The 250,952-nt window shown below is 45.1% G+C and overlaps 9 protein-coding genes and 1 pseudogene across 16 annotated transcripts; 5 read left to right on the plus strand and 5 right to left on the minus strand.

Annotated features, from left to right (window-relative positions):
* Positions 1-350: 350 nt before the first annotated feature.
* THOC3 (THO complex subunit 3) lies at positions 351-5,773 on the minus strand. Of its 3 annotated transcripts, none has more exons than XM_066618037.1 (6): positions 5,554-5,773; positions 4,340-4,496; positions 3,553-3,757; positions 2,165-2,326; positions 1,935-2,035; positions 351-1,116 (listed from the first exon to the last, which is right to left on the minus strand). In XM_066618037.1, exons 1-6 carry the CDS (start codon positions 5,734-5,736, stop codon positions 953-955), a joined length of 972 nt encoding a protein of 323 aa, XP_066474134.1. In that variant the 5' UTR covers positions 5,737-5,773; the 3' UTR covers positions 351-952. The 3 variants fall into 3 exon arrangements, with proteins under 3 accessions (XP_066474134.1, XP_066474135.1, XP_066474136.1); XM_066618038.1 differs by lacking the exon at positions 5,554-5,773 and adding an exon at positions 5,202-5,371; XM_066618039.1 differs by lacking the exon at positions 5,554-5,773 and adding an exon at positions 4,656-4,685.
* Positions 5,774-23,843: 18,070 nt separating this feature from the next.
* On the plus strand, positions 23,844-50,553 carry SIMC1 (SUMO interacting motifs containing 1). 2 transcript variants are annotated; one of them, XM_066618035.1, is made up of 10 exons: positions 23,844-24,013; positions 32,153-32,917; positions 41,386-41,627; positions 42,336-42,405; positions 44,275-44,423; positions 44,851-45,039; positions 45,987-46,115; positions 47,546-47,702; positions 48,230-48,314; positions 50,033-50,553. In XM_066618035.1, exons 1-10 carry the CDS (start codon positions 23,882-23,884, stop codon positions 50,251-50,253), a joined length of 2,139 nt encoding a protein of 712 aa, XP_066474132.1. In that variant the 5' UTR covers positions 23,844-23,881; the 3' UTR covers positions 50,254-50,553. The 2 variants fall into 2 exon arrangements, with proteins under 2 accessions (XP_066474132.1, XP_066474133.1); XM_066618036.1 differs by lacking the exons at positions 48,230-48,314; positions 50,033-50,553 and having other exon boundaries at positions 45,987-46,057; positions 47,546-47,646.
* Positions 45,704-64,493, minus strand: KIAA1191 (KIAA1191 ortholog). 2 transcript variants are annotated; one of them, XM_066618040.1, is made up of 9 exons: positions 64,296-64,493; positions 61,942-62,035; positions 61,601-61,683; positions 58,398-58,588; positions 56,853-56,979; positions 54,605-54,729; positions 53,562-53,668; positions 53,134-53,282; positions 45,704-52,225 (listed from the first exon to the last, which is right to left on the minus strand). In XM_066618040.1, exons 3-9 carry the CDS (start codon positions 61,626-61,628, stop codon positions 52,017-52,019), a joined length of 936 nt encoding a protein of 311 aa, XP_066474137.1. In that variant the 5' UTR covers positions 61,629-61,683; positions 61,942-62,035; positions 64,296-64,493; the 3' UTR covers positions 45,704-52,016. The 2 variants fall into 2 exon arrangements, with proteins under 2 accessions (XP_066474137.1, XP_066474138.1); XM_066618041.1 differs by lacking the exon at positions 61,942-62,035.
* A 6,315-nt stretch (positions 64,494-70,808) lies between these two features.
* On the plus strand, positions 70,809-85,791 carry ARL10 (ADP ribosylation factor like GTPase 10). The gene is made up of 4 exons (XM_066616010.1): positions 70,809-71,000; positions 73,980-74,148; positions 84,058-84,233; positions 85,569-85,791. The coding sequence occupies exons 1-4, from the start codon at positions 70,809-70,811 to the stop codon at positions 85,743-85,745; spliced, it is 714 nt and encodes a 237-aa protein (XP_066472107.1). The 3' UTR covers positions 85,746-85,791.
* LOC136642731 (5S ribosomal RNA) lies at positions 85,097-85,215 on the plus strand (annotated as a pseudogene).
* Positions 85,792-87,644: 1,853 nt separating the features above from the next.
* Positions 87,645-95,247, minus strand: NOP16 (NOP16 nucleolar protein). Its single transcript, XM_066616013.1, has 5 exons — positions 95,047-95,247; positions 92,826-92,940; positions 90,325-90,394; positions 89,772-89,878; positions 87,645-88,055 (listed from the first exon to the last, which is right to left on the minus strand). Exons 1-5 carry the CDS (start codon positions 95,151-95,153, stop codon positions 87,912-87,914), a joined length of 543 nt encoding a protein of 180 aa, XP_066472110.1. The 5' UTR covers positions 95,154-95,247; the 3' UTR covers positions 87,645-87,911.
* Positions 95,248-95,384: 137 nt separating this feature from the next.
* HIGD2A (HIG1 hypoxia inducible domain family member 2A) lies at positions 95,385-98,425 on the plus strand. The gene is made up of 2 exons (XM_066616014.1): positions 95,385-95,608; positions 97,953-98,425. The coding sequence occupies exons 1-2, from the start codon at positions 95,464-95,466 to the stop codon at positions 98,117-98,119; spliced, it is 312 nt and encodes a 103-aa protein (XP_066472111.1). The 5' UTR covers positions 95,385-95,463; the 3' UTR covers positions 98,120-98,425.
* Positions 98,426-103,599: 5,174 nt separating this feature from the next.
* CLTB (clathrin light chain B) lies at positions 103,600-121,698 on the minus strand. 2 transcript variants are annotated; one of them, XM_066616011.1, is made up of 6 exons: positions 121,316-121,698; positions 116,569-116,615; positions 111,422-111,539; positions 110,166-110,277; positions 109,386-109,439; positions 103,600-106,765 (listed from the first exon to the last, which is right to left on the minus strand). In XM_066616011.1, the coding sequence occupies exons 1-6, from the start codon at positions 121,497-121,499 to the stop codon at positions 106,594-106,596; spliced, it is 687 nt and encodes a 228-aa protein (XP_066472108.1). In that variant the 5' UTR covers positions 121,500-121,698; the 3' UTR covers positions 103,600-106,593. The 2 variants fall into 2 exon arrangements, with proteins under 2 accessions (XP_066472108.1, XP_066472109.1); XM_066616012.1 differs by lacking the exon at positions 109,386-109,439 and having other exon boundaries at positions 121,316-121,694.
* Positions 121,699-138,048: 16,350 nt separating this feature from the next.
* On the plus strand, positions 138,049-160,650 carry FAF2 (Fas associated factor family member 2). The gene is made up of 11 exons (XM_066615205.1): positions 138,049-138,152; positions 149,989-150,057; positions 150,750-150,884; positions 151,471-151,547; positions 151,991-152,129; positions 152,714-152,799; positions 152,887-152,978; positions 154,536-154,713; positions 156,594-156,765; positions 158,984-159,127; positions 159,911-160,650. Exons 1-11 carry the CDS (start codon positions 138,090-138,092, stop codon positions 160,091-160,093), a joined length of 1,338 nt encoding a protein of 445 aa, XP_066471302.1. The 5' UTR covers positions 138,049-138,089; the 3' UTR covers positions 160,094-160,650.
* Positions 160,651-166,862: 6,212 nt separating this feature from the next.
* Positions 166,863-234,830, minus strand: RNF44 (ring finger protein 44). Of its 3 annotated transcripts, none has more exons than XM_066616116.1 (11): positions 234,706-234,830; positions 184,901-185,085; positions 182,798-183,026; positions 178,850-179,017; positions 178,123-178,296; positions 175,596-175,763; positions 174,966-175,084; positions 174,342-174,429; positions 173,843-173,964; positions 172,695-172,794; positions 166,863-171,571 (listed from the first exon to the last, which is right to left on the minus strand). In XM_066616116.1, exons 2-11 carry the CDS (start codon positions 185,005-185,007, stop codon positions 171,509-171,511), a joined length of 1,338 nt encoding a protein of 445 aa, XP_066472213.1. In that variant the 5' UTR covers positions 185,008-185,085; positions 234,706-234,830; the 3' UTR covers positions 166,863-171,508. The 3 variants fall into 3 exon arrangements, with proteins under 3 accessions (XP_066472213.1, XP_066472214.1, XP_066472215.1); XM_066616117.1 differs by lacking the exon at positions 234,706-234,830 and adding an exon at positions 210,932-211,089; XM_066616118.1 differs by lacking the exons at positions 184,901-185,085; positions 234,706-234,830 and adding an exon at positions 183,335-183,377.
* Between the last annotated feature and the right edge of the window lie 16,122 nt (positions 234,831-250,952).

Here is a 250,952-nt window from a genome sequence, read left to right on the forward strand (position 1 = left end):
CAGGATCTAATTTTATTGGGGCAAGACGTTCATATTCATGCACTTTAAAAACTTCTGGTAAACGATTTCTGCTTACCATCACCCTGTCCACAAATTTCTGCTTGGAAATAAAAGACTGGAGAACACTCAGCAGAGCTGTACAGTTACTGCTGGATCAGATCACACGCCCAGCATCCCAGTTCCCACAGTGGCCAGATACTTATACCAGAAATGAAGATTGTGTGGCTCTCTTTGTAACTTCCAGTTTCTCTGACATTCCTCAGAGGGAAGCTATGTACTCTTAAAGTAACAAAAGTAACTTTTCCTAAAAGTTCAAGACAGTTAACAAAAACAAAACTACACTATGCAGAGGTTTACTCTTTTACTGAGTGGAACAAAGTTATCCAAGTTACCAAAAAAATGCATACAAAAAAATAATCCTTTTTCCCACCATAACCACCTTCATAATAGCAAGGTGTGAAAGACAGACACACCCCCAATTCCTTCCCCAATGGACAAGTCAACACTCTTCAAGGGGAAGGGAAAGGAAGGGTTCCAACGCGACTGCAGGAAAGCAGCACATCCCTTCAGTGTCTTTCTGTGGTCAGGAAGAGCAGGACAAGCACACTTTCACCCAGCTAGGCAGGAGGCTTTCCCTGCTATGCCCCCTTAATAACCAGAGGGCAAGAATTGTTTTCCCAATAGAAAACAGAGCACACAAGACACTGCAATGCAGTGATCACTGTTACCATCTCCCCTCTTGGCAGTAAAAAAATAGCAAATGGTCTAAAAATGGAAGGGGATTTGGGCAGTTTCACACACTTTCAAAAGCAGATTCTCTCAGCAAAAGAAAGTCTATGGTATGGCTTCTACTGTAGAAGTGGCAACAAATCCAACACAGAAGCAAGAAACCGTAGCTTCTGAAAATCCTGTCCCAGTCCAGGTCACAAATGTAGTTTCCAGTAGACTTTGTTTATGAGTCATTAGGGAGACCAAAAAGCTTTACAGTGCCAGCTTCTCTACTGCTGTCATATTTGCCATCTTTATCATCACAGGCAAAGGCCAGCAGGGGCCGCTTTGGATGCCAAGCCACTGTGAAGGTCGGGGATTCGCACTGCACTTCCCATAGCTTCTCCCCTAGAGATAAAGACAAGATGGTTAGAGACTCCTCTAGAGCTGCAGCTCAGACCCCCAGCCTTTGGCTCACCTTTACACAACAAGAATATAGGTTAATGAGTTCCACTGAAATGGAATTTCTTAGCACATGTTCCTCTTAGTTGCAAGTGCAGTTCAAAATGAAAAGCTCTTAAGCAGCATCAGAACAAAGCAAGAATACAGGAGGAATCCTTTCCATGCCTTCACTGGGATGGTTAAATTATAAAACACCAAACGCAGTACAGCAGTGTTTCTCAAACTGTGTGTCGGGACCCACTAGGTGGGTCGTGAGTTAATTTCAGGTGGGGTCCCCACTCATTTTAATATTTTATTTTTAATAGACTTAATGCTACCATGGTATGTGAATGCATTTGGGGAAATGTTCCAGATCTGTACTTTTAACAGGCTATTGTGTATATGCTTTTAACAATGATAGTCAATGGGACTTACTCCTGGGCAAATGTGTGTAGGATTGCAGCCTAGGATTGTTAAAAATTTTCCTGCTTGATGATGTCACTTCTGATCATGACATCACTTCCAGTGGGTCCTGACGGATTCTCATTCTAAAAAGTGGGTCCCAGTGCTAAATGTGTGAGAACCACTGCAGTACAGTGTAGACAATATCCTGAAATCCTTCGCTAGATGTTCTGTTCTGGACTTCCTCAGTCACAGACAGATATCTTTGCCAAGGGCATTCAGGACCAACCCAAAGTCTGGTGCCTTAAGGAGAGGACAGTCAACAATAAAACAAGCCAACACAAACTACTTTCATGACAGACAGAGGGAACAGCAGGTCCTACCTGTTTCTACCTCGGCAATATCAATGAAATGGTCTTCAGATGCTGAAGCCAGCATTTTTCCATCATGGCTGAAGCTCAATGTCCTCACAGGCCAATCCAGCCTGCAATATGGAAGCAGAGAGTGGGGGAGAAAGCGATTCACAACAGCACTGAAACAAGCATCCTGTGTCCAGCTGTGGCAGCCCCAAGTGCTGGGAACAGTCCCAAGCATAGGAGTCAAGGTGACTTACCTAGAGAAGCACCGCACACACACCAGCTCATCCACATCCCAGAGGCTAACCAACGCATCTGCACTGCCAGTAGCAAAATACTTGCCCATTGGATCAAATTTGATGCAAATACAATTTGATGGATGGGCATTGATTGACTGGATGGGTTTCAGTTCTGGGTAGCTGACGAAAATAGAGAGATTGAGTTGGGGTGAGATTGGAAAAAACAAATGCTTTTGCTGCCTATGCCAGGAATGGCAGGGTAGAATCTATTTGTATAGATTCTAGAAGGTCCTACAAGCTGAACAGCCTATTTAAATGAACCTTATGGAAATTCAAGTCCCCCAATAATAATCACTTGGATGGTAAAGCTCATTCTTCTTTCAGCTATAGGGCTACAGAAATTGCTATAGGAGAGAGTCAATGTATTGTTATGTAGGGATAACCCCCAGTTACAAATACAAGAGAGGAAAAGACGATCATCTAAAAAAGCAAGAGGGTGTTCTATCCCACCCATTTGTGCCTTCCCTCCCCCACACACACTATCATTCAGAAGGGGAAGCACACAACACAACAAACCTCTGCTAACTGAGTAAGAGGCACTTTTTTCAAGTGGGTGCTCCTCTTTTTTTTAGCAGGGGGAGAGTAACTGGCCCTCCTCACACCAGCAGTGTCTTTTCTAGTGGCTGCCTACTGGTGTTCTTTTGTATCTTTTTAGATTGTGAGCCCTATTGGGACAGGGAGACATTAGTTTGTTTGATTTTCTCTGTAAACCGCTTTGTGAACTTTTTGTTGAAAAGCGGTATATAAATATTGTTAATAATAATTAATAATAATAACAGTTTATGCTGTAACATACAGTATATACTATATTGGCTCCAAATGAGAAAAAAGGCAAGTCAGTCTATATACTGTTGTCTTTATACCCTCTGAAGATGATTATCTGTATAGCACTTTCTGAGCCTGCAAAGCACTTCACATGTACAGACAGCATCAAGATAATACAAGTGCCTGTTGAGTATTATTATCCCCTTACTATAGCTTTAGGGTCGAGAAAGAATGGCTTGCTGAGAAGAGTACATGGCAGAGATGAGATTCAGACCAAGGAAGTCCTCATTCATAGCTCAGTCTCTTAGCTACTACAGCTCTCTAACATGTGAGCTGGGGCATGTGGTGGCAACAAAGTGGACTGACATAGCAAAAATCCCAAGTGTTATTTGGCATCCAGGACAGCTCAAAAGCTACAGTAAGAGGTAGTGCAAGGAAGTCTTTGAGCCTCAGTATCATATTGAGGGGCGTCAGAGATCTACAGAAAGAGGCAAGCATTTTCCCCCACCCACCACCTAAACCAAAGACAAGACAGCCAACTCACTTGCTGCCCTTCCTAGTTAAGGCCATGCTGCAGGTACCTGAGGATGTTGATGCAACCGTTGCCATTGGTGAGGAAAAACATGTTGTTGTCATTGTTCCAAGAGATCTCATTCACCTCAAACTTGAACTGTTCCTCCGCTTTTGATCGATGTGTCTTAGCATCAATGAAGGTGACCACATCATCCTTGTTCCCTACTGCAATAGTCTGGCCATCAGGGCTCCAGCAGATGTTAATATTCTCCCCTGTGATGCAAAGGAAGAGAAAACTGAACCTAGATAGTTACAACCTGGACAAGAGCAGTTCAAGCAATGCTCAGACTTCTGCATTTTTTAATTAAGGACTTTTAACATGACCAAGTAATATAGCTAAGCTGTATGATGTTATACATCTAGGTTTCGTAACACTTTCCCCTCATGTAAAAGGCATCAGATCAATTTTTCGTAGTAAAATGCAATGAAAGCTATTGCATAGTTACCCATAATGAGCCTTTGGGTTAGGACAGGATACACTGAAATAAAATATTACCAAAGCAACCTTATGTACAAACATCTAATTTCCCCTTCCTTAAGTTATTTCCAGAAGAGAAAATCTGCAATTCTAATTGATATCCCAATTAATGCTTTTAGATACATCCACAATAAAAATATATTTTTGTCTCAGTCCAGGTTATTGGGGAGAGAGGACTGAAGCACAAGAGAGAGATCACTGCAAGCAAAGAGCAGCTGCACCTCAGGATATCCCCCCCCCCTTTGAAGCAAGACAAATTAGCATAGTTTTGCAAACACAAAAACAAATCAGGACAGTTTTCCTTCAACATCACCCACCTTTGGTATTAACTGTGGCAATGCACTTAGTGGTGCGGACATCCCATATACGGATTGTTTTGTCTCCAGATGCAGTGACAAATAAATCTGGGTTACTGGGGTGCCAGCACAACTGATCGACACTATCGCCATGGCCACGGTAATTGTTCTCTTTCATCTAGGGAAGACCATACAGCTTTAATTAGTACTATAAGTGTTCTCTCTCTCTCTCACACACACACACACACACAATTCTATGGAATATTAATTCTTTTGAGGTGCCATGCATTTCCCAAACAGCCCAATCTTAATAATTGCCTAAATACCCAATACAAACCTAATTGCACAAGTGCTGGTTCAAGGTTCCTTGAGGGATAAAATTTTGGAGAAATCTTGCAGAGATGAGGGGCAAACAGAGCTAGCTAGCAAAACTGGAAGTGGTAGTGCTCTGCCCTAATCGAATACAGGCTTTGTAGATATCCACAAGAGAATTAGGGAACACACCTGAAAAGTTTCTTTCCTGGAAGTGCAATGCAACCAGCCCAGATAACAGGAGAGGCCCATGCAAACGAATGAGAATAAGAAGAGCACTGCTGGATCAGGTTGTGTAGTCCAGCTTCCTGTATGGCCCACCAGGTGCCTCAGGGAGCACACAAGGCAAGAAGAGACATGCGCCCCCCCTTGCGCCTGGCATTCTGAGGTAGCCTCCTTCTGAAACCAGGAGGCTGCACAGACCCCTCACAGCTTGTAGTCTGTGATGGACTTTTCCTCCAGAGATCTGTCCAGTTCCCTTTTAAGGCACCCAGGCCAGGTGCCATCACCACATCCTGTGGCAGGGAGTTCCGCAGACAATGGTCTGCCCTACCTCTTTGGTCTGCCCTACCTCTGCCAACACTCAGTGTGAGTGGATGTGCCCTGGTTCTGGTGCTGTGTGAGAAGGAGGAGAGCATCCCTCTAGCCACCGCCTGCATAGTTTTGTGTGCCTCAGTCATGGCCCCCCCCCCGGGGCCTTGGAAATGCAAAGGGCTGGCTATGCACAGAGGCTGGCGAGTCCTCCAGGGCTCCACAGGTCCAGAACAGAAGTCTCCATGGCTGGCATAGGTGGAATGTTCAGTCCCCTGAAACTGCAGGGGGTGAGGACGACTGGGGGCCGAGAACTACAATTCCCAGAGTTCCCGGAGAGGGAGCCAGGCGGGCGACGCGCGTGCTCCTGCCTGCCCTCCCCCCGCGCTCACCAGCCGGTCCTTGTCGAGCACGAAGACGCTGGCGGTCTTGTCGAAGGAGCCCGAGGCCAGGCGGCGGCCGCAGCAGCTCCAGGCCACCGAGTGCACCTTGGCGCCGTGCGCCGGGAACTCGCGGCTGCGCGTGTTGGCCCGGAACAGGTCCTGCATCGCCTGCACGTAGGGAGACAGCGCCATGGCAACCCGGTCGGGCCCAGCCAAGCGCGCCTCTCGCTCGCTTTTCCCTTCCGGAAGGGCAAAGGTGGCGTTTCCGGAGCGTCAACGAAGCCGCCCGCCTGCTCTCAGAGGCTCGCGCTGGGCCCGCTTGGCGGAGGCGGCCGGCAGTGGCACAGGCGGCGCTGTAGGCCGTCCCCAAAAGTCCCGGGCTCTGGGGAGCCGCTCCGCTTTGCCCGGGGGTGCAGGCAGGCAGGTGGAGAGGAGGGGGGAGGCGGCTTAGCTGCGAGGTGGCCGAGAGCCCAGTTCTGTCCGTGTCTCCTCAGAAGTAAGCCCCATTATAGTCAGTGGGGCTTACTCCCAGGTAAGTGTGGGTAGGATTGCAGCCTCAGCCAGCACTGAGTCCTGGAGTTTAGTGGTTCCCTTATAAATAAGGGTCAGAGTGACCAGATGCATTAAGGTCAGAGTGCCTTTACCTTTAAACATCATATAGAAGAAGGAATTTGGCCAGGTGCAGCTCAACATGGAAGGGTTTAAAAAACTGCCTAATTCCCTTTTCTATGAAGTGAGAACACAGATTGACATGGACACACTGATACCCAAGAATAACATACTACACTACAGGCCCAGAAGAGAAAATGACAAAACACTACTGGATGGTACATACACCTCCAAGCTCAAAGCACTCTGTTGTTTTCTCAATGAATTTCTCCCATAACATCAGCACATACACCAGGATGCCACAGTGCCTCCCACTGCAGGACAAAAGCAGAGAGGAGCCAGAAATCCAGCATTCAGAGTTTAAGGGTGCAATCCTAACCCCTTATGTCAGTGATTTCCAGCACTGACATATGGGCAGTGCAGCTCTGAGGTAAGAGAACAAACATTCCCTTACTTTGAGGAGGCCTCTGTGAGTGACACCCAGCTGCAGGAAGCAGTACACGTCACCCTATGTTGCTGCCATTGCACAAGCACACACTTCCAAGAGTACCTTTTTGAGAACAGCAGGCTAAGGGAAGGAAGATAACTTTCTTGGGAAAGGGAAGACACATAGAATAAATACACAGGTCTCTCTAGGCAAGAATTCAAGCCCTCATAGGGGGCCCTCAGCTGAAAACCATCTTTGATGGGAGGAACTAGAACAATTCACAAGGAGAGCCCCAATTGCACTCACGTGAACAGAAATGCTGGTAACTCACTACCCAGAGATTCAGACTGGGAACTAATAAAACAAGGTTCAAACCCCACCAGCAGGAGCATTCCAACCAGAGCAGAGTCTGCTTTTACACAACTGCCCTGAAACATATGGTAGAGGCAGAACTTGAAGTCACACTGCCAGCCTACAGGATAGCTCTTTAGTCACTCAGCTAGAGCAAGAGCACATCATAGGGCATTGAGCATCTCATAGCCAGTCATACAAAAGGTTTGCCTTGAGTTACTGGCACAGTGCAAGAATGCAGTGGTGACTAAAGGCTCAGGTATAAGATGTGTTCTCTGTAACAGACTTGGAGGAACCACTAACAGGCACATCTGGCTGGGAGCACATGAACCAAAGTGGGAACACTGCATTTGGCACATGCATCAGCCCACCCATTTGGCCACACATGATATTTGCATCATTGCTGGCACCTGCTGTTTATTGCCCCCAAACTTATCCATGATCATGCTGCCTTCCCCTTCCAACTGCTTCATGCATGAGGGCAGTGGTGAACAGGCAACTCAGTGGTGAGCCTTAAGGAGCTTCCCCCTCCCCAAGCCTAAAGGGTAAGAGCAGTTCTGGCCCTGCCATGAGGCAGGTTCCTTCAGGCAACATATGCTGGACCAGTTGTTAGGCAGCATGGCAGTTCTCCCAGCATTCTCCCTCCTCAGATGGCCTGTACAGGAAGGAAGTTGAAATGGCACCATATTGTGTTTCCTTTTCCCTTCCTAATAAAAAATGAGCAGAGTAATATTTGAGAGCAGGAAGAAATTGGAGTATGGCTTTAATAGGAAACAAAGAGGAGGGAATTGAGGGATGCCATTTGGTGCTGTGCTTCAGGCAGCAATATATCACATGCTGGCCATGTAAGAATAAGAGAGTGGGGATCTTGAGCATCCTCCCCTGCAGAGTCTTGCCCAGAGGCCAGTTGAGGTAAGAAATAACTTTCTGCTAACAAAATAACAAGTGTGATCAAGTCAAAACTTTGACAGAGCAGCATCTGAAAGAGAAATATACAAGTACCCAACCATTTCATCCCAGCAGAGCTCTTGTGGCTTTGCAAGTTGTATGAGAAACAGCAGAGTAATAGGTGTCAGTGAGGTCTGGCTGCACCAGTTACACACTCTCTGTCATGGTGTTTTCAAAGCTATTGGAGGTTGTCCAGATTAGAACTAGTAAGTTAGCACAGAGAACCAATTGGAATCACACCGGTCACTACTATCAAGCATGCTATGGGTTTCCCTTGCTGGGCATGCAAAGGTCCTGTGACTTCTGCCCTATGAAAAAGCTTCCTGTGGAAGCGGAGAAATGCTGAGAGACTAGCACGGAATAGATAGCAGCAACACATGGCCTCTAGATCAGGGTGCATACTCCCTGTTTATGAGTCAAAGTGGTTCCACCTGAGCATGCATGCAGTAGTGTCTTGTTGAGAGAGTACAATACTTGGGGCATTACCTTTCCCTCTCCTGTGGGGAGTTGCATTGGAACCTGTGGGCAATGACTGTTTTGCCCATGTGCTGAAATCCTGAAAAAGGCTCAAGAAGAGTGTTCAGGCATCAGTTGCACCTATTTGAGGTTTCTCCAAACACATCTGAATGAGAGAGCACATTTCAGGTTTGAGCCTGTAGCCTCTCCCATATATGACCTGTATCCTTCCAGTATGCTGACATTCTGTTGGCAGGTTTTGTTCCTGGCATATGTGGCTGGCTGATACTCTAGGATGCCTCCTGATATAGTCTTAGAGAGCTGCCTTGTAGTCTAGCCAATGTAGGTGGCAGAGCTGCCTCTGTCGTCTCTTTGTCTCAGTTTCTGGACAGCCATGGAAAAGTGAGTCTGGGTTTGGTTATTATAACACTCCTGCTGAGGGCTTGAGTGCTGCTTCCCAGCTTCCTTGTGTCAGGAGCTAACAGTATTACTTTTGTCTGAGTGTATTTGAGACTCTCCTTGTGACTTGTCCCAGTTCCTTCCCAAGTAAAAAGGTTCATACTAGATGACAAGTTTTTTCTACGGGGACTTGAACCTTTGTCCTGGGAAGGCTTCTGTGTTCATATTACACATCTTCCATTTCCCAAATAAGTCATCTTCATTCTGCAATAGAAAGTGCGATGTTAACCTTGTGTTTGCTGGGTTGTGGGTGTAGTGTGCAGAAGTCATAGGGCAGCTGAAGAGCCATTGATTGACTCCTTTCATGCCCTTCCCATGTGGGGGCATTGTCAGTATACCACTGTGATTGGTACATATGAAGGTGGTGCAATTGGGGAGGGAGGTGGATGGCAAGGTTCCATCACTCTGGAGTTTGAAACTCTTTGTTCATTTGCATAGTGTGGGAGCAGGATATGGATTACAGATAAACTAGTGCAGCTAATTAAAGTTTAACTTAAATATAAGATTGTAAATACAAACCAGGCTGGTAGTTTGCTACTGCAGTGTTACTTGTGAATATTCTACTAATTTTGTTCACCTGTGATGATGGCAGTAACAGTGTATATTTTTTGTATGCAAGGAAATTCATGTTTCAATACTTCCAGCCCAATGCTAGGCATATCTACTCAGAATTGTCCCTTTGTGTTCAGTAGGGTTTGCCCCAAGGAAAGTGTTTTTAGGATTGTAGCCTAAAAAACATGTAAGGGATCTGAGACAAACAGGGAAATGTCAACTTATTTTATCACTTTGGAGTTACCATATTTTATACATGACCAAGATAAACAACCAATTCACACTTCATGAAATTAGTAGGTATACCATCTGTCTCCACAATATGTGAGAGTGAGGTTCACCTTTTTAAACTGTTGCCTTCATGGCAAGAAAGACCAAGTGCCAGTTATATTTTCTTGACAAGCATATGTAGTTATTTTTCTTTTAAGGTTTCCTGTCATCGGTTACAAGTTTCACCTCAAAAGCATGCACTTGGTTAACTAATCTAGAATGTGTGAAGTAACCCTAAGAGGCTATGATAAAAGTTGATAAAGACCTTAACAGCACAATCCTAGGCACATTTTCTGGTATGTTCATTGGCTCTTTCTTCCTAGCAGAAATGTTGAAGATTGCAGCCTTACAGATATAAATTTAACTGTGCAGCACTTTGGTCTCCTCCTGTTTTGAATTTCTGAAGTCAGTGGCAAAACAATTTCCATCCATCTTCCACTGACTTTCCTTCCTTTTGAGAGGAAGATTTTGAAGAAATCTGAAGAAGAGAGAAAGATTGAAGAAAATCCTCAAGATTTTCCTTCCTCTTGAGGATTGCTGGAGAAACTAATTAAGCAAAACAAGGCTGGAGATAGAAAAAACTTTTTCTGGTTTATTAAAACAGCACTGGGCCAGAGAACTTGCCAAGAAGCAAGGGTATCTGACCCTATTTGCAACATTCAAACACTTTCTAGAACAAAAGAACAAAGAGATACCAAGGCAAGGACACTGTCAATCAATTATTAAAGATTATTCCAACAACGTTTCTGTTTTGTGTCGCCATGAAAGTCAAAACAAGTATAACATGGCTCGAAAGCAAAGGAAGAAACACTGATGCCAAGGTCGTTGATAAGCACCCCAACGCATTCCAGAGGGGAGGGGAAAGATAAGTCTGTTTTTCAAAGCAATTTCCAAATTCACCGTTCTGTGTCTGGCACACATGTAATGAAGGACGATTTTTCCCAGACGAGTTGGAGATTGAGACTTAGGCCTTATAACACAGGGAAAAGGACCTAAAACAAGGCAAATAGTGTACAAACATAATAAAAGCAAAAGTCCCCTGCCAGGATCCAAATTGATCGGTAAAAGTGTTGGCTTTGAAGTAAGTAGGAGGTGAACAGGCCTAGTCTCTAGGTGAAACCACTCTCTGTTACTCTGCAGACGCGTGTGGCCTCTGGGAACTAAGTGCCAGGTAAGGCACAAGAGTTTAGCATCTGGGCGAGTTCAGCAGCAGGGCGAGGAGGCCAGGGCCCCATACACTGCCCTTCCTCTTCCCTTGAGAAGAGGGCTGCTATCCAGTGTACGGTTTTTAAAAGGACCCATAAATAAAACAACAACAACAACAACAAAAAAGCTATGCAGTCAGACAGCCAGCAGCAGGGTGGGGGCTATCCAGTGTTCTGCATCGAGTGCCACATGTATGATTATATGCCTCTTGGGCATAAGTCATGGGTGTGTCCTCGGTGCAAGGAGCTCCAGGCTCTCAGGGAACGCGTCCGCTCCCTTGAAGCCTTGGTGGCCGACCTGGAGAAGCGCAGGCAGCCAGAGGAGGACCGTGGGGAGACTTCTGGGGACGATCAGGCTTCGTCCCAACCTCAGGCGTGCAGCTCCTCGGCTGCCCGGGTGGGAAGTCTCGGGACTGGAGGACGTCATCCTGGAGAGGAGGGAAACAATCCCCTAGGGGGGATCCCTTCTCCAGGGGATGGGCCCGTATCCGAGCGCACTCGGGATACTCCTCGGTGGGAGGGGGGTCGGGGGCTTCTTGTAGTGGGGGATTCGATTATTAGAAACATAGAGAGGGGGGTTTGCGACGGATGTGAGGACCGCATGGTGACTTGCCTGCCTGGTGCGAAGGTTGCGGACATCACTTCTCGTCTAGACAGGCTAGTAGACAGTGCTGGGGGAGAGGTAGCGGCTGTGGTGCATGTCGGCACCAACGATGTGGGCAAGTGTAGCTGGGAGGTCCTGGAGGCCAAATTTAGGCTTTTAGGCAGGAAGCTGAAAACCAGGACCTCAAAGGTAGCGTTCTCTGAAGTGCTACCTGTTCCACGCGCAGGGCCAGCTAGGCAGGCGGAGATCAGGGGTCTCAATGCGTGGATGAGACGGTGGTGTAGGGAGGAGGGGTTTAGATTCGTTAGGCACTGGGGAACGTTTTGGGACAAGCGGGGCCTGTACAAGAGGGACGGGCTCCATTTGAACCAGAATGGAACCAGACTGCTGGCGCATCACATTAAAAAGGTGGCAGAGCAGCTTTTAAACTGATCCCTGGGGGAAGGCCGACAGGAGCCGAGGGGCATCCGGTTCGGGACTCCTCATCCCTATGGGATGAGGATGGGGAGGTTAGAGAACAACAAGACAAAGGCAGGGTAGGAGAAGAAATTGGGAAAGGTAGGGTGATGGGATGTGATAAACGGTTTGGCACAATGAGAGGATGCGGGGACAAAGGAGCGAATAAGCAGCCCATCCTGGGGCATTCCGTGTATAAATGCTTTTATGCGAATGCCCGAAGTCTACGAGCAAAGGTGGGAGAACTGGAATGTCTGGTGACAAGGGAAAATATTGACATAGTGGGCATAACGGAAACCTGGTGGAATGCGGAGAATCAGTGGGATACCGCAATCCCGGGCTATAAACTCTACAGGAGGGACAGGCAGGGGCGTGTTGGAGGTGGGGTGGCCCTTTATGTTAAGGAAGGGATAGAATCCAGCAAAGTAGAGATTGAAGGTGGGTCCGACTCCACCGTAGAATCTCTGTGGGTTAAATTACCAGGCTTGTGCAGCGATGTAATACTGGGGGTGTGCTATCGTCCTCCAGACCAGAAATCTGATGGGGACCTTGAAATGAGGAAACAGATCAGGGAGGTGACAAGGAAGGACAGGGTTGTAATCATGGGGGACTTCAATTATCCTCATATTGACTGGGTCAATTTGTGTTCTGGTCACGATAAGGAAACCGGATTTCTTGACGTGCTAAATGACTGTGGCTTAGATCAGCTAGTCAAGGAGCCCACCAGAGGACAGGTGACTCTGGATTTAATTTTGTGCGGTACGCAGGACCTGGTTAGAGATGTAAACGTTACTGAGCCATTGGGGAACAGTGATCATGCTGCGATCCGTTTTGACATGCACGTTGGGGGAAGAATACCAGGCAAATCTCTAACAAAAACCCTTGACTTCCGACGGGCGGACTTCCCTCAAATGAGGAGGCTGGTTAGAAGGAGGTTGAAAGGGAGGGTAAAAAGAGTCCAGTCTCTCCAGAGTGCATGGAGGCTGCTTAAAACAACAGTAATAGAGGCCCAGCAGAGGTGTATACCGCAAAGAAAGAAGGGTTCCACTAAATCCAGGAGAGTGCCCGCATGGCTAACCAGCCAAGTTAGAGAGGCTGTGAAGGGCAAGGAAGCTTCCTTCCGTAAATGGAAGTCTTGCCCTAATGAAGAGAATAAAAAGGAACATAAACTGTGGCAAAAGAAATGTAAGAAGGTGATAGGGGAGGCCAAGCGAGACTATGAGGAACGCATGGCCAGCAACATTAAGGGGAATAATAAAAGCTTCTTCAAATATGTTAGAAGCAGGAAACCCGCCAGAGAAGCGGTTGGCCCTCTGGATGGTGAGGGAGGGAAAGGGGAGATAAAAGGAGACTTAGAGATGGCAGAGAAATTAAATGAGTTCTTTGCATCTGTCTTCACGGCAGAAGACCTCGGGCAGATACCGCTGCCCGAACGGCCCCTCCTAACCGAGGAGTTAAGTCAGATAGAGGTTAAAAGAGAAGATGTTTCAGACCTCATTGATAAATTAAAGATCAATAAGTCACCGGGCCCTGATGGCATACACCCAAGGGTTATTAAGGAATTGAAGAATGAAGTTGCAGATCTCTTGACTAAGGTATGCAACTTGTCCCTCAAAACAGCCACAGTACCAGAAGATTGGAGGATAGCAAATGTCACGCCTATTTTTAAAAAGGGAAAGAGGGGGGACCCGGGAAACTATAGGCCGGTCAGCCTAACATCCATACCGGGTAAGATGGTGGAATGCCTCATCAAAGATAGGATCTCAAAACACATAGACGAACAGGCCTTGCTGAGGGAGAGTCAGCATGGCTTCTGTAAGGGTAAGTCTTGCCTCACGAACCTTATAGAATTCTTTGAAAAGGTCAACAGGCATGTGGATGCGGGAGAACCCGTGGACATTATATATCTGGACTTTCAGAAGGCATTTGACACGGTCCCTCACCAAAGGCTACTGAAAAAACTCCACAGTCAGGGAATTAGAGGACAGGTCCTCTCGTGGATTGAGAACTGGTTGGAGGCCAGGAAGCAGAGAGTGGGTGTCAATGGGCAATTTTCACAATGGAGAGAGGTGAAAAGCGGTGTGCCCCCCCAAGGATCTGTCCTGGGACCGGTGCTTTTCAACCTCTTCATAAATGACCTGGAGACAGGGTTGAGCAGTGAAGTGGCTAAGTTTGCAGACGACACCAAACTTTTCCGAGTGGTAAAGACCAGAAGTGATTGTGAGGAGCTCCAGAAGGATCTCTCCAGACTGGCAGAATGGGCAGCAAAATGGCAGATGCGCTTCAATGTCAGTAAGTGTAAAGTCATGCACATTGGGGCAAAAAATCAAAACTTTAGATATAGGCTGATGGGTTCTGAGCTGTCTGTGACAGATCAGGAGAGAGAGCTTGGGGTGGTGGTGGACAGGTCGATGAAAGTGTCGACCCAATGTGCGGCAGCAGTGAAGAAGGCCAATTCTATGCTTGGGATCATTAGGAAGGGTATTGAGAACAAAACGGCTAATATTATAATGCCGTTGTACAAATCGATGGTAAGGCCACACCTGGAGTATTGTGTCCAGTTCTGGTCGCCGCATCTCAAAAAAGACATAGTGGAAATGGAAAAGGTGCAAAAGAGAGCGACTAAGCTGATTACGGGGCTGGGGCACCTTCCTTATGAGGAAAGGCTACGGCGTTTGGGCCTCTTCAGCCTAGAAAAGAGACGCTTGAGGGGGGACATGATTGAGACATACAAAATTATGCAGGGGATGGACAGAGTGGATAGGGAGATGCTCTTTACACTCTCACATAATACCAGAACCAGGGGACATCCACTAAAATTGAGTGTTGGGCGGGTTAGGACAGACAAAAGAAAATATTTCTTTACTCAGCGCGTGGTCAGTCTGTGGAACTCCTTGCCACAGGATGTGGTGCTGGCGTCTAGCCTAGACGCCTTTAAAAGGGGATTGGACGAGTTTCTGGAGGAAAAATCCATTATGGGGTACAAGCCATGATGTGTATGCGCAACCTCCTGATTTTAGGGATGGGTTAAGTCAGAATGCCAGATGTAGGGGAGAGCACCAGGACGAGGTCTCTTGTTATCTGGTGTGCTCCCTGGGGCATTTGGTGGGCCGCTGTGAGATACAGGAAGCTGGACTAGATGGGCCTATGGCCTGATCCAGTGGGGCTGTTCTTATGTTCTTATGTTCTTATGTTCTGTTAAAGAGTCATTGTTGAAAAATAGTGGTAAAGCGTCTGAGACGTTTTGTGTTTTCATACCAATTTGTTTTTATATCCTGTCAAGATGTGGTCTCTGGATAGTAACGGCTTTTTAAAGCCATTTTGCCTCAGGATTTTTGTATACTGCTTTGTTAAGAGGCAAGACCAGAAGTCCTCAAGATGAGAACACCAACCAGGAGAATAAAGGCATGCCCCTTTATCCATGGGCATTCTATTCTGGAACACACACACACACACACACACACACACACACACACACACCCCGTGCGCGGATAGCTGAAACTGTTGATATAGGCAAAAGCCCATCCCCACTATCCCAGACGGAGCTGCCACACCAAGGTGAGAGAAGCTCTGCTCACCTCAGGAGGGGCCTCTGAGCTCAGCAGAGGCAGAGGGCGTCCATCCCCAGCCTCTGCTAAGCTCAGACTGAACTCAGAAGCTAAAAACATGCGAGTTCAGGTTTCACAGAGAAACCGGAAGTGACATTTTGAATGCCTTATAAGGCATTAGGAGACCTGGGAAAGCCCTTTGGGGGGGTGCACGTGGGGGTGCACGTGCCGGGGGATCCAGACCCAGTCCACTGATAAGTGAATCTGCAGATATGGGATCCGTAGATATGGGGGCACCCCTGTACTTTCTGTTTTATAGCAGAAGCCTGTGTGAGTGGTTGTTTGATCTCCTCAGGGTCCTGACCAGACCTAGGACAGGATGAACTAGAACAGTGTTGGGCCACTCTGGTGCAAATGCTCCTAAAATCTAAAGCTCTTTCTACTGACATTTTTGTCTTTTCTGAAATAAAACAAATGCTAAGGGAATGGATGTTTAAACTGGATAATGATCAGGACTTAGATATAGTAAGATCTTCAAATTTTTCCCAGTTGTACTGTTTCCTGAAACCAAGTCACTCAAGAGTGCAATATTTATATTCACTTACCTCGTTTTCAAACTATGCCAACTGCAGTTCTAGATGGCAGATATATGTCCATTCCCAGGCATTTGAGGCTTTGTATTTGCGGACCAGGACAGATTGTACAGAAGCTATTGTACATTACCTGCTTCATTGTCAGCTTTATCAAAATCCTAGGGTAAGATTTTTGGAGCCTATTTTGGCCACCCTTCAAGGGGAGAACACACTTATGAAATTGTATTGGTTACTTTCCAATTGTGACCCATCGGTCACCTATAGTGTGGCGTTGTTTGCTAAAGCTGCCAGAACTATTCGTGCCAACTACCTGGGGGAAATAGTGGTAGATTGTAAAGGAGATTCCTTAATATGATGGGTGTAGGTACCTTTTGTGCTTGATTTTGACCTGATTTTATCTTTTTATCATTGTTTGTATCTTGATGTATTTTTGGATTTACATGTTTTATCTTATTGTGATGGCTATTAGCTAATACAATAAACAATCTTTGACTTTGAACTAGAACAGTGATTTTCAACCTTTTTCATCTCCTGACAAGATACTAAAATTGTCAAGGCACTCAGAGCCCAATCCTGTGGTCCACGCTGCGCCTCTACGGCGCGGACCACACTCACAGATGTGCCTTATGGCACGTTTGCACTGCTTACTGCTGGGCTCCCGCCAGAGGTGGTTTGGCTCCAGCTGGCGCTGAGCCACCGCCCAGTGGGCGCCTGCATTCTGCAGCTCGGTGGTACCTGCAACCGCCAGGCTGCGGAACGGGAAATGGGGACGTTCCCGGGGCAGGGGGGAGGCTTTCTGGGGAGGGGGGAAGCATGGTCAGGGGCATTCCTGGGGTCGGGGAGAGGCGGGTCCGCAGAGCCAGGCTCTGCAGAATCCAGGGCGCTCAGGTAGGGCTGCTCGCCCTACAAGATTGCCTTCACTTTAGCGATGACCAGTCGCCGCTAAAGTGAGTAGTCCCATTGCAGGACTGCTTCTCTTACTTGGGGGAAGGGGACAAATGTCCCCTTCTCCCGAAGAGCCTCCCGCAGTAGCGCGGGAGGCTCTGTATCCAGTGGGAGCCCTTTGTGGAGCTGCCAGGTGCTGCAGCTCCGGGCAGCTTAGGATTGGGCTGCTCGTCAGTTTTTTTACAATTGATGAGGCAGACCATACTGTTGATGGGGAGCACGTGGCCCCCAATGGCCCTACTGATAAATGACCCTCCCAAAGACTCCTGCGGCGCACCTGAAGACCATTCACAGCACACCAGTGTGCCACAGCACAGTGGTTGAAAATGGCTGGACTAGAAAATAGAGACAATCCTCAGATAAGTTTATTTTTTTATTCATAAACCCAAATGTTTATATACTGGGCTTTTCCAGTGAGTTGTTAAAAATAAACAGCTGAGTTCCTGGAAGAGGTCTGCTGGGTGCAGCTGCACTTCTCTAGCACAGGGGTGCCCAAACCCCAGCCCGGGGGCCACTTGTGGCCCTTGAGGCCTGTCAATGCGGCCCTCAGGGAGCCCCCAGTCTCCAATGAGCCTCTGGCCCTCCAGAGATTTGTTGAAGCCTGCACTGGCCCAATGCAACTTCTCTCAGCATGAGGGCGACTGTTTGACCTCTTGTGTGAGCTGTGGGATGAGAGCTCCCTCCACTGCTTGCTCTTTCACATCTGTGATGCAGCAGTGGCAGCAAAGGAAAGGCCAGCCTTGCTTTGTGCAAGACCTTTTATAGGCATTGAGCTATTGCAAGACCTTCATTCATTCATATAAGTTCATCTTTAATATATTCATTTATGTAAACTTATGTAAATTTATTCAAATTTTAAATGTAAATTAATTCCCCCCCCCAGCTCCTGACACAGTGTCAGAGAGCTGATGTGGCCCTCCTGCCAAAAACTTTGGACACCCCTGCTCTAGCAGAATGAAATGGAGATCATGCAATAATATCGCAGAATAGAAAAAGAAGAAAAGCATTTGAAAAGAAGAAAATGCCTGGAAAACATAATTACTCACACAGCAAGGATTGTAAAAAAATTTTTGTCCCAAAAGTACCTTGCATCATGAGAAGAAACAGAATATATCCTAAGCTCATCATTATTTGTATAGACTGTTGGCAACCTTCAGTCTCGAAAGACTATGGTATCGCGCTCTGAATGGTGGTTCTGGAACAGCATCTAGTGTGGCTGAAAAGGCCAGTTCGGGAGTGACAATCCCTTCCACACCCAATCCCAATTCCAAGTGCAGTCTGTCCCTGGTCTGTCCCCCTGGCTATGGGCCTTCCTTCTTTGCCTCAGACTGTTGGCCAAGTGTCTCTTCAAACTGGGAAAGGCCATGCTGCACAGCCTGCCTCCAAGTGGGCCGCTCAGAGGCCAGGGTTTCCCACCTGTTGAGGTCCACTCCTAAGGCCTTCAGATCACTCTTGCAGATGTCCTTGTATTGCAGCTGTGGTCTACCTGTAGGGCGCTTTCCTTGCACGAGTTCTCCATACAGGAGATCCTTTGGGATCTGGCCATCAACCATTCTCACGACATGACCGAGCCAACGCAGGCGTCTCTGTTTCAGCAGTGCATACGTGCTAGGGATTCCTGCACGTTCCAGGACTATGTTGTTTGGAACTTTGTCCTGCCAGGTGATGCTGAGAATGCGTCGGAGGCAGCGCATGTGGAAAGTGTTCAGTTTCCTCTCCTGTTGTGAGCAAAGAGTCCATGACTCGCTGCAGTACAGAAGTGTACTCAGGACACAAGCTCTGTAGACCTGGATCTTGGGATGTTCCATCAGCTTCTTGTTGGACCAGACTCTCTTTGTGAGTCTGGAAAACGTGGTAGCTGCTTTACTGATGTGTTTGTTTAGCTCGGTATTGAGAGAAAGAGTGTCGGAGATCATTGAGCCATGGACAACCTCCAGTTCATGCACAGAGATTGTAATGCAGGGAGGTGAGTCCACATCCTGAACCATGACCTGTGTTTTTTTAAGGCTGATTGTTAGTCCAAAATCTTGGCAGGCCTTGCTAAAACGATCCATGAACTGCTGGAGATCTTTGGCAGAGTGGGTAGTGACAGCTGCATCGTCGGCAAAGAGGAAGTCACGCAGACATTTCAGCTGGACTTTGGACTTTACTCTCAGTCTGGAGAGGTTGAAGAGCTTTCCATCTGATCTGGTCCGGAGATAGATGCCTTCTGTTGCAGTTCCAAAGGCATGCTTCAGCAGGACAGAGAAGAAAATCCCAAACAAGGTTGGTGCAAGAACACAGCCCTGCTTCACTCCGCTTCGGATGTCAAAGGGGTCTGATGTGGAGCCATCGAAGACAACAGTGCCCTTCATGTCCTTGTGGAAAGATCTGATGATGCTGAGGAGCCTGGGTGGACATCCGATCTTGGGGAGAATCTTGAAGAGGCCGTCCCTGCTGACCAGGTCGAAAGCCTTTGTGAGATCTATGAACCTGCAGGTCCTCCGAGCTGCTCGCAGCAAAGTCCAGCAGACTGCCAGGAGATGTGCTAACGACTACTGGCTCCTGCTCTGCTCCCAGATACAGATAGCAGCTGACACAGGCAACATCAAGGGGATGTATGATGGTATCCAACCTAGGTCCAACGCAGAAGAAAATTGCCCCTCTGAAGTCTGCCACAAGCGAGGTCATCCAGGATCGGGCGCAGCAGATGAAACGCTGGGTGCAGTACTACTCTGAGCTATATTCCAGAGAAAATGTAGTCACCGAAGAAGCGCTGAACAACATTGAGTGCCTGCCTCAATGGAAATGGAAAAGGTGCAAAAGAGAGCGACTAAGATGATTACGGGGCTGGGGCACCTTCCTTATGAGGAAAGGCTACGGCGTTTGGGCCTCTTCAGCCTAGAAAAGAGACGCTTGAGGGGGGACATGATTGAGACATACAAAATTATGCAGGGGATGGACAGAGTGGATAGGGAGATGCTCTTTACACTCTCACATAATACCAGAACCAGGGGACATCCACTAAAATTGAGTGTGGGGCGGGTTAGGACAGACAAAAGAAAATATTTCTTTACTCAGCGTGTGGTCGGTCTGTGGAACTCCTTGCCACAGGATGTGGTGCTGGCGTCTAGCCTAGACGCCTTTAAAAGGGGATTGGATGAGTTTCTGGAGGAAAAATCCATTATGGGGTACAAGCCATGATGTGTATGCGCAACCTCCTGATTTTAGGAATGGGTTAAGTCAGAATGCCAGATGTAGGGGAGAGCACCAGGATGAGGTCTCTTGTTATCTGGTGTGCTCCCTGGGGCATTTGGTGGGCCGCTGTGAGATACAGGAAGCTGGACTAGATAGGCCTATGGCCTGATCCAGTGGGGCTGTTCTTATGTTCTTATGTTCTTATGCCTGTGCTGGAGGAGCTTGACAGTGAACCAACCCTAGAAGAACTTCACGTGGCCCTGGACTCCCTTGCCTTTGGCAAGGCACCTGGAAAAGACAGCATCCCTGCTGAAGTCCTAAAGTGCTGCAAAGAGATCATCGTCACTGAGCTGCATGAAATCCTCTGTTTCTGCTGGAGAGAAGGTGGAGTACCTCAAGACATGAGGGATGCAAACATCATCACGCTGTACATGAACAAAGGCGACAGGGGTGACTGCAATAACTACCGTGGCATCTCTCTCCTTAGCCTTGTAGGAAAGTTGTTTGCCTGAGTTGCACTAAAGAGGCTCCAGGTACTTGCAGAGAGCGTTTATCCAGAATCGCAGTGTGGATTCCATGCCAACAGGTCCACCACTGATATGGTATTCTCCCTTAGACAGCTGCAGGAGAAATGCAGGGAACGATGACAGTCATTATTTGTATACTAGAAGCAAATTCAAGTGGTTGATGGCTCATCACTTTATGTGAGAAACAGGACCACCCACAAACAAGGATGTGGTCTTCTGGGAAGACCCTCTATATCTGGGCGGTCCAATTTACAGGCCACATGCATCCCTTTCTGGCAGCCCTCAAAAGCTCCACGGTAACCACCACTCACTGCCTCCTCCCACTTCAGCGGCTTTGTGATATCCATGCCATGCCATTCCGGCTTCTCCTTTGGAGGAAGTGAAGCCAGAACGTAGCAGGGAGATCAAAAACCACCTCCACCTCCTTCCATCTGAGCCTGCTGAGTGACTTCAGCAGCTCAGAACCCGTAAGTAATTTGAGGTGACCTTATCATATTATCACCAATTACTTCTGCATCTATGCAGTCAAAGGGTGAGGTCGTGAGGTCCTTTGGCTGTCAGAAGTTGGCCCACCCTGCACTGGTGATCCTGATCCCTGTCTGGGACCTGGACCACAGAATGTCCCCGTCCCCCCCAGCGAGGAGAATGCCTCCCATGGGCCTTTTGAGGTTTCCAGAAGGCCTAAAACCCCACTTCCGGTTTTTGGATTCCCAAGGGTTCCCCAGCCCTCAAAAAGCCTTCTAAGGGCTTAAAACATCATTTCTGTTTTTTTCTGTCATGGGGTTTAAATGAGAAGGCCTCCCCAGCCCTCCTAAGGGCAGAGGATGGCAGCTAGGGGCTGAGGAAGATGGATGCACCCCTGCAGGCATAGAGCCCCTTGACCCCCCAGGTACACCAGTGCCATGCTGTTCTAGATTCACAGAAGTGAATTCACAGATAGGTTTGTAAAGTAAAAGAAAAGGAGGGGAAAGAGGCTGATAAACACAAGTTACCACCCCTTTACCTAAGCAGCACTCTTCATTCAGTAATTTTTCTATTATGCTCTCAGTGTGAGCTGGTCATGTAGGAGGCGTGTGAACTTTCTTTCCAACTATCTTTTGTAACTTTGCTTGGAATGTGTATACAAGATGTGTGTACAAGATGTGCCCTACTATTTTACTCTTTATCTTGCTTTCTCAGCCATGTGGGACCTTGAGTCACTTACCCACAAGAGGAATTTCATTGTTTCCTCTGTTGAGAACTACTAACTCGTTGGGCTATTGAGGTTTAGCAACTGTTTGGGGCCTAACAGGCCCAACTTCTGATACCAGACCTAACACTACCTTTACTTGAGTCTGTATTCATGGCGCTTCCTTACAAGTGTGCCTAGGAATGCAGCATTAATTTGGTTAAGGTGCAATCCTATACATGCTTTCACAGGAATAAGCCACATTGAACACAGTGGAACTTACTTCTGAGTAGGCATGCCTAGGATTGGGCTGTAAGTTCCTATTTTACGAAATGTGTGGATCAGTCTAGGAAAAGTTATAGTGCTACTTGAAAAAGATTCTTAAGTGTCTTTAAAAAATGCCGTTTTCAAAAGCCTTCTGTGCCAATTCAGAACTGTTTTCTGAGAAGTCCATATACCCAACTGCTTCAAATCAGATGGAATCCAAATTGTGGCCCTTTCAGGGTGACCAGATGTCATAATGACAGAAGAGGACAAGTCACCCCAAAATGTAGGACACCCTAAGAAAAATGTAGGACAAAACAAAATAAAAGCTAAGATCACTTTATATGGATTTCATGTGGTTAATTTAAACACTATATTATTAAATTTAAAACTATATTGCACATAATTGTTAGAAACAGCTCAGACCAAAATGATAGAAACCACACAAGGCTTATTGGCAATAGTAATTTGAATCTTTACTGATTCAAAGGGAGTGATCCAGACCACAATGCTAGTCAGGACCAGCGCTTTGAAGCTACAACAGAGTACATAATTTATAACCCTTTTTGTGTCTGAAATCCCTCCTCTGTTCATCATTGGCTGAATTACTAGGGGGTTACATTCTTGCCCCACTGCCTATAACGTATTACTCCTTGATGTGTTCCCCCATCCTATACATACATCCCATGTTCATGCAAAAGAGTGAATTAACTATGTGGGGCATGACATGTACTATTAATGTGCTAATTAAGCATGCTTGTTAAAGTGTGAACTCTCTACCACCTTGTTTACTTTTAGGTTTAATTGGGTGGCATTTGAAGCATCTGACTTTATTTAAATTTCTCCTTCTACTCCCTGTCCTTTATCTACATATATTTTCAGTGCTATCTCTAAGATTAATAGCTTTGGCCTAGCTAGGTACTTTCTAACTTATGGTTACAGAGGCTGCTTCAAATCATAAGCTATAAATTCTATAGGTTCTACATTATACACTCTATCTCTCTCATACTTAATTACATATAGGGTGCATTCCTAACCAATTTTCCAGCACTGACTTGGCTGTAATGCAGCCCCCAAGGTAAGGTAACAAACATGCCCTTAGCTTGAGGAGGCCCGCTTGACTGCCTCCCTGCACACCACATTGGCACAGCTCTGCCAGTGCTGGAAAGTTGGTTAGGATTGTGCCCATAATTTACTAATGACAAGAAGCTCTGCCATGCCTCAGGGGCCACTCACAGGGAGTAGGAGAAGGAGGAGTTGAAGCTCTTTTCCAGGACAGGAGACTAAAAAAGAGGACGTGTAGTGGAAAAAGGGGGTGCCTGGTCACACTGTTGGAGACAGAAGCCCTGGGACTTGCAGTGGGTGGGCAGGCAGGTGAGGCAGAGCCTCCCCACGGTAGCCCTTGTGGTGTGAGGCAGCCAAGCACCCACAAGCCACGTGCAGAGTGTGTGGGTTGTGGGTGCTTGGGTGCCTCCCACGGGAGGGGTGCTTTTCGAAGGACTGTGGTGGGGAGGCCCTGCCTCACCTGCCCCCCCACCCCCACGGGGCCCTGCAGGAGCCGCTTTGCGTAGCTTGTGCGTGGCAGGGAGGGTGTCGGGGTCGTGCGTTTGGGTTTCTGGCTCTGCGTGTGAGTGCGGCCCGGCCTGCGGCGTCGCCTCTAGCTGGACTGCAAGCGGGCGCCATTGCCCGCCCGCCCGGCCGCGGCTCGGAGCAGCCACGCCCCTCCCCGGGAGGCGCCGGCGCTGCCCGGCAGGCCGCGAGTGGCGGGCGGGCGCGCGATGGCTGAGGGCGTTGTTGTCATCGCGGAAAGCAGCTCTGACGGGGACAGCTCGGAGGGAAGCGTCGGCGCTGGCCGCCACCGCTCGCTCAGGAGGAGGAAGCGGCGGCGGCGCGGCCTCCAGGAGCCCGCGGTGAGTGAGCGAGCGAGCCTGGGGAAACACACGGAGGCTTCTCTGCTCCCTGGCGGCCCCTTCGCCGCGCTCTTGGGGCCGGTGGAGCGTCTTCCTCGAAGGCTGAGCGGGCACCGCTGCGGGGGGCTCCCCCTCCCCTCCCCTCCCCTCCCCTCCCCTCCCCGGCTGCGAGCACCGACAGCGGCGGTTCCGCGGGGGCAGCTCCAGGCTGTCAGCTCGCCTCGCACACTTGGGCGGACGAAGCCCGGCAGGCGAGCGCGTCTGCAGCGCTGTTCGTCCGCCCCCCCCCCGTGTATGCCTCAGCTTGTGGTGTCGGAGACCCCAATGTGTACACGTCTACTCAGAAGTAAGTCCCACTGTAGGCAGTGAGGCTTCCTCCCAGGAAAGTGTGGGGAGGATTGCAGCCTCAGAGCACAGTCCGATGCCTTCCTGTTCAGAAGTAAGCCCCAGTCTAGTCAGTGGAGCTTACTCCCAGGAAAGTGTTCATAGGATTGTAGCCTGAGAGCCCAGTCCTATTCCTTTCTACTCAGAATATGGGTTACAAGCCATGATGTGTATGCGCAACCTCCTGATTTTAGAAATGGGCTATGCCAGATGCAAGGGAGGGCACCAGGATGCAGGTCTCTTGTTGTCTTGTGTGCTCCCTGGGGCATTTGGTGGGCCGCTGTGAGATACAGGAAGCTGGACTGGATGGGCCTATGGCCTGATCCAGTGGGGCTGTTCTTATGTTTTTAAGTAAGTCCCATTATAGTCAATGGGGCTTACTCCCAGGAAAGTGTGGATAGGATTGCTGCCTAACTGAACAGAATTAGGGTTTCAAAATGGTAAGGGAGCAATACACACTTTTGGAAATGGAAGTTTTTTTTCTCCCCAAAGGCTTTTTAGCAGGATCATGCCAGACCCCCCCCCCCCCCGAAAATGGTTGCATTTGCAGTGAGAACTCTATCTCACAATGTTTCTGTTAACAGGGTATGAAACAATGTGCCTAACCCATTAGGAGGAAAGTTGGAAGGTTTGAGCCTACAGTACAAACTGCTACACCCACTATTGCCCCGTGCAACAGGCTAATTCCTGGTAGTGCCTTTCCTTTTGGGAATCCTGCTCCTTGTTCATGATCCTGATAGTGTTGCTGCTGTTTTGTGTGCCCGAGCTGCTTCAGGACAGCACCACAGCAATCAGCAGCACCAGAGCAGGCACTTGGCACAGTCCGAGTGAAAGCAGTGGACACAGTGGCAAATGATGGCCATGGCCATTCAGATCACTCACTTTTATTTTTATCGTTTAACTGTGTGTGCAAATAGTACTGTACTCAGGGTGACCAGATGTCATAACTGCAAAAGGCACTCCAAAATGTAGGACATCCAAGAAATGATGGTTCCCAAGTTAAGGCGTGCTCATATGATTGCACGATGCAATGCTTTACCAACAGCACAAATGAAGGGTCGTTTTCAAAGGATTCCTCCTGAGCAGCGTTATTGTGATTATCCCTTAACTGAATTAGACACCCCGGTGCATATCTTTTCCCAATGCCCAAAATATGCAGCAGGGAGAGATCGATTCTTAAAGAAATGGATACATAAATTTTCTATGTTCTCGGACTCTTTAAGACTGAAATTACTGTTAAGTAGTCTTTGCAAAGAGTGTGTTGTGGATATAGCCAAATTCTGTTTCTATGTGGTTTTAAACTCTGGTTTTAAGATTTTAGATAAATAGGTATATGGCTTATGTGCTGATCAACCTAGTAAACTTGAACTTGACATCCAAGAAAAATGTAGGATAACAAAATAAAAGCTAAAAACACTCATGTATATGGATTTCATGTGGTTAATTTAAACACTACATTACTTATTATTAAATTTAAAACTATATTACGTATAATTTATTAATTACAAGAAGGTTATGCGTGTCTGCAGGAGCCTGCTCATGAAAAAATGGAGGACATTTAAGTTCTTTTCCAGGACACAAGGCTAAAAAAAGAGAACATGTCTTGGAAAAAGAGGACATCTGGTGATCCTAGCTGTACTGATGAAAACTCAAACTATATCCATTCTATCCAATATTCCAGTGCCAATACAACCATGCCAAAAGGGTACTTGTTGCATTCTTGGGGGGGGGGGAATCAAGGAGGTCTTGATTGGGAACATTTGTTCCTTTAACTTGGGGCTGCTTTGCAACTGCACTGGTGCTAGAAAGTTGGATAGGATTGGGCTCTAAGGCATCTAGGATTCAGATACTTAGGGACTGCCCTAAAAGGGATGAAAAATGAGATAGTTGAGATGATACGGCTGTGGGTATTGGCTATTTCTTCTTTGGACATTCATCCCTTCCATCTCAAGATGCACAGCTGTTCCTTTAGCAGTTTCAAACAGTTGATAATAGAATGTGCAGAACTGAAATGGAATGAGATTCTCCTTAGTGGAATGCTTGTGGAGTAACTGCCTGTGCAGACTGATGTTGTAATAACCAGTCCTCCCTAATCAAAATTGTACCATCTAGACAAGATTGGTGCTGTGCTATCCTAGGTATTTTATTTTATGAAAACCATTTATATCCCAACTTTTAATTAAGGTGACCTACAACAATAGTAAACAATAAAACCAGGGTAACATTCAAAATGCAGAGCAATCAAACAATTGAGCAGAAAATATGATGCAACAGGTTTCATGTGACTAGCATGTTAAAAGCCTGTCTAAACAGAGTGTGTCCTGATACAGCTTACAGAGTGTACAGCTTACAGAGTGTACAGCTTACAGAGTGCTTACAGTGATACGATACAGAGTGTGTTGTGAACTCTGTGCTTCCTCACAGAGGAAGCAAGAATGAAACTCCTGTCCTTGGGAAAGTCTGAGCATGACCATGGAAAAGTTCACCTCTCACGTTTCCATCAAAAAAATTTCAAGGGTTCACATGGGACACAGATATAGGAGGTAATCCCTATGTCAGAAGAAAAATTACCATTCTTCTAAAGTAGGAACCTTCATTTTCTGCTGTTTCCACAGCAGCTGTGTTACCCCCATCCTGTTTCACTGTGCAGTCACTTTGCACGGACTCAGACAATCATCGTTTTGGCTGGGATCAGTTCCTTTGCATTTTAACAGTCTGGAAATTTATCTGGAAGCATTTTAACAGTCTGGAACCTTTCTGGGGCATCTTTGGTTTTATTTTCCATAGGCTGCAATCCGAACTACACTTTCCTGAGAGTAAGCCCCATTGAACAAAATAGGACTTACTTCTGAGTAGACCTGGTTAGGCTTGTGCCCTTAGTCTTCTGGGCTGTTATGGAAGTATTCAGAGCAAGATGAATGTAAAGATCTGTGACACCCTACCCCCACCATTCTGTTAATTCTGCATAGTCTCACAGATGCTGACATTCTATCCATTTTCCAGTTCATACAAATTTTTATCCATTGTTGTTCAATTTAACTCTTCCAATGGCTGTTAAGATAACTGTCTGTTGCTCTTGGCTTTCTGTCATTTGATAGTGTTCCTCAGTGTCAACCAGAGTTAAGAAAAATGCTATGTTAAATTGTGACAGTTGCATTTAATTTTGGATAAACCTGTGCCTGTATTGGTGAGAATTGCTACTGCTTGCTCCTTCTTTTGTTTCAGATAACCTTGGATGGTATCAAAACACCCTGATTTGTTTTGGCTATGGCAAGCCTGGACTTGTTGTGCCCTTCAGAATAATTTCCACTTGCCTGGTTTTTGGTTCTTGGACTTAGTGTGATCCAGGAAGAACAAATTGCACAGCTCCATTTGGCTTAAGAAAGGTTGAAGACTTTGACTTTAGTACTGAGCAGCTTATGAAAGCTAGAGAGGGCTGACTGCCACACTGCACCTCTCTGCCCAAGAGGCAGAGAAGATTCTTGTTTTCTAACTTAGAAATGACTTGAGATGGTTTTTTCTTAACCAAGTCAGCTGTACATGCATGTGTGTTTTGTCAGCTAAGGACTAAAGCTATTTACATTGCTCTACCTTTCATTACTGCACTACCTTTCATTATCCTATTGATGATTCTTGGGGACTGGGTATTTTATAGGAAATAAATTTTTTAAAAAATATTTGGTATGAGCAGATGGGATGTAAATATCTTAGGGTGCAATCCAGACCTTGACTTGGGCCTGCACAAGTCCCTTGCGCAGGCCCAGGAAGGTCACAAACATGCCATAAGGCACGATTGCGCCTCCTGTGGAGGCTGACATAAGCTACTGCACCGACTTCCTCTCTGAGGCTTGTGGGTGGCCCTGGGGGCAGGCGGGCAGGGAGCAGGATGTGGGGCTAGGATCCTGCAGTTATGCTGTATCCCAGCCCCCATTCCTGGGGAGAATGGAGTGGCTTCAAGCTGCTCCGCTCTCATATTTGTGCCACCTCAAGAGATGGCGCAAATCCGAGGAGACCCATAGGTGCCAGCAGCCCTTACCCGGAGGTAAGGGGAAGTGTTTCCCCTTGCCTCTGGCTGAGCCACTTATGGCCACTATCCTGCGCTGGATACAGCGCAAGCCCCTTGGCTTGCCTGTTCCAGCGCAGGATAGGATTGCGCCCTTAAATTTCTGTATCAACTCACACTTGGCAGCCTTTGATTCTTCAGGGATCCTGGTCTAGCAAGTTATATTATTATCTCATGTATTCCATTCTATTGTCTATTCTGGTGTTTGCCTTTTGTATCATTTTGTAAACTTCCCAGTAAGCCTGTGTTTGGCAACTGACAGATTGGAAACTGACAGCCAAGAGCTGATAGTTGTTGGAGAGAAAGTTTTGCTTTAGGTGGGTGTATATGTATGTTTATTTTGTAATGCTTTTCATGATCAAGCAGATTTTGTCTTGGAAAAGGGATATATTTGGGTATCTGGCTAGACTCCTTCAGTCTGATATTTATTTCAACTTGGTGATACCAGTTGCCAATCACATTCTGTGTGTTAGGATTGAACTTTGCTTTTGTGCTGTTCCCATCCCATGGTTCAGTTTTTTGTTTGTAAAAGGAAGGTACAAAGAGCACAGATTTCATTGGAAGTGGGGTTTGTGCAACCTGAAGTGGGGTTTGTGCATTTCCGTCTGTCTTCATCATGATCAGATAACACTCAACAAGAAGTCTGAGCACCATTTCTCTCGAGTTTGTATTTTTCCAAGTAGTTGTCCCTGCGTGCCTTCAACCCCACCATTTCACAGTGGTGAGCTAGATGTGCGGCGCAATCTTATACATTGCCCCCATGCCTCTATATGATGCTTGCTGCTATCACCCCTTTTTTTACCAATCCCCCCAACTGTTTTTACTAATTGTTTACTTATTATTGTGTTTACTATTTATTGTAAGCCTCAATGTTAATTTTTTTTGTGAAACTTGTAAGCTGTCTTGGGCATTTGCCTTGGTGACGGAAAGGTAGCATATACATTTCTTAAATAAATAATATTTCTCTTTGGAAATAAGTCTCATTGAGCTTTACAGGGCTTATTACCAAGTAAGTGTGAATAGCATTGCAACAGAGAATCATTAAGAGTTGAAAGTTATTGAAAAGAGGTTTTGCTTTCTAGGATGTTCATTTTGTCTCACAGTTGCTTTTGAAAAAGATCCTGCAGGTTTCTGAAACAGTACAGCAACAAATTTATCAGAGGCAAGTGTATACACACCGTGAGCAAAAGTCCTCTTTCAAACCACATTCAATTCTCTGAGGGGGGGAAAACCATCTTAGATATTTCAATGCTATCACAGAACAGAAGGATGTGGCTTGGGTTGTCATGGCAAATGAACAATGAAAATACTTTCCAAATTGGGTTTCTATTAATATAGCACAAGATGTCTAGTGGAAAGTGTGAAAGCTGAGTTTTTGCAGTAAGGTATGTGGTAGTTTTATTCTCTGGGTGGCACAAGGTTGCTGAACGGTGATTTCATGGCAATTTGAAACAAAATTATTGACATTGGGTAATGGACTACAAAAGCTTTTATAACCATTTCAATTGCTCTCCAGTAACACAAACTGGAACAAGTATTTCATTTGTGAAAGCTTCTTGACGGTTCTCATTAGAATCATCTGTACTCTAATAGCAAACTCAAGTGATTGAGTGACTAATACTGTCCAACTTTTAGTGCCGATGCAGCCATGCTAACAGGGCACAAGCTACATTCTGTGGTAGTGGGGCAATCAAGGAAGACTTCCTCAAGGTAAGGGAGTGCTTGTTCCTTTAACTTGGGGCTGCATTGCGACTGCATTGATGCTAGAAAGTTGGATAGGATTGGGCCCTGATTTGGTCTACCTACCAGTTGCATGCAAAACAGGGCCCATCCACAGGCAAGGTAGTAGTTTCTATGTATACAGGGGACTCCCTGGGTATGCTGAAGTGTGTACATTTGTAAATTAGATTAAAATTTGAAGGTATTACCTCAGAATGCCAGGTGCAAGGGAGGGCACCAGGATACAGGTCTCCTGTTGTCTTGTGTGCTCCCTGAGGCATCTGGTGGGCCACTGTGAACTACAGGAGGCTGGACTAGATGGGTGTTTGGCCTGATCCAGCTGGGCTTTTCTTGTGTATTTTTACCAATTGAGTGCTGGAGCTGAGAAGATGCAATCTTCTTTTGTTGTAGGTTTTTATTACTTTTGTATTATACCTAATGGTTAATAGGAAAAAGAAGAATTTTTGAATAAAAATCTAGAAACTGTATCTATTTCCAGCTGGTAAATATAAGTGACTCTCACATTGCCAGTGCAAGGCCAAATGGTAGTTTATCAAATTATTTGTAATTGCTTATTAAATAAACTTTAAAAATTATGTTTTTATCCTATCTCTTCTTCCATAGTGGAATTTGGTGGCACGCATGAGGCTTCCTGGAAGTCCACTTATCCATGAAATGACCTAAGCTAGTCTTGCTTAGCTAGCATTTTTGCCACTAGGGGCTCTTAAGTGTAGGCTTGTCCTTGGAGGTTTGTTGTTTCTAGCTATGAGTGTATGTTTTGCACATTTTTGCCTCTGGATGTCGCTCTTTCTCCATATCCTGGCACTACAGAAGCCTGCTCCTAGAATCCACTTTCCACCATCTTTTCAGGTGCTCTTCTGGCCTTGGGGTCAAGTGCTATGTGGCTACTCTTCCTTACTGGCTTAGTTCCTGGTGATGCCCAGATTCATAGGGCAATGACAAATATCTCCAGCTGTAGACAGGACTCAGATATACAATTCTTGTATACAGATATACAAGGGAGAGGGGCTTTTTATCTGCAAAGTTAGCACAATGGGTAGAACATACAAAGTTGCATTATACCAAGTCAGATCACTGATTGACCAAGTATTATCTGGCAGCACCTCTCCAGTGCTTGAGATGAGTTTTTCCCCAGCTTACTGTGAGATCTCATGGACTGAATTAGTACGTTCTGTGTGCAAAGCAAATGCTCTGCCACTGAGCAAGAATGCTGTCCCTTGGCATTTTCCTGCTAGTCAACTTGCTTATCTTTCAGTCAAGTGGTGTGCATGGTATTCACAATCAGCAGACAGTTATTTATACTCATACATTCCACAATTTATTTAAGTGCCACAACCAGAAATACAAACATGTGGATTGGAGGGTCTCTAAGGCTTGCGTTTTGCGTGCTTCTGTCCTGTAATAAAAAGACCAGCAGGGAGAAGCCTTGCTGAAAGTTAAATTTTGAGGGTTTCTGCAAGGTCTATAGTGTAGCAAAATAGCCAGTTAAGCGTCTTGTCATACATTGAGGGAAGAACCACTTTCTTTTGAGGCCATGTGGCTTGGTGTATGCACATAATAAATAAATAAATACATACATACATACACACACACACACAAAATCCATACAACTGTTTTCTCTGGGTGTGAAAATCTCCTTCCACTCATCAGTCAACCCAGACAGCAAGAGTTGTCCCAAATGAGATGACATTGCAATCCTTCTATAAGATGTTCAACTTTATCTTAGGTGAGACTCTCCAAAGGGAAGGAATACAATTGTGTGGGAGCTTTAGAATACTTTCTGTGCCTCATGGTTTTGATGTTGGCTTAAAGGCCCTGACGGGATACAGCAGTCCCTAAGGTATGCAGGTCCCAAATAATCTGTGTTATATAAATCCAAGCCAGGCACTATTGAAATATTGTTTTTTATCCTGTTAAGGTACACAGTGACCATAACCTTTCTCTCCTTGCAGGAGATCATTGATCTAACTGGAGATGACATGGTTGTGATAACAGCCGTATCCAACAACCTGGATATATTTGACCTCACAGAGACTAAAGAGACAATAGTCAGCCCTTTTCATACTGCTGTGAACCAAAAGTGTTCCACTCCCATCAGCATGCAGCCTGTATGTTCTCCTAAAATCCTCTGCACTACAGACTTTGAGAACAAAGTTGATATACCACTTGGCCTGTGGGACAGAGACTGTGAACAACCTTCTCCCACCGAAGGTGCCATGAAGCAGACCTATTTTCAGAGTGGCTTCTCCCTGATCTCCAACTATAGTGTGGACTCAGAAAGCAGCAGCTACACCACTTACAACAGTGACCTGGGCTCCTTGGGAAGCCCTCAGGTGCCATCTGATGTCTTCTCCTTTTCTTCCACCAATGATAACAGTGAACACCCAATGTTCTTGGACCATATCGAAGAGGGTCCCAGTAGTTGCCCGCCTGAGGAAGATCCCAACCCCCACCTCTCTCCACATCATCAGAGACAGTTCCCAAGCCCCATCTCCCGCTGCTCTCCTGATGTGAGTGTTCCCACATCTCCTACAGAAGCATATCAGCCTTTGCTGGTGGCAAATAACTCGACATCGGGTGCTGTGAGTCCAGGCATTCAGGAACCAAGTGAGCAGATTGACCTCAAGATCTGGGTGAAAACACTGCAGTATTTTCCACGGGTGCCCGTACATCACCCCTTTCTCCAAAATGTGGTGCAGGAAAAAGGAGCTAGACAGGTAAAAATTGGTGAGACAAGCCAATGTCACAAGCAGGGTTTGGGCATATAGGATCTTGAGGAGGATATGTGTTTCTCTTATCTGAGAGCTACTATTGTGGCAGAGCATGGCTTTGGAGGCCCCTTCCAATTGTAGGGTTCTTTTGGACCTCTCTTAAACATTTAAAATGTAAATATACATCTTTTTGCAGGTCTGGGAAATTGTGTATTCTAAAGAATTCATAACAATGAGTATAATAGTTTTAAACAGGTATGCATTTGCTTTGCTGAGTCCTGAGAACCCGTGGAGCAAGCATGCCTGCAAAGCCAACTATGTGCCTGCAAAGCCAACTATGGAAACAAATGTAAACACCTTCCCATCATACCCTAGTTAGGCCCTATGCCCTGTTAATAATATTGTTACTACAAATATTTATATGCTGTTGTTCAATTAAAAGAAAGTTCACAAGCAGTTTAGCAAGGGCATCAACTTGCTAGTTGCGAAGATGGTTTGATCATTTGTGTGAAGTGGGATAGGGATGGCATGGGTCACATTGAGCCTTGTGCTTCACAGCCCTGAGAAACTGCTGTCGTTCCTAACCTTGAGGCTTCTCCCAAATGCAGCCTGCGCAGAGCAACATAGAAAGTTGCCTTTATACAGGGTCAGACCACTGGTCCATCTAGCTTAGTATTATTGATGGGATATTGGATGGGAAGTTTTTTCTGCCCTACATGGGGCTGCTGGGCACTACATCTGGCTCCTTCTGCATACAAAGCATGTACTCTACAACTGAACTGTAGCCCCTAGCAACATAGAGCCCCACTGGATCAGGCCAAAGGCCCATCTAGTCCAGCTTCCTGTATCTCACAGTGGAAGTGCTTTGTGCTGGCTTTTTCTGAAGATTCCAAGCCTCTTCCCCTGCGAAGGACTGAGTGGGGCTCCCCACACCTCCTGGAGCCTCCAGCAGTCCTAACTAAGTGAAAGCACTCCCCCTTCACCCCCTAAGTGATGCAATCCTGGGGATCGCGTTACTGCCTTTGCTCCTTCCCTTGCCCCTTAAAAAGATGGGGGACCCTTTACACACACTGGTGGATCAGGACCCACTAGTTTGACAACCACTGACGTACATAATTTTATGTGTCTCAATCATGTTCCCCCTCAGGTATGTTCTGTCTAGACTGAAGAACCCCAAGCATTATGGCCTTTCCTTGTAAGGGAGGTACCCCAGCCCACTAATCATTTTGGTCTCTCTCTTCTGCACCTTTTCCAGTTTTTTGTATTCTTTTTCAGATGTGGCAACCCAATCTGGACACAATACTCCAGATGTGGCTTTACCATCAATTTGTACAATGGCTTAATAACGTTGGCTGTTTTATTCTCAATCCCTTTTTAAATTATCCTGAGCGTGGAATTGGTCTTCACAGCCACCACACACTGGATCAGCATTTTCATCAAGCTGTCCACTTGCACCCCAAGATCTGATCTGTCACAGACAGCTCAGAACCTATTAGCTCCAAAGTGCATCACTTTACACTTGCTTATATTGGCGCACATCTTAGTTGCTAACAACTTGCCCCCCTCCAAGAAGCACATAGAGGGAAGACTGAGAGGAATAAGTCACTAATGCTGTCTGGCAGTGCAGTGTTTTGGTTCTGGACAGCACTAGCACTTATTGAGCCAGAGCAGTTCATTCGTCTTCCATGACAGGATTGTGTGAAAAGAGGCATATTGGCTCTTTGGCATAATGGGTAATAAGTGGGAGGAGTCATGGTGAAGATGCTTATTGGAGAGGGCTAGGGTGGGGTCTTGCAGACTGAAATACCCAGCATCCCCTGAGGCTTGAGCCATATGGGTGTTCAGCATACTGGATCTTGCTGCACAATACACTGACAGTCCCATGAAGTGGGATGGGTGGATCTCGAGTGTGAATTATAAGAACATAAGAACATAAGAACAGCCCCACTGGATCAGGCCATAGGCCCATCTAGTCCAGCTTCCTGTATCTCACAGCGGCCCACCAAATGCCCCAGGGAGCACACCAGGTAACAAGAGACCTCATCCTGGTGCTCTCCCCTACATCTGGCATTCTGACTTAACCCATTCCTAAAATCAGGAGGTTGCGCATACACATCATCGCTTGTACCCCATAATGGATTTTTCCTCCAGAAACTCGTCCAATCCCCTTTTAAAGGCATCTAGGCTAGACGCCAGCACCACATCCTGTGGCAAGGAGTTCCACAGACCGACCACACGCTGAGTAAAGAAATATTTTCTTTTGTCTGTCCTAACCGGCCCAACACTCAATTTTAGTGGATGTCCCCTGGTTCTGGTATTATGTGAGAGTGTAAAGAGCATCTCCCTATCCACTCTGTCCATCCCCTGCATAATTTTGTATGTCTCAATCATGTCCCCCCTCAAGCGTCGCTTTTCTAGGCTGAAGAGGCCCAAACGCCGTAGCCTTTCCTCATAAGGAAGGTGCCCCAGCCCCGTAATCATCTTAGTCGCTCTCTTTTGCACCTTTTCCATTTCCACTATGTCTTTTTTGAGATGCGGCGACCAGAACTGGACACAATACTCCAGGTGTGGCCTTACCATAGATTTGTACAACGGCATTATAATACTAACCGTTTTGTTCTCAATACCCTTCCTAATGATCCCAAGCATAGAATTGGCCTTCTTCACTGCCACTGCACATTGGGTCGACACTTTCATCGACCTGTCCACCACCACCCCAAGATCTCTCTCCTGATCTGTCACAGACAGCTCAGAACCCATCAGCCTATATCTAAAGTTTTGATTTTTTGCCCCAATGTGCATGACTTTACACTTACTGACATTGAAGCGCATCTGCCATTTTGCTGCCCATTCTGCCAGTCTGGAGAGATCCTTCTGGAGCTCCTCACAATCACTTCTGGTCTTTACCACTCGGAAAAGTTTGGTATCATCTGCAAACTTAGCCACTTCACTGCTCAACCCTGTCTCCAGGTCATTTATGAAGAGGTTGAAAAGCACCGGTCCCAGGACAGATCCTTGGGGCACACCGCTTTTCACCTCTCTCCATTGTGAAAATTGCCCATTGACACCCACTCTCTGCTTCCTGGCCTCCAACCAGTTCTCAATCCACGAGAGGACCTGTCCTCTAATTCCCTGACTGTGGAGTTTTTTCAGTAGCCTGTGGTGAGGGACCGTGTCAAACGCCTTCTGAAAGTCCAGATATATAATGTCCACGGGTTCTCCCGCATCCACATGCCTGTTGACCTTTTCAAAGAATTCTATAAGGTTTGTGAGGCAAGACTTACCCTTACAGAAGCCATGCTGACTCTCCCTCAGCAAGGCCTGTTCGTCTATGTGTTTTGAGATCCTATCTTTGATGAGGCATTCCACCATCTTACCCGGTATAGATGTTAGGCTGACCGGCCTATAGTTTCCCGGGTCCCCCCTCTTTCCCTTTTTAAAAATAGGCGTGACATTTGCTATCCTCCAATCTTCTGGTACCGTGGCCGTTTTGAGGGACAAGTTGCATACCTTAGTCAAGAGATCTGCAACTTCATTCTTCAATTCCTTAATAACCCTTGGGTGTATGCCATCAGGGCCCGGTGACTTATTGATCTTTAATTTATCAATGAGGTCTGAAACATCTTCTCTTTTAACCTCTATCTGACTTAACTCCTCGGTTAGGAGGGGTCGTTCGGGCAGCGGTATCTGCCCGAGGTCTTCTGCCGTGAAGACAGATGCAAAGAACTCATTTAATTTCTCTGCCATCTCTAAGTCTCCTTTTATCTCCCCTTTCCCTCCCTCACCATCCAGAGGGCCAACCGCTTCTCTGGCGGGTTTCCTGCTTCTAACATATTTGAAGAAGCTTTTATTATTCCCCTTAATGTTGCTGGCCATGCGTTCCTCATAAGAACATAAGAACATAAGAACAGCCCCACTGGATCAGGCCATAGGCCCATCTAGTCCAGCTTCCTTTATCTCACAGCGGCCCACCAAATGCCCCAGGGAGCACACCAGATAACAAGAGACCTCATCCTGGTGTTCTCCCCTACATCTGGCATTCTGACTTAACCCATTCCTAAAATCAGGAGGTTGCGCATACACATCATGGCTTGTACCCCATAATGGATTTTTCCTCCAGAAACTCGTCCAATCCCCTTTTAAAGGCGTCTAGGCTAGACGCCAGCACCACATCCTGTGGCAAGGAGTTCCACAGACCGACCACGCGCTGAGTAAAGAAATATTTTCTTTTGTCTGTCCTAACCCGCCCAACACTCAATTTTAGTGGATGTCCCCTGGTTCTGGTATTATGTGAGAGTGTAAAGAGCATCTCCCTATCCACTCTGTCCATCCCCTGCATAATTTTGTATGTCTCAATCATGTCCCCCCTCAAGCGTCTCTTTTCTAGGCTGAAAAGGCCCAAACGCCGTAGCCTTTCCTCATAAGGAAGGTGCCCCAGCCCCGTAATCATCTTAGTCGCTCTCTTTTGCACCTTTTCCATTTCCACTATGTCTTTTTTGAGATGCGGCGACCAGAACTGGACACAATACTCCAGGTGTGGCCTTACCATAGATTTGTACAACGGCATTATAATACTAACCGTTTTGTTCTCAATACCCTTCCTAATGATCCCAAGCATAGAATTGGCCTTCTTCACTGCCACCGCACATTGGGTCGACACTTTCATCGACCTGTCCACCACCACCCCAAGATCTCTCTCCTGATCTGTCACAGACAGCTCAGAACCCATCAGCCTATATCTAAAGTTTTGATTTTTTGCCCCAATGTGCATGACTTTACACTTACTGACATTGAAGCGCATCTGCCATTTTGCTGCCCATTCTGCCAGTCTGGAGAGATCCTTCTGGAGCTCCTCACAATCACTTCTGGTCTTTACCACTCGGAAAAGTTTGGTGTCATCTGCAAACTTAGCCACTTCACTGCTCAACCCTGTCTCCAGGTCATTTATGAAGAGGTTGAAAAGCACCGGTCCCAGGACAGATCCTTGGGGCACACCGCTTTTCACCTCTCTCCATTGTGAAAATTGCCCATTGACACCCACTCTCTGCTTCCTGGCCTCCAACCAGTTCTCAATCCACGAGAGGACCTGTCCTCTAATTCCCTGACTGTGGAGTTTTTTCAGTAGCCTTTGGTGAGGGACCGTGTCAAACGCCTTCTGAAAGTCCAGATATATGATGTCCACGGGTTCTCCCGCATCCACATGCCTGTTGACCTTTTCAAAGAATTCTATAAGGTTCGTGAGGCAAGACTTACCCTTACAGAAGCCATGCTGACTCTCCCTCAGCAAGGCCTGTTCGTCTATGTGTTTTGAGATCCTATCTTTGATGAGGCATTCCACCATCTTACCCGGTATGGATGTTAGGCTGACCGGCCTATAGTTTCCCGGGTCCCCCCTCTTTCCCTTTTTAAAAATAGGCGTGACATTTGCTATCCTCCAATCTTCTGGCACTGTGGCCGATTTGAGGGACAAGTTGCATACCTTAGTCAAGAGATCTGCAACTTCATTCTTCAATTCCTTAATAACCCTTGGGTGGATGCCATCAGGGCCCGGTGACTTATTGATCTTTAATTTATCAATGAGGTCTGAAACATCTTCTCTTTTAACCTCTATCTGACTTAACTCCTCAGTTAGGAGGGGCCGTTCGGGCAGCGGTATCTGCCCGAGGTCTTCTGCCGTGAAGACAGATGCAAAGAACTCATTTAATTTCTCTGCCATCTCTAAGTCTCCTTTTATCTCCCCTTTCCCTCCCTCACCATCCAGAGGGCCAACCGCTTCTCTGGCGGGTTTCCTGCTTCTAACATATTTGAAGAAGCTTTTATTATTCCCCTTAATGTTGCTGGCCATGCGTTCCTCATAGTCTCGCTTGGCCTCCCCTATCACCTTCTTACATTTCTTTTGCCACAGTTTATGTTCCTTTTTATTCTCTTCATTAGGGCAAGACTTCCATTTATGGAAGGAAGCTTCCTTGCCCTTCACAGCTTCTCTAACTTGGCTGGTTAGCCATGCGGGCACTCTCCTGGATTTAGTGGAACCCTTCTTTCTTTGCGGTATACACCTCTGCTGGGCCTCTATTACTGTTGTTTTAAGCAGCCTCCATGCACTCTGGAGAGACTGGACTCTTTTTACCCTCCCTTTCAACCTCCTTCTAACCAGCCTCCTCATTTGAGGGAAGTCCGCCCGTCGGAAGTCAAGGGTTTTTGTTAGAGATTTGCCTGGTATTTTCCCCCCAACGTGCACGTCAAAACGGATCGCAGCATGATCACTGTTCCCCAATGGCTCAGTAACGTTTACATCTCTAACCAGGTCCTGCGTACCGCACAAAATTAAATCCAGAGTCACCTGTCCTCTGGTGGGCTCCGTGACTAGCTGCTCTAAGCCACAGTCATTTAGCACGTCAAGAAATCCGGTTTCCTTATCGTGACCAGAACACAAATTGACCCAGTCAATATGAGGATAATTGAAGTCCCCCATGATTACAACCCTGTCCCTCCTTGTCACCTCCCTGATCTGTTTCCTCATTTCAAGGTCCCCATCAGATTTCTGGTCTGGAGGACGATAGCACACCCCCAGTATTACATCGCTGCTCAAGCCTGGTAATTTAACCCACAGAGATTCTACGGTGGAGTCGGACCCACCTTCAATCTCTACTTTGCTGGATTCTATCCCTTCCTTAACATAAAGGGCCACCCCACCTCCAACACGCCCCTGCCTGTCCCTCCTGTAGAGTTTATAGCCCGGGATTGCGGTATCCCACTGATTCTCCGCATTCCACCAGGTTTCTGTTATGCCCACTATGTCAATATTTTCCCTTGTCACCAGACATTCCAGTTCTCCCACCTTTGCTCGTAGACTTCGGGCACTCGCATAAAAGCATTTATACACGGAATGCCCCAGGACGGGCTGCTTATTCGCTCCTTTGTCCCCGCATCCTCTCATTGTGCCAAACTGTCTATCACATCCCATCTCCCTACCTTTCCCAATTTCTTCTCCTACCCTGCCTTTGTCTTGTTGTTCTCTAACCTCCCCATCCTCATCCCATAGGGATGAGGAGTCCCGAACCGGATGCCCCTCGGCTCCTGTCGGCCTTCCCCCAGGGATCAGTTTAAAAGCTGCTCTGCCACCTTTTTAATGTTATGCGCCAGCAGTCTGGTTCCATTCTGGTTCAAATGGAGCCCGTCCCTCTTGTACAGGCCCCGCTTGTCCCAAAACGTTCCCCAGTGCCTAACGAATCTAAACCCCTCCTCCCTACACCACCGTCTCATCCACGCATTGAGACCCCTGATCTCCGCCTGCCTAGCTGGCCCTGCGCGTGGAACAGGTAGCAATTCAGAGAACGCTACCTTTGAGGTCCTGGCTTTCAGCTTCCTGCCTAAAAGCCTAAATTTGGCCTCCAGGACCTCCCAGCTACACTTGCCCACGTCGTTGGTGCCGACATGCACCACAGCCGCTACCTCTCCCCCAGCACTGTCTACTAGCCTGTCTAGACGAGAAGTGATGTCCGCAACCTTCGCACCAGGCAGGCAAGTCACCATGCAGTCCTCACATCCGTCGCAAACCCCCCTCTCTATGTTTCTAATAATTGAATCCCCCACTACAAGAAGGCCCCGACCCCCCTCCCGCCGAGGAGTATCCCGAGTGCGCTCGGATACGGGCCCATCCCCTGGAGAAGGGATCCCCCCTAGGGGATTGTTTCCCTCCTCTCCAGGATGACGTCCTCCAGTCCCGAGACTTCCCACCCGGGCAGCCGAGGAGCTGCACGCCTGAGGTTGGGACGAAGCCTGATCGTCCCCAGAAGTCTCCCCACGGTCCTCCTCTGGCTGCCTGCGCTTCTCCAGGTCGGCCACCAAGGCTTCAAGGGAGCGGACGCGTTCCCTGAGAGCCTGGAGCTCCTTGCATCGAGGACACACCCATGACTTATGCCCCAGAGGCATATAATCATACATGTGACACTCGATGCAGAACACTGGATAGCCCCCACCCTGCTGCTGGCTGTCTGACTGCATAGCTTTTTTGTTGTTGTTGTTTTATTTAGGGGTCCTTTTAAAAACCGTACACTGGATAGCAATAAATAATTAAACAATAAATTAATTAAATAAATAATTTATTGTTTTTATTATTATTATTATTATATTAATTATTTTATTAATTAATAAATTAAATAAATTATTTAATTTATTGTTTTATTATTATAAAACAAAAATTTATTGTTTTTATTGTAATTTATTAGCAATAAATTAATTAAATAAATAATTCATTTCACGTGTCTTCTCACCTTGCCTCCCACGAAAGCTTCTGCTTACAGAACTGAAATAGTTTTTAAATAAATTCCTCAGGGTCTTTACAGATAACTTTGGGCTCATGAAGCTGAATGCATTTCCTTCAGCTTCATACAAACAAAGTAGGCCCAAAGAAGCCAACCAGTCATCTGTGGCCAGGAACTGCCTGCAATTTTGCTCTCTCACTGTGTGCACAGAACAAGCCATGGAAACCGCAGCCTATCCCGTCTCAGAGACTGAGCATGGTATCCAGCACTATTGAGGAGAACTTCTTCCAGGGGACCTTGGACTTCCTTATGGATTACGTATCCTGCCGATACTATCCCCCAAAGGAGATCACATTCTGTGTGCTCAGACGAATTCTGCTGAGCCCTGAGCAACAAGAGATCCAACAAGAGATATTAAAGGATGCCTACATGCTGCTGCTGAAAATCCAGGCGTATGTATCTTGCATGGGACTGCTAATCCTTTTTAAAATGTAATTCTACTTTTTATTTTGTGTGGAAATAATCCCCTAAGGCAGGGGTCTCCAAACCACAGGCTGAATTCAGCATAACAAAAAAGCCATCTAGGTGTGGCACTCTCCACAGCTGTCTTTCTTCCTACCCAATCATTCCACAGTGTTGTGACAGGCAGCCACTTCCCCTGGGAAATTGGGGCACAAAGGCATTTGGGGCAATGGTCAGCAAAAGTGACTGCCCAGCATGAGGCTTTGGAATGATCCGAAGAAAGGCGGCTGCAGTGCACAAGTGGTTTGAAGACCACTACCCTTAATCTTTTTTGAAGGGTCACAGACCCCTTTGAGAATCTGATGAGAGCTGTGGACCCCCTCCCCAGAAAAATGCACATAAACACTTACAAGTGTTTACATGTAAACTAAGGTGAGTCTGTTCAGGGAAGAGCTTAACATCTAAGAAACAAACCCCACCACTATATGGAGACCTCCTGCTCAGGACCACAGTCAGTAGTAGCTCTACACTGCCTGGTGACTCAGTAATTTCCCTAAACCAGGGCATATGTATTCACAAACTTACCCAAGAAATCAATTGATTGGGCATTGTTCAGGACACATTTCAAAGTAAATTACTGGAAGATAAAAACCTGATAAAAAGACTTGATGGTATAACAGATCCTATTTTAATTTCAGGCTTCACCCAGCAACAGCAGACACAGTGGTCTGGGACTGGCAGCTGCTACGTGAAGTTATGGAAGAGCAGGTTTGTGGACCACACTCCACTGTCAGGGAAAATGATTGTAAAGATCATAATTCTGCCATCCTGTGACTCTGAAACTAAGGCCCCAATCCTATCCAACTTTACAGCACCAATGCAGCTGTGACAATGGGTATTCTGGGGGGCAGGGGCAGTCACAAAGACCTCTTCAAGGTAAGGGAACGTTTGTTCCCTTATCTCAAGGCTGCATTGCAGCTGTATCAGAGCTGGAAATTTGGATAGGATTGGATCCTAAGTCAGCACTAGGATGCCAGCCCCTTTGCTTACAAGCCAGTCTGACAGAGCCTGCTTAAAACATTAGAAGACAAGACAAGAAAGCTGTCTGGCTAAGCTACCGAGTTCTTGTTACTGAGCACAGGCTTGTTCAATGCATTTGTGATCTCTGGCTTAGGGTTACAAAATAGTTCTGAATAGGTCCTGTTGAGGGCAAAGCAAGCAGATGTTTGGCTTAATTTTTGTGTTTTGCTTAATTTGTAAACTAGAAGGTGGATTGCAAACATTCTAAATTATGGGACCACAAAAGGATCATTACACAAAAGGAGTCTGCTTGTGGGCATGATGCGCAGAAGCATCCAGGCAGATGTTGGGGCTGCACACTATACAGTCTGCAGATTGTGCACCTACTATGGACACTGCCCTTTTTGTGGCAGGGAGATGTTCTGGGTATGCACACAACCACCTAACCCAGAATGGTATGGCATCATCTTTAGGTACATGGCTTGTGGGCTGCTTGGGATCATGCTCCCAGGTATGCTGAGATTTGCACTGCTGTGAAGGTTGGGCAAGGATTATTTTGTGAGGATGGTACCTTCAGTGCATAATGTCCTGTGAATGCAAACCTCAGTTTCTTTATTTTGGCTTTGCCCTGGCTACTGGCATGGGCTACAACAGAATGTTACAGAATGAGTTTACTTTCTGGCTGTTTCTGGTTAGAACACAGATTGTTAACATCACTGTTTATGCCCCACTATTACATCTTTGGATAAATACTGCAAATTCTTTTTCTTTCTCTGTACTTTACTAGTCTATAATCTAGATACTGTAATATCTATAGCTCTCATGGGCAAAGCCATTTCAGCTTAGCAGTTTCTGCCACAATTCCATGTAAGTGCAAGATTAAGCATGATGAAAGACTCCTTGTCTATATGATAGCTGAGATGGCTTGAAATGTGCTGGCTATGCTAGGAAGAGGAGGTGGAGTAAAATTCATTTGTATAGCACTGAGTGTGCAAACCTTGCACACCTTGTAAACTAACCTTGTAAGGTAAGTATTACCCTCATATTGCAAGTAGGGGGCTGAAACTGAGAGGGAGTACCTTGCCTAAAGCCACCTAATGAGTTCATGGCAGAGGTAAGATTTGAAATTTGAGTTTCTGATTTGTAGCTCAGCCATATCCACTTTGCTTCATCAGCTCCCAAAGGGAAGGTGGCACTGATTAGGATTTCTAGTGTTAAGTTCAGTGCCACCTTCAGTTCCTTGCCTATCTCCAGAGTTAGCAGGGCAGAATAAATTCTGGAAAACTAAGAAACCTGTATAAATGTGCATGATTTGTATAGGTCAAAGAACTTGGGTAACCTAGCCCCAGCATTTGGGGAGTGTGTGTTAAGCACAGAAAAGCAAGTAACTATCCTGCCTATCTTGCATGTTTGCTGGCCTGCTGCAACAGCCCTTCTGGGCAAATGATAGTCATAGGAAATGGTTTTAGTACCTTTCTTCCCTTGTGCATGAGCAGTTGTCTCCTGTGACTTGCACACTGGCTCAACAGCTTGTGTGTGCTGCTCACCAAATTTGAACCCTTTACACAGGAGGACTAGGAATGGTCATTCATTGTTCTCTTTTCCTGGCTCTGTCAGAAAGCAAAATTTCCTGGGAGACTCTTGTTCCTGCAGTATGTGATCCAGACCTTGGAGGATGACTTCCAGAGGACTGCCAAAACAGGTGTTCTGCACAAATCCATTGCCAAGACAATACTGTCCTGTGACAAGTGTTCCAGCAATGTCAAGTAAGTAGCACCTTACTTCACAGAACCTTCAAGGCAGACAAGGCCTTGAAGTTCAAGTGTCCTAGAAACTATTGTACATGCACACGTATTTGAAGACTGAGGGCACAGTCCTAACCCCTTATGTCAGTGCTTTCCAGCACTGGCATAGCGGTGCCAATGGGACATGTGCTGCATCCTGCAGTTGGGTGTCACTCACGGAGGCTTCCTCAAAGTAAAGGAATGTTTGTTCCCTTACCTCAGAGCTGCATTGGATAAGGGGTTAGGATTGCACCCAGAGTCAGCCAAACACATAGATACTTGCAATGTCCCAGTTGGCTAAAATCCCTGAATCTCTGTGAGATTCTGATTGCTTGAGCATCTGAGGAACAGCTGTGTTCAGGCATGCAAAAGGATGCATAAGTATATCTAATGAATACTTTGGTTTTAGGGAAGTGATTGAATGGCTAGTTGCTGCAATCACTGGTATAAGGTTTTCCCAGCACAGAAGACTTCTGCAGAAACCACTAAGTCCTCAATTAGAAGCCTCTGGAGCCAAGAGCAGCACTTTAGCACCAGAATTGCACTTGGACCAAACAATGCAAACAGATGAGACCTTGCTGCAGCTTCAGTCCCAAAAGTAAGCCAAGATAGTCTTTACTTTTTCTGTTTGAAGTTTGTATTATAAAGTATGTATGTGTTTCTAGAGATCCCACTTTAAGTAAAATCATACCTGTTGTTCAAGAGGCACCTAGATGTTATTTTCAATTTTGAGTGGCCTAAGCTAGAAGAATGCTGATTTAACCTTTTGAGTGCATTCAATTTTGGTGATAACTGCAATGTGTTTGAATTAGTCTATCAATATGTCTAGGACCTAACCTTGCTTCAGTGGATGCTGTTGGCATCCAAGTTAAATATTCAAGCAGCACATTGATTGTTGTTGGGGAGAAAAGTTGAGGCTCTGTAAAGTTGCAGAATGGGAATAAACCTTCTTCCCATTCACAAGATGAATTACGCAGTACATATGACATAACTGCTTGTAGTCCAGCAGCATTGGTGCCTACTATGTGATTTGACAGAGCTGCATGGAAAGTAGATTTCCACAACTGTTGGGAGTTTAACTACATGGAAACAATTTTGACTGCAGCCACATCTGTGGATAAGTGTTTGAAACCCACCCCCCATCTCATTCACCTACTCCCAGTATTCACTAGTATTTGTCAACAACAAGCTCTCATTGTTTCAGGTCAGACTCATTTGATACAATACATGGATTTTTATCACCAAAATGATATGTTTAATAGAAGATGCAGTTTGAAAACCTGTGGTACCCATTTCATGACCCCTCTAGCCAGGACTAGAGTGCTGTCATAGTGCATTCTTCTCCCTTATATTTTATTATTTTTGTTATATTGGCTTAAATAGGAGACAAAGGTGGTAATAATATTGTTCAAATGTAAAGAAAACTTCAGAGTTTAAATTGTTAAAGTTCCTGTTACATTGGTGCCACAGTCCATAGCTTGAGATGCTGCAATGGGTGGCATTGACTAACACTGTTCCATTTCTGCATCTTGCTCTCTGGCTTAGGGAGGTGGCACTTCTCCAGAGGATGCTTTCCATAGCAGTAGAAGTGGACAAATCACCAAACTGCAGTGCCTGTAAGATTGCGGACACAGTATTTTCTATTGTGCTAAATATTCCCAACCGCTGTCAGAGGTGAGAGATGGCTAAACAAACCCTGCATTGATTCTTTCTGGGATCCGGTCTTTTCTGTGTTGATACTCCAGCTGTCCTGGCCCCAGTTGTGTACTCATTACACTCTTACATATTCAGGTATTTCTGGGGAAAGGGCAAGCATTAAATAGACTTCTATCCTGGCCTTCCACTTCCATACAGGTAGTTTATAACAGATATTAAGACAGTATTAACTAAAATCAATATAAAAATGCAGGCAATCTCAAAATCTTCCTCCTGGTGCTTTTGTGGTCACTGGCAGGGCATAGTCTTGTTGCTTTCACCAGACTTTAGTTATACAGCTTGTCAGAGTGCAGCTATAAGGGAAACTTAGCATAATGGGAGCTTCTCTAATATTGTTGCTGAGGGGCTGAGTTGAGCATCCCTCAATACTGTAAATCTCTATTTCAAGTCCTGTACTATTAACCTAGCTTTTTCCTACAACTAATTCAAAGGGGGGAAAAACCCAAAATGCTTGTTAAGTGCTTACTCTGTTCACCCTGATCTTAGACACCATTTCCCTCTATCTACCATATTCTGCACCAAATTACACTTATCCACCTTGGCAACTGAGCAAAGGGTTACAACATTTCTCTGTACCTGTTACATGCTCAGACTCCAAAGGCTTGCCCTGTCCCTCAATCCTGAATGCCCATGTGTTTTGCTGCTTCCAGTCTTAACAGCCACAATTTAGGCTGCTTCCAGGAGTTCTTCAGGAATGTGCTTTAAAAGACAGAGGGAACCTTTTTGTACCTCTTGTACCTTTTTGTACTAGTTTACCAGGGCTCTAGGTTGAATAAGGCTGGGGTTGTTTTCCTTGACATTCTTTGTTCTCTCTTTCAAATACATTAGATATACAAAACAGACTGAACTGGATTGTGAAAGAACATCTGTCCTAAAGGTTCCTTTTTCTTTGTATCCATCCACCCCTATGGCCACTTTAAAGACTTCCATTATATACACACACGTCCATCAATCTAAACTCTGCTGCATGTGAACCAGCCCATGTTTGTGTAGAAAGCTAAATGCTCTACTAGATGTTCCAGGCAACCTAATATTTCTCTCATCCAAACAGCCATAACAAAATACTTCCAAACTGTATCTATAAGTTTTACTATTTTTTCTTTCTGGCAAGTTACTTCTGTCTTTCATTAATCTATGTTCCAGGTAGTAGGCTGGAAAACAGAGGCTGTTTACCAGAGTGAAATGAAGCAGACCAGCTTTAATGACAACCTGTCCTGACCTTGAGCAAACACTTCCCAATATTTACAAGTAATCACCTGCAGGACAGTAGTGGCCTGGATGACATGTACACAAAGCCTTTCATGTTGGCCTCACTAGCAACACAAACTGTTTTTTCCTGAGTTCACAGGCAACTTATTCTCCATTCTCTCTCCTTCCCCTACTTGCAGGGAAACCTTCCTAAGCAGTATGGAATGCCATCTCCTTCGAAGCAAAGTATTGGAGTTAATTTTCCACCATAGCTGTGAAATGCCCACAAACCTGCCGTTGTCCATGGCTAAGATTTTGTATTTTCTGAACCACTTTTCTCTGCTGCTGAAATATCAGGTACTAAAGAGCTTCTTCCTTTCATCCCTTGTGGGAAGAATTAAGAGCTGAAAAAGTCATTTGTATATTCACCCCTAATACTCTGGTAAAAACAAGAATGAAAAATAAGGAAAGGGGGTGAGAAAGCACAAGAGTCAGTATGTGTTGTTACAAGAAAAGTGAACCAGTACTGATTTTAATAAACACTTTGATTCAAGTCTTCTAATCCAGTGTTTCTCAAATTGACTGCATTTGGAGAAATGTTACACACCTGTACTTTTAACAAACTCCTATGTATATTCTTTTAACAATGATAGTCAATGGGACTTACTCCTGGATAAATGTGGATAAGACTGCAGCCGGAGATTGTTAAACATTTTCCTGTTTGATGTCACTTCTGGTCATGACATCACTTCCAGTGGGTCCCAGCAGATTCTCATTCTGAAAAGTGGATCCTGGTGCTAAGTGTGAGAACCATTGCCTATATCATTTGAAATTAAGATGTCCTCATTGGGCAAAATACAAATCCAATAATCATCTCTTTACAGGACAGTGAAGCAACATGGCAGAGATGGGATGAGATGCTCCAGTACCTGAATTTATTGTTGCTGAGTTATCGCAGTATAGTTCTAGGTGAGCAGTTTGATTATGGCTCATTAGCTTGTTTTCCCAGTGTATATAATCTGAACAGATGCTGCAGGAGTTTGTCTACTCTGTCATGGGCTGGCATACGCCTGCTTGTCCATCATTAAATAGCATTAAATCATGACTTCGATAGTTAGTAATTTCTGTGATTTCTACTCAGTGTCAACTCAAACAATGCTTTTAGATGGAACGGTTCACACAACTGAATCAAAAATTGAGTAATAACTGCCATACAGTTAGCAGCAGCGTACACATAGGAAGGAATATAGAAGAAAAAAGTTCTGCAAGTATGAGTTATGAATTATGAGGCAGGTGAACTGCAAGCCACATCTCTGCTCCCCTAACTCTATGAAGCCCACAACTTCACCCACCAACCATGGCAATATAGGGATAGTATTTACCCATTTATGAAGGAATATTCAAGTGCTTTATAAATAAGACAATTCTAATTAAAGAGCCAGTGAACTTCTACCTTGCAAAGATAAGTGGTTCTGGTATTGTTAAGTATACTACCTCTGCTCTGTATATACTTAGCATCTAAAGTACCTTTCCTTCTTTATAAGTACCTAATCTGTTAGGTACTTAATAAAATACCTGAAAACAGCCCTTTAGTGAAAATCTGGATGAGTGCAATTATTACACTAAATTCAATGGTAAAAAAAATCTAATTTGTTCCAAAGCAATTCCAAGTTCATTCACAAGTCTAACACCATAAGGAAAAAGATGGTGTGGCATGATAAAACATTATACAGCATCAATAACATGTTAAAGTTGGTGACTGAAAATGTCTCAAAAGTTCTAGCATCACATGAGGTTTAGTACCTCAGGCTTTAATGGCAAACTAGGAGCAACTCACATTTCATCTATTTTCTACATAAGAACAGCCCCACTGGATCAGGCCATAGGCCCATCTAGTCCAGCTTCCTGTATCTCACAGCAGCCCACCAAATGCCCCAGGGAGCACACCAGATAACAAAAGACCTCATCCTGGTGCCCTCCCCTGCATCTGGCCTTCTGACTTTTCCTACAATTCTTCTCATCTTCTGTTAAGACCCATATTCACTGTAATTTATAAAAATATAGCACAAAACCAGATACACTGTAAAGAGGAGAGTGTAATGCACGTGTCTTGAATGCATGGGGATATGCTACCCATCAGGCAGTACTTTTCACACTGGTTGTGCCTCTTCCCCTACCTAGCCATATTTGGTCCTCCAAGGGTCCTGAAGAGTCTGCAGGAGCACATACAAGAAACAGAATGCTTCCAGACCTCTGACCCAGGGGAAGGAGAAATTTGATCCTTTAATTCCTCCTTGGGCACAAGGGGCAATTTCATCTCTGCCTCTGGAGCTGAAAGCAGGGGGAGGTATATCAATTGGGTAAAATAGGAGGTAGACCTAGCTTCCACAAGAGGCACCTCCCACCACCACCACCATTCCTGGACCTTATACTGAAAATCTTGATATGGATAGAAGGGGATGGTCTTAATATGTGCAATACAGATAAGTGAAAATCTTTATAGCAAAAATAAGAGACTGTTCTATAATCCCTGCAAATACCTTCCAAATATGGTTGTCCTAAGCCTACCACCATCTACCATCTCCCTGGCTGAAGGGAAGTGGGACTGTGGAAAGGTGAGGCAGGAGCCAACTGGGAGGGAGGCTCCCTGTCTTCTATCACCCTGTTTCATACTACTTCCTTTCTAGGGCACTTAAGAAGTTCTATGTGTGAACGGATTAAGTTAATCATCAAGGCTGCCAAACCTCAACTACAGTCACATGACATCATCCCTTTCACAGAGGTAGCAAGCAGCATTACCAGCTTTCAAGAGCAGCTTTCTCAAACTCTGGAGCAACCCCTTCCCTCATCCATCAAGGAAAAGACTGAGCTACTCAAAGTGTTGCTTCTTACCTCCATGGATATGTAACCTGTTGGGTAGCTGAAAGATGGACCTCAAAGTAGAAACTACTGAGCAGCAACTCTTCAGCTCCAGAGTTCTTAACATCCACAAAACCTCTTTTCTGTATTAATGGGGGGGGGGGGTCTCAGCCAGTTGCACAAGTTCAACTCAGACTTCCATTGTCATGGGTTTGTCAATCTGCTTTAGTTCCTACCTGCATTTTTGTACAGCTTTTGTAATAAATTATTTTACTAGTTAAGGAGGAAAATGAGTGGGTGTTTTTTTTTCAAGATTGCAAGGGCAATGCAAAATGTTAAAGGTATAAGAGAGTCTACTACTTCAGTAAATGCTGTACTGATGCACCAATTCATTCATAAGGTGTTTTATTTGGGGGGGGAGTGCTAGGCACAGTGAGACATGAGCACAAAACATTACAAAATAAATTAAATACTAACGAAGAAGTTGAATTATTGTATAAGCAGTGATGACAAGAACCAAAAGGACAGAACAGATACAGAATGCTCTCAAGGTAACAAAGTTATTGTCACTATAGTGAAGGAATATGAGATGAAACTGGATGAGATAGCAAAGTCACTTCGCTACAGCAACACCCACAATCTGTAGAAGGAATATTTGGGTTTAGTTAGGACATAAAAAGATTGGCAAGGAAGTCTCTAACATGCTATTAAACAAAAAAGCCTCTATATAATGGATGCTTCAAAGTTGCAATCTTATTATAGTAAAGCCAACCGGCAGCTTAGATGTTAGACAAGAAAACAAAATTGGGAAGTGCTACCTTTTACTCAGAGTATAGGCAGAAAACACCAAATTTCCACTAACTGTCATCTCTGTGAAAATAAGCACTTGCAGCAGCTGTTACTGGGAATGTTCAAGTTGAGCAGCTGGATTAAAAGCTTCAAATGCCCTAACAAGACATGCTGCACTTATGCCTCTGAAGGCAGGAAAAATAAGTAGCCAGGGTCCTTTTTCCATATTTCCCACTTCTAACAGAAAATGCCTCTAGGAATTCCTAATCAAAACACCAGGAAGTATTAGGATTCCCTTTAAAGAAAACAAAGAGGCTATAAAGAAGCTACAACAAAAATGAAGGAACTCTGCCCATCATTTTCTGGTTCTGGTCCATGACACTACAGAATTATTCTCACATAAGAAAAAAGACTGCCTGAACAATATGCCTTTGATACCACAAACTAGAATGGTCACTTTCCATGTTGAAACATTACAATCAAGTATCTTAAGACAGCTCTCTTAAAAGGGGAAATAGCCAATAGTCAAATCGTCTTCATTTGAAGCCAGTCACTTCGTTCGTCCAGGAGCAAGACTGTGCAGAACAATAATTTCAGTTAATGCTAATTTTCCATAAAAGGTTCAAAGTAGAGATATTTAGATTCTTATGGTTACACACTGTCCTTCAGTCATCTGGCATGCATACAAGAGCCAGACACAGCAGCCCAGACAGTCAAGTCAAGAAAGCTTCAACAGGCCGTAGGTTTCCCTTTATAAAAAAAACAACTATATAAAGAAGTGTAGGATTCAGTGTTGGAACTTCAGAAGCAGGATGGCTGTGATCATTTGGGGCTGTACAGACGAGACCTTTAGGAGGGAAAAAGAGCAATAAATTCAGAAAGATGTCCAGCTGCTGTTTAACCACCATCTACTACACTGAGCTAGAAGAGACACTTTCCTATGTCAACTGCTGATGGACAGAATGGAACTGACAGCCTAGGACCATATCAAGAACAATTCCTGACTTTTAAGTGCAAATGTTCCTAGAAACCAGTGGGGGTGAGCACATTCATGTCCCGGGGTTTGAGGTTATGAGAACGTGGGGACCGCCTCTTTTCTTCCATAGCTGGAATGTCCATCTTGGGGGGCTTGAATGTTGCAGGGTCCTCTGCCATCCTGGTGGCCTGGGCACGCATTAGGTCCATCGGGGATGGTTTCTGGGCACCCTTATAGGCCTGGATGGTAAAGCCCCCTGAGGAAAGAAGAGTATACAAGAGACGTAAGAAAAAGGCAGGAGCAGCAAGTCACCTCAGAGCTTTACTAGGCACAAGTACAGCTGCCTGCTGCACAGTCAAGGCACCCTTAAGCACCTGAAGATTTCAGCACTAACTACCAGTTATGTCTCATGTGACAGTTTCGTTCCTGTCAAGAAAAGAGGTTTCAACATAATCCTCTGATTGCATTCACATGAGAAAGCTACCATGAAACTGCAACTGTAGCATCTCTAATGGTATGCTGTTAGTCTGTGGTAGTTTTGAATTAAATGGGGTTTCCTTGTCACTGGAAGATTCAACACTAGTTCTGAGAAATTTGCATAAAAGGAACAAGGCAGATGATTAAAGATTGTGAAATACTTCCAAGAAACTTCTTGAAAAGAAATAAGAATCTTTGTTGCAAAAGTACAACATCAACATTTTCAGCATCAAATACAATTAGGAGACAAAACAAGACACACCATTACAATTTCAGCAAAACTGCACACTTACTACAAGCAATCAAAGAGTGAATACAGAAAACTGCCATTACTACAGAAGAATGTTGGGAGAGGGAGGGAACACTAGTCTGTATTCAAACAGTTTGATTTTTTGACTGACTTGAAAATTGTATTCAAATCATGAGCCACAGACAGTAGAAACCTGCAAGCAGCATCATAGCACAAACCACCTGATGCATACAACTTTTAAAACTTTTGCTGATCAGAAACTTTTTTTATCAGAAAAAAAATAAAACTTTTATAATATTTTCATGTGTCTAATTTTTGCTGAAATTTCTAAGTCAACAAGCAAACATTGTAGCTAAAGGGTACGCTGAATGTTAACTTTTTGCTACCCTGGTCCTTTGAAATATGATGAAGATGGCTCTGTTAAGAAGTTTATATACCTGAATCAGTGGCGGATTTCTGGAGAGCTCTAGACCCAAAGAAGCTCCACTTTTCAGGTGGTACTTTATCACTGTCCCCACTGCTGGAATCCATGGAGGCAGGATGTGGACCAGTGATGGAAGTGGAGGTTCCCTGACTAAACCAGCCCCTGAAGTGAAAGAATAAATTAAGGACAACAATTGGAAAAACAGTCCTCAATAGCACTGGACAGCCACAAACATCAATTCTAACAAAACAAGCTGCAGAAGATAAGCCCAGGGGAATTGCATGGGAAACATTTCATATAAGCTTCATCCACAACAACAACAAAAGACTGATTCTACTCGGTATAGAATTCTGATCCAAACACTCAAAAGAACTGGGATCCATAATTTAAGTGGCATTTGCTTTCCTTCTGGCAAGGGGGCCCAGCTTGTGGGGAATGTACCTGTACGTGCGCTTGGGAGAGGAATGGGGAGTGCTGCTTGGAGTGGATTGGGCAGAAGAGGCTTGTTTATCTTCTTTTGCCATTTCTCCACTTTGCATCTTTAGCTTCTGTTAGAAAGGGTAAAGACATGCAATTGGAGCTTTCTGAATCTAGCAACTGAACAAACTAATAGTTAAAGTTAAACTCAACTTATTTCATTAGTCAAAGTCTAGCAAAAGCATTATTTAGCACATTAAAAAGGTATGCATGCAAGATTACAATTTGTTCAGTACAGTCTCAATACCATCCACCTACAGCTTTTTAAGACCTGCAGAACAGGGAGTGTTTGCTTTGAAATCAGCAGCTCTATTCTGAGATATGCTATTAACATCACTCTCACTTACTGGAATCCATATTTAGCTTAACCTGGAACTTCAATGATCAGGCATGGGCATACACTTCCTAATAGTAGTTAGTTCTGTGCTTAATTGTCAGAAAAGTACACTTTTAGTGCAATGAAACAAGTATTTACATGGTTAGCTTCACTGTCAATGTCTCCTTGGTACTGAATGAAAAATACAGTTCAATGTATGTGGCTTGCGCTAGATTCAAGAATTCTCAACTATCTTCCATTACAAAGCTATGAATATGAACTCTTATTAAATATACAATGTAGATTATCTACTTAAACAGAAAAAATAAGCAAATTCTATTGTGCTGATTACATCTACCAACACATTATATTGTGTCAATTACACCTACTAGCACTTTTCCCTCTATTGTGTGCGGCCTAACAGCTGTGCAGCATGAAGCTTGGTAACTGGGAAGTTTGGCAATAATGTGATGACATCATTGTCAAAAGTTCAGAAGTTGTGTCACAACACTGTCACAACATTGTGCAGGTACAGAAGAGGTCTGCACATCAGTTACAGAGAATACTGCCTACTAGCAAATTCTGTTGTGTCAATATCTAGAAGATGTCCGGCCTTGGACAACTAGTTCCATAGAGTACTAATTGGCCACTTTCATCAGAAAGTAAGCACAGTGAGACCCAAACACCTTACATGGAGTGACTCAGCCACGCGATGGTATTTTGTTTCCTCTGCAGTAAGGCCTTTGTGGGGAGTGTATCCGGCATCTCTCAAACCTGCCTGCTGTTCAAAGCGCTGAATGCTCTCGTGAGTTTGTTCTAGAATGGACAACATGACACATTCACACATCCATAAAACTCTGCTGCCAGTCAGATTTCTATGAGGCAATGTCACACCATCTTTATCAATATTAGCTATGACAGTTTAGCAAGGATGAGATGTCTTTAAACCATCCACCCTAATACAACAAAGTTTGTTCTGAAATATTCTGGAAACTTTCATTATTCTAACTTCTAAGAACAAACTGTACTTGATCAGTACTGTTTCAGTGATCAGCAAGGTAAGATAATTTTGGACACTGTCTCTAGCCCAAGTTCCTCCTACAAAAGATACTACTTTTATTTTTTGGTTCCAGAGTTTCTTGCTCTAAACCTCTACTGGAGTACCTTTTTCATGTTCTAATGACTGTTCAGTGTACTTTCATATGTTTAACAAATAATGCTTGGCCAAAAGTGAAGCTGTTAGGTTAAGCATGAATGCTCTTGGAATTACAGAACATAATATGCCATCCATCAAACTTTAACTTACTAGCTAACAAGACTCAACCATGCCTTCCCTATAAATATTTCAATGAAAGCTATAAACATTTCACACTAGGTGACTGCAAAACAGTAAGCTATGAGTGGAAAATAAATGGAAAAGTGGAGAAAAATGGTTAACTGGTCAAAATTTATATTACACATTTGTAGTGCTGATTCAATCATATTTGATAAGGCTATTGGCCATATTTCAGATATCTGTCCCTGAGGGGAGAGAGAGGATGTTGACACTGAGTTTCTAAACTTAATTCATAATTTATTTCAGTAAAAGGTCAGATTCTTAGTTATCCACAAAATATTCAGCTTAGCTGAATACAAGAATGCCAATAAGTTGCCTTCCAAATCCATTTCCTGGACAAGTGAAATGAGCCTGCAAGTTAACAAGTAAGAGATGGCAACATCACTGAACATAAAAACAGCCACACTTGATCAGGCCATAGGCCCATCTAGTCCAGCTTCCTATATCTCACAGTGGCCCACCAAATGCCCCAGGGAGCACACAAGACAGCAAGAGACCTGAATCCTGGTGCCCTCCCTTCCATCTGGCATTTGGATATAACCCATTTCTAAAATCAAGAGGTTGGACATACAAATCACAGCATGTAACCCGTGATGGATTTTTCTTCCAGAAATTTGTCCAATCCCTTTTTAAAGGCGCCTAGGCCCAATGCCATCACCACATCTTGTGGCAATGAGTTCCACAGACCAACTACACACTTACACCAAGACTGCCACAAAAAAATTGCTGCAGAACTTGTGAAGAACCAACTTCCAACCCTTCTTCTGTCAGCTCATATTCTCTACCATTACACACTAATCAGGATCAAAATTTGCAAGAAAGGAATTTTCAAATTTGTTCTTGCAGCACTTTGTTTATAATTTAAAGGGACTGTACTATTTACAAGTTTATAATTTAAAGGGATTAAACCATTAGAGCAGTGATTTTCAACCTTTGTCATGCCACAACCCCAAATAAATCAATATAAGACAGGTGACCCAGCTCCTGACTGGCCCTGCCCCATCTGACCTCACCAATGCATCACTTCCAGTCCATCCTCTCATCACCCACTCAGCTCTACACCACCTTCAGTACCAGCCAACATAAGGGGTTGCAAAAAGCTGCTGAGGCTGGGATTGCAGGTGGCAGTCTGACCCTTAACAAGCTGCATCCTTAGCACTTCTCCTGGGGCAGTGGCAGCTTACCTTGCAGTGAGATAGCTGCCTGCTCTGTCCATTCTGTCCCAACAGCTGCCAGCCCCAAAATGAAGCTGTCAGCTACAGCAACAAGCCTCCCTCTTTCAGGTTGCAATAATCATGTCGAAGGCCACCCAGCTCTTGCAAGCATTCTGGCGCCATTCTAAACACTCCACAGGCTCCTCCAGCCATTATACAGTGAGAGTAGTATACTGTAAAGTAGTGTAAACGAGGGGGGGTCACAACCCACAAACTGAAGATCACTGTATTAGGACATCCAGTCTCTTTGTAAGTCCTTCTGAAATCTGATGTGCAGCTGTATACATTCAGAAGAGAACTACAGAACTAAATATCATTGGTCAGTCGTCTATATTTCAAAAACTCCATGCAGGTTAACTTGCCTACAAGAGAGATACAAGAACTCTTACTTGTAATGAGAGAACTCATGATGATGTGGGTGGCCTTGGCTTTCACCACTGGAACCTTGTTCATAGTCTCAGTGGAAGATGAGGGGGTTATGGCAGATGGATGCATGCTAGTCTCCCCTTCCTCAACCTGTGCAGAGGAAGCCAGGTACAGTTTGAGGAAAAAGTGGGAAGATTACCCAGAAGCACCTTCCAAATGTCTCCTGATCCTGATGGAGATTAGACTTGGTATACTCAACAAATGCAAAATGAATACAGTGCTCTTAAGAATGTTATTCTTTCTGTCTTCCTCTTTACATAGTATAGAAGAAGCCAAAAGATAATATCCCTTCTTAAAGGTCAGTAGAGGAAATGACAGATCACTCCTATTTTCAATGAAAAACAAATCAGCAGTAGCCCATGGTGGAAAGATCTCCAGAGAAAATCATTCCCCACCTCATCCCCAATTCCCTTATCTTCCCCAAAAGGACAGCTATGGCTTCCATTTCCTTGTTCTGAAGAAGTAAACCACAAATCAAAACGTTATCACCTTCTGTTCCTACCTACTACATTATTTAAAAGTATGCAAAAAAGATTCCATTTTTAATAACATGGTTAAAACTGAATAATCTGCATGTATTAAAGATACCACAGTTGTCTACAACTGGACAATAGCCTATTTGGGGCTCCAATTTGCAGATTCCTATATTGTTTTATGAGTGACAGTTCTTTCTGACATTGGTTAATGATGTCAAACACGAAATGCATAATCTTGGAAACGATTAAAAATATACTCTCCAAGTTCTCATTACGATGAGTCTAGTCATGAGTCTTTACTGCTGTGTGAACAAAGGATATAACTACTACTACAAAATTAAAATGGAACTCATGCTACAAAAGCTGACATCACCTTTCAAAGAATGATTAAAGTGGGGTTATACTCAAGAGCAGGGGTTTCCAAAGTGTGTGTCATGATACATTTGGGCACTGTAGTACACTCACAGGGGCACCACAAGATGTCCCAATGGCCCCTCCTATCTATTCTCCTGGGCTTCGCCATCTTGGATTTCATGAAATCCAAGATGGTGGCGCCTGGCTGAGCCAGCATGAAGGGGATGCAGGGGCATCATGACCCAGATAAGTCTAAGAATCACTGCCCTATAGATTTGAAAAAATCTGAAACAATGAAAACGTATACCTAATGTTTCCAAGCAAGACTGTTTGAAGACAACAGGGAATCTACTTTTTTCAATCTTTTGTAAGTAACGTTTCACTGAAATGTGAAAATTTTACATGCTTTACTTCAGTTACTTTTGACTAGAGATTACACTGGCTCTCCATTGTGGAACTATCTTTTCAGGAACATTTCACCCACTGCAACCAGTTAGACTACTGCTTCAAATACAGTTTTCACTGCAAGAATTTTGGCTTTTAAAAAAAGCACCAAGAGTATCAAACCAGAGTGTCCTCTAACATGCTTAATTTCAGTGACCAGTTCATACAAGTCACCACCCCTTTTCATCCATGAGACACTTCATGTCTGCTTTGCATATCTTGCAGACTGCATACCTTGGAAAGCTCCTCATATTTGCGTTCTGGAATGACTGGCTGTTTCCATAAGATACTGGAGCACATATTTGAAGGAGGAGGAGTCATTGGTGCTGTATCCTCCAGGGCATCATCATAACTGAATGCCCGACGGTGCATTCCAATTGGCTGAGACATCTTTCCTAGAAGCCCTCCAGAGCCATGCTCAATAGCTATGAACAGAGATAGGAGATTTCACAGTGGGTTGCGCTTTTAAGACTTTAGTTCTTCACAAACAAGAATAGGTCACTGTAACTCATAACTATTCCTCTTATTGGGATTTCAGTAAAAAAGACACACACATAAATTATTTCGGTAAGATATTTTCAGTAAACATCCCAGCAGCAATTATGCAGAGGATCTACCAAAATCAGCATCACCACAGAACTTGAGTATATTCTGATGCAACTTAAATCTTCTCAATGAATCAAGAGAAGATGCATCACATCCCAATCTAAGCATTGTGTTTGGGCTAGGAAATTCATTTCACCAACTGGAGAGCCAAGGTTGACATCGGGGTGAAAAATTCCAAGACCAAAGCTCTTAGAAACACAGGTGGGGCTTCAGTATCCACAGGGATACATTCTTGGAACCCCCCCCCCCCCCGGTACCAAAAATCGTGAATAATCAAATCTGCAATCTTCTGTTCCTTAAGCTCTTCAAAGGGGACCAGAGATGCACCACCCCTGCTGGTTTTTTGTTTATAACTTTTGGAAGAATAGAGATATTTCAACGTGGCTTGTTTCATTGCATTCTGTATGAAATTCTGCATCAAATGATGGTATTATTCTTAAATATCAAAATTTTAAAAACCACTCCCTATGTGTGTTATGTAGTACAACCCGCACCCAATGATATGACTGTTTCAGCCAAGGCTGTGATCCCAAATTAGATAGGATGTACAAGTGTGTTCCTTCAGCCTGCAAATTAATATTTTTTTAAATAATGAAGGATTAATAGACACTTTCAACTAAGGTTTTCTTGAGTATTTGTTAGTAAACATGGGCAAAAAGGGTATGCGAATTGTGAATCAATTATATTAGAAGCCAAAGTTCAACACCAGGACTAATTCTTTTGATTTTAAATGGAACACCTCATTTAATTGTTAAATGGAAATCACTCCTGCTAACTTGATGAAGCCAAATTGTGACATTTAAAATGAGGAGTCTTCCTAAACTGAACTTCTTATTTCAGATCCTTCCAATTAAATCTTTGGATCACAATTTATCCCAGTGGCAAAGTTTTGTCTTAAATATATACACAGAGAGTAAACATAAAGAGTAACCCTAGACTAAGTAGGTCTACTTTATATAAATAGTCAAAAGATGGGGGATTGGAAGCCCCAAATCAAAATGTGTATTTTGCAGCTTTTCAACTGCAAAAGTCAATTTTCATCACTATAAATAATGAAAACAGAGGTTGAATCACACGCTGGAGACAAAGCATGCATCTCCCACAACACTGTCTGCTGTACTTTTCCATCCTAAATCTCATTTCTCAACTACTTTGCATTTCTTCGCTAATTCTTTCATAAACATTTTACTTCAGATTTGGTAGGAGTGGAGGCATAAATTAATTCCCTGTCTATCCTCATTATAAAAAAAGAATTAACTACATCATTTTTTTTACTCCACTAAAAAAGGTCTGTTTTAAAACCTAGAAAGAAAAAGGATTTACAGACTCAGGGATTTATTTGTTAAGTATGTTCCATTATCAAATATTCAAATTAAAGACTGATCTCTAGATGAGATCAGGTCACAATGATTTCAAGTTCTTCATTTCATATCCAGTAGTTAGAGATCAGACATTTAGGTGTCTTCCAGCATTTCAAGCATGCTGCTTGTGATCCACATTCCTTTTTTAAGGGTCTAACTTTAAAGATTTATGCAATGCTTATTTTTTCCATCTCTAGTTGCCCTGCACATCTCTTTTAGAGGGAACAGGCAGAATATAAATGTTAGCTAAATAAATTTGTGGCTCCTTTGCGGGCTTAAAATGGTATAGGAGAAGGATTTGAGTGAAGGAATATCAGCTCAAACTAGAATGCTATTTGGCACAAAGAAACTTTTAAAGCAGTTTCTGCTCAGATTAGAGAGAACTCTCTTAAATTACTATACAAATGGTACTTCTCTTGAGTTGTAGCATATTCATAAAAATATTGTGCTAGGGAGTTTATACAGTGGGGTGGGTCATACTTCCACATGTGGTAGATGTCTGAAAAGTTTATTTTACTGAAAAAAAATCTTGCCTGAAATTTCTCTCACACTTGGCCACCACATTGCACCAGCTAGCTCTATTTCTTTTATCTGAAACACAAGTTTCACCTGTAAACATAAAGATTATTGTGTATTATTGTACGTGTTAGCAACTAAATTAGAGGCTGTAATTTATCAGAGGTCTGATTCTTTCCACTCCAGAGAAAAGAAGTATGCAAGAATTTAGCGGACAGCACTTTCTGAGAAACATTCCCAAGGTGTGTGTGTAACAAGGTTTGGCATGCCAGACACATTTTTTTTGCAACATGGAATTCTATTTAATGTGTTAATAGATATTCCTTATTCCTAGACCATCAGTAATTCCGTGTCAACTCTTTTGGAAAGATTCACTTGCTTAGAACTATCTGATTTATTTACTGATTTCATTCCTCTATACATCCTTCTTCTTGGTGTACTTTTTTTGTCTGTTTTTCTGGTGTTGCCTGTTGCATTTTGTATCTTGGAATATCAATTTTTTAAAAAGGGGTATCAGAATAATGAAATATACAATTCTGTAACTGGTCTGAAAAATTCCTTCTAGGAACAGAAGATCAGGCCAGAAAAATTTTTCATATGAGCACAACTTTAGCAGGTTCCAACAAAAACCAACTTTCAGTAGGCTATTTCATCATCATTTAGCTAGCAGAAACTAATCACTAGCATCCACTAATTAAGAGGTGAAAACTGACATCTGCAAACACAAGATACTAGTTCACCAACACAGTTAACTCTATTATTGAAGCCATAGGCTACTAGCTTCTTTGGGGCAGACCTTCAGATGTATTTGCATGCCACCTGATACACCTGAAACTTCACCAAGCAATGCTACTAAGAAGCCCTTGGAAAATAAGAATTAGGGGCCTAGTGAAATTTATTACCACCAGACACGTAGTGTAAAGAATTTATATATACTTAGATAATTAGTTTTACCAGGAACATCTGTTTGTCTTGAAGCCATGATTGCAACTCCAGGTGTTTCACTATATGGAAATCCAGAACAGGGTTCCTGTTAACTAATAAAAATAGAGGGTATTCATCTGCAAAAATTCCAGTACAGAAAAGAATTCTAGCCAACAATAAAACCAAGGCTAAGCTAAGAAAGTTCTACATGCTTTTTTCCTTTTTAAAAGGATGCAGGAAGACTAGCAGACTTATCTAGAAGATTTTAATCAAACAGCAATTAAAATGTATGTATGATCTAACATTAGAAATGCATCTTTTAGGTGATATCATATTTCCTTATGCTAAAAATAGAATGTAAAAGATCTTACCACAAGTTATTATGAGAAACAGATGTCACAAAAGGACCATTCTGCTGCTGAGGCTGAAACTAGCAAAGCGTCTCCACGAATGTCCATGCAGATACTGACAAAAATTCAGAAGCAAGAAATTCTTTACTAAACTAAAGTATTAAGACACCATCTACAGTTATAACCCAACTGTACACCTTATTCAGTACTATGAGATTTTCCACAGGCCACTTCAACCAATTAAAAATTCTTACATGGTGGGTAATTCCATGGAAAAAATACACAACTACAAAGCATCTCCATATGAGAAGCTTCTGACACCTGATGTGGTCCTAACTACTGACCAGGCCAACTAAAACCAAAGAAACCTGCATTTGTTTAGACTACCAGATACCCACCGTAAAAACATTTCCCCTACTAGGATTACTGTATTAGTACTACAATTACAACTCAGAATCACTGAATGCTGCATCAGCATTCACCCTCAGCTATCAAGCAACATCTCAGTAGCAATAAAGCTGTATTCACACCTGGTTTCAAGGTAACCTGACATTCTTTAACACAAGAAAAATGATTCAATAATAGTGCTATGCTCTTGAATCAAACACCATGGGCTCAAGTAATTTACCCTACAAACCAAAGAAATCATTCACCCTAGAAAAGTATTCAATTACGCATGCCATTCTCTGAGAAAAAGTTTTTCCATCAGGGAAACAAACTTAGAGATGTATTCTTCCAAAAGAACTATCAGTGTGGAATAAATGTTTTTACTCATCACCACTGTTGCCAAAGGCAGAGTATTTTAGCTAAGAATACTCTTTCCTCAAAGATTCTCTCTCTCTCTCTCTCTCTCTCTCTCTCTAACTGGAAATGAATCACATCCAAGCCATACTCATCCTTCACACTAACTTGTCCCTCTTGCATTCACTTAAAGCAGCCAAAAGGTAAATACTACAAATTTGAGAAGAGGTTGTTACACAGTAAAAGTAAAAGGACTACTATAAAAAGGTCACTGAAATAATCTTGCCCCATTTCAACCATCTGCAGCTTGACAATTCCTGCTTAGAGCCCAGAGGTCTTGATTAATGGAGTGCTCCTCCCATGTAAATGTAGGAGGAAAGAAAGAAACAGAAGAAAAGTGGTCCTCAAGAAGCAAGGATTGCTTAGATCTATGAGCTGGCAGGATCTCCTTTTGTCACAAACAATTGCTCTTTGGCACTTACTTGGTGACATGCTTTTAGGAGGCTATTAGTAAGCATGCTCTTCCTCCCATTAATTGCCAGCCCTTGAGGCAAAGGCAGGCTGCTTTGTTAGCAGGGTAGCAAACTTTGCTGTGGACCAGAGGTCTCCAAACTAAGGCCCAGGGGCCACATCCAGCCCCTCACATCAACTTAAAACTTTATTCAGCCCTCAGCAACTTAAAATATTTTTACTGCTGATTTTTTTTGCTAACATTTGACATTTTCACTCATTTTATTTCATTTCTCAGTTCAAGCACAGCATTGTCTCTTTGTAGTTGCCACATTACTCTTTTGTTCTGTATCATATCCTGCCAACTACAAAAAATCCAAATAAAACTTATTCATTTGTTTAAAATTCATTCATAAATGTTTTTTGCCTATAAAATGTGTAAAATATATAATGCGGCCCTTGTACTGAAAAGTTAGGAGACCACAGCTGTTAAGACACAGACTGTGCCCCACCTTTGCAAGAAAGAGGGTGGTGCAAAAAGGAGACAAGGGAAAGCAACAGGTGCCTGCCTGCCTCCACTCCCAAGCGCAGGGAGAAGCTTTCATCAGGCACCTGAGATTGCATCACCAGCAGCATCTTCTGTCCAAGCCTCCAGCAGCTGCTTGAAATGGACTGGCAGCCCAAGTCTATCCACACTTTCCTGGGAGTAAGCCCCATTGACTCTCATGGGACTTACTTCTGAGTAGACATGCCTAGGATTGGGTTCTGAGGCTACAATCCTAGCCACACTTTCCTGGGAGTAAGCCCCACTGACTCTAATGGGACTTACTTCTGAGTAGATTGTGGGCTAGGATTAAGCTGTGGGCTTCTTAACGAGCAGGGCAGACCCACTTGAAGCTTCCCCAGAGCAGAGAGGAGATGCGGGAGGACCGAGAGACCAATGCTGTGCATGTCTACTCGGCATGCAGGACCATTCTAGCCACTGGGGCCTACTCCTGGGTAAGAGCGCAGCGCCGGGGAGGCGGCGGCGGCGCCCCCCCGAGCCACACCCATCTGCCCAGCTCAGCTCAGCTCAGCTTCTCACGCAGCGGGCGGGCGGGCCTGGTCCACGACCGACCGACCGCCCGCCCGCCCACCCGCCCAGCCCTCAGCCACAAGGCCCCCCGCGGCCGCTCTCCCATTACCTGGCACGGGCCGCCCGCAGCCCCGGGACTGGGTTCTCCTCCCTCCCCAGCACTAACAAGCCGGCTGGGGCCGCGTGTCGTGCGAGAGGAGCAGGCGGCGAGGCGGCCTTGGACGCGGCGGCAGCGCGGAGAGACTCGGAGGCGCCATGACGGGAACGCGAAGTCGAACCGGACTAAGCGGGGTCACTCGCTCGGCGCCGGCGAAACTGCCACCCGCAGAGGGCGCTATAGATATCAACTTAAAGTCTCGCGAGAATAACCCGTGCGCTGGGGAGTCTGGGAATTGTAGGCACCGTCAGTGGATTATTGTTAAAGTGAAAGGCTCGGAAATGCACTTCTGTGCCTCGGTTTGCGTCACTGCGGGGGCTTCTGTGTACTTCGCCGTTGTCGCTCTAGCGCAAGAGTTTGATGACTGAGAGCCGAAGCCTCTGCATGTCTACTCAGAAGTAAGTCCCATGATAGTCAATGGGACTCACTCCCAGGTAAGTGTGGAGAGGATTGCAGCCTCAGAGCCCAAGTCTCTGCCTGTCTACTCAGAAGTAAGCCCCATGATAGTCAATGGAACTTACTCCCAGGTAAGTGTGGATAGGATTGCAGCCTCAGAGCCCAAGCCTCTGCATGTCTACTCAGAAGTAAGTCCCATGATAGTCAATGGAACTTACTCCCAGGTAAGTGGATAGGATTGCAGCCTCAGAGCCCAAGCCTCTGTATGTCTACTCAGAAGTAAGTCCCATGATAGTCAATGGAACTTACTCCCAGGAAAGTGTGGATTGGATTGGGCTCTAAAGCTATGTATGTGTACATGGAATCCTGCAGGCCTTTTGTGTGTGTGTACAGTATGACCAGATACAATGGAGGTCAGAGTGCCTATACCTTTAACCACTGCATAGAAGCAGGAATTGGGGCAGGTGCAACTCAACAGGGAAGGGTTTTCAAAGCTGCACCTGGCAAAATTTCCTCTTTTATGCAGTGGTTAAAGTTCACTGTCCTGTGCATTGTTTCAATGCAGGATATAAATTTATGCCACTGCATTAATAATACTTTCAAAATAGTTAATATACCATATTTTCCCTCCAGCTTTGGATAGCCATAAAATGTAATGTCTTGTAGGCACCCATGCTGAATACCTCTGTTGAAGTTATGACACAAGAGGATAAAAAGAGGACAAAGACTTAAGTTGAACTGCAATCTTATACACACTTTCCTGGGAGTAAGTCCTCTTGAGTTTACTTCTGAATAGTAGTGCATAGGATTGTGCTGTTCAAGATGTAATCCATATTTAACTAAAGCCTCAACATGGATTCAGAACTAGCCCAAACAACATACTAACCAAATATTGAGTTAGGTTTAGCTGTATTTTACAATCTCTGCTGGAGATTGTGAACTGGAGGTTGTCCATGACTTCGTGTACCTTGGCTCAACGATCTCCAACACTCTTTCTCTTGAGCTAAACAAACGCAGCTACCACGTTTTCCAGATTCACAAAGAGAGTCTGGTCCAACAAGAAGCTGACGAAACATACCAAGATCCAGGTCTACAGAGCTTGCGTCCTGAGTACACTTCTGTACTGCAGCGAGTCATGGACTCTTCGCTCACAACAGGAGAGGAAACTGAACACTTTCCACATGCGCTGCCTCCAACACATCCTCAGCATCACCTGGCAGGACAAAGTTCCTAACAACACAGTCCTGGAACGAGCTGGAATCCCTAGCATGTATGCACTGCTGAAACACAGACACCTGCGTTGGCTTGGTCGTGTTGTGAGAATGGATGATGGCCGATCCCAAACATCTCCTCTATGGAAAACTCGTGCAAGGAAAGCACCCTACAGGTAGACCACAGCTGCTATACAAGGACATCTGCAAGAGGGATCTGAAGGCCTTAGGAGTGGACCTCAACAGGTGGGAAACCCTGGCCTCTGAGCGGCCTACTTGGAGGCAGTCTGTGCAGCATGGCCTCTTCCAGTTTGAAGAGACACTTGGCCAAGAGACTGAGGCAAAGAAGGAAGGCCCATAGCCAGGGAGACACAGACTGCACTTGCTCCCAGTGTGGAAGGGATTGTCACTCCCAAATCGGCCTTTTCAGCCACACTAGATGCTGTTCCAGAACCACCATTCAGAGCGCAATACCATAGTCTTTTGAGACTGAAGGTTGCCAACTAACAGCTGTATTTTTCAGAAGGAGGAGAAGGCAAGTTTGTACTTCATCTAGTGCACAGTTTATAAAATGAGATACAGTATATCCGTACTAATCCTGTAGGAAAAGTGCACTGCCTCCCCTTCCAGCCCTACCCAGGGACATGGACACTTTGTGTGGTTTCTCAGCAGCGAGGAAAATGCACTCTGCATAAGTTCAGAGGTATTTATTACTACTTCATATGTTCTGTGCTTGGGTTCAGACGCTGAAAACTGAATCTGAGCTGAGCTGGTTCTGAGCTGTCTGTGACAGATCAGGAGAGAGATCTTGGGGTGGTGGTGGACAAGTCGATGAAAGTGTCGACCCAATGTGTGGCGGCAGTTAAGAAGGCCAATTCTATGCTTGGGATCATTAGGAAAGGTATTGAGAACAAAACGGCTAATATTATAATGCCGTTGTACAAATCTATGGTAAGGCCACACCTGGAGTATTGTGTCCAGTTCTGGTCGCCACATCTCAAAAAATACATAGTGGAAATGGAAAAGGTACGAAAGAGAGCAACTAAGATGATTACTAAGAAGACTAAGAAGACTCGTACCGAATCTGACCGTACACGGGATAGGACCCAGTTGAGAGCGTATTCTAAGGCGGTGGTGGCAGCTAAGAGGGCGCACCTCTCTGCCACCATTGCATCTGCAGAGAACCGTCCAGCTGAGCTCTTTCGTGTGGTCCATAGCCTTTTACATCTGGCCCCCCCTACTGGTGGGGAGGAGCACACGGAGGCTCGCTGTGATGAGTTCACAAAACATTTTGCAGAAAAGGTCAATCAGATTCGGCATGACTTGGACGCCGCTGTGGGCATGTCTAGTGATGTCCCCGGGGCACCTGTCTATCCTGCTTTTTGGGATTCTTTTCAGCTTGTAGAGCCTGAGGATGTGGACAGGATTCTCTGGAGTGTGAGACCTGCTGCTTGCCCGCTCGACCCGTGCCCAGTCTGGTTAATTAGGGCTGCCCGGGAAGGGCTGGCCGAGTGGACGGGGAGGGTGGTGAACTCATCTCTGAGTGAGGGGGTGCTCCTGCCTGCCTTGAAGCAGGCAATGGTTCGCCCCCTCCTGAAGAAGCCTTCCCTGGATCCCACTAATTTAAATAACTTTCGGCCGGTCTCGAATATCCCATTCCTGGGCAAGGTGATTGAGCGGGTGGTGGTGTCCCAGCTTCAGAGGGTACTGGAGGAAACGGATTATCTGGACCCATTCCAATCTGGCTTCAGGCCGGGGTTCGGGACGGAGACTGCCTTGGTCGCCTTGGTGGATGACCTTTGCCAGGGGATGGACAGGGGGAGTGCAACCCTGTTAGTCCTGCTGGACCTCTTGGCGACTTTTGACACCATCGACCATGGTGTCCTTCTGGGCCGGCTGGTTGGGTTGGGGCTTGGAGGCACTGTTTTGAAGTGGTTCTGCTCCTTCCTGGCTGACAGATCCCAGAAGGTGGTGCTGGGGGATGCTTGTTCGGCACCCCAACCTCTTAGGTTTGGGGTGCTGCAGGGTTCCATCTTATCCCCATGCTTTTTAACATCTACATGAAGCCGCTGGGAGAGGTCATCCAGGGGTTTGGAGTGGGTTGCCATTAGTATACTGATGACACCCAGCTTTATCTCTCCTTTCCCCCTGATTCTGAGGAGGCGGTTGGGGTCCTGGATCGCTGTCTGGAGGCGGTTAGGGGCTGGATCTGGGCGAACAAGCTGAAATTAAATCCGGATAAGACAGAGGTGCTCTTCGTTCGGAAATCCACAGCTCGGGTGCTGGACTATCGTCCTGCTCTGAATGGAGTTGCAGTCCCTCTGAAGGAGCAGGTCCACAGCTTGGGGGTTCTCCTGGATCCACAGCTGCTCCTGGAGTCCCAGGTGGCGGCGGTGGCCAGGGGAGCCTTTGCTCAGCTTCGGCTGATTCGCCAGCTGCGACCGTACCTGAACTGCGCGGACCTGGCCACAGTAACCCATGCCCTAGTGACATCTAGATTAGATTATTGCAATGCGCTCTACGTGGGGCTGCCTTTGAAGACGGTCCAGACATTACAACTAGTACAGAACACAGCTGCTCGTGTGGTTGCTGGGGCACGTTGGTTTGACTCTGTCGAGCTGTTGCTCTGGCGTCTACACTGGCTGCCGGTTCTGTTCCGGGCCCAATTCAAGGTGCTAGTTTTGACTTTTAAAGCCCTTTACAGCTCGGGTCCGGGATATTTGAGGGACCGCCTCCTTCCCTACAATCCTGCCCATGCTTTTAGATCATCTGGGGGGGCCCTATTGACTGTGCCGCCACTAAGAGATGTGAGAGGGGCGGTGGCCAGGAAGAGGGCCTTCTCGGTGGTGGCCCCCAAACTGTGGAATACCCTCCCCTTAGAACTGAGAACTGCTCCCTCATTGCTAACATTTCGGCGTGGACTGAAGACCTTTTTATTTCAAAAAGCTTTTAATTGTTGACAGGCTTGCTGGCGTTCTTGCTTCTTGCTTTTTTATGAAAATCCACGGGGTTTGTTTTGTTTTTAGATTTTTTAATTATTGTAAATTGTTTTTAATGATTGTTTTTAATGTTGTATTTTTAAAATGTTTGTAAGCCGCCTTGTGTGCCCATTGGGCAAAAAGTCGGGGTATAAATTAATAAAATAAAATAATAAAAAATAATAATAATAATTACGGGGCTGGGGCACCTTCCTTATGAGGAAAGGCTACTGCGTTTGGGCCTCTTCAGCCTCGAAAAGAGACGCCTGAGGGGGGTTTGACTGAGACATACAAAATTATGCAGGGGATGGACAGAGTGGATAGGGAGATGCTCTTTACACTCATAACACCAGAACGAGGGGACATCCACTAAAATTGAGTGTTGGGAGAGTTAGAACAGACAAAAGAAAATATTTCTTTACTCAGCATGTGGTTGGTCTGTGGAACTCCTTGCCACAGGATGTGGTGATGGCGACTGGCCTCGACGCCTTTAAAAGGGGATTGGACAAGTTTCTGGAGGAAAAATCCATTACAGGGTACAAGACATGATGTGTATGTGCAACCTCCTGATTTTAGAAATGGGCTATGTCAGAAGGCCAGATGCAAGGGAAGGCACCAGGATGAGGTCTCTTGTTATCTGGTGTGCTCCCTGGGGCATTTGGTGGGCCGCTGTGAGATACAGGAAGCTGGACTAGATGGGCCTATGGCCTGATCCAGTGGGGCTGTTCTTATGGATGCACTTCCATCCTCCTTTGCCTTTTCTTACGAAGCATGCATCATGCAGCCTCTTTGGTTCGCACCTCTTCTGTTTGAAATGAACAGGCACAAGGGATGCTCGGAAAGCAACCTCCCCCGGCTCATGCTCATTACAAACAGAAGAGGGGCAAGGAAGGAGGGAGGCTGCATTCAACCATCTTTGTAAGCGTAGGGACAGGGCTGGCAGGCTCCAAATTGCCTTTCCCTGCCTATAAAGTGCTTCCTAAGTAGGTGAAGTTGAGATCCAAACTCCAACAGTTTACCCTGAAGTCCCATTGATTTCAACTGTCTACACTTCCAAGCGCAGCGTTGCGTAAGATTGCAACCTTGATCCTAACCGCACTTACTTGCGAGCAAGACCCATCGATGCAAGCGAGCTGCCTAGGATTGTAGTCATCGTGCAACCCGATCCTGTGAATGCTTGCTCGGAAGTAAGACATGCTGAGTACCGTGGGGGCTTGCTCCCTCCCTGCTCAGAGTTTCTTGCGATTGCAGGCCACCCAGACGTCAAATCTGGGGGTTGCAGGCAACCCAATCCGGTGCTGGGTTTTGCTGACGGTGATGCGGGTGCATACATACGGGCTGAGGCTGCCTATTGCATATGCTCTGACTCAGGAAGCGTGCAGACTGATTCATACTCTACTTCTTTGTGGCTGATTCATCCAGCTACTTTGTGGCACGGTATTAGTTTTTGCGTTCTTTGGAAGAAAGACTTTGAGCCCCGTCCTATGCATGTCTACTCAGAAGTAAGTCCCCATCGAGTCAATGGGACTTATTCCCAGGAAAGCGTGGCTAGGATTGGCCTCTTTGTCCGGGGTGGGGGAAGAACAGAGCGAGCAAGTAAGTCCACACGTGACGTCACATGACCACACGTGACGTCAGCCTCCGTCCACTCAGTTTGCTGCTGCAGCCTGAAGCCACCTTCCGCGGCTGGCAGGCGAGGCGGCGTGGTCAGCTGCCGGCCTGGGCGCATCATTGCACTTGTTGGCGGACGCGCGAGCTCAGCTGGGCAGAGGCAGGTTGCAAAGCGCTCCAGCGAGCGAAGGAGGGCAGACCCAGAGGCTGCAGGGCTGGGATCTCCGCGAGCCGCATCCGGATCGGGGCTCATCGCGGTGCGGCCGCCCATGGCTCCCGCCGGCGCCTTCAGGCACCTGAGCCTGGCGCTGGGAGCAGCGGTGGCCGTGCTGGGCTCGCTCATTCTGATCGCCTGGAAACTCTACTTCCGCGACGCCGACGACAGCAGTGTGGGGTGGCGAGAGCGCTGGGAGCAGCAGCTGCGAGCGGAACTGGAGCTCAGCACTCCCAACGGGGAGGAGGTAATGCGGGGGGGGCGCCCCGCTCGGTGCAGTTTGCTCCTGAGACCCAAGTGCTTTGGGTCCCTTTGCTCAGCACATCCCTCCCGCCAGATGTAGTCATGGCTATGGAAAGGCACTCTGCACATGCTCAGGAACACTCTTGGTTACCTATGTTTCCCCTCCTTCATTCCAGCTGGGGGTGTCCTGCCATGCCTTCGCTTGGAAGGAGCTGCTGGGTAAGTGGCAAATTGAGAAGAAGGAGATGGATTACATCTAGGGCTAACATATGTTAGAAAGGAACAAGTCACCTGCTTCAGATAGCATACTCTGGGCAGCGCAGGTATCAAGCACAGGTTAGGTGAAGGATAGAGGTCTACCTAAGGTAAGGAGATATATTTCCACTTACCAAAAGCCCAGTCTGCCCTGTGGGGCTTCTCAGATCTATGCCGGCTATTTAACTGGCACAAATCTAGGAAACCTAGTGTAATGCCAGGCAGGCAGGGTTGGGTTAGGATATGGCAGAAGCATGCTGTGCCAATCCCTCCCTCGCTTCGGCTCAATCGACCCCTGTTCAGCCCCCTCCCCACCTCTCTGCCACCTTCCCCACGCCCAGCACTACCTTACCTGCTCTACCAGCGCTACTGGATGCAGGGCCAGTGTAAGCCTTTGAGCCAGCATTGCTGGTTCACAAGTAGTCACAGATGCGCTTTACAACATGTTCGCGACATTCTGAGCCGGAGCAAGGATGGCTGCACTGGCTCAGGTGCTTTGAGAGGCCCAGGTAACTAATGTGATAGAGAGTGCCTTTTACTGCCTTTGTTTGGCTTACTATGGACTTAAACAAGAGTTCAAACCTATTCTCCAGTATTCCTGCAATGATCTGCTGTAATGCACTCTGCTTGGGGTTGGATCTGAAGGTGGTTTGAAAGCTCCAATTATGTGTTGGAAAATGTGGCACCTAAGGTTTTAGTGACATCTGACAGGAGCATATGACATCTCTTTATTTTGCTCCAGTTATATTGGTTACTAATTTGCTTCAAAGCCCAATTCAAAGTGCTGACTTTGGCCTTTAAAGCCTTTTGCAATCTGGGTAAAGTCACCTTAAAGACTGCCTTCTCCCATAGCTATCTGCCTGGACTTTAAGATGAGCTGCAGTGGTCCTGCTGTTTTGCTGAAAGTTAGTTGAGATTTGTTTGTCAGGTACAAAGTAGGGCCATCTCGGTGGTGGCACCACAATTCCAGTACAGTCTTCCTAAAGATGTTTTGTTTCCTTTGTTATGGTTTTTGAGCAGAAGCTGAAGCCATTCTTCCAGTGACTTAATAAATTTCTTGATGATTTGTTTAGTTCTTCCTCTTTTGAAAAGCTGCTATTTATATTTTTCATTTGCAATGCTTTTTAAAAAAAAGATTTTATTGTAAAGTGCTTTGAAGCTTTGATAAAAGCATGACAAAATGTCATAAATGCATACATACAGTGACATGGCCAAGGTCACATAAGGCTAAGTAATTAACCCTGAAAACACTCCTTTACCCTCTGCTACTCTAGGTGGCCTTAGATGTCCAACTTATGGCGCAATTCTAACCCCTTATGTCAGTGCTTTCCAGCGCTAAGTGCAATACAGCTCTGATGTAAGGGAACAAACAGTCCCTTACTTTGAGGAGGCCTCCATGAGTGACACCCAACTGCAGGATGCAGCACATGTCCCATTGGCACCACTATGCCAGTACTGAAAAGCACTGCCATAAGGGGTTAGGATTACGCATTATGCAGGTCTGTCCTGCATTTGACGCATTTTGGGTATTCCACTGGAGAAGTTATCTCTTGAATTCTCACTCCTGTTCCCCCCTCCCATGGTGAGTTACAGTTAGGTGGACACATCCTAAACCAGTAGTTCTCACACATTTAGCACCTGCTTTTTAGAATGAGAATTAGTCAGGACCCACTGGAAGTGATGTCATGACCGGAAGTGACATCATCAAACAGGAACATTTTTAAGAATCCTAGGCTGCAGTCCTCCCCAGGATTAAGTCCCATTTACTACTATCATTGTTAAAAGAATATGCATAGTAGCTTATTAAAAGTACAGGTCCTTCAGGAGTAGCTCCTGAAGGTTGCAGTGGAAAATGCTCCTAGCTGCTTTTGGAAGAGGGCAGCTATGATGGGATCTCTGAAGGTCACAAGACCAGACCTGGAACTGCTTGACTTCAAGTTGGATGTATCATATGCCCTCAGACCATGCGGAATGACTTGCTTTCATTGTATGTGTACTGCCCCATTTAGCCCAAGAAGAGGACCATGGTGAATGAGAAAAACTATCCATTTATCTGACATGATCCTGGCTACAATGATAGGCAGTAATGGATGATGTGGAAGATATTGGCAATTCTAAGTGATCTTCTAACGCCGGGGTGTCCAAAGTTTTTCACAGGAGGGCCACATCATCTCTCTGACACTGTGTCAGGGGCCAGGGAAAAAAAAGAATTAATTTACATTTCAAATTTGAATAAATTTACATACATTTACATAAATGAATATATTAAAGATGAACTTATATGGATGAATGAAGGTCTTGTAATAGCTCAAGGCTTGCACAAGGCAAGGCTGACCTTTCCTTTGCTTCTGCTACTGCATCACAGATGTGAAACAGCGAGCAGTGGAGGTAGCCCTCACCCCACAGCTCATACAAGAGGTCAAACAGTCGCCCTCATGCTGAGAGCAGTTGCGTTGGGCCAGTGTGGGCTCCAGCAAATCTCCGGAGGGCCAGAGGCTCACTTGAGACTGGGGGCTTCCTGAGGGCCACAATGGGAGACTTCAAGGGCCGCAAGTGGCCCCAGGGCTGGGGTTTGGGTACCCCTGTTCTAACCCATCACTTATTCTCAACACTAACAGATCTAGGAACATCAAAATATGAAATCACATCTGACCATCTTGACAAATAGCAGCCTGAGAGGCCATTCTACAGCTATACCACCAACCCTAATATTTTCCTTTCTTTGCAGCCACATCCTTGTGAGTGTCAGGTATTGGTTTTGGGTTTGGATGGTGCTGGAAAGAGCAGTATTCTCCACTACATCTCCAGTGTAGAAGCCAAGAAGCACTTGGCCCCCACTCAGGGCTTCAACTCAGTGCAACTGCAGACCAGTGGGCTCCAGATGGACTTCCTGGAGGGTAAGTTCTACATAGTGTCCTGGAGGCAACACAGTCTGGAATGACTGAATGGAAGAGCTTTCGAATGGTCTGGCATCCTTGTGAGATAGACGCAACATGGAGCTTCTTCCCTCTCCATCATACTACACATTGTTGCTCAGGCTGGTGCCACATTAAAGGAATCTTGCAGTGCAATCCTCAAAACTAATTAACTTCAGGTTAATGGGACTTCCTCCCAGATATACATATAGGATTGCAGCCCAAATTGGTTAACTAATGGGCCAATCACTGTCTCTCTCTCTCCGTTCCCCCTCCACAGTCATCATTTTCGCCAAGCAAACAGAGACCTGGCTGGTCCTCTTGTGCCAGTTTGTACCAAGGTTGTTGGAAGGTGTGCGCCGGCTTGGGGGGGGGGTGCAGGAGAAGGCTCTCCAGTTACACTCTTGGTTTGGACTCCTGGGGTATGACACCTTGCTTCTCCATAAGGGTCATGGCTAACTCTCTTAGCTAACTGGAGGTGCTAATTCCACAGATCCCATGTTAATGGCAGTGCAGTGATTTCTAACTGGTGTACCTCTGAACATGTACAGACCGCAATAAGGCCACCTTATTCCAGAACAGCAGTTTTTTTTCAACCAGTGTGCCACGGCACATTGGTGTGCCGCGCATGGTCCGTAGATGTGCCATGGCAGTTTGGGAGAGGGTCCTCTATTACTAGGGCCGTTGGTGGGATGTGAGCCCCCGGCCGGCAGTGTAGTATGCTGTGTCAATTGTCAAAAAAACAATATGTGCTATGAGACAAACAAGGTTGAAATAGTGTGTAGCTCTTCACAGAGCTGGCCTTAGGAGCTGTGTGGTCTTCTGTTTTGGTCGTCTTTGCCTTGGACATAGCTAGAGGTGTTTGAAAATATTTTCCTCAGAAGTATCTGATTGTGTTCAATAAGACTTGGGCTGTCATCCTTACCAGAAACAAAACACCTCTAGTTACAGACCTTCTCTTACTGCCACTCAGATATTTTCTTCCGGCGTCCCTTAGTCTTTTACTCATGTTTACAGGAATCCCATAATCCTAAAAGATACATACACATCACATGTGTATTTACATATCTTTAAAAAAACTCTTTCAGAGAAAGTAAATTTTTACTCTGTTCTAGACTGCGGGAAACAAGTTTCAAAATGTAAACAAGCACTGCTGACTTTTGTATAAGAATTCAGGAGAAAATTAAAATTGTGGCTGTTCTCTGCAAGACCTGCAATGTGCTGTGCGAGGTGCCCATTGCAATGTGGAGTTGTGTATTGAACCAGATTAAAGTAGTCCTGACCACAAAAGCCTTGGTTTCTAGACTAGATGACCCTAGCACATGGGGGCGGGGGCCCTTAGGTGTGGGGGCCCAGTTGGAAGCAACTGATCCAATGGGCTTCAGGCCGGCCCTGTGAAAGTCTTCAGGATAGAATTTGGGGGTTCAGTGTTTGTGGCAGCCTGGCCAAGTGTGTACCTTTGAGGTGTTTGATGGAGTGGCTTTTCGGAAGGAGGTGGAGGAACAAAAGGCAAGCTGGCTCATGTTGTGGTGTCCTTGTGCGCCCCACCCTGGGATTCCTGGCAGGGTGCCCTGGGCCAAGATCTCTTCATTCCAAGCTACCCAAACATGTCCAGGCTTCAAGGCCTCCCTGCATCACATCGAGAAGTCTGTTTTGCTGCCCTTTCTTTGTGGGTTCAGAGGCTCGTGTGTGTTTGTGTCTTTCCTGATGAGGATCAGCAAAGATGCTATTTATGGCTCCTGGGGACTCCAGCTCAGCTGATTTTAACGAGTAGGCCATGGCACCTTGGTGTGTCATAAATGACTCGCAGGTGTGGCGTGGGAGTTTGGGGAAGGGTCGTTTATTAAGGCTACTGGGGGCAGTGCTTTGTCAATTGTCCTAAAAGGATGCCTTGACAATTTATAGCACCTTGTCAGTGTGCTGTGAGATGAGGGAGGTTGAAAATAATAATTAAAAAAACAAAAAACAAAAAACATCAGAAGAGCCCCACTGGATCAGGCCAAAGGCCCATCCAGTTCAGCCTCCAGCCTCTCGCGGTGGCCCACCAGATGTCTAAGGGAGCCACCAAGACCATAAGAGACCTGCATCCTGGTGTCCATCTGGCTTTCAGAAGCCCAAAGTTGAAAGGTTAGCCACCCCTGTTTGAAACCGTTTGTTCTTGATTTACACAGAACATCCACAGGAGAATTCTCAATGTGCAGCACTGCCTTTTTCACATTAGGGGGGCACTTGGAAGTTGCATTGCCCCCTCCCCCCCGTCCACAGTAGGAGGGGACATCCACTAAAACTGAGTACCGAGAGAGTTAGGATAGACAAGACAAAGTATTTCTTGACCCAGCGAGTAATTGAACTCCATGCCACAGGATGTGGCCCCTGAAGGCGTGGATGCCTTGAAAAAGGGATTGGGCAGACTGGTGGAGGAAAAGTCCATCACAGGTTGCAAGCCACGATGGAGATGTGCAACCTCCTGGTTTTAGAAGAAGGACGTCTCTGAATGCCTGATGCAAGGGAGTAGCAACAGGACACAGGTACCTTGTCTAGTGTTCTCCCTGGGGCATCGGGTGGGCCATGGTGAGGTGCAGGAGGCTGGACTCGATGGCCCCCCTCGGCCTGATCCAGCTGGGAAATGGCGGTAGTTCTGGCTAGATTCAGAATACCAAACCAAGCGAGGCCTTTTCCAGGCTTAGGAGGCCATAAATGCAGGACTGCCTTCCGCTAGAATTAGGCCAATTTCAAACTGCCGGGGGAACGGAGAATAAGCACCGTGTCCTCTGTTCCAGGGTGCCCGGCAGGTGAAGGCCTATTAACAGGTGTGTAATTAAACATGAGAACCTTACAATGGGTAATGATGTGTGTGACCCATCTGAGCACCTTGGAGGAAAAGCAGGTGGTGAACTGAGAGAACTCTGGACAGACAAGAGCCCTGTTGCCTTTCCAATCGGCCCTATAACGTCGGCTAGTCTGTTTAGTAAGTGCTTCTGTGGCTGGCTCTGAACGCTTGCCACCTGCAATGGACTCCCCCCCCCTTTCAATCTATCCACTTCCTTTTTAAAGACATCTAAGCCTTCAGGTGCCATCACTAGATCCTGTGGCAAGGCATTCCACAGATCAGTCACACGCTGGGTAAAGAACACTTCCTTTTCTCCGTTCTCACACTCCTACCACTCAATTTAGTGGCTGTCCCCTGGTTCTGGGGGTGTGCAAGAGAGAAAAGAACATCTCTCTCTATCCATCTTGTGTGTTATTTTACTCATTTCAGTCATGCCTCCCTCAGACACCTTTTTATATATATTATAATCGCTTTAAACATGTGTTGGGTAGGTGGTATAATGTCAGCAGATGCAGCCACAGTCATTATCCATGCACTCCCCCACTGAATAATAAATAAAAACCTTTTTTTTTTTTTTTTTTGCAGTTTGGGGTCTTTTAAAAACAAAAATTGGAAGTGCAAAAGGAGCCTTAGGGTCCAGTTCTATCCAATTCTCCAGTGCCAGTGCAGCTGTGCCAATGGGGCATGCGCTGTGGTGGGCAGGCAGTCACAGGGGCCTCCTCAACTTATGGGAACATTTGTTCGCTTACCTTGGGGCTGCGTTGCAGCTATACCTGTGCTGGAAAGTTGGATTGGATTGGCCCTTTATGTGTTGTTTTGTTACCGTTGTATTCTCCCACCTCTAGCCACAGATAAAAACAAACTGCACCCTTCTTTATGACTCTTCTGATTCTGGTGCAGGAAGTTGTTGCACCAGACTTGTGCAACGTTGTGTTTATGACACTTCCCTGATTCTGTAGTATCTTCTTTTTGTGAGCTCATCGGTGACACTTGACCCCAAAAAGTAGCTTGTATTCTTGCTTTCTGCCAAAGATGTTGTGCATCATTTCTCCAAGTTCCTGAGACTTGAGACTTCTGGAAAAACTGGTTTTTTTTCTGGGTCGGGAGTTGGCAATTTCTGACCAGGCTGTAAAAGGATGTGAAATGACTCTTTGTGAGAAAGCTGGTGTGGCCCAGTGGCAAAGAAACTAAGGCTGCAATCCTGTATACACTTTCCTGAGAATAAGCTCCACTGAACACAATGGGACTTGCTTCTGAGTAAACCTGCAAAAGGTTTTGTTATATAACTTATAAAGCATACGTCAGGTTTGAATCTTGCTCTCCCACAGACTCAAAAAGGGAGTTTAGGTAAACCTGCTTCTGTATGGGCAAAATAATAATAATAATAATACAGGTATTTATATACCGCCTTTCTTGGTCTTTATTCAAGAATTTATTCAAGGCGGTTTACATAGGCTTCAATTATTTATCCCCTGGGGGCTGGGGCTAAGAATAGGCCCTCAGTTTGGCTGTACTTGTCGTAAGAGGCGACTAAACAGCCACCGGGTAGATGGGACTCGTCAGCCTAGGAAGGCAGCTCATCTAAGAGAAGGAAACTCTGACCTCAAACCTCCACTGCCTTGTGGCTACATCCAGTTCTGGAAAAGGCTTCAGGAGTCAACCTCGAGGCAAAATCAGGAGCCGGAGTCCCTTAGGCAGTTCATGGCTGAACACAGTCACGTTCTGGCAACTCCTGCGAAGCCACTGGAACCAACCGTATTGGCTTCTGCCTTTCCATTGGACCATTCCAGCGACGTGGAGAGGGGGGATTTGCTGCATGGGTAACAGCCTATCCTCCATACCTTCTTTACCCAGGCTTCGCGCACTGGAGAGGACACTCCAACTTCGCCATACGGCGTCGGCACAACACGGGAAGCAGCAGTTTACCGGTTATAAGTCTTTGCTCGATTGGCGTAGAGCATGACGCCAGGGGCTGCTTCCGACGGTGGGAGAGATCATTGCATCTCATTGGGCAGCTACCGCCCGCCTTAAGCTGGGCAGTCCCCAGCCAGTAAGGTGTTGCCTCGCCACGGTCCGTTAACCTCATGGGGTGCGTGGGGTTTAGGGTGAAAACCGACAAGCGGATCGACAACTCTGCACCATGCAACAGAAAACAGAAAACTACTGCCCTAAAGCTGGGCACCTGGAACGTTAGGACGATGACACCTGGCTTCTCTGATGACCTGCAAGAAATAGACGACGCACGCAAAACAGCTGTCATCGACATGGAGCTGAGCAGACTGCAGATGGACATCGTCGCCCTTCAAGAGACTAGGCTGCCAGATTCCGGATCTGTCAAGGAGAGAAATTTCTCATTTTTCTGGCAGGGAAAACCACCAAACGAAACCAGGGAACATGGCGTTGGCTTTGCGGTCAGAAATACCCTGCTGAAATCCATCATCCCACCTACTGTGGGAAGTGAAAGAATTTTGTCCCTGCAGCTCCAGTCATCAGCAGGACCTATCACTCTCATCAGTGCTTATGCACCGACTCTGTCGTCTCCAGCAGAAGCCAAAGACAAATTCTATGATGACCTGGCCACCACTGTCAAGAAAATCCCTGTAAAAGAGCCATTGTTCATCCTCGGCGATTTCAATGCTAGAGTTGGTGCTGATAACAGTTCATGGCCCACTTGCTTAGGTCAGTTTGGCACTGGGAGGATGAACGAAAATGGCCAACGCCTGCTAGAGTTTTGCTGTCATCACGGTCTCTGTGTCAGCAACACGTTCTTCAACACAAAGCCCCAACATAGAGTCTCTTGGAGACATCCAAGATCAAAGCACTGGCACCAGCTCGACCTGATCCTCACCAGACGCTCCAGCCTTCCCAGCATCAAGATCACACGCAGTTATCATGGTGCTGCCTGCGACACTGACCACTCCCTGGTGTGCAGCAGAGTGAAACTGCAAACAAAGCGACTGTATCACACGAAAAAGGAAGGAAGACCTCGCATTGATACCAGCAAGACCCGGGATCAGAGAAAAGTGGAGGAATTTGCACAAGCGCTTGAGGAATCTCTTCCAGGCCCGGCCGATGCAAACGCATCCAACAGATGGGAACATTTCAAGAATACCGTTTACAACACCGCCTTGTCCATATTCGGCAAGAAGACCAACAAGGCGGCAGACTGGTTTGAAGCCCACTCTGAGGAGTTGACACCAGTCATTGAGGAAAAGAGGAGAGCTCAAGCAGCATACAAGGCCTGTCCCAGTGAGCGCAACCTGCAGGTCCTCCGAACTGCTCGCAGCAAAGTCCAACAGACTGCCAGGAGATGTGCTAACGACTACTGGCTCCAGCTCTGTTCCGAGATACAGATAGCAGCTGACACGGGCAACATCAAGGGGATGTATGATGGTATCAAGCAGGCCCTAGGTCCAACACAGAAGAAAATTGCCCCTCTGAAGTCTGCCACAGGCGAGGTCATCCAGGATCGGGCGCAGCAGATGGAACGCTGGGTGCAGCACTACTCTGAGCTATATTCCAGAGAAAATGTAGTCACCGAAGAAGCACTGAACAACATTGAGTGCCTGCCTGTGCTGGAAGAGCTTGACAGTGAACCAACCCTAGAAGAACTTCACGTGGCCCTGGACTCCCTTGCCTTTGGCAAGGCACCTGGAAAAGACAGCATCCCTGCTGAAGTCCTAAAATGCTGCAAAGAGATCATCGTCACTGAGCTGCATGAAATCCTCTGTCTCTGCTGGAGAGAAGGTGGAGTACCTCAAGACATGAGGGATGCAAACATCATCACGCTGTACAAGAACAAAGGTGACAGGGGTGACTGCAACAACTACCGCGGCATCTCTCTCCTTAGCGTTGTAGGAAAGCTGTTTGCCCGAGTTGTACTAAAGAGGCTCCAGGTACTTGCAGAGAGCGTCTATCCAGAATCGCAGTGTGGATTCCGAGCCAACAGGTCCACCACTGATATGGTATTCTCCCTTAGACAACTGCAGGAGAAATGCAGGGAACAACGACAGCCACTCTTTATAGCCTTCATAGATCTCACAAAGGCTTTCGACCTGGTCAGCAGAGACGGCCTCTTCAAGATTCTCCCCAAGATTGGATGTCCACCCAGGCTCCTTAGCATCATCAGATCTTTCCACAAGGACATGAAGGGCACTGTTGTCTTCGATGGCTCCACATCAGACCCTTTTGACATCCGAAGCGGAGTGAAGCAGGGCTGTGTTCTTGCACCAACCTTGTTTGGGATTTTCTTCGCTGTCCTGCTGAAGCAGGCCTTTGGAACTGCAACAGAAGGCATCTATCTCCGGACCAGATCAGACGGAAAGCTCTTCAACCTCTCCAGACTGAGAGCAAAATCCAAAGTCCAGCTGAAATGTCTGCGTGACTTCCTCTTTGCCGACGATGCAGCTGTCACTACCCACTCTGCCAAAGATCTCCAGCAGCTCATGGATCGTTTTAGCAAGGCCTGCCAAGATTTTGGACTGACAACCAGCCTGAAGAAAACACAGGTCATGGTTCAGGATGTGGACTCACCTCCCTGCATTACAATCTCTGAGCATGAACTGGAGGTTGTCCATGACTTTGTGTACCTTGGCTCAACGATCTCCGACACTCATTCTCTCGATACCGAGCTAAACAAGCGCATTGGTAAAGCAGCTACCACGTTTTCCAGACTCACAAAGAGAGTCTGGTCCAACAAGAAGCTGACGGAACATACCAAGATCCAGGTCTACAGAGCTTGCGTCCTGAGTACACTTCTGTACTGCAGTGAGTCATGGACTCTTCGCTCACAACAGGAGAGGAAACTGAACGCATTCCACATGCGCTGCCTCCGACGCATCCTCGGCATCACCTGGCAGGACAAAGTTCCAAACAACACAGTCCTGGAACGTGCTGGAATCCCTAGCATGTATTCACTGCTGAAACAGAGACGCCTGCGTTGGCTTGGTCATGTCGTGAGAATGGATGATGGCCGGATCTCAAAGGATCTCCTCTATGGAGAACTCGTGCAAGGAAAGCGCCCTACAGGTAGACCACAGCTGCGATACAAGGACATCTGCAAGAGGGATCTGAAGGCCTTCGGGATGGACCTCAACAAGTGGGAAACCCTGGCCTCTGAGCAGCCCGCTTGGAGGCAGGCTGTGCAGCATGGCCTTTCCCAGTTTGAAGAGACACTTTGCCAACAGTCTGAGGCTAAGAGGCAAAGAAGGAAGGCCCATAGCCAGGGAGACAGACCAGGGACAGACTGCACTTGCTCCCGGTGTGGAAGGGATTGTCACTCCCGGATTGGCCTTTTCAGCCACACTAGACGCTGTGCCAGAACCACCTTTCAGAGCGCGATACCATAGTCTTTCGAGACTGAAGGTTGCCAATACAAGGGCCAATCCTTTACTCACTGGCCGCTGGCAGCACTCCTTTTCCACTGGCACTGACTGCCGTAAAGCAATCGCCGTCAATTGCAGAAGACACACTAGTAGTTCATGAAGCAGCAGTGGTGGCCATAAATCCTAACCCCCTTCCCAGACCCAATCCTGCCCTGTGAGTCTACATGGACCTGCGCCAGCCCCACCTGCAGAATGCAGCGGCAGCCATTTTGACACTGCTGCATCAGCAGGGGGGAAATGATAGGATTGGACTCAAAAGCTCATATGATTGATCAATCACATTTTTCTGTGAGTAAAAACAAAAAGCATGACTACTGTGATTTTTGGTGTATGCATATGCATTGTAGCAAGCATCATCTTAGAACAGGGGTTCCCAAACCCCTATGAAGGAGTTGGGAACTCTGTCAGTGGCTGCAGGGGCAGGGCAGGAGTATGGAGGATGCACCCCAATGGCCCCAGCGATCGCGGCGCCGCGGGGACCCTGGGGCATGTTAATGTACCTGGAGAGGGTTGTAAAGCCTCCCTGAGGCTTGCAACCCCCTCTGTAGCTGTGAGCCTCCCCCCCCCCCAGTACATTAACATGCCCCTGGGTCCATGCAATGCTGTGATTGTTGCAACCCATCACTTTGGGAACCACTGTCTTAGAAGCATTCCATCCTGTGTGAGAGAGAATAAAGAAGATATTTTTCTAAATACTTTGTGTTCTTTCTCACACAGGAGGGAATGCCTCTTGTGCATACCTAAAATCATAAACTTTCATAGACTTTTAGATAAATCTAAATTGTATAGATCAGTGGTACCCAAAGTGTGGGTCATGACCCACCATAGTGAACAAAAACTGGGCCATTCTCCCTTAAGAGGAGTGACCTAGTAATAGGGGCCCCAATGGCACTGCAGTGATCATGGCACCGCAGGAACCAAGGGGCTTTTCCCCTTACCTGAGGGGTCACACTGGCCTGAGGCCCACAACGGTCCAGGAGGCCCACAGTCCCTTCTGTGGGCCCCCCTGATGCTCAAAATAACTGTTTGGTGATCGGAGTGCACTTCCAAAACTGCCTCCCCCCCACCCCTTCCCTTTTCCCACCAAGACTTACAGTGGAACCAACTCCCTTGTAGGAGATTGGGAACCACTCATATAGATTAAATCTGTCCGATTATTTGGGGGCACCTTTTTAATTTAGAGCCCAATACTATGCATGTCTACTCAGAAGAAAGTCCCACTATAGTCAATGGAGCTTACTCCCAAGTAAATGTAGATAGGATTGCAGCCTTAATCAGTGGTCTTAGGCTGCAATCCTATCTGTATTTACCTGGGAGTAAGCCCCATTGACTATAATGGAACTGACTTCTGAGTAGACATGTATAGGCTTGGGCTATTAGCTGCCAGAACATATTCACTGAGGATCTATCTAGTTGTGAGCTGAACTTATGATCCTCTTTATCCTGTATAAGGGACAGAATAATGCCTATTGCTGACTAGTCCATCAGAGTCTTTGGTAAAGTTTGTTTTGTCAGGGTAAATGGACAAAAGCAGGACACTCTGCAGATGCCGGAAGGAATCTGTATTATAAGATTGCCTCCTGCAAATTTTAATCCCCTCCTCAAATACTGAGAAATACCCCAAACATGCCATGTGTTTGAGTTGAGTTTTCTGACATCCAGTTTTTTGTATCTCAGTTGGAGGCAGCAAGAACCTGCGCTCTTACTGGAACCAGTACCTGAGCAAAGCCCACATTCTGGTGTTTGTAGTGGACTCTGCAGATGGCTCACGGCTTTCCACTGCTCGTCAGGAGCTCCACTGCTTGCTGGCTGAGGAGCTTCAGTTGCCCTTGATAGTGCTGGCTAACAAACAGGTGGGTCTTTTGATATATTGCATCTAGAGGTCTGGTTAGTCTAATCTTCTGCATAGAGATTGCCTTTACTAATGTCACTAAGTATTATTATTATTATTATTAACTGTATTTATATACCGCTTTTCAACTAAAAGTTCACAAAGCGGTTTACAGAGAAAAATCAAATAAATAATGGCTCCCTGTCCCAAAAGGGCTCACAATCTAAAAAGATGCAAAAAGAACACCAGCAGACAGCCACTAGAAAAGACACTGCTGGGGTGAGGTGGGCCAGTTACTCTCCCCCTGCTAAAAAGAGGAACACCCACTTGAAAGAGTGCCTCTTACCCAATTAGCAGGGGTTACTGCTGATCAAAGTATTGCCCTTGTGGTGCCTCTTATCAAGAGCTGATGTCAAGGATAAATTTTTTTTTCTCAGCCTAACTCTTCATGCTAATCCTCATTTGATCAGCAGTAAAAGTAATACAGGTCCAGCCTTGTTATACACAGATTTTTTTATACACTGATTTGACTCAACACGAATGGCCACTGCAAATGAGAAGGAATGTGCAGATCCCTGGAGATGGGGAAAAATGCATCCCTTTAAAATCAGTTTAAAAAACTGAAGGGTCCTTTAACAATAGCCTAATGAGAAGAGGACAGCTGGCTGACAATCCATCAATCCTCTCTCTCCAGGTAACCCCTCCCTTCCCCCTGAGCAGGAAAGGTGATCACTTTGCATTGGTGAAGGGAGGGGCTGAGTGAAGCGCTTGGAAGAGATTGACAGATTTTCTTCTTAATGACTCTTCTTATATCACAAAAGTCAGCAAAGCTGTTTTTAAATCACCAGAGCAAAGGAACTTTGTTTTTTTAATTTATTTGCTATAGTTTAGGCAACTGTTACCCTGCACATTCCCAATCTCATCTGATCTTGGAAGCTAAGCAGGGTCAGGCCTGGTTAGTACTTGGATGGGAGACCGCCTCAGAATACTGGGTGCTGTAGGCTTATACCATAGTCTTTCGAGACTGAAGGTTGCCAACCATAGTTTAGGAACCCACTGGAATAATAAGGCTCAACCTGTATTCACAGTACCTGTTATCTGTATAGCACTTCTGACTATTTCAAGCATTTTATATGTATTTTGTTGTAATTCTGACACCGCTGTATCATTATTTTTCTCCCACATTGCTGGGGAGGGGGTGGCTTGTCGAAGGGCCACTTATGGCAGAGGTAAGGTTGGAACCAGGAACTTCCTGATTGGCAGCTCAGTTGCTTAGCCACTGTTACACCTGCTCTCAAGCATGTGACAAAACATTTTTTGGCAAGAGGATCACTGTTCAAATTATCATCTGTTCTAGGACAAGACCGATGCACTGAGTGTAGCAGAATTACATGAAGGACTAGCCTTGCACACTTTGGACAACCAAAGAGAATTCTTCCTTTTACCTACAAGTGCTACTTACGCTGGCCTGGCCACTCCAAACAGCGTTCTTCACCTGAAGAACCTGCTGATCAAACTCCTTACCCGGAACTGAAAATTCTTCAGGATGTCCAAGCAAGATGAACTTTCTGATTTTACTCCTTGCAGCAGCTACTTGAGATATGGCACCTACATAGTTTGAGGAGTAATGGGTTGTCTGAACCCTAAGAGAAGCTCTTCTTAGGTGATTCTTAAGTACCTTTGCATCAGAGAGACCTGCTGCCCTGTCCTTTGAAATAGGCTGTGCTCTTTAGGGTAAGAAGGAAGTACAACAAGCTACAACAAGTACAAGAAGGAAGTACAACAAGAAGGAAGTATCCCCAAGCTACTCTGGGGGATAGTTTCAGTTTCTGAAGATAGCAGCAGTTGAGAATACAGATCCAAAGAACTGCAGTATCAGTGCTTGGACTGGGAACTAGCCCTGTACAGGCCCTTCTACCTTCAGAACAAATAGGAGAAAGTAGTGAATCTGCCCTGTGTTTGTCTGTGGAAGTGTTGGAGTATGCAGTCCTATTAATGACTGATCTTGCCCCTATGAAATAAGATTCCATTCTGATTGCAGTGAATGGAGACTGGTTGCATTGTGTTCAAGGGGCAGGGACTGAAGTCAGAGTGGAAGTTCCTTCAGTCACTTATGCAGGCAGCTATATTTGCTCCAGAAAAATATTAGCACTTTAAGACTTTATTGCACTAATGAACAGATCTCATGCTTGAAAAGCAGTTGGTGTCTTAGCTATTCTCTTTAGTATCACTAAGCATGTTGGAACAACTGGGCATACAAGGGAATGGTTTCTTGAGGCATTTTTACAGCCAGTGTGATTCTTCCTGTGCCTTGAACTAATGCTAAAGTCAGATCAGTTCCCATCATCTGTTGAGGTGAAAGAGATTTTTTTTTTTCTGCCTGCTGCTTTGAAGCCTCCAGCAGGGCTGTCTGTTTGATTGATCAACTACTCAAAGATAACTAAGAACTTTTGACTTGTCTTGTATGAAATGCTGGATAGAGAGTGAACCAATGCAGTCAGGTCAACCTCTGTTGTAATTAGCTGAACTTCTTTTTTTGGGTGCTATCAGATCTTGTTAACTCAGGTCCGGGATAGCAAAGTTGTTATATCATTCATGGATGCTTTGACCTGGAAACAAAGAAGCTCCACACAATCAGAGTGGGGCCTAGGATATGTCACAGCCAAACCAAGCCATTCCACTTCAACTGGAAACTTGTGTGCTTTCTTAACCATCCAGCACAGAATGATCTAGTCCACCAGCCAATCTCATTCCAAGAAGAAAAGTTCAGCCAGCCCCTCTACAAGCAGCTTGTCCCCACCAGTATGAAACTTAATGTAGCTGCTCTAGACTTTCTTACACTAGTACACTGTATCTTGCCCCTTTCCAGCAGGGGCCAACAATAGCAGAATAACTTGAACTCAAGATAAATCCCTTTTGCACAATCTGACTACCTCTCTACCAGTCTCATTCCTTATTTTTATTCTATTACAAAACATAGGAATTCTAATTTGGGCTTGGAGACTCTAACGTTAGCCCTATATGACCTTCCATTCCTTTGTCCTGTATTGGAGGGTAATGGGTGACCAATCGTTTACAGTAATTTTTCCCTTCTGTATCAATAAAAATTTTCTAACCTGTTTATAAAGTATGTGGCTCTACCTTGCACACAACTAGAGGAAATGCAAGAAAACAGCAGCAGTACAGCTGCTAGGAAGAGCAAAATGGGGCATCTTATTAAGAATACTATCAATACCAGTACAGTAGCCTTGACCCAGGCCTGAAAAGCCCCGTCTGCCTGAGATTCACATAGACTGATGGTTAAGTACCAGTTGCGTTCTCCACGCAAATGCACACACTCCAGCTCCTTGAGACTGTTTGAAGGCTGCATTCAACAAAGCTACTATTGTGCCATGTGGTAAGAGTGGGAACTGTATTTTAGTACTGACACAGGTCTTCTAAAAGTAGTTTATTTCATCTGGGATCTCTTCAAAGTTGAGGGAAATACTGCTCCTTTCCCTAGGATGGTGAAAGTCATTTGGTGAATACAGCAAGGGCTCCCCCAATCAGATTTCTAATTAACAATCTTATTTGCATAAGCATTGTTCCACTGTGCTTCTCGAATCCAACTTTGAGTTTCTGTGCGACAGTCAGTTGTAGGCAGACTTGCATCTGAAGAAAGAGAGCTCTAACTGGTTCTGCTTATTACTGTGACAAAAAGTCATTGCAAATCCATCTTCCCCTGCTGTAGAGAGGCAACAAAAGCCTCATATTCCTCAGGGCAGACACGTTTGTACACATTGATCTTTCTCTTTATTTGCTTTGGTGTGTCCTGGTAATAGTTCTTCTCATCACGAGCCATAGCCTGTATGGTGAAAAGTACAGTTAAGAACTAAGAGTGAGCAACAATGTCAACCCATAAACTAGAACATCTCTCACACCCAAAAAGCAAGCACTATATTGTGAATCAAACTTCAAGGTCAGGTAGTACAAAAAGCAAATGGAAATCTGCAACTGCATGAATGCACTCAGGAAGGGCAAATGCAGCAGTTCACAAACTCTCAGGGAGTTTGAGCCCCACTGTAAGTTCTTGCAAGGGGGGGGAGGTAGCAACAAGATTGCCAGAATCACGTTGCTGTTCAGGGGCTTGCTTCAACTTACCAGAGGCTGGAGCAGGCTCCCAGAGATGTGGGGAGCCCCCAACCAGCCTCTGCAGGGCCCCCTCCGAAGTGCACAAACTGTAAAAATAACTATCTTGACCCATTTTCGTTTTTACGACCAAAAACCAGAAGTGGGTCACTATAGTTATTTTAAGAGTCTGCATGCTTCGGGGGGCCCTGCGGAGGCTGGTGCAGGACTCCCTGAAGCCCTGGGAGCCTCCTGCAGGCTCTGGTAAGTCAAAGCAAGTCCGTGCGCCCCTTGATAGGGGTGCAATTCTGGTAATCGCGTCGCTGCCTCCCCCCTCCCCGCCCCTTAAGGGGATTAAGGCGATGCCCCAGTTTGAGAACTACTTGGTTAATGTATTCATTAGGTAAATGCAACATAGTGGAGCACTGCTCAAAAAAGTCATTCTGTCTAGCAGGGACTAGTAGATATAATCCCTGTGAGAGGTGAGAAGGCAAGCAAACAGGCAATAGGAATGTTCTGTTTGATGATAATCAGGAAGTTCTGGCAACTACAACTACATTCACCCCAAGGCTTTCAGTTTTATTTAAAATATTTATATCTCACCTCCCACCTCCTGGGAGGGGTGGGTGCCCCGGGAGGGGAACTCGGAGGGGTTAGCAACCAGGCCAACTTTGAGAAGGTTCTGTTCCTCAAGGTTCTGATTGGACAGTCTAAATAGTATGAAGTCACCTCAGTACTATTAGCATAAGAAGTATAATGTGCCCAAGACAATTTACAAAATATTAATTAAAATCTCAAAGTAATCATACAATTAAATCATGTACAAAAACAAGCAACAAAGATAAAAAACAAAAGCAGCACAAAGCTGCCTCTCAGTCATATTTTAAACCCTATTTAAAAAAAAAAGCAGAGCAAACCCATAAATACAACTAAATAAATACAATTCTGCCCTTCTAATCAGGCAAAGAGGCATTTTGTCAAGAGATGCTCCTCTTACCTTCAACAGGGGTTGAATAACTGTCCCTCTCCCCACAGTGTCTTTTCCAGTTGCTGCTGTTGGCGTTTTTTCTACATCTTTTTAGATTATGAGGATTTGGGGACAGAGAACCACTTAATTTTCTCTGTAAACCACTTTGTGAACTTTTTTGTTGAAAAGTGTTATGCAAATATTCTATATAATAATAAAGGAAAGCAACAGAACTAAGGTGGGAAAGCTAGATAAAAAGAAAAGCTTTTCACCCTACAGGTGAAACTTCTCAACTTCACTGGGAAGGAATCCCATAGTAGTGGTGCCACCATAGAAAAGAATCCAGCACCTGCCAAAGGCAGCACACATAGCAGGGCCCCCTCAGATGACCTGGGGGATGAGTTGGTTCATATGGAAGGCGGAAGTTCCTCAGGATCCCTAGCCACAAGCCATTTGCTTTATCATCTATTTAAAAAAAATACCTACCTTGTAGTTTTCACCATGACTTTGGATCATATGCTGGACATAATCAATGTGGTCTCTGGATAGGCTCTCTGACTTCTTCTCTGGGAGGCTGGCCTCGTATTCCAATTCTGGGCATTAAACATAGAAGGAAGTGAGGCAGAGGGAAACTTTTTCACACTGAAGAAGCCTACTCTGAGCAGCTGGATTTGACTAGTACCATTATGAAAGTCATGAGACTCTTGCTAGACAACTGCTCTAAACATATTTTTCCTTTTTATAGGTTTCTTTTTGTAACATTTTGTGTAATATGTGCATTTAAACACACACTGGGATTATATTTAGAAAATGATTGTGTGTACCAGGAATATGTCCCACATCTAAAAACCATGCTGAATATTCACTGCCCAATAATGAGATGCTGATAAATCCAAAAAAGCTGCATATAATTTGAATGGGACAAGTTCAGAGGCAATGGCAGTTCTCAGGATTTATGTTACAACACTTCTGGTAAAAGACTGCACTCAGAAACTAGAGAGCAAAACTTTGTGTACTGTCAGTACAGAATGATACCAACCATTTAGTACATAGGGTTTCCGCACAATTTTCCTGTTTCCCGCTTCTACATCAATTTCCATTTTCATCACCTGATTGGAAAAAAACAAGGTGATTCATATTGTACACAATGACATCTATACTTGCTTTAGATGCTCTTTTTTCTTTAATTCTAACCAACCATATAAAGCCCATAACTGGTGTTTATTTGTCTTGCCATAACAGTTTAGAAGAGACATCCAGTGTTAAAAATAAATTTTTATCACAAAAATCAATTAGGCAAGCTAATATATGAATAGCAAAATTCCACTATACAACAGAAAGTGCAAACGTTATCTGCTTGACTGAAACTGGACACAGCAGTGCCTCACCAACGAAGTCATTATTTCAGTCTTCTATATAATACAAATCATGAACATTCCCCTGGAAAAAAACCTGTCATTCTGTACTACCACCACAAACCCTCAATGTTTACCCTCAATGAAGTTTGAAACACCAGGTGTCAAAATCTATCCACCCACCACGGAACCATAGTTAACATGTCAAGGGAAACCTCCAATGTTTTGGATTCACCCAACTTCCCATTTGATTGTTCCTTAGTGTGCATTCCTGCTTAGTATAAAGAAAAATGTTTATATTCACTTACGTGGAAATCTCATTTTTTTTTGTATTTTCACAAACAATTCGGTCCAATAATTGCAGCTACTGTATTATACATGTATACTTTGTCACAGTCTAACTTCATGCACCACATGCACAGACAGACCAGACGTCCTCTTTTTCCAGGACATGTTCTCTTTTTTAGCCTTGTGCCATAGAAAAGAACTTAAAATGTCCTCCTTTTCCCTGTGAGCGGGCTTCTGCAGGCAGCGCATAGCCTTCTTGTAATTCATGTTATATGTAATAAAGTATATGTAACATAGTTTTAAATGTAACTATGTTACAGCAACGCTCTGCCAAAGATCTCCAGCAGCTCATGGATCGTTTTAGCAAGGCCTGCCAAGATTTTGGACTGACAATCAGCCTGAAGAAAACACAGGTCATGGTTCAGGATGTGGACTCACCTCCCTGCATTACAATCTCTGAGCATGAACTGGAGGTTGTCCATGACTTTGTGTACCTTGGCTCAACGATCTCTGACACTCATTCTCTCGATACCGAGCTAAACAAGCGCATCGGTAAAGCAGCTACCACGTTTTCCAGACTCACAAAGAGAGTCTGGTCCAACAAGAAGCTGACGGAACATACCAAGATCCAGGTCTACAGAGCTTGCGTCCTGAGTACACTTCTGTACTGCAGCGAGTCATGGACTCTTCGCTCACAACAGGAGAGGAAACTGAGCACGTTCCACATGCGCTGCCTCCGATGCATCCTCGGCATCACCTGGCAGGACAAAGTTCCAAACAACACAGTCCTGGAACGTGCTGGAATCCCTAGCATGTATTCACTGCTGAAACAGAGATGCCTGCGTTGGCTTGGTCATGTCGTGAGAATGGATGATGGCCGGATCCCAAAGGATCTCCTCTATGGAGAACTCGTGCAAGGAAAGCGCCCTACAGGTAGACCACAGCTGCGATACAAGGACATCTGCAAGAGGGATCTGAAGGCCTTAGGGATGGACCTCAACAAGTGGGAAACCCTGGCCTCTGAGCGGCCCGCTTGGAGGCAGGCTGTGCAGCATGGCCTTTCCCAGTTTGAAGAGACACTTTGCCAACAGTCTGAGGCTAAGAGGCAAAGAAGGAAGGCCCATAGCCAGGGAGACAGACCAGGGACAGACTGCACTTGCTCCCAGTGTGGAAGGGATTGTCACTCCCGGATTGGCCTTTTCAGCCACACTAGACGCTGTTCCAGAACCACCTTTCAGAGCGCGATACCATAGTCTTTCGAGACTGAAGGTTGCCAATACAAATGTTACAGCAAATATGTAACATAGTTTTAAATGGCAGGAGGTCTGGTCTAGAGGGTAGAGCCTCCGTTTGCCTGAAGATAACATCCGCAGGTTGCCAGTTCGAGGCCACCGGCACTGTGAATGGTGAGACCTTGAAGCAGCTGACAAGCCGAGCCGAGTTATTCCACCTGTTCTTCAGTGTGAGCGAAGAAGCGTCATGGCTGCCCTCCATGTGACAGATGAAGGAGCTGCTTGTCAGCTTGCGTGGGAAGAAACTAGAGGCCAGAATGTTATGGTTCTTGAAAGATAGAACCTTTCAATTGTAAAAATCCCTACGGGGATTTAGAACAGCCTGCCTTTGTAAACTGCCTTGAATAAAGTCTGAGGAGAAATCTGACAACCAAGAAAGGCAGTATATAAACATCTGGTCTCCCTGCACATGGATCCACTGGCTCTTCTGTCCAAGTATAAATATAGTACTTTCCTTATGGGGCAATTTTACAGTCATTTGGGCAGTTTTTATTTTACATACACTGTTTTGCTGGGATCACATCTATCCACCATGAACAGGTACCCAACCTAAGAATAGCTAATCTAAACTGTCCTATCCAACCTACCTATCACAATGCACTCACCTGTTGGCTTGTCTTTGGAATGGGAACAGCCTTGTTTGGGTCAAGGGCCAGGCCCATTTCAGCCAGGTTCTGTGCAACAGTTTTGTTATTGTTCCATGCACGACGGATCTGGGCACTGGACAGAGATGAAAAAATTAAAAATTCATACATCAACATTATCCATTCTTAAAGGGTTCTCTTCCCCTTTCTGATAAGAAATGACACACAATTGACTTGCCCTAATAGTGGGAAAAGTTAGCCACTCCACTGATTCACAACCATTCAGATATCTCCAGAGCTTCACAAATCTCATTCTAACTGCATCCTCCATCTGTTTCACAGTTTACCACGATTCCATCTTCACAAATCTTTTTTGTGCGTATCTTTTAGCAGTGCTCTAAAATTGTGCTTCTCAAACTGTGGTCTGCAAGCCAGCCCACAGCATAGCTCCTGTGTGGCTTCTGTCTTCTCAAGAAATTGGAGCTGTGAAGTCTCCCAAGGCTTGCTGCAAGCCTTGGATGTGCACCATGTCTTGTAAGAGTCTAGTGGGAGAGACTTCCTGGCACACTGGAAAAGAAACTTCAGGTCCACCACAGCACAGCCTTTAAGAAGCACTGCTCTAAAATACAAGGTGGCCATTATGATGTGCTTTTATAGTAGTGTTTACTTCTGATACACTCATAAAACAAACCCTGAAAGGGTTTCCAATTATTGTGTGACTTGTTTCATCTAATGGCAATTCAGTGCACAAGTTAATTAATAAGATCCAGAGACACTTCCAAGCATCTCAGAGAAATGAACACTGAAGAAACATCAGAAAACTACAAGATTCAGAAAGACATTGTTTTATCTTCTAGCAACAGATACAGCTGGCTACAGCGTCCATTTAACGCAAGATAATATGACTTGCAATGGAAGAGATTACATAGGGTAGCTATTACCATCATGAACGATAAAAAGAGCTAAACTCAGGCAAAATAAAAATAATATATATCAGGTTTAGTTTCAACATCTGCATAAGACTGAATCATCATCATTATTAATACAGTGTCACCACTGTACATGGCACTTTATAGAGAATAAAAATTCAGGTCCCTTCCCTGAGGGACTGAGGGAGCAATTCTAACCAACTTTCCAAAGGAGTCAAGGAAAAGGTGAACTTTAAAAGAAACAAAGATGCTTGTGCAGTGGTTGCTGTCAGAGAAAACCAGCCATGCTCCTGGAGCAATGAACAGTCGCAGACCTCAGCTTTCGCCCAAAGACAGACCTGCCCAATACTTCAGAATGCCAGAAGCAGGGGAGGCACCAGGACGCAGGTTGACCCTGTTGTCTTGTGTGCTCCCTGAGGCATTTGGTGGGCCACCCTGAGATACAGGAAGCTGGACTAGATCGGCCTGAGGCAGTTCGCATAGTGTGCATCTATCAGACGGTGGGGGCAGTGATTTTCAACCAATGCGCTGTGGCTCACTGGTGTGCTGCAAACACTCTGCAAAGTGCACCATGGGAGTTTGGGGGAGGGTCATTCATTATTAGGGTCACTGGGGATGTGGCCCCCCACTGGGAGCATGGTGTGCCTTGTCAATTGTCAAAAAGCTGATGGTGTGCCTGGACAATGACAGCACCTTCTCAGTGTGCCGTGAGATGAAGAAGGCTGAAAATCGCTGTGCTGGGGAGAGGGCAGCATCCTCCTACCAACACAGGAAGCCACCCTCTACAGTGCAGACCGCTGGCGCTGCCAACAGGCCTAGCAGTGGCTCACCACAGGAATCTTTCTCTGCTCTGGCTGAGGATACCAGGCAGGCAGGGAGAGGGGGGAACTGGGACTCCCTGCATGCCAGGCAGGAGCTCTTCCTTCAGTCAGGGCTCAACCTCTTTTCCCCCTTTAGTAACCCACTCCTGCCCAGCCCACAGGTGTAAACATTTGATCCCTGCTGCGTATACACAACGCTGGGCAGAAATGCCTTAGAGCCCAGTCCTAGGCATGCCTACTCAGAAGTAAGTCTCATGATAGTCGGTGGGACTTACTCCCAGGCAAGTGGGCACAGCCCTGCAGCCCTAGAGCCCAAGCACGTCTCCTCAGAAGTAAGCCCCATGGTAGTCAACGGGGCTTACTCCCAGGTAAGCGTGGATAGGAGTGCAGCCTCAGAGCCTAGTCCTAGACATGTCTCCTCAGAAGTAAGCCCCATGAAAGTCAACGGGGCTTACTCCCAGGCAAGGGTGGACAGCCTGTTCCCCGCCTCACCACTTGATCCGGGGCGCCGAGCGCTTGCGGAAGGCGCGGTGCAGCTTCTTGCGGTCCACATTGTAGTTGTACTTGGGCCGTCGGCTCTTCTTCTTGGCCTTGGGCATCCTGCATGCGGCTCCAGCGACCGGGCACCCAAACTCACGAGGACTCTTCCAGACGAAGAAGGTCCGAGAGCCGCGTTGGCCGGCGGGAAACGTAGTTCTGCTAAGGCAAAGTCATCAGGAGCACTACAAGTCCCAGCGAGCCAGGCTCGTAATGCTCGCTGGTTCCTACGTGAGCGGAGATCGCGAAGCCCATTGGCCACGAGAGTGGCGTCAATTGCCTCGTGACTACGGGGGCGGAGGAGGGTCAAATCAGCTGGAGCGAAGCACTCGCTCGCCTTCTTCTCCCCTGGGGCCCTGGAGGGAGGTCAGCATGGCCCAGAGCTCTCCACCCCCCTTCGATCCCACTCGCCCGCCTCTGATCGAGGGCTTCACGCCAACCGCCTTCCAAGACACCGAAGACGGCTTCAGGAACAAGTTCCTGCGCAAGACCCGCGAGAACCCGCTCGTGCCCCTCGGTGAGCAGGAGGCCGAGGACCCCCCAGGCGGGCGCGGGAGGGGCTGCAGTGGCTGCCACTCTGCAGTCCTGTCCACACTTACCTGGGAGTAAGCCCCGTTGACTAGAATGGGGCTTACTGCCGAGTAGGCCTGCATCGGATTGGGCTGTCAGGCTGCAGTCCTGTCCACACTTACCTGGGAGTAAGCCCCTTTGACTATGCTGGGGCTTACTTCCGAGTAGACAGGCATAGGCTTGGGCTCTCAGGCTGCAGCCCTGCTCACTCTTACCTGGGAGTAAGCCCCGTTGACTGTAATGGGTCTTACTTCTGAGTAGTCATGAATTGGGCTCTCAGGCTGCAATTCTCCCCTTACTTTCCTGGGAGTGAGCCCGTTGAAGTGCAGTGAGTGGGGAAGCTTCCCTTGTGTGGTTTCTGTCTGTTGTGCAGTTGTTGAAATGACCCACCTCTGATGAAAAGGAAAGGGGGGGCGAGAAGCAGGTATGTGGGGACTAGGAAGCTGCTGGCTGAGAAGCAGGGCTGTCCCCAACAGGCCCTGTGATCTCAGCAGCCCCTGATATGGAACTTGGCTAAGAATGTTAACCTGCCTCCACTCACTTCATCTGCAGTCTCTCCTCATGTCTCTGTCTAGACCGTGAGCCTTTTGGGGCAGGACTGTGTCCTCTTTTCTTTTCAAGTACTGTACCAAAGAGGATGAAGGAGTTGGGAATGAAAAAATAACATGTTCTCCTGGCAGAGAAGGTGGAGGCCCTGCCCAATGCTGCTGTGCAATCATTATTACCTGGAGAATGGAATTATGCCAATTCACCATAAGATATGTGTAGTGGTTCTCAAACTTTTTAGCACTGGGACCCACCTGAAAAAAAAGTTTCACTTTACCAGCCACTCAAGCTTCTGTGGCTATAATGGTGATTGTGCATCAGTGCTCTCCACAACCAGCAGGTTGTTTAACCCTTGGTGCACGTAGCCTAATCTACCCTGTCAGTTTTGCAAACCACCAAAAATTGGGTTGTGGGCCACAGATCCAGTTTGAGAACCACACTATATTATATTGTGTCCATACAATTAGGCCTATGATTCCCAAACTGAAATTTTTAAATGCTGAAATCCTATGTTTGGTGTGTTCACTACTTTTTGCCCATTGGGTTAAGGAGGCTCAGTGGAGCATTGATCCAGCCCGTTACAGTTTCTATGTCAGTAGGTAGTCAGACGCTTCCTCTTTAGGAAACTGGAAAGAGAAGCTTTATCATCCTAAGCCAGTGATTTTTCAACCTTTTTCATCATACGGCACACTGACAAGGTACTAAAATTGTCAAGGCACACCATCAGTTTTTTGACAGTTGACAAGGCACACCATGCTGTTGGTATGGGGCTCACACCCTCCAATGGGTCTACTAATAAATGACCCTTCCCCAAACTCCCATGGCACACCTGCACACCATTTGCAGCACACCAGTGTGCCGTGGCACATTGGTTGAAAACAGCTGTCCTAAGCATTTCCATTTTCAAGGAAATTTTTCATTTCCATTTACAATATTTAACCTGAAGACAAGGTTGTACTTTGTAGTGGTAAAACATGATTTTATCAAGGGAGATCTGAAGGGAAGAAAATGATCTGATCTGAATGTATATCTCTTAGGGCCAAATCCTATCCAACTTTCTAGTATTGATGCAACCACAATGACCCCAAGATAAGGGAACAAACATTCCCTTACCTTGAGGAGATCTCTGTGACTGCACCCCCACTGTAGGATACAACATGCACTCAATTGCATGTTGCATCAGTGCTGGAAATTTGGATAGGATTGGTCCCTTAGTCCTCCAGTTCTCCAACTCCCAGGGAGTTTGAGGACTTCAGTAAGTCCTTTCAGGGGAGGGGGGAGGCGGCGGGGAGGGAAGGCAGCAACGTGATCCCCAGGATCGCATCGCTAAGGGGGCTGCAGGGACTGGGATGTACTCACCAGTGCTTGCAGCAGCCTCCCTGGGGTGCGGGGAGCCCTGCGCAAGTGTCTGCAGGGTGCCCTGCAGCTTAAAAAGTGAAAGTGCAGCAATTGCGCTCCACCTCCGCCGGACACTTGCGCAGGGCTCCCCGCACCCCAGGGAGGCTGCTGCAGGGACTGGTGAGTACATGCCAGTCCCTGCAGTCCCTGTAGTGACATGATCCTGGGGGTCGTGTTGCTGCCTCCCCCCTGCCCCCACCCCTTAAGGGGAAAGAGGCCAGGGCCTTCTGGCTGGGGTGTCGCGATGCCCCAGTTTGAAAAGCTCTGCCCTAGCCTATTCACAAAACCAAATAAGATCAAACATCCTTCTGTTTGCTGACACTCCTTCCTCCTGTCCATCCCTCTAGGCTGCCTTGCCACAGCAGGAGTATTGACCTATGGACTCATCTGCTTCAAGAAGGGCAACACTCGCCAGTCTCAGATGATGATGCGGGCACGTATTCTTGCCCAAGGTTTCACCGTTGCAGCCCTGATGGTGGGCGTGGTGGTTACAGCACTGAAGCCACAGAAGTGAACCTAACTGCCAGTATGCAGTAATATATGACTATCCTGTACCTTGCAGGGTAGGAATGGATACTCATGCTCTGTAAAGAGTACTTGCCACATCTTATGGTGTGATGGTTCAGTGATAATTTTGGAGCGGCCGTTGGGCGCCAGAGTATTCCAATTTTTTTTTTTGTAATACAGCCAAGTGATTCACCTTTTACCCACATACAGCATGTATATTTTTAATCCATTGAAACATTCTTGTTAAGAGCAGCTTGGCCAACAAAGCAAAAATCTCAGTGTATCTGGTATTAGTAAAGTTTATTGGAAAGAATTACCTTGTGGACAGTTATGTATTTTCAGTGTGTGTGAAACTGTACATGTAGACCTTTAGGCATGACAAGCCAAATATTTTGAAAGCTGGGGAATAGCTCCTCCTGATTGTGGTAGCTTTCTTACTAAAGCATAGCCCCCAGCCAACTGCAATCAATTCCTGGGACACTCAAAGCTGCTAACTTGAAAAAAAAGAGGAAGGGAAAAGGAAATTACTTGTGGCCTGAGTCAAATGGTGATGCAACTTAAGCATGCATGAGCATTGTGTACATGCGGTAACTTCTGATTGACAGGAGGGGTGCTCCAATAAAATGTTGACAAGAACATAAATAGGGAATTGTACCATGCAAGTAACGGTTCCTGCTTTGGAACAATCTGAAGTGCAAGGCATAACATGGTTTGCCTTGATCAGTCTCTTTGCAGCTTATTGTCAAATAAGATTAGTATATTATTGGGCTACTATAAAATAAGACTTTTTAAAAGGGGAAATAAAGGTTGATTATCCAGTTGCATAGTTTTAATACACATCTCTGTTACAATCTGTGTATCATAATAAAATGTAAGATTGATATAAGATTGAAAGATTTAGTATAACTCAGTGGTTCTCAAACTGTGGGTGCAGGACCCACCAGTGGATCCTGACACAATTTTTGGTGCTTTGCAAAACTGGCAGGGCAGATTAGGCTACGTGCATCAAAGGTTGAACAAGCTGCTACTTGGGGGGAGCACTGCTGCCCAATCCCCATTATAACCACACCCCTTGCCACTTATAAATCAAGCAGTAGCCTCTAAGGCAGTGATTTTCAACCTTTCTCATCACATGGCACTCTGACAAGGTACTAAAATTGTCAAGGCACACTATCAGTTTTTTTTATAATTGACAAGGCTATTGGTGCGGGACTCACACTCTGCCATAGCCATACTAATAAATGACCCTTCCCCAAACTCCCATGGCACACCTGCAGACCATTTGCAGCACACCAGTGTGCTATGTTACAGTGGTTGAAAATGGCTGCTCTAGGGCTTCTAAAAAGTTGGAGGACCACCAGTATAACTGTCAAATATAAAGTACAGATAGCTTTTTCTCCAGACTTTCTGTGGACATATATTTTATGTTAATGAATACAAAAAAGCAGATTCCAACAAAAACAGTTTGAAAAGGTGTCCTTTAAATCCCAGAAGGACACTGTCCTCAATCACGTGTAGACCATGTTTTGTGTTAGGTTGACACAGGATGGTAAGCCACCGGTGAAGATGATATGCAACAGTATCCTCAGACACCTGGAGCAATGAGAGCAGAGAAACCCTTTACTTTTTGTGTAACCTTAGCAAATCGGATTCCAGTCACAAGTAGATAATGTCAGCCCAGTCCTAATCAACTTTCCAGTACTGATACAGCTAAGCGAATGGGCATGTGTGGCATCCAGTGGGGGGGCGGGAGGGAGGTTACAGAGGCTTCCTCAAGATAAGGGAATATTTGTTCCCTTACCTCAAGGCTGCATTGCAGCTGTATCAGTGCTGGAAAGTTGGATAGGATTGAACTGTATGAAAAAGCCAGGAAAGCAAGTTCAAATGAAGAAATGAAGATTTGATCTTCATTTCAAATCACGCAGTGATTCTTCCCTCAGCGACAACCAAATAATTTATACTACATTAATTTAGTTCTCCTTTTGTCGAGTTGTCACTAAACATAGTAGGTAGTGCCACCGTGATTGTTTGGCACATTTTAGCTGGTTTTAAGAATAGATTTAATGGGTTCTTTGCAGCATGCTTCATCTGGACGAGATTAATATTTTTGTGTTGTGTTTAAAGTTGCCAACAGCACTAAAGCCTACACCAAGGAGTTTAATACTGTGCATGTTTATTCAAAAGTCCCACTGAATTCAGTGGGGCCTGCAGCACATTCTTACACATCTGCTTAAATGTAAACCTCAGTAAGTTCAGCAGGACTTATTGTGAACATATGGCTGCAGCCTGGGTCTTACATTAATGACCAGGCAGCTGGCTAAACTGAAGGTTGGAGGGCTTAGCAGATCATTAACTGAGGGCCCAATCCTATCCAGCTTTCCAGGACTGATGCAACTTGCCAACAGTACATGCGCTGTATCCTGCAGTGGATGGGCAGTCATGGAGGCCTCAAAGTAAGGGGAACATTTATTCCCTTATCTTGGGGCTGCATTGTAACTGCAGTTGCAGTGTGAAGTTGGATAGGGTTGGGCCCTGAGTATTGCTAAGGCAAAATCAGAGATGAGAAAGGAATAGCACAGTGCTGCTTTTCCTGTGGGAGGCAGGAGTAATCATCACGTGATGGAGAAACTGGCCAAGGAGCACACACTGTCTGTGTCATCCCTTCCTTTTGGTTGTATTTGCATATTAATAAATCCAGCTTCTCTTTCTCTGAAGTTGTGTGTTGATTTTACTGTTTACACTGGGTGAGAGAGAACTGCAATAAACTACTATAAATCTAGCTGGATAAGAGATAAATGATTACTTTTAATATTCTACCTAGCTGTACTCCTCCATCACAATGCTTGCTTGAACTTTAAGCCTGTCAGTTGTTTCAGGGGATGGGTTCCTCCTAACATAGCAAATATCTTCTATACTGAAAGACAGATGGGACATCATTTATGCCAGGCTTGAAGATCCTCCTCACTCCAAAACTGATGTAAAAAATGTGAAGTAGTGATTGAGCCTTGTCTTTTTAAAGTACTACCATTTTTTGCTAAGTGATGCTTAACAGCTATAATTGTGCCTTTTCCTTTTGCATCTTGCAACAAGGAATGTGGAATGTTAGATGCGGCCGTACTTGGATCGTGCAGACCTGGCCACGGTGATCCATGCCTCGGTGACATCGAGATTAGATTACTGTAACGCACTCTATGTGGGGCTGCCCTTGAAGACGGTTCGGAAACTGCAACTAGTGCAGAATGCGGCGGCCAGTGTGGTTACTGGAGGTAGGCGGTTCGACCCTGTCAGTCCGCTTCTCCAGCGGCTGCACTGGCTGCCCATTCGTTTCCGGGCCCAATTCAAGGTGCTGGTATTGACCTTTAAAGCCCTATACTGCTCTGGACCAGGGTATCTTAGAGATCGCCTGCTCCCGTACAATCCGGCTCGCCCTCTCAGGTCATCAGAGAAGGCCTTTTTACAAGTGCCGCCGCCTAGGGAGGTATGTGGGGCGGCTGCAAGAAATAGGGCCTTCTCAGTAGTGGCACCAACACTATGGAACTCCCTTCCCCTTGACTTAAGAATGGCTCCCTCTCTTGAGACCTTTCGGCAAGGCCTGAAGACCCTTCTGTTTAAACAGGCCTTCTGAGTTCTTGGCCTTTTAACATCTTTTTAACATCTTTTAATATTTTTTTTACAGGCCTGATTCTTTTATGACTTGCTGCTGCTCTATGCTCTTTTTACCTATTTTTTTTACTCTGACTGCTGTTTTTAGTATGTGTTAATATGTTTTTATTTGTTTTTTAAATTGTTTTTAATATGTTGTAAGCCGCCTTGAGTCCCTTCGGGGAGAAAGGCGGGGTAGAAATAAAGTTATTATTATTATTATTATTATTATTATTATTATTATTAGATTCATTTGTGCACAAGCCCAAGTTACACTGTGCTGAGGTAGGCACAGAAAAACCATAAATTTAGGGTGCAATCCTAACCAACTTTCCAGCGCTGACATAGCTGTGCCAATGTGGTGTGCACTGCATCCTGGAGTGGGGAGATAATCAAGGGGGCCTCCTCAATATAATGACATGTTTGTTGCCTTACCTTGGGGGCTGCATTTCGGCTAAGTCAGGGCTGGAAAGTTGCTTAGCATTGCGCCCTTAGGCTGTTGCTTTTTCAATTGATGCAGGCTGTGTAATATGACATTGAACAAATTATCCACTACTGTCCTAATTAGTTACAATTTGGTTTGCAGTTAGTGGCTTATCTGAGACTGATAGTAATTCCTTTTAGTGAATAGCTTGTCAAACATAATTCAGCCTGTCCTGAGAAAAATGTATAAGCAACCAACCTTTAAAGAAAAAATTAAGTAGGCTGGCAAAATGCACTTACCTGCAAATGTGAGTTGCCAACTAATGAGCTTAAGGGCACAATCCTATGCATGTCTACTCAGAAGTAAATCCCATTGTGTTCAATGGAGTTTACTCCCAGGAAAGGGTGTATAGGATTGCAGCCTTAGTAGCCTTTTCTTTCACATTAGTGTGGTGATTAATGTACTAAAAGTGATGAGATTTTTGCAAAGAATTTTAACCCATTTCTGTCCAGCCCACAGATGTACACATTTGAAACCTGTTGCATATATGCAACACTGGGCAGAAATGAACATGTCAAGTGGTGATTCAAATCTGTGTCAGTAAACAATAAGAAAAAATCATTTTTCAAAAAATATTATTTACTTCTGGAAAGTATGTAAATGCCCAGTTAGCACAGTGAGAACTAGGAAGGCTGAGGGCTGTGGATTAGTGGTAGAGTCCATGCTTTGCGTGTAGAATTTATCTACTTATGTATTTTATGACCTTTAAATGTTAGCTGCCTTGGGTGCCCTCTGGGGAGAAAGGTGGATTACAAATCAGATTGATTAGAAAGAAAGAAAGAAAGAAAGAAAGAAAGAAAGAAAGAAAGAAAGAAAGAAAGAAAGAAAGAAAGAAAGAAAGAAAGAAAGAAGAGCCTAGGTTTAATCCCCAGTAACTTCAGGTAGGGCAGAGAAAAATTCCTGTCTGAAACCTGGAGAGCTGCTGTCAGTCAGTGTCTATGATACTGAAATAGGTGGATAAATTGGTCTGACCTGCTAAAAGGCAGCTTCCTATGTAGCAACTTACATAGGAACATGTAACATGTTGAACAAACAACATGGATTATTTGTCCCTTGTGTAAAGTGTTCCAAATTCTGCCACACAATATTTTTGCTCATAAGTTTCTTACATGGAGCTTTTCTAAGGATACAGTGCTACATGGGTGTATGCGCCATAAAATACGAGACATAATACACATGCTGAACCTAATCCCATGCATGTTTAAGAGCTTCTGATATCCCTTTAGAGGAAGGCATCCAGTAGATCACTTTAATTCTGCACAAAGGATTGCTAAACCCAGAGCACAAGATACATATGCACTGCCCCTTACTCTTTCCCCACAATATCAGAGATAAATATAGAAAGAAGTATTCTGTGACTCTTTTCTCTGTGTCTGGAGTAGTGGCAGTTTATTGATAACAGATGTTTTAACAAAGTCACAGATTTTAAAGCTGGGGGGACAGGGCACCTGCAGGCATAACTCCTGCCCTCTCCCAAGTGTCAGCTCCCAGCCCAGCTACTGTTGCTGCCACTCAGGGCATTGGATGGAGTGGTAATGAAATTCTGTACCGATGGGTAGACTTCCATGAAAGGACCATTTCTTGCTATCTGACGCCGGTGCAAATGTCAAGTCTGAAGTACAAGACCAAGTAAGTGACATCTGATTTCCAGAAGGCTGTGTTGATTGGCCAGATCATCACTGTTCCCACCTAGCAGCCTGGCTGTCATCTCTACACTGTGAACTGCTTTGGAGCTGACAATAGGGGGGGCTCCTGCTCTCTGCCTCCTATCACTTTTTGGTCCTTTGTCTTCATCTCTTGAATGTATATTGCTCCTCTCCTGACTTGGCCTCTGCAGAAGTAACAAATACCCAGAGGGAACTCCCCACCACCACCACAAAAAAAAACTTTTACAAAAACACTGTTTGAAGGTGTTCTGTTTTACTTCCTAGCTTTAACCAGCCCAGTTATATAGGCATAGAGTGATTGCCAAAAATATTGTGTTTCTGATCAAAGCACCCTTGAGCAGTAGGACCTGTCATATCCTGGAAAGGCCTGTCAGTTTCTTTGATTCCTCCAGACTGCAAGACCATTGCTCTGTGTAGAGTCTGTTTCCAAACCTTGGGGGCTCCTGACCCAAAGAGCTTCAGCCTTGTTGAGCATCTTCCCTGAAGGAACTGCCACTCAATCCCCTATTGGAATAGCTAACCCTTCCTGTGACAGATATTGAGATCAGGTCAACTCCTTTATTAAAGGTGCAAAACCTTCATAGGATGACTTTAGCACCTTATTTTTGCAGGGTGAGACATTGCTAGGATACAGCCCACCTATGAAAAATTCAGAGTTACCATACTGGAGAAAATGCTTGGAAGAAATGTTTTCTTTGCAATAGTACCTTTGAAATTTTCTTTTTGGGCTTCCTTCTCACAAATGCTTCACTGAGCAAAAATGATGTAGAGAAGTGTCACTTGACGACGTTAACTTGTCATGTGACAAATGTGTAAAACAAACTATGTGCAAACGCATCCTGGACTGGGAGGTGAGCCCCTTGTCATCCAGACAGGTTGAGTTTACACCTGTGTTGTTATGGACCCATATATACTTCAGCCCTGCTCTATGAAAATTGAGACTGAGCTGACAGCCTAGTTCTTGGGCATATTTTTCAAACTCCCCAAAATATGTACTCCCAAGCTGTCTCACACATATATGTGGCCATTTTACTCTTAAGACGTGAACATCGACTTGGGCTACATCATCTGCATTTGCTCAAGGTGACAAATCTTGAAGAGAAGCGGCCCCTTCACAGCAGTGCATACACCCAAAGGGGGGGAAGCTGGGACAAGCCATTCACTCTCCTTCAATTACAGAAGCAGCAAGAGAGGAAATGACAAGAGCCTGTGAAATGGGCCAATAACATGACATGAAACAAATACTAGAAAAATCATTGGCTGACCTTGCTGTTCTCACACCACCTCAAGGAAGAAATTCCACTCAGTAAACAGTAGCCCTATAACCACCTGTTTGTTATAGCTTCCTGTCTGCTTCCTATAGCTTCCTGTTTAGCTGGGATGGAGGGGGAGCCTTGTGGCAGCAGAAAGGACATCAGCTGCACTATGTGAAGACCAGTACATCTCCAATAGTTTAGATGGAAAATCAGCCTTTAAATCAAAGATGTAAAAGAGTCTGAATTATATTATTTGCACTGGATACATTGACTCAATTGGTGGTGGTAATAAGAGAACTAGCTTCAGTTTACTTAGATACCTACAAGATTTCTACATCTCGCTATCAGTGGGAGCTGATCCCCCACGTATTACAACAGTCTCTTTTCACCTAACTTTACATAGACATACTGGAAGAAGCAACTGCAGCAAGAATCCCTATTCACCTCACACATACCCCTACATGTAGGGTCTACTAGGCAAACATAGAATAATCTACAACAGGTGGGGTGAAATAAGCTGTTCTGAATCTCCTTGTATATTTTTCTCCCTAATGATGATGATCTAAGTCCAAAACAGCTCTTGGTTTCTTATGGCAGGGAGAGATTCAGATTTACACAATGGAAGTTGATCTAACCAAAATGGCTTTTTTTTTTTTTTTTGTAGTTATCTCATGACTTCATACAACTCTCATATCCAGTTGCCTCACTACAATTTCAGTGCATCAAATCTGGAGTTACTTCTGCTTTCACCATTACCTTCTCTCCCCTTTGCAGCCTGAAAATCCCTTTTCCTTTCAGACAGAATCTTCTTTCTGTGCCAGAACTATCATGCACTACCTGAGAAGTGCTACTGAATCCCAGTTCCTATAGGCAGCTCAGGACAGTCACCACTCATCATCAGTGTGGAAAACAGTAACAGCTGGGATTCAAACTCATAAATCCTGCTTGCAGTTTTAATCTCAGCCAGTGCTGCCCATTGCTTTGGTGCTGTCTTCTGGTGCAAAGTGCTGGAAAGAAGAATAGTGTTCTACTTACTACACCAGCCAGGTTGGATAGGTTATGAGGGCTAGGCCTGTAGGACCTGGGAGGCCTGTGAATATTCCCAACACTGTGAAGAAGGGAATGGCCTGTCTGAAGGCAGCAGGTGTGAGAACTGAAGAGGGCTGCTGCCCAAGGAATCACGCAGTTAATAAATATGTGTAAAAAGATACCAATGAACCCTTTAAGCAAAGAAAAATCAAGGAAAGGGGTACAGGCAGCCACCCAACCTGAGTGACACAAACATACTAAGGAGAGAGGAAGGGGCAGGAGTGGGATGCTAGTGTGTCCCCTACCGATGGCCATCTAAGGCTGTTGTGCTGCAGCTAACTCTGCTGGCAAAAGAGCTGTGCGCATCCTCACTCCAGCCCCAGCCCCCCCCCTTTTGGCGAGGCTAGCGGGCCAGTGGTGTCTGTTTGAGAGAGATCAGCACTGAGCGCATGCGTGACACATCCTTGGACTGCTTGCTGCTCTTGGGATTGAAGTCACAGAGCTGGGCCACCTTCTCCCACTCAGTGCCAGGGGATTCTTCCTTGGACTCCTTCAGAAAGGCTTCCTCTGAGGCCCTGGGGAGGAAAGCAAAGTAGCAAATAGTAGATCCACAAAAGAAAGAGAAGCAGACAGACTGACAGGTTTCCTTGCCTCAACACTGGAGCAGAAGTCCCTCAAGATTTCACTTCCCTCTCTTTAAGAGTGGAGATTGCAGACCGGGGTGTCAGACATGGGTCTAAAGACAAATATGGCCCACAGAAGCTCTTCATCTGGACTGCCTGATATAGTTGGGTTCTCCCAGCACCTTCAACTATACTCAGCTGCTAAGCTGCGAAGTGACACACTGGCAGAAGCATCGCTGTTGAAAAAGTAGCACTAGGAGAGCCCAATTACTATGCAGACCACCCTTTCAGCGGAGCTGAGATGTCCCTGGGGAACGGGCAGCCCACAAGATAACTGGGTACTCCCAGCACCACCCTTTCAGCAGCACTGTTTCTGCTGAGGTGCTGGGAAGGAGAGACAGAAGGAGGCAAGAAACAGTGATTTAGAAGAAACAGACCAAGAGGGATGACACAGGGAAGAAGCTGTGGATGCACTGGGAGAGCTCAGTTATGTGGGCAGCATGAAATTAGCAGTGCTGCTTCTGTCGTTACTTTGCAGAGCACCTCTGAGCTGCTGAGCTGTGAAGTGATCCCTTGGCAGAAGTGGTGCTGCTAAAAGGGCATTCCATGTGGTAATCGAACTCTCCCATATCTTGCAAATATAATCAAGATTTGAGTATTTTCTCTTCTGTCATTTGCAGCTAATGTGTTCCTGAGTGAGGAGGAAAAAGTGCTTATCTGCACTTTTAAAAGGTCATCATCTGCTTAATGATATCACTTCCTGCTTACTGATATCACCTCTGGTCCTCAGCAGGCACCATGAATGCTATTCGGCCTGCAATATGAAATGAGTATGACACCTCATTTCTTGCAGGACTGCATATAGAGCCCTCAAGACATCTATATGCATACTTAGAGGATCTTTCACATATAGAAATATCTGGGAGTGCAAAACACTTCATATACCAACTGTGGCTCTTTTATCTATTTATGTAGCAAAAAACTATGGTGGTTACCAAGGCCATGAGGCACAAAGCAGCATTACTGAAGTAGCATTAGGCCGCAATCCTAACCTCTTATGTCAGTGCTTTCCAGCACTGGCATAGCGGTGCCCATGGGATACATGCTGCATCCTGCAGTTGGGTGGCACTCACAGAGGCCTCCTCAAAGTAAGGGAATGTTTGTTCCCTTACCTCGGAGCTGCATTGCCCTTATGTCAGAGCTGGAAAGCACTGACATAAGGGGTTAGGATTGCGCCTTTACTGAGTTATGTCACTCCATATAAGCAGCAGATCTAGGACTTTTCACTTTTGACAAGAACATGGTCAAAATCTGTTATTCAGCACCTTATCAAAGAATTATGCCCATCTACAAAAGGGGTATGATCATACTAGCCTTTTAAAAAACTTTTTTTTAAATATCAAAAGAGGAGGAATCCTATTACTTAGCAGGAATAAAATTATTTCTGCACCAGAAATAGATAAAGATTGGCTCCCTTGCCTATAATAAGTACCAAAGGCATGTAGTACAGGCATGCCCCCATATCTGCAGAGGTTCCTTTCTGGAACACCCCCCCCCCCGCAGATACCCAAATCCACGGATACGAGGGGACGCTCCCGACACACTTTGGAGGCAAGGGCAGCTAGGCTCTCTTCACCTCTGGAGACATTCTGAGGCCCACAGAGGCGGCTGCAGGTCTCAGAATGACTGAAAAGGGGGAAAAAGCAACTGCTGGTTTTATGATTAAACCAGAAGTGATATTTTTAATGCCCTATAAGGCATTATTAAAAACGTCACCTCCGGTTTTGTTGTAAATCCAGAAGTCACAGATTTTTTGCCTCTTCAGCCATTCTGAGGCCTGCAGAGGCCACAGGCGGGCGCACACACCTCTGTGGGCCTCAGAAAGCCTTCAGAGGTTAGGGGAGCCCAGCTCCCCTTGCCTCCAGAGGGAGCACATGGGAAGGTGCCTAGACAGGGTGACCAGATGGCCTCTTTTTCAGCCTGGAAAAGAACTAAAATGCCCCCCTTTTCCCTGTGAGCAGGCCCTGAAGGCTGTGCATAGCATTCTTGTAATTAATAAATTATATATATTAAATTATACGTAACATAGTTTAAAATATAATAATCAGTAATGTAGTGTTTAAATTAACCACGTGAAATCAATATACGAGTATTTTAGCTTTTATTTTGTCATGTTTTCTTGGATGTCCTACATTTTGGGATGACTTGTCCTCTTTAGCAGTTATGATATCTGGTCACCCTGAAGATGGGGTCAGCAGATCCAATCTGCGGTTAAGTGAAACCGCTGATACAGGATCCATGAATACGGGGGTCCCCTGAATAACAATGCTGAAGAAACACTGGATTTCCTAAAGAAATTGGGAGGCTACCCAGTCAAGTCTGATTTGCAGTATGTGCGTTAACCTAGTCTGGAATAGTTGCTGAAGCCGGGTAAAATGTCAGGCAGAAGGTACTGTAACTGCCCGTTTGAGCTCTTGAGCAGGTCCCCTTAACAAGAGGAAATGTAGCCCATCATCCGCTGTCACCATTCCCTCCAGGAAAGAGAGGAAGAAAGAGAGCAAGAGAGACGTACACGTAGCCAATCACATCGGCATCTGGCTGCTGGTAAAAGGCTTTGTCAGCAATCCTACGGCAGGACCCAGAGACAGGAGAAAGCGCAGAGCAGAGTGGCAGCAAAGAGTTAAAGAGAGAGAAACGGGTTAGTAGTACCCATGGTGGGTAGAGCAACAGAATTAGGCACTGCAGGACTGCACAGGTGCTTCAGCGAGTTTGTTAGAGTGTCTTTAGTCAAATGCTTAAGAAGAAGCCCCTTTACAATGACAAATTATTTGGCATGGAGCCCTCCACAATAACAGCAGAGTTGGAGACAGCAGCTTCTGAGAAGTACTAAGGTGGAATCTACCAGAGATTGTTGACTAGAAACAGTAAAGGCTGTCTGGGTTTTCTGCTTTGACAATATCTGAGAGAACTGATGTTTACATTCAACAGCTGATACAGACATGACTGCCTACATGCTGCAGAATGCATTCGAGTACAGTAATTGATCTTGCTGCCCAGCAGGGCCCTCTGACCAAAATCCATTATTTGGCATTTTCAACATATTACCCACAAGGAATAGCCTGGCAGAGGTCCCAGGGTGCTGTTTTACCTTACACTCTCCTGGCCAATCAACCCGTAGGAGCGCATGGACCTGCAGCCCAAAGGGCCTGCTACCACTTTTTCCATGCTGCATTACAGCTCAAAGGAGCAGCTCATGCCATGAGCCTAAAATATTTTGGTAGTGATGAGATATGTGTCACTGTCACTGGCAGGGGCTAAAAAAGGGCAGGAGGATTTTTCCTTCCACATGTACCTGTTGTTGGCCCGGTTCCTTTCCATCTGTTCATTCTGCCGTAAGTTCCACTCTTCCAAGTCCTTCTTAGCTTTCTCACGCCATTCCTGTTCTAACACCTTCGAAGCGGCATCTAAAACAAGATGGATACATGACTGATAGGCAGAAAGATGCAAAGCAAACTCACAGCCAGCTGAGTGACACAGGGCTCGATCCAACCCAATTTTCCAGCACTGGTGCAGCCATGTCAATGGGGTGTGCATTGCATCCTGCAGTGGGGAGGCAATTACAGAGGCCTCCTCCAGATATGGGAACATTTGTTCCCTTATCTCAAGGCTGCATTGAGGTTGCACCAGTGCTGGAAAGTTGGATAGGATTGGGCCCACAGGCAGGTCCCTTCTATGGGGAAGCTCCAAAGTGCCTACTGAAGACATGCTGCAAAACAGAAGCTTCTGAAAGGGTTTAGAACACATGTGTACAGTCCAAGAATTGAACTCCATTGACTGGAGCAATGGAAGATGGGGCAGAGAGCTGTAGGTACAGAGACATAGTCTGGAATGGCCTGCTGGGCAGAAGGATATAAGCTGAAATATAAGTGGAAATATGGGAGGATCACAAACACCGCTGTATTTGCTGAGGGGGTACATTGTTCACCTAACTAGTCAGAATCATAGTTATGAAGGAGGTCTGCAGATATTGTCTATCCAGTGCCTAACACTCTCTGGTTTCACTGTAGTCTTTTTCATTCCTCTGTTCTTCTCAATTCTGGGGACATCTCTCTTAGTGATAGGCCTCATTCTTAATTCTGCCTCTACTAATCCAGTCTGTCCCCCCATCCTTGGTTTACTTTTTTCACCTGTATGTTTTTCTTTTCCTTCTCAAAAATATAATGGCTAGAAGTGTTTGTTTCCAGTGAGTAAGATAAGATAATAGCCTTAGTAAAATAAATAACACTGTTTTCAAACACCTCTATGGACTCTTTCACTTCTCCTTTTAAATTTTTCCTTAAAACTCTTTTCTCTTTGAAATATGTTCCTTTAAAAAAATTTACTCTATTCTGCCTCTCAAAAATCCCAATTATATTCAATGCACAAACACCATCTCTGTAATGTAAATGTGTACAGTTTTAGACTGAGCCCTTTGGGGACAGGGAACCATTTATTGATTTATTTTACTATGTGAACTGCTTTGTGAACTACTCCTGTTGAAAAGTGATATATAAATATTCATCATCATTATCATCATACAGTTTGTTTTTCCAAAATTTGCATTCCTACCCAACTCTTGCAGCCTCTTTTTCTGCTCCTCTCGCCATTTGCGAATGCTCTCAGGCTCCTGGGTCAAGCGGTCCGCTCGGGCAATGGCTGCATAGGCATCTGTGGGTCCATTGGATTCCTTCAGACAAAAGCAACAGTGTGTGAAAACCAGGGTTTGCTCCCACTTCCACCTGTAGTCCTGGGCACCAAGAGGAGAAGCATGAAGGCATGAAGCTCTAATCTCATGCTAAGAATTCCTGCACAGAACTGTGGGTAAGTCATAATACTGAATCAGTAGTCTTAAACTACAACAGTCATCCAATGAACAAGGTGAGAGGGGCAACTGGGCAAGACAAAACTGGGGTTGGTCTGTATGTGTCCTCATCTATGGCCCTAGCACAACTGCCTGCAAAATTATAAGGACAGGCCTACTGAAAGCTACAGTCTAGTCTGTGCCTAAAGTGCCTAGTGGAACCCTTTTCAACCCCTACCTTTCCAGCCTTAGAGAACATGTCATTCACGGTCAACTGGACTTTAATGTCTGTTGCTTGAGATGAACTCCTGCTGTTCTAAGGCGGAATAGCTGCAAGCTGTGCCTCTGTGATGTCATCCCTATGATGTCACAGTCAGTTTTAAAAGGCTAGGGTCTTTTTGCAAAGATCTTCCTCTCAATAGAACAGAACTTTTGCTTCCTATTGGTTTAAGACCACTTTGAGGTAATTAAGTGCTGTTGCCATGGTACAAACCAATGTTCACAGCCTCAAGATGAAATCATGAAGGAAGTGATAGATGTGCTCACCTTTATTTAAAAAGCCAGTAATGATGGCAATTAAATGTGCCAGATTGCAGGATTTGGGATGGTACACAGGATGGATGCCTTTTACACATGATCATTTTCTTGGTCCATAATAGTATTGTCCATGATTACTTCACAATGTGTTGTACTTATTTTTGCAGTCCTTCCCCGCCCCGTTCCACCCACTTCCTACCTCCCCCACCTCAAAAATACTACCAGCTGGTACTGCAGGAGCACCAGCCAGTCTGCCACACAGCACTGGGGTTCAACACTGACTGACATTGGCCCAGCACCAGTGGGCCCTGCTTTTCAGTTGCCACAGACTTGCCTCACAGCGTGTTTGTGACACCCAACACTGGTGCTGGAGCTCAGCACCAGTGCTTGGCCTGTTTAGGATTGGGCCCTAACAGTGCAATCCTATCTTGCACTGAAACAGGCAGGCCAGGAGGGATGCTCGGGGGATGGGGTTGGAATCCAGCATAACTGCCGGGTCCCAGTCCCACCTCCCACTCCCTGCCCGCCTGCCCCCTGGAATGCCCTCCCCAGCCCCGGAATGCCTCCCTCCCACCTCCTCCCTGCCCTCCCCAGACCCCTGTGTTGGCTGAACTCGGCTGGTGCAGCCTCCCCTCTCCAGGTCAGCGTGGAGGTTGGATGCAGTCTATATGGGCCAGCGCACGTCCCTAAGCTGGCTCAGCTGACACACAATGAGGCACAAATGTGCTTTACGGCACATTTGCAACCCTCTTGGGCCGCAAGGTTAGGATTGCACTCTAAGTTACCTGACCACAATCCTATGTGTGTCTACTCAGAAGCAAGTCACATTGCGTTCAGTGGGGCTTACTCCCAGGAAAGTGTGTATATAGGACTGCAGCCGGAGTCTCCTTCACATTTGGCAGCCAAAACCAAGGGAGACTTAAGAGTCTAGGCTGCTGACACCCACCAGGAAGGGACTGCTGGGAAGACTTCCCAATTTGATGGTTTTCACTCAACTGATATTTCAGATCTTCCTGCCTTTTGGTTTTATTGTTTTTATGATATACTGTCATGTGGGATTTCATATGGTTTATTTTTTTAAAAACATTTCTAGCCTCTTTGAGAGGACATTGTCTCAAAAGGAGAAAGAGTTTTACCATTAGATAGGCTTACAGTTAATCCTGTACAATGCATTTTCCCTTAACTTTCTGGCATGGAAGACAATGAGCATATCCAGTTTATTTTTCCTCCATATACCCAGCTTACTTGCCCTTCCTTATTGCAACATTTGTTGTTACAACAAGTGTATAATGTAAGAATAATTTGATCATGGGATAGATTTGTCTACACCCAGCTTCCTGCAAGAGGCAGTGAGGTAAACAAAACATATCCTCACAGTGTAATGGGACTCTGAGTTCTGAGTAGCACATATTGGGAGTTCCACTTCCTGCAGCAATAAACTGTTCCAGGGGCTTCCCCACCCTAGTCCTAGGTTATTTTTAAGGCAGTGGTTCCCAACCTTTAGGAGCCTGCAGACCACTAAGGCAAAAATTGGAATCATTGTGGACCACTTGCATCTCCTCCTACCCCCCTGCACACACACACAAAAAAAAAACAATTAAATTTTGTATTCCATGGGAGAGTGCTTGGCAAGACCCTGGAAGTGCTGGGTCTCCAGCCTCTCTGGTATCCATGGGGAAATGTCTTGCTGAGCAAGTGCTCCCCCATAGACCACCAGAGAGGGCGGAACATAGACCATCCACAGTACAGCCAACACTTCAGTGGTCCATGGGGGAGTGCTCACTCAGTGAGATGCTGGAAGTGATCAAAGATGACCATCTTTTTGTTTTCCTAAGACCTCCTGGACCACTTCTCAGAGTCTTACAGACCACCTGTGGTCTATGACCACAGGTTGGTAACCACTGATTTAAGGGAAATGAATGTCTATAGCCCTTCAACTATTTTTCCTTGTGGAAAGTTGAAATTATGCACACACAAAATGCCACACATACCTCTCCAGCCTTAAGAAGCTGACCATCTCTGATTGAAGATACACCTGTAATAGTTTCTACCATAGCCATAGTCTGACCAGTGAACATGCAAGCTCAATTCTGTGCCAGTGAATACTGGGCTAGGAGTGAGGGGACCAAGCTTCAAATTCCCATTCAATCATGGAATTCACTGGGTTGCTATCTCCCACCCAATCTACCTTACAGGGTTGCTGTGAGAATGAAATTAGGAGGTGAGAAACTCTTATACCATCCTCTTAGAGAAAGAGCAGCACAAAAATGTTAATAAAATAAAATAATATGTCAATCTTGTTAACATAAAGTAATTCCACTCCTTTTTAGGGGTAAGCTTTTCCAAACCTGCTTCAAACTTCCCTCCAAGTAAGTAAAAAACTACAGTAGATCCTGATTATCATGGGTTCAAAGGTCTCTGGTGATGACAATCGGTAGCCCATAAACTGTTATCCAAACCTTGGAGTTCAGTAGGAAGCTGGGGAGTTGCTTTTCTGGAGTGGGCAGTCAGTTTCAAAAGGGACTAGAGTCAGAATGAGACAGGCTGCTACAATTTAGTGGAGAGCTCTGCCACCACAAATGCTGGTGTTTGTGCTGCTGAACGTGACTATTGGATTACACTCCACCCTCAGCTCAATCCCCTAATCTAATTAAGTCTACCCACCTTTAATGGGATTATATGTTTGTAAACCAGGCAGAGACCACAACAGGGAGGAAGTTAAATACTCTGTACCAGCCAGTCACTGCCTCTTCAGTCATCTGAGCAGGCAGGAGGCTGTAGGTATGTCATGGTTTGGGATGGTACCCAACAGGGCAGTGTTTGCTAAATTCCTCCATAGCAAATCATTACCCAGACCACACAAAACTGCAAGGTACTATGCAACTGTGGGTTGGTACTAGCTGAAAGGATCCTGACTGGAGTTTCAGTGAGAGTCATAAAATTGCAACAGAGGAAGTGTGTTAAACAGGTAATCTTTGCTATTTCCAAAATTTAAAAAAAAATTCAGAGACAGTAACCATCTGGATATAGCCCAGGAGGGAGCCTGGGAGAAATGCTACAAGGATATGGGTCTGTGTTGCCAAGTTCCATGCATTATTACACAGCAATAAATCCGAGTGTGCTACTTGGAGTGTACCCAAAATGGAGCCGAGGCCAATCCTGGATCTCTGACTCACTTCTCTGTAAGATTACACACTTCTAAACACTTAGTTGTCACATTCACACTTTGCATTATAAGATATATAATTAAAACAGTCTTAGGTGCATACCTAAAGAAACAGTGTACAAATGTCCCAGATGCCAGTTCCAAAGAAATTCAAGAACAACACTTAGCCAGCTCAACACAGGCTCCTTCCTGATTGAAGGGGAAAATGTGGTACTCACTCATAGTGATGTTTTCCAAACTTGTCAAACAAACAAAAGAACCACACACTCAGGTCCTGTGCCTCCTCTGCCTCATTGGAACAGCTGGGTGGCATCTACCAAACCCCCAGAGCCATGGTCTTCTTGGGTGGCTACTCTTCCACATAACTCTGACTCATTCCTCACACAGGGCAGCAGAAAAGTCCATGAGTCACATAGTTCGGCTGCAGGGGCTGCAGGAATTGCAGGGGCAAAATGCCTATGATGGCAGCCCCTGCCAGTAGTGCAAGGGTGGGAGGGACCAAGCTACCTTCCAGCAATTTGTTTCATGGGCATTGAAAATCCTCTACAGGGAGAGAGAGGAGAGATATGGGAACAGCCTTGTCCCTAATCTTCTTTAAGCCATAGGATACTTTTTTTCTCCAAATAATGCAGGTATGCAGATATCAACATTTTAAGCAGCACAATGTCAAACAAAAGCCCTTTTCAGTATTACTTAATGTGATGGCCTCTCTCCCCAACAGCATAAAAAAACCCCTCCCTTTCTGATTCCTATCCATCATCTCTCATATGCTCTCCATACTGCTAACAAAATTCCTTTATCCCACTGATTAGCCAAGCCCACAGCACCCTTCCAATGTATGAATTTCCTCCCTGCAAATATAACTACCCCCTCATAACAACACTGCCTTCCAAATGGCCATCAGTTGCCAATGCCCTTAAGAAGCTGCCCTGGATGAATGTCTAGGAAAAAAGGGTGCTATAGTCAAGTGAAGATCTGATGCATGGAAGTCCTGCCCATGACCATCCACAGATGTTCTCCTTTCCTTGAGAAGCCAACAAAGAAGTGAATGCAACAGCAATGTTTCTTTTTGACAAGCTAGCTCAGTGAAGCTCCTCTGGAAGTCTGGGACCAGCTACTTCAGCAAGCTTATCTATGTATTTAATACTGTATTTGTGGGCCTTGGAGATCAAAGACTGTCATCTTAGCCCATGTACAGGCCTGCATTCTCACCTGGTAGAGCTCTCCATTCAGAGTGGCCCCTGTGCTCTCAAAGCCAGCTGCAGAAGAAAGAAGAGGAAAAACATGTTAGTAGCCAGTGGTGGGTAGCAGCAGCACAAGGCCGAACCTTAAGTGTGGTACCATATCAGGGCCTGCTATGAACAGATATGAGGAAAGAGTCAGCCTCTGGCCTCCTGCCTCATGGTCTGACTGGGTTATCAAAGACACAGGTCAGCAGATTTTCCTCTTGGGAAGCACATCCATGTCAGAGGAAGGTATGCACAAAACATGGGAGCAGGGCCTCTGAGAGGGGGTTGCATGAGGTACATTGTATCCTAGACCCGGGGTCGAAAAGGGGGCCTGGAAACCAAAAAAGGGGGCCTGGGAGCCAAATTCACATTTGAAGGGAAAAGGAAAGGGGCCAAAAAGAAACTTTGCACTTTCTGATAAAATTCCTCTTAGTGGATCAGCATGAGAGCTGGGAGAAGAGATGCAGAATCTCCAGAAGAACTGAAAATAGAGTGCCAAGGTTGGCATAACATGGACAGAAGGTGCCAAGAAGCTGGAATTCCACCACACACAAGCATGTGCGTGCACACACAATCTTTCAGTATTGACTAAGCTCTGGTAACCAAGTCATTGGCTGTAGGTAGCTGTGCAACTGTTTGGGTATCACAGCATTACTTTCTCAGTAAAGGCCTGTTGATCAGTTGTGACTCATTCTACTTTATCTAAGACTGAGATAAGGATGGAGCTACTGAGTGCCTGAGCATAAGGGCCACTGCCAAGATTCAAACTGCTTGGCACATTATTAGAAGCCAAAAGTTCCCTTCTCTAGTACTTCAAAAATTCTGATGGCATACGTATGTTTATTCAAATAAACCCCCAACCCCTCTAAGGTAAATGGAACCTACTTTCTAGGAGTTACAGGAAATAAAGCATAATCATGCCTCAGGATAATTTTACTGGGCCCAGGACAAATTTGTAGGGTCCACTCTTTCAACTGTTTTATTGGGGGTTTTTTCTGTTTTGGAAACAAAAATGGAGAATTGACTGGTGCCCTTAAGCTTCTTTTAGTTCCCGTGGTTTCAGTTTCTTAAATGTCTAGCTATTGATTTGTATTTAAACATATGAGAAGCTGCTGACAGACCACTGGCCTATCAGGCTCAGTACTGCCTATACTGACTGGCAGCAGTTCTCAAGGGTTTCAGAAAGTGATCTTTCCCGGCCCTACCTGGAGATGCCAGGGGTTGCACCTGGGGCCTTCTCCAAGCACAGCATTCTCTTCCATTAAAATTTAAACTACCATCCTTGCCCAAAACCTATAGCCAAACATGGAAGTCCGTGATGTGTGTTTAACTATACACAAAGGACCTTCAGCCACTATTTCCTTCCCTGTGCTGATCTAATGTCAATTCTTCCATGCACCCTGGAAACAACAGACCTTAGCCTTTTACTCACATGTGTCCTGGGGCCCATAATTCCTGTCAATGGTATTGGCTTCCTCCCACTGTCCAAGATGAAAATGTCCCTGATTATTATAGCGCTGGTCCCTCCCTGCTGCTTTGCAAGTTCACTTCCAAATGCTGTTAGCTCCTCCTGCTTGTGTACAGGAAATGCTGGGAAGAGCTAAGGAACTCTGGGACTGATTGTTGTTGAGAGATTGCTCTTGAGAAAGGCACACTTGTGTCTCTTCAACTATAAGTCCTTGAGTTTCCTTTACAAGTAGTCTTGGAACGTGCTGGAATCCCTAGCATGTATGCACTGCTGAAACAGAGACGCCTGCGTTGGCTCGGTCATGTCGTGAGAATGGATGATGGGCGGATCCCAAAGGATCTCCTCTATGGGGAACTCGTGCAAGGAAAGCTCCCTACAGGTAGACCACAGCTGCGATACAAGGACATCTGCAAGAGGGATCTGAAGGCCTTAGGGATGGACCTCAACAAGTGGGAAACCCTGGCCTCTGAGCGGCCCGCTTGGAGACAGGCTGTGCAGCATGGCCTTTCCCAGTTTGAAGAGACACTTTGCCAGCAGTCTGAGGCAAAGAGGCAAAGAAGGAAGGCCCATAGCCAGGGAGACAGAGCAGGGACAGACTGCACTTGCTCCCGGTGTGGAAGGGATTGTCACTCCCGGATTGGCCTTTTCAACCACACTAGACGCTGTGTCAGAACCACCATTCAGAGCACGATACCATAGTCTTTCGAGACTGAAGGTTGCCAATACTATAAATATCTCAAGCATGATTATCCTTAGCTTTTTCCACATGGTACTGAACTTGCAGTTAAGCTTGAGGGGCCCAGGACTTCAGGCCTGAATAAAGTGTCTCTTCTACCAGGACCTGTCCATCCCTGAAGTCAACTAAAGCAACATCCTCAGGCTGTGGATTGTTGGGGGGCTCCTACCACCAGCCACCCATTCACCTCTACTGCTCTTCTTCCTTCTCCCACTCCCTGGACTGGAAAAGGAAGAAAGATGCATAGCAAAGGCCAATGTTGTGGCCCACCACTTCCTTCCGCTCCACATGTCCTCGTCTGCATTCTTACCCAATCAGGACAAAAAAACCCTTTATATAACCTCCACTGATGTGATGAGTTAAACAAATAGGATGCTTAAGACCAGCCAGTTTAGAGGAAGGTGGTGGTCTGTAAGGAGCCTCTGTTAGTACTTTATACAGATTGAGGTGCCAGTGCTGTTGTGCCAATGGGGCATACACTGCATCTTGTTGTGGGGCAGCAGTCACAGAGGTCTCTTTAAAATATGGGTACATTTGTTCCCTTACCATGGGCTTGCATTGTGACTGCACCAGTTGTATTGGAATTGTGGAAGATCTGGCGAGGAGGTAGGATGTGGTGTCAACAGTGGCCCCTTTAAGGATAAGGCCTGGGCATCCAGCAGAGCGTGCTGCACAGCTGCAGCCACTTGAAGGCAATAGGGCTATCAGGCATAAAAGCACCTGGTGAAGGAGAGTTTGGTGTGGGCAGAAGGAGGAAAGCTTGAGGAAGGACAGACTGGATTAATGGACTGATGTGTGAATGGACTTTGGAAACTGCTGGGGACACTAAGACTGGTGTTTGACTGCTGTGCTCAATACTTGCTGAGGATCAAGGGGCTGCTGTAGTGGTGGGAGGCTGCTGGCAGGAAGGAGGACCTCTATAGGTTAAACAGGTGAGCTACCCTGGTGGTGGGGTCCAGCAGTACTGCAGGGCAGAACCAGGGTCATTTTTGAGGCAAGAAGGGGAGCTAATTAGCTTAAAGTGGGCATAATTCTCCAGGCAGAGCTTGGCCTTGTAATCTGGCAAAACACCAGTGCTGGAAAATTGGATGGGATTGGGCCCTGAGACTCCTGCTTGGTGCATGTTTGGGAGTGTCAGATGGAGACACTGTTTCAGTTCACAAGGCCATTGGAGGCAGCAAGTGTAAAGAAAGAGTAACTTTCTTGCCTGGGAAAAAGATAATAGCTTCAGGAACCCTGAAACTATTCCAAACAAGGATAGGCTTGTCTTTGACTCATTTCCCTCCTGTGCCTTCAACCTGCAGAAACTAAGGAAGTGAAGCTTTCCTGGTATGGAGATAAAGGGGTAGAAAGAGCCTCACCTGCACAATTTCTGTGAATTAGACTGATGATCTAGGCCCAGGAGCAGGGAAGTTAAAAATAAGTGGCAACCTAATGCAAAGTTAAGGCCAAGGTCAAAAGCTACAAAGGGATATTCCATTTCTCTCCCTTTACTAAGAGAACATGATCCTTTCTTCCCTCATGGCACTTTCTGGTGGAAGTTCTTTCCCTTCCCTGAAACACAGCCTAACTGGCTACGCCCAGGATGACTAGGTCTAGCCTGGCAACATTTAGAGGGACTCCTCCCAAAGTAAAACCAGTCTGTCAGTCTTACATTTGATGCACCTGTATATAACTCAGCCCCTTCCTTCTGTGGCCTCTTTCCAGCACTTGGGCCTAATAGCTGCCTGGCTGAGGCCTGCAAGGAAGGAATTTGCCCAGCAATACCAAGAAAAGATGCTGTCCATTGTGCTTCCTTCTGTCAGGTAGCAGAGGTGGCTCTGAGCCAGGGGTTTCCTCTGGTGAGACTCCTGAACTCAGAGCATCTCTGATCCCTGTCCCAAAGAGGCTGAGCTCAAGGAGTGACTGTGCAACAGCTCTACCCCCACTGAGGGTCTGAAAAGGGGGAGTGGCTGCCCAGAGGCTTGCTGTCCAGTCGCTTGGGTGTGCTCAGCTAGTGGCCTGGGGCAAGTCAGGGGCAGGGGCAAGTCAGGACCCCTTAGTCCCATTTTCCCAGATGAAAACGGGGAAGAAGAAATGGCCTGCTCAAGGTGCGAAAGCTGGCATTAAGTGCTCTCAGGTGACCAGCAGCTGGGGCTTTACAAGCCAGGACTGAAGTGCTCTGAGAACTGGTGGCTCTGCTACCTGCTCTTCCCCTCCCGATATCACCCTCAGGCCCTGCTCCCACTACCCAAAGCTTTAGTCCTCTGGCAGGAGAGAGTGGGAAAGAGTCTCCCTCCCCATCCTTGCCTCCAGCCTCTGCCTTCCGCTGACACATCTGCGCCCCCGGGGTAAGGGGCGGCAGGCCAGGCTGCTGCCTCTGCGACGGTGGGGATACCCCCCCAGCCAGCTTGCAGCCCAATCCTATGCATGTCTACTCAGAAGTAGGTCCCATTGTAGTCAATGGGGCTTGCTCCCAGGTAAGTGTGCACAAGATTGGGTGCCGTAGGCCCCTTCCCGGTGGCGCGCCGTGCCCTTCACACTCACCCAGCGGCTCTCCCGGCTCCTGGGTGCCCCCCGGCGCGCCCTCGGCGGCGCTGAAGCCCTCGTCGTTCTCGATGCCCGCGATCTCGTTCTCCTGCTGAGCCAGGAAGGCGGCTGCCGGGTCCTCCTCGGGGGCCTCGGCCGCCCCGCTCTCCGAGGAGGAGAAGAAGCCGAAGTCATCAGCCATGTTTGCTTCCCCGCACCGCTCCAGCAGGGCGCTGCTCCGCACCGACAGCCCGGCCGCTCCCCGGCTGCGAACGCGAACAGGACAGGAACGGCACCGAGCAGGGCGATCGGCGGCGGGGACCGGGCTCAGCTGTCACTGCAGCTGCCGCAGGAGGAGCCTGGCTGGCTGGCTGGCTGGCGGAGGGAGGGAGGTGACCTCACCAGCCGGGCTGCTCGGGCACTCCGGAGCCGCTAGGGGGAGGCGCTGCTCCGGATCCAGCCTTGCTTGCAGGGACCCAGGCAGGCTCCGGGGAAGCGCGTCAGTTCCGCACCACCGAGTGTCCCCATCCGCATGTCCCCATCAGGGGAGCACCGCAAGGACTGACCTGGAGGGCTTCTCATGAACAGGACGCAGCTCAGCTGCTTGCTGAGATTCGCCCGCTCAGGAGGAAGGGGAGGAGAGGGGCAGAACAGGGCAAGGGATGGTGGCAACAGCCAGAAGAGTCCTTGGAGCCCAGGTCTACCCGCCCATCCAGCATCAACAGCTAGATTTGGTGATATGGAAAGCCAAACACACCCTTAAGTCTCTCTGAAATATTTTAAATGCAGAAAATCATTGCGGAAAATTAGCATCATCATATTTAGGTTCACGCTAAAATAAAAAGTGTCCTGCATGGACCAAAATGTACTTCTGCAGCAGCTGTAGTCCCGCAGCTGTGTCCCTGAGCTCCGATACACTCCTTCATGGTAAGCGGATCCACAAGCCAAGGAGCTGCTGCAGCAGGCCAGATTCCTCCCAGCTTTGACACTGTATTAAGGAGTATCATGGATGCATTCCTCGGCTTGGTGCTTATGGTTTGCGGCAGCCCCCAACATCCCACATGGGAAGCAAGTTCGGGTGAGATTGGAAAATGAAAGATCCCAGGAAATGTCTGTGCCCCCTATTTTGGGTTCTGGGCATCCTTTTTGAGCCTGGGCCCAGGTACAAATCACCTCCTCCTATGGGCTCTGATGGTGCCTTCTGCAAGCAGGGAAACAGGCATCGGATGCAGAATTCAGCATCCTAAACAGTGTGTTCATGTGTGTGCAATGGGGGGGGGGGGGAATCATATACACATTTACCAGGGAATCAGTCCCATTGGATTAGGTGCAAATTTCTGATTTTTCTTCAGCATGAAGAAAACACAGCCCTGTGTATAAGCAAAAAGCAAACACAGTTAATCCCTACCCCAAGGAGCTCGCAATCTCTTCCTGATGTAAACATACTAGAAAAATAAGGGAACCAGAATGAGGCTATGCTTTCCACAAGCTTAAATCAAGAATAGGATTGCAGCCCACCAGTAAGTTCCCAGGGTTCCCATCTGGAGCTTGATGGTTGCTGGGATTCTTTTGATGCATGTTTATTTAAGTGGACCTTGGATTCATTCTGCAACACATTCTGTAGGGGTTTGAGGTAGGCATGCCCCAGCGAGAGGCCTCAGATTTGCTTCAGGGGGAGGGGGTTAAGGCACCCTGGTCCTCTTCACTGGTTTGCCCTGGTCTTGGGCAGGCGCTGTTGACTGCATAGCCTCCTACCTCACCTCTCTTTCTGCTCTGGCCATCATCTCCAGCCTCTTATGGGGCTTCTTGCTTCCTCTTGCCCCTCTCCTTCCTGCCTGAGGGGTTGAAAAGGTGCACCTGCTGGCAGCTGCTAGCCCTTAAGTATTCCTGGCCCTGCCCTGGCATCCACTGACCCAGTATGGGGTGCTGGCTGCTGGTCTCTGCCTTCTGGGACTTCTGCCCTAGTAAATTGGGGTCTGTGGGGAGTGGGGGAACCCTGACATGCTCCTAAACTCAGGATCATTTAACCCAATTACAACCCAGTCCTATCTTTGGGGTTTTCTGTTGCAGCAGCCTCTCTACAGGTCTGTGGAGTGCTGCTGTTAGTGCAAAGGCTGGAAGACTGCTCACCACCAGCAGCACCACGCAGACTGGCTGCCCATGGGTTTCTGCTGGCAATTGGGGCTGATCAGGGGTGGGGTGGAGCAGGAGCAGATGCACTAGAGTCTGCCACATCCCTAGCCCTAATTCCTGATGCACTTCTGCAGCACTTCGGATCTATGCTAGCAAAAAATCTGGCGTAGATCTGAGGAGTCCCATAGGAGACCAGGTAGCGGCCAAGGAGGTAAGTACAGTTTTTCTTTTCTTACCTTTCCCCACCAGACTGGTCCACAGGATGTGGCATACAGGATGCAGTGAGTCTGCACTGATGGCCCTTACCACAGAGCTGGAAAGTTGATTAGAATGGGGCTGTGCTTATCCAACTGCATTGTTCTGTTTCTGGATGCAATTCAAGGTGCTGATAACTTCTATGCAGTGCTGATAAAGTCCTATGTAGCTTAGAACTAGGGTATCTGAGTGACCACCTCTCCCCATATGAAACCAGTCCCTTAAGATCAGCTGGAGGAGCCCTTCATGGATGCTGCCACCATTTGAGACGCAATTGGCAAGGACACAGGGGAGGTACTCTTCCACGGAAGTGCTACAGATGTGGAACTCCCCCCACCCACTAAAATGCATTTGGCCCCTTCTTTGCAGGTGTCTCAATGACTCTATTTTTCTGTTCTGCATTCTCTGATTTTCTCTTCTTATTCTTTGTTGAGTTTGGGTTGATGCTTTGTCTGTTTGGTTTCAATATATGTATTCTATTGTCATACTGTTTTCATCATTGGTAGCTGCTTCTACACCTCTTTTAGAGGGGAAAGGCAGGGTATAAATATTTTAAACAAGTGTCTAAACAAAATGATTGTTGCTCCATATGAATATGGCCTCACAGGTTGGGAAATATCTAGACTTCTGTACCCACCTATACTATTCACAGCCCAATTCTAACATTCACTGCACAGCCAAGCCACATAGCCTGGGCTGTATCCAACACAGATTAGGAAGTTGCTCAGTGGTCTCCTCAGGGTAAGGGAATATTTTTCACCTTATCCCAAGTAACATCCCAGCCTGCCCTATGGCAGATCTCAGATCTCAGATAGCTATTTAGCTAGTGGATGTCCAAGCAGCCCCATGTACTCTGGGCAGGCTCGGGACAGGGGTTAGGACATGGCAGAGGCCAGCTTCTCTGAACCTGCACCCCTCCCAGTCCTGTCTCACCCCCCATTCTGCCCTTCCCCACCCCAAACAGCCCCTCCTCACCTTCAGAACGCCCTCCTGCCACCCTCCCCCAGCCCCTGCACTGCTCGGCGCAAAACTCACCTCTTCCGGTGGCTCTGGGATTGGATACAGTGCAGGCAGGCCAGCACAGGCCTTCCTACTGGTGCTTCCAACTCTAGTCAGAAACACACTTTTCAGTACATTTGTGACATTCTAGGCCAGCAGAGAAACGGCTGTGCCAGTGGAACTGTGAGTTAGGATTGTGTTGTCAGTTAAGTTGTCAGCCCCCTATGTGTAGATTCTGCCTGTTTGTGCCAAGGCATGCCAAATAATGCCATCATTTTGCCTTGAGGCCCAGTCACCTCAGTAACGCATCTCCCTTGCTTACTGCAGGATAAAACCAGAGTCCTCCTTGTTAGCAGTATTCTAAGAAAAAGGTGAGCGAGGGCTGGTAAAGCAATGGAACGGACAACACAGCAACAGCATTCTCTTCCACTGCCTCTATAATTTTAAAGAGGCAGCTAGAATCTCTGGGTTGCAATCTAACAATACTAGTTATAGTTTGTGATAGTCAGGACACCTAATGTACCCCACCATTTTCCTTGTTGCCTGTCCAGAACACTGCAGACTGAAGGCTGATCCCAAATTGTAATGCTGCAAAGCAGTTCTAGCCTTCTCTAAGAGGGCTGTGGCATCAGCCATCTCAGAGCATTCATCTGAACAGGATGTTTCTCAGTTTTCTGCAGGTGCCAAGGTGCAAGGCAGAAACCGACACCTGAGAGTGGTTTGATACTTCCCTCTAGAAAACCAATGTCATGGTCTCATTCCGGCTCAAAGAGCTTCAGAGCTGTTATAGCTGTACTTAACATTCATAAAGGTGGGGTAAGTGTCCCCTTTTTTGAAGAGGTTGAAGTTTTCTGATTAATGTAAGTCAATCCGGTTGGTGAAGTGGATCATTGTCATCAACCTATTTGCACAGCCACATGAAATACATGGGATTTTCCTAGGGGTTCACTATAGACAGCCACAGGTTGGAGGCTGAAGAAACATGACAAGTTCTGGTTCGGTGAGATGCTGGAAGCCCAGGTCAACATGCTTGCTGGGCATCAGGCCTTTCTCTGATTCGGTCTCTACCAGGCAGAAATTGCTTGTGCTGCCTCCTGCTTCTCAATAATTCTTTCTCAACTCATACATTTGAAATGTGTAGCTTTGATAAAAGACAAAGGAAAATTATTCTGCACACAAGTCTTCACCAAACACCACGCAAGCATAGGGGACAGAAATACCAGACACCTATCCTTGCACCCACTCCCATTGTTCCTGGCAATGGAGGAAGGATCAAGGGTGGGGGGAAAAAACTAGGTGGTTTTTCTTATCTAGCATATGCTGTAGCAAAGGTTCCAACCTCACCAATTTCACTGCTGTTCAGTCAAGAGTTCAGTGACAGTCAGTGAAATCATATCCTGCCCAGAGTCATTTTTCTTCGCATTCTTTTTGTGCTTCCAGTTTTTGAAAAGCAGGAAGTTTAAAAGGGGTTTTCCCCAACTGATTAATTAATTTTTTTAACAAAATGATGGAATGATATACACCCACTTCTTGCCCAGTGTATCCCAACTGAGGGCACTTGCTGCCATTCCCCTTCCACCAACCCCGGCCACCAATAACCTGCTGTTGTAAACTCAAGCATCATGCCGCATCATGGCTCTTGAACACAGGCTGGCCACTACAGTCAAGGGTCACTAACAATATGATACTGTACTGTATTACTGACCTCTAGTGGTGGCCTATTTTGCAGTAAATGCCTCCTAGAATAATATGGCTGTCTGTGGTAAGAGAGAAGTTGTTTATTTTATTATTTCAACTATTTTCAGGTATAAATGAATATATTATACAAAGCAGCTTACTATCCAGTAAACAATTACACATCAAAATGGTTGGCAACCTTCAGTCTCGAAAGACTGTGGTATAAGCCTACAGCACCCGGTATTCCCAGGTGTTCTCCCATCCAAGTACTAACCAGACCTGACCCTGCTTAGCTTCCAAGATCAGACAAGATCAGGCATCTGCATGGTAACAGTTGCTGCTTCACATCTAAAACTTGATTTAAAAAAAACAAACCCACAGTAGGTTTAAAACAGCTTGAAATGGGAACGGCAGCAGAATAAATATAACAGGGCCTTTGGGACAGTTCTGTAATGACCCTCATCTGTTATTACCCTTACAGGGGCTTTTTAAGTACTGATTAAATGCAAAATATTAGCATGCTTGCTGAAAGGGAAGATGGAAAAATATATGGGTACAGCATCTAGTGGTTCTAGACACTAGAACTGACATTCACTGACATTCTACTAGCTGTTCCCTTCTTCACTCTTTTTACTGGGTAGATTGAGACTGATCGTACCCTTGAGAGAACCTCCCTCAATCCCCAAATTCTCTTCAAACAGTGAGGGGATTTGCTTTAAACTAACCAGTTACAGAACCTAGAAGGTCTGGTAGATGGAGCAACCCTCTCCCAAGTGAATGGAGGCTGCAATCCTATACTGTACACACTTTCTTAGGAATAAACCCCACTGAGCATAATGGAACTTACTTCTAAGTAGACTGGCATAGGATTGTGTTGTGAGACCAAGTAAGAACACCGTCAAATAAATTTATATGAAAAGTCAAGCCAATGGAGGGGAAAAGCGTGCATGGCCTCTGGGACACCAAGTGCCTCTGGGAACAAAGTAAGGCACTGCAAGTTTAGCATCTGGGCCAGGAGAAGGCAAGTGGACCTCTGAGTTCTGGAGAAGGAGAGGAGGAGGACAAGCAGGTAAGTGTACTCTTTCTAACTCCTTGTCTTCTAACTTTAAATGAACCTTAAATCAACTTTGAAATTTAGTTTTACCTAAGTTAACACCTAATCTAACCTAAGGGAGGGAATCTAAGGTCCAGCAAGTTGGGGCACAGGAACTAGGTGAGGGCAATAAAAATAAATACGTAGGTGTGTACATAGGTCTACTCTGAGCAGGAGCAGAGTCCTACTTATGAGTATGAGCCCAAGGGTCAGGCACTTGGAAAAATAAATAAAACAGCAGTATAAAGTGGAAAGCAAGTTTTTCTACTTTGTTTTAAATTAACCCTATACTTAACCCAAGTTAAACTTAATCTAAGTTAGAACATAATCTAAACAGTTCAGTAAATTGGGACACAGGATCTAGGTGAGAGCAATAAATAAATAAACAAACAAACAAACAAACTCAAATAAAAACTAGCTTGAGGTTAAAAAACAGTCCAGCCTAAGAGAACTGAACTCGGAGGGTAAGAACCTAGGAAGGGCCAGTTCCCAACCAAACAGGGCAATTTAGCATAGTCATTGACCTTTAGGAGGTGATAAGAGCCCCATTAGGCTAATCCAAGCAACCCATTCAAGGGCCTGCAGAATGGATTAAACCCATCAACAGCCTTTTGTCCTCCTGAGCTTTTGTAATCTCACCTGGGAAGATCAGCCCCCCTTTCAATCAGCAAGGAGGGAGGGAGGAGGAGCTAGCTAGGGGTATAAAGCTAGTGCCTGCCACCGCGTGAGCCTCTCTACAGAAGCACGCATGGCCTCTGGTACACCCAGTGCCTCTGGGAACCAAGTGCCAGGTAAGGCACCGTGAGTTTAGCATCTGGGCGAGTTCAGTAGCAGGGTGAGGAAGCCAGGGCCCCACCCTTTCTCTTCCCTTGAGAAGAGGGCAGCAAACCAGTGTAGGGCTTTTTAAGTACCCCTAAATAAAACAAAAACAAAAAAAGCTATGCAGTCAGACAGCCAGCAGCAGGGCGGGGCTATCCTGTGTTTTGCATTGAGTGTAACATGTATGACTATATGCCTCTGGGGCATAAGTCATGGGTGTGTCCTTGGTGCAAGGAGCTCCAAGATCTCAGGGAATGCGTCCACTCCCTTGAAGCCTTGGTGGCCAACCTGGAGAAGCAGAGGCAGGCAGAGAAGGACCATGGGGAGACTTCCAGGGACGATCAGGCTTCATCCCAACCTCAGACGTGCAGCACCTCAGCTGCCTGGGTGGGAAGTCTCGGGGCTGGAGGACGTCATCCTGGAGAGGAAGGAAACAATCCCCTAGGGGGGACCCCTTCTCCAGGGGATGGGCCTGTATCTGAACGCACTCAGTATACTTCTTGGTAGGAGGGGGGTCAGGGGCTTCTTGTAGTGGGGGATTCAATTATTAGAAACATAGAGAGGGGGGTTTGCGACGGATGTGAGGACCGCATGACGACTTGCCTGCCTGGTGCAAAGGTTGCGGACATCACTTCTTGTCTAAATAGGCTGGTAGACAGTGCTGGGGAGGAGGTAATGGTTGTGGTGCATGTCGGCACCAATGACATGGGCAAGTGTAGCCGGGAGGTCCTGGAGGCCAAATTTAGGCTATTAGGTAGGAAACTGAAAGCCAGGACTTCAAAGGTAGCGTTCTCTGAAGTGCTACCTGTTCCACGTGCAGGGCCAGCTAGGCAGGCAGAGATCAGGGGTCTCGATGCGTGAATGAGACGGTGGTGTAGGGAGGAGGGATTTAGATTCGTTAGACTCTGGGGAACGTTTTGGGACAAGTGGGGCCTGTACAAGAGGGACGGGCTTCACTTGAACCAGAATGGAACCAGACTGCTGGCGCATCACATTAAAAAGGTGGCAGAGCAGCTTTTAAACTGATCCCTGGGGGAAGGCTGACAGGAGCCGAGGGGCATCCGGTTCAGAACTCCTCATTCCTATGGGACGAGGATGGGGAGGTTAGAGAACAACAAGACAAAGGCAGAGTAGGAGAAGAAATTGGGAATGGTAGCATGATGGGTTGTATAGACGGTTTGGCACAGTGAGAGGATGCGGAGACAAAGGAGCTAATAAGCAGCCCATCCTGGGGCATTCCATGTACAAATGCTTTTATGCAAATGCCCAAAGTCTCCAAGCAAAGATGGGAAAACTGGAATGTCTGGTAAGGAGGGAAAACATTGACATAGTGGGCATAACGGAAACCTGGTGGAATGCGGAGAATCAGTGGGATACCGCAATCCCGGGCTATAAACTCTACAGGAGGGACAGGGAGGGGCGTGTTGGAGGTGGGGTGGCCTTTTATGTTAAGGAAGGGATAGAATCCAGCAAAGTAGAGATTGAAGGTGGGTCCGACTACACCATAGAATCTCTTTGGGTTAAATTACCAAGCCTGAGGAGTGATGTAACACTGGGGGCGTACTATTGTCCTCCAGACCAGAAATTGGAAGGGGACCTTGAAATGAGGAAAAAGAGGGAGGTGACAAGGAGAGACAGGGTTGTAATCATGGGGGACTTCAATTATTCTCATATTGACTGGATCAATTTGTGTTCTGGTCACAAAAAGGAGACCGGATTCCTTGACATGCTAAATGACTGCCTTAGAGCAGCTAGTCATGGAGCCCACCAGAGGACAGGTGACTCTGGATTTAATATTGTGTGGTACTCAGGACCTGGTTAGAGATGTCAGTGTGATGGAGCTATTGGGGAACAGTGATCATGCTGCAATCTGTTTCGACATGCATGTCGGGGGAAGAATACCAGGCAAATCTCTCACAAAAACCCTTGACTTCTGACGGACGGACTTCCCTCAAATGAAAAGGCTGGTTAGAAGGAGGTTGAAAGGAAAGGTAAAAAGAGTCCAGAGTGCATGGAGGCTGCTTAAAACAACAGTAATAGAGGCCCAGCAGAGGTGTATACCGCAAAGAAAGAAGGGTTCCACTAAATCCAGGAGGGTGCCCGCATGGCTAACCAGCCAAGTTAGAGAGGCTGTGAAGGGCAAGGAAGCTTCCTTCCGTAAATGGAAGTCTTGCCCTAATGAGGAGAATAAAAAGGAACATAAACTGTAGCAAAAGAAATGTAAGAAGGTGATACGGGAAGCCAAGAGAGACTATGAGGAACACATGGCCAGCAACATTAAGGGGAATAATAAAAGCTTCTTCAAATAGAAGCAGAAAACCCGCCAGAGAAGCGGTTGGCCCTCTGGATGGTGAGGGAGGAAAATGGGAGATAAAAGGAGACTTAGATGGCAGAGAAATTAAATGAGTACTTTGCATCTGTGTTCATGGCAGAAGACCTCGGGCAGATACCACTGACCGAACAGCCCCTCCTGACTGAGGAATTAAGTCAGATAGAGGTTAATAGAGAAGATGTTTCAGACCTCATTGATAAACTAAAGACCAATAAGTCACTGGTCTCTGATGGCATCCACCCAAGAATTATTGAGAAATTGAAGAATGAAGTTGCTGATCTCTTGACTAAAATATGCAACTTGTCCCTCAAAATGGCCACGGTGCCAGAAGATTGGAGGATAGCAAATGTCACACCGATTTTTAAAAAGGGAAGTAAGGGGGACCCGGGAAACTATAGGCCAGTCAGCCTAACATCTATACCGGGTAAGATGGTGGAATGCCTCATCAAAGATAGAATCTCAAAACACATAGATGAACAAGCCTTGCTGAGAGAGAATCAGCATGGCTTCTGTAAGGGTAAGTCTTGCCTCACGAGCCTTATAGAATTCTTTATAAAGGTCAACAGGCATGTGGATGTGGGAGAACCCATGGACATTATATATCTGGACTTTCAGAAGGCATTCAACACGGTCCCTTACCAAAGGCTACTGAAAAAACTCCACAGTCAGGGAATTAGAGGACAGGTCCTCTCATGGATTGAGAACTGGTTGAAGATCAGGAAACAGAGAGTGGGTGTCAATGGGCAATTTTCACAATGGAGAGAAGTGAAAAGTGGTGTGCCCCAAGGATCTGTCCTGGGACCGGTACTTTTCAACCTCTTCATAAATGACCTGGAGACAGGGTTGAGCAGTGAGGTGGCTGAGTTTGCAGAAGACACCAAACTTTTCTGAGTGGTGAAGACCAGAAGTGATTGTGAAGAGCTCCAGAAGGATCTCTCCAGACTGGCAGAATGGGCAGCAAAATGGCAGATGCGCTTCAATGTCAGTAAGTGTAAAGTCATGCACATTGGGGCAAAAAAATCAAAACTTCACATATAGGCTGATGGGTTCTGAGCTGTCTGTGACAGATCAGGAGAGAGATCTTGAAATGGTGGTGGACAGGTCAATAAAAGTGTCAACCCAATGTGCTGCGGCAGTGAAGAAGGCCAATTCTATGCTTGGGATCATTAGAAAAGGTATTGAGAACAAAACGGCTAATATTATAATGCCATTGTACAAATCGATGGTAAGGCCACACCTGGAGTATTGTGTCCAGTTCTGGTCGCCACATCTCAAAAAGGACATAGTGGAAATGGAAAAGGTGCAAAAGAGGGCGACTAAGATGATTACTGGGCTGGGGCACCTTTCTTATGAGGAAAGGCTACGGCGTTTGGGCCTCTCCAGCCTAGGAAAGAGGTGCCTCAGGGGGGACATGATTGAGACATACAAAATTATGCAGGGGATGGACAGAGTGGATAGAGAGATGCTCTTTACACTCTTACATAACACCTAAACCAGGGGACATCCACTAAAATTGAGTGTTGGGAGAGTTAGAACAGAAAATATTTCTTTACTCAGCGTGTGGTTGGTCTGTGGAACTCCTTGCCACAGGATGTGGTGATGGCATCTGGCTTGGATGCCTTTAAAAGGGGATTGGACAAGTTTCTGGAGGAAAAATCCATTACTGGCTACAAGCCATGATGTGTATGTGCAACCTCCTGATTTTAGAAATGGGCTATGTCAGATGCAAAGGAGGGTACCAGGATGTGGGTCTCTTGTTTTCTGGTGTGCTCCCTGGGGCATTTGATGGGCCACTGTGAGATACAGGAAGTCTGCACAGGCCCGATACAATTGCTCTCAGCATGAGAGCGACTGTTTGACCTCTTGCGTGAGCTGTGGGATGAGGGCTCCCTCCACTGCTTGCTGTTTCATGTCTGTGATGCAACAGTGGCAGTGAAGGAAAGAGTGGCCTTGCTTTGTGCCAGGACTTTTAAAGGCCTGGAGCTATTGCAAGACCTTCATTCATTCATATAAGTTCATCTTTAATATATTCATTTATGTAAATTTATGTAAATTTATTCAAATTTTAAATGTAAATTAATTCTTTTTTTCTCCGGCCCCCAACACAGTGTCAGAGAGATGATGTGGCCCTCCTGCCAAAAACTTTGGACACCCCTGCTGTAGACATAAGACCCAAGTGTTGCCATAGAAGTAAGAGCCTCCATATTGAGCAGCCAGCTAAGCTCCACTGGTCCCACCTCTCTCCTGCCCCACTCCCTCCCCCCAGCATGCCTTCTCCTTGCCCCACCCTCCAACCGCCTCCCCCAGCCCTGGAAAGCATCCTCCCCACCTTCCCCACACCCCCACCTACCACTCCACTGCTCGGTCTGTGTGACCTCTGAGTGGCGGAGCTTTGACACTCCACTGGCGCTAGCAGGTGCTGGGCTAGCACTGTGGAGCACTGGCACTAGGGCCTGCAAATGTTTGCAACAGTGAGTGAGCGTTTGCACAGTGAGCTGGCGCATGAAGCATAGGATTGGGCCCTCACACTGTTTCAGAGTCCCAGTTCTGGCATCCACACTTGTGGCAAAGTGAGTGGGTGAGCTCCCAATTGAATATCTTATGCTTCTGATATTGGTTATGAACAAATGCACAGAGTGTGTATGGTTTTTATAACCTGTGGACATTAGCTAGATTTCAGTTGTGAGATTGAGTAGTTTGGGGTGTCACCTGGGTCCCCAAATTTCCTGATTTTAGAAATCAGGTAGAATTCATAATCCAATTTTCTGGATAAGTCATATTCTTTGTTTACATGTCAGTTGGGCAAGAAGAAAAGATGCAAACAATATACACCTCACTATAGGGTGAACATGGTTACTAACCTGAAGGTCTCCACAGCCCCTTCAAGATGTGGACTGTCCTTTTTCCCAATACATGTGCAATCTTACCTAACTCCACTTTGGTTCCTGCCTGATGATCTCAAGAGGGAAGCAGAACTTCACTCTGAAGGGGGTGATGTCATGCTAAACTGTTAGGAGAGATCATGCTATGAGGGGGAGGAAGGCTGTAGGCTACAGGGCATCGTGTTGTGTTGTGTTGGCACCCTTCAGTCTCGGAAGACTATGGTGTCACGCTCTGAATGGTGGTTCTGGAACAGAGTGTCCTCTCCAGTGCGCAAAGCCTGGGTAAAGTAGGTATGGAGGATAGGCTGTTACCCATGCAGCAAATCCCCCTCTCCACGTCGCTGAAATGGTCCAATGGAAAGGCAGAGGCCAATACGGTTGGTTCCAGCGGCGTCGCAGGAGTTGCCAGAACGTGACTGTGTTCAGCCATGAACTGCCTCAGGGACTCCGGCTCCGGATTTTGCCTCGAGGTTGACTCCTGAAGCCTTTTCCATAACTGGATGTAGCCACAAGGCAGTGGAGGTTTGGGATCAGAGTTTTCCTTCTCTTAGATGAGCTGCCTTCCCAGGGTGACGAGTCCCATCTACCCGGTGGCTGTTTAGTTGCCTCTTACGACAAGTACAGCCAAACTGAGGGCCTATTCTTATCCCCAGCCCCCAGGGATAAGCCACAGGGCACCTGTGTGTCTCTTTTCCTAAGATCTTGCAAATTTGGATGTCCCACCATGACAGAATTTTGCTGCAAGCAGAAGTCCTACTGCATAATAAATGAAGATATAGCTCCCAGTGTGTGTTGGCAACCTTCAGTCTCGAAAGACTATGGTATCGCGCTCTGAATGGTGGTTCTGGAACAGCGTCTAGTGTGGTCTTTTCAGATTCCTTTGCAGATACCTTTGCCAGGAGCCTCTCCCAGTAAGGACCTAAAACCCTGGGTATGGCACACAACCTGCCATGCCTATTGTTCCTCAGGAACTTCTCTGATTAGGGTGCAATCAAGCTTTTTGTGTGCTCCTTGAAGGACACACTTTAATTCAATTAAGTCCAGGAAATTCTTAAATGCACAGAAGAATCTGCAGATACTATTGTTCACCCAGAAGTGCTTAAGTTTTCTTTGTGCAAAGTCTTCTAACTATTCCTGCTCTGGAAGCAGAAGTTTGTCATCTTCATCCCCTCAGTGAAGGTGTCCATGTTGCTGAGTGGTTTGTCACTTCTCAGTTCCTTGGAGGTGTCCAGGCTGCATGTTTGGAGGTCTCTTTCCTCATAAAGCCTCCTCCACTTTAGGTCATCTTCATTTTTCCTACAAAGAAGAGGTGTCTCTGCTGCTGTGCACTTTGATGGCCTTTTCTCATAGAGACTCTCATCTCTCTAAGACTCATTTTGTTCACTATACACAAGAAAAGCAGAGTTATCACAGAATGTACATTCACTAGAAAGTGAATTATTATCTATAGATAATTATTTATAAAATAAATATTTCTATACTGTTTTTCAGCCATCACATGAAGTTGTTCACAGTTTTATGTTGCATGAACGAATGGATAAATAAGTAAATAAATAAATAAAAATTTCAACTTAAGTATATTTCAACAAGGACAGACCGCTAGAACCCAACCTGTACTTAAGTAGGGGACTGCCTGTACATGTGTTTAGATGTGTGTCTCTTGCATGCCTTGAATTAAACAGAAGTTAACAAGAATAAATACTGCCCATGCAAAAGGCAGCATGTCAAATGCTGCCCCCCCTTTCCTAGTGTTGAAGGTGTTATGCAGGATTGAAAAGAGACCACTGACACCAAGGTAAGTTTAAGGTTTTTTATTAGGAAGAATGGAAACTGAACCAATCAATGAAAAGACCTTGTTTCAAATTCCCCCAATTGAGACAGGACCTGAGGCAGGCAGGCCTTGAGGCAGGCCAAGGGCTGGAGGCTTGACCCTTGATGCAGGTTTCCCTCTGGTTCTCAGCTCCAGCAAGAGGCTCTCTCAGGGCTCCTTCCAGCAACTCAACTCTCCCTCAGAGCTGTCTTCAATTCCTCTCTGTGGTTTGGTCTCTCCTAGCTTCTCTTCACTGGAGGTCTCCACAGCTTGCTCTTCCCTGGTGGTCTCTGAGCTCCCTATGCTGGTGCAGCCCCTTTTATAGCCTCAGTGGCTCTGCACACCACAGCCCTCTAGCTTTCTGCCAATGGTATTGCAGACTTTTTTGCACAGGGCACTAAAATCTCCTGCCTCGGGCCCTCCCAACTCTTAAGAGCTTGTTACAAGGTACTCAGCAAGTGAGCTTATTGGCTCAGACAAACTCAGACTGTCTATTGGTTCATGAAAAGCACTGGCTATGATCCCACCAGGCCAAGTTACAGAGGTCAACTGAGCCCAAGTTCTGCACATATCAAAGGGAATGTAACAGAAGAGGAACTGGGGAGGAGAACCACTCTCTTCATACTTTCTCTATTTCCCCTCCCACTCCAGAGAGTAGGAGGAGATGAAACCATGGAAGTGAGTGTGTGGACAGAAGTGAGCGCCCCCTGCCAACCTGCTGCTTGAATCACTTCCTTCAGATCCCTTCTTTTGGGATGACTTCCAGCATGCTTCTGTTTATTTTAGTAAGGAGGGGGCATCAGAGCAGAAGATAAAGGAGCAGAGTTGGGGCAGGCTACAGATTGCCATTCTCTTCCTTGGCCACCTGGCTGCTTCCCTAAGCAGCCAAGTGGGTGACAAGAGCAAGGAAGCAGTGGTATTTCTCCTTCCGCCTTGAGGGATGCTGGAAGAAAAAGTGGGCTGTGGCTGTCCCAATCAGCAGGCAGGAAGAGGATTGGAGAATCAAATGAAGCAGTTTGGTAGGCAGCAGGCAGATGTGGGATGCAGTGCACTGTTCATCAATTCACCGCCCAACTCGCCACTTGAAGTGAATGCTCCATTTGGCCTCATCACTAGGGTGGCCCTGCAGACAATTGATGCAATCACTGCTACAAAGGTGTGTGCTGCCTTGTGTCTGTCAGTCTAGCATGTAGTTGTAGTTGGCAACCTTCAGTCTCGAAAGACTATGGTATCGTGCTCTGAAAGGTGGTTCTGGAACAGCGTCTAGTGTGGCTGAAAAGGCCGATTTGGGAGTGACAATCCCTTCCACACTGGGAGCAAGTGCAGTCTGTCCCTGGCCTGTCTCCCTGGCTATGGGCCTTCCTTCTTTGCCTCTTTGCCTCAGACTGTTGGCCAAGTGTCTCTTCAAACTGGGAAAGGCCATGTTGCACAGCCTGCCTCCAAGCGGGCCGCTCAGAGGCCAGGGTTTCCCACTTGTTGAGGTCCACTCCTAAGGCCTTCAGATCCCTCTTGCAGATGTCCTTGTATCGCAGCTGTGGTCTACCTGTAGGGCGCTTTCCTTGCACGAGTTCTCCATAGAGGAGATCCTTTGGGATCCGGCCATCATCCATTCTCACAACATGACCGAGCCAACGCAGGCGTCTCTGTTTCAGTAGTGCATACATGCTAGGGATTCCAGCACGTTCCAGGACTGTGTTGTTTGGAACTTTGTCCTGCCAGGTGATGCCGAGAATACGTCGGAGGCAGCGCATGTGGAAAGCATTCAGTTTCCTCTCCTGTTGTGAGTGAAGAGTCCATGACTCGCTGCAGTACAGAAGTGTACTCAGGACGCAAGCTCTGTAGACCTGGATCTTGGTATGTTCCGTCAGCTTCTTGTTGGACCGGTATAGCCTAATATCTGTCTGGACCATCATGGCTGCATTCCATACCTGCTGAAGCTTCTGAAAGATCTTCAAGGGTAGCCCCATGCAAAGGGAAGAATTGACAGAGGAACAAATAACTGCAGCCAAGCCTGACTGAAACAGGAACTGTAGGTGCCCCAGGTGAAGCTGGGCATAAGCACTGCAAACCAGCTCTCACCTGGGGCATCCAGGAGCAGAGTTGGGTCCAGGACTCCCAAAGAGTGAACTTATCCTTTAAGGGGAGTGCAAGTCCATCCAGAACAGATGAACACACTGTAACTATACACAGATTTCCTAACCAAAATGTTTGTCTTGTCTGGAGTTAATTTCATTTGGCTGCCTGCATGTAGCCGCTCGCCAACTTCAGACACAGATTCTGAACACCTACAATTTCTCCAGCTAGGGGCAGCTAAAAAAATGGAAACTTGGGTATCATCAGCATACTGATGAAGACCCACACCAGCTCCTCCCCCCCCAATAAGCCCCCATAGTTTCATTGCAACATTTCTTTAACAGTGCAATCCTGGGCATGTCTACTCAGAAGTAGGCCCCATTATAGTCAATGGAGCTTACTCTAAGGTAAGTGTGGATAGACTGCTGCCAGAGTCCAATCCTATGCCTGTCTACTCAGAAGTAAGTCCCATTATAGTCAATGGGCTTACTCCCAGGTTAGTGTGGATGGGACTGCAGCCTTCATTTCTCTGTATGTTCTTATGAGAGCCCCAAATGGAAGTGTCGACACTTCCTGGGGGGGGGGGGGCTCCTCGTCACTCTAGCCTATTTCTGAGTCTAGGGACGTCATGCGCATGCACGTTCCGCGTGGACGGAAGTTTCGAATTGTCACGTCACTTCCGCCGAGTGACGCAGCGGCGGGTCAGAGGCGGCAGCAAAATGGCGGCCCCGGAGGAGCGGGAGCTGTCGGCGGAGCAAACGGAGAAGCTGCTTCAGTTCCAGGTGCTGGGCGCGGGGCGCGGGGCGGGAGGACGGAGCAGGCGCGGGCGCGCCGAGGGGAGCGCGGTGGGGGGTCGCCGGCCGCGGGGCGCCCAGGACCGGCGGGGGCAGCTCGGCCTGAGGAGGTCGGGAACGTGGGATGGCGGCGGGGCCGCGCGAGGGAGGGCGCGCTCGGCGGTGTCCAGGGCCCGGCCTTGGCTGAGCCGCGGCCGCCGCCGGGGGAGGACTTCTCCTGGGCGCCTCTCCCGGCCCCGTGGGGTCCGCCCTCCCCTGCAGGGCGCCTGTGGGAGGCCGAGGAAAGCAGCTCTGCCAGGCGTCGCTCTCGACCGGATCCTGCATCGGAATGCACTGATGGCAGCGATTAAGAGCCCGGCCCTGTGCCTGTCTACTCAGGAGTAAATCCATTAGTGTCAACGAGAGCTGGTTTGCAATGGGTTGCAGCCCTATTCTGTGCATGCCTACTCAGAAGTAAGCCCCATTCTAGCCAGTGGGGCTTACTCCCAAGTAAGTGTGGACAGGATTGCAGCCTCAGAGCCCCATCCTATGCGGGTCTACTCAGAAGTAAGTCACATTAGTGTCAATGGGCCTGACTTCCAGGAAAGTGTGGAGAAGGTTGCAGCCTCAGAGCCCCATCCTATGCAGGTCTACTCAGAAGTAAGTCCCATTATAATCAATTGGGCGTACTCCCAGGAAAGTGTGGCTAGGATTGCAGCCTCAGAGCCCCATCCTATGCAGGTCTACGCAGAACTAAGTCCCATTAGTGTCAGTGGGGCTTACTCCCAAGAAAGTATGGATAGGACTTGGCAGTAAGTCTCCTGTTAAGGACAACAACAGGAAGTGAGTAGGTGCCCTCATACCTAGGAGGAGCAGCAGCACAGCCTTTTCCCAAGCTGGTGAGTAAGAGGTGGCTTAAGAAAGCCAGAGGTTGCTTCACCTGCACTGGGCTTGCAAACATCTGCATTTATTAATCCACATGTCCTGTGCAGCTTGAGACCATGTATGTTTCTTCAGGCACCCACAGGGTTCAGCTGGCCTCTGCTTCCAAGCAGAAGGGCACAAGAACCCAGCCTTATGTTTATCTTCCTCTTCAGCCCTTGGAGCAGTTTGCGCAAATCTCGGTCATTTAAAAAAAATGGTGAGGAAAAGGGCTGTGTGTGCCCACATGCATCTGCCAGGGTGGTGTAGTGGTTTGGGAGGCGGACTTAGATCTGGAAGATCCAGGTTTGAATCTTCCCTCAGCTGTGAAGCTTCCTGGGTGACCTTGACCCAGTCACTTTCTCTCAGCCTCACCTACCTCACAGGGTTTTTGTGAGGCCAAAAGGAGGGGAGCAGGCCTTTGGAGGAAGGGCGGTATAAAAATGTGAAAAATAAATATTAAGCCATTTCTGCCCAACGTTGAATATACACAACAGGGACCAAATGTGTACACCAGTGGGCCGGGCAAAACTGAGGGCCTTACTTTCGTGTCTTCACCTTTAAAAATTAGATGGATGATAACTGAAGAAAGGGCTTCTTTATATGATGCCTCACCTAGGAAATGTTCTTTCCAGGATTGCTTGCCTGGTGCCCACTCTTATGTCTCTTTGGTGAGATACAAACTCCTTTTTATTCGCCCAGCCCTCTAAAAATGTTACTTGAACTGGTTTTAGTTTTATTTTTTATTTTTTTGGAATTGTGTTTGAAACTGCAGAGCACCCAGAACCAGCACTGAGAGAAAGTTATAGGAATATGGATCGTAATAGAGTAGGAACATTTAATACAGTGGTATGAAGAGGAAAGTTAAAGCTTGCTACCTTGAGATAGAATAATATTCCTCAATATACGTATTTTAAAATTTCATAAGTCCTAAGGATGTGTAATGTTTATACTGCTGTTTCTTAAATTTATAAGCTGTATAAATTTGAATCTAATATAGTTGGATCCTGAGAATGATGTTATGTGGATGGAAGCAATTCGGCCTTGAGGAAATTCATGGCACCCTCACTTCCTTCTGAAACTCCTTCTGGCCTCCTACATGTGTCTGAGGATGGCCCCCCCAGCAGATGGGGGGGTGTTACAGAGAGTTTTAGAGGGAAGGGAGAGTTGAAAATTGCCTCTTCCCCTTCCTCAAATGTTAGAATTTCTGTTTGTAAGGCATTCTTAGAATCCAATCCCATGGAAATCTGAAGTTCCAGTGACACAGTCAGAAATATTTTCTCAAGCTGCCTATTTAGTTTTACTCTTGGGAAGGAATTATTTGGTTTATTCAACTGTTTTACATTACACTTTTGGAGTGCTTTGCATGTCTGTCTAGTTGGTTAATGCTTGATACAATGTGGTGGCATGTAGCTGTCATAGTACTGGACTGTTTCAAAAGAAACACAAGCAATTTCTGAACACAGTGGCAGCTGCAGTTGTGGCATTCTCCGTTTTCTGGTCTTAGGTGGTTTAAGGACAGAAGACGGAGGGTGAATGCAAAACATAGCTGTTTATAATGCCACTCATCTTTCTAAGTCTAGAACAGGGGTTTCCAAACCCCGGCCCGGGGGCCAGATGTGGCCCGCAGCCAGCTTCTGGTCCCCTGAGAGCCTCTGGTCCAGTTGACCAAACACAACCAGAGTTGTGCTTGTGGGGTGAGGGAATGGGGGTGCATTTAAGTGTGCACGCTTTATTTCTTGGGCTGTGTTGGTGCTTGGAGAAATCTTGGACATTTGAGCACATTCATTCATCTAAGTTCCATCTCTAATGTATTTATTTAAATTTTATATTTAATTTTTTTCCGGTCCTGAACAGCTTGCCAGATATTTGAGCACTTGCACTTTGGCAGAAAAGTTTAAAGATCCCTGGTGTAGAAAATGGTACTGTACCTCATTATAGTTGCAAGTGAGTGCAATTTGAGATTCAGCTGGTCACCCTGGAGCAAGTGCTGAATAGGCAAACAGCAGCAACATTGCTGACTTGGTATATATTGAATAAGTGTAGATAAGGCCCAGGGGCTAGATGCAGCCCCTGATATAATTGAGCTCTCCCAGCATGATAATTAGGCTCTCTCATATCTTGAAATTATGAACAAGATTTGCACATTTTCTCTTGAGTTTCTGTGTGAGAACAAAGTGCTTATTTCTGGTCATCATCTGCTTAATGGTGTTGCGGTTTAATGATGTCACTTCTGGCCTTCAGCAGGCCCCATGAATGTTAGTTGGCCCACTATAAGAAACTAGTGATATGCAGACTCATGTATCCAAACATGATCAAAATCAGGCATGCAGAACTAACTTTAAGGTATAGTTTCACACACATGTATTCTGCAGGTTTGCAAATGCATAAGTGTTACACAGAGATAATGAATCTTTAGGTTACTGCCCTTCTCATATGCTGATCTCCAGACATTTTTCAACTTGGCAAGTGATCTGAAACTTATGCTGGTGCTTTGGAAAAATCTGTAAACTCAACTAGAAATTTGTGTATAGAAATCTGGAAAGAATACTAATGTTTTCTTTCTTTTTCTGGGTTCTGTGTAGTATCTTCTGTTGAGAGTTAGAACTGTCAGACTCCTTTGAAGGATTTAGTACCCCAGTAAGTTTTAATATTAAGGTTCAATAAGCTTTCCCATACTTGTTAGTAACTAGAACTGAAAGGCCTGTTAACTTTATTGCTGAGATTTAAAAACCTTTTTTGAATCAGTCTTTAAGCAGCATCTTCTGGAAACTAGTACAGTGTTTCTAACCTGGGGGTTGTGACAAATATGCACATTTTTAGTTGGGATGTTTACCCCATTAAGGAGTGGTAGCAACCTAACCAGGGACCCATAGGTTACCATTAATACAGCATCTCAGGATTTTGCTGCCACCACTAAATGCATGTGAGTTAAAAAGGGGCATTTTTTTTACTCACGTGCATTTAGTTTTGATGGTGGCAGCAGGGAAACCTGGAAGTGCCATATTAACTATGCGTATGGTTTTCCAGTTGGGTCACCACCCTCCTTAAGGGGTTAACATCCCAACTGAAAGTTGAGAATTACTGTTCTAGTACAGGGGTCTCCAAACTTTTCATCCAGAGGACCACATCAAATATCTGGCACGATGTTGAGGGCCAAAAAAATAAATAAATTTTAAATATAAAATTTCAATATATACATTAGAAATGGAACTTAGATGAATGAATAAATGAAAGAATGGGCTCTAAGTTCCAGGATTTCTCCAAACACCAACACACACCACAGAAATAAAACACATGCTCAAATTAACTCCCATTCCCTCACCCCACAATCAGCTTACTTGCATTTACAGGAGTAAATAAGTCAGAACCAGCACATCAAGGAAACACCCAGAGCATGTTCTGAGGGCCGTGGAGGCCTCCCCAACCCTCAGAAAACCTAAGGTCTTCAGAGGCCCAAAAATAAGAACATAAGAACAACCCCACTGGATCAGGCCATAGGCCCATCTAGTCCAGCTTCCTGTATCTCACAGCATCCTGGTGCCCTCCCTTGCATCTGGCATTCTGACATAGCCCATTTCTAAAATCAGGAGGTTGCACATACACATCATGGCATGTACCCCATAATGGATTTTTTCCTCCAGAAACTTGTCCAATCCCCTTTTAAAGGCGTCTAGGCTAGACGCCAACACCACATCCTGTGGCAAGGAGTTCCACAGACCGACCACATGCTGAGTAAGGAAATATTTTCTTCTGTCTGTCCTAACCCGCCCAACACTCAATTTTAGTGGATGTCCCCTGGTTCTGGTATTATGTGAGAGTGTAAAGAGCATCTCCCTATCCACTCTGTCCATTCCCTGCATAATTTTGTATGTCTCAATCATGTCCCCCCTCAAGCGTCTCTTTTCTAGGCTGAAGAGGCCCAAACGCCACAGCCTTTCCTCATAAGGAAGGTGTCCCAGCCCAGTAATCATCTTAGTCACTCTCTTTTGCACCTTTTCCATTTCCACTATGTCTTTTTTGAAATGCGGCGACCAGAACTGGACACAATACTCCAGGTGTGGCCTTACCATAGATTTGTACAAAGGCATTATAATATTAGCCGTTTTGTTCTCAATACCTTTTCTAATGATCCCAAGCATAGAACTGGCCTTCACTTCCAGTTTTTTGGGAAAACCAGTAAGTGATGTTTTTAGGTCTTTCGAAGGCATTCTGAGGTGTGCCCTACCTGGCCCTCAGAACACCCTCCAGATGCGACCAGAGCACAGTTTCAGTAACTTTCAGTCAAATGATCAGAGACTTGTCCTAGGCCAGATAGAGGCTTGCTGCAGGCAGCATCTGGCCCCCGGGCAGAGGTTTGGAGCCTCCTGGTCTTGTACCTGGAGAGCTTTATTATTTCAGCATAGCCACACTATGAAGAAGAATGTGTTTGTTGAGAACCCTACTTAAAATTTACATGGTATCCATGTAATGTTGAAATGTTCTGAGGCATGCAGAGGTTCAAGGTTTTCAAAAGCTTCTTGTCATACATGAGCAGTGAGAATTTTCTGGATTCCCACAAGAAGAAAGTTGGAGCAGTTTAATAATAAAGCAATTTAATTCTGTTGGATTTCAGTGGGGCCTATTAATCATATACTTATTTAACCTAGTGGGATGTACAAACTTGACTGGGTTGAGTCCATGGAGCAGAGAGCTGTGGAGAGCTCACTTCTCTCTTCTACTATTTCCCCATCTCTCCATGTGGAATAAACCTTTTCCTTTGAATACTGAGGAAGCTCTTCGTCCCGCAAATAGTCCTTTTTAGCTTGGAGAAAGAGGACATCATTTCTGCTATTGTGCATTTGTTTTCCAAGTAGAGCAGTTTGGTTTTATCCTTCCAATTCTACTTCTAAGGTGTTTGGTCAGCATAGTAGCTGAGGAAATCCAGCTCTTTTTCAACTGAGTTGAGACACCATCCCAGGAAATGGTTTGTGCCACTTTTCTGGTGAAGAAGTGACAACAGTTCACTTTTGTGGATTTAAAATTATTGTGATGCAGGGAGAAGCAATGGAGGAAAAGTCTGCTTTTTCAGAATATTGTAATACTGCTAAAGAAATTTAACTTCCAGTGTGAGATGCTGGTTCTGTGAGAAAACCAAATTGTAATTGGTAATTAGCTGTATGTTTATAGTGCTAGATAACAGTATATGTGTGAAAAGGCATATTCTAAAATGTTCCAAAACTTGGCAATACTGCAGTTCTGTTTTTAGTCAGGTGCTCTTCACCTTGGAAACATAATTCTCTGGAATTTGGCAGTGGCTTGAGAATAAACAGTGGGGCTAGTCACAGGCTGAATAGAAATCTATCTATACTGTATTACACACACACACTCGATGTTGAGTCTGTCTTTGGAAATCTCTGCAATGTTAGTTTTCCATGTTTAAATCTATAATTAAAATATGGAATCCAACTTTTTAGCTGCTTTAGATTTATAGTCTCTGCAACTCCAAACATACATAAAGCTGAAATGAGGAAAATACTTTGAATTTCAGTCACTGAAGTCCATTTCAGACCTTGGCTAATAGTTGTTGAGGTCTCAATTTTTCAATACTGTTGCATGTACAGAGCAAAACCTCTTCTACTAGCGACCCTTTAAATCTCGGAAAAACTGTTCAATTATACATTGTAGCTAATGGATTTAGTGGTCTGATTTTTATGTCGTCTTTAAACCCTGGAATGTGTTAGCAGGAGTTCAGCTGATAACAGAGTTCAGTATTCCAGACTGGCATCTTGACAGGCAATTTGTGTGGAAAACATTCCATGCAGCACAAATGCCATGCAGCTCCACTGGTTGTAATGGTGAAATTACTTGATAGAAGAGCCAGAGAACCACCTGACCTTGTTTTAAACAGCTCCAGATAAATACTATGGGCAAGGGTGCACAAATATCGAGACCCTCAGTATGCAAATTCTGTTTATGTGAGGATTCCACATGGTGTTGGCTGTAGACTGTTCCTTTGTTATGATTTTTCTTAGAAAGCCTTACAACATTGTATAGAAAGCTTAAAAGAGCCTGATTATTGCATTGTATTAACAGGAAAGGAATGTTGATGTCTGTTTTTATAGTATACAGTATGACATTTTTGTATGCCGTAACAGTACTATCAAACATTGTATGTGATATCATTTGCTTTTTCACATAATGCTGCTGCAGTCTTTTATATTATTTTGAACAGAGAAAATTCCATCAGTTAATTTTATTGTGTAATGCAGCAGTTCTAGATGTACAGAGAGTGCAAGTGAATGCTTGAACCTTTTTTATTTGTCAACAATGGCAGTATGTTAATGAACTGAAAAGGCAAACAATAAAAAATGGTGAGGGCACACCTCTTTTGCTCAGTGGCCTAGAAACATGAAGAAACAGTAGGTGTATCTAACAAATCAAGCACATGATCTGGAAAGTCATTCAAACAGAGTCTTTAGGAACTGAGTCATTAGGACCTTGTTTCAGGGCTTATTTGTAAGCATTCCATTGCTCTTTTGATATTTGGGGAGAAAGAGTTGGTATTCTGTTGGTAGCAATACATGTTATAAGAAAATTATTTTTTAAATTCTCATTGAGCGGTTTGCTGGTTTCAGAGCAGAGCATGTTGCCCAACATGTCTGGCCCAATTGAAATCTGAATAAAGATGAAAAAAAGACCAGGAACGCCAGTTTGACTAACTGAGTGGAATGTTAAAGCCTAAGGTCTTCAGTTCTATTTCTGTATTCTTGCATGTACTATATTGATACATGGGAACATTCTAGTAGCCATGTGTCCTTGGAGAAACACTACCTAATCTTATGCTGATGTCTGGTAGTAAAAATATGAACTCATGACTGCAAACAGAAGATTGATGAATCACCGTTTGGGCTGAGAAGGGTGAGAAATTAAAAGCTCAAAATAAACTAGAAAAGAGTGCTAATGAGAAGCCATAAACCATCTTGCTCGTAGTGCTGTAACTCAAGCAGAGTCCAAAGTAGACACTTCAGATAAGTGAAGAATCTATAGAACTTGCTAATTGGGGGGAGCTGTAAGACTTGAATCCTGGTGCCATTGCTATCCACTACTTGGTGATGAGAGTCTGTTATTTCATTAGAGTTGCATGACACGGTAGACCAAGTATGTACTCATACCATTATACAAATGTGCGTGTTTCATTTCAAAGAGAATCTCTGTGGGTTTTCAGATTTGATGCGTCTTTGCTTGCATGTCCTTTTGTGAGTTAACGGTGGTTTCTGCCTCTGTGTGGTGTTCACATTTTGTGTTATTTCCCTAGTCTGTTGTGTGTAGATCTGTTCAAAGTAGTTCTTTTCTCCACCAGTCATGCTGTTCCTTTTTGTTGTTTCCCTTTACCTGTTCACTCCCCAAGCTTTCTGTGTTTGGAAGTAATCATGCTTAGTGTCATTTCTCAACCAGCAGCTTGCATGTGAGGATACCTGCATCCTTGCATAGACACAGGTATATCTACTAGTCAAACCTCCTCATGACAAATGTGTTCTGCAATGACAAAAAACACATGTTGAACTGAAAAAGGAACTTTGGATATACTTGGATTCCATGTTGATCAGACTGTTGCACCATTTCCTAGTTCCAGTGGATCAGTGATGAGATGCAGGCCTGTGACTGCAGAAAGGACTGTCAGCAGTACTATGAAAACGCTGAAGTCTGACAATGAGATTATAAGGAAATTGTTGGTTAAAGTAGAATGTGTGTGAGCAGCCAGTTGATGAGGAATTCTGCTGTTTACATACACAAGCCAGAATTTCATTGTTCTTCCACTAGAACAAATATACTGCCAACACTGAAATTTACAGTCGCAAGAAACATGTTTTGGGCTGCAAAGAGAGAAATTTTGTTTCAAGTTGCATCTTAGTTGTATTGCTGAGTTAAGTTTTGCACTCTGGTTTGCAAGTTATATTGGCTGCTACTCAGAGTGCTTTTTCCCCTGTAAAAGAGAGCATTGTACTTTATGATATACCCTCAAAATACAAGGCAACAATCAGTTGTTCTAGAAGTTCTTGTGTAGCTGTGGGATTTCATGGGGAGAAGGAATAATCTCTGACCCTGAACGCTATACAGAGGTGCTTAAGACGTATTATGACATAAAAACAACCCCACTGGATCAGGCCACAGGCCCATCTAGTCCAGCTTCCTGTATCTCACAGTGGCTTACCAAATGCCTCACGGAGCACACAAGAAAATGACCGGCATCCTGGTGCCATCCCTTCCATCTGGCGTTCTGACGTAGCCCATTTCTAAAATTAGGAGGTTGCAAATACCCATTACACAGGCCAACACACATTTTGCTTCCTTAAACGTTACACCAATTCCTGGGTATATTTGGGGTGCTGATTCCAAAAATGGCATCCGTTTTGCCCTATCATGTCTAGTTTTGGAGACACGGCATAGCTTTGCTAGTGAATGGTTCAAGCAGCTTCCTCATGAGGAAGCCTACACCATGGCTTCCTCGTGAGGAAGCTGCTTGAGCTATTCACTAATGAGGCTATACTATATCTTCAAAACTAGACGTGATAGGGCAAAACGGGTGCCATTTTTTGAATTGGCACCCCAAATTCATATCAAACTATCATAAAGTTTGGGAAAAACTTTTCTGATCCTCATTTTTGTAGGCCTGTGTTATGGCTTGTAACCCGTAATGGATTTTTCCTCCAGAAACGTGTCCAATTCCCTTTTAAAGGCATCCAGGCCAGATGCCATCACCACATGCTGTGGGAAGGAGTTCCACAGACCAACCACACGCTGAGTAAAGAAATATTTTCTTTTGTCTGTCCTAACTCTCCCAACATTCAATTTTAGTGGATGTCCCATGGTTCGGGTGTTGTGTGAGAGGGTAAAGTGCATCTCTCTATCCACTGTCCATCCCCTGCATAATTTTGTATGTCTCAATCATGCCCCCCCCCCAAGGCACCTCTTTTATAGACTGAAGAAGCCCAAAGCCATAGCCTTTTCTCATATGGAAGGTGCCCCAGCCCAGTAATCTTTCCACTCGCTCTCTTTTGCACCTTTTCCATTTCCACTATATCCTTTTTGAGATGTGGTGACCAGAACTGAACAAAATACTCCAGGTGTGGCCTTACCATCGATTTGTACAATGGCATTATAATATTAGCCATTTTGTTCTCAGTATCTTTTCTAATGATCCCAAGCATAGAGTTGGCTTTCTTCACTGCCGCCGCACATTGGGTCCACACTTTCATCGAACTATCCACGACCACCCCAAGATCTCTCTCCTGATCTGTCACAGACAGCTTGGAACCCATTAGCCTATTTGTGAAGTTTTGATTTTTTTTTTTTTTGCCTCAATGTGCATGACTTTACACTTACTTGCATTGAAACACATCTTGCTGCCCATTCTGCCAGTTTGGAGGGATCCTTCTACAGCTCTTCGTAATTGCTTCTGGTCTTCACCACTCGGAAAAACTTGGTGTCATCTGCAAACGTAGCCACCTTGCTGCTCACCCCTGTCTCCAGATCATTTATGAAGAGGTTGAAAAGCACCGGTCCCAGGACAGATCCTTGGGGCATACCACTTTTCTCCTCTCTCCATTGTGAAAATTGTCCATTGACATCTCTGTTTCCTGGTCTTCAACCAGTTCCCAATCCATGAGAGAAACCTGCCCTCTTCCCTGACTGTGGAGTTTTTTCAGTAGCCTTTGGTGAGGGACCATGTCGAACGCCTTCTGAAAGTCCAGATATATAATGTCCACGGGTTCTCCTGCGTCTACATGCCTGTTGACCTTTTCAGAGAATTCTAAAAGGTTCATGAGGCAAGACTTACCTTTACAGAAGCCATGCTGATTATTCCTCAGCAAGGGTTGTTCGTCTATGTGTTCTGAGATTCTATCTTTGATAAGGCATTCCACCATCTTATCTGAACAGACATTAGGCTGACTGGCCTATATTTACCCGGGTCCCCTCTCCTTCCCTTTTTAAAGGTCAGTGTGACATTTACTATCCTCCAGTCTTCTGTCACTGTGGCCATTTTGAGGGACAAGTTGCATATTTTAGTCAAGAGATCAGCAACTTCATTCTTCAATTCCTTAGTAACTTTAACATTACATAATATGGGGCTCATGAAATAGGTGAGTGCAAGTGAAATAATGTTCTTATTTTCTCTCAAGTCTGTGGGATTTGGAGATGGGATAGTGGAAGCTGATGAAATTGTTCCCATCACAGCATTGTACTATACTTTTGATAGCTCAGGATTGTCGCAAAGAGTGAACACACAAAAATGAAGCATTTATAAATACCTTTCAGTGTAGCAGGTTAATGTGGGTGAGAGAAGAAAAGGCAAAAGTTACTATCATTTGAACTTTCCTAAAAAATAATGTAAGCACAAACTCATAATAGTTAAAATTATAAATTATGTTGGTTATGTTAAGAGGCATGTGAGCAATCCAGATTGGAACTGTAGGAGAGAGTGTTGATGATGATTGCCTCCATTATTATGTTCTTGCTGAAAATAGACTTCTGCCAATGCCACTGTTTGCTTTAGGGGCACAGTGGGGTAGTGGGTGGGATTTTCAGTAGGAAATGGGTTAACCCTTTCTGTTGACCCAGAAAGGGCCGACCTTTACTGAGTTGACCCAACTTATTTTAGCGTCCTGCTCTGTTCAGCGGGGTTCCCTAGTAAGTGAGTTTTGGGCTGTATCCTTAGCCTCCTTCCAAAAAGGTATCAAAAGTAGAATATCTGAATACTTAAATGTAAAATAAGTGTGTCACTAGTTCAGGAATCTGATTTAACTGGGTGTTCCTGTTGTAGTTTAACTTACAAAAGCATTGTTTGATTTATGGAGTGAGATGACTTGCATGCATTGTTAACTTGGATTGTAGTAAACTGCCAGATGTTTTTACTGAACTTCTTACATCCCTTTTTCCGTAGGACTTGACTGGCATAGAGTCTATGGACCAATGTCGTGTCACGCTGGAACAACACAACTGGAACATAGAGGTACTGTACTACTGGTTTGCTTTCTTATTGTATTGATTACAGTCATGACTGTGCACATCTCCAAAGTCAGACCTGGTCCTTTAAAAGCATTGGCGTGAAATCCTTTGAAAAATTATGTTAGGTCCTGAGTATGACCATGTGCTTAAAGTTCTACGAAAGGTAATAGAAGTTCTGAAAAAACAAGAGCTGCAGTCTGTGTGAATTATGCATTTGGTGTTCCAAAAAATTCTGAATACACTGTGACAATTGAACGTCTTACATGTTCAGTCTCTTCATTGGCTTGTTTCTAACCAGTCAAATGTAATTGAGGTTTGCTGTTGATTGTGTCGTTTTGTTTCCTCAGTTCCAAACTATATTGTCTGAGGGCCTTTAACTGTGCTGCTTCCCACATTGTACTCACTTCATAATTGCATGGGTTTTCATACACTGTTGTGGCTGCTTCTAGTCATGCTTTGACCTTTCTAACTTCAGGGACTCCTTATGAGGCACAGTCCTGTACAGCATGATATATGTGTTATCACTTAAGCCATCTGAACATCATCTTTTAGCCTATGACCCTTGGATGTTCCAAGCCATGTCCTCAGCTCAATATTCTCAATAATTCAAATGTTTGTATTTGATTGATTTGTATTTATTTTATAGATTTGGTCTGATAGGACCACTTATCCTTCCCATCCATATTCCTTTCATAGGCAGCTGTTCAGGATCGACTGAATGAACAAGAGGGTGTCCCAAGTGTCTTCAATCCACCACCTTCTCGACCACTGCAGGTCAATACTGCTGACCACAGGATCTACAGCTATGTTGTTTCAAGGCCACAACCAAGGGCAAGTTGCATTTCATCACTTGAGTTTCTTTTAAATTGGGAAGCAGGAATTCTCTGTGAACAATAATATGAAACAGTAAAGTGCCTGTAGTAAAGTGCCATTATCTTCCTGCAAATTTCTGGATCTTAGAGAGCTTAGACTTGTCAACTCTGTTCAAGATCTATTTTCTACAGAAGCCTGGATTTATATAAATTTCCTTCATCCTTTCCCCAACTGGTGAAATTCCTTTTGCTGGTGCAACTGTGAATTGTAGATTTGCAACATTTTCCCAGCTTGAATACTTGCAGCCAAATTAAACTGTTGCACTCCAGAAGTGATACTGTTCATGTTTTTCCCTGCATAATGTATCTCTGTGTAGGAGGAAAAAGTCATGTGTGAAGGAGCCTTTTGTTAATTAGCATTTTATAAATATATGTAAACTTTTTTTGTAATTGAAAACCAATATAAACAGTATATAAGATAGAGATATATATTCTGGGATTGTGTTAAAATCTTGCACTAACATACTTGATGTTGAGTAAACAATCAACTGGTTACTTAAAAGGGATAATTTGATATCTACCTAACTCTCTCTTTGTCATTTCAGGGCTTGTTAGGTTGGGGTTACTATTTGATAATGCTTCCATTCCGATTTACATACTATACATTACTTGATATATTTAGGTAAGTCTACAATTCATGTGTGTATGTTTGGGTTATTGCTCTGTTTAGAATGTTGCTAGCATTACATTCTACAGTAGAGATGGGCAGAGGGTGGACACTAATTCACAGGTAAATGAGCAACCAGTTTTCAGTTAACCATGTAGTGTTTGCTGGGTATTTGGAATCTTCTAGAGATAGCAGACTATTTGGACCATGTTCTGATCTAGCAAGGGGGCATTTAGAAGTGTATAGTCAGGATCTTTTAACACTTCTTAACCTGTAACTAATTTGTGTTAGAAAAACATGAATATGCATTCTTAATGTGTAAATTTTAAAATCATAGTGGACCATAGGAACTTTATATTAAAAATAAATATGGCGAAAGTAAGACTGACATCAGCCTCTCTGTTTTCAAGGTGCTGGACATTTAGTAAGCTGACATTCAACTTCATATTCTTCCCTAGGTTTGCTTTGCGTTTCATACGCCCTGATCCTCGTAGTCGGGTCACTGACCCTGTGGGTGACATTGTTTCATTTATTCACATGTTTGAAGAAAAATATGGAAGAATACATCCTGTATTCTACCAGGGAACATACAGTCAGGTGAGTATAAAGAGTTGACAAGATGCGGGTTGCTCTTTTGGTCTTACCTCTTGAGAAGAGCTTGGGGCACTTCTTGCAAAAGCAACCTTAAGTTCGCTCTTGAAACAAAATGACAGATTTTTTTCTTTCTTCCAAACAAACTGTGGAGTTTAAGGATTTAATGGAAGGTTCTGTTACTAATGCCTCTTTTTAACAATGAATGGGGAATGGAAATGCTTGGCTGATCACTTCAAAATGTGGTTCCAGGGCAACATTTTGTAATAGAGTAGTCAGACAGCCATGTCTAAGTTTGGGCACTGTACTGGTTGCAGTATTGGTGCACAAGGAAAACTGGAAGGAAGTGTGGTCTTAGATCTTCTTTCCTTAAATGGAAAGGGTTGATATGTGCCATAATATGCTCTGCAACTTAGGCTGTTAGATTGAAGCAAAATGATCTGATGAATCACTTCATCATCAAATGAAGCTTCATCATCACTTCATTTCACTTCATCATCAAAATGAAGCACTTAAGTTTTACTTGGGCACACTGCTAGATTATCTGTAGGTGATTTCTCCTAAAATATTTTTCTGTTCTTTCTCTTAAGGCACTGAATGATGCCAAGAGAGAGTTACGCTTCCTTCTGGTTTACCTTCATGGTGACGACCATCAAGACACTGATGAATTCTGTCGGTAAGTTAGGTTAGGGTTTTCTCAACTAACTGTGCAAGGGTTCTGAATATGGCTTCAAGCAAGTTGTCACCTGTCTTCTCTTTACAGTAACACACTCTGTGCACCTGAAGTGATCTCTCTCATAAATACTAGAATGCTTTTCTGGGCTTGTTCCACAAATAAACCAGAAGGATTCAGAGGTAAGTGTCTTGCTGCCCAACTCTGCTTGGGTGGTGTTAACTTGGAGAGAACAAAACAAACCCATACACATAACCCATCCGTATATTTATTTACTCAAAAGTGAGGACTGATGTGTTCAATAGGATTTACTCTTGGGTGAGCGCTGTCTGAGGCTGCAATCCTATGCACAATCTCATATGTATCTAAACCCGCCTCCACCCCCCCCCCAAAAGCAGTCAATTGCACTTGATTATACACATTCTAAGTAGACACAGTTTTGATCAGGCTGTCAAAATATACTGCTTATTGCAGCTGTTTTGCATCCATTCTCCATCTTTTTAGTATGTAGTAAATGGACATAGGACAGCATGCCCAGATCTTAGATAGTACTACCTACTAAGCAGTTGGTGAAAATAAATTCAAAATTACTACCCATGGGCCCCTGTTTTCTGTTTTAGAACCTTCTTTTATTTGAACCAACAGTTTTTATCCTTGTAATCAGGCAAGCTGATTGCTGTCATTGGTTCTTGTAGTCGCACTGTCGTTGTTGCTCAGTTTCCTGTTCAGTGAAGCTGCTCTGGATAGGTCGTCAGAATTCTAATTTTTGCAGACATCTCCCTAATTTCATAGAGAATCCTGGGATCACTCCCCATTCCCCCTTTAGTGACTTGTCAGTAAGTCATTGCATTCTGAGAATCGAGACTATCATCTAAACCAGGGGTGTCAAACTCATTTAATACAGAGGGCCGAATAGCATTCCTCATGTCTGCTGAGGGCTGAAAGTGATGTCATTAGACAGAAAGTGATGTCATTAAACAGGTCATAACCAAAAATAAACACTTTTTCTCACTTAGCTGCGAATGACTGAAGAGAAAACATGCAAATCTTGACCATATTTCAAGATAAGGGACAGCCCAATTTTCATGTGGACTGCGCTTTCAGTAGTTACACCTCAGCACTGCTCAAGCTGAGAGCCTGAGGGCCGGATAAAAAGCTTTTGAGGGCTGCATCCGGCCCCCAGGCCTTATGTTTGACACCCCTGATCTAAACATTCTTTTAAAGACTGCGCTAAATGATGGTTTTCTTGTCAAACATTTTATCTGGCATCTCCTCTCTGATTTTTGGATTGGTCTTTCTAATGCCACTGATCTTTAAAGGTTTAAGCTTCCTGGGAAAATTGCTTACAAACAAACAGATCAAACAAACCTTGAAGCTGCATCCTTAATATGAATTCACCACTGGATTAGAAATGATAAACATTAAGAATTGAAGCCCGCCTCAGCAGCCATAGAAACTGAGGTTTGGGGAAGTCTCCCCAGTGCCTTTGAGAGGGGACCCTCGCTCACTGGTAAAGCATCTGAGTTTTGTGCAGAAGGTCCCAAGTTCAGTCATCAGTTACAGAGATCCCTGGCAGCAGGATAGGGAAATTGGCCCTGTCCCCAGTGGAGACCTGCAGGCAGCCAGTAAGTAGCCAGTCATTAGAAAAATGTCTGACTCAGTTTGAGGCTGCTTCATTTGTTCCTGTGTCAAATGTCTTGTGTGCTAGGATTGGTGATAGCACTTGATGTATTTCTTAGTATCTCAGGCACTGCGTGAGAACACCTACCCATTCCTGGCAATGATCATGCTAAAAGATCGTAGAATGACTGTAGTGGGAAGGCTAGAAGGACTCATCCAACCAGACGACCTTATAAACCAACTGACATTCATCATGGATGCCAACCAGACATATCTGGTATCAGAGCGCCTGGAAAGGTACTAACGTGAAAACAGAGACACACCATGTCTATTTTCTCCCTGCCTCAAAATATTTATTATGTTTGTGTTCAACCTAACTTGGAGTCTATAAAATGTAGGCCATGTATTTCTTCAGTGAAATCAGTGCTCAGTCACCATTACCGTTGGAAGATTATCAAGCCTAAAGGCTATACTGATCTGGGTAGTTTGGTGTTCTGGCAAACTCAGAGATGAAAAAAAATACTGTACTGTTAAAACTTCAGCTGCCTGTTACATAATCTGATATTCATGTATGTTTTGGCAAGCATAGGATCTAATGCAAGGGTGTCAAACTCATTTCATGCAGAGGGCCGAATAGCATTCATGTTGCCTTCTGAGGGCTGGAAGTGATGTCATTAGCCAGGCAGTGATGTCATTAAACAGGTCATAACCAAAAATAAGAACTTTTTCTCACTTAGGAATTCATTAGGCAGAAGAGAAAATATGCAATTCTTGATAATATTTTGAGATATGGGAGAGCCCAATTCAGCAGTAACTCCTCCAGCACTGCTCAACAGCTGAGAGCCTGAGGGCCGGATAAAAGGTTTCCCTGGGCTGCATCCGGCCCCTGGGCCTTATGTTTGCCACCCCTGATCTAATGGGTTGAGAGAAACTGCATGTTTTAAACCAGGGGTCTCCAAACCCCGACCTGGAGGTCAGATATGGCCAGCAGCAAGCCTCTTTCTGGCCCGACACCAACCTCTTGTCCCCTGAAAGCCTCTGGCCCACTCAACTGAACATGACCATAACTGTGCTCTGTTTGCGCCTGGAGGGTGTTCTGAGGGCCAGAGAGGTTGAATGAATGAACCCATTCATTCATTTATTCACTCACCCAAGTTCCATCTCCAATTTATTTATTTAAATTTTATATTTAAATTTTTTTTCCGGCCCTCAACACCATGCTAGATATCTGATGTGGCCCTCTGGCCAAAAAGTTTGGAGACCCCTGTTTTAAACAAACATTGATATACAGTATTTTATATGGAAAGAGATTCGCATGAATTTATTAGCTGTAGTTGGCTACTGATCATAGCACCATATTGCTTTGCCATTAAAAGAAACTGTGGATGCTGCCAAAGAGAGAGCAGATTGCACTAAAGATGTACTCATAACTCAGATGTACTCATAAAGAACTCATTCACTTTGAGTTCTTCAAATTCTTAGTTTCAGTGCCTGCTCTATATTTTATTATCTTTTATATAATTGGATAACCCCAGTAGATGAGCCCAAATTGTGTGTACACATGCGCACACCCATACCCAACTCCCACCACCAATATACCCTTTCATTGCAAACTTTACTTAGTTTCTTGCCCCTTCTTTTGGACAGATGTCTCACTAGATGTCCCAGGGATAACGAGTCCTTCCTCCTCTCAAAGGGATGTGTGTAAGAGGCAGCATTTAACCCTACCCATCTTCCCCAAAGATGCATTCCAGTTACCAGAATCACTAGATATTGGACTCTTTGAAGCAGGCCAATTCTGGACTCAGGGAGTAAGGAGATTAAATTGGATTGGGGCAAGCATGCAAGATAAATTGGTAAGGGAAAAGGAAAAGCAATCCTCCTAAAAGATTCTTTATTTTAATATCCCTATCCACAGATCTTCAGTGCTGAGTAGTGTGCTGTGATATCTGTACGTTTACCTAACATGGAGGTATTTGGTACTTGGGGTGTGCGTGGATAAGAAAAGACTGCAGAATACTGTTATGCTATAAATGGCAGCCAGATAGTAGTCATAATCCAGAGCCAAGAGACATGCCTTTGACATTCTCCCCAGTTTGAAAATTGTCCCACGTTAATAAAACCAAATCTGAAATTTTCTGTTTAGGTGGCACTAACAAATTCCCTTTCTCTGGTAGAGAAGAGAGAAACCAAACTCAAGTCCTGAGACAGCAGCAGGATGAGGCATATCTTGCTTCTTTACGGGCTGATCAAGAGAAAGAGCGCAAAAAAAAGGAAGAGCGGGAGAGGAAGAGGAGGAAGGAGGAAGAGGTGCAGCAACAGAAGCTGGCGGAGGAGAGACGGCGACGGGTGAGAAGGAAATATGTTAATTACAGTTAATCTCAGATCCCAGTTGCAGCTATAATACGAATAGGTGCCGCTGCAAAGGACCGCATGTGGTTTGTACTGGCTGTGTAGACTTTTTGTTAGCACTGCCAATTGAGAAGCAGACTTTTTGGAAATGGTGGCACATGGCAGGGAGGTATTAGTTTCTACAAGGTTATTTCTGGTTGGCTAGTGTACATCTCAAATTGCACCATAAAACAAGCAATTCCTAGTGCTTTAGAATAAGCTAAGATAATTTTATATGGTACAGAGAAAGTTGTAAGGAAGAAAAAAAAAACTGTACATTAAGTGATTCTTGATGATATGAGCCAGGATTGAAAGTGGTGTTGGTTTTTACAGAGTAGCATACATTTTTGCCCAGCACCCCTTGCTTGTCTGCCAAGGAATACAGGAAACTGGAATTGTAGGCCTGAAAGGGGCCTTAACAGTTGAGGCAGGATTTATTTGAAGCATTTCTATATCCCCTATAAACACATAAAATCTCCCCCCTTTTTAAACTGCTTATCTCATTTTCAGCTCACACTTCTCTTCAGGATTGCATTTCTGAACTATGTGCATCAGTAGTGGATGCTTTTGGCTGTGGTACCCTTGAGTACATATTGTGAGGGAAAGGCAACACTTTTCAAGTACATTCATTCTCATCAGTGAATCCACGTTAGAAGATTCAAACCTCTCACATAATACCAGAACCAGGGGACATCCACTAAAATTGAGTGTTGGGCGGGTTAGGACAGACAAAAGAAAATATTTCTTTACTCAGCGTGTGGTCGGTCTGTGGAACTCCTTGCCACAGGATGTGGTGCTGGCGTCTAGCCTAGACGCCTTTAAAAGGGGATTGGATGAGTTTCTGGAGGAAAAATCCATTATGGGGTACAAGCCATGATGTGTATGCGCAACCTCCTGATTTTAGGAATGGGTTAAGTCAGAATGCCAGATGTAGGGGAGAGCACCAGGATGAGGTCTCTTGTTATCTGGTGTGCTCCCTGGGGCATTTGGTGGGCCGCTGTGAGATACAGGAAGCTGGACTAGATGGGCCTATGGCCTGATCCAGTGGGGCTGTTCTTATGTTCTTATGTTCTTATATAATGTAACATATTTTCTTATTTAAACAGAAATTGTGCTTTTGTATGTCTGGATACTGTTTCTCCCCATTAATATAGTTTCTGTGTTACAAGTAGCAGAGCCGCTTGCAATGTAAAGCAAAAATATTTTGTTGCCAAATCTAATATTTCCTTTCTTTCTGTGGTTATAATCTAACCATGTTTTTCACTTCTGATTTTTTTTTTCTTTGAGTCTCTTCATTATTTGGGCAGCCTTACAACATGAGATTTGAAGCTAGTCTCTCTTGTATAGGTTACAAGCACTGCTTGCTACCATTGACTCTGTATGGTACTTGATTCATCAATATTTTTGTCCTTTAGGATATCACTTCAGGAAGGGAATGAAAAGGTGTTTTGGCCTGCCCTTTGAAGTTGACTGAGCCACATTCACCTACTCATGTGTAAACGCGCACATGTGACTCAGTTTCACTTTATACATAACATCACTGTATACCAGGCATAAGATTGGGCAAAAATGCATCCTTCTGTGCTATAGCTAGCAGAGCAAGAAAAGTTAGTGTGGGGATGGGAGAAGAAGGGACCTGTGGTGGGGGCACATCTGAGGGACTCAGAATTGAATTTTGGAAGAAAAGAGCCATTTCCTAAGTCGAAGCAAGGTGAGAATTGCTATGAGTTGTAGCCCCAAATCTCTTTGGAGAGAAGACAATGGGAAAGAAGTGTGCATGTTTGCATTTTCTGCCAGAAGCTTGATGAAGCAGCTGTTGGGGAAATAATAGAGTACTCCTAATGAAGAATAACCCAGTCAGAGTTCCATCCAGTACAAGGACAAGATTAAAGCATCTGTTTTGACTCACATTTTGAATTAAATGGGATGTAAAAGAGCTTAACTTTGGCTGGGTTATGCTCACTGGTTAGCTGTGCAAATGGTCTTGCAGTCCTATCAGGCTCTTGCTGGAATTCTACACACCATGTTTCTTCTTTGGCCTGTGACTATAAAGGGAGCCATGTTTGAGATAGAGGACAATTACTGGTGATAAGATTGCTTGCATTGACTTTCTTTGTTTCTCTGGTGGGCCTTTTTATTGCTGCCTGTAGTTCACACCTGCTTTTTCTCTCTATAGACTTTGCAGGAAGAAAAGGAACGGAAATCTGAATGTCTCCCTCCAGAGCCACATCCAGATGACCCAGAAAGTGTCAAGATCATCTTTAAAATGCCCAATGACTCAAGGGTGGAGAGGCGATTCCATTTTACACAGTCTTTAACGGTAAGGGATGAGGGAAAAGGCGCTTGATTTCTGTAGCTGGGAAAAGTTTGGATGACTTGAGAACAGAAGTCTGAGTTCTTTAACGCCTGCTGGCTGTTAAGACAGATGAAGAGAGATCGATGTGTAGTGATTTGGATCCAAAGACCCATAGGACTCATTCTGTGCATCCAAGGAAAGTTTGTTCATGTGTTTCTTGAACAGCAGTGCCCTCATGGTGCATGACAACCTCTTCTGAAACTGAAGGAAGCTTGAAAAGCAGTTTATGCTATGGCATGGGAATGAGCCTCTCAGAATGAAGAAATTGGAGTTTACACTGGGCATGCCTAAGTATGTCTTTGAATCTTAGCCAGTGTTGAGAACATGATGGCGCAGAGTTAGAAAAGCAGAACAATGCTGTCAGTATTTCTAGCATGTTTATAATTGTAAGTTTTGATCCTAGGAATAACTTCTCAGTAGACTAAGCTGAGACTTGCCCAGGTTGCTTGCTTTGCCTTGTAATGAGGGGGTCCAGACATTTATGTTCAAACATGAAGGCTTTCTGAAAGCAGTGTTTTTTGTGGGGGAAAATGGAGCTCTTTTTTTCCTATTCAACATTAGTATGAGTAACAGAGGTTCTTATTTCCCATGAGCTTCAGAGATGTTCCCTGGTCTTGACCAAATAGCAATCTTCATAGAGATTTTTCCCTTGAACACAGAAGAGGCCATCCGTAATGCATGAACCTGTGCTTCCTGCCTGCAGCTGCAAGGCAAATCCTGACAAATAATTCTCTCCAACTTCCCCAGGTGATCCATGACTTCTTATTCTCTTTGAAAGAGAGCCCAGAGAAGTTTCAGATTGAGGCCAACTTTCCTCGCCGTGTCCTGCCCTGCCTTCCTACAGAGGAGTGGCCTAATCCACCCACGCTGCAAGAAGCTGGACTCAGCCACACGGAAGTCCTGTTTGTGCAGGACCTCACGGACGATTGACACTTTTCAAAAATAGAGATGGAAAGAGAAACTCCTATTATAATACAATATTTTTTTTAAAGACTGCTGTGTACAAATGAGGGATCAGAGACTGTGGCCTGGGTCAGCCACACCATGTGTCTGCACTGGCAAGAGAAACTGCACTCACGCACACGTGACCCCTTTTACATTCAGAGGGCAGATGGGAGGCTACAATTGCCACCCCAAGAAAGGATCAGAAACGGCAGCTCTTGGTAAATATTGCATTGATTAAGTTATACCCCATTGTTCTGACATTAGCAATCTGATGATTTGCTGTTGTGACAGCCAGAGGATATTGCTCCTTCTGCCCAGGATGGGGAGGGGGTGGGCAGTGGGTTTTTCTTCCAGCTTCTCACTCTGTATAAATCTTAAATATTTCTTTTGCTTTGTAATGACCAAAGGCAAATGGGGTAACCATGGTATTTTTTTTTTTTAATAAGGAGCTGGTTGACATTCTTAACTATAGGGGTTCTTCTTCCCCAGGGTTGTCAGCCTGCGTAGTGTAATAAACTCTGCCTCTAGTGTGCCTGTGCTAACACCTCTGACTGTCAGTGTCTTACTGCTCACACAGGCTGTGCTGTGCCTGATCCAGATGCAGTCCTTAGTTTGAAATGGTGGCCTGACCCACTTTGTGCACACATAGCTGGCCAAGTTCCTTCACACCAACTTCAGTCTGGACTCAGCGCTATTGGCCTTCACCACAGCTCCTTAGGCTGGTCTTGGCTTACTCTGGAAGGGGCTTTTGATTGTGCCAGTGAGGTAAGATTCCAGGCTAGCCATAGCAAGTTGCAATAGGGTGAGGAATAAAGGTGAACATCTTAAGAGAATGGCAGATATCTACCAAGTCAGGTGAGTAGAACAGGTCAACAGTAGAAAATATCAGCATTCTTGGACATGCAAGTGCCTGCCTGCTTAGGAAGGATTAGTGAATAAATGGTGTGCTAAAGGTCAGAGCTCAAGCTTTATTGAGTTCTAAGGGTCTGTGTACAACTCCTGCAGTGCATGCAGTCTTCTCATGACTGCAGCCATCAGCTCACCTAAAGGGACAAAGTGAGCCGACTCGGTTTTCCAGTTGGATGTGCCTGGAACCAGGCAGCTGGTCTCTTTAATTGTATAACTTGTAGGCTTGTGGAGGTTGAGAGCACAAATATGACTTGCACATGGAATTTGCTGGGTTCTCCTATGGCTTTCCTTGACATGCAGAAGCCTTAGCCTCACCTGCTACTGTGCTTCACTATGTATTTTGGGAGCCTCTTGCAAAACAGCAACATTTGTTATCTGAGCTGGACTCATGAAATACAGTATTTCTTTTATTTGCCAGATTTGGCTTACCTTTTCTATTTGTTTAACTTTTGTCAGAAGCACAAGCGTAGTTTTGCTGTATACCCTTCTAATGTACAAATCCAGACAAGTTTTCAGTTGAAGAAGGTTTGCAAAAAGGAAACTCAATGAGGATAAATAACTCTGCGTGATCTATGTAAATGGGTACAACTTCAAGGTGGACCTTTCTGTGTCCATGTGTATAGTAGCTTGGTCTATGGACTTTGCACAGTTTGTACAAATGTCCATATGCCAGTCTAGCACAGTCTCCTGGCTACTGCCAAAGATTCAAATAAAGTGCCCGGCAACATGTTTTTATGCCCCAGCCCTTCTTCTTGTAGTCAAAACGACCATGGTGCCTATTTATAAAAAGAATGGTGGGCATCCAGAGATTTTACATGGAACCAATTGAAGCACAGTGCAGTTAAGCCTTCTGTAAGGACTTTGCTAGCCCTGTAATCCTGTAACAGAGCTTGCTGTAGAAAGGAGACGACACTTGCACAACTATGCTAGTGTTATCTATAAAAAAAATTGAGAATGTCATGTTCCAGGATGAATTATTTGCATAATTCTAGCTGCTTTAGTATTTGTTAACAAACTGATTGGCAGGAACTAGGTGCCAAACTGAACATGCAGAAGGTTTTGTTCAATCATATGTTTGCTCTAATTATTTTGTGTTACCTATGCCAAAGCAGCTAACAAGTCAAGGTATATATACTGTGTACACCTTAAACAGCCATAAGGTGTATTGTGCCACAGACTTTTTAGAAAGAAAAGATTTCCTCAAATCTAATCTTGCAGTAGTTCTTTTCGTTGTAAACGTGCACCATTGTAGTAGTTAATACTAATTACTGGGGGGGGGGAGTTGCCCTCTCCAACGATTTAGCCATTTATTTAATACAAAAACCAGTATCAAAGTATGTGGTTTAGACTGTGAAAAAATAATTTTAAACACCTGCTACTTGGATGGTTTTTGCAGAGGTTATTGGTGGAGGATACACAAGATAATCACTAAATCCTACTGTTAAACAATGAAATTGGACTTGTTCCATTATTTCCAGGGCCAGCTTTCATGCCTGGGCAAAGGCATTCAAATGCTAATGTTCTGCCTGTCAAGATTAGGTACCCTGCAGTTGTGGGTGTTGCCCTGGATGAGCCAATACAAGGCAGAATTTTTTAAATTTAAAAGGGTGGGCTAGAGCCCTCACTTCCTGTGAGAGCCAAATACTAAACTAGATCTATCAATCTTTTCCTTTGGAAGCTGTCTCTCAGTGTCAGTACAAGTGTGATGGAGAAAGGTGACAAGGTTTACTTTCCCTTTTCAGTTTGGATAGGTAGTCTCTGCTTTTAGGGGCAGGGGATAGAATAGAGGAAGAGTCAAGCAGCAGCATTACTGCACAGAATCTGAGGCAAGTTGAAGACTAATTCACCAGCCTCTGCTGTGTGCAATGTTTTGTACATTATCAAAGTAAGGCTTTAGCACAGTTAATCGTCTGGGAATGCTGGCCACTGTTTAAGGTGCCACAAGACTCTTTGAATTTTGCTACTACGGCCTAAAAATCTTATTTCAGCATGAGCTTTTGTGGACTTCAGTCCATCAGATGCAATAGCACATAAAAACTATCTCCCTCTACAGGAACCACCTAATAAAACCTCTAAAAATTGGCATGATTTTAGGAGCAGAAAAACAAGCCCATGAAGCTGGTCAGACCTCCAGAATAGGAAAGATGGCTGTGTTTGCATTGTGCATGAGGGAGGGAGGTTGCCTCTGTGCCAACAACTCCCCATTGCATTTTTATATTAGCCATTTTTGACACATCAAAGGGAATATACAGTGGTGCCTCGCATAACGAAATTAATTCGTTCCGCGAGTCCTTGCGTTATGCGAGTTTTTCGTTTTGTGAAGCGCGTTTTCCCATAGGAATGCATTGAAATTTAATTAATGCGTTCCTATGGGCAAGAAAAGTCAGAACAAAGTCAAATTTGGTTTACAAAGTGTTTATTAAGTGCTCTTTAAAGGCATACATACTGTACTGAGGATTTCAAAAAGGGGGGGATGCTGAGTGGAGAGCTTGAAGGCTGTAATCCTGTGCACACTTTCCTAGGAGCAAGCACAATGGGACTTACTTCTGAGGAGACACACACAGGATTGTGCTCTAAGCTGGGGAGGAGGACAGAGCAGCTGCACTCAATTGCTTGCTTTTGCCGTGATCATGGGGGGAAATGGGGCAGTGAGAGGGTGAATGAGTGATGGGGGGGATGCTGAGTGGGGAGTTTGAAGGCTGTAATCCTGTGCACACTTTCCTGGGAGCAAGCACAATGGGACTTACTTACATAAACTGACATGAAGATTCTCCCCTTACTAGGGTGGATGGGATCATAAACTGACATGAAGATCCCCCCTTATTAGGGTGAACGGGATCATAAACTGGCATGAAGATCCCCCCTTAAAACAAACCAAAACAAACCAAAAAAAAAATTCATCTTGCGGAGCACGGGTCATAAAAATTCGTTGTGCGAGTCACCAAAAATCGCAAAACACTTTCGTTCTGTGAGTTTTTCGGTGCGTGAGGCATTCGTTATGCGAGGCACCACTGTAAATGCGTTTAAAGAAATAGTGCCACGGCTGAAAAACATGCTGCTCCCTCTGCCTCAGCTGTGGTTGTAGATGAGGATAATAAGCCTGGAAAAGGTTCTACTTTCTGAGTTGCCAGGATGCTGGCTGAAGGGATGAAACTGCAGCACTAGTATAGTCAGAACGTGACTCAAGTTCCCAGTTTTCTAACTAAATTTCTGGTAGAGCACAAATCACTCTTCTTATTGCTAAACCGATTCTGGCTCAGCACTACAAAAAGACTGAGATCACATGGAGGTTGCATGAGTGCACAATAGTCTTTCCGCCTCAAGGAGAACACTACAGTAGTCGTCCTAGTAGTAGTCATCGTTCTGAATACTTTCCTATGAAGAGGAGTGGCCTTCTGGTCTAGCACAGAAAAAGCAGCCAGATATAGTGTTCGTTGAAAGGCTTTTGAAGTTCATGCTATAGCATAAAATGTTGGCACGTGTTGGCTATTTGCTGTCCAACCTCGATCAGTCAAAACATAGTGTCAGATTGACACCTTGTTGTGAAGCTGAGTAAGTCTCTGCTTCTAGTGTGGTTTCCTTAAGATGAGTTGTGTCACTGCTAGCTACCTTGAAATGAATGCTCCAGTCACAGCTACATGAAAATCCAGCAGGGAAAGGCATTTCCATCCCTGCTGCAACAAAGCTTCTGTTGTCCCTTCTTAACCCATTTATGCCCTGCCCACAGGTTGTACACATTTGGTCCATGTTGTGTATATGCAATGTTGGGCAGAAATGGCTTAAGATCTGTTCCATGTTGCTTAAAGATTCTGCTGTTATGTGCTGGAGTTAGCTACTCTACCTACAGCAACTCTCTAACAGACTGAGCTATATAGCTTCTGCAATGAACTCAAAAGGCTATCCACAAGCAGGGGGATACTACTTTATAGGCATATTTTAGAGACACCCATTGAGATAATAAATGTGAAGTGCTTGGCATGCTCAGAAGCCTCACAGCAGTGTTTAATATTGTAAGTAATCTAGACTATTGGCCTTGCTGGCCTGTGACCTCCCATGGGGGCCTCTAGTAATGGAATGTAGCAATTGTTCTTGCAGGTGTAGTCTTTCCACAAATTGTTAATGGGGGAAATACTGCTTTGAAACCTTTCCATCCCCTTCCCCATTGAGACATACAAAATTATGCAGGGGATAGACAGAGTGGATAGGGAGATGCTCTTTACACTCTCACATAATACCAGAACCAGGGGACATCCACTAAAATTGAGTGTTGGGCGGGTTAGGACAGACAAAAGGAAATATTTCTTTACTCAGCGTGTGGTCGGTCTGTGGAACTCCTTGCCACAGGATGTGGTGCTGGCGTCTAGCCTAGACGCCTTTAAAAGGGGATTGGACAAGTTTCTGGAGGAAAAATCCATTATGAGGTACAAGCCATGATGCGTATGCGCAACCTCCTGATTTTAGAAATGGGTTATGTCAGAATGCCAGATGCAAGGGAGGGCACCAGGATGAGGTCTCTTGTTATCTGGTGGGCCTCTGTGAGATACAGGAAGCTGGACTAGATGGGCCTATGGCCTGATCCAGTGGGGCTGTTCTTATGTTCATCTCAGATGACTGAGATTGGTTTTAGTTATTTCATTTATTTCTGATGTCCTCTATTGGATTCAGAAAGACCTGAATCCTTGCATCTCAAACCAGAGCTGCTGCCAAAGTTTTGCTAGCACCAGCCAGCTGCAGCATCACAAAATCATTTACCATTGTTTGAACATATTCCAAAAAGAGGCTGGTAATATCACCATATTCTAGGAAGCCCTAAGCGAATACTGAAGAAAAAGGCAGTTCCTAGATTGGTCATAGAGTGTGTATGAAGTCACATGTTCTACTGAGGAAGCCATCAGGGAGAAAAAAATCCTAAAGTATTATAGCTTTCTGACAAACTAGAAGTATTTAAGAGTAAATATTGCACCCACATCTTGTCCTTCATTAAAGCCACCACCAGATCCTCTTTCCCAATACAGGGGTACAGTTTGGGGGGCCCTAGAGAGGAGGAAGGTGGTTAACTTCCAACATGATAGGTTGGCAAGAATCTGGAACACTGTCCTGTGTAGGACAAACAATGCTAGAGAAGTAGAGCAGGACATGCTAGAGCTACAAGAAAGGCAGCAGCGCCCTCTTCACATGGTGCCTTTTTTCAGAAGCTAGAACTGCAGAGTTATGTGCTGTTCATAGCCTTTTATTCTCCTGTGGTTAGCCTCAATTATAAGAGGAGTGTTTTCAAAGGCACACAGAGGTTAGACAATCAACTAACTCAATGTTTATTTTTCAGACAAGAGGCCATTGCTGGTCTTGAGAATTCCAACTGCACATGAATATGTGCAAGACAACAAGATTAATCTAAGACATGTTTGGAAACAGCAAAAGAGGTAGTAAACCAGTGCCTGAACTGATTAAGACTATAGGTGGTGACCTATATCACATAATGCTCCTCTATTTAAAAGTTTTTAAAAATCCCTCCACATACCAAACACTTCTATCCTTCCTGTGACATGCCTGTTTTCTGATTGAGCAGTCAATCATGCAGTCTTGGGGGTGGTATAGGCGAAACATAGTCGTGTACACCACATATCATTCCAAAGCTGATGAAATTAGTTTAGTGGACTTTGATACTAGTACCTCACTATAAAAAAACAAAATCCCTCTCAGAAGTAAGTTATCAAGATAATAAATGTGATGTGCTTTGCATGCTCAGAAAGCATGATACAAATGCTACTGTTATAGCTAATTATAATAATTGGAGTCCCATCCTGAGAGCCCTGCATCCATCAAGAGAAGAGACTGACTTGCCCTCTTTGGTATACATCATACATTTATTAGTGAATATCCCTCTCAAAATCAGCCACAACATTAAAAAAAATAATGATTGCACTACTTGGTCAAGCAGAACTAGCAACTTTCATTTTAAAAAAAGTACAAATCTGTTAAAAATTTCAATCAGTATAATACACATATATATAATACAACATACTAGTTATGTTAAATGCTACAAACCAATATGATTCCAATGGAATGGAAAAAAACAAACACTTTTTAGAGATTTAAGAACCTTTTTTCTTCTCTATATATTAGCCTTTTTTCAAATACATACATGGGAAAAATGAGGTAACTGTAAAATGTGCAAGTAACAGAGCAAAAAAAATTATATATATATTTATATTATATATATATATATATATAATATAAAAACTTTCTAACACAGAACAAATGCCCTGGTGCCCTACAGTGAGGCTCCTCTCCTTGTAGGGTGAAGCCGAGCTATCCCTCCGGAGGGCACGGGACTGGTAGAAAAGAACAGTAAACAGTCCACTATCCCACCACAGGAAATCATTGGTAAACAGTGGCATCTACAGCGCAATCAGCAATCACAAACATCCTAAATAAATGTTTTAGTAATTTTTTTGTTTTTTTTAATGATAATTTTAGCTGCTCATTGGAATAAATTCTGCAGCACACGAGCTGTGAGCTTTCGAGTCACCATCAGAAGAACCGTAAGGCTTTTCCACCCTCCCCACCCCAAATAACCTTTCTGGTGCACTTTTCCAAAAAGATGGTGGGGGAAGGAGAAGAGAGCATTTGAAACAGGCGGGCACCGGCACTATTCTGATTGGCTATAAATATAGAAACACCTCCTGGTTTTTTGTTTGTTTTTCTTTAATATATATATACACAGTAAAGACCTTTGGTTATTTGTGTTATGTTGAAATAAGGTTTTAAAAAAGCTGTGAAACAAGGGGGAAGGCCAGGGGCAGGGAGGAGGTGGGTCTGACACAAGGCACTGGCTTGACATGTGAGGGGGAGAGGAGAACTGATTGGTCACAGAAGGAGCTGCTGGTGTCTGTGCAGTTTTACTATGGCAAGTGGCCCATTCCTCTGTGTGTGTGCAAGGGCCGGTACCTGGCTTAGATGTCCAACTGCAGCTATGTGAACCCTCTGAAAAATGGGGTGGGAAGAAAGAGGTTATGTTACTTGACCCTATCCAAAAGACTGCACCATAAACCTGCATCAGCCATCAACACAACAAGAACACTTAAAAACAGTATTTTATCTTAATTCATCACAAATTCCTTTTTAAAAAAGAAAGCTGGGGCCTGCCCAGAGTTCAACAGGTTAGTTTCTAATTCACTGATCCAGCAACAGGCCAGCTGCTTTTGTCAAACAAACTGCTATTCAGTTGTTTGAACAATCTACCTTGATACTTCCCCTGACCTGCCTACCCAGTTGTGTGTGTGTGTGTGTGAGGGGTTAGAGACCCTGGACTATGATTGAGCATGAGGCCAAAGAAAGATTTAAAAACAAGAAAAGGTTCCAAAAACCCCACTTTCTATTGCTCCTAATTTCAAACGGAATGAGAATTCCAGCAACTGGGGGAAAGAGCTGCTCATCCCTTGCACATATGGCTGTGAGCACCAGTAGTAAGAGGCCTGCCCTGGTGGCCCCAGCCAAACCCACAGACCCTCCCCTGCTTCAAAAACAAGTATTGCTGAGAGCTAGTATACTAAAAAAAACAAACCCAAGAACACCACCACCACACACACACCCTGACATCTATACTGCATCTGCCCACTGTTTTGAGAGGCCACTTCCCCTCCCTGCCCACCAAAGCTCAGAACTTGCTAATGGAAAGAGTTGGGCTGGTAAACTTAACTCTCCCTAGCAACCCCCCCCCCGCTGGCCCAGGCCAGTTAGTGTAATGGGACACTCCACCTGCTTCCTCTTTGCACTGGGACAAAAGACCAGATGAATGCAAAGACAGACAGCAGCCTAGGAACAAGCAGAAGTGCAGCTCCCCTTAGGACATCAATTCAAGTGACCCGCTTGCCCGAGAGCACTTCAGTGAAGTAGGAGGGGGAAGATGCCCCACTTCTGAAAAGGCTTGGGAATCCTTCCTGCTCACAGCAAAGCTTAGAGACAATGGGGCAGTCTCAGTCTTTTCTTGCAGTTACTGTTCATATGTACTGCCATCAGCTGTCCATATTCAAAGGGGAGGGGAAAACGACCTAAAAGCCTGACTGATGCTGCAAGGCGAAACAGAAATCACTGAGAAGAAAGGTCCAGAAAATGGGGAGCATGTGGAAGGGAAGCGCAGGTCCACCTCACAGCTGGTTGAGAATCAAGTCTGGCAGAGAGCCATGCTGCCAGATTTGTCGTTTAGGCTTATCAGAATCACTGTAAGACGAGGCTCCTGTGCTGTCAACAGCTGCAGAGAAAGGGGGTGGGGAATAAAAGCACATCAGCAGGTCCAACTTCTCCCACCTCTGCAGCACCATGAAGTAGAACTGCACCTGCCAAAATCCTCCTTTCATCAGATCAGCTCTGAGAAGCACAGCAGCCTGGACCTTCACAGAGCCTTGCAAGCCTACCTCAGATCAATTCCAACGAGACTACACTGCCTCCTGCTGGCCCAACCAGGTGCCAAATCAATCTCTCATTCAGAAGGGGGGAGAGAGATGCCCTGAAAAGCGTTGACGGTCCTTGTGAGGTGTTGCGGACATGTGCAGTACAGTGCATGGCAGTAATCAGCTGAGCACAAAGAACTCCCTCCTCCCCACCCCCCATCACCCCACAGCTGGCTAGAGAGTTAGCCAATACCAAGTTCCAAGCTGGTCATAACATGCATGCATAATTTGTGAACATTTACATTAGGTTTTGTCATCCTCTCCGAGTCTTCAGCCAGGCTTCAGAACACAAACCAATTACACAGTGAGGGCTTCTCTCTTGCTCCACGGTATAATCATGCAAAACATTTTTTTTTTTTACGGCAACAGGTTTCTGTAACAGGGTGGCAGGTTGATTGCTTTCTTGCTTCAAATCAGCAGGTGTTTTAGGTAGGATTGTGTGTGTGCAAGTGCGCAAGTGTACATGTCCGTACGCGCACAGGAAAGCACACAACATTGTGTATGCTCATCATGGCAAAACGTACCCATGGCACCTGACCCAGAGCACAAGCATCAGGCCATGCAGAACAAATCACCAGAGTGGTGACAGCAGTTGTAGGCCAAAGATGATGGGAAGGAGAAGGGAGGGAATGGAAATGCTTGCCTGGTCCAGTCCAAAAGGAAAGAGAGGCAATGCTTCCCAGGACGAGCAGCCACCAATGGGCTTTCTCCATGATAGCTCGTGCAAGGCTAGACAACAAGATAATCAACAATTCCCATCTGCTCTCTGCCCGGGATCCTGCTGCGGAGAGCCTCATAGCTGTCCAACAGCTGTCAGAGGCTTAGCCTGAGGTCAGTATAGAGGTGGGATTTAGCCACAATGGGAGGGCTGAAGGCTTTTGCTACAATCTGTTGAGCATCTTCCCCTCCCCGTAGGGGGAAACATGGAAAGAAAATGCAGCCAGCACAGCTGTATCTTCCCAGAAATATTTTAAAACTAGGGGCAAGAACTTGATTCTGGGTAGTCTCCATTGAGATTGGTGCTAAGAAGGAGAGCCAATGTGCTAAAGAAATGGGGGTGAAGGGGCACAAAGAGCATAAGAGGCAGAAACATTGGCTTCAACATGATTCTCAATACGAGAAAAAAGGTCCTTGCAGTGACAAGCCCCACACCATGATGCATGGAGCAAACAAATAAGAGTCAGCTATTTCATCACAGGAATCCACACATGCTCCTTCCCCATCTCTGGGGAGAAAACGGAGTTTCCCCCTCCTTACCATCATCACCTTGCAGCAATGGCAAGAGCAGGTGTGAGATACTGCTGGAGCTTGTTCAGGCCTGCTTCACTCCCACTGCTATCTGCAAGGACAGCACTGAACTCTACCCAACATATCTCAGGTATGAAGGGGGCACCTGAGAAGCTGGAGGGGTAATACAGTGTGTGTGTGTGTGTGTTGGTATGGAGAAAATAAGAATGTGGCCCTGGGCCATGTTCTGTGTGGGGGTGGCCCCCAAATGTTTTAGGGAAAGGTCTCAGGCTGCTCACATCACAGTGCTGCAACCAACCAATCCCCCCTAGCTACTGCCTGCTCTGCAACACTGTGCTCTGGACCAGTGGCTGGCAGAAGGGAAGCAGGCACTTCCTCACCTCTCCCTTTGAGCGGCTCTGCTTTTAAGGGCCCCAACTGGCACTGCCAGAAGGGGAAGATTTCAGACTAAAATGTGGGTCAGACAACCAGAAAACCAGAAAAACAGAGGAAAAGAAAACCTAAACCCAAAAGGAATGCAAACACCTGGAGAATAATGGTGCAAGGATGGAGAGTCTTTGGAGTGCGGAGCACATGGGGATGCCTCCCCCTACAAAGCGTGACACTGCGGAGCTGGATCTGCCACCAGGCCCTGTCCATGCCACGGGGTGAGGGGGAGGGGGCATCATACATTGCTTATATTCTCACCACATCCCAGGAGAGGCCCCAGAGGCTAAGCATACAGGCTGGCCCAAGCCTCTGGTCCAAGGTCCGTATCCTGGAGTGAATTTGTGCAGCAGTGTGTCGATGAGCATCACTCAGCCTCTCGATGCACTTCCGAGGCATCTGCCCGGCAGATTGGGCACGTGCGGTTTGCCTGCAAGGACCAAGGCACAAGAGTGAGATTTAGGAAGGCAATTCTCTGGTGAACCCATCTGTGACAGGGAAGCACCAAAACATTTTTGGACTGTCGGATCTATCCTCTCAGCAGGACGAACAGGTGAACAGATCAATTGTTAGGGGCAGGACAGGAGAGAAATCCAGCGTGAAATCAACGGACTGAATTAAGTTTTGCACAAATAAATCCATCTATCCAGAATATAAGAAATTTTGCCATACAAGTCCATTTTTCCCCTGTTCAACTCCTATGAGTACCTTAAACACAAAGTGGAATGTTGGCTACAAAAATGTATCCTAAAATAAATGTGCTAGTTTTTTAAAAGCAGCAAGACACTGTTGCTTTTGCCACAACAGGCTAGTATGTTTACCCCTCTGGAAGCTGCAACCAGAAAGTGAGTGGATCAAGGTGCATTCTAAAGCTTGAGCTCATCTTGAAATAGTTTCTATGAGGCCCCTGTGCAAGGGCAGAAATATCTGTACCAAATTCTTTGATTGTGCATTTCCTCTTGCATCTATCTCCCAGCGCAGAGAAGCCTAAAGCAGCTAACAATATTCTTTAACACGACAGAAGAGATTTAAACGGCAAAAAAAAGCACAAATCTTTAAACCAGAACACAGAAATAGCATAACCAAATTAAACACTTGGCAAAACAAAAATGTTTTTAGCCATCAGTGAAAGACTAGGAAAGCAGGAACTGACTGACACTGCAATCCTAGACACACTTTCCAAGGAGTAAGCCCCACTGAAAACAGTGAGACTTATTGCTGAGTAGACAGGTATAGGATCTGGCTCTGAAACTCTCCACGTAGGGAGTTGCAAAGGCAGGTGCAACAGATGAGAACATCATCTTGCATGCTACCACCAAGTGAACTTCCCATGGTAATGGAAACACACAATAGAGCCTCACTTAATTATCTCAGAGGGCAGGCAGACTCATATGGGGAAAAGGAGGTCTCAATATCTGGGTCTGAAATTGCTGAGAGCCTTACAGGTATCACCCATACTATATGCTTCTTGCTGACTGACCAAATACAGAACAGTCTTAATGCAATGCTTTCTCAACTACAGAGCCCTCGGCCAGAGCAGCAGCAAATGTTACCTTTAACCATTTGTCAATGCACTTAGCATGGAATTCGTGGTTGCAGGGCAGAACTCGCAGCAGCTGCCTTACTTCAAAATCACTGAAGCACACAACACACCTAGGGAAGGAGGAAGACCCCAGTCAGGGATGTTGTGAGAGAGGAGACAAGTGGCACCACACATGGACTTGTAGCCACAGAGAGACCCCAAGCATCACAGTCCAGTCCTTTCAGTTTGGCAGAAAATGCTTCTCTTGGATCTAGCCATTTCCAGTAGATGCTGACCTGGGCACCCAATACACACTCTTCCAAGAAAGACTGTAGAACATCCTTAAGAAAACTGTTTCACAGCTCAATTGAACTTACAGTCAATATGTTTTACCCACTATCCATTCTAAACCTATTCTCTGCTGCAACTTCAACTCACTGCTCAGGAAGCCCTTTTAATTCTAAGGGTGATCACAGAGCCTCCTGACAGAGGATCTGCTTCTCTCTGCCCTTGCTCCTGACATAAGCACCAGGCTCTGATCCCACTGCAGATTTTTCCCTTACCATCCAAGCTTTGGGTGGGCTACAGTCTTTAAAAAAAACTTATTTTTCCACAGGCTTAGTCATGTTTATCCATTTGAAATGTTTACTCAGCACAATTTTTAAAAATGACACACTGTTCAGGGAGAACCTTCACAATGTCAGAAAAGCCAGCCATTCATCATTCTGCTCCTGAACTTCATTCAATGTGGCTGTTTTTACATCTGTCCAGAAAAGGGGCAAATGCAGCCACATAGTGAGCTCACTGCTCAAGCTACACACATTTTTCTTTGGTCTAAATTCTCTAGTGATGTCTACATATACCTTAAAGTATGCATATTCTCAAATGCTAGGAAATGGACATCTAAAGACAGAGAATTCCCCTCTCCTAACAGTGACTTGTTAAGGAGATAGCACTCTGCTAGTCACATGAAGTGGCACTAATCCATCCATCTAATGCTAGTTATGTTATCACCAGCCCAACCCATGTACAGCAAGGACCCCCACGTTCTCCCACACACTAGCCCAACTACCCCCTTCCACAATCCCATGCACTGCCTTCCCTTCTCACCTAGGAACCCTGGCCATATGAAGTAAAGAAGTCATCAGAATACCTCCCCAACCCTCTTCTAGTACTTACAAGGTTTGCTCTGACTGATGGCTCTCTGGATTGAAGCGGTAGGATGGAAGATGCTCAATGTCTGCTTTGGTGAGTCCCCGTGGCTTGGCCTCTCCTAGCCTCTCAGCCAGGTTCAATAATGCCTGGTGGAAGGTAAAAAATATATAGCTGATTGGCTCCCATTTGGGAATAATTACTCCCCTTCACTATGCTCTGTGTGGTCTCCCAAATCCAAGACGCAAGGAACCTTCCTTGTCCACCTTTTCCCAAGACCATTCTCAACCGTATACACCTTGGAGCCCTCCCTGCCTGCAATACCTCTCCAGGAGTGGTCCCAAAGAGCACCAGCATCTTATGTTGTGGATCTACTCTTTTCCCCCATTGCCACCATTTCCTTAATGTTCTTGGCAATTTCTGTGAGAGCAGACCATCCCAACTCCAAGCACAACCAGCTCCTCTAGAGCCTCTCAAGGTGGGAATGTGGATGTCCCACCACAAAGGAAAAGGGGAGCCAGCCCACCTCATAGTTTTCCATCTCCACATCGTCCACATCCAAGTCCAAACTTATTGTGGGTCCCACCGCAGTTGGTGACACAGGAAGCATAGAGCTGCAGTGGAAAAGGGAAAAGAAGGTGGTACTTAGTAATCAGCAGGAGCAGCAACTGCGCACGAACAGACACACTCACAGCAGAACCATCCCCTATAGTGCAGTACATTGCTGGGGAAAGGAGGCAGCCCCTTGTTATTTCATTTGTTTTAGTTCCATAAACTGCCCTGACCTCTTCCTTTGGGAACTGGAGAGGTGAGATAAAAATTCTCAAACAGAAAACTTGGTGAGATACCATAGTTCGGTGGCTAAGCACTCACTCTGCACGCAGAAAATTCTGGAACAATCCCTGGCACCTCCTTGGAGGGCTGGCAGAGACCCCCATGATATCCTGGAGGCCACTGCCAGTACTAGATGGACTAATGTTCTGACTCAGTATAAGGTAGCTTCAGATGTTCATAAATATTTCCACAGAGGAGCCACCTGAAAAGGCAAAACCCTCATTTCTAGACATCTATCCCCTATTCCAGCAAATCAAGAATGTACTGCCTTGTGGGAAACTTCCCTTTTGCAGTTGCTTGATCAATGAATACTCACAGGAAGTATGGCAGGAAGCTTGGATAGTATGGAGGTGGAGGTGGGGGTGGCGGAGGCAGCGGCTGCTGCAATCTGTACCTCTGCGTGTTCAGTCGCCGGGGCATCATGTGTGGATATGGCTGTTGAGAACACCAGGAAATGGGTTAGTGTTAGGCCACACAGAGGTGGTGTTGCCTAATCCTGGGCTAAGTGAACAAATATATTTTTTAAATATAAATAAAAATTCTGCATCAAGAAAAATGAATTCTGCAATTTGTATGAATTATGCAAACATCAAACACGTTTGCAGAAGCTATTCTGCCATTTTTATTAAACAGCGTAATTTATTCTGGATTTTGTAGTTATGGGGAGGTGTTAAAAGTTCTGCATTTGTTCTACACAAGCGTATGGACTCCATATACACTGCTGCAACCACCAGAAATTTAGTAGCCTTTTTCTTTCACACAGAGAGAGAGATTCTCAGGAAGCTGATAATATTCAATGCACCCAATATCACTCCGCACTATCATTAAAAAAAAAAATCATTATTATCAAGTTTTCTGCACTATCTCTGAATTCTCTCTCTCATCTCTACTCCTATGCATAAGAACTTTCCACCTTTCTTAGGCAATCTCCTTTCAAGATACTCACCATGCCAAAGGGCAATTCCTGGTGCAGTGGGTCATGGGTGTGTGGAAGATAATGCAATGGCATGGAAGGCGACAGTGCAGGAGTGTGGTGGGAAGGAGAATATGAGAAGCCTCCAATGGAGTGCTGTTCACCCCGAAGCTCCACCTCATTTTCTATCCTTTGCAGTGGCTGTAGAGAAGTAGAAAACACACAGCGCTGATTAGCACAATCTTCAGGCAAGTCTGTGGAGTGAGACAGTTACAACTATGAGATGCTGCACTCGACAGCACAGCCAGTGAGCTCAAGAACAAGTGTCAGCTTTTCCTGAAGGTGGCACTGCTAAGCAAACTCTCACACATCATCATCATCATCATCATTATTAACAGTATTTATATACCGCTTTTCAACTAAAAGTTCACAAAGCGGTTTACAGAGAAAAATCAAATAACTAAATGGCTCCCTGTCCCAAAAGGGCTCACAATCTAAAAAGATGCAAATGAATACCAGCAGACAGCCACTAGAACAGACAGTGCTGGGGTGAGGTGGGCCAGTTACTCTCCCCCTGCTAAAAAAATCATCTCTAGGACTCTCTTCTGGAAACAACTCCATGGTTAGTTGCCTGGGAAGCTGCTTCCTTTTGCTGCTCTTCTCAGTATTCTCTCTATAGATGGAATTGCACATGACAATAGCAGAGTCAGTACAGCCTACTGGGGTTTGGACTAGGAACAAGAAGACCTGAGTTCAAATTCCAATTTGGCTATGAAGATCACTAGGTGATTTTGGACCAGTCTCTCCCTTAGCATAACCTACCTCCAAGGTTGTTTTGAAAATAAAATAGGATGAGTGGAAGATCCTCCAACAAGCTCAGGGTGGTGTAAAAGGAAGGCTGGGTTTAAAACAGAGAAGCCAACTGTTTGGTGGCAACCCATGTCCATAGAAACAGGAGATGAATTCTACCGTTCTAGCTGATTCACATGTCACCAGTCCTAGGACTTAACCATCATGCTGCCCATATTGGAGAACTTCCAAACATTGGTACGTCTGCACTCACAGCAGAGATTTTGTATTGTCAGCTGTTTACCAGAATTTCACCAGTCATGATCCAGGGTCACAGTGGAGGGGCAGGATAGCATAAGCATACCACCCCCTAATCAGAGTTACTATAACAGGCAGGCTAGCAATCCACCTCTGGACTTAAGCAGGTTTAAAGGCAAATATTAAACACTTCTTTGCAATACGAATTGCATTAAACAGAGAACAACCATAAACAATTAAGAAAATACGCACAGAGATGGATTTAAGACCAAGCAACTTCTAATTACTTAACCATGAAGTCATTTGTCCTTCAGTAGCTGATGTTAACAGTCAGTCTCTTGTACAGAAGAGAGTTCCTTTAGGCCTATTAGAGTCTCATTGCAGTGGTCTGCAATTGACTTCTATCTCCCCTTGACTTGTGCCTTACACTCTATGCATCTCCCTGAACCTACCTGGGCATTAGAACAGCACTATCAGACAAGCCAATGCACAAGAAGGAGAGTGTGCCTCTGAATATCAATTGCAGGGAAGCCTCAGCAGGAGACTCGGCCTCAGCCAATGCCTTCGTGCCCTGCTGTGGACTTCCCAGAGGTATCTGAATGGCCACAGTGGGAAGCAGAATGCTGGACTCAGTGGACCTTTGCTCTGATCCTGCAGGGCTCTTTGCGTGGAATGTGATTATTTGTAGTAACCATCATCCCTGCAACCAACCCGATTCAACCAGCTGAGTATTTGCATGCTTTTAAATTCAGAGACATTTTGCAGCATCACTGGCCACGAGTACAATGTAAGCGCGTAGGAACTGTACAAACAACCAAGTGAATGCATGCAGGTCAGAGGGCAAGGGTTGTCACTGAACCCACCCCCTCCATGTGCTGGATTATCTGAATAGTGCTTATAGCGGATCTGGCAAATGCGCACTAGCCAATGTCCAATGCTACACGGGAAGATACGATCACCAGTGAGAGAGAGGTTCACCACCAGCTACAAAGACGTCCTGGGACAGCATGGAACTGTCCAATTTCAAAAGAGAGTGTCCTCTTGACTATGCGCACACACCGAGGTGGCAGTTCAGGGGCTACCAAACTTCCCTGTCCACGGAATTTATTTAAGTCAGAGTTTAATTCCAGAGGACTGCAAGATATTTGCTAATTTTTAGAAACACATTTTGAAATAATGCACTGAAGTAACATTCACACAAGATTCTATATCATTTAAAGGATACTTGCCCACCAAGATTCCAAAATAAATTTCTTGGCAGTGTAAACACCCCACTCAACCCCTTATTGTTACTGCTATGGGTATTCTCATCAATGCTGACTGCTCTGTTGTTGACTATCGCTTATTTCTTTGATTGCTTTCTTTGGCGGCATCTCCCACATGCTGGTTACAGTACATGAAAACACAGTGCTACTACTTGGTAGAAATTTACCATTTGTCAACACATTGTGCGTCACTGAGAAAGAGATATCCTTCTTCACCCATGAAGCCCATATGTGCCCAAGAAACTTACCATGCGAGGATGCTGGGGTTGGAGTGGGACAAACTGACTGAGGGGAGCCATATGTGGAGGCTGGTGTGGTGGCACAGGCGGCGGAGGGTGCAGAATGTAATGATCGCTGGAAATGAGCGGTGGAAATGTTTGGTAAGAGACGGGGAGCTGCTGCATGGCACAGGCCTGGATCAGCTACAAGAGGGAAGAAAAAGATGCTTTGTGAGAAGGCTGGAGAACACACACTTAGGATCAGAATAGCCTTCCTGAAGGGCTGGCTGAGGAACAGAGGAGGACTCCATTGACAGCAGGCTATGCCTGCTAAGGGGGCTTCTCCCCAGACTGGCAGGGTACGGCCTGTCCTGGAGCACTAATGAACTTCAGTCTCTAAGTACGTGGCAAACACACGAGGTGCTCACATACCCAAGCCCAAACAGTGCAGTGTAACAACAACATCCCATATCAGAGAACAAGACTTTAACCCAGCAATCTTCAGCCTTCTTCATCTCATAACACACTGAAAAGGTGCTAAAATTGTCAAGGCACACCGTTACTTTTCTGACAACTGATAAAGCACACTGCACTACTGGTGAGGCTCACATTCCCCAAAGGCCCTATTAATAAATGACCCTCTCCCAATTCCTGTGGCACACCTGCAGACCATTTGTGGCACAGCAATTTTTCACAGCACACTGGTTGAAAATTGTTGCTTTAACCTTGGTAGGGGCAGGACAGCAAAGAGACTCACGGGGGGTGGGAGGCAGCAGAGTGGGTAGTGCTGTCCACTGAACATCACCGAGCATGCTGGGAGCTGCTGCGTGCTGCAACCTGGGATGTGCTGGCCAGTGTGAATGGGGAATCCTTGTGTTGTTACAGTGGTCACCGTGTAGGAGAGAGGGACGGCTCCCTGATGCACCTGGAGGGAAGAGAGATGCATGGCAGAGTCAAAATCACATCCCCTTGCAGCAGTACATGTAAGCTGCCTTAGCTTTCCAGACCCTGCCAAGCCCACAGCGAAGACTGCCAGCATAGATTTGAAGCTGAGCAGCACTACAGAGAGAAGCACTGATCTCAGAAAGCTAAATCTGCCAGTGGCATTACGAGAGAACACACCTCCCTTGCAAAACTGCCAGGTTCTCCTCTGGCATGCAAACACACTAAGGCAAGGTATTCCAAACAAGCCAATAAAAGTGACAAAATGCCAATTTGTATATACAATTCATGCTTTTAAATTAAGAAAACTACAAAGCAGTAACTGATGAACTACTAAGCTAAGGGTTCAAAATTCGAAAGACTATGGAAAGTAAAACTGGGAAGCCCTAACGGAAGGCTTCCTTCTATCTTCCTCACAGATTCACATGTAGCCATATACGTTTTAGCGAGCAAGGCTGGCAGGGCCTTGGAAGCCTCCTCCAGAAGCCAACACTCTGGCTGACTGACAGCCCAATCCTAACCACATTTCCAGTGCTAATGCAGCCATGCCAATGGGGCATGCACTATATCCTGTGGTGCAGCGGCACACATGGCGGCCTTCCCAAGATAAGGAAATGTTTCTTCCCTTATCTTGGAGCTGCGTTTTGGCTGCACCGCTGCTGAAAAGTTTGATAGGATAGGACCCTAAAGGTCTCATCCTATCCAATTTTCTAGCACTGGTGCAGCTGCAATGCAATCCTTGAGGAGGCCTCTGTGACTGCCTCCCCACCACAGGATGAAGCACATGCCCCACTGGCACAGCTGCGCCAGCACAGATAAACTGGATAGGATTGGGCCCTAAGACACGTGAATCTGTGAGGAGCATCCCTTGTGGGAGCTTTCCATTATGACTCTCAGGGTTTTGAAAATAACTTTTAAATCACAGATTGAATCTCTGAACCTCTGAGAAATAATTCATTTCAGCCACCACTGAGAAGCTGTAGGATTTTGTATGCTACATTAATTGCTGAAGTTTAGCATCCAAATTGGCTTTGGGTGGAGATCTCCTGAAACTGATTAAATGATCAGTTTGTTACCTATTAAGCCCCTGTAATATTTAGATTCTAAGTCCTCATTCACGTACTTTGATTTGTGTTTCATAAGTTAATATTTTGCAATTATTTGAAATTTGTACGCTATGTATTTGCACTATTTTGCATTGTTTACTAACCCCAATGGTCTACTTCTTCCTGTTTCAGAGTCCCGGGGGGGGGGGGGGAGAGGTACACATCGCTCGCCCAGAAAATGGCTGCTCAGGCATTTTTAACTCTCTGACCAGAAGATAGGTGCATGCATTTTCAAATAATCTGCAACCTAGGTATATCTCTGGTACCAAAAGACATGCCACGACATAATTCCATTGGCCTCAAAAGATTTTTAAGCGAAGACATTATTCCTTAGCCTAGATGTGCGATCTCTGCCTATGTGCACTTGGGTGAAGGGGAGGAGACCAGTGCTATAAACTCATTTTGTCTAGTTCATAGAAATGGTTTGCAAAAAGACTACAAATTGCATGAGCAAAAGACTCATAACCGCTTTGGTCACAGCTAAAAGGAACACAGTAAATAAATACTTATAATACTAATAATGTCAATCTTTTGCTGCACACCATTGAAGCAGCTACTCCCTGATGGAACCTGGATGCAGCGCTACCTGCAAGACTCTGGGGAGTAGTATAATGACCAAACACTTGAGACCCTTTATCTGCACTCTATGACCCTTCCAGGAGGTGTGGTCCTTAATGCTATTTCCTCCCTCCTATTTCTCCACCCCAGACCATCAGAGGGGAAGGATGCAAATTGACCAAGCTCACTCTCCATAATGGCAGACATTCATTATGTGCAACATCCTCTGTCTCAGAGAGAGAGAGCATGCAGTTGTAGGGTTCCCTGTTCCACAAGTAGTAGAAACCTCTGACAAAGTCAGAAGACATGCATATTCTTGGAAACTGAGTAAAGACATTCTTCTGAAACCTTAACCATCCTCTGCTCCTGTGTATATTAGCAGCAAACTACCACAGTAGTGGAATTTACAATAGGAAAAGGGTAACTACTCTGCTGATTACTCTGCTTCTCCTCCCTTCCTCCAGCTTTTCAAACACCCCAAGCAGCCTGGTTACAGACTGCCACAGGAAAATGCAGTCCAAAGCTGGTCAAACTTTTGCTGAAGGCTGTCTGGAATTCAGCCAAGTTTCACCAACACAAGTCACTATCAGCAGCTGTGTGTTGCCAATGTCCTGCATAGCAGCAGAGGAACATACACAGTGTTTGGTGGGTTTCATCTTTGGCAGAGGGACCAGAAGCACCCATACACTTTAAATTTTGTATGTAGCCATGAGACCTAGAAGCATTTTTTTAAAACAAAAGTTTAAGACTCTCAGAAAACTGAAATATGCATCAGCCTACAGATTTCATGGCTCGGAATGTATGAAGAGCCTCTGTCACAACTCTTCTAAATTAATTCATATACCTGTGCAGGTCCTGCAGCTGGAGAAACCCTGTTCCCACGGCAACACTGACACAGATGCTGCTGGAATTCTGAACCACTACCATGAGGTCCATCCAAGCAGGCAGGGGTGCAATCCCCTTTGGTTGGGTCCCTAGACTCCTTATCCTAAGATATTCCCTTTAGAGTCTTCCCCATGCAAGCTGAAGGACAATCTCTGGGAAACAGGAGGGCTTAACCTCTTGCACAGATTAACATGTCACCATCGACTTCAGCACATATCAGCTGTGATACACCCCTTAATGAACCTGAACCACGATGCCTTCAGTTCAGGGATTGTGCTGGCCAAATGTGTTGCATCTGCAGTTTTCAAACTCTCCGGGAAACCTGAGTTTGAAAACCGCAGCAAGTGCTTGCAGGAGAGGGGAGGGAGGTGGCGGGGGGGGAGCCAGCGACGCTAAGGGGGGCTGCAGGGACTGGGATGCACTCACCAGTCCCTGCAGCAGCCTTCCCGGGTTGCCGGGAGCCCTGCGCAAGCGTCTGCAGGGCTCCCCAGCCTTCTAAAAGTAGAAGTGGAGTGATCGCGCTTCTGTAAAACCAGCAGTGAACCATGATTGCTCCATTTTCACTTTTAGAACGTTGGGGGGCCCTGCAGACGCTTGCACAGGGCTCCCCACACCCTGGGAAGGCTGCTACAGGGACTGGTGAGTGCATCCCAGCCCCTGCAGCCCCGCTCAGCAACGCGATCCGCTGCCTTTCCCCCTGCCCCCACCCCTTAAGGGGGCAGAGGCCAGGGACCTTGGGCTGGGGCGTTGTGACGCCCCAGTTTGACTACCACTGTGTCACATTAATGGAATATAGATTCAATGAAATATCTGCCTATCATGGTACTGCTCATGTATCATGGTACTACAGAGACAAAATGCCATGAGAATACCCAGGGCTAGACTCACCCCAAAGGAACATTCTTCCTCCTCTTTCAGTGGAGAAAATGCACAGGGAATGAAGATGCTCGTCTTCGCTTGGGAACGTGTCCTGAGCCAACTTAGGCCACAATCCTATCCACACTTACCTGGCAGCAAGTCCCACTGACTCTAATGGGACTTACTTCTGAGTAGACATGCACAGGATTTGGCTCACAGACCACAGATACATCCCAATCAAATGTTTCTTCACTGGTGCTAGTTTCATCCCCCAGAAATCCTAAGTTCTGAAGAAGTGTATTTGTCCACCATCAGGCCCTGCCACCCCATACCCCCCATGCATACACAATCCCTACCTGTTCATGGAGATCCACCATGAATGGATGCTGGTGGGGTGGGTGTGCAGCCGGGTGAAGCATTCGTGGTGGCGTGTTGGCCAGAACGTACGCCGGGTGCTCATCTACAGGGACGTGTGGCTGTGGCTGCTGCTGCTGGAAAAAAGCCGGGTGCAAGTAGTTCTCATCCTGGGCTAGGAGAATTTGCAGAGGTCGTTCACGTCGGCCCCAGTGGTGCCGGGAAGGAGGGCTGTGGAGCCAGTTGTGGGGAGAGAAATATAGAGGGTGACCCCAGGGGCCAGCCAGTTATCTGCGCTAAGCTCTCAGCTACAAATACACCCATTTTTACAGCAGGGCTAGGCCAGAGTAGCAACAAAAGGGGAACAACTGTTGATGCAGCAAAACTGAGACACATGTTCAGCCACAGTGTAAATGCATCCCATACAATCCATGTGGCGCTGCCGCCATGGTTGTGGTTTGATTCATCACTGCATCATGCGAAGTGAAGCTGTTCTACCCCATACGTGGAAGGAGGACAGAGAGCTCTGCCAATCTTACCTACTGTCTACCATCCAGACAGGGTAGATGCCCAGTATCTGGGGCAAAGCCTGCTCAGTATCCTATAAGACAAGTGAAAAAATCCTGAGATCGTTAAACACAGGCTTCCTAAGGATGCCTTTAAGTGACAGCCCAGCCATTGAGTAAGCACATTTATTGGCACTAGTCATTATGCCCAACCCTTTTCTTCATTCATGACAGCACAGAAAACTAGCTGGACTCTTGGAGAGAACGAAGTTTTAAAAGGCTCCTTGGGCAGTACCTGATCAGGAAGACAGTTTAACTGATTTCAGTTCTTGAACCTACTCTACAAGTTTCCGCGTATTGTTGTCAATCCAAAAAGCACGTTTATCCTACCCATCTCCATGGCAACCATATCCCCTAAGTAACAAAAACAATATTCAGGTAAAAAGTTGTATCTGTCTCATTTCCTCCCCTCACAGAGAGCGCTCCCCCTCCAGGAAGTTTGAGAAAATGACTGACATATCTGAAGGGACACATGGAAGACGCTCTTAAATACCTTCCCTTTAATCAGTTTCCAACTGACCAGAAACAAGAAGGGGGAGTCATCTCTTCACCCCTCAGGGTTAATTTCATCCCTCTCCTCATGTTGTATTCAGGGCTAGGGATGTCCTACATGGAGGTGTGCAGTCCAAAAATGTAGCCTGGGGTAGTGTCTGAGAAAACATCTTAGGCACCATACTACTTATTGTGCCACCAGAATACCCCAATTTTTGCTGGGGAGTGGGTCCAGTCTCTGGAGCCCTGTAGAGCCAAGGAAAGTATCCCATCTCTCATTCTAGGCCCCTGGTCCCCGTTTGCATCCTCTTTTCAGGGAGGGAGTTGTCACAACCCTTCCTGGGAGGCTCAGACTTCCCTGATTAGCTTGCTTTCTTCCTCTCCCTCCTCCAGGGTCCCTCAAAGCTTCCTTCCAACCTCCTCACAATTTCTCTCTCCTCCCTCTTGTCTCTATCTCATATGTTCCTTAATCTGTTCCTCTCCGCCTCTCCTTATTCCTCTGCTTTTCTTTCTCCTCTTTAAGGCCTGGGCCTAGCCCCACCCCTGCTTGGCCAGATGATGTCAGTTTATCCCCTGCCCCACCTGACCAAAAACAGATTTTGGCCAGCACCATTGTCAGTTGTCATTCCCACACCCCAAGTGTGGGTGGGGCCACTTAATCCAATGCCCAGTTGATCAGTGGCACCACATGAGCCACCTCCCAGCTGTTCAGTGGGTCTGCCCCTGCCTGCTCTCCCCACTACCTCGTTGGACCTCTTAGAGGCTCACAGTGTCATAGATAGCACAAAGAGCTTCTTGCTAAGATTGATGGGAGAAAGTGCATAAAGAAGCACTACATGAGGATGCTATCTACTTTAGTATGAATGAAGCATGGGTGTCATGTTTATAAGAATGACACATAGAGCCCTTTGGAAACCACAGTTGTCAGTTCTCTGTAGCACATACCATACACTATAGGGTGGCATAGGGAACCTCTGGATTTCCAGTGCTGGCCCCAAGAAACCTTTGCAGGATTGATTCATATACTTTAGGAATGAAAAGCTGTACCTTCTCCTGAGATGTGCTGGGCTGCCACAGGTTCCCCCTGAGAATCGTCGCTGGTCAAAGGGGACAGAAGGAGGCCACCTATTCACTGCCAGTTCCCATGGTCGCATTGGGGATGTTGACAAGGCAAAAGACAATGCTGGACCTCAGGCTTCAGAAGATATGACTGTACACCAGTTCTTTGGGATCTGTAGGAGACGATTAAAACAGTCACTGAACCAGAGATCTGAGAGAAAGTCAGACATCAAGTCATTTCAATTCATACAGTTACAGTCACACTACTATGTGCTGACATGGACTACCAACACTGGCAGGCCATAGCACAGTAGCAGATGGTGGAAAAAAATGCCTCATGTACTCAGTGAAATACCAAGCCCCTCTCTATAGTACATCTTTTCCCATCATGCACATGAAGTGTTCTCCCAACCTTTCTTTCTACAACAATTCTGGCTTCTCCCTCTTCTACCCCAGTCTCCGATCCCTATCAATCAGCCTTCTCCACCAGATCCCCCCCAACTTCTACCTGCACACGCACACACACACACACACACACTGACACCCCCCCAGGTCACCACTCCCTTCCACAAAATAATATTTTGCAGCTCAAAATCCTGATGACATAGAGGTACAAGTGTATAGCAACCAGGGGCGGGGGTGGTTAGAATGTATGCGCACACAGAGGTTCTTTTTCTAGGAGCACAGTCTGCTATCACCACCTAAGTAACAGTCTGTGCCTGCTTAATGACTGGAAGCATTCTCAAAAGCCTCTGTTCACAGCAAGACTGTCACAGAAGGTGGGAGGAGAGAGAGATCAAGACGAGGTGCGTGCAAAAGCACCGATGAACAGCAGTACATATGCTGCAAATAACTATGATAAAGACCCATCCCAAGGGATCTGCTGCTCAGTGCAAGCTTTGTACTTTTCTGCCCCACCTCATCAACAGCATCACTACCAACAATGGAAGGCATATACATTCTGTTAAGCACACAGCTGGAAAATGACCCTCACAGATCAAGTAGATGCCTCCTCCCTGCCCTATTTGCTATGTTCTTACACCCAGATGACACCATAACAAGTGTTTGGAAGTTAATGCTGCTGTAAAGCTTTTCCACATGATCCAAGACTTGGCAACAGTAGACATGGAAGCACCAATCTTCCATAGCACTTGTGCACCTTTAATTGCCAGGTTGTCTTAGGCAATGATGCTGCATTTGCCATTGGTTCCAGATCTTTTCAGAGTACTGTACTATAAATGCCCACTATGGACATTTGCCTTGGTAAGGGAAAGGCAGGGTAAAAAAAATTTGAATAAATAATACAGGGAAGCCATCTAACTCCCCCAGTATCATTAATACCTGCTGCAATCCCATGAAAGAGACCACAAAGTGAAGGGGCAAGAGCTATGGATAGAGATTCAACCAATCTCTTCTTTCTGGAACCCAGCATTTCTTTGTAAACAGCAGCAGAATGGCATAATATGTACATGGCATGGCTTCAAATGATGTGGTGAAGCCTAGCAATATTCACAAATTAAACTGGGCCAGAAATCCTTTTAGAGGAAACCACAATACTGCTTGCCTTCAGCATCAGAGCCTTGTTTTCATCCTCATTTACCACATAACCATTCCAGGTGTTCCTACTGTACAACCTACCATTAATTTTCACATTCCAATTCAGCACTTGAATCCTACATGTTACAATGCCACCTTCTTGGCAACATCTAGCAGAACTTTTCTGCTAGTTTTCGGCAATTTAAACATTGCAGCTGTATTATATCTTTAAAGAGTATTGGCATGACCCCAGCCAGGTCCTGATATTCAAAGCCATTTATTGGAATTAACCAGACAATACTGACACATCCCTCCAGACCAGGAGGCAAACAACTGCAACCAGAACTGCAACCAGAGTCGGTGGCCTTTTACAGAGTCAGCCTAAGGCCCAGGTGATCTTTGCATCTGGATTTTATTTCAGTTTGCTTCGAATCTCAAGTATCTAATTTTTGCTTATTTGAACTTTACCTCTCTCTCTCTCTCTCTCTCTCTCATTTGTTTCTTAATAAATCTCTTTGAAATCTTACCTGCCTGTCTCATTTAGACAAGTGCTAAGAGCTTAGTGCCACCTCACTCTCAGGGAAACCACTCATGGCTAATGCTGCACAGAGGTTGTGGGTGTGCATGCTGAGTTGCTGGACTCATCAGATCAGGGGACATCCAACTACTCTTTGAGCCACCTGCTTCCAGGTGCTGAAGGATCCCCAGGTGTTTGGGTTCACTCCAGACAGGAGAGAAGGCATGGGAGGGAATACTTCAGTCCTCTTTTAACTTTGCCTGGTGGCAGCATGACCTCCAAGGGCAGAATCTCTATTCTATCTCAATCTCCTCATTAAGAACCCAAGAGCGCAAGGGAAAGTCAGACACATGGTGTGTCTCTTGCTCTACCCAGTCACCACAGATGCTTGTATATCACCAAGTACAAGAAGCATCTCCCCCCAACCACCTTGCCACTACAGAACTCTTCAGTAAATCTTTTAGAAGAAAGATTACACATAGAAAGAGGGACAGCTGAACCAGTAGGTAAAGAGCACATCACACCTGATGAAAGGTTTTTTTGGTTCAGCTTGAGGAATGTCAAACAATTCAAGGACCAGAGAAATCTTTAGGAGGTATATAGCAACACGAGTCAAACCAGTCAGATGCTACATATAATAATTATTTGCCTATTAAAAAAAAAAAAGTTAAGCAACTTGCAGTTAAAGTGGCAACAGAGTCCCAAATGTCACACCTCTACATTATGGAATGGAGACGGATTCAATTTTTTTAAAAAGTAAATAACATTTTCATTGCTCCTGCAACACATCCACCAAACTAGATAATGGAACATGAACACCATTTTCACTTCCTCTTTTGGTCAAATTGACTCTTGTACACTGTAATCCTAGATTTAGGCTGGCAGAGACTACAGTCATAGCATGACTTTTTTCTGCATTGCTTCATAGCTGTTGGGAATAAAGTTAAAACTGATTAGCCACAAACAGCTTCTCAGATCATAAAGAGTTGATTAAGTGCAGGTGCCATGATACCAATGCTTTCTTTACAGAAATCAAATCATCGTCTTAGTGATATTGACGATAGTATAATCTAAACAAATCCATCCATGGTCCCTAAATGGAGTATCATAGGAGAGGTTTAAGAAAGCTAAAAGGGGATGTAAAAAGGGTTAGATACCCAAGATCTACAACACAATAGTGTGGAAATTCTACACCCAATGCTACATTCCTGTCACACTCTTGAGACTGTGAACCATACTTTATGGCCTAAGACTGGACCCATAAAATGATCAGACTGTTAAATGGAATTGATGTGTTTACAGCAAACTGACCTGACTGCATTTTCAGTGGGCATCTCCTGTGCCAATAAGGCAGTATTTTATTCAGCATTTCCAAAAGGAACACCTCTTTGTTCAAAACATAACTAAAAGGAAAATCAAATGGCCACAAGGATTACACTTACAGAGGGAGACAAGGGTGCTGTCTTAAGGAGAGGATATAATTCTAGAATGCTATAGAATGCAATGTACATACTGTTGTGTTTTATCTATTTTTGTCATTTGCAAGATGTGGATTGGCATGTCTTCTGTAGCTTAAGATGGTTTATAGATGAAGATCAACTTGCACATACAAGAAAACATTAAGGAAGACAATCCTCACTTCTCACAATAGCTCATGCAATGAAAAAGTCTGCAACTTGCTCAAGACTCTCATTCCAATAGCCTGCAGCATGTTTACATATCATTAATCATACATACACCCCACTAATTATGCACTGGTATGCAGGCATCACCATCTGCCCCAACAATGCCCACATCAGATGGATGTGGATGAATCATACAACAGGGCAGATCCACACACAATTCTCACTAAAGACTGATTTTGGAAGCCTTTGTTCCAACCTCCTCATAGGGACACTGCAGAGACATGTCAGCAGCCTACTACCACACACTCTGAAGAAACAACAGAAGGCTTTTGAGGAAGACCATTTAGGCCTTACAACATGGCTGTCTGAGAGCCACATCCAGGAAAATTCTAATATACCATAGCTTGACTTAAGAGTGCCACAGTGAGAGCTATTAAAGAGAATAGCACCTTTAAGGGAAAGCTTGGAATTCTGCAGAAGATGAGTGGGGGGAAATGATTTTCATGTATGAGAGAAAAGGGCGCATGGAAACTTGCAGATGCTCTGTGACAGGAGGGCATATGCTTGTCAGTGGATAAAAGAATGCTACAGGGCTGTGACTGATTAAGGAGCAAGCCAGTAAAGGTCAGAGAAAGGTAGATCTGCAATACAAAAACTTTTAACACAACTCTAGTGTGATCCAGGAAGAAAAATGTGTTGTATACAGGAGACTGTGTCTCTCTTCACTCTTTGATTTCTGCATGTATTGGAGAAGCTGATGTCTCTGCTTTTGAAGCAAGCCTTGCTCTTTTCTGCAATTCTTATGCAGAAAAGTCATATGCAATTCTTCCACCTTCTCTGCACTCATTTTCATTCAATGAGTGATGTCATCTTCTCTTAAGGTCGGTGGGTGGAGGCAGCTGCTGTTCGCTTCTCCTGCTCCTGGCCCCAGTAAGGTGGGGAAGCTGCTTCAAGTGAAGAACACAGTAACCAGTCAGACAGTACGTATCCTATTCCCAATGAATCAGACAAAAACTTTTCCTGTGGTGACTAGCATTAAAGATGTTCTTCTACAATTGTTTTGCCACTTTAAAAAACTGATACACAGCAGGAGGTTTGAGATGCCCCTATTGATAGCCATCTCTTTGTTCTGCAACCCTAAATGCTTCAGACAGATAGATCATACTAACAGTTCTGCCAGCACAATATTACAAAAACAGGACATCCCTTAAGTGTTGCAGCAATATCTTATCAACATCACAGACAAATAAACCAATGCAAATCAAGACACAAGCCTTTTCTGTAACTGCCTGAACAGGCAGAGCAGGCTACATTATTCCAAATGGGAGTTCAAGATTTTAAAAGGTGCTCCATGAACGATCTATAATAGAACACTACATTCAAGGAGGTCAAGGAATTCTCTTAGTTCTGAAGAAATGATTTGTAATCATCTGGTATGACCACTTGTCTCAAATACACAGGCTATAAAAGTTCACCCGGTCATCCTTTTCCCCAGCCTAGCCCTTCTGGCTCAGTTTGAGTGCTTCAGCAAGACAGCTGGCATATGGAGATGATGGTCTGTCTTGTTGATGAGCATTGTCCTACTGTTCTCTTGCACTATCCATCTGTCTGCAGCCACCTGTTGCTTTCCTATCTTATTGAAGAAGAAAGTTATTTTAGGGAGAGACTATTGTACACAGGTCTGTGCAGTTTCCACGACTGTAGGACCTCAGTCACCAACTGGAATTTCAAATGCTTAGAGAAAGAAATATATTTTACTAAAACACATACACCATTAGTGCAATCCTACACTTGTCTAGGAAGTTGCAAACAATAAAACTGCATATAAGTGTGCCTCACCAGCACAATACCATTCGCTAACACATTGCACCAGCATAGCCAGGGGCCCCAAAATTAGGGTAAAGGACTTCGGATGTGCAGTTGCATCATGCAAAATCATGTGCAGAGTATGAGTAGAGTAGCAACAGAGTAGAAAGAGTATGCAACAACTACAGTTCATATTTTATTCACCCTCCCTGGCACTGCTATAATGCACATTTAAGAAAAACCTAGAGTGTTAACTCAAGACTGCTATACGAGTCAGTATGCAGTCCACACTCCAGTCAAACATGCATGGTGAATCTGATTTAAATCACTAGTTAGAACTGACTAGTTCTTGATTTAAATCAAACTGACATTCAAATTATTTTAACTAATTTGCATCTTCTCCCTCCTTGTATTTATTGCCAGACTCCTCCTTCTACTTCATCCCCAATAATCCTCTTAGAAGGATAGGAGTGGCACACAGGAAGTCAGCAAACACAGAAAATAAAACCTACAAAGAGTCCATGCATTAAAAACAAGAGACAGATCAACCAGGAACTGAAGATAGGATTCCAAGTCAAGAGGCCATGGACCACCCCATCATCAGGAATCCACATAAATGAATAGATCCTTGGAAAGAAAATAACTCAGATGGTGGACTAGATTCAGCAGGAGGGAGATGTCATGGCAGGAAGAGAAGTGCAAGTAGAGGAATTCACACACATACCTCATCACTAGTATTCTTGACATCAACAGCAGTCTGCCTATTCTGCAGTCTGCTAATAGTACCTGTTAATAAGACCTGAGAAGGATCTTGCTAAGAGAAGCCAGATGTGCTATATTTGGATTTTGCATCAAAACTTGTCCAATTTTCTTTTGTATATCACCACTTGCTAAATAAGAAAGCAATTTAGCACTAATCACAGATTAGTTCAGTTCAAAAATGCTAAATTCTGTTAAACCAACAAATCATGTTTAGAAACAGCTGGTGGTAGGGATTGGCAAGTCAGGTGCGGTTTGAGTCAAGTCGTCATGAGTCTCCACCCCCTGCAACTTGACTCGAAAGCAAGTCATAACAGGGGCACTTTCCGAGTTGCCCAGAGCATTTTCGTGACTCAAAAAAACTTGAGTCACAAATCATTTCCTTTAAAATTCCTGTGAAAAACAACAGGGCTGCTACCACTTTCTTGGGTATAAGGAGCACCTCCTTGGATGTAAGCAGGCAGGGCAGCTGTGGTGCTATTCCATGGACTACGATAGGGCAATTCTGCCTCACCTGCTGCCCCCCCTCTAAAGGGGAGGGGGCCGCTTGCATGCCTGTGGTGAGGCTCTGTGCAACATGTAGTACTTTGCAAGCTGAGGTGAGGCTCCCTGCAAACTTAGTGCTTTGCATCCCCTCTAGCTATGTTACTAGAGCGCACAAGAGCCTGTCATACAGTTGGAAAGCAGGATCACTATGAACTGCCACCTCCCTCTCCTTGGGCTTCTCCAGCCAATTCCAAGGCAAGAACCCTCTTGGGCAACTCTTTCTGCCCTCCTTTATCCAAAGAAAAAACCAGACCACACATCCTTCACCCAATGACCAACACTTCTTTTAAAGATGGGCAAGAAGGCCGGCTCCTGCCCAATGCAAAAGCAAAACATTAACCGTTCCCTGTCTTCTGGCTGGAACTTCCCTGCTGCTCACCCAGTCTGAATGTTGGCTCCATGTGTTCTTTCACACTGCAATAAAAAGTAAGCAAGCACACCCAGACAGACTTCAGTGCGAATGCATGGGGAATCAGTGCAGAGTCAAGTGGCCTCAGACTCGAGTCAATGCCTGAGTCATCCATTGAGTCTCCATGAGTCAGCGAAAAACACTGATTTTCACGACTCGGACTTGAGTTCCCATCCCTAATTGGCAGAACTTAGTGAAATGTGCAATTTCCCATCAAAACTGCTATGCACTTATCTAGAAAGTGCATACCTTAGTCTTATGCTACTACAATGGTAGTGGTAAAATATTATCCTGGTAATGTTATTGTAGCACAATTTTACCCCTTGTGTGCCACACATACTAGCTTAAGCAATACCAGCTCTCCAAGACTATAAAAAAACTTCTTGAACCCTTTCAGTGTAGCAGCATAGCTCCAATTATTAAGTTTCAGGTAAACACCAAAATTTGCAAAAACATAGACCAATACCAACCGATAATTTTTGAAATAAACCCTTTGATTGTATGTGTAACATAATTATACACACTAATTTGACTATGAGTATTGATGATAACTAAAAAAAAAAATCCAGACATAGAATTATGCCATTGCTCTGACCTATAGCTATGGGAATGATCTGAAATTTACCAGAATTGTTACCTACATACTATAGTTATTTCAGAAATTAACAACCCAATCTGATCCAGTGCCATACAACAACATGCATCCACACCAAAAAGGAACGTGCTGTATGCTATGGGGGAGGAGGGCAACCTGAAGGCAATCAAGAAGTCAGTAAAGCGCTTTTTAACTTACAGTATCTCTGTGTATGCCTACATGCTGCCTTGGATCCATGTCAACCATTTTGCTGCCAATAAGTGTAAGGAAAGCCAGGGGGCATTATGAGGCAGGGTTTGGAGATGGGATCCTGGCGCAAGTTGCTGCCTCCAGGATCCACGTAGATCCTTCCCCCAGGCCTCTCCCTTGCAGCTGACTTACTGAGGCAAATACAGCCCAGGGTCTGAAACAGTGGGGCTCCAATGCTGCTTTGTGGCAGTGGCTCACACTGGCTAAGTGGTGGTGGGCTATGGGCTTTTTGTGACAGAGGGACACTCCACCAGGGGGTCACAACTCAATTTTTGGTGGGTCGCAAAACTGACAAGCAAATTAAGCTATATGCATCAAGGGGCAAACAACCTGCTACTGGGGGGGAGGGAGCACTGCTGCCCAATCACCATTACAGCTTCAGAGGCTTGAGTGACTGGTAAAGTGAAACTGTTTTTTAGATGGGTCCCTGTTGCGTCCATCCCCTGGGCAGGGCCAAGGGGTGGAGCCTCTACCAAACTGGTTCCAGTGGCGACTGACTTACCCCGGCACGTAAGGAGGCAAGGAGCCGGTGAAGATGGTCTACGCACATGGTTTATTCTCGTTATCAATTTTACACTCATCAGGGTCTTGTTGCTTCACAAAGCCCCAGTATTAGTCTTTAGCCCGCCTCGCTGGCTCAAGATGCAGGTTGCCGTTTCCCTTGTGTTCCTCAGGCTTCCCTCAGGTTGTTTGGAGCCAGACAGGAGACTCTCCAGGACATATTTCGCAAGCCCCACACCTGGGGTGTTTCTTCCTTCTTGGGCCGGCTCTCCCCCAGGGGTTATCCCGGCTTGGGACCTTTCCAACCCTATCCCGGACAGGCACAGGTCTAGGGTAAGTAGCAGGGTGGCTTCCCCTGGTCCTCCTCCAGGAGGGAACCTCCCGCTCCCACGAATGCTGAGCTCCTTTTGAGCCCAGCAGCTGGTTTCCCTGACCACCCCTTCCGGCCACATGACACTTGACCCTACTCCCAGGAAGGCCCCTGATAAGGGGGCTGGATACTGTCCATACTTATTTGGCTCCCCTATTCTTAAGGAGACCCTTGCTCTGGGGGAGAGCCATGGTGCTTGAGCTGTGCCTGGGTGACAGTCCTGATGTTAAAACATTTGGGAACCACTTGCCTATAGGAATGGACCATGAAGTAGAGCAGTGGTTCTCACACATTTAGCACCAGGACCCACTTTTTAGAATGAGAAAATGTCAGCACCCACCGGAAGTGGTGTCATGACCGGAAGTGACGTCATCAAGCAAGAAAATTTTTAGCGGTCCCATGCTGCAATCCTACCCACACTTACCCAGGAGTAAGTCCAAATTACTATCATTGTTAAAAGAATATAGAGAGTAGCCTGTTTAATTAAAGGTCTGTAACATTTCCCCAGAAGCAGTCACATACCATGGTAGCATCAAGACTAATATATTAAAAATAAAATATGGAAATGAATGGGGACCCACCTAAAATTGGCTCGTGACTCATCCAGTGGGTCCCAAGCCACCGTTTGAAAAACAGTGAAGTAGAGAAAAGCACACCACATAGCAGCAGCATTATACACACTACAATGCTATGTTTGACAGAAACATTCTCACGACTGCAGAAAACAGTATGTTGATGTGGTCTTGATCAGAAATCCAAACTTTTGGGGAAAAAGTTACTTGTATTAACTGCATTTCCAGAAAAATTTGTCAATATTTATGTTCTTTTGAACTACCTGCCTATTTCATGGCAGTTACTGCAGAACAGCAGAAACTGTTTATGTCCTTACTGTAGCTAAAAAACTAGTACAGCAACACTGGAAGGACAAATGGTCCCTACTGTTATTCAGTGGATTGAAGACCTTTTAACCTTATCAACTTTTGAATGTAAGGCATACAGACTTTAACTACGTATAGATACATTTTTGGATATTTAGATACCTTTTTTTACAGATTTATATATAGACTGCTTATAAAAATTATTTGTAAACTTTATATATTTCATTTATATATGTATTTCCCCCCTTTTCCTTTTTTGTGTGGATTTATGTTTTAAATTTTTGGTTCTGAACACTTATTCAGCAATAAAGAGGGGAAATGCAGAAAAATGTCTTGTTTGAGGTTTGACTCATGATGCAAAGATGTAATTTGGCATACATGCAATTGTCATGATTACAGAAGATGTATGCCATAGTTTCAATGCTGGGCAACAGTGAATATAATGAAACTGTACATACTAATCTTTGTGCACTCACTATAACAGGCTTCCTTCTGCTCATATCTGAATGTTTTGACAGAGTTTAGTCCTTTTTTCTTCACAGCTGACTGTAGAAATTAGGCTCTCGGGATCAGAGTTCATCAGAAAGACTTGGTTTTTTCAGTTATCAAGAAAACATCCATAAGTTGCCAAATATTTTATGCTGGTCATTTCATTGTGCAGAAAACTGTTCTCTGCAACTGCTATTGATGGAACTAATAGAAATGCATTAATGAAAGATTTGGGAGCTTTGGCTGGCCAGACAAACTTCATGCTCTTCAGTGGCAAACAGTTGCTGGTCAAGAAGCTAATACAAGAATTTATGGCACTCCATCTCAGGGAAACATGCCACCATCATCAAATGCCTAATGTTCAGTCAATGTTTGCAAAATATGTTTGTTTGCTGGTGTAAGTGATTAAGAGTTTGATAACCCTCTTGAAGAAAAAAGCAGGAACTTAGAAACATGGGAGAAATTGGACAAGATCAATTCACATAACACACAGGTCTCAATACTGAGTACAAGGACCACATCATATATTTACACATTTTCATGGGCCAAAGAAATCTGGAGTTTTATAAATAAATGAATAACGTTTAAATGAAATTTAAATTTAAGTTTTACTTGGATCTTTTTTATAATCAGCATGATACGATTCAGAACAAAACAGAAATGTGACCATTATAAAGAAAAAATGCTGTGCTTAAACTGAGAAATGATATACAGCTGCAGCCTATTTATCCACAGATTTTTTATCTGTGGATTTGTCTCAACGAGAATGGGGTGAGGGTACTGAAAGTCACACACACCTTTGCCTCCTTTGCCCTCGCTCCATTTCCAGGCAGCCCAAAACACTGCAAAAAGGCTCTGCCTCACCCAGGCAGGGAAATAGTGCTGGAGCCCTGGAAGAGGTTCCCCTTGCAAAGGAACAGTAACACTCCTGGAGCCCCTGAGCCAGCAAAGAGGCTAAAGAGGGGAAGGGGGCCCCAGAAAATCTCTGTAGCCAGAACACATGCTGCAAGGTGGAGCTCGTGCTCACTCTCACTCACTCACACAGGAGCAGGTGTGGTAGCAACAAAGGGGATTGCTTTAAAAAACCCAGGGAGTGTTTGCCAAATTCCCCCCCCATTGAGATGGTACAGGCAATCACCCACCCCATGGTGCAACCCACCCACCCCATGGTGCAGGCTATCACTGATACAAGCAAGCCTTCCCATCAAGCAAAGCATGAGATTTAGCCTACAATCCTCTCCACACTTTCCTGAGAGTAAGCCCCATTGACTACAATGCTGTAGAACAAAACAGAAATGTGACCATTATAAAGAAAAAATGGTGTGCTTAAACTGAGAAATGATATTCAGGTGCACTCTATTTATCCACAGATTTTTTTATCAGCATCCCAACTGTGAAAGAAGCCGGGCAACTGGCAACAGGGAGGGCTGAGTACAGAGGGGAGGGGATTGATAACCGCTGTCTTAGTTTCCTTCCATCCGGAAGTGTCAGGCTTCAGTGTATTTGCGTAACTCTATGGAATTTAGCACAACACGTTTTTTGTTAATCGTGCCGAGTCACGGAATGGAACTAATGCTGATAAATAGGCTCCACCTGTACAGTCACTTCTCATTATCCACTAGGGTTAGGTTCCTTGAAACTCTTGCAGATAGCAAATTCACAGATAACCAACTGTTGAGATGGGACAATGGGGTGAGGAACAAGGGGTACCCTTGGGGAGGGTAGGAGCACCATCAAAAGAATCCAGCAGAGACCCTCAGGAAGCCAGCAGAGTGCAGTAGGAAGTGCCAAAATTGAATGCTGCGGACACCTTCCAGAGGCTGCAGGGACCTTCAGAATGGAACCCACAACCAGCGCAGACCCCTTTAAAATGACCAGTGAAAGCTTCTGCTGGCCATTTTAAAGGGGTCCATGCTGGCCATTTTAAAGGGGTCACAGGCACCATTCCGAAGGTCCCCAGCCTCCAGAAGGTCTCTGCAAAGCAGATAATGAGAACAGAGCTGTGGATAATGAGATAAGGTCGCAATTCTGCCCCTCGAAGATAAGCGAATTAGCATATCAAGAAAACATATTAAGAAAAGTATAATAAGTAAAAATGTCAATGACTGTATAAAAAGTAAAAATAAGTAAAAATGTTAGCAAATACTCTGACAAAAATATCAAATTGCTGCCGGTTGGATAAAATCATGTGACAGGCCAGATGTGGCCCCCGGGCCATAGGTTGGAGACTGTTGATTTAACATTCATAAAAGAATGACTTGTAGAAAGAGCCAAATACAGTGGTGCCTTGCAAGATGAAATTAATTCGTTCCGCAAGTCGTTTCGTATTGCAAAAATTTCGTCTTGCGAAGCGCGGTTTCCGATAAGAATGCATTGAAATTTAATTAATGCGTTCCTATGGGCAAAAAAAGTCAGAACAAAATCAAATTTGGTTTACAAAGTGTTTATTAAGTGCTCTTTAAAGGCATACATACTGTATAGAGGATTTCAAAAATTTCAAGCACAAAACTTCAACTTTTTAATTTTAAAAATTCGCCTTGCGAAGCACGGCCATAGAAAAATTCGTCTTGCGAGGCACCACTGTACATAAGTCAAAAAAGCTTACATCACTTGGGAACTCAATGAGCAAAGCAGCAAAAACTAAGACAACAGCTCCCCTTAATAAGGAGAAATATAGAACTCTTTTACACTATACATTCGCAGTCATACACAATACGGTAATCTAGGTCGATTTTTCAAACATGAAAATCAAGTATATTTGCCTTCAATATCTGAAGGGAAACAACTACACCTAGTGATGTGATGAAGTTGTGAGAAGCAGGGGTTCCACTTTACTTTGCGTTGCTCACCTAGAGTACTTTGTCCAGTTCCAGTCCTGTGTCCAGTACTGTGATGGACTTTTCTTCTAGAAACCTATCCAATCCCATTTTAAAGGTATCCAGGCCAGATGCCAACACCACATCCTGTGGCAAGGAGTTCCACAGACTAATCACATGCTGGGCAAAGAAGTATTTTCTTTGTCTATTCTAACTCTCCCAACACTCAATTTTAGTGGATGTCCCCTGGTTCTGGTGTTGTGTGTGAGAGAGAAAAGAACATCCCTCTACCTATCTCCTGCAATTTTAGTGGATGTCCCTTGGTTCTGGTGTTGGATAGGGGGATATTCTTTTTCTTCTCACTTATTTCCTGCACAATTTTGTACGTCTCAATCATGACCCCCTCAGGCACCTTTTCTCTAGACTGAAGAGCCCCAAATGCTATAGCCTTTCCTCATAAAGTGCCAACTGCAATACAGGAGATTCCTGTTGGACAGGAAGAAATTCTTGCCTATAAGGGCAGTTTGGCAGTGGCACAGACTGCGGAGGGAGGTGGTGAATTCTCCTTCACTGGAGCTCTTCAAGGAGAGTTTCAACAGACGCTGGAAATGCTCTAAGACAGTGATTTCCAATCTGGGGTACGTGCACCACCAGGGGTACCTGCCAGGAGCCTTAGGAGTACATGAAAAAGATTTGAATAAGGCAGAAAAAGGCAGGTCTGTATTAGAATGCCTTGTGGGGCTGGCAAGGCAGGAAGGAAGGCAGCTAGCTGCCTGCAAAAGCCCCACCAACTCCTAGTTTTTGGTCATCAAATTGTGTATTATTAGATGTGGAACTGATGTATTAGATGTATGTGGCTGAAAACATATAAATTTGAAATAACAGCAACTGTATTAATTACAAACATTTTGCTAATATGAGGGGTACAGTTTATGAAAATGGTCTGCCAAGGTGTATGTGTGGGGAAAAAAGCTGGGAACCACTGCTCTAAGAGGATTTTCCTGCTATAGGCAGGGGCTTGGACATGATGACCTTGTGGGTTCCTTCCATGATTCTATAAATGTCTAGAAGACCTCTCCAAGACAAGAAGTGAGGCAATGCCAAGACATTCACAGACACTGATGGAGTAGCCATCATTCCGATGCTAACTATTAGTATTGCAAAAATGAGTATGGCCCACGCTACTATTTAGTTCAGGGGTCTCCAAACCCCAGCTCAGGGAGCAGATATGGCCTGCAGAGAGCCTCTATCCGGCCCACAGCCAGCGTCTGATCCCCTGAGAGCCTCTGGCCCAGTTGACCAAACACAACCAGAGTTGTGCTTGTGGGATAGGGGTCCATTTAAGTGTGTGCTTTATTTCTTGGGTTGTGTTGGTGCTTTGAGAAATCCTGGACATTTAAGCCCACTCATTCATTCATTCATTCAAAGCTCCATCTCTAATGTATTTAAATTTTATATTTTTTTTTCTGGCCCTCGACACTGTGCCAGATAGTTGATGTGGCCCCTCGGCCAAAAAGTTTAGATACCCCTGATTTAGCTGAATCCCTGAAAGGTAGAGCCAGAGTATAGTAGTAGTGTGTATACAGGGAATAGAGGAAGGGACTCAGCACATAGCCTTGGGGAGTTCCTGTATTTAATATCAGAGTGGAAGAAGGATAAAGAGCCCATCCTAACTGACTGTGGCCTATTTGTCAAAGGACTTTTGACAAAGGACTTTGTCAAAGGACTTTTGACAAAGACATCTACAGACAAATGTCTTGCTGTATGCCCAGACTAGTCATTTTAAAAAACAGCCTGCTAGGTAGAATGGTGTTAAAAGCAGAACTATAATCCACAAATAACAGCCATACATATGTACCCCGTTGTTCCAAATGACGCAGGACTGTATGTAAAACAATAGAGATGGCATCATCAGTCGACCTATTACTCCTGTATGCAAACTGACAAGGATCCAAGGTGGGTGAAAGAACAGACTTAATATTTTTCAACACCAGCCTCTCAAAACACTTCATAATTACCAAAGTTAGAGCCACACGTCGATAATGAGAGAAGCAACTACTGTCTGCTTAGGAACTGACACTATAATAGATGTCTTCAAGCAAGTAGAGACAGAGCACTGTGAAAGAGATAAATTGAAAATATTTGTAAAAACTTCAGTCAGCTCTGCAGCGCAGTCTTTAAGGACCCGTCCCAGAATTCCATGTGGGCCAGCTGCTTTCCAGACGTTAATATTCTGTAAAACCCATCTCACATCATCAGGCTGCAGGACAAGTGACTGACCATCAGTGGCTGCAGCTGGAATGTTGGTGGCTGCTATCTCCTCAAACTGGCCAAAAAACTGATTAAGCTACTCTGCCATGGAATCACTACTGCTGGGCAGACTATTTTTATAAAAACTATATTTTTATAGTTTTAAAGTGAAGAAAGGGAGTACAAAGACAGGATGAACATACACCAGGGGGCTGAACATACACCGGGAAACTAGAAGGATTTTCTTGGAGTAGACAGGAATGAGAGCTGTTTAGTTTCCTCTAGGAGGCACTGATTTAGTCATCTGTTGCAGTGAACATGTTGAACGTCACAAAAGAAGAATATGTTCATGTAACCCACCATAAAGGGATCTTTGCTCACTTTCCCCGTGCAGCTGTGCAAAGGCAGATATGCAAAGGTCACTGTATGTGGTATACGCTGCACAGCAATGGTCATCACAAGACATTCAAACATACTGGTATTCCCTGAAAGTGCAGACACTTCTACCCAACGTTGAACTAGGGTTGACATTTAGATCAGCCAAACTTTTCTGTTACTTGGATGCTCATGAAATGTATACTTGACATGAACCTGAGAAATTACCTGCCCCTCCAAATTTGCCATGCACTTAACAAAGTGTGACAATGTATCAGTATTTGCTGGGATGGAAAGCTTTACAGCCTGATCCAGATGGAATGCTGTGCCAGATACGCTTCTGCCCCATGCACATGTGCTCCATGTAACATACCAAGAAAAACTACATGACCAGAGAATTGTCATATTGCTCTGTGACTGAAAAAGTACCTGCAGTGATGTGGACAAGGCCAGAAAAAAGTTGGTTGCAAAGAGAAATTCTGTGGAAAGAATTCCACCAATGCATGGTGCTCTTGAGCAGCATGTAAAAAGGGCAAACTGCCAGAGTGGCTACGTCTGGGGCCAGTCACCGCCTTCAAGGTCTGCCATTCCTTCCCTGACAAGCTGGGATCAGATTTAGCTAGATGGGCTTTCTGACCCCATCTGGGCAACACTCCCTAAGGCTTCCAAGAGTTGCTGTGAGTTGTTCACTTGTAGCTGCAAGAAGGGGGCAGGGTCAGAAGTACTGCAAGTGCAAAAAGACTAACCTTCAATACAGTACATCGGGGCAGGCAAACCCCAGCCTGCAGGCCATTTGTGGCCCTTGGGGACCTCCAATCTGGCCCACAGGGAGCCCCCAATCTCTAATGAGCCTCTGGTCCATCAGAGACTTTTGGAGCCCACGCTGGCCCATGACTGCTGGTTGCAACCGCCAGACGCAAGCTGTGGTCCGAATTAGAGCAAGGCCTTTTGTAGTCTCCATGTGTTTTCTGCTTTTCCATGGGCATTATTTTAAAACCCCGCCCCACTGCCTCTGAACAACTTATGTCTCCATGTGTTTCTGGTTTGGTCTGTATGTTTTCACTGTGCAAGAGGTGTAAACAGTTCATAGTTCTCATGTGTTTCTACATGCTTGTATTATAAATAGGTTTGGTAAAAATCATTCAGTCATATAAGTTCCATCTCTAATTTTTCATTTATGCAAATTTATGTAAATTGAAATGTCAATTAATTTTTTTATCCTGGCCCCTGACACAGTGTCAGAGCGATGATGTGGCCCTCCTGCCAAAATGTTTGCCCATTCCTGCAGTACACCATTCTGTGCTCTTGTGAGGGCAACTGCTCCGGCTATTTAATTTGATGCAATATAAACTTGGAAGCTAATAGTTCACCTTAACAACATACGTCTAAAATTCTACTTCACTTCTGCAAACCAGGGTAGCATTACTCAGTTTAAGGTGACATATTTCAAACATCTGAACTTGCACATATGTGTATTCTCAAATATTAATAAAAATTATAACTGTTCAAAGAGATCTTCATGTTTCTAACTATTTTTATCAACTTTAATGTTTCATATTTGAGTCACCATATGTGATACTATGCTCCATCAGAAACATTATTTCAACTGACTGCCCCTGCACACACTTGCTTCAGTATCTGGAAATAGCCATTATCCCTTATCCCAGTAGCATTATCCATTATCCCAGTAGCAATATCCAATAGCCAGTAGCAATATCCATTATCCCAGTAGCACAAATATGGTATAATAACAACAACAACAACAACAACAACTTTATTTTTACCCCGCCTTTCTCCCCGAAGGGACTCAAGGCGGCTTACAACAGATTAAAAACATAATTTAAAACAGATAAAAACATATTAACACGTATAATTTTGGTGCTTGTATCAAAAAATGCAAGCTTCATAGCTATGTGGCCACATTGCTTTCTTGAAGAAAGCTACTGAGAAAGAATATTGCACTTCACTAATCAATATGGCTCTCTAAGCAGAGAGGCTACCACTCTGAACCATACCACTCCTTTGACACCCAGGAATATGCCCTTAAAATTCTTGTTGTTTTGTATATTTCTAATCTCAACACAAGATCAATAATTTCCCAAGCAACTGTATGCAAAAAGCACCATTTGGGATGCAACTTTTTTGGAAAGACATTTCAGCCACCTTGATGACTGTTAGTTCCTTAAAGAGAGGCCTATCAGTCGGAACTTGGGTACCTATAGCCCAGTATCAAATTTTTCCTTCTCAGGCAAAGTGTCTGAGTAGGAGATGGTTGGATAAGTCCAGAATGAAGTGAACTATCCCATTTCAATTGAATTTCTGATGATGTTTTGCAGCAGAAATTGCTTTGGTCACCCCAGTGGATGACAACAAAACAAAAAAACAAACAAGATATGGGGAGGGACTTGGCTAATTTTCCCGCACTTTCAAAACTATCAACTATTCTTCTAGACCACCTTTCCAGAGTGGGAGTTGCAGCAGGTTTCAGAATACGGTATAGTAAAATGGTTGTTTCTCCTCTGTTGGAGTCATCCTACAGAGATCCTGTGAATTAGCTTAATCTTTCATGCTTTTCAATATCAAAATGAAACTGCCTGGTGAGTTCATGGTACATGCTGAAATCAGTACGCTGATGATGTCCAACTCTGTTTTTTCGTTTCATTGGCATTTGATGTGGTAGTGGCATCCCCGAATTCATGTTTGGGTCAATAATGGACAGGAAGAGGGAACAGACTGAAACTCAGTACAGACAACACAGAGCGGATGGGGGGGGGGGTTGTTCACAAAATGGTAAATGCCTTTCCTAGGCATGGTCATATGCACCCTGAAGCAAGTTCACAGCTGTGGCATTGGGTACTTCTAGATTCCCAAATAGCCAGCTGCAGCTCACAGTGTATTTTACTAGCTTTGAGTGGTATGCCAGTTATGCCCCTTGGTAGAAAACAGTAAGCGGTCCAACACCATTGATGTGTTGATGTTTTACAGACTGGGCTACTGTAATACATTCTGTGAGGTTATCTTTGAGTTTTAGTCTGTTCTCTCTTCCAGTCCAGTAAGCCACAGTCCAATTATGTACTGGTCATCATTGTCATATTACACCTGTTGGAAACAATTGTACTGTTTATCAGTTTGTTTTCAAGACCAAATCAAGATGCTGTTTTTGACCTTTAAAGCATTAAATGGTCTGGGCCCTCATAATCTTAGGAAGCAGCTCCCCCAAATTTAAGATCTGCAACTTACATACATGCTAAACTGGCACCTGCTACAAGAAGCAGAGGATCTTTTCTGTCATAATGTCAGCATCATGAGAATCACCTCCCTCCCCCAAGTCTGTTTTGTAAATAGCCAAAGAGCGTTATGTTTATTTGGGCGATAATTTTAAGCATTCCTTTTAATCTGTTGTTGATTTTCCCTTTATAAGTCACCTAATACATTCCAAAGCAACTTACAAATTAGAAAACAAATCAAGCAAAATTAAACACCAAAACAAAAACTCTTCCCTTAGGGAATTAACCTTTTTCCTACTGTACTACTTTTCTATTTATCAACTCTTTTAAATGTACATTGTTTATTGCATTGGGAATGCAATTTGTAAAGCTGTCTACAAATACCACAAATTACCTTAAATGCCTCCATGTCACCCCGATTATGAATAATGGCAGCAGTTAATCAGCATCCTAATCCTTCTACCTCAGACTAAGGCCAATGAGTGTGGCAGTCCAGGAGAACAGCAATCTTGTCCTTGTGACCAGGCCAAAAGACAGAGGCTGGTGCTTTAAAGTGCTGTTCTGTGCCATAAAAGACACCAAAAGATGGTCTGCTTCACTCAGCTTTAACACCTGGGAACATCTCCCAAGAGTAGTAATTTCCTTTTTCTGAGCTCATACCCATGCACAACTGATCAATTGCACATAATTCAAGGTGGTCTTAAGACATCTTTACACTTGAATGGAACACTGAAAGTGATGCCCCCTGATCTGAATAGGTTTTTTTTAAAAAGCCCAAAGCAGAAAAATGCCCTTCTGGAAATCTGCTGTTTGAAGCAATTGCTTCATGTTAGTCCGAGTACAGCAGCAGAAACAAAACTAGAATACTGATTTGCTTGCACTAGTGTCTCTTCGGTGGACCACAGGACTGAACACCACATTCTTAAGGGACTGACATGAGCACTCCACATAAGAAATGCACTCATTAAATGCCTATTTGCCTTCACTTGCAATTGTTTACACCTTTTATTCCCTCTTCCAGGTTCCAGCCTCAGTGACTATTTCTTGTGCCATCTTAAATTACAGACTTTGATATTTAGAAAGCAATTTACCTAGAAGACACTTCTGCTCTTCCTTTGGAGAAGTCACATGAAACAATTCACTAATTCAAAGAAGTCCTTTAAAAGTGCAGCAGTGAAGGAACAGCACATGCATGTGTACCCCAAAGACATTTGATGTGCTTCAAGTATTGACAAGGATACATCACACTGAACAGACTCCCAGCATTTCTGGCTCAACAGTGCAGGGACTTGGTGTTCCACTGGCCTCCAAGATACAATGCAATGCAATAACTGGGCAGCTCGTATACACCACATTTTCAGTCTGTACAGAAAAGACTGCACATACCCAAACACACTCCCTTGTCTTGTATGTAAATGAAAACTGCCATTTTCTCCACGCTTGTGTAGGTACACCAGTCTTGCAAATAGGTTCACAAATGAGACTAGCCAACAACAATTTTAAAAAGAAACAGTAATCTAACTGTCCAGACATTGCATTTGTAATCCATCAACTGCCTAAAAGAGAAAGAACAAACTCTCTCCTACTTTATTAACGCTTCCCTGCCTGGTCACTTGGAGAAAATTTTTCCTTGCCATGGACAATGAGGTGAGTGGCTATTCATAAGCCTCACACACACAGCTTGTTTATGCTTGAAGATTTATCATAATTACAATTATCATTTTGATGTGTCAGTCATAAACCAAGAGATCAAAATAGAAACAAACTGTATGGGCAAATATTAAAGTAAGTTCACTCAAAAAAGGTACCACCAATAGTCTAGGACAAGGGTGCCCAAACCCTGGCCCTGGGGCCATTTGCGGCCCTCGAGGACTCTCAATGCGGCTCTCAGGGAGCCCCAAGTCTCAAATGAACCTCTGGCCCTCCGGAGATTTGTTGGAGCCCACACTGGCCCGACGCAACTGCTCTCAGTGTGAGGGCGATTGTTTGACCTCTCGCGTGAGCTGTGGGATGAGAGCTCCCTCCACTGCTTGCAGTTTCACATCTGTGATGCAGTAGCAGCAGCAAAGGAAAGGCCAGCCTTGCTTTGTGCAAGGCCTTTTATCGGTCTTGAGCTCTTGTAAGACCTTCATTCATTCATATAAGTTCATCTTTAATATATTCATTTATGTAAACTTATGTAAATTTATTCAAATTTTAAATATAAATTAATTCTTTTTCCCCCCAGTCCCCGACACAGTGTCAGAGAGATGATGTGGCCCTCCTGCCAAAACTTTGGACACCCCTGGTCTAGGATGACACCACAGTCTTTGAACACTATAAAAAGACTTTAGCTGAAGCCATTTCTGCCCAACGTTGCATATACGTGACAGGGACCAAACGTGCAGACCTGTGGGCCAGGCAAAAATGCTTTAATGCAAATGCAAAATTATAGACCCATATTCTCTAAAATTCAATACACATGAAATCAATTATGCAAATGATATGATGCTCACAAAAGTTATTTGATTATTGATTATCCAACCTAATAAACTAAGCAGCAACTCCATTCAGCATCAGTAAAACGGTAACAGGATGAGACAGTCATGTTCAGCACTAGCTTCAAAATAGCACTACATAGCACACTATTACTACAGCTATAAAAACAGAATTCTTTTTTCTCCATCCATAATTTTTTTTTCCATCCTCCATTCAATTCTAATATGCTGGTGAAGAAATTTAGGACTTAGGTCCATAGGGAAAACCACAGAACCCTGAATGTTTTCCCATTTTGACACGGAAGACTTGCCCACGTACATACATCTTAAAGCCTGCAAATAGGTAACTGCTTATATAAAAATCTCTGCATTCATGAGGACTAGAGCTTGTTTTCTTCCTCAAGAGGAAGCAGGCAGGATACCCTTGTCACAAGTCTAGCAAAAACAGCAAGGCATTGAGCCACCATAAGGGCAAGCAGCAAGTCTCCCTTTGTTGTAAGTGAAAGTTGAAGTGGTGACACTCTAGACAAAGTTTGGGGTCTGGTAACCAGTATGTGTGCTTAGAGGCTTCTTTCCATATCATGCCTCATCTATCTCGATATTTTTACTCATCTTTCTTTCTCCAAAAGGGCCTTCAAGACAGCTTACAAAATATTCGGATAATTAAAAAATAAAAAACACTAAATATTTTAAAAACCAATCCAACTGAGGGCCCAATCCTATCCAATTTTCCAGTGCTGGTGCCAATGGGGCATGCACTGCATCTTGCGGTAGGCAGCAGTCACAGAGGCCTCCTTAAGGTATGGGAACATTTGTTCCCTTACCTTGGGGCTGCATTGTGGCTGCACTGGTGCTAGAAAATTGGATAGGATTGGGCCCTGAGTTTACAAATTCACTCACAGGCCAATCCTACACATATTCACTCAAAAGTAAACCCCACATGTTCAGTGGGGCCTACTGCCAGGAAAAGATGGCCAGGATTGCAGCGGTAGAGTACAGAAAAGGTCAAACAATTGGCTGGGGGGAGGCAAGAATACCAACCCGTTCAAAATACCTGCCTAAACAGGTTTTGGCTAAGCAGTGAAAGTCTGACAACAAGCCTGGGGGCTGCAACTGAAAAGGTCCTGCTGCAGGCGTGTGCCCCTCCAAGCAAATTTTGGAGAGAATGGGAATAAGGAACAGGATGTCTGATGTTGAACAGGGCGGGTGAGCAAAGAGGCAAAAGTACAAACTGAAGCAATGGGGCACATTCTTTGGGGATGCCTGTTCAGTTCTCTCCTCTGAGCCAGAGAGGGGGAAAAAGTGGGAACATTGACAAATGAACAGTGTTGTTTTTTTTACTTAAATGATGAATGTTTTCTCCGAATACAGTATTTAGGTTTTGTGACCAGCTTTGTCTACCATATACAGTCATTTCTCTGTTTCTTACTTAGGGCACAATCCTAACCAGGTCTACTCAGAACTAAGTCCTATTTTGTTCAATGGGGCTTACTCTCAGGAAAGTGTGGTTAGGATTTCAGCCTGAATGAAGGATCCTGCCAGTTAACTTGTGAAGCAGAACTAGAGGTGGGGAGAAGGCACTTTTTATGTTCATGACCATTTTACTCTATTGCATTTACTGATGGAAAATCAAAAGTCCTGGATTCCATCATCAACTACTCTCTCTGCTCCCTAACAATGTGCCAAGTCATCTAAACATTCCTTGGCTAGTGATTGCTACAAAAGCTTTCCAGTATTTCAAATGGAGTCAACGGACATAATAAAACAAAATTTGCACTCATCAGCACTGTCCACAATGTCACAGTCAATACTATATCAACTAGTAAGATGCTCTCTACGCAGTCATGTAATGGAATAACTATGTACAGTATTGATAACAGGCTGAGCACGGACCTGTAGGACTTAGCCTAAATGACGCTTTCTTACCCCAAGAACCTCCAAATGGCTTTAACCAATTGAAATGCTGCTCTTCTCTATCACCAAACATTTCTCTGGTTGCTCCACTATTTATCTGGCACTCATCTTTTTTGCCCTAGATATTCAAATCCCCTCACTGTGATCCTTTGACTGCAAAGAGTTGCTCTTAATTAATTAATGACACAGAGCACAAGCTCTACTTCCTGCCAAAGGCCACCTATCTATTTTTCTTAAATGTTACCTGAATTGAGGCAATGGGGCACATGATTGCTGAAAGAAATCAGCAGATGTGCAGGTACTGTCTGTAACAGAGTCCAAACAAAAACAGCAACTTGGCAAAGGATTCCAATGGTTCCAAGTCCTGCACAAATTTCCTGGATCCATGTTCCTTGTCCCAATACCTCACTTTTCACAAAAACACACATTCCAACATTGCGAAATAAAAACAGATGATAATGTGAGTTGTTGTTTGCAGAATATTGGATATTTGCATCATTTATTCTGAGTTCAGGAAGTAATTTATGTGAAACAGAATTGGGACTCCACAGTTTAGAAGCTGGATTTTATTTTATGGGTGGCAAATATTGCTATCCCCAGACAGCCTTGGTGTCCCTCACACACACACACCTTCAAACTCAGTTAAACAAGAGCCACACTGCAAACAGACTCATCCCCAGTGAACCAAGACTCTTCTTCTGCCACCTGCAAATGCTTCCCAGTCTATTTGGACTGTCTAGCTCCAAAACGGAGCCAGAACTACCTTTGCTTCCAGGGCCATTGCTTCATGCCCACATATGCTTTGAACTTCAACCTTTCACTGGCAGAAATAATGGGGGTGGAAAGGGGGAGCTATTTCTCTTGAGGAACTGTGTGAAATGCCATTGCTGCTATTTCAGCAAGCACATTATTGAAGGAGGGTTTGACAGGGCCCACCGATGTTCCACTTCCAGAAGCTTGACTGTACAAAAACCAAAACACATTCAGGCCACCTGGAACTCTCCCCATACTGGTATGTGGCCCCAACTGGGACTGCAACAGCAAAACTCATTTTGTTTTGTTGGCAACCTTCAGTCTCGGAAGACTATGGTATCGCGCTCTGAATGGTGGTTCTGGCACAGTGTCTAGTGTGGCTGAAAAGACCAATTCGGGAGTGACAATCCCTTCCACACTGGGAGCAAGTGCAATCTGTCCCTGGTCTGTCTCCCTGGCTGTGGGCCTTCCTTCTTTGCCTCTTTGCCTCAGACTGTTGGCAAAGTGTCTCAAGTAAGGAAGCCCTGACCACTAATCCTCAAAGAAAACCACACTACAGTACAAAAGGTTCAAAGGTAGCAGTATCAAAATGGCAGCCTGAATTTTGCAACTGAGAACCCATGAAGCTGGCACATACAGAATCTGACCAGTGGTCTGTCTACTTCGGTATTGTCTACTGCCACAGGCAGTGGCTTCCCAAGATTCTTGCCCAGCTCTACCTGGACATGCTGCCAGGAACTGATCCTGGAGACCAGCTGCGCCTGTAAAGCAGGTGTCCTACCACTGGGTTACAGCCCCTTTCCACTGTAGCAGCTGCCTCTGTCACTGTCTTCTCCCCCCCCCCCATTCATTCTCCATTTCACCTTCAGGAACTTGTTCAAAGGACACAAACCCCGAATCGAATCGCCATCAGACGCTGGATCAGGCCAAAGGCCCACCTAGTCCAGCCTCTCAGTGGTCCACCAGGTGCCTCAAGGTGCACACAATGGGGATCCACTCTTGCCACTTAACACTGCAATTTCCCCACTAGTCGCCAACCTCGTTCAGAATAAATCCAGCCATTTAAGTGGCTGCGCTGCTGTGAGTGGGCTTCCTACACACCGCAGGACATAAACACAGCTGGGGCAAGGCAGAGCATCTTCCCCTGGGGTTTGAACACTCTTCCTCCCACCCGCGTTGCCTTCCTACAGAACCCACGGACATTTGCCCACGGATCTGCCTTTGTAATGCCAGCACCGGGATCCTGGACGGGGCTGGTGTCCCCTCCCTGTGGAAGCAGGACTCGACCCGACCGCATCGAGGTTGGGGATCTGTAACTTTAAGAGCAGCGAGATCACAGGCCATGTGCTCCGCGCGAAACAAAAGCAGTAACAAAGAGAGCGCAGGCACCCTCGTCCTGGCCGAGACCGGAGAGCCCCCCGTGGGCGGAGCCCCCCACCCCCAGCCCCGCGGGAAGGGATGAGCCCCCCAACGCCCCCAGACAAAGGCGCCAGCAGCATCGACAACAGGGAAGGCGAGCAGCACGTGTCGGCGCAGCAGCAGCAGCAGCCCACCCCCCGAGCCACCAAGCCCCTCCCGGGGTTTGCTGGCTTGGGGCTGCTGAGCCAGCGAGGAGGAGGCGGCGGCCAAGGCACCTCCAGCGCTGCAAGAGAGGTGGGCGCGGGAGAGCAGAAGCCCTCCGCTGCGTGCACGCTCCTCGTGCCGCCTGCAGGTGCCATTCGCAGCCAGGACGGGGAAATGCCCCGGGCTGCACCGAGAGGGAAGGAAGCCGCGCTCTGCAACAGTAGCAGCTTCCCGGGAGCCCAGCGACACGCACGGCGGCACTCGCTTTGCCTGCTGGCCTCAGAGGGCCTGCTGCAACCAGAGGTTTGCAGGTTGCACGACCCCCGCCCCCCACTTGCATGCGCACCACTGCGCCCCCACCTACCTGCTCCGCTTCCCTGGGTGCAACTGCGGCTTCACCCTCCCCTCTCGTGGCTCGCGGGCCCTGCGCCGCACTCCCCCTTTGTTTTCCTCTATGCTCCGGGAGAGCCGCAGCCCTCCCCGGGTGGGTCCCCAGCACAGCCCGGCAAGGTGCACAAGGGGTGCTGCTGGCCCTTTAAGAGCCGCCCGCGCCGTCGGGCTGCAACAGACGGCGCATTTTAGTCACAACATTCACAGTCCGGAGCGCGCGCCCGTGCGCCAAAGGCACAGCGCAGGGGGGGGGGGGAAGAAGGTGGAACCAGCGCGGGTCCGAGTGCGAACACGTGACCAGGCGGGGCGCTGCTGCTGCTGTCACCGCCGCTTCCTTCAACCATCTTGCGCACGCGCACAATCTTGGAATCATCCGCACGCGGCAGCAGCGGAGCCACAATGCAAAGAGGGGGCGTAGGAGGAGGAGCCGCGGCAACTGTAGCCAGCCTGAAGCGAGGAAGCCTCGACTTTGCAACGCTGTACCCACCGCCAGAGGAGCCCAGCAAACATATACTTTGTAACACTTCGTTTCTATACGTTAGAAAGAGGGCGCTGGGAGATCCGCGCTTCCAAAACAAGCCACTATAGCCTAAGCCAGTGTTTCTCATACTGTGGGTTGGGACCCACTAGGTGGGTCGCAAGCCCATTTCAGGTGGGTCCTCGTTCCTTTCAATATTTGATGCTCCCCTAGTATGCGACTGCATTTGGGGAAATGTGACATGTCTGTACTTTTAACTAGCTACAATGTATATACTTTTAAGAACTATAGTCAATGGGACTTACTGCTGGGTAAGTGTGGGTAGGACTACAGCCTAGGATTGTTGAAGTTTCCTGCTTGATGACATCACTTCCTGTGGGTCCTGACAGATTCTCATTCTAAAAAGTGGGTCCCACTGCTAAAAGTTTGAGAACCACTGGCCTCAATTTTGCTTGCCCAGAGGAGGCTGCTTTTTACTCCCTCCCCCACCCAGCCACACTCAAATGCAGCAACATGTAAATTGTGGTAGAACCACCCATTCTTTAAGGGAGGGTAAATTAGGGTGCCACAAGTTTTTTTTTTTTAAAGATATTGGAAAAATAAGTCAAGTGGAAACATCAACTTTATGCAACTTTTTCCATAAAGTCTAGCTCAACTTTGGGAATTAACAGATGGGTTAATCTGAAAACAAAAGAGCAAGGATCAGAGTATCATTGTATAATTTAAGTCTTTGTATAATTGTATACAATTATATCATTGTATAATTGTTGTCACCCAATACCGAATACTGTGCTATGTACCATTCTTATACAGGACTCTCAACATCATAAAACTAGAATTGGACAGCAGAAATGATCAAGGGTTGATAATTTGATGCTTCTTTATAAAAAGGAAAAAAATAAAGCATTTTAGTTTTTTTCAGTTGGCTGGAGAAAAAAGGCTACTCCAGTGGTTTACAAATTAGGAAAGGGGAAAGAGGTAGATGTAGATCTCTCTCTCTTTCTCTGTGAAAACAAAAACTTGGATCATCCAATGAAGTGGATCAGAACTGATGAAAAGAAGCATTGCACACAAGCACATACAATCTTTGAGACTCCTTACTACCAGATGTAATAGCCACTGGCTTGGATGCCTTTTTAGGGAAGTTATTCACCAAAATAGTCTCAGAGACTATTGAACACAACTAAATTTGTAATTATTTCACTTTTCTCCACTTTTCAGCCCAGAATGGCTGCCAAAGGAGAAGTTCACACAAGGATACAATATACTAAGGATACTTGGGGGGGGGGATGGCAGAACATTGAGGTAGGTGGCAATACAGTTCCTATTCCAGACTCTCCTCTCCATAGGAAGGAGCTAGAGATGGTCAGGGCTGGCTGTTGAAAAATAAAGCTGCATCTCCTACCTACCCCAAAAGCAGTACACCTCAGCTTATCAAAAACAGTGCAGGTCTTGATATATCAGAAGAGAACCAAAGCAGGTTGTTTCTATGGCAGTGTGACTCAGGGGGCATTCAAGACATGGGGGGGAGTCTTCACAGATGAATACACACAGGCCATTTCCTGCCAGTAATAGGAACTCATCCACCTGCTGAAAGCCCCAGGGATCATCACATCTGCAGCCTGCTGTCTCACCTTGAAAGCAAAAGAAACAGCAGCAACAGTTTGAGCCAACTAGGATCAGGCAAGGGAAGGGTTAGACTTAGAAATAATGTGCTTAACCCTTGAATTGCAGGGGAATGTGGATTTCCTCCTACAGATTTTACAGCATATGTATATTTGATTGCCATGTAAAGTGATTGCCTCAATGGAGATAGTAAGCATAAACAGGACAAAAGGAATTCCTTGTCATAAAAAAATTGGAGATGTAATGCATATTTTATTGCTTTTAGAAAGTTGAAGCAACCCATTTAATTTGCATGTATAGTCTAAGCAGCATAGGACTTCCACGAGATTTATTTGTGTGGGAAATTCAAATGCAGCTCTTAATGCCACTGATGAAGGCAGCCCAAGTTTAAGGGGCATTTCAAATATTACATTTTCAAAGTGTATCTGAATATTTTACATGTACACCTAAAAGTGGCAACAAATGCTTATGCAGGGCAACAGATGTGTACAGTATTTGCTACCAGCAAATGCAAACCTAGACTTCAGCATCATTGACTATAAGTAAAAGCAACTTGCATGATCCTCTGCATGTTTTTCTAAAGCAAAGCCTACTGAGTTGCATGAGACTCATATGCATAGGACTGCAGTCCTAACCCTTTTGGATTCCCTCCAACACATGATCTTTTCAAGAACATACTCCACTGCTTACTTAACAGCAATATGGTGTCATCTCACTGACTAGCCAATCTGATTTATAAGTCTTCTGCAATGATAAAGCCTACTTAAATATATAACGTTTATTAGATATATAGCCAGTAACTGTCATGCAGTTTCCCAAGATTAACTACATTTATACAGGTATTTATATACCACCTTTCTTTGGTCATCAGATTTCTCTTCAGACTTTAATCCAAGGCGGTCTGGCCTCTCTCTAGCCCAGGGGTCGGCAACCTTAAACACTCAAAGAGCCATTTGGACCCATTTTCCGGAGGAAAAAAAACCTCAGGAGCCACAAAACCCTTTTGACATCTAAAATGAAGGTAACACTGCATATCTAGTTGTTTTTTTTTACCTTTATGCTCTTATAGGTCCCATTTTTATAATGTAGCCCCCTCTTGTAGCTTTTAGTTAGTTTTGTCATACATTCTTGTTCTGTGTTTTCAGACACCTGGTCCTCTATGGTGTTTTGCCTGATTCCAAGGCCATTCTCTGCCTGGAGAATTAGGCCCAATTTAAGCAAATTAGCTCCCCTTCTTGCCCCCAACAAATGACCCTGGTTCTGCCCTGCACTCCTGCTGGACCCCACCTCCAGGGTAGCTTGCCTGTTCAACCTGCAGAGGTCCTCTCTCCTGCCAGCAGCCTGCCACCACTACAGCAGACCCTTGGTCCTCAGCAGGTCTTGGGCACAGCAGCCACACACCAAACTCCAGTGTCTCCATTAGTCACAAAGTCAGTCAGAGTATCCAGGGCAGAGTCCAAAGTCAATAAGCCAAGTCACAGTCAGATTCCAAAGTCAGTCAGTCAAATCAGTCAGAGTATGCAAGTCTCCTTCCCAACCTGTACTCCTTCTCCAACCCACACCCCCCCTTCCTGCCTCAGGTGCTCCTTATATCCCTGAGAGCCCTATTGCCTTCAAGTGGCTGCAGCTGTGCAGCACACTCTGCTGGATGCCCAGGCCTTACCCTTAAAGGGGCCACTGCTGACACCACATCTACCTCCTCAACAGATCTTCCAGGATTCCAATACATATGGCAGTTATGACATCTGCTTATCTTACATGGATACTAAAGAACTCCCCCACCTTCCAGAGGCACCCTGCTGGAAGGAAAAAAGGACACAGATTCCAGAGGTGGGGAAGAGAAGAAGCCGGGGTGGGGGGCAGCCACAGGCCAGCTTCTGCCCTGCCTGCCTGCCCTCCCTCCCGCTGCAACCCTCTCCACACTATCCTGGGAGTAAGCCCCATTGACTACAATGCAACTTCTGAGCAGACAAGTTGGTTGGAGGTTGCAGTCCTCGCCACACTTTCCTGGGAAGAAGCCTCACTGACTACTTGTGAGTAGACCTGCATAGGAGGGGGCTGAGGCTACAGCCCTCCACACCTTCCTGGCAGTAGCCCAGGGACTACATTGGGGCTTGCTCTGGAACAGACCTGCGCAGGCTCCCACTCACCCGTCCTTGTGCTTGGCCTTGAGCAGGCTCCAAGGCTGCCATCTCAGGCACCCTTTCCTGGGAGTAAGCTTCATCAGCTGTAATGGGGCTTACTACTGAGTAGACACACAGGATGTCTCCTCAGCTGTGGAGGAAAAGCCTCTCCTTGCACTGAGTGGGGACCTGCTCAGGGAAAGGCAGGCTACAAGGGCTCGCAATGGCTGAGGAGGAGGGCATCCTATTGTTGAGTTGGGGAAGGGAAAAACAGGGAGCTTAAGCCTGCAGAGCAGACAAAATTGAAAAGGGAAACCAATGCAGGGCAGGTGGGGGTGAAGGGAGAGGAGGGCAGTGAGCTCAGGTGGCGGAGGGAAGCAGCCTGCACTCCCAACACAGGTGCCTCCTGTTACCCCCTTTGCCACTTTCACCCGGAGGAGCCGCAGCAGACAGCTGAAAGAGCCACATGCAGCTCTAGAGCAGCAGGTTGCCGACCCCTGCTCTGGCCCTTCGCCTCCCACACTCCACTTGACAGCAACTCCTCTCTGCCACCTAGGCAGCCTCAGATCTTCAGGCATACAAGGTGGCAGCTCTACCAACTGAGCCAAACCTCCTGCCTGATGAGGGATCTTTTGCATTTGATACTTTCTTTCTTGTATCCTGAGATGGAAACCTAAAACTGTAACACCCAGATTTCTCTCAAGCAGAGATGCTGATATGGAATGTTATATACAGGTTGAGACTAATTATTTGCATGGGTTCCAAGAACTGGATGGTAAAAAAAACACACTATAGCAAATCAATTCAAAAAACAAAGTTTCTTTGCTCAGGTGATTAAAAACAGCCTTGCTGGCCTTTTGATTCTAAAATAAGAGTCATTAAGAAGACAATTCATCAATCAGTCCTCCTATAAGAGCTTACAAAGAGCTGGGAGCTTACACTCAGCCCCTCCCTTCACCAATGCAAAGCTATGGCCTTTCTTTCGGGGAAGGGAGGGGTCTGCTGGAGAGAGAAGGACTGATGGATTGTCAGCCAGCTTGCCCCCCTCCCATTAAGGAGGCTGTTAAAGGACTGTTCAGTTTTTTAAACTGATTTTGAAGGGGTGCATTTTCCCCTTCTCCAGGGATCAGCACATTCCTTCTCATTTGCAGGGGCCATTTGTGTTGAGTCAAATCCGTGTATTAAAAAATCCATGTATAAATAGGCTGGACCTGTATTCTAAATGTTCATGGTAGAAAGACTTTTAACGAGCTATACGGATACATTGGTATAAGAGGATTTCTACCAATATAAAGTTATAGTTTATTACTTGATATAGCTGTGATATAGCTCTGCCAATATACAACTGACAAATATTCCTTAAAGTAAGCAACAGGATCCTATTCTCGGTCAAATTGGTATGCATTACTGAAGTTGCACTAGCCTGTATAAAGCACCTCCAATAATGTTCATGGCTGGCCTTTAAAAATGCTTCTGAGAATTTTCAGCCAGTAACAGACCATTCTGGTTGTTTTATTTCTTTAAGTTTTAAACAGTATTTTAACATGCCAGCCTACCTTCTCTTTTTAAAGTCCCCTTACCCCATTCCATCTTTTTATTTAACAAACTCTCATGCTATGCAAAACAGGTCTAGGAAGAGACTCCAATGATAGAGGTCTTAATGCATTTCATAAGCTCTGGTAATTTCCCCATCATTAACTCTCATAATAAATATGTTAATGCTAATGTGCATTAAGTATCTTAAGTGTAATAGTGTTCTTCCACATTTGCAAATTAACAAGCATAATCTGGTACAGTACACCTTGTGGCTATTTTCATGTATTTCTCATGCCACTCTATTACTATCTTCACTTTCAGATATATAGGGGAAGATGAGTGTGGCCATAGGTAGGGCAAAACTACCTGCTTCAGGCAGCAGATTAGCAGGTATTTTGTTAATTATATTTTTACCACCACAGAAGGACCATTTTGGCCTCAAGCACCAAAATGTCTTGGGCCATCTCCAGTTATGGTGGTTGTTATACAGCCACCAGCACTCCTGCTTCTAGAGCAGTATTTCTCAAACTGTGGGTCAGGACCCACTAAGTGGGTCACAAGTCAATTTCAGGTGGGTCCCCTTCATTTCAATATTTTATTTTTAATATATTAGACTTGATGCTACCAAGGTATGTGGCTGCATTTGGGGAAATGCTACAGATCTGTACTTTTAACAAGCTAGTATCTATGTTCTTTTAACAATAGTACTCAGTGGGACTTACTCCTGGGAAAGTATGGGTAGGATTGCAGCCCAGAATTGTTAAAAATTTTCCTGCTTGATGTCACTTCCGGTGGGTTCTGACAGATTTTCATTTTAAAAATTGAGTCCTGGTGCTAAATGTATGAGAACCACTGTTCTAGAGCATGTAGCCTAGCAACTTCCTTCCACTACACCCTGCCCCAGAGCAGGTAGAAAAAGTGAGAGCAAAATTGTTTGCACCCCTCTGCAGCACATGCAAACCCATGTGGACGCTACATCATAAGCATCAAAGACACCAGCCACATTTGACTGTTAAAAGTTGTCACAAATGAAGAGGATACAGTTTTAATTCACAACACACACATAAACAAGCCAGCTGTTAGGAATGGTATTCCCAATGCATTTTGATTTTAGTATGGTGTATGTGAGAGACCTTCACAGCAAATGACCTCCTAACAAACCTGAAACTCTGTCAGAGTTCACTCCTATGTAATTTTACCTGGTTGATTTATAAAGGAACTGAATATTCTTTCAAAAAATCTTAAAATAAAAATATAGGTCCAACCTTGTTATACATGGATTTGACTCAACATGAATGGCCACTGCAGATGAGAAGGAATGTGCTGATCCCTGGAGAAGGGGAAAAATGCATCCCTTTAAAATCACCTTTTAAAAAACTGATTTTCTTACTGTTGTAGATAATCATGCAAGTGATCATTCCATTCTTCAGCTAAGCCAGGCAAAGACAGGGGGTCATTTGCATTTCTAATTGCTGGCTGCCTCTCTACAACAGTAAGAAAGACTGTTTTTAAACCACAATTGTAAAGGAACACACTTTTAAATTTTTTTAACTGCTTTTATTTAACACATTTTATGGCATCAGTAGGGAGCCCCAGAATCAAATTCCTGCGGATGTTGAGGCAAGACCTTATTCCATAGGGAGCAATGAAGGGGCAAGAAACCTGGAACTGGGTCTTTTAAATCTATTTTTCCACTGCTTTTTTATCCACTGATTTTTTTTATCCACTAGGGGTTCCAGAACAGAACTCCAGAGAATACTGACCTGTGCATTGGAAACACGACTCCTAGCAGTTGTCCTGTTGCTTCAAGTTGCCATTTGAGCATTTAAAATAAGACAGGCTACATGAATTCTTTGCCTATTGCTATCACGAAGCACCTCAGCAGAAGCTGTTGAAATAAGATATTTTTTCCTCAAATGGAAAGTTGTTGAGGTGTCTTAGCAACTACAAAATTCAATTTTTTAAAGTAAAACCATTGTTAGCAGAAGAAGAGGCAAAGTGAAGATATGTTGGCCTAGTTATTATGAAGCTGGTCAACCTGTGTCATGCATCTGAAATGGGTCAGTGGATGATTCCAGTTCCCAGAAAGTATCTAAGGGCCCAATCCTATCCAACTTTCCAGCACAGATACAGTTGCAATGCAGCCCCAAGGTAAAGGAACAAACGTCCCCTTACCTTGAGGAGGCCTCAGTGATTTTTTCCTTCATCACAGGATGCAGCACATGCCCATTGGCATGGCTGCATTGGCTCTGGAAAGTTGGATAGGGTTGGGCCCTGCATCTTTTGAAATACAGGTTGAGTCTCATTCCCAAGGGTTCCCTTCCCAGAACTCACATGGATATAAAAAATAAAGCAAGTCTATTTAAAAAACAATGACCCATTGCTAGGCGATTTAAAAACAGCCATGCTGACCTTGTGTGATGTCACTGGTGTTCTAAGTACCTGGAGAAAAGTTGTTGTTGGCAACCTTCAGTCTCGAGAGACTATGGTATCGCGCTCTGAAAGGTGGTTTTGGAACAGCGTCTAGTGTGGCTGAAAAGGCCAACTCAGGAGTGACAATCCCTTCCACACTGGGAGCAAGTGCAGTCTGTCCCTGGTCTGTCTCCCTGGCTATGGGCCTTCCTTCTTTGCCTCTTAGCCTCAGACTGTTGGCAAAGTGTCTCTTCAAACTGGGAAAGGCCATGCTGCACAGCCTGCCTCCAAGCGGCCGCTCAGAGGCCAGGGTTTCCCACCTGTTGAGGTCCACTCCTAAGGCCTTCAGATCCCTCTTGCAGATGTCCTTGTATCACAGCTGTGGTCTACCTGTAGGGCGCTTTCCTTGCACGAGTTCTCCATAGAGGAGATCCTTTGGGATTCGGCCATCATCCATTCTCACGACATGACCGAGCCAACACAGGCGTCTCTGTTTCAGCAGTGCATACATGCTAGGGATTCCAGCACGTTCCAGGACTGTGTTGTTTGGAACTTTGTCCTGCCAGGTGATGCCGAGAATGCGTCGGAGGCAGCGCATGTGGAAAGCGTTCAGTTTCCTCTCCTGTTGTGAGTGAAGAGTCCATGACTCGCTGCAGTACAGAAGTGTACTCAGGACGCAAGCTCTGTAGACCTGGATCTTGGTATGTTCCATCAGCTTCTTGTTGGACCAGACTCTCTTTGTGAGTCAAGAAAAGAATGATTGATGATTGTCAGCCAGCTGCCCTCTCTTGCATTAACAAGGCTATTCCTATATCATTTTGAGGGTCCCAGTTAGAAACAAGAGCCTTTTATGATTGGGTTCTGTGAAAAGGAATAGAGGGGAAGACTCCTGCTTCCAAAGAGTTTGCTATTCAAAACTCTGTCTCCACTAGAAGATTAATCCTCATAAAGCTGTTATTCAGCTCAAACAATTCAATTAATCCTGTAACTCAGAAATGTTATCCAGTTTATTGAGTTAAAAGTATAGAGGGGGTAGCATAGCAGTTAATAGGGATGTTCTAGCTGACAGAGGAGCCACTATTTCTCAGCCTCTGACCACCAGTGCCTGTAATATGAACCTAACGCTAGCCAACCTTATGGGACTGTTGAGATAATGTATGTGAAGCACCTGAGGAAATGTGCTCTACAGTGTAAGTTCCTGGTATCATTAAACACTATATATAGTGGAATTTGTTTCCCAAAATTCCATCAAGACAGGGAGAGTAAAGCATTCAGTGTGTTATACATTAGATGACATCATGCTACATATATATTTTTTAAATCTTTTCACCAAGCTATTAATATGGGATATGTGCATTTTCCACTATATAGCCACATTTTACCAAAAAGCCAGAATATAAAGAGATCCAGATAAAGAACACTGCTTCCACAGAGACATGACAATGCAGAATATAGAGGAAAAGGAACCCATTCAATATGAAAGCATGAAAAACAGACTGAGGTACATCTTTCCTGCCAATAGTGAAACAAATAAGCAGACAGAAGTACTGACTACATCACAATGACAGTTAAATGGAATTTCACATATGCAAGCAAATTGCATCAGTAGCCAAGATAACAAAACAGACTGCAATAATGGAGAACCTTCATTTTGAATCTTGCTATTTTGATGAAATAATCCAATACAGGTCCAACCTTGTTATACACAGATTTTTTTATACACGGATTTGACTCAACACAAGTGGCCACTGCAAATGAGAAGGAATGTGCTGATCCCTGGAGAAGGGGAAAAATGCATCCCTTTAAAATCATAGTTTAAAAAACTGCTTTTTAGAGGGACAGTCATGCAAGCAATTACAGGTATTTTTCACCTGTAGAAAAATCCCGGGATTTTTCTATCTCAATGCAATGAGAAGGGCCCTTTAAATTAAAGGAAAACAGTCCTTTAACAATAGCCTCATTAATGTGAGAGAGGACATCAGATTGACAATCCATCAATCATTCTCTCTCCAGGCACTCACTCAAATGATTCCTCCCTTCCCCCTGAGCAAGTGAAAGAAAGGTAATCTCTTTGCTCTGGGGGAAGGGAGAGGCTCACTCAGATGGCTTTTCTAAGCACCTGGTGTCTTGCCAGATTCCCAGTCTAAGCTCCACCTGGAGAACTATGCTCACTTTAAGCTAATTAGCTCCCCTTCTTTCCTCAAAAATGACCCTAATTCTACCCTGCAGCACTGCTGGACCCCACCACCAGGGTAGTTCCAAATGCAGAGGTCCTCCTTCCCCTGCCAGCAGCCCCTCCTGCCACTACAGCAGCTTGTTGGTCCTCTGCAGGTCTTGGGCATGGCAGCCAATACCAATCTCAGTGTCTCCAGCAGTTTCTGCTCCAGCAGCCTCCAGAGTCCATTCACCAATCAGTCCAGCCACAGTTCCAGTAGTCCACTAGCCTCAGTCCATTAATCCAGCCTGTCCTTCCTCCAGTTTTCCTCCTTCTGCTACCCACCCCAAAAGCTTCCTTCATCAGGTGCTTTTATGCCTGAGGGCCCTATTGCCTTCTAGTGGCTGCAGCTGTGCAGCACACCCTCTGCTGAATGCCCAGACCTTAACCCTTAAAGGGGCCACTGCTGACACCACATCCTACCTCCTTGCCAGATCTTCTGTGATTCCAACACACCTGGAGAGAGACTGATTGAAGGATTGTCCACTTAATGACTCTGTCTTAACATCACAAAGGTCAGCAAGGCAGTTTTTAAATCATGGAGCAAAGGGACTTGTTTTTTAAATTGATTTGCTTTAGTGAGATTTTTGCCATCTGGGTTCTGGGGAACCCTCACACTTAATGAGACAGCCTGTACTACCAGCAGTTAGTTCGCACTGGACAGCATATATTTCTCAGTTATGGTGCTTGAATTACACTGAACAAATTAGGTGGCCTTATGAAAGGCCTCCCCACTCCTGCAATACAGTACATGGGAATAAAGACTGACCTGAAAAGGCTGGGTACTGCAGAGATAATGTGTCTGGGAGCCCAATCCTATCCACACTTTCCTGGGAGTAAGACTCATTGACCATAAAGGAATTTACTTCTGAGTAGACATGAATAGGATTGGGCTGTTAAGCACTCTAAATATTCTAAAGCAGTGTTTCTCAAACTGTGGGTTGATACCAACTAGGTGGGTCATGAGCCAATTTCAGGTTGGTCCTCATTCATTTCAATATTTTATTTTCAATATGTTAGACTTGATGCTACCATGGTATGTGACTGCATTTGGGAAAATGTTACAGACCTGTACTTTTAACAAGCTACTATGTATATTCTTTTAACAATGACAGTAAATGGGACTTACTCCTGGGTAAGTGTGGGTAGGATTGCAGCCTAGGATTGTTAAAAATGTTCCTGTTTGATGATGTCACTTCCAGTCATAACAACTCTTCGGGTGGGTCTTAACAGATTCTCATTCTGAAAAGTGGGTCCTGGTGCTAAATGCATGAGAACCACTGTTCTAAAGCACTTTATAATTGCTATTATTTATATATTGTTTGAAACCAAAAGTTTCCAAAGCTATTTACATAGAAAAGGAATTCTAAGGTTCCCCTCCCTGTCCCGAAGAGGTTCCACATCTATTATTATTGTAAGTTATGCAGTTGATTCTGCTCTGGAAACAAGCCACTGTGCTTCACAGTGAAGTCATGATCATGCAGTGAACTTGTTTACTTAGCTACATTTTGCACAACCATTTTGATAAGAAAATGGATATAAAGTCTCATAAGGGACTTATGGGGTGGTACTCAGACAAGGAAAATAATAATACAGGTATTTAAAAGTCTCCAGAGTTCCATCCTGAGTGCATTATGTTGCCACTAAAGTCAGGAAGCATGGCCGATTCCAAGCCCAAAAGAACAAAACCACATGGATAACCACCTGATCTCATCCAGGAATTAAAATATATACAAGGCCAAACCCAAACTCCTGAAACACACTCTTAAACACAGGTGAATTCACACAGCCAATGGTCAGCCAGATCCAAACAGTTCCACTACAACAAAGTACATCAGTGTGTAATAGCACACAGTTCAGCGCATATAGACATCATGGATTGTCACAAAAAAACTCCTGCCTCTTTTTATATAACTATTATTCTTTAGTCCTTCGAAAAACGAGAATCTAGATCATGACTATAGGGCTGCCCTGCCCCAGTCTACAGTCACTACAATCAGGCTTAACCCAGGTTGTCACATGGCTAACCTGAAATATGGAATAAGGAGGTTTGAGAAGGATTGCACTATTCAAAGCAGTAGCAGAGGTGATGTGCAAATTGTATGAACTATGGAGCCAAGCCTTTTTGACAACTACAGTAATGACTTTAAACAGAAACACCAGTTTAACTGGCCTTAAAGTGTTCCGCTACCAACAGCCACCTCACAAAGCTACTGACAGCAAGAGCTTTCAGTCATCATCATCTGTGTAGGAGTAAAAAGCTTCATTTTTACAGGCTTTTTTCACTCTCAGTTGATCTGCAGTTCTGGCTACAGGAACCATTCCAAATTCTCCTCTTTGAGTCATAACATGCATACACATGCATGCGTGCAAAATGAGAAAGCCTTTATGCCAGACAAAGAGGTACGCCAACCTCAGTCTTTCATAGTCTGCAAGTTAGAATTCCGATAGTCCAGTGAGGTATGCTAAATTTACAAAGCAAGGATCCCTCAATGCTAAAGGCACAGCTAATCTGTGTTGAGAACCTGATGGTGCACTCTGGGTCAAGCACATTCAAAGTGCCTTGCCGAATCAGACTAGGTGGATACAACCTAGTGTTCTTTGCTGCCATCCCAGCAAGCACTAAGTGAGCCCTCAGAAGATGAAGATGTTCTGCCCACCATTCTCAGCAGAACACATAATCTCTCAGGAGTTTACCATAACATTTTAGCAAATTGTGGCTGTATAGATTGACCCCTCCTCCCAAGGTGACTTTACATATGTTCACTGGTTACTCTGCAAATATACAATGTCTGTTTCCCCAGTAGCTGGAAATAGAGGCCATTCAGTTCCAAGCCTCTGAACACAACCTCCTTAGGAGACCATCTGCTGCTGCAGACATGTCTGTTTTCCATGACCCAGAAACAAGGACAGTTCAGAGGATCTGATTGGGTGGATTCCATCAGGGCTTCTTAAGAATTCTCTGATCTCCCTTGATTTGCATTTGAGCTCATTCTGATTTATTCTCCAGTTCCAAAGGGGAAATTTTCCACCCCATTCCCCACCCCTACTCCCATTCAGAAAAGGTCCACAGATACCAAGCAGCCACTGGGCAAAAACTGCTTAGTCTCCAGATCAAGCTTTATGACAAGCCTGCAACTCTCAAAAATAATCTTCCTCTATTGATCAGAATGAGTCTTAGGTAATTCAAAATTTCTTCCCTGTGTTTTACTGCTCAGAGTGTTTCAAACAATTTCATTGTATACAAAAGCCAATTTGAAGGTTTCAAGTCAGAAGGGCTTCCTGATAGTCAACCTAAATCCTCTTAAAGGTCTCCAAGCAACACAGAAGGGGCCTCTCATAAGCAGGGCTGTGTACATTTTATATAAGCACAGAAGAGAAAAGGAATATGCTAATAAAAGCAAACCCAGTTTTTAGCCCTTATGGCTGCAGATATAGGCTTGGAAGCCTGTGAGAAATGCCTGAATAAGACCCTCTTGTCGATCTGAGATGGATTTCAGGGCCCTGAATATCTCCTCAGCACTCCTTAAAACTAAGGAGAAGCAGAATAAATGACAGGAAAGCAATGATAATCTGCATCAGTAATTTGCATTAGTTATACACAGAAATCGAGTTACTTCGGTGTGCAATTTTAACTTTTTAAAAAAATATAAGGACATAAAGCCCTAGCATTCAAGAAATTACCAAGAGCAAACATTATCCTGGAAGCTGTCTAGTTCAGGTTCATTAGACTTAACAGTGACTTGTCTAATATAGGTTCTTGCCAATGCCAGCTAATTCTTATTCCCACAAAGCTGTGGGATGTGTCAGAATAACTAAGGAAATCAGCAAACTGGCTTTCATTAGTGGAGGCCCAAAGCAAAAAGGAGCAGCATCTGCTCTTGTCGATTGCCAAAAACACTGCTCACAATAGCCCAGCATATCTAACCACCGGCACCCAGGCTTTCCAACTCTTTCAGCCCTCCAATACTCATCATTATTTCATTCTTTTAACAGGTTCATAAAATGGGGCTAATTAAATCTCTCTTAAAAGTCACTTCTACTTATACCAAGAAATCCATAGTTTCTCCCTCTGTGTCACACATCAGCCAGCCTCCAGGCTTTATTGCCCAATCAATTCCCTACAGCTGGGCAGCGTCTGACATGGGCAAAGGGAACACAGCCATACTAAAAGGGAAGGGGCTCCTGCCCCTTCACAAGTGGCAGATATCTGAAAGTGCCTTCCTCCCTCCCTTGCTCCTATTTGTTATTACAGGCTACCTGCAAATGGGAGCCATAAACAATGCCATTTAGCAGCAGCAGCTGCTGAAGAGAACATCACTTCTACCGCTGTTTTACAAGCCAAATTTCATGCCCATTGCAAGAGGAGGTCACTCTTATTTCCACTTTTATCCAACTCCAGCACTGTTGGAGAAAAATGCCAAGGCAACCTGCTGCTGCTACACTGTCTCCAGCATTCAGGGATGGCTGAAGCAGCCTGCACATTGAGGATAAGACTAAGGACCGCTTTTCCATTTGTTCATTTCTTAGGATGAGAGAATTTGGATATGCCAGAGCAACACAGGTTAGATCCGGGGGGGGGGGGGGAAAGAAGAAGCACTTTCTGCTTCAATAGCCAAATTCAAAGTACTGTACAGATATATGAAAAACATCTTGGATCCCTTACAGGGAAAAGCCACCACTCATAAGTTCATATAGTACATGTTTATACTACATGCTTTGCATATAGCAAATCCTTGCCTTCTCTGGGTATGTCTGAGAAAGATCCCTCTGCAACACCAGAGAGCCACCACCAGTTAGCAGAGACAATACTGAACTAGGTGGCCCAATGGGCTGACTCCCTACAAGGCAGTTTCCAAAGAACTGGCCTCTCTTGTATAAATTAGGGTACAATCCTAACCAACTTTCCTGCACTGGCATAGCTGTGCTGCATCCTGCAGTTGGGGGGCAGTCATGGAGGCCTCCTCAAGGTAAGGCAATGTTTGTTCCATTACCTGGGAGTTGCATTGATCTTATTTCAGTGCCGGAAAGTTGATCAGGATTAGGGCCTTAGCCTGCTTCAAAGGCCTTTCACCAGGCCCATCCCAGACTGTCTGAGGTTAGGTGAGTGGCAACCAGGGGAAGGCAACCAGGGGAATGTTTGACCTGAGTGGATAATTACTGCCTGGAATTATGTAAGGCATCAAAGGAGTAGTGTTAAGTCACACTGCCAACAGAATTGTGAGGTGCATCTAGACTCAGACCCTGACAACACTTTTTAGTCCAGGCAACCGACACGCGCGCGCGCGCGCGTGCGTGCGTGCGTGCGTGCGTGCGTGCGTGTGTGTGTGTGTGTTTAAAAAAATCAAACTGCTCTCTGGAAGCCTTCCTGACAAAAAGGAGTGGCTCATGAAAGAGTTAGAGGAGGCTAAACCCCAATTACAGAGGGCTGACGTCACCCCGAGAGAACAGCAGTGTAAGTCGAAGTCAGAGGCTGCAGCATGAAACTATAATAGATTAATGAAGTCTAGGGTCAGGGACCAAGAGACAGATACTGGTTACAAACATCTATGTAGGAGAGAGAAGTCTCCCTTCACGAAAATGTTTAGGAAAGAAAGGCTAATACTACAAGGTCACTGTAACAATGACATTTTAGCAACTGCCAGTTCTTCTTCTAGCAAGTTTGGACCATCAGAAGACATTCCAGAATCTGTCATGTGAAGATAACCAATCTGGGCAGAAGTTGAAATTACAAAGCCTTTGGCACTAATGTGTAGTGCCCGCACCGTTAACTTTCAGATACCATGTAAAAACATTTGTATTCATCCAGGCATTTGATGGTACAGTCTTTGATTTCTAATTTACAATTATTTTATTTACTGCTGCTAATTGATTACTTTTGTTACTTACTGTCATTTTGTATTTTATTATTATTTGTAATTATTTTTATAATTTGCATTGGAGCCAAAATCAATGGAAGAGAAGGACATATAGGCTTGAAATTAATTATTAGTAAAAAAAGAAAACCTGAGGTGTTGTGAGCGTAGTGCTGGGCTACACTTTCAAAATTTCAGGTTCACATCACACTGATCAGTCACAATGCTCCCTGGATGCCCTTGACCAAGTCCCTGTAAGCCAGTTCACACATCGATATGCATTTGGTGGGGCATGAGAATAAGCCCCGGGTTTGGGCACTTCTCTTCCAGAATACCTTTAGAATATATCATGCTAATCCCATGAGCATACCCTACTCATACATCTACCCTTTCCTACAGCAGACGGATAATGCAAGTGGGGAACATTCCCCACCTTTTACCGGTTCTATGCACAGTGAAGACTCACTTTTGTTTCCTGCCATGAATCTAACCCACGTATGCTTAGTTTGTCTGTCACCCAATTGTGTATCTCACATATACTGGTTGCTGGGAGGAGGAAGGGCAGGATACAAATGTGACACATAAATGAAATGCAGATTTAGCCCAATCACTGAAAGCATAAATGCCCTTCCCCCCAACCACATCAGATGTACTTTGCAGTCACACACTTAGGATCAAGAAGCATCCTCTGAAATCACTTGTAATAGCTGTCCTTCCCCACAAGGAAGTGTTTTTTCACTCACTCACCTTCAAGGAGGCAACTCAGATAAGGCCAAATCACAATTACAGTTGTTGACTATCTTCACCTACTTAGAAACTTTCAGGAAGTCTAGAGGGTCACAACTGACAGCAGGGGAACAAATTGTGCCTGATGCTGGGAAAAGAGAGGCAATAAAATTGATAATACACTATGCAGCAACTAGCACTTTATTGGTGGGAGAAGGAAGAGAAGAAAGCAACAAAAAAGCGCAACTTCTCATGGTCTCAGTTCAGCACCTTTGAACTAAACTAGAACCATGGGAAGTCACTAGCATAGACTACTCTGGCCACGCAAATGGCATGTCAGCACTAAGCCCACTGGCTTGGGTGCATATCCAGGACAGGATGGAGGTACTGGTGCACACAGACTGCAGCGGATAAGTAGAAAATAAATGCACCCCACTTTAAAACCAGCATCCAGACATGCCCTCAAGAAATATAGAGTATTTGCACACAGTAGCATGATGCTTTATGTAATGCTTGATCTGGGTGGTGCTACACCACTAAGTACATGCCAGTTGTGAGTGGAGACCAAAGGTGACATACGCAAAGGATACCGAACACTCTGAAAGATGCCACCCACTAGACATATAAAGTGTAAATTATGCTAGTAAGAAATGGCTTTTCTAAAGGATTTCTCAAGCCAGAGAGTTCACTGAAACAGCAGGGCAAGCTTTATCTGTCATTTGCTCCCAGAGGTCTCCTATTAGGGTGCCCTATGAAGCTTCTAGAAGGCTTTTACATTTACCATCTCTCTTAGTGGGCTGCACAACAGAGATGGGCGATACAGGCATTTTTATGAAGTGTGCTCCAAGCACTTTCTAGCCTACTGCCTTAAACCTGGCTGATGCAAATAACTCCCTATCCAATCACTATACCAGCAGCTGCCCCAGGATTATAAATCAGGACTGCCATTTCCCAGTTCATCCCAGATCCTTTATGACAGAACTGTACTACCATATCTCTCTTTCAGCAAGGCCCTCCCCAACATCACTTTCCATCCTTTGCACAGACACATGATCAAACTAAAGCAAAAGAGTGTCTGTGGCTCCTTAAAGAGCATTTATTGTAGCATAAGATTTCATGGGCTAGGGCCCACTTCATCAGGTACAGGGAGTTAAACAAAAAAATCTCAAGCCAAAACCCCCAAAGGTTCAGTAGCAGAAAGCCCAGCTCCCTCCCTTCAGGAAGGTCACCTTAAAAGCCAGCACCTAAAGGTGGCAGACAAAAGCTCAGTGATAGGCTCTTGGCGTTATTCATATTTTTAGATGCCTCTATGAAGCCAGGCTTATTATTTTCATTGCAATGTGCATAATTACCCATACAGCACGACAAAGACATCAGAAACCAGAATGCTCACCCTCTGATTAGAGCTGGCAAGGTGCAGAATTGCAGCTGCATTCACTCTTTGTGCTGGATGGGCAGGGGAGGGAGGATGAGGAGAGCAGCAAAGTGCAACTTAATGACAGCACTGTTACAGTGACATGAACACATTCACACAGAGGTGCTCAAGAGCAGCTTCTCCATTCACTGTCACCAACCAGAAAGCAAGCATAGAACAACTTACTTTTGGTCAGCTCTTCCTGGGCCTTGGCAATCTAGCTGAATCTAGGGCTTATGGCCAAACATTTGAGAGAGGACATTTTGTTCCATGGCAAATGGTGGTGGTACGCAATTGTTCTATTGCTTCATGGCAATCATATTGCTCTTGTTTCATGTGGCTGTTAGTTGGAAGAAAATGGCTTCTATTGAGCGGCGTAGTAGTAGTAGTAGTAACTTTATTGTCACTGTGCTACAGCACAATGAAATTTATGCACCTTTGAGATACAAGCATAAATATATACAACAATTCCAACAATCACAAAATTACCAAGCTACTCAGGGGCAATGAATTCTTACTGAGTAGTACAATGGGCTTAGCCTTAGAGTGGGCAGATTCCCATCGTCTTCTCTTGTGGGCTTCAATTTAGAATCAAGTGGAAGACTGTGAACAAGCCAAACCCTAAACTAATATGGTGAGAGAAGGAAGTCCTCACTCAGTCCATAGGGGAATCGAGATAAAAAAAGGCACACAGATTGGAGTGGAGGTTGAGTAGTGCAACAGATACTGATAAGCAACTCCTAGTTCAGAAGAGAAGCCATTACTTGATTGCCCATGCATTTTCATTGAAATCAATGCACAGCAAGCCCTTCAACAGGGCATAATGAATGAGCACAGCAAGCCCTGCAACAGGGCCCAACACTCACATCTGCTTGTAAAGATGCAGGGCTGGCCCTTATAAAAGGGCTAACAGGGAGGTAAGTAATTCATCTGTTATGATCTGTATCATAACCTTGAAAAGGGAAGAAGATAATTTTGCCACTTAGCATATATCATTACCCGATATATACAGACCTCTTCTGATGTACATAGAGAGTGAGTGGAAAGTTTACTTGCTGCCTTATTTCCTGTTGGGGTATGTGTAGTCATTACAGAAGTCTAAAAGTCAAAGCAAGACTAGAATATAGATTTGGCTTTTCTATCTGTGATCAGAACCAAAGCTATCATTTTGTCTTATCTATCACACAACCAGCTTTAAATGCAAAACGTTCTATGTAGCAGTTCAGAGCCACCCTCTACAGAGTTGTTTCAACTAAGTATAACATTGCTTATTTTAAACTCATGTGAAGATTGTAATAATAAAAACACAAATTTAGAAAGGATGTAAGAGATTCTTATTTATAAACCACTTCCTAGCCAAAGCTTTCAAAACTATTAGTAAAGTTTATGCAGACACAATAAAATACTATTATGTAAAACCACAATCATTAAACAATTACATCCAAAGGAGGAGCCAATATAAAATTTCCCCAGTCAGGAACTTGACTATGTTAACTCAGATTGGAATTTGACAAGATAAATGCACTCTGAAAAAAAGAACCATTTCCATCAACATTCCAAAGATTTGTTTTGTACCACACATACAGCAATCTCTTGGTTGAACATCATATATATTTTATATTCCACCTTCCCTTCAAAAAAGAACACAAAAAGAGCCAGAAGGCAGCTATACAAAAGAAACATGACCAACAATAATCACAATAGCAAAAATACAATAAAACTCAATACCATGCTATAACCAGAACAAAATAATGACATCCCCCCCAAGCAATTTGTCAAAGGTCCTCCAAAAAAGGCAGTTTTTCACCACATGGTGACCGCACAACAATGACAAGACCAGACGGTCCTCATAACACAGCTGCCACAACCAAAAAGGCTCTGCCTCTCACACACCAAACTTCAGAAAACAGATCAAGACTTCTGTCCTCCACCGTACCACTTCACTGGGTCCACCTGTTTGAAGCACCACAAGAAGTACCACCAGTTGGCAATGACATCATCACCTGTTACTTCTGGGTTGGGAAGCTACATGCAATATACACCAGTAAGATGCTCAGGGCAGATGGGCGGGCATTGTCAAACACAGAAAAGTATGATTTGGAGCTCTGCCCACTGAGCCTCCTACTGCTATTTGTTGTGTCACGTTACTGGTCTTGCTGCCAGGTGGCAGGGGTCCTGCAAGTACCACTGGCGGTACCCACACTATTGGTTCAGAAACACTGCTCTACAGTGTATTTAAACTTGTGGGCCAGCCCTATAATGAGCTCCAGCAAGACTGCTGGTCTGTGGTGGTTCATTAGGGACTGTGGCAAGGCTACTGTCCCTAGTAGGTCGCCAAGGTCCCATGGCCACCACTGGAGCCATAGCTGCCCTCCTCTTCAGCGTCCGGCTTGCCACCCTTTCAAAAGGCAGAAAAGAGGTTCTACTCTAAGTGGTTGGTCTTCACTCATTCTCCAATTTCCTTTCGAAAGGGAGGCACACAAGAATTCAAGGGAGAGGAAGAGGGAGTAGGTGTGGAGAGGTGAAATGTGAATGATCACAAGCTGGGGGGGGGCAATGTCACTAGGCCTAGGTTTCAGGTGCCTGGCAGGCTTGGGCTGCACTTACACACAAGAAGAGACAATCCTGAGGCATTGTGACCCAGACCAAATCTGGTCTGGCAAAACAAAACCTCCAATTGTCTTCTTTCTCTTTCTATACTCCAGTTATACCTATGTACTCAAGTGGTTGTTTCATATGGTCACATGAATGATAACCAGATTAATCCGGCTCACAAAGTTTTATGCCACAACACATTTCTTAGCCTTTAAAATGCTTTAAGATTATAATCTTAGGTTGTTTCTGCTGCATCGGATTAAAATGGCTGTTCTGTTCCTATAAAATTTCTTGTAAAGATGGTAAAGCCCTGCTGCTGCCAAATGATGCGCTACCAAAGGTAGGGAGACTTTCAACCAATGCTACATACTGTCATGGAGGGAATTTCATCCAGCACAGATCTGGTACTTCCCATGTATGTCAATGTTTGTCTGTTTGTAACCAACAGATGGAACACTCTTCTCACTTATATTGACTTTCTTCTCCTTGCATTGTGTCAAGACTTCTGTCATGCTTCTCTATTTTGTTTTGTTTCTCAAAGTCCTTATCAAGCTCCTAGGGAAGGTTTAAGCAAGATACTGTACAGACTTGAGAGCAGGGAGAGAAGAAAAGGAAAGTACTCTGAATGCACAAAAATTATATGCAAAATCATCCTTAGGGCAACTGACTTCAAATGTGTCCTAATTCCAAGGTGATTGGTAGATGCAAGTCTTATGACTTAATTTTTTTAAGTAAGCATAGCATTCAGTCACCTTTTCTGCATCTCTATGTACTGATTTTTTTAAAGTTTAATATAACACCATTCTCACAGAGAGAAAGAAAGAAAATTCAGGATACTCAATCCAAGAAACAGAGAAAATTCTTATTACGCACCTTACAGCGCAATCCATGTCTACTCAGAAGTAAGTCCCATTGTGTTCAATGAGGCATACTTCCAGGAAAGTGTGTATAGGATTGCATCCTTATGCTCTCAGTATATACAGTATCTTGGCTGCTGCAAGGGAGTGAGCAGCTGAGGTGCATGGGGGGCGGGGAACTATGTCAAAGCATATCCTACTGGGGATGAGAGGGTTAAAGAGGACAGGGTCCATCTTTTGGTTAGTGTGGAAGCCAATCTGTGAACAGACTCTAAGTTGCTAGCCTTCAGCCTTCATTCCATGGAAAACATGGCCCCCACTAAAAATTAGTCACTAAGCTAGAAACTATAATACTGTGTACTGCTGCAACCCACCAGAACTACAAATCCCAACATGCAGCATGACTCCCTTCTTGCCAAAAGGTAGGCTCTCTTAAGCTGCGTCTCCACATAAGGGAAAAGAACGGTATTTATGCGTTTCCGCACGAAGGACGGTGCTAAAGCATGTGCTGTTTTGCCAACAATGTCAAGCCGCTTCCTGGATCAGGCAGAAAAAGGCACATTTCTCAGATTCCAGAAGAGGTTTCGTTGCAGCCCCAGTGCATTCCTGTTTATTGACAAGCACGCAAGGCTGACCTCATGAGTCACTCCAAGGCTACAACGGAGTGTCAACACACATCCCGGGGAGAGACTTTCCCTGCAGTGCTTGCAGCTGCCCCTCTAGCTCTCACAAGCTCTCACAACCTTGGTGTGCAAGCTCTTCAAAGTTCCAGACCCTGGGGAAGAAAGAGGGGGGCTTCCCAGTGTTCCGATGCGAGGTGATGCTGCCTCTCCAAATGCCAGGCAAGGTGTCCAGGCAGAGCATCAGTCAGGTCGGTACAGGAGGGGAGGCGGCTCACCCCGACGGCCTCCGCCACGCCCAGCACCACAGCCCTCCTGCTCGGGCTTCTGGGCACCGGGCTGCACAAGATGGCACAACCTGAGCAGCGATTCATCGTGCCACGCTCGGGAGGCACCAGTGCCCAGAGCGCACACGCAGGCAGGGTTCCCACCGTCATCCCTCCAGGCTCTAGGAGTGCAACTCCGCTGGTCGCTGCTGCCCAACACACCGCCTCCCCCAGGCAAGCAAGCGCAGGCAGCAGCCTTGGCACTGCTCAGGAGCTCCCCGGCCTACAGCCCTCCAGAGCTCTGGCAACCCACGGTCCGCAGAAGCACACATCTTCCGGGGATTTTCAGCAGGCAACCAATGTGCGTGCCGGGGGAGGAGGGAGAAGAAGAGAGGCGACGCAGCAGTAGCAGCCCAGCCTCCTGCTGATTCTCTCCCCACAAGCCCCTATCTGGGTCCCCAGCAGAACAAAGAGCTGCCCCGGGTGGCTCCATCGCAGTCCCCGCTGCTGCTGCTGCTGCTGTACAAAGCCAGGAGGGACACAGACAGCAGCAGCCGGGGAACGCCCTCTCCACACTGAGCCAGGCGCAGGCAGCGGGGAGAAGCGCTGCTCCCGACAGCCCTGCAGGCAACATCCGTCCTCCGGGCCCTTCCCACCCAAACAAGGGCTGCGCTGCCCGATGAGCCCCCGGCGCGCGCGGACACAGGCTGCAATCCTAGGCACACTTCCCTGGGAGTAAGCCCCATTGACTATAATGGGACTTACTTCTGAGTAGACATGCATAGGATTTGGTTTTAAGGCTGCAATCCTGTGCACGCTTTCCTGGGAGTAAGCCCCACTGGCTATAAGGGGACTTACTTCTGAGTAGACAGGCATAGGATTAGGCTCTCAGCCACCTTGATTCCTTGGCAGCCTCCGCCTGCCTCTCCGGAGCCAGGAGCGCTGCATCCCCCGGGGGAGGAAGCCTGCAAGCAACCCCCTGCCCCTCCACGGGTGCACACCCCCCGCCCAGCCCCCCACCTTACCTGACTCCCGCACCCCGACTCGGCCACCTCGCGCAGCCGGGCGCTTGGAGCCCCGCGGGCTCAGTCCCCCTCGGAGGTCCCGGCTCGGGCCCGCCGCTTGGATCCGCCTCCCGCTCACCACCGCTGCTCTGTTTCCCAGCCCTTTCCAAACCCCTCCCCCCGGCTGGCTCCCTGATGGAACCGGCCGCAGCGCTCTGCTCGGCTCAAGCGAGAGTGGCGGCCCCCCCGCCGCGGGTAGTGGGCCAGTCCACAGCAGGCTTCCTTTGCAACTACCGCGGGGAGGGAGAGTCAGCCACAGGCCGTATTGCTTCTAAGACTTCGGCCCCTTTCCACGACAGCGCCCGTAATGCGCCGAAAGCACGCGCCTCACAAAGCCCTAGTTGGGGGGGCTTCGCTGGGCATCGACCGGGCCACCGTGCGCCCACAAGAGAGAAAGCGAAGGGCTGCCCAAGCCCAAGCTTGAGCTCAGCTCGCGAAACTGCCCTCTCTGGAATACGTCAGCCAAAAGGTTGCCAACTTTTTTTCTTGCAGGGCTCCTGTGCTTGAACACCAGTGACAAGCAGCTGCAAGCAATTCATCAGGCTAAACTTGCAGTATACAGACCAAGCAAGCCTCACCTGCTGAATATCTACTTGCACAAGGCACAAGAAGGGGGGGGGAGTTCGAGTGGCAGAAGCTCCAAGTGAATTGGAAGAATCATTTGGGGAAAACACAACCCCCCCCCCCATATCCCACAACTTTGGGACATAACCTATAGTGTGGGGGCATTTGGGCCCCAGTTTTCCAGTGGCAGCCCCTTTTCTTTTATTCCAAATAACTGAATGAACAAAAGTCCTTTCCATTCATGAAAAGAGTCTGCAGATAGGAAAACAGCTGAGGAGGAAGTACACAAGCACCAGGTATGTGTGCATGTGTACATGTGTGCACATTTTTTTTGGTCCGGTGTATGGACACAATCGCTTGAACTAGCCCTGCTGTGTATGAATCCTATCCATCTATCAGAGAAATTTATATCTTGTCTTTTCTACACTAAAGCAAATGCCAAAGGCAGCGTACAAAGCTCCATAATAAAGTACAACATATCATTACAGGTAAGAAGCATTAAAATACATTAATTTTAACATTAAACAGTGAAACATAAGAACAAAAACAAAGCAGGACTGAACGCATATTATTGAGCCATTGGGGGAACAAATAAGTCCAGGGAGGCAGTCAAGTCACAGCAGTGTTTCAGAGGCACAGAAGGCCAATAGCTACTCAGCGACAAAATGCCAGTTGAAACAGGTATGTTTGAGCCTTGAGCAAAAAGCCATGAGGGAGGGAGTAGTTCTCAATTCCCCTGGAAGGGAATTCCATTGTTGTGGTGCCACTACAGAGAAGGCTTGCCCCCAAACTGCTGCCCGTCTCACTTGGGGCAGAGGCAGCACATCTAGAAGAGCCCCCTCAGATGACCTAAGAGGGTGGGCTGGAATGTATGGAAGAAGATGGTCTTTCAGATAGCCTGGACCCAAATCATGGAGAGCCTTAAAGGTTAGAACTAGCACCTTGAATTGGGACCTGAAGTAAATGGGCAACCAGTGTAGCTGCTGAAGCAATGGTCCAGCAGAGTCATATCATCTAGCTACTTGAGCCACCATATTCTGTGCTAACTGTAGTTTCTGAACTGTTTTAGAGAGTAGACCCACATAAAGCGTGTGACTGTAGTCCAGTCTTGAAGTTACCAAATATGGATCACTGTGGCCAGGTCCAAATGACTCAAGTATGGTCTCAGTTGGCACACCAGCTGAAGCTGGGTAAATGTATTTCTAGCACCTGCTACCACCTGGTTCTCCAAAGAGAGGTGAGTCTAGGAGAACTCCTAAGCTACATACCCGCTCTTGCAGGGGGAGTGCAACCCCATTCAAAGTGGGTAGATTATTCAGGACCTGCATTGAGGATTTCCTGACTAGGAGGACCTCTGTCTTTTCAGGATTCAATTTCAGCTATTGGCTTTCATCCAGTTTCCAATTGCATCCAGACAGTGCCTCAGAACTTCCACAGCTTTCCCAGAGCACATGGACAGGAGAGATAGAATTGGGTGTCATTCATATATTGGTGGCACCCCACTCCAAATCCCCAGATGATCTTCCCCCTGTGGTTTCATGCAGATGTTAAAAAGCATGGAGGAATAGGATAGAATCCTGCAGCACCCCAAACTGTAAGGGCCAGGGTGCTAAACAAGTGTTTCCCAGCATCACCATTTGGGAGCCGTCAGACAAGGAGGAGTGGTACTATCATAGAGTAGTGCCCTGACAGCCTCTCAATATTCTCAGTCTACTCTAGCTAATATTGTGGAGTTGGGAACTACTGTGCAATCTTAGTGGAACTCTTTGCAGGGGAGGTCCAATTTGCCCCCACCCTTCCAGTTTTTTGAAGGTTACTGAAGATCACCCTTTTTGCGCTGGCCTTTAGATAGTGAGGGGTGCTAATGTTCTGCTTGTTGGCTGAAAGTGGTGTGTCTCAGCTTCGTGTTAGTTAACCATTGGTTATTTTATATTTTTACTTGCTGTATTTTGTGTTATGTTGTAAACCACATTGGGGCCTCCAAGATGAAAGACAGACTTTAAAAAAAATTTAAATTAAAAAAAATCAAGTTTGCTTACCTAGCAGTCCTATTGAATCAGGTTCACTTGGCTGTGTGGCTACAGAGGACCAGCTTTCCACATGGTGGCAACCGCCCATGTTGAGTTTATAAGCAGCCACCATACTGCAGACATTTGCTATACGTATAGGAGTTTACCAGGCATTGCTCCCAAGCCAGGCAGCTGAGGGCTGAGTAACTGCCCTGACTGAAACACTGGGCCTTCTCCAGCATGAGGAATGCATACATAAGCAGTTGGAGCATTTGGATAAAGGCTTTGAAATGTTTTTCCAAAAACATGAGTTGAGGCTCAGCAAGAGATAAATTGAGAAATTTGCATAGGGGCATCATCACCAATTTGCCAGGTCCTCAGGTGCAGTTGGATGATGAATAGAGGAGGGAAAGATAAATAGAAGAGGGGTGCAGCTAGATGGACCAAGGCTTGTCTACTCCATCTCACTGAATGAGAGGCCCTAGGAAACACAGATCTAGTTCTCCCCTCTCATTTGCTTGTTGTGAGAGGAAGATAAGATGGTTCTGGCAAAATTGAATACCCTCAGTATTCAATGGGTCCTATTTTCAGGTATAGTCTGAGATTTCAGCCTTGAAGAAGAAAATACTCTGAGGAAGAAATTTAAAGTTGATTTTTGTTGTTGTTTCGTAGTCTTAGTGGGATATGACTGAGTGAGATATGATAGTTTCTGTACTTCAGAATTTACCACTGCCTGCCCCCCAGGTTTGTTAAAAAGTCTCTTTTTAAAATATTTCAGAGGTCTGCTAATTAGTGCCTGCAGGTTTGAGCACGGAGACCTTCTTCAGATGGAATGTCACTTCCTACTTGCAATGTAATTCAGCCCATATCACTTGGGATCTAGGTACTTGAAAGATGGTTTCCTACCATGTGTTTCTAGGATTGCCAACACTGATTGAAGCTAATTCTGGAGATTTGTTTTCCAAATATGACATAAGGTTATTAAACCAGGGAGACCCTGTCAAAATCTCCAGGACTGCTTCATCCTTATGGGGCAAAAAGCAGAGTAAAAATTAAGGTAATAAATAAGTCATTGGAGATTGATGCAGATTCCTGACTTCACAGTCTAAAAAAGAAAAATATAGAACAGCAATATACACCAGCAATAGCCACAGGAAAAGGCACCTTGCTGGGGTGAAGAGGGATAGTTGCTCTCCTGCTAAGGGCACAACATTAAAAAGTGTCTCATTGCCCAGTTAGCAGCGGGTTCCTGGGACTCCTTACCTATTGGTCCCGGTTTAGTTTTAGGTGCCAGATGGAAACTTTTTTGTCTTATTTGCCCAGGCCTACTAATTTTAGTACTGAACTGCTGCCTCACAATGTTGTTTTTGTGCTACCTTATGGCATTTTAGTGATGTGGCTTGTTTGGATTTGTATCTATATACATTAGTTTTATGATTTAAAAGCTTTTAGCTGCTTTGGGAACTTCAATTTATAAGTGACATATAGGTTTTTAAATTTAAAAAAATCAAACAAGTGAAGCACTGCTGGCATAGGAAGGCAGGTAGATGTAGGCCCTCCTGGTTCAAGCGGGGAGTGGCGGAGAACTGTACATGCAGGTAGCAAACCTCACCTTGGTTGCATGTGCCTAGGCCTGTCTATGGCCTGCATCACAGCAAATCTGTGAGTTTAATACTCGCCTTCAGATCCTTTGGCTACAGTCGAAGGTTTAGGCCTGTGTGGGAGACATTATCATGTGAATAAATTCCACATCCCTCTCCTACAGCAATGTAGGAGGCTTGTTTATTTTGGAGCTAGAAGCCATGTGCTTTTTGGCAAGAATAAAAAGCTACAGCTGCTGCTTCAAAGGGCCCACTTCTGAGCAACTCCAAATACAATGGTCTGCTACAACCCAGTGGAATGCTGTGTGGTGCCACCTTGTGTCAATGAGGATACATTGCAGCTCACTTTTCCAGCCCCAAGCAGAAGCTCTGCTGAACAGGTGGGTCAGAGATGATGTGAACAAGGCAGCAAGACCAGTGGTTCTGACATGGGCACAGAATTGAGGAGAATGACCAAAGGGGCCTCCAGTATTAGATGTCTTATGGCATGAGACAGAAACACCACGTGCAGTGTAAAGGTCAAACTCTGATATCTAAATGAAATTAAGAGCTTTCCTAAATCTCCCAGCAAGACTACCTTAATTCATAGGTATTGCATCTGGTTGTTCTTTCATCAATGTTTGTAAGAAGTGATTTCAGAGTTCCACCTACAGCATGCTCATGTGTTACCTGTGAGAAGTGGTTTGGTGTAGCAATTAGAGTGATGTTCAGTTGTGGAAGCCCAGGCTTAAATCTCTGCTCTGCTCTAAAACCCACTCTTTGGCCTTAGATAAGTCACTGTCTATTAACTACCTAACCAACCACACAGAACTTCACAGTGCTGTGAAGCTGCTCTGTACTCTTTTGACAAAGTGGATACAAATGTAACCAATTCATGATGCCATTTGAATAACATCTTTGTGCCAGATATATCAAACCCTCTGCCTTTCTCACCCTTTTGGAACTAATTTTTACAGCGGAGAGATTGATGCATCTTGGCTATTTAGCCCCATGATTCCTGTATCAAGTCAAGCCTCCATGAAACCATCCAAACAGGACTGGATAGGTAACCTTGGTTACTGATCTTGCTTGTCATTGGTCCTGCTATTGCATCTTCTGTGTCTGGTATGCAGCCAAATTGGCACTGTGCTTAGCCTCTCTATGCTTTCCCCTTTTGTTCCATGCATGTGTTGTGGGAATCTAGAACGCTGTGGTTCTCCTTTTGCAGATAAAGGCAGAGGCTCAGAGGGCAGCCCCAGGCCAACCCCCCCAGTCAGGTTCTCTTTATCAGCCTTGTAGCTACTCCCACCCCTCCTGTTTCAAGATCATTGCTTCAAAGGCTGGGGGAAAGAGACAGTCTTGCTTAAGAGAAGCTGCCTCTGCAAGCACATGCACTGCTGGTTAAGAGAACCTGTATGGGAAGGAGAAACCAGCTGTCCTGCTGCAAGTGAGTGAGGTGCTTTATGAGCTGTTGAGGGGGTCATTCATTCCTTGCCTATAGTAACTGATCCAGGCTACAGTGAATGTCAACTAGACCCTAGGTCTTCCACCACAGCTGGAACACTGGGTTCTTCCAAGCCTCTTTCCTCATCTTCTCCAAGCTTCCTTTCTCCCAATACCACACAAACTCTGATTTCTTACCCTTGGCCCCTCTGGGCAATCTCCCTCATTTCCCCCTAGATCAGTGATTTTCAACCTTTTTCATCTTTTGGCACACTGGCAAGGCACTAAAATGGTCAAGGCACACCATCAGCTTTTTTGACTATTGACAAGGCACACTGTGCTGTCAAATGGGGGCTCACATCCCCCAATGGCCCTATTGATAAACGACACTCTCCCAAATTCCCACGGCACACCAGTGTGCCACAGCACAGTGGTTGAAAATGGCTGCCCTAGACACTAAAATGTCTTTTTGCTGGCATTCTATTCCCCCTTCTTCTCTCTCCCACTCCTCCATTTTGTATGTTTATATGTCCCACCTCCCTCCAGGAATTTCCTTTTTCCCCTTGTACTGCCTAGCAACTGCTACCATTTTGTAGCTGTGTGTGTGTGCATTGCAAATTACATATTTCCCCTCCCTCTTATTGTACATTTATTTCCCCCCCCCCCAAAAAAAAATTGTACTCTGTTGCATCTATACCTTTGACTCGTGCTTATCCAAGACCTCCTGGTGCCTGAGACAGTGTGCCAAATACTGCCTCCCTTTACCTAGTGATGCTCCAACCTCCGCTCCTCCCATTGCATAGATTAGGAAAGAAAGAGGGTGACAGAATGGAAAGGGAAGTGTAGTGGAGAGGAGAGTCTCCCACACTCTTGCCCACTTCTCCATATTTCCCCTCCTGTTCTGCCCTCTTTCTAATTCAAGTAGCGGGAAGAGCAGCAGCAGTAGAGGTAATGGCAGGCAGAGGTAGGTCCACCTCCCCCCAAACTGTGGAGATGGCCAGCCTTATGGAAATGGCCCTCAAAGGTTTGCATTTTATAGAAGTCATAGGGTGGAGTCAGGAGAATTTAAGCAGATTCATGTTGATCAGCCTCACTAGGTGCTAGACATAATCTCAGAATGAATCCATTGTTTCTGGGATGACTGAATGATGGCTCCCACTTTTAGAAAATATAGAAGCTAGCAGTTTACTCTGATCTGTCTCCAGCATTACTTGGAGCACACAACTCCTTGTAAAGCAGAGAGCAGAAATAAGAGATTTAAAAAGTCTTCTTATATTTAGCAAAGCTAGTGATATTTAATTGGGGTTTTCACTAGACAGAGAATCACTGGAACCCAAATTGGTAGCATTATCTAGTGACTGGAGGGCATGCCATTCTTTTAAAAAATGCATTTCATATTCCCAGATATAAAAATTGTAGGAGCTGAAGCTGGAAGAATGAGGAATAGGTCACAGGAAGTGAATTATATATTGTTCAGATTTAAATTACTCAAACCCGGTTTAGACAATACTGTTCTCCAGCCTGCCCAATGGGGCTACTCAGATCTGTGCCAGCCAATTCACTGGCGCAAGTCCAAGAAACCCCATGTAAGGCCTCCAGGGCTGGTAAGGAGGATAGGATATGACATGACGGAGGCCTCCTCTGCTGATCCCATCCCCTCCTTGGCTTGATCCACCCCCATTCTGCCCCCATCTGCCCAGAAATGCCCCCCAGCTTCATTCCACCCTCCCCGACCCCTGTGCTGCTCAGCATACTCACCTCTGCTGGCGGCCAAAGATCCAGATACAGTGCCATTGGGCTGGCACACACCTTACACAGGTGCTATTTACATGTGAGTTGTCACAAATTTATTTTATGGCACATTTGTTAGGACTAGTGCAGGCTTAGCAGCTGCTGCACTAGCAAAGAATAAGATTGTGCAGTGAGTTGATGTGTTATCTTGGTGTAAGGGTGGTCTTGTGTTGCACTTGTGATGGGGCAATCAGTATTTTTTCTTTATATATTTTGCTTGTCCAACAGACAACCATGTTTGCTGAATAAAGGAACTCTTTTTTTCTTTTTTTTAAACCCTGGCTTCCACCTTTAAGACAAAGATCTTATCTTTCAGATAGTGTGACTACAGATGCTGCTAAATGACTTTCTTCCTTATCAGGTAATGGCCCTTTTGGAACAATCAATGACTCAGTTTTATCTTAGGTGTATGCTGAGTTTCTACAAAACTCCTGCCAGCAGTGCTACATATACCCAGTACTATTCCTACCAGCATTGGTACTGCTAAGGGTTGCTTAGAAGCTATAGAAGAGGAGGAGGAGAAGGGGAGGCATATCCCTGCATCTCTTTGGCTTCCTGTATTATTTTGATAAGAAGAGGAACAGAGCTTTAGAAGAGGTCATAAACAGTTACTTATTGGAAGAAAGAAAGTGGTACTTGTCCTTTAAAAACTGAAATAATCCAGAGACTCACAGCACAGAGGCAGCACAGAGTTCTGCTTCCCATTTTTCATCAAAAAATGAAATAAAAGCCTTTTTTACTAATAAAACAAAATAACCCATTCAGTGCTGCTCATGGTCCTGTTTTCTTTCCAGAGGAGTTACAGAGGCCTCTTCAAGGCCTTTGAAGGTTTGATAGATCCAGCAAGGCATCATGAGTTCATTCATCTTATTTTCTACAGGTAGATGGGTTTAGCTTGCAGTTTTCAGAAAGCACCATTCTTCTCCTAGAGGCTTTTTCTGTTAGCCCCATTATCCAACTATGAGAAGGCGAGGTGCCAGGTACTGCAAGCAAGATCATAGGCTATGGGATCTATGGGCTTAGGTGCAGGGGGGGTTAGGGAGAGGGGTACCTTCCTAGTAGAGCTTCTGCTTCTCAGTCACTTCAAAGGCTCCAAGCTGCTTGCAGGTGCCTTCAGGAAGGCTGCAGAGATATTTAGAACGTAGGTGGCAATTCTCTCCTTGCAGATATGCGAATTTGTAGCTAGTAAATTCGAGTATGAAAAGAACTGACTGTATCTTTGGTAGATTCCAGCTTTCAGGGGCCCCTCTCCTGCATCTGTCCATTCAACTGTTAATCAGCTTCACAATCCATCCAGGGAACCCAGTTAAATACATGTGGCTGACTGAAACCATATACACAGGAACACTGGGGTCGCTAGGAGGGGTGCAGGGGTGTGTGTGTGGGCCACACCGGGTGACGTGGGGGGGTGCGCTAACTTTGCGGCTTCAGGAGCTACCGCGACAAGCCATACACCGTTGGATGCGGAATGGCCAACGGAGTGGAAAGCAAAAAACAGAATTGAAATCGCCCCTTTCGTTCAAAAGCTATGGCCAAAAAACCGGAAAGAAAAAAGGAATGGAGACCTATGGAAAGTGAAAGTGAGCCGTACTGCGTGTTTACTCGCGAGTAGGCGTGCTTGCCATAGTCCGTCGGAAAGGGCAGGCTGAGAGGACTCCAACAGCAGCAGAACGGTCCCAATCCAATGAATGCAGCCCCCCAAAAACACCTGCGAGCCTGAGCCTGAAAGGAAGCCACGTGGCTGTGTTTACTCACGAGTAGTCCACCGGAAAGTGCAGCTGAGAGGACTCCAAGGAGGTCAGAATGGTCCTGATCCAATGGATGCAGCCCCTAAAAACACAAAAGGGAGAAGGAGGTCCCCTTCCCTCCCTCCCAGCTGCAGTCTATTGAGCCCTATGGAAAGCCAAGCGGCCTCACCTCGCGTTTACTTGTGAGTAGGCAGACGTCCCTTGGCTGTTGGTCAGGCCAGGCCAGGCGAAGGGGAATGTGAGGACACAAGCTGGAGATGCTCCAGAAGGCAGCCTCTCTCCCCCCTCTAAAAAGGATAAAAAAGAGGCTTGAGCTGGTAAGGGGAAAGTTTTCTATTTTGCACTTGTGAAGCCAGGAGGGTCTTTATCTTGAGATGTTTGAAAATGAAGAACTTTAAACTGGGCACTGGGGAGGGCTGGAAATCTCCCTGATTCTTTTTTTGGGGGGTTACTACAGGCAGGCTACAGAGTAAGCTCCATTGACCACTATGGGACTTACTTCTGAGTAGATGTGCATAGGCTTGGGCTCACAGGCTGCAATCCTACCCACACTTTCCTGAAAGTAAGCACCATTGACCACAATAGGACTTACTTCAGAGTAGATTCACTTGGTGGAACAGAATTGGCTCCCCCTTATTTAATTATTTCTTTTATTTTAATTTAATTATTTATAATTATTTATTTTAATTTGCTTGATGATGTCACTTCTGGCCATGACATCACTTCCAATGGGTCCTGGACAGATTGTCATTCTAAAAAGTGGGTCCCAGTGCTAAAAGTTTGAGAACTGCTGCAATAAGTTGTTAGTAAGTTGACACAGGGGTGTGTGTGTGAGACTCTACAAGTTTTCAAAATCACTAAAATCAGAATTTGGAGGAATAATACCATCATGTTATATATCAATCAATGCAGAATGCAATGAAACAAACCACATTGAAATATCTGTGTTCTAACAAAAGGTACAGCCAAAAAACCAGTGGGGGCAGGGTGATGGTATATTACTATGCCCACCACCTGGGGTGTTGCCCCGCCCACTGCATGGGGTGACGCACAGGCCTCCCGCACCAGGTGACGCAAATCCTAGTGATGCCACTGCACAGGAGGATCAGACAGGACCTAAATTATTTACAGGTATGATTGCTACATAAAATATTTCACAGTTGTCCCAATAGTGCAAAACCATTCTTGTTTTGTAGTATTCTGAAAGCCACAAACTCTACATGGGGTTACCATCATTTTTCTGGCAGGGCTCCTATGTTATGTCCATATAACAGTTCAAAATCACCACCACCTGTCCATGGTGGATAATGTTTTGGATTTCTGCCTCGAATACTGTTGCAAAGGTCATAGGAGCCTTGCCAGAATACAAGCAGTAATCTTTTCCAGACCCAGAGTGTTTAGGAACTCTAAAGAATAATTACATTCTCTTATGCTGGAAGGTAGGAAATGTTCTCGAGTCTGGAGCCAGAATTAATATATTGCTGAGTTGAGTAAGTTGTCTTCTATAAGAGGTTCTAAATATGCCCCTTAGGCTTTAATGTGTGTTCTGAGAAAACAGTAGGCTCTTGAGATACTGGCCATATTCCTACTGAATGAGAGTGGAGATGTAGGTATTCAAGTCACATCAACTTCAGAACACCTTGCTCCTGAACTATTTAAACTGCGCTGTCAATTGCCAGCTTTTTAAACCTCATAAGAGCCACTGCAAAGGGTGTGGACTGGAAAGAGTAAGACTATGGCAGGAGGATTGAACTAGCATAAGAACATAAGAACAGTCCCACTGGATCAGGCCATAGGCCCATCTAGTCCAGCTTCCCGTATCTCACAGCGGCCCACCAAATGCCCCAGGGAGCACACCAGATAACAAGAGACCTCATCCTGGTGCCCTCCCTTGCACTGGCATTCTGACATAACCCATTTCTAAAATCAGGAGGTTGCGCATACACATCATGGCTTGTAACCCGTAATGGATTTTTCCTCCAGAAACTTGTCCAATCCCCTTTTAAAGGCATCTAGGACAGATGCCATCACCACATCCTGCAGCAAGGAGTTCCACAGACCAATCACACGCTGAGTAAAGAAATATTTTTCTTTGTCTGTCCTAACCCTCCCAACACTCAATTTTAGTGGATGTCCCCTGGTTCTGGTGTTATGTGAGAGTGTAAAGAGCATCTCTCTATCCACTTTATCCTTCCCATGCATAATTTTTTATGTCTCAATCATGTCCCCCCTCAGGCGTCTCTTTTCTAGGCTGAAGAGGCCCAAACACGTAGCCTTTCCTCATAAGGAAGGTGCCCTAACCCAGTAATCAACTTAGTTGCTCTCTTTTGCACCTTTTCCATTTCCACTAACCAGCCAAGTTAGAGAGGCCGTAAAGGGCAAGTAAGCTTTCTTCTGTAAATGGAAGTCTTGCCCTAATGAAGAGAATAAAAAAGAACATAAACTGTGGCAAAAGAAATGTATGAAGGTGATACAGGAGGCCAAGCGAGACTATGAGGAACGCATGGCCAGCAACATTAAGGGGAATAATAAAAGCTTCTTCAAATATGTTAGAAGCAGAAAACCCGCCAGAGAAGCGGTTGGCCCTCTGGATGGTGAGGGAGGGAAAGGGGAGATAAAAGGAGACTTAGAGATGGCAGAGAAATTAAATGAGTTCTTTGCATCTGTCTTCATGGCAGAAGACCTCGGGCAGGTACCGCTGCCCGAACGGGCCCGCCTGATGAAGGAATTAAGTCAGATAGAGGTTGAAAGAGAAGATGTTTCAAACCTCATTGATAAATTAAAGATCAATAAGTCACTGGGCCCAGATGGCATCCACCCAAGAGTTATTAAGGAATTGAAGAATGAAGTTGCAGATCTCTTGACTAAGGTATGCAACTTGTCCCTCAAAACGGCCATGGTACCAGAGGATTGGAGGATAGCAAATGTCATATCAATCTTTAAAAAGGGAAAGAGGGGGGACCCGGGAAACTATAGGCTGGTCAGCCTAACATCCATACCAGGTAATATGGTGGAATGCCTCATCAAAGATAGGATCTCAAAACACATAGACGAACAGGCCTTGCTGAGGGAGAATCAGCATGGCTTCTGTAAGGGTAAGTCTTGCCTCACAAACCTTATAGAATTCTTTGAAAAGGTCAACAGGTATGTGGATGTGGGAGAACCTGTGGACATTATATATCTGGACTTTTAGAAGGCGTTTGACACGGTCCCTCACCAAAGGCTACTGAAAAAACTCCACAGTCAGGGAATTAGAGGGCAGGTCCTCTCGTGGATTGAGAACTGGTTAGAGGCCAGGAAGCAGAGAGTGGGTGTCAATGGGCAATTTTCACAATGGAGAGAGGTGAAAAGCGGTGTGCCCCAAGGATCTGTCCTGGGACCGGTGCTTTTCAACCTCTTCATAAATGACCTGGAGACAGGGGTGAGCAGTGAGGTGGCTAAGTTTGCAGACGACACCAAACTTTTCTGAGTGGTGAAGACCAGAAGCGATTGTGAGGAGCTCCAGAAGGATCTCTCCAGACTGGCAGAATGGGCAGCAAAATTGCAGATGCGCTTCAATGTCAGTAAGTGTAAAGTCATGCACATTGGGGCAAAAAATCAAAACTTCACATATAGGCTAATGGATTCTGAGCTGTCTGTGACAGATCAGGGGAGAGATCTTGGGGTGGTGGTGGACAGGTCGATGAAAGTGTCGACCCAATGTGCGGCGGCAGTGAAGAAGGCCAATTCTATGCTTGGGATCATTAGAAAAGGTATTGAGAACAAAACGGCTAATATTATAATGCCGTTGTACAAATCGATGGTAAGGCCACACCTGGAGTATTGTGTCCAGTTCTGGTCACCGCATCTCAAAAAAGACATAATGGAAATGGAAAAGGTGCAAAAGAGAGCGACTAAGATGATTACGGGGCTGGGGCACCTTCCTTATGAGGAAAGGCTACGGCGTTTGGGCCTCTTCAGCCTAGAAAAGAGACGCCTGAGGGGGGACATGATTGAGACATACAAAATTATGCAGGGAATGGACAGAGTGGATAGGGAGATGCTCTTTACACTCTCACATAATACCAGAACCAGGGGACATCCACTAAAATTGAGTGTTGGGCGGGTTAGGACAGACAAAAGAAATATTTCTTTACTCAGCGTGTGGTCGGTCTGTGGAACTCCTTGCCACAGGATGTGGTGACGGCATCTGACCTAGATGCCTTTAAAAGAGGATTGGACAAGTTTCTGGAGGAAAAATCCATTATGGGGTACAAGCCATGATGTGTATGTGCAACCTCCTGATTTTAGAAATGGGTTATGTCAGAATGCCAGTGCAAGGGAGGGCACCAGGATGAGGTCTCTTGTTATCTGGTGTGCTCCCTGGGGCATTTGGTGGGCCGCTGTGAGATACAGGAAGCTGGACTAGATGGGCCTATGGCCTGATCCAGTGGGGCTGTTCTTATGTAAATGTAAGATTGATACTAAGGGCCAAATCCTATCAAATTTTCTAATGTCGTTGCAGCTGTACCAATGGGACATGCACTGCATCCTGTAATGGGGAAGCAGTCCCAGAGGCCTCCTCAAGGTATGGGAACATTTGTTCCCTTACCTCAGGGCTGCATTGCAGCAGCATGAGTGCTGGAAAGTTGGATAAGATTGAGCCCTTAGATGGCTGTGTCTCAGACATCTGAGTTTGATGTAGTACAGTAGTTTATTCATTTTATTTATTTGAACAATTTATACCCTGCCTTTCTCCCACACTCAAGAGTACTCAAGGTGGCTAACAGAATAAGAACCAATACTAATTAACCCATTTCTGCCCAGCCCACAGGTGTACACATTTGATCCCTGTTGCATATATGCAACATATATGCATGTTGCCTATATGCAACATAGGGCAGAAATGACTTAAATTAAAACTGTATTAAAACACTAAAACAGAAGAGACACCAGGATTACACAAACTATTAAAATTACATCCCATTAAAAATGTTATGAGTGTTAACAGTGAAGCAAGCGTTTCCTGGTATGAAAACTGCCATAAACCCATCAGGTAGTCTTAGGCAAACCACTCCCTTGCAGCCCAGCTGCAATGGCAGGATGATAATACTTATCAATAGAACAGAACAGCAGAGTCTTTTCAGTCTCCTGAGCCCCTTACACTACTAAACTGAGGGCACAATCCTAACCAGGTCTACTCAGAAGTAAGTTCTATTTTGTTCAATGGGGCTTACTCTCAGGAAAGTATGGTTAGGATTGCAGCCTGAGTCTCAGGGAGTCTCACCAGTTCATGTACGAAGTCTTGGGGAGCCCCAGAACTCAGGCACATGCATGGAGTGGCTCAGTGTCAAGCAGTAATGGCCAGTAATTATTTACTCGTGGAGTCCTTGAAGAGGTCTCAGGGAGCTTCAGGGCTCATAGGAACACACTTTGAGAAACACTGCCTTACAGGGTTGTTGGAGGATAGCAATAAGATAATAAATGTGAAATGCCTGAAAATGATACACAGACAATATTGTATTTAGTCAAAAGTCCAAAGGGTAGCTGCCTCCAAAGGATTTGCTATGCTACCTCCCATAGTCCACAGTGTTGTCTCAGGCAGACGGTTCGGCTGTTTGAGGTTCTTTGGATTGCTATGCTTAGGCATTGCTCAAAAGGGAAGGCAGAGGTCAGAGATAAAATGATTCATGCTTAGAAGTGAGCCTTAAGTCACTTTAGTTATCAGAGGAACTCCCATTCAAAGAGCAGCAGGAAACCACCTCGCGTAGGTCACACACCTGCTTTTCGGAATTGTGACTGAAAGTAGTACACTAAGGCCACAATCCGATACACACTTCCCTGAGAGTAAGTCCCATTGAACTTAATGGGGCTTATTTCTTAGACATGCCTAGGATTGCGCTGTCAGTCCCCTACATCAGTTCTGTTTTGGAGATCTGTATGGAAGTTGGAACATATGAAATAGCTGGCTTTTGTCAGCACAGTGCTATCACATCTGCATGAAAACATCACAAAGGATGTACTGCACAAAAATGCTGATGAAACAGTAGAAAAGAGACCACGCGCAGCTCTAACATACAAATCTTGTGGAGAACCCAACCAAAAAAATTGAAGATTTGAAATCACTACAGACCCAATCCCATCCAAATTTCCTGTGCTGATGCAGCTGCAATGCAGCCCTGAAGTAAGGAAACAAATGTTCTCTTGAGGAGGCCTCTGTGATGCCTCTCTACCTCAGGATGCAGCACATGCCCCATTGGCACAGCTGCATTGGTGCTGGAAAGTTGGATAGGACTAGGGCCTAAGTGAATGTCAAGACCTTTTAGCTATAAGTGTTTAGGAATTTCTCAGGAAAGTTGTAGTGTGGGACTAAGAAGGAAGACCCATATTAGCTTAATATTTTGGTTACTGGTAGTTTCTTGGGCTTAACCTTTAACACTCAAAATGTGTGGGTTTGGCCTATAAAGTGAATTCAGTTGTCACTTCTATGAATCAAAGAACGTAGTTGTCTATGTGCTAGTGATGTTGCTTCTGAATGCATAGTCTTAAAGCCACTTTCACCACACTTAGAATAGCTGTCTGCTTTATACCTTAGGGCAAAATCACACAATTCTTTTAAGCACAGAATTGCAAGCCAATGCTTGTTTTATTTATAAGCCATTTCTGCCCAACTTTGCATATATGCAACAGGGGCCAAATGTGTATATCTGTGGGCTGGACAGAAATGGGTTTAAATTAGTTAGCCAGCAGACTATGCCCTCCACTGATTGGGGCTGTGGTTACTGAGGGGTCTTTAACCCTATACTTACCACAATTCTTATTCATATCATTGATGTCCCCCCCCCATCCCCCAAGAACAATGTCCCCCAGGAATATTATTTGCCTGGAGAAACAAATATCTCTGAGCCAATGAAGGCAAAAATATTTTCTAACTTTTTAAGTGTCAATTCAAGCGGTTTTTAAATTTCTGCCTGCTGATATCATTATAGTCATCGGAGTTAAGATTTATCTTGCTTTTAATTGCTCTATCTAATCATTTTTTAATCTTATTTTATTGTTCTCTTATTCCTTTTAATATTAATCAGGCTTTGTAA

The sequence above is a fragment of the Tiliqua scincoides genome, chromosome 2 (assembly GCF_035046505.1).
Source record: "Tiliqua scincoides isolate rTilSci1 chromosome 2, rTilSci1.hap2, whole genome shotgun sequence".
NCBI classification, from domain to species: Eukaryota; Metazoa; Chordata; class Lepidosauria; order Squamata; family Scincidae; genus Tiliqua; species Tiliqua scincoides.

What these genes read in the sequence shown, in the direction of transcription:
- THOC3 (XM_066618037.1), bottom strand. Translation starts at nt 5,736, where the DNA reads ATGGCGCTGTCTCCCTACGTGCAGGCGATGCAGGACCTGTTCCGGGCC. An exon ending in TGCCACAGTTAATACCAAAG is followed by an intron (nt 3,758 to 4,339) that starts GTGGGTGATGTT and finishes TTTGCATCACAG; the next exon opens with GGGAGAATATTAACATCTGC. An exon ending in TATTGCCGAGGTAGAAACAG is followed by an intron (nt 1,117 to 1,934) that starts GTAGGACCTGCT and finishes CTTTATCTCTAG; the next exon opens with GGGAGAAGCTATGGGAAGTG.
- SIMC1 (XM_066618035.1), top strand. Translation starts at nt 23,882, where the DNA reads ATGGCTGAGGGCGTTGTTGTCATCGCGGAAAGCAGCTCTGACGGGGAC. An exon ending in CTGCTGCTGAAAATCCAGGC is followed by an intron (nt 41,628 to 42,335) that starts GTATGTATCTTG and finishes TTTTAATTTCAG; the next exon opens with GCTTCACCCAGCAACAGCAG. An exon ending in GTGAAGTTATGGAAGAGCAG is followed by an intron (nt 42,406 to 44,274) that starts GTTTGTGGACCA and finishes TGGCTCTGTCAG; the next exon opens with AAAGCAAAATTTCCTGGGAG.
- KIAA1191 (XM_066618041.1), bottom strand. Translation starts at nt 61,628, where the DNA reads ATGGCTTCAAGACAAACAGATGTTCCTG. An exon ending in AATATGAGGAGCTTTCCAAG is followed by an intron (nt 56,980 to 58,397) that starts GTATGCAGTCTG and finishes TCCTCTGCACAG; the next exon opens with GTTGAGGAAGGGGAGACTAG. An exon ending in GCGTGGCTGAGTCACTCCAT is followed by an intron (nt 53,669 to 54,604) that starts GTAAGGTGTTTG and finishes CCTTTCTAACAG; the next exon opens with AAGCTAAAGATGCAAAGTGG.
- ARL10 (XM_066616010.1), top strand. Translation starts at nt 70,809, where the DNA reads ATGGCTCCCGCCGGCGCCTTCAGGCACCTGAGCCTGGCGCTGGGAGCA. An exon ending in GCACTCCCAACGGGGAGGAG is followed by an intron (nt 71,001 to 73,979) that starts GTAATGCGGGGG and finishes CTTTCTTTGCAG; the next exon opens with CCACATCCTTGTGAGTGTCA. An exon ending in TAGTGCTGGCTAACAAACAG is followed by an intron (nt 84,234 to 85,568) that starts GTGGGTCTTTTG and finishes CATCTGTTCTAG; the next exon opens with GACAAGACCGATGCACTGAG.
- NOP16 (XM_066616013.1), bottom strand. Translation starts at nt 95,153, where the DNA reads ATGCCCAAGGCCAAGAAGAAGAGCCGACGGCCCAAGTACAACTACAAT. An exon ending in TCGGCGCCCCGGATCAAGTG is followed by an intron (nt 92,941 to 95,046) that starts GTGAGGCGGGGA and finishes ATCTCTGTCCAG; the next exon opens with TGCCCAGATCCGTCGTGCAT. An exon ending in TTCCAAAGACAAGCCAACAG is followed by an intron (nt 90,395 to 92,825) that starts GTGAGTGCATTG and finishes TTTTCCAATCAG; the next exon opens with GTGATGAAAATGGAAATTGA.
- HIGD2A (XM_066616014.1), top strand. Translation starts at nt 95,464, where the DNA reads ATGGCCCAGAGCTCTCCACCCCCCTTCGATCCCACTCGCCCGCCTCTG. An exon ending in GAACCCGCTCGTGCCCCTCG is followed by an intron (nt 95,609 to 97,952) that starts GTGAGCAGGAGG and finishes CCATCCCTCTAG; the next exon opens with GCTGCCTTGCCACAGCAGGA.
- CLTB (XM_066616011.1), bottom strand. Translation starts at nt 121,499, where the DNA reads ATGGCTGATGACTTCGGCTTCTTCTCCTCCTCGGAGAGCGGGGCGGCC. An exon ending in TGAATGGAGAGCTCTACCAG is followed by an intron (nt 111,540 to 116,568) that starts GTGAGAATGCAG and finishes TTTTGTCTGAAG; the next exon opens with GAATCCAATGGACCCACAGA. An exon ending in AGGAACCGGGCCAACAACAG is followed by an intron (nt 109,440 to 110,165) that starts GTACATGTGGAA and finishes GTCCTGCCGTAG; the next exon opens with GATTGCTGACAAAGCCTTTT.
- FAF2 (XM_066615205.1), top strand. Translation starts at nt 138,090, where the DNA reads ATGGCGGCCCCGGAGGAGCGGGAGCTGTCGGCGGAGCAAACGGAGAAG. An exon ending in GACACTGATGAATTCTGTCG is followed by an intron (nt 152,800 to 152,886) that starts GTAAGTTAGGTT and finishes TTCTCTTTACAG; the next exon opens with TAACACACTCTGTGCACCTG. An exon ending in ATTTTACACAGTCTTTAACG is followed by an intron (nt 159,128 to 159,910) that starts GTAAGGGATGAG and finishes CAACTTCCCCAG; the next exon opens with GTGATCCATGACTTCTTATT.
- RNF44 (XM_066616116.1), bottom strand. Translation starts at nt 185,007, where the DNA reads ATGCGACCATGGGAACTGGCAGTGAATAGGTGGCCTCCTTCTGTCCCC. An exon ending in TCTGCTGCCTCCCACCCCCC is followed by an intron (nt 178,297 to 178,849) that starts GTGAGTCTCTTT and finishes TCCCTCTTGTAG; the next exon opens with CTGATCCAGGCCTGTGCCAT. An exon ending in CATCAGTCAGAGCAAACCTT is followed by an intron (nt 172,795 to 173,842) that starts GTAAGTACTAGA and finishes CTCCTTCCCTAG; the next exon opens with GTGTGTTGTGTGCTTCAGTG.